This window comes from Papio anubis, chromosome 18 (genome assembly GCF_008728515.1).
Source record: "Papio anubis isolate 15944 chromosome 18, Panubis1.0, whole genome shotgun sequence".
NCBI classification, from domain to species: domain Eukaryota; kingdom Metazoa; phylum Chordata; class Mammalia; order Primates; family Cercopithecidae; genus Papio; species Papio anubis.
Window position 1 is genome coordinate 3,029,900 of NC_044993.1, and position 288,358 is coordinate 3,318,257.

Here is a 288,358-nt window from a genome sequence, read left to right on the forward strand (position 1 = left end):
TGCTCTTACATCATGTGACCCTGTATATTAGTTCTAATAGGTATGTACAGTGTATAGTCCTTAGGACTCTCTCCACATAAGATCATGTCATCCGAGAATATGGTAATTTTACTTCTTCCTTTCCATTAAGGTATTTTATTTCCTTTTCTTGCCCAATGGCACACCCCTGAGAATTTGCAGTCACACCTCAAATAGGTGTGGGAATTCAGTCTCTGCAGCCAGTGGTTTCTTCTCCCGTCTGAATTTTGCTGTGAAGTGTACAGCCACTCCCACTCTCACCCTCCAAAACTGGATAGTCATGGTTGAGGGAGCTCTTCTGCCAGATTGGTGGGTTTGCATCCTGGCCCCATTGTTTACCCACTGTCTGACCTCAGGAAAGTTAAATATTAACCTCTCTGTGTTTCAGTCACCTTGTCTTTACAGAGAGGATGTTGGTGATGCGGCTACCTGCCTCACAGGCGTGTTGGAAAAATTCTATGAATCAGTTCACATAACCTAACCATGCCAGGTGCAAAGTCACCCCTTAATACATGTGAGCTATTCTTACACCCTGTTGGTTTGAAGGTGAAATCAGAGAATGTAGAGATGGTTGGTGATTTAGGACCTTATTATCGTATTACACCCTTATTTCGTGCATGAAGAAACCAAAGCCTGGGAACATCGGGGAAACGTCTAAGGCCCTCCAGCAAGCTGGTGTAATCATGGCATTCTCTTAAACTCACTGCAGACACCAAAGGGTGGCCCAGATCCTCCTGATTACTTTTCAATTTGGATTTCGGTGGTCCTGAAGTCTCTCCCTCCATGCCCATGTTTAAGATGAATTAAATGGCAGCACAGAAACACAATTAAATTATAGCTATCTGGGCACATTTTGGTCCAGATGGGGGTTCAATTGTCTGCTGCTAACGCCATTACCTGCCTTCCTGACTGTGTCTTGGTTCAAATTCCTGATAAATCACGTGTTGGCCTTTTCCCTAAAAATAGGCTCACAGGCCTCCTCCTGACTCAGCGTCTGGTCTCCCTCCGGCTGAGAATGGTCCAAACCAAGAATGAGTGTGATGAGTACGGACACAGAGATGGTGATAGAGAACAGGATGGGAACACGGAGGGAATGAGGGAAGAAGGAAAGAAGGGGAAAGGGACAGAAAGTGGGGAGAAGGAGAAAGAACGAGACCAGGAGAGAGAGCGAGAGGGAGAGGGAGAGAGGGAGGGAGGGAGGGAGCGAGAGAGAGAGAGAGAAAGAAAGAGAAAGAGAGAAAGAAAGAAAGAAAGAGAAAGTGAAAGCAAAAGCAGTGATACCTGGATGCTACTGAATGTGGCAAAGAGGACTCCAGGTTACAGGTGCAGTTAAGGTTGCTAGTTAATCGTTAATCCTGGCGTGGGCCCACTGTAACCACAGGGTCTCTGTAAGTGGAGAGGAGGCAGAAGAGAGTCAGAGACGTGGGCTGTGAGGAGTCACCTGGCATGGCTGGCTTTGGAGGTGGAGGGAGGGGCCAGGAGCCAAGGAGTGCAGGCGGCTTGTAGAAGCCGGGAAAGGTGAGGAGCGGATCCTTTCCTGGATCCTCCAGAAGGAACCAGCCCTGCCCATATCTTGATCTTAGCCCCATGAGACCTGGGTTGGCCTTCTACCCTCCAGAGCGGTGAGAGAATTCATGCATTCTTCAAGTCGTGTTTGTGCCGTTTGGTTATAGCCACAGGAAGCTCACGAACACAGCTGCTACCCAGGTGCTGGTGGAGTGAGCCCTAGCTGCCCACAAAGGAAGCTCCTTGGTAAAATAACTCTTTGCTGACTCTGCCTTTTCGATCTCCCTCCTCCCTTCCCGGCCTTTGCTGCCTGGGACCACCTCCTGGGTAAATGCCCATCTCTCTGAAGCTCGTCCCAGGGCCGGCTTCTGGGGAGCCCAATATGCCACCTCCTGTGTTTAAACATTCTTCAGCTGCTTCTCTGTGCATCCGTTTCTGCAGGGTTTCTAGGAATGATGTGGCCTTTCCACTTTGTTCTATTTTTGTGAGGAGGGAATATCAGGAAGGAGAAGACACATCGTGTCACTAGACCAGCAGATGTGTGCTCGGTGACCAACAGATGTGCGCTTGGTGACTGGCAGCCCGGCTGCCAGCTCACCCGCACCACAGCCCATAGCGGGAAGTGCAGGTCTCATCAGCAGCCCATTTTACAGATGAGGAAAGGGAGAAACAGAGGAAAGAGGCTTCATTCAGCTCAAGGCCACCCAGCTCTGAGGTGGCCTGGCCGGTACGGGAAGCCCAGTGCCTGCTCTAGGGGGCTCGGCTGTGAACACACGGTCCTGTCTCTGCCCGGACGTCCATGTGATGGCCTCCACCAAGGAGAAGCTCAAGGAGGGGTGTGAGAGAACAGGTTACTCCTTACTGGAAGCAGGGACTGGGCTGTTTGGCTGGGTTGTGTGATATGTGCATTTGTTATGTTTGTTAGTTTTTAAACTTTACAGTTTGTTGTGATTTCTTTACTCATTCCAAATGAATATTTACTTTTCTACCAAAATTGGTCGTTTTGTATTTTTTCTTGACAAGGATCCCCCAAATTGTATAAGCTTAAGGAACCACAAGCCTAGATTTGCACCTGAACTCCTTCCCTGATACACAGTGAGGAGACCTGGAGCAGGACCCCGTGCAGCGGAGAGAAGGGTCCATGCCCGGCAGCAGCGACCACAGCAGCACAGCAACAACCACAAGAACACAGGGAGAATCACGACAACACAGTGACAGTCGCGACAGCACAGTGACAATCATGACAACACAGTGAGAATCACAACAACACAGTGAGAATCACGATAGCACAGGGACAGTCATGACAGCACAGAGACAAATAGCGGCAGCACAGTGACAATCACGACACCACAGCAAGAATCACGACAACAGCAAGAATCACAGCAATACAGTGACAATCACATCTACACAATGAGAATCACGGCAACAGTGAAAATCATGACAATGCAGAGACAATCATGACAACATGGTGTCAGTCACGACAACACAATGAGAATCGTGACAACAGTGAGGACCACAACACAGTGACAAAATCGCAACAGCACAGTGACAATCACGACAACACAGTGACAACTGCAACAGCACAGCGAGAATCACATCAGTTTGGTGACAGTCACAACAACACAGTGACAATCATGACAACACAGAATCGTGGCAGCGCAGTGACAGTCACAAACAACACAGGATCACGACTACACAGTGAGGATCATGACAGTGTGGTAGCAATCACGACAGTACAGTGACGATCACAACAGCATAGCAGCAACAATGACACAGTGACAGTGATGACAACACAGCCACAATGACACAGCAGGAATGACAACACAACAATGAAACAACAACACAGCACCAATGATGACAACATCACATCACCAAAGATACATCAACATTCAAAACCACAACACAGCAGTGATGACAAGAGCACCAATAACACGACACACACAGCACCATCATCACGGCAACACCAACCCCAGCAACAACACAGCGACAGCACCACAACAGCATGAGAATGACAGCAAGAACACAGCAACAACAGAGCAACACAGCAGCAATGACAATGCATCATGATCAACAACCACACAGCAACACAAACGTCAGGACGACTCGGCCAACCCGGCCACAGCGAGAATGCCAGCAATGCATCATCCTCAAGAAAAACACAACAGCAACATACCACCTACAATAACACAACACAGTGGGAACAACACTGCAAAATGGCCACAACAACGACAACACCCACACAACACGACAACCCTAGCACACAGCAGCAGTGATGACAACACGCCTGCAGCAGCAGCGACCACCCCAAGCCAGCTCCTCGGGCGGGAGGCCGTCCCCGGGCCTGGGTCTCCTCGGACAGCAGCCACCCTTGCTGGTTGGGCAGCGCCATGCAGGGGTGGTCAGGGTGCCTGAGAGCCTCTCTGGAAATCCAAAGCTTCCAGACCAGGACACCCGACTCCAGCTTCCAAGGCCAGGCCTCCCTTCAGCCGTGATGGGTGAGATCCAAACACCTTGGTAATCGCAGCTGGGTTCCTCTTGCCCATTAATGCTTTTTCACGCCACCAAGAATTGCATAAAATTCATGTAGGCAGTTGTCACATGTAGACCTCAAATATTCAACCCAGGGGTCTCGTTTACAAATTAAGTTAAAGAAACTCCAAGATTGCTAAGTGTTAAACGTTTTTTGTCAAATAATTTCTCTGGGGAAACTGGCTACCTTTTTTCCCTTCTTCCCCCATGCTTTTTTTTTTTTTTTTCCCCCCCTGAGACAGGGTCTCACTCTGTCATCCAGGCTGGAGTGCAGTGGCACGATCTCGGCTCACTGCAACCTCTGCCTCCTGGGTTCAAGCTGTCCTCCTACCTCAGCCTCCTGAGTAGCTGGGACTATAGGTATGTACCACCATGCCTGGCTAATTTTTTGTATTTTTGGTAGAGATGGGGTTTTGCCATGTTTCCCAGGCTGGTCTCAAACTCCTGAGTTTCACCTACCTCAGCCTCCCAAAGTCTGGGATTACAGATGTGAGCCACCGCACCTGGTCCACACCCGTGCTCTTTTATTAAAACAAGAAAAAAATATCTTAAGAGAGGTGTATGAAGCAGAATTCCTAAGCACCTACTGAGGTCCAGTTCGGTCATTTCATACCAAATACAGAGTCATTTGCTTCCCCACACACTGCTGGTTCCCTCCAGGAGAAAGGACAGTGACGAGTCTGGCCAGACCTGGACACGTTCTTTCCAGTGACCTCCCTCAGGGGCTCATCAGTCAGCTTGCAGGGCGGGAGCTGGCCAGGTGTCTCTGGCTCTTGGAGAGCGGCTTCAATCGCCTTAGTGGTCAAGGGAAGTGTGTTCTGTGAAATTCACTGCAGACCGTGGCCAGGGACTATCCTCCTTACAGCATGTCTTGAGAGCTGAGATCTTTTTTTTTTCTAAATGAATGTGGCCAAGCAGATAAAAAGAGGACAAATAAGGAGTGTGTGCACCGAAGCAGCCCCTTGAAAGCCAGGAGGGAGAGGGCTGTGTACTGGGGAGGTGGAGGCGGGCACGGCACTGTGGAGGGTTATTCATTAGAGGGTTCACCCACTCATGGCAAGAGGGGGCTCAGCTGGTCCCCCGAGTGGGCTGGCCTGGGATATCTAGAGATTAGCCTAGAGCGGCTGACTGGTGGAGGTCTCGGGACAGATAAGCCATAGAGGGAGTGAGCCGCAGGGAGCTCGCTGTCTTTCTGACCAGACACTGGTTGCCTCTGTGATCTGGTGCAGGTGTTTTCTCCATGGAGCAGAGGTGCTCAGGGAGGAGAAGAGGAACAGACATCAGCACAGTTCTCGGGGTTGACACTGTCCACGTGCCATCACTGTGTCGAATGGTTCACAGACTTATCTCACTGAATGCTCAACCTCTAAGACTTAGGAGGTGGCTACTCCTTCCATCCCCACTGTAGAGATGAGGGCACGGAGGCCGGAGAGTTCCAGTGCCATGCTCTTGGCCACCCACCCAGGGGAGTCTCCATGCACACAGGCACATTCCAGGCTCTGACAGGTCCTGCAGTGAAAACAAACAGAAAAACCCATTTAAATGTCTTGAATCCCGCTTTTCCCAATGCCGGCCCTACTTCGTTGAGTTATGGTGCAGAGGAACGGTCCTGGCGCCCCATGTGGCCTCAAGTCTGTGCACACGGCCAGCCACCTAAATACCAGCTTGAGCTGCACCCCTCAGTAAAAGTACCCTCCCCCTGGAAGGGATCTGGTATGTAGAAAGTGCTTGACAGGCATTACTGGAGGAGTGAATGAATGAATGACCTGTGGGTCTCTGCACCATCCTTGCCTGGCTGGCACTCGCCTCTGCCATGGCCCTCTCCATAGTCCCAAGGCTGGCTGGGAGAAACGGGGCAGAACCACGTCCTCTTGGAAAACAAGGAGCTGCAAGGTAGGCTAGCCCAGCCATCGCAGATGTGGCCTGGGACTTCCATACTTGTCCCTGTCGCTGCCACCCATGCCCAGTGGTTTCCAGCTTCTAGTGAATGTAAGGTTGTGGCCATAGCCCCAGGCTTCATCCCCCACCAGAGGCCTCCAGGCAGGAGAGCAGTTACTCTACAGGAGCGTCCTTTCATGAAGGACGCTCACCTGGTGTCCCCGGAAGCTTCCCCAGCCCTGTTGGCGGGGTTTGGGTTTGGACGCTCACCTCAACATGAGTGCAGTGTTGGAGTCTGGTGGAGGCGTCTGCATTTGTAGCCCCTAGAATCTCAAGAAGGATGGTTGGGAGGGCTAGAAAGACCACATCTAAAGCTCTCAGCACAGTGGCACGCGCCGTTTTGATGCTCATTCTTGCGTTGAAGGTTGCTGTTGTTTCTCATTCCCTCACCCAGTCAGCACATCTTTGTTGAGCGCTTGTTACATGGCAGGAACTGTTACCATTGCTGTACACATTGTAACTCATGATCCTCCTCACAGCAGGGCAGAGGAGTGACTGTGGCTTCTGCTTTCAGAAGGGGAAATGGGCACAGGATCTAAGGTGTGTGTCCGACATTGTGCACAGCCGGCCAGTGGTGCCCAGGGATAGAACCCAGGATGTGGTCCCCAAGCCACTGCTTTGCCTTCCCCCATGCTGGGTTGCCTCCCGGGGACGGAACCCAAGGCACGGTCCCTGAGCTGCTGCCTTGCCTTCCCCCGTGCTGGGTTTTGCCTAAGCTGGCTGGGCTTTTCCATCGCTTGCTGCTTCCACCACCTTGACCGCATCTGGTCCCCATGCTGAGGGGCGGCAGACGTCATTACCCCAAGGACAGATCAGGGCCAGCAGTGAGCTGTCAACTTCTGCACTCCAAAGAAACCCAGGGCTTGCCTGACTAAAATCCATTTAAGAAAATTAACCCTGCGACTCTCACTCTGCTTGGATTTTGTGGGCGGCAGGAGCTGCAAAGTACTTAAAAGGTGCAAGGGCAGATTAATGGAGTCCATATGCCTAGATTCTGAGGGTCTCTGTGCTGGGTGGGCTTATCAAGTCTCTTGTAATAACAAAGGGTGGGACAGTTCAAAGGACTGGCTCTCTGAGACGCTGGGCTCTTACGGGGGCTCCTCTGCAAACCCCGCTGTACAAACATTGTCATCTTGCTCTTGCCCGGAGCCCTTACCTCTGGCTTTATTATTATTTTTTTTCTCCTTTTTACCCTTTGACAGTGCAGCAGGGCACTTTGTGAGAAATCTTCCTGTAGAAGGGCTGATTTATCGCTCCACTTGGGAGTAAAACGACCTCTGGTGATCCCTACCTGGGCTCGTGGAGCCGCAGGGAGGAGCAGCCCAGGGCACTGGTCCGGCGTCCAGCGTGACTGCTCAGAGCTCGCAGCCTGCACCGCAGGAGGCACCTCCCTCGTCTACACAGTCCTGGTGGGGAGGACGATGAAGTCATTGTTGGAGCACGTCTGCTGGGTGGGGCACCAGGCTGGACCCTGTCGGCGGGGACATTGTCTGCCCACTGGCTCGAGTGATGCCGAGTTATCGGCCTGTTGTGTGGGAGACACATCGAGCCATTTCTTGCAGATTCTTGGGGGTGGGACATGATTTGTCCGGATTGGACGTCTACAAGTGCCTGGAAGATGAGATAATCTCCAGCTCTCTGCACACAGACTGAGCTTCTCCTGGCCAATGACTCAGCTGTGGTCTGGACTGGGGGGTAAATGTTTCCTGGTTTGACAATGCATTTGAGTTACAGACCCTCCGGGCTGGGTAAACGAGCTTTTAAAGAACTCCCAGGGATCCAATATTTAACCAGAAATTAACTAGCGTTTCCAGAACACCGCTGGCCACAGGGCTTTTTACAGAGATAGGAAATCATACTTACTGATAGGGTTCCCCATTTGTATTTGATTTGGATGAAGGGTCCTGCGCTCTGAATTGTCCACTTCCTCCCGGAAGCCTTCGTGGAGTATACCAACCTCAGAGTCAACTCTTCTCTCCCTCTTGCAAAACCTCCAACAGTTGCCCAGTCCTTTTTGTTCTTTCTCCATCATGTTTTGGGTGGGTGGGAAGTTGCCTATTTCAGAGGTAAAACCACGCTTCTCTGAGCCTCAGTTTCCAAATTTGGAAAATCAAAGAAGTAATAAAAGTCTTTGCAGGGAGGCTTAGGAAATTAAGATGGAGATGAATTGTGGGGTAGATTCTGGCCCCATGGGAGCTTGGTGAGGCATGGTTTCTGCTGTCCACTGCTCTGCTGCCATTTCTCTGTGGAGCAGCGTTTGTCTGGACACTTAGGTTTCCTTCCTGGGTCTAATGTAGAGCTTTCATGATCATGTCTTCTCCCACATGTAGCTTTCATTTCCCCACCATCCTTCTAATCCACCCCCGCTCTTATCTTGGGCTCCCCCAAAGGCAGCCGGTGACTTGCCCATGGAGCAGTGGTGGGTTCCTTGGGAGGGGGTCCAGGGGGCTTGGGTTCAGGGCAAGTCAGGAGGAGCAGTCTGTGTGACTGACGTCGCTGCTGGGGCACGGCACGCCGTCCCACCAGGACCTCCTAAGACGTGCACAGAACACTTCCCAGAATTGTCTGCCCAAAAGGAGTACTTATCTATGGATCTCGTCCCCTCATGGGTCAAGCAATGACTCCCCACTTCCCTGTAGTGATAGGGAAGGCCCAAGGGGCTCACTCAGCCTCGCAGCACTGGAGAAGTTCTGGGATGGAGTGGAGACCAGCGACCTGTGCTTGTGGCATAATGAGCCAGCACGGAGGGGCTGGAGCCTGCATGGCCTGGTCCGACTGGCTGCGGCCAGGCCAGCTGAGGTGGGCAGTGGGGGTTAGGGGTGGATGTGAGCTGGGCAGCAGCTGTCCTGTCTGTCTCCTTGCTGCTGATGAATCTCCCCACCTCACAGCCCTGGTTCTGCCACCTTCCCACTTATAAATCCCTCTGCTCATCCTTCTTCATAACAGTGTTTCCCCAAGTATGTCAAAAAAGAGCTCCTGCTCCATTAGGGCTGAGAAATGCTGCATTAAGCAAATCTAGCTGGATTCCTTACTGCGGAACTTCTCAGAGCCTTGACTCTGTTAACAACGTATGAAGAAGGAAGCAGAGTGGGGGGGGGGGTGTAGCTTTTTTCTAAATGTCTTGATTATGAAGCTCTTACCTTCTAGGTGTGTATCATGAGACTCAGGTTTCCCAGAGAGATGCTAGTATTAGAAATGCATCTAAACTCCCTTATCTGAAATGTGAGGCCCTTCATGGTCTTGGGGCCAGTGGTGTTTTCCAGCCTTATTTTCTCCCATTTCTCTCCCCACTTCCTCAACTCTGACAAACTGCATCACGCCCCTTAATTTCTGACCGTGGGTCTTTGCTCATGCTGTTCCTTCCAGCTGGAATGACATTCACTCTCCCGGCTCATTCTCTCTTTTAAGTCTTTGTTCAACTGGGACAACTTCTCCAAGGCTGGCTCTGAAATCCGGCAAGCCCTGAGGCCCACAACCCAGCCTCTGTTACAGTTTTTTACACACAGATCTTGTCTGCCCTACTAAACCATGAGCTCTCCAAGGGAAGAGTCATGTCTGATTTACCACGTAGCCAAGTCTTTCTGTGGCAGTGAGGCGATGCTATGCTATGCTGCCCTAACAAACAGCCCCCAAATTGCAGCAGGTAACACAACAGAAATCCAACTCTCACTCATGCCAAGCCCAATGCAGGTTCAGGCAGTCCCCCAGGGCAACTGTCCTTGGCATGGTGACTCAGTGGTCCAGGCTGATTCCCTCCCATTGCTCCGTCTTCCCAACATGATGCTTTCACACTTGCCAGGGAGGGGAGAGAGCACACAAACTTGAGAGTAAGACAGTCCTGCACGCTCTTTTATGGCTGAGTCTGGGGATGGCCCAGGTACATTACTGTGCTGACAGCCCACCCCGAGCCACTCATGGGAGACTCTCTCTCATGAAGGGAGAGCTGAAAAGCACAGTTTTCTTGTGTCCGGGGCAGAGGGAACCTTGGATTTGTGCTCATTGTCAATGTCTAGCATACCCACTTCCCTCTTCCTCGCTTGCACACCCCACTCTAGCAAAACCTCCATGCCCTGCACTAGAAGGAGCCCTTGACACACTTACTGAATGGTGGATGAATGCAAGGTGACCACTCCTGTCTTTGGAATTCAGAGCACTTGCAGCCTGAACCATTCATTGGGCATTTGACCAAATGTTGTCTTGGAATGGTATACGTGGTTCAAATCTACAACTAGAATGTGTCCCAGGTGATGCTCCATGAAAAGATGTTCCCTTGCCCCCATCACTTGGGGAAATCTGGCCTCCTCTATGCGTTTCTTAGAGATTCATGGTGCACACAAGCACAAGCATATTCAAGGCTCTAAAAAGTCCTGCAGTCAAAAATCAATACCAAAACCTGTTTACATTTCTTTAACTCAGCATTCCCCAAATCTCTCCCCACGTTAGGAGGTTGTAATGCAGACTAATTGCAAGTGTATTTACAGTGAGCACGGTGCCTGGTGACTAACAAATGTGCGGTAAATGACAGCTGGCATGATTCAGTCTCTCTGCACCTCAGCTTTCCCGTCTGTAAAGTAGAGGAGTTAGGCAGATGAACCTTGTGATCCTTCACGTCCAATATCTATAGCGTTATCTGTTGGTGTTTTCACATCTTAGGGCTTTAGTCAATCTGGGGGCATGGGTTTCTTCCTCAAATGCCTCTATTCCCCTTTCTTGTGAAGCCAGGCCTGGAAGATTAAGTTTGAGCCAGACTCATCATTTTGGTCATAGACTGACTCGCTGTGTGTCTTGCATAAAATACTTTTCTTCCTGTGTCTCATTTTTTTCTTGCATCTAAAGTAATGGGCTTCATTAAATTATTTCCAATGTCTTTTCTGTTCCTAAAATTTAGGATATCATGATTTTCCTAATTTTGTTCAGTGATGCCTAACCAGGTGATTTCTAGGTCATTAGAAAAATGCCGTATTCCCATTCAAGATCCTCCCTGCTTACCCACTGAGATTTCTCAAGAATTTAGCTGTTCAATAAAGAGTTAGGTCCCTGGGAAAGGGTGGGCATCATCCAAAATTCTTGCTAGAGTGTAAATGACTGATAGGGAAAAAACTTGCCAGGGAACGGTGTGGTGAGTCTCAAGAATTTAACTGTTCCATAAAGAGTTAGGTCACTGGAAAAGGCTGGGCGTCACCCAAAATTCTTGCTAGAATGTAAATGACTGATAGGGAGAAAACCTGCCAGAGAACAGTGTGGTGAGAAGCAAAGGGTTAGAGTGAGAATGGCAAGTGCCAGGATCAGGATAGAGGGTGCCCATTGAGGCGCTAGAAGTGGAATTTGGCTGGGTCATTGAAAACAAACATTTTACTTCATTTGGGAGTGAAGAGGTGAGAATCTGATAAAAAAATATTTCTCTTGCACTTTTGGCTCAACGCCTGAAATTTTCACCACTCAGTTTCTGAGGCTGCAGTGGTCCCCTCACCTTCACAAGAGCCATCCCTGTGGGAGATGTGCGTGGTGAACCCTCTCCCCAAAGTAGGCAGATGAAAGTTTCCTTCACCATTTTATTGGAGGAAAATAGTTACTGTGATTTCCTTGCTCTGTGGCCTCATCTCAAGCCTCAGTTAATAAATGCTGATGTGGTTTGACTGTGTCCCCACCTAAACCTCAGGTCGAATTGTAATACCCACGTGTCAGGCAAGGGACCTGGTGGGAGGTGATTGGATCCTGGGGGTGGATTTCCCCCAGGCTGTTCTAGTGATAGTGAGTGAATTCTCACGAGAGTGAGTTCACACGAGATCTGATAGCTTAAAAGTATGTGGCACCTCCTGCTTCGTGCTCTCTCTCTCCTACTCTGCCATGGTAAGATGTGCTTGCTTTCTGTTTGCCTTCCACCATGACTGTAAGTTTCCTGAGTCCTCCCAGCCATGCTTCCTGTTAAGCCTGCAGAGCTGAGAGTCATGTAAATCCCTTTTCGTCATAAATTACCAGCCTCCAGTAATTCTTTATAGCAGTGTGAAAACAGACTTATACAAATGTCAAACAGGTATTTATCTCTTCTAGTGAGTACATTCAAGACAATATATAACCAGAACAAATTTATGAAAGAAGTTTCCTTGCAACCGAGAGGCATGTGAACACTGGTGATTGAAAATGCAGAGCTGACAGTGGCCAGCTGCTCTCCTGGTAGCTCCTTGGACAAGTTTCATGATGTCTTGGCACCTCAGAGTTCTCATCTGTGAGACGGGGATTCTACTGATGCCTACCTTATAGAATTGTTGTATATATTAACAGAATTACTACATACCCAGGCACTTGGATCTGAGCCTGACATGTTTTGCAAGCCTCTTCATTATAGAAAAACCATTGAAAAATGCAGGGAAAGCTCAGAGAAGAAAACAAAAATCACCTTTAATATGCCACTTCTAACACTGGATGTGTACCTTTGCATTTTTGTTTTACCTGGTATCTATAGAAATGGGGTGCTATGTGAGGTTGCACAGGGTGTGCACTGCACAGCTCCAGGTGCCATTCGCAGAGATAAGGATAAAATGGCTCCCCTTAGAAGTGTGCAGTGTACAATATGTATGCAGCAGAGACAATACCCTATGTAATGGCTTTCTCCCACTTACTCTACAGTGAAGTTCCTTCTCAGCCAGGGCATTAAGCAATCCAGTGTTTCACAGAACACACAAGTGGTTCTGCCTGCAGAAGGCAGCCTGACTCCTACTGGGGCTTTTCTGGGTCTTGCCATCTCTGATACCTTCAGGCCAGGGCTCTGGAAGAACAGAGCTGAAAAGGATTTGTTATTACTCTGACCAATTAGTCTCTGGTTAAAGGTTTAAAAGGCTTAAAGAGACAGGACTGAGGGCTGAGCCAGAGGGAGAGGAGGGAGAGAGCGAGGGCTGTGTTTATGGAGCAATAAAAGGAACATTATGCTTCAAGGCTCTGCTAAATGTCTCCACAGAAGCCGGCCCTCTTGCCAGCTAATTTGGGGCGTAATAAATACTAATCCCACAAAGGGGGCTGTTGGAAGCCATCGAAAGCCCTATCTCCCTGTAATCAGAGCTCCACGAAACTCCCGTCTCCCTGTGCTCACAACGGGCCAAGGCTGTAACGCCGTAGCGCGGGATTCTGCAGCCTCAGAACCGACCAGGCCAGCCCTCACCTCCACCTCCCCTTCCTGCTCGGGCTCACCCTACAGCCGCCCTGTCTTGGGACATCTTTGCGAGGCCACCAGTTGCATACCACAGCTCTGGCTCTGTCAAGGTTCGCCCCCAGGGCCGGGTGGGGTGGTCAGGGGGCCACAGGAGCCCCGCAGAGCAGCAGCAGCACTCTGGATGGTGCGTCACACATGTCACCTGTGTCATAGCATTTTACCCCACTTCACAGCCGAGGCAGCAAGCCACTGCCTGCCAAGCCACTTGTCCAAGGGTTCACAGCCGGAAGTAACGGAGTGGGATGTGCACCCGGGGCACCTGTAACCCCTCCACCACCTGCCCTTGTGGAAACTCCCACTCTCCCCAGTGGCACCGGCTTCCCGGAATCTTCTCACCCTGAGGACTTTTCCGCTCGGCAAGGCACTGGAGCCCTCACATCGCCTCACACGTGATCCTCCTATAGCGAGGGGCTCTGGAGGGCAAACGTTCTCCTTCCCTGGGCCCTTCACACATTTTGCCACTCTGGGCTTCAGTTTCCCTAACTCTTAGCTGGTGCCAGCGCTGACCCCACCCCACAGTAATGGTGCAAACATCTGGATCCTGTGCATGGAGGTGCCATAGCGAAGGCCCAGGCCTTGTGGGGTGGCACAGGCCTCTTCTGGTGGAGCCTTTTGCAGTCCGTCTCTTCTGCTGAGCCCCCTTCCCCCACCATCCCAGCCAGGGCAAAGCTGGGTCTCACCACGTGGCCTCAAGGCTAAAAATAGCACAGGGGCAACTCGGGGTTTGCCGATGACCTCCGCAGTTCGGTCAAGTGTACATGGCCTCCCTAAGTTAATTAGGGCCAGCCCCGGACCCTACACATCTGGATCTGGGCTCCAGGGGTGAACAAGGTCCTGCTCTCCAAACAATGGAGCGACGCAATGGCCGGTGCCGTGTGCATGTCTCTGCTCTGTGTGTCCCTGCTCTGTGCTGGGGACACTTTCTCTTCGAGCTTCTCCCTGGATTGCCAGAGCCAGGGCTGCTGGGGCGCTGTGGTCAGTGCAGGGGACAAAGGTGCATGGAGCAACCACAGTGTAGGCCTGGGTGGATGAGAAGACGGCCCCAAGCCACCGTGCCCCTGTTCTTTTCACTTTCGTCTCTGGTCCTCTTGTGCAATGACAGGTGCCTGGAGGCAGAGGGGGCACCCTGGGGGGATGGAAGCCCCTGAGGGTGACGGCCGGTGAGCAGGCACCAGCAGCAGCCCTCCACATGGAGGCCTCTGGGCACGCTTTCGGTTCCTCCACTGTCCTAACAAACAACCAGGGCTTGAGGGCGCACAACAGCAGAAGCACTTTCTCTCCTGGGTCTGAGGCCAGACTTCTCAGTGTGGGGAGAGGCTAAAGGTTCCAGCGGGGGTCTTTCCTGACTCTTGCAGCTTCTGGTGGCTCCAGGCGCCCCTTGGCTTGTGGCCGCATGGCTCTAATCCCTGACTGTCTTCACCTGCCTCTCCTGTGTGTGTCTCTGTGTCTCTCTCCTCTTGTAAGGACACAAGTCATTGGGTTTAGTGCCCACCCCAGTCCAGTATGACCTCATCCTAACCCATCACATCTGCAAAGACCCTATGTCCAAAGAAGGCCCCGTTCTGAGGTTCGAGGAGGCTGTGAATTTTGGGGAGATCCCATTCAACTCCATACATGCATTGTCCTGTAATGTTTTCTTCCCGTTTTCCAGAGGAGAAAACTGAAGTTTGGACTGGTTAAGTGGTGATTAGGCCAGAGTGAAACTTTAAAGTCACTGGGTTCTGGGACCCGCCCTCAGACTGCGTATGCCCCTGGGGCACCAGAGGGAAGGCTTCTTGTCGTTGGACCCCTGAAATGGAGATGCTTGGGGGTGTCAGCTGCCAACACAATGCTCAAGGCCTGGGTTGGGCAGGAGGGGGCCAAATATGAGGAGAAAAGGCTCTGCCCTTCCTGGGGGCTTCTCTGGGAGCTGGGTTCCTGCACAGGGACACAGCACACACAGGAGACGGGGCAGGATTTAGTGCAGGGAACTTCACAGGTAATGACATCTGTAGGCATTCCATTCCTTCATTTCCTCCCTCCTCCTCCTTCCTCCTTCCTCCTTCCTCCTCTTCCCTCCACCCTCTTCCCTCCTCCTCTTCCTCTTCCTCTTCTCCTCCCTCCTCTTCCCTCCCTCCTCTTCCTCCTCCTCTTCCTCCTCCTCTTCCCTCCTCCCTCCTCCTCTTCCCTCCTCCTCTTCCCTCCTCTTCCTTCCTCTTCCTCCTCTTCCTCCTCTTTCTCTTCCTCTTCCTCCTCTTTCTCCTCCTCTTCCTCCTCCTCCTCTTCCTCCTTCTCCCCCTCCCCCTCCTTCCTCCCTCCCTCCCCCACCAACACACACACATATACGTTTCTCTAGCTGTGGGGATGTAGCACCTGCTATTATAAGCTCTGGTGTCAGGCAGCCCCTGAATGCGGGAGAGAGTGGACTCTTCAGTTTTCCCTTCTGTAAAGTGGGCATAAAAATAATACCTGCTTCTTAGACTTGCTATGCAAATTCCCGTGTCCTTTACTATGTGACCTTGAGTGAGTTACTTCATCCCTCTCTCCCTCAGTGTCCTTAGCTCTCCAGTTGGGGTAAGAGTACCGCCTCTCATGGGGTTGCAGTGAAGACTGAATGGGTTAATACTGGAAGGCCTCAGAGCATGAGTGTGGAATAATTAACAGAAAGTGTGGCCCTAGAACATCTGGCACCTTAGAAAGCCAGTGAGGCTGGGCACAGTGGCTCATGCCTGTAATCCTAGAACTTTGGGAGGCCGAGATGGGCAGATCACTTGAGGTTAAGATCAGCCTGGCCAACATGGTGAAACTCAGTCTCCACTAAAAACACACAAAAAATTTAGCCAGGTGTGGTGGTGCATGCCTGTAATCTCAGCTACTCAGGAGGCTAAGGCAGGAGAATCGCTTGAACCCAGGATGTAGAGGTTGCAGTGATCCGAGATTGCACCACTGCATCCAGCCTTGGTGACAGAGTGAGACCCATCTTGAAAAAGAAAAAGAAAGCATTGTGAAATACAGCATCTCACTGGATGACTTGATGGTCATTATGAACCACGTGGCTTGACCCTGTCAAGGCCCTGAAGGTCCAAGCAGCAGATACCAGACCCCACTCACAGCTGGCCAGGAGACAGGCAGGGCAGCTCTCATCATTCTTGTTTTCCAGATGAGGGTACTGAAGCTCAAGGGCAGGGTGCTGTGGCAAAGGATGCCCCTTTCCTCATGGTGCTTCTCTGTTTTCCCATCTGTAAAGTGGGTGTAAGAATGGTAGCCACATCACAGACTTGTTAGACAAATCCCAGGGAGCTGAGTCCTGCAAACAGGTGCCTGGCACACAGTGGGCGCTCAGTAAATAGGACCTGCCAGGAGCTATTGCGGGGCAGCAGGATAAACAGAGGCTGTGCCGAGTAGGGGCCAGTGAGGAGGGCCCCTTGATCCAGATACCAGAATCCGGATGGCATCCAGACCCAGCCGAGGTACTGCCTAGGCTTTGGGGCACAGCTTCTCTGGGGACAGCTCGAGGCTGGTGAGGGCAGAGCTTGCTGCAGTGATGACCAGCGTGGGGAGAGGGGTGCAGTTTCCAGGGCCCTGACCCTGGAACAGGCATCTTTCTCAGCAAAGACCAAGTTCAAAAGTTCAAGCCCACGGATCTCCGGAAGACAAAGCCCACAGATTCAGCCTCCGTGCGAGCAGCCCGCCTGGCTCCTGGAGTCTGGCGGTAGCAAACGTCACCGTCTTTTCAGAGGGCACTTGATCTGGGAGTGGCCTGCTGGGAGTATTCTACTCTTGTGGTTCAACATTATGTTAGTAAGCGATGGAAAGAAAACAAGAATTAAAAAACATTCCCACAGTGGTCTATGCTCATCGGAAGTCAGACCTTTCCCTCTGAGCACACGCACAGCCCACAGCACACTTACACGTTTTGAAAGCAAAAGTGGGATTATTCCGAAATTTGATATTGACCCTTAAAAGAAGTGGGCATTGGTCCGTGCACACAGTCATCTGGTATTTATTGAGCTCCTACTGTGTACCAGGCATGGTTCCAGGACCCGGGATATAGCGATCAGCACCCAGATTCTCCCTCCTGGAGCTCCCAGGCTGGGAATCAGTTCCCTTATCCTCAGTGGACGTGAAGAATCCAGTGTGTGGAGACACCATACCAGGGTATTCTTATGTTTTAATGAACACGTATCTTCTGAAAATTAGGACCATGGCTGCAGAAGGGAGTCTAGGGAGCTGTCTCCACAAGGCACCGGGGCTCGTGCTAATGTGCAGATTCTGGCCCGGTGGTCTGAGGCGGGAACTGCGTTTCCCGCAGGCTGCCTGGAGCTCTGGCGCATGACCTCCGGTTGTGGACCTCACCACCTCTTCAGGGCTGGAAAGGGCACACCCACCCATCCGTGTGTCAAAAACAATGCTAGAGTTTTTCATGGGATCCTTGCAATATTAAATAATATTAATAAATAATGTTAAATCCCCTGCTGTCATGAATATGTATATTTGTAATGCATTTCAAAGAAATGAATTACCCAGATGAACCCTAAACTAAGAAAAGGGCCTACCACCAAAACACACCGAGAAACACTGTGTGCCCAGAAGTGTGCGGGAGCCATGGGAAGCACAGCATGGTCCACCCTAGAGACTCAGACCCGAGGGCAGCCGCCATCCACTCGCCAACACACTTACTGAGCACCTACTGTGTGCCAGGTACTGTCAGGTCCTCGGATGCAGCGGCAGGCAAGTGGTCACTTTGGACAGTGAGCAGCCAGCTGCTGCCCAGTAGCAGGAGGTCACAGCGAGATGGCACACCCCCTTAGGTCTTGTCTGACCCTGCAAGGGGTTTCAGTCCTGCAGCCGCCCCAGGTCCACTGTTGTCTTCTTGCTACAAGAAGAGCAGGAAGAGGCATGCATGGAAAAACTGCCTGTGCCGGAAAGCCCAGGGCCTCACGCCGAGAGCAGGAGGCAGAGCTTGGAGGCCCAGGCCCCACACACCTTGAAGATGCAAGTGCGATGCTGTGGCCAGTCTCCTATAGGCCTGTTGTCCGCCACATTCTCAGTGTTTCCAGAGGCTGTTCAGAAAGCCTTTGGGGTAAGGGCAAGGCTGGGCCACCCGCAGCCTCCCCTTCCCTCAGGAACCAACCCACATTCCAAGGGCAGGAGGCCTTTCTGCCCAGGATTTACTGCTGGAGCAATTTGTAAGTAATTAGCCACCATGCCGTGATTAGAAGCTTGCATAATTATGGCAGGTAATTTGCCCCTTCACCCAGTGGAACCGTCCCTCCAACCAGCACAGAATGTCCCTTCAAACCAGTGACAGTTGCCCTGGAGGCCCTTGGAGGGAAGAGGCTGCACCCTGGTTTTTCAGCCACGCTTGGTGACGGCCCACTGGGGTGTCATCCGGTGGGTGCCAGGCTCTGACGGCTGCTCAGCCCTCCCTCAATCACTTCCAGATGCGGCCATCGGACGTTCCTCCATTTCTATAAATAGTCACCCAGCCTGGGCGCCATCAGCAGAGACAGACAGGTCTGCGGCCCAGCAGGGCCCAGCCTGGGGGTCTTGGAAACGCCACTCCCCACTTCCATTTCTCCTCCTCTTTCCTGCTTTTCAGGGCAGGCCCGGACACTGGGTGGCTCTGGAGGGAACGCTGGGTGGGGTGAGCATGCCAGTGGCTTTTACAGGTCAGGGGCTTCCCCAGCATGCTCCTAGCTGACAATTTGTGTGCTCTGGGAAGACAGCCCATCAGAAGTGGCAATGTGCATGCAGGACCTGAGTTCCGGGGAGTGGAAGCAATAAGAGATTTGAGATGGAGACTTTTCCTTTCTGGCCACTCTCTGCTTTGCTCTCTGGGCCATGTTTTAAAGGCAGCCAGGGTTGGGGGCGGCCTATGTGCCGAAGATCAGCTCTGGAACCTGCTTTCATGAAAATCGTTCAACGTGAATGGTTTTCCTCATTTTCTGGCAGTGGCTGGACTCAGCCCTGCACAGAGCTAGGGGTAGCCCAGAGGACTCTAGGCCGCCTTCCCCTGCTCCCATCAGATGCATGGATCTATAAACACGTCAGGACAGTTGTAAAAGAGATGGATTCTGCATCCCAGTGATACCCCCATTGGTCTGTCGCCAGATAATTCACGACTGGCTTTTATGATCAAGTTCCCTGGGTGTGCGTCCACGCTGGACGACCCAGGGCCCGGGGCACGACTTGCAGCCAGACTGTCCCGCACAGACCCTGGCTCTGCCCTCACTTGCTCCCTGACCTGCAGCAAATTACTCACTATCTCTGTGCCTCAATTTCCCCAACAAATAGAAGGAGGATAAAATGCAGAATGTTTATAAGTGGAGTTGATAATGGTAGGTGCATAGCAAGCCCCCCGGAATTCCTGCTTCTTCTTGTTGGTAAGGTGATGGAAACGTAGACTCCTCAAGTCGGTGCACAGCAGTACATTAACCCGTGCTTGTTCATATTCTGCACTTGAGGTGAGGGTTCCAGGAGGAACCCTCAGACTTAAATGGATAATAGTATGTGTTATCTTGTTTGATCTGCATAACATACAAAAGCTGAGTATTATCAGTACCATTTTATAGATGAGGATCTGTTAAGTGAGAGAGGGTGAGCCCTTTGACAAAGGCAGGGTTGCAGTCAAACCCAGATCTGAGTCCATAGCCCTCAAACTCACCTCAACTCCCAGCCTTCACCCCCAGCCTCCACCCTCAGCTTCCACCCCTCAAGTTCTACCTCCAGCCTCCATCCTCAGCCTCCACCTCCAAACTCCCCCAGCCTTCACTCCCAGCCTCCACTCTCAGCCTCCTCCCAGCCTCCATCCCAGCCTGCACCCTCAGCCTCCACCTCCAATCTCCCCCAGCCTCCACTCTTAGCCTCTTCCCAGCCTTCACCCCCAGTCTCCACTCTCAGTCTCCACCCAGCCTTCACCCCCAGCCTCTCCCACCCAGACTCCACCCCCAACTTCCCTCCCCTAGCCTCCACTCTCAGCCTCTTCTCTAGGTTCTACCCCCCAAATTTTACCCCCAGGCTTTACCCTCAGATTTACCCCAGCCTCTACCTCAGCCTCAACAAACTCTTTTTTTTGGAGATAGGGTCTCACTGTGTTGCCCAGGCTGGCATGCAGTGGTGTGATCATGGCTCACTGCAGCCCTGACCTCCCCAGGCTCAGGTGATCCTCCCACCTCAGCCTTCTGAATAGCTAGGACTACAGGTGCAGGCCACCATGCCTGGATAATTTTTGTGATTTTTTTGTAGAGGTGGGATTTCGCCATGTTGTCCAGGCTGGTCTTGAACTCCTGAGCTCAAGCAGTCCTTCCGCCTTGGCCTCCCAAAGTGCTGGGATTGTGGGCGTGAGTCACCACGCTAGGCCTCAACAAACTCTTGAGAAGTCCAGTCCTGACCTGTGCTTGTGTACAGGCTGCCACACATATTAGTTCCAAATTTCAAGTTGTGAGAAATGTGTAAGTAACACCAAAGAGGAAAGACACAGGTCTCACCCAGATGTGATGCAGACAGAGGGCAACGTGGAGAACCCATGCCTCACCTCTGCAGCTGCTCTGGTGCAAACTCATGTCCCTCAAAGGCTGCAGAAGTGCTCTGTGTACTGACACGGAGGGTCCCAGACCAGGCTGCTGAGTGGAAAAAGCACGATAAGGAAGAGCGAGTGAGTGCGCTGCAAATATTCACTTGAGAAGGAGAGGGGGCTGCGCATTGACCCTGCTGGGGGCTGTGTGCAGAGCTTCGCCTGAGGAAGCAGGAGGTGGGGGACAGAAGGGGACAAGGCTTCTGAATCTAGACCTTTAAAATGCGTTTAGACTCCAGAATCATGGAGATGACTTTCCTGTTAAAACTTAGTAAAATTGGCTGGGCGCAGTGGCTCATACTCGTAATCCCAGAACTTTGGGAGGCTGAGGTGGGTGGATCCCGTGAGGCCAGAAGTCCAAAAGCAGCCTGGCCAACATGGTTAAACCCCGTCTTTACTAAAAATACAAAAATTAGCCAGGCATGGCGGTGGGTGCCTGTAATCACAGCTGCTCAGGAGGCTGAGACAGAAGAATTGCTTGAACACAGGAGGTGGAGGCTGCAGTAAGTCATGATCACACCACTGCACTCCAGCCTGGGTGGCAGAGTGAGACTCTGTCTCCAAAAAAAAAAAAAAAAAATTATTAAAATCATTTCAATCCTTTGTTATCTAATATCCATTTTAGGATAAGCCTGGTCTTTAATTTTTACTGAGTCACATGTAGTGGGGAGCACGCACCCCAGGATACCACACAGGGGCTTTTCCAGCACCCACCCCCCCCACACAGCTGTCACCCAGACCAGTGCATGTGTGGCGCGTCCCCAGCGGACACCCTCAGTGGACACTGCCCCTTCCAAGTGAGGTGTTTCCATCTGATTCTGCCATTGTAGATCAGCCTCACTCTTTCTTTCTTTCTTTCTTTTCTTTTTTTTTTTTTTTTTGAGCCGGAGTCTCGCTCTGTCGCCCAGGCTGGAGTGCAGCGATCTCGGCTCACTGCAAGCTCCGCCTCCCGGGTTCACGCCATTCTCCTGCCTCAATCTCTCAAGTAGCTGGGACTACAGGCACCTGCCAGCATGCCCGGCTATTTTTTTTTTTTTTTTTTCATTTTTAGTAGAGACAGGGTTTCACCGTGTTAGCCAGGATGGTCTTGATCTCCTGACCTCGTGATCTGCCTACCTCGGCCTCCCAAAGTGCTGGGATTACAGGTGTGAGCCACTGCGCCCGGCCACCAGCCTCACTGTTTCTTGACTTGGATGTAGCAGGGCTGTATGGAATGCTCCCTTCTTTCTCAGCAGAACGAGCGGTCCATCCACACTGTTGCTTCTAGCGGGTACAGAGATTTTAAACACTTTATTTTAGGGGACTCTCTTTACTACTTGGCTATTTAACATTTCATTCCATGAAACTTCTAAGGGAAACACATTTTTAAAAATTCACCTGGAAGCAGTGGCTTATGCCTGTAATCTCAGCATTTTGGGATGCTGAGGCAGGTGGATCACTTGAGGTCAGGAGTTGGAGACCAGCCTGGCCAACATAGCAAAACCCCATCTCTACTAAAAATACAAAAATTAGCTGGGCTTGGTGATGTGTGCCTATAATCCCAGCTACTTGGGGAGCTGAGGCGGGAGAATCGCTTGAATCCGGGAGGCAGAGGTTGCAGTGAGGTGAGATCAAGCCATTGCACTTCAGCCTGAGTGACAGTGAGATTCTGTTAAAAAAAAAAAAAATGACGTCCCTGTGTCAGAAACAATATTAGAGCTTTTCATGTGATCCTTACAATATCAAATAATATTAATAAATAATGTTAAATCCCCTGCTGTCATGAATATGTATATTTATAATGCATTTCAAAGAAATGAATTACCCAAATGAACCCTAACCTAAGAAAAGGGCATGAAGGCAAAACACACCGAGAAACACTGTGTGCCCAGAAGTGTGCAGGAGCCATGGGAAGCGCAGCGTGGTCCACCCTAGAGACTCAGACCTGAGAGCAGCTGTCTTCTACTTACTGAGCACCGACTGTGTGCCTGGCACTGTCAGGTCCTCGGACCCAGCGGCAGACAAGTGGTCACTTTGGACAGTGAACTGTCAGCTGCTGTACAGTAGCAAGAGGTCACAATTAGGTGGCACATCCCCTTAGGTCTTGTCCGACCCTGCGAGGGGTTTCAGCTCTGCAGCCGCCCCGGGTCCACTGTTGTCTTCTTGCTATAAAACTTCCCTTCTGCCTCCTCTTTCTGCAGCTCCAACAAATGCCCCTAAACTTTCCCAACAGTGTCAGTCAGGGCTCCTCAGAGAAACAGAACCAATCGGAGGATCACTAGCTATCTTTCTTTCATCTATCTGTCTCTATCCACATCCATCTATCCATCCATGTATCCATGTATCTATCTTTCTACCCATCTATCGTCTATTATCTTCTAACCATTCATCAGTCTTCTTTTTTGCTTTCTTTCTTTTTTTTTTTTTTTTTTGAGATGGAGTCTTGTTCTGTTGCCCAGGCTGGAGTGCAGTGGCATGATCTCGGCTCACTGCAAGCTCCGCCTCTCGGATTCACGCCGTTCTCCTGCCTCAGCCTCCCGAGTAGCTGGCACTACAGGCACCCACCACACCTGGTTAATTTTTTGTATTTTTAGTAGAGATGGGGTTTCATCGTGTTAACCAGGATGGTCTCAATCTCCTGACCTCATGATCCACCTGCCTTGGCCTCCCAAAGTGCTGGGATTACAGGCATGAGCCACCGTGCCTGGCCCTATCTTTCTATCTATATATGTATCCATGTATCCACCTATCTATCCATCATCCATCTATCCATCTATTTGTCTGTGTATCTATGATCTATCTTCTATCTATCCATCTATCATCTATTATCTATCTTCTATCTATCCATCTATCATCTATCTATTTATACATTTCTATCTATCCATCCATCAGTCTATCCATCCATCTATCATCTATCCGTCAATCTATCCATCTCTTTATCCATTCGTCAATCAAACTACCCATCAATCTATCCAACCATTTCTTTCTTTCTATCTATCTATCTATCTATCTATCTATCTATCTATCTATCTATCTCTCTCTCTCTCTCTCTCTCTCTCTCTGTCTGTCTATCTGTCTATCTGTCTATCTATCTTTTTGTCTCTTCCTGCCTATCTATTTATAATCCATTATCTATCTCTCCATCCATCCGTCTACCCATCCATCCATCCATCAGTCTATCTATTCATCTGTCATCCATCCATTTATCTATATATCAATCAATCTATCCATCCTTTTCTCTTTCTTTCTACCTACCCATCCATCATCTATCTATTATCGATCATCTATCTACCTATCCATCAGCCACCATCTGTCATCCATTAATTTCTCTTTCTCCCTCCCTTTTTATCTATCTCTATCTTACTCTGTTATTTTTATCTGTCTCTTATGAAAGGAAAAGAAATCTTGGGTCCCCCAAATTACTAAGCTAAAAGGGAAAGTCAAGCTGGGAACTGCTTCAGGCAAACTTGCCTCTCATTCTATTCAAAGTCACCCCTCTGCCCACTGAGATAAATGCGTATCTGACTGCCTTCTTTGGAAAGGCTGATCAGAGACTCAAAAGAATGTAACCATTGGTCTCTCATCTGCCTGTTACCTGGAAGCCCCTCCCACTGCCTTTCCCGACCGAACCAGTGTTTATCTTACATATATGGATTGATGTCTTGTGTCTCCCTAAAATGTATAAAACCAAGCTGTGCCCCGACCACCTTGGGCACATGTCGTCAGGACCTCCTGAGGCTGTCACGGGCGCATCCTCAACCTGGGCAAAATAAACTTTCTAAATTAACTGAGACCTGTCCCGGATATTTGGGGTTTACACTCTGTAGGATATATACAAATCTATATGTAAATATAAATTTATTTGTTTATTCATTTATTTAAAGGAATTGGCTGATGTGATTGTGGAGGTCAGCAAGTCCAAAATCTTCGAGATGTGCCGGCAGGCTGGTGATCTGGGGAAGAGTTGCTGTCGTACCTGAACTCTGAGAGCCGTCTGCTGGCAGAATTCTCTCTTCCTCGGAGGAGGTCAGTCTTTTTCTCTTAAGACTTCCAACTGATTGGGTGAAGCCCACCCAGATTGTGGAGGGTAACTTGCTTTTCTGAAAACCTACTGATTTAAATGCTCCTCTTATCTAAAAAAATACCTTCACAGCAACATCTAGACGTGTTTGACTAAACATCTGGGTACCGTGGCCCAGCCAAGTTGGCACCTCAGATTAAGATGAACCACCACAGTGGTCCTCTCTCCCAGAGCTTTGCACAGCACTCTGCGAAGCCCCAGAGATCCTACAAAGGGCCATGAGAAGGGTGGGGCGGGGGCTGGGGGGAGACCCTGGGCCACTTGACCCTATAATCAAGGGCACTTCTGGTCCCTAAGCAGCCTGCCCATCGCTTGCTCAAACCCAGCCCTCGTGTTAGGGGAAGCCCAGGATGGCTGTGCTGCTCACCTGGGCTCTGCAGTCTTGCCCAGCCCAGCCCTCATCCCACATCCCACATCTGGGGCTCCAGCTTCCTGGCTGCTGCACGGTTAGTGTCACAGCCTCATACTTTCAGAAGCTGCCTTATGCTTCAGGGCCTTGCCTGCCTGCCAGGCCTCCCTCTCCAACCCACTTCCTTCTTGCTCGAGCAGATCCTGAAGGCCTGGGCTGTCTGTGCCTCGGGCTCCCCTGGGCCTTGAGAGGGGTCTCCCTCAGGCCATGCGGCCCAGCCCCGTGCATGCCTTGCCTGCTCATCTCAGTGTGGGATCCTCCTGTGCCATGCTCCTCCAGGGCCCTCCTGCCTTGCCCTGGGCCACGTGCAAGATGAAAACTGCTTGCTTAAGCCACCCAGGGAAGCTGGTGGATCCCCCTTGTGCTGACTGCTGGGTTCCCACAGGCCCCTTCCCAGCCTAGAGAGGATGGGAATGGTGAGAACAGACCCCAATGGTGGAGACTCAGGGCGACAGAGTACAGCGCTGGCATTTGCATCAGAGATACCACTTTATACAAAGTGTGTGTGTTAGCATTGCCCCAAACAAAGAGCACACGGTGGAAGGCACCTGGCTTTCTTGGAAACAGGCACTGCATCGAGTGAGGACTTTACAGGGAAACTTCTACTGAGGTTTTATACATCTACATCTACAGCTGTCTACACCTGTGTCTATACACGGGCACATATGTGTACATCTGTCTACACCCATGTCCACATCTGTGTCTTTCTATATCTATATCAACGTCTATACCTACATCTGTCTACACCAACATCTACATCTACAGCTGTCTACACCTCTGTCCGTGTCTATATCTGATGTCTGTATCTACAGCTGTCTACATCTACATCTACATCTACAGCTGTCTATACCTACATCTGTATCTGTACTTATAATGTCTGTCTGTTTATATCTGCATCTATGTCTATCATCGATATCTGTAATGTCTATCATTGAGATCTATATAATGTCGATTGATATCTATCTCTATAGCTAATGTACATATCTATATGTACATCTAACTACGTCTATATCTGTAATATCTTTCTACATCTGTAGCTCTCTACATCTATATCCTTATATGTTTCCATAGTAAACACAGCCAGAAAGAGATTGTGACCAGCCCTTAGATCTCTGCGTATCCCTGGCTGACCACCCCCCCACCTTGGGCTGACCCCCCCCAATCGTGGACTGACTGCACCCCCCATCCCGGGCTGATGGCATCCCTCATGCCAAGCTGACCTCCCCCACCATCCCGAACTGGCCTCCTCCCCAGTCCTGGGCTGACCACCCCCATCCCTGGCTGATTCCCCCGGCCCCCTCAGCTGACCTTCCCCTCTCATCTTGGGCTGACCACCTCCCCGATCCCAGGCTGACCGACCCCCACCATCGTGGGCTGACCATGTCCGCATCCCAGCTGACCATCCTCTAACTTCTAACACCAGGGCCAAGGGGAGCTCTGCCCTCAAGCAGTCTGTGGGAGGCTCTCACAGCTGGCGCCTGGGCTGGGCCGTTCTCACTCGCACTGCTGCAAGCGTCTTCTGAATTGCTGTGTGTAGCAGCATCCCATTCGTTCCCACTGTGGGGTCTGTCACTTTACAGCTGCACACAGCACAGCTGGCCCCTTCATGTCCCGGGGATGGGTGTGGGGTGATTTCTGGTCTGGGTGCTAATACGTGGTGCTGTCTAGGCATTCTGATACCTGTTTGGATGGACACGCACCTTCGGGTCAGCGGGGGTGCAGGCAGGGGTGGAGGTGCCAGGCCACAGAGCACACGGATGCCCTGCTTTACTAGAGCATGTTGCCTTCAATGTTCCTGGCACCCCGAGATGCGATTCAGATGATTACTGGGTTTTTACAAATGAGGAGCCTGAGGCTCAGATGGGTGAAATGATTGGCCCAAGTCCGCTCTCAGAAGTTGAGGAGTTGGGTTTGAGCACAGGAAGTCTGATTCCAGATGCAGACAGTGAACTTTTAACCACCTCGCTACCCTGGGACAGACACGTTGGCCCCAGTTAAAGGTGAGGCCCGGGTCACTCCTGCTCTGAAAGCCTTGATCTGGGTCTTAAAGTCACAGCTTCCTCTCACAAAGGGGGTCAGTCTCTGAGGACACAGTCCTTTTGTAGGAGAAAAAAATATATATTTTTAGCACACCCATGATCAAATCTTGGCTCAGCAACTTAGTAGCTGTGTGACCCTGGGCAACTTAATGCAGGGAGATAACTGCAGATAAACCACACACTGCAAAGCTGAATGCAGGGACGCCTTCTGATATTCTAGTCAAATCCCTGCAGAAATAAAACTTTGCTTTTAATTAAGGAAAACTTCCTGAACTATAGGAAGCAAGAACATATTTGTCATCCCTTTCTTTGTATGTATTTGGGAAGACTTTTCCTGTAAGAGCTGGAGATGAACGTTGTATTTCTGCAAACCCTATTATTCTGGGGTGGGGCACGTGACCGCAACCCGCCATTCCCTGTAGGACACTGGGCATGTGATCCTCAGGGCTCAGAGCAGATCAGTCTCTGTTGCCCTGAATGAAAAATCAGTCCAAATATCATTCTCTCCCTCTCTCTTTTGCTTAACTATGTGCAACATCTCTATCATGTCAGATTGGAAGTTACCAGAGGGTTTTGTATGGATTATGAGGAGGTGAAAAGCAAAAACAAAAAACCCATGGACATTTGGGGATTGTGGACTCACATGGCGTTTAACTGCTTTCTTTGCTGCAGAGCTTTTCAGAACCTTTAAGAAACTAATCCGCATCAGGAGTTGACATGTGGCGGATATCACAGGCAGCATTTACTAATTCAAGCAGGGGATTCTGTTTTCTGTTTTGTTTGTGGATTGTATTCGTTAGGATACAAGTCTGGCATCTTGACAAAGACTCAGGTTAACAGTGACTTGAACCAGACAGACAGTTCTGTTTTTCTCACGGAAGCATCTGGATGCCAGTGGCCCAGGGCTGATGGGGTCTTCTCTACCAGCTAATCCACAGACCTAGGCTCCTGCCTCTCCCAGGTGTTAGCCTTGTTGATGTGGGTGATGATGATGACTCATCATCACCACATTTGTGCTCCTGCCAGCAGGAAAGGGCTAAGAGGGGTGGGACCTAGCCAGCTTTCTTGGCCTCCTGTCCATTTACACCCCACAGCCCTTCCCTTTTAAGGATATTTCCCAGGAGTTGGACCCATCACTTCCCATTGGCCAGAATCCAATCACATGACACACCTAGCTGCAAAGGATGCTGGGGGATGTAGTTTTTGCTGGGCAGTCATGTGCCCAGCTAAAGTCAAGTGCTGTAACACAGACCACAGCAGGGGAAACAGACTTTAGAGGAAAACTAGCAATCTCTGCTCTGTGGGGTTGGTAGGTCATGGAACACAGTTTAGGAAATGGTGTTCTGAGTGTATATAAACCAGATATGCTAAGGACACTGGTGGGAAGAGAGGTGCCAAGCATCACTTGCTGAGAATTGGAAAGACAACTTAGGACATAAGGTTCTTTAAGACGAATCAGAAATGCATAATTGTGCTCTCAAAGGAAGTGAAGATTAGTGGTTGCCCAGGGCTGAGAGTGGGATGGGGAGTGTGACTGCTAACGGGCATGAGGTTTATTTTATGGTGATGGAAATGTTCTAAAAATAGACTGTGGCGCTGGCTGTGCAACTCTGTAAGTATACTAACATTCATTGAATTGTATGCCTCAAATGAGTACATTTCATGCTGTTTAATTATATCTCAATACATCTGTTAAAAAAATTAAAAAGGATTTGCTTACAGTTATAATAAATCTAAAGGACAAATCTTATTATAGACAGATTTTAAAAATGTATGCATCTATTTGGGGATATTTGAAGCATCTTGACAATCCACCAATTTCACTGTGTTTAGAACGACCCCTCCCTGCCTTATCCCCAGCAAAACAGCTTGTCTGCAGAGCAGAGGTTGGCACTCTCTCTCTGTAAACAGCCCAATAGCAAACATTTTCAGCTGTGGAGTCATAGGATCTCTGTTGGGACTATTCAATTCTGCTGTTTTAAGCAGCCATAGACAACAAGCAAGCCTGGCTGTGTGCAGACAAAAATGTATTCTGGATGCTGAAATGTAAATTTCATGTACTCTATACATGTCATGAAATAAAATTTCTGTTTTGATTTTATCGCAATAATTTGGATCTGTGAAAAACATTCTTAGCTTGTGTGGTATGCCACAGCAGGTTTGCAGACACTGCTCCGTGGGTGTGCCTGCACATGGAGGTGCTCTGCCTTCTTTACGCCCAAAGTGCAGCTAGGAAAACACTCATCAAAGGAGCCAAACCTGTACCAATTTGACTTTCTGCATCCTGTGTCTGGGCTGCACCAGAAGCTCTGTCAGCAGTTGGGGCTGGGCTCAGCTGGCTGACTCTTCAGCTCTGTGTGGGATCAACTGGGATCACTCAGTGATGTCAAGCTGATGGCTGGGCTGGGTTGGAGGGTCTGGGGTAGTATCTCTCACAAGCCGGGAGTCCTGGCCTCAGCTGGCCTCTGCCCCCACGTAGTCTCAATGTCTCTCCAGCTGCCAGTTGGACTTGTTAAGGGCAGCCAAGGGATTTAATAAGTGTTTAGTGAGGCCTGTGGGGAAGCCACAAGCCTTAGGACTAGCCTCAGAGCCTGCATCCTCCTGCTGGCCAAGCAAGTCTCTCTGGCCAAACCAGACTCAAGGGGAGGAAAATTAGGCTCTCCTTCTAAATGGGATGGGAACTAAACTTGTAGCCACCTTAGGAACCCTTCCAGAAAGTTGTTCTCTGCTCTAACTTTTTAAGTGTCTGTGCTGATGCTGCTCTGAAGTGAGGATGGCAGGCTGTTTCCATGACAACCAACCCATCCTTAAATCCCTGACTGTAAGAGCGGGAGGAAGCTTTGGGCTCACACATGAAGTCCAGCCTGTTTGTGCCTAGAATGCTGGTTGGCTGGGCCCCTATCATGCTGGGTGGCATGATGGTCTTCCCAGTTGCTGATGGCTGTTTCCTGTAGCCCTGAAGTGAATCTGTAGGATTCTCTCCAAACACCTAGAGGCACCTGCCTGTTTGGGATCAGGCCTGGTTCTCCACTCTTCTGCTGCTTCTCTGTGGGGGAAGTATCTCATATCCACTCTCAAAAACTTAGAGTCAAGTGATTCTTATGCTTAAAAACAACAACAAAAAAGTCAACAAAAATTAACACCTTTCCCTTACATATGTTGCTTTAAAAGTTTCTGCATTTTCTTAAAAGAAATGTCTTTTCTTGTACTTTAGAATTCATCCTGTGCAGTATAGAAAATTAAGAAAACCAAGAATGAGGGCTGAAGAGAGACACATTGCAGAGAGTGTGGACCCTTCCAGCCTGCTTATGTTGCTGTTGGTCTAGAATTATGATCTTTCTGTAGACAGAATGCTGCATTAACTGATCTTTTAAATGTGTCTTTGATGTCCTTATGTTTTAATATCCTGAAGTCATCTCTTCCCTTTCTTACAAAAGAAGGAATATTTAAACGGATAAAAAATAAACCAGACAAAATGGAATTCCCTGCAGAAAATTAGTTTTGCAAATATCTTCCTGATTGAATCTTGAAGCTCCCTTGCTTCATCCCTCACCAGGCAATGCTAATGTTGAGTCCATCTGTATTAGGGGCATGACCTCTAAGCATTCTAGGAATTGACAGCAAGGAGAGACAGATGCAGTGTAGTGTCACTAGAGGAGGCACCCAGCATTGACCTTAAAGGACAGATGGAATACAGATAGCTAGAGGAGAGAAAAAAAAGAACAACAGCCATGATAATAATGGAGATAAAAATTGTGTATATCATAGGGCTGTTCATTCATTCATTGATTTATTCGTTCTTCACTCACTCATTTATCTAGCCATCATTCATCTATTCATCATCTATCCATTTAACCTTCCTTCTGTCTTTGCTTTCATTCACCCACCCACCTACCCACCCATCCATCCATCCATCTATCCATCCTTCCATCCATTCACCCATCCATGCATGCACCCATCCAACCATCATCCCCATTCATCCATCCATTTGTCTGTCCATCCATCCACTCATGCATCCATCCACCCACCCAACCACCCATTCTTCTATCCATTCATCCATCCATCCATCCATCCATCTATCCATCCATCCATCCATCCATCCCTCCCTCCCTCCATCCATCCCTCCACTCACCCATCCATTTGCCCATCCATCCATCCATCCACCCACCCATCCATATACCCACCACTCCCTCCCTCCATCCCTGCATCCATCTCTCCCGCATCCATCCATTAATCCACCCACCCATACATCCATTCGTACAGCCATCCATCCATCCACCCATCCATTTATCTATCCATTCCACCTTCCACCTAGCTACAGCCAACCCATCCTTAAATCCCTGATTGTAAGAGCAGGAGGAAGCTTTGGGCTCACACATGAAGTGTGAGATTTATACTCATGGGCATCTTAGCAAGATCTTTTTGTCCACTCCAGAATTTTCAGCTCTCCAGGTCTCAAAGTTGCCTATTTCGTCTCCCAGTTTTCTGTTTTCTTCTTGGGACTTATCATATTCTAAACATTTTTTTACTTATTGTTCTGTACTAACTGCCTTGCTCACCATAATGAGAGGTCAGGGACTTCTGTCTTTTCTGCTGACTGCTGAATCACACCAACCTGGCTTATGGGAGGTGCTAAAAAATGTTTGCTGCCAAATCTAATTAAATCCACCCACTCCATTGATTCTCTGAGTACCTATTGTGTGCCAGGCACTGAGCTGAGCCCTGCAGCTGCCAAGGTGATGAAGGTTGGAGCTATGGGAACATGGAGAGGGAATGGGAAGGCCTCCCTTGGCAGTGGCACCCGAGCCAAGACCTGGAGGCTAAGTCAAAGATGGGCCAGGGCAGAAGAGTGTACATAGGCCTCAGGGAGACAAATGGCCAGGCCTGTACCTGGGTTGAGAGCAAGTGGGCCTAGTTGGACTATGGATTGTGAGGTGGGGATGGGTTAGCATGGGGAGGGGGAAGCTGGTGAGGTCAGCCGAGCAGAGTGCTCTGAAATACATCTCAGGGGCTGGGGTTGACTCTCAGGGCAGTTGTGAGCTACTGAAGATTCTCCAAGGGCAGGGACATGAATGCATGGAGGAGCAATGGGGCCCCACAAGCAGGACCTGGCACGCGGTGGAGCTCCATGGCCTCTGAGCTCTTCCCGGCTCCCTGCCGTCTTTAGAGGCAGATGTTGCACCAGATGTTCCTGCCTCGGCAGCTTGGGTTTGGCCACTTCATGCTGCCTGCTCAGTGGATGGGCCAAACCCCTCCAGCGAGGGCACAGGCTCAGGACCCACTCTGGGCCTCTCCTCTCAGCCCACTTCCTGCTTCCTGCTTCCGCTAGGCTTCCAAAGGCCTTTTGTCCTCAGTCCAAATGGCCCAGAGGCTGCCAAACAGCTGGGACATGGCTGTGGAAGACTGGAGCCAGAATTAAGTTCACAGTGACAATCACATTTGCCACGCACTTCTCCTGTGCTAAGCATAATGGCAGTTAACCCTGACAGCATTCATGGGGATGAAATGCAATGATTCTTTCCTTCTGCAGACGAGCACACATAGCTTCTAGGAGTTAAACACCTCCGCAAAGCTCACGCTCTTGTCTGCAGCAGATGTTGCATCCCGGCCCAGGCAGGGGGACCTCGGAAGCACGTGCTTAGACACAGGGCCACGTTACTTTTGCCCCTTGATGGAGACGAAGACTGTGGACTTGGGTCTGTGACTGTCAAATGGGATTCAGGGCCCAAATCTCAGAGACTTTTGCCCCTGGGTGAAAGTGGTGAGTCTGTGTGGAGTGTGGAATCCTCGGCAGAGCCACATGGTGCTGGGAAGAGATGCATGGCAGGAGGAGGCAGCGTGGTCTCATCCATCTGGATGGAACGATTCCAGAGTCATGCTTGCTCTCCTCCTGGCCAGCACCAGCCCCAGGGGAAGTAAGCACTAGCATAGGCTCAGTGTCTAGGTCAGGCAGACAGGGCTCCTGTGGGAGATGGGAAGGTGGATACCAGGAGACCTGCAATTGAGTAAAATCTTTCCTATCTGCCCAAAGAGACCCTCTCTGGGCCAGCCCCCTGAGCCTTGGGGGCTCCTTCCAGAAGAAGTCAGAGACTACCTCCTTCCACTGTCTCTGCTTCTGAGGAATGCCCGGTTTGATGTGTTTGGAGGAAGGACTTGTGATACAGACATTGCAGGTACAAGCAGCCCCTGCTGCAGCTTCGCCCAGCCATGTTGAAACTTTCCCTCTCTTCGAAGTCGGTGGCAGCCCTTTGAGGGATGGCCTTGCAGTTGGTTGTGTCAGTGTCCTGGGGCTGCTGTAGCCAACGACCACAAAACAAGAGGCTCAAAACAATACACATTTATTCTCTCACACTTATGGAGGCTGCAAGTCTGAAATCAAGCTGTGCACAGGGCTGCACTCCCTCCAGAGGCTCTAGGGGAGGCTCCTTCCTGCCTCTTCCAGCTCTTGGTGGCTCTCGGCATTCCTTGGCTTGTGGCTGCATCAATCCCCTCTCTGCCTCCATCATCACATGGCTGTCTCCTCTGTGTGTCTGTGATGGTTTCCACTTCTCTAATAACAACATGCCACTGGATTTAGGGTCCGCCCTAATCCAGGATGATCTCTTCTCAAGATCCTTAACCTAATTACATCTTCCAAGATCCTGTTTCCAAATGGGGTCCCATGCACAGATTCCAGAGGTCAGGGCTTGAACATATCTTTTGGGGGCACCATTCAACCCACTGCAATTGTCTTGGCCAAGCTCTGAGGGAGGGTGGTGCTGAGGGCCTGCTGAAGGCCCAGAGGCCTCGTCCTGCTGTGTGGCTCTGGGTGAGCTGCAGGCCTTCATGCAGGCTCAAGGCCAGGCTCAGGGCAGCCACCTGGATGTACATCCTCATCACCTAGAAGTCGTTGGGAAATACAAATGCCTGGACCCCACCACTCCAGAGCTCCTAAGACAGGATGCCTTGGAGCTAGGGGTGGGGTGGAGATGGATCAGGCATTAGTCAGAGTATGGGTCCTCTGGGTGATGCTACAGCATCCAGGCTCGGGTGGACAGTGGAAAACCCCTTCTCTCAGACTCTTTTCCAGCTTGGACATTGTAGAATTCTGTGACATGAGGTTGTAGGGTGGACACCAGTTGTATGTCCCAAGTCTGAAGTCTTAGGCTGAGCCAGGTCCATACGGTGTCCTCAGTGTGAAATCTTTGAGGAGATGCTCAAGTTTCAGTAGGACACGCATGCGTCACCCACCCACCATCAAGGGATATTCAATGGGACTGGTCCTTTCCCAGAAGACTGAAAATTTGCTTTGTCATCAAGTTGGGGTGGATCCCCTTGAAAAGATGTTAGATTTCTTAAAACTAGGTGAACAGTCCATGCCAATTCTTTCTGATGTTTTGGCTGAGGGTCTTTGTAGCTTAAAAGAGAAGCAGCTAAGGGCTGCTGGAGGATGAAACACGTTTTGTCCCAATGGTGAAAAAATTCTTTATTTCTCTGCAAAATTTGGAATGTATTTGTGATGGCCAATCTGGATGGTACACTATTTAGGTCGTTAGGTATTTGACTGCCTGTCCTGAGGGAAGGAGTCCCTGGAATGCGAGGCTGTCTCAGAGAACCTGGGAGCCTGCCCTGTGCTCCAGGGCCCCTGGGGCTTTGGAGGAGGTCCACCGGCAAGCCCTGCCCCGACATCTGTTTTAGCTCTCCCACCCACGTCTTTCCTGAGCCAGCCCTCATGATGGATTGGACCTTGCGTCTGCCCGTCAGTCACCAGCCGGTGACTTCACAAATGGCGACTCCAGCTGGGGCATCTGAGGCTCCAAGTAATTCACCGTGTCTGGTCATCTCCTCTGTTAATACCAAGTGGAAACGCTATTTGCAAGGGGGTCAGCTGTGGGGTGGGTGCCTCGGTGGATGTCTGCAAGAGTCTGTTGAGTGGTGAAGGCATTGTTAGGCATGTTTAGGCACCACGCCCATGGCCCCTTTATCATCCTTATTTTGGGTTGTGTTTTATGAAATGGCAGAATGTTCTGTTTTAATTGTCTAGGTCTCTGTCTTAGATAGTGTGTGACACTTCCCTTTTCCTCCTAGCACATTCGTGGGTTTCTATTAATAATATGGTACCAGCCCATTTATCTGGACTGAATCGTGTCTCCACATGCTGGAGCCCTACCCGCAGTGGGATGGTATTTAAAGTGGGGGCTCATGCCAGGAAGAGGGCCCTCACCAGTACCTGACCATGTGGCACCCAGACCGTGGACCTCCAGCCTCCAGAATGCTGAGGAGATACATGTCGGTTGTTGAAGCCACGCAGTCTCTGTTATTTATTTATTTTTTTTATGGCAGCTTAAGCTAAGAAACATTTCATTTAAAATAAAACTCAGGCTGGGTCTGGTGGTGCACACCTGTAGTCCCAGCTACTTGGGGGCACTGAGGCAGGGGGATGGTTTAGGCCCTGGAAGTCAAGGCTACAGTGAGCCATCATTGAGTCACTGCACTCCAGCCTGGGAGGCAGAATTAGACTCTGTCTCAAAAACAAAACAAAACAAAACAAAACAGAAATGAAATGAAATAAAATAATAAAATAAAATAAAACTCAATTGAGGATGTGAGCAGGTGTTCTCAATCTTGCTGCCCATCAGAATCAATAGGGAAGCAATTAAAATGTACCAACACCTGGGCCCCACCCCAGGTAGTTCTGATTTACTTGGTCTTGCACGGGACCTCAGAGGGTTGACACGTTTACAAAGCTGCGCATGTGGTTTTAATGTGCACCTAGGGTGCAGAGCCATTGAGCCCCGTGTAGTGGATGTTTCTGTGTCCTTCCCCAGCATTCATCCTCCTTCTTTGGATACCATCTAGATTTTTTGGACGGGACTTAGGAGCCCATGACCCAAGGTTCAGCCCCTCAGCCCTTCCCTGGCCAGCCTGCTTGGCTCAAGTGTGGGTGGCTGACCAGAGACAGCCCAGCCACACCTCCCAGGTGCCTTGAGACCGAACACTTTCTCCTTCCTGCTGGACTAGCATTTAGGCAGATGTGGCCCTGGGAGATGCTGGCCGCCAGGTGAGTCTAGATGAATTTTGAGCACGGGCCCAAAATAGAAAGGCTAAGAAACGAAGAGAGAAGAACCCATTTGTGCTGATGCTGCTTCAGCCTGGGGTCAGGTTGTACCTGAAGTTGCTCCACCACCCACTGTTCAGTTAAGGGGCCTAATTAATTCTCTGCATTTCACAGGACATTTCAAGGTCGGTTTTTCTTTCATTTGCATTGGCTTCCTAGAAGATGTACCTTTTGTCTACTGCAAAGGAAAAGGAGAATCAGAGAGGTTAACTTTCCCAAGTTCCCATAGCTAGTGAGTAGGAGAGCGTTATTTTGCCTTTTGTTTTTTTCCTGTAATTTGCACGCTTTAAACAAAACACAGCTACCAATCATCGAAGGAAAACAAAGTATGGGGGAGGAATGACTTGCTCTGGATCTAGTCACATTGGCAATCCTGGCTGTGCTGTTCACAAGCCGAGGGCTTCTCTGGACCCCAGTGTCCTCATCACTGGCACAGCAATCTTATGGCGACTTTGCAAGATTTTTATGGGGTTGCATGGGTTACAGCAGTCATATTTTACTATCAGATTCCAGGTTCCCCCAGGGTAGAGAGAAATGCCCCCCTTCTCCACACTGCCACAATGCCTGGCTCTACGGAGCATGTCTTCAATGTTTGGTGAATCTGTGAAAGCACAGAAGCGCTAACCAAGAGCTGCCAGGCCGTGAGCGCTTGGGTGCCCTGGTGCACGGCATGGGTATTGGATCATATTCCGGTGATGGGTTTTCAAGCAAGAGGAACAGCACGATGTACTGTGAAGGATGCCGGTTCTGGAGTCCGATGGCATTTAACGTAATCCCTACTCTGCCTTTGGGCAAATTGAATAACTCTCTGAGTCTTGGTTTCCGCATCCGTAAAGTGGGTGCATAGAGTCCACCTCGGAAAGCAGGTAAGAGCCGCGAAGCAGACGACAACCAGCACGTGGGAAGCATTCCACCATGGCGGCCTGGTGTCCTTTGTTCAATACAGTTTTCTGTGCAGAAAGTTCACACACCAGAGGGCCAAACTCTAATGCAAGTTTCTGTCCTCAGCACTAGCAGCTACTTTTGTGATCCGCACCAGTTGCAAAGCATTTTTATTTTCACTCTGTGTGTGCCTGTGTGGTAGGCTGAAAAATGGTCTGTCTCAAAATATCCACATCAAATCCTTGAAACCTGTGAATGTGACCTGATCGGGTAAAGGGTCTTTGCCGATGTGATTAAATCAAGGATCTTAAGATGACAGCATCCTGGACTGCCCGGTCATGAGTGCTTTTATAAGAGAGGCAGAGAAAGATGTGAGGCCCAGACACACCAGGAGGAGGCCACGTGAAGACAGAGGCAGAGACAGGACCATTGCAGCCACAAGCCGAGGAACACCTGGGCCAGCAGAAGCTGGAAGAGGAAGGAAGGGTCCTCCCCCTAAGCCTCTGGAGGGAGCACGGCCCTCAGACACCTTCATTTCAGACTTTCTAGGCTTCATTTTGGACTTCAGACTTCAGCCAGACTTCGCCTTTCTGTGAGGGAGCAAGCTTGTGTGACTTTAAGCCTTCCAGGTTGTCATTGTTTGAGCAGCTGCAGGAGACACGCACAGCCCGTGACACCTGCCGCTTCTGCCCATGTCTCCAGCGTGCCCTGGACCTCCAGTTCCAGAGTGTTCTTTGCTTCTGGCGGTTCTGCTCTCAGACCACGATAGCACACTATAGCTGGGCAGATGACTTCTTCACCCCCTGGTTTCCTCACCTGTGGATTGGGTCATTAATGTCCTTGCTGTTTGGGGTTGAAGTTGGTTCCTGGCCAGTATTCAGGCTCAGTCAGTCAGAGATGCTGTCCCTGGCTTTCCTGAGTGCCCCAAAGTCTTCCTCTTCCTCCAACACCCCAAACCCTTGAGCTCACATTTACTTTACGTGTGGGCCCTTCGAATCCTAAAATGCTGGGGCTGGTAAAATTTCAGATACTTTAGAAGCATCGAAGTCCGGCAAAAGCCTTTCCCCTGGCCAAGCAAGAGTACAGGTACAGGCCAGGCCAATGCCAGGCTGTCTCTGGGCTTTGGCTGGGGGTGCTGGGACGAGCACATTCATTCTTTCCTGCGGCACTGACATTGGGAGCTGTGCAGTGCCAGGGGCAGCTGGCAGCACCTGCTGGCTACACGAGGCCAGATGTGGGAGCCCCAACCCAGGTGGCAGCGTCCAGGAGTAGACAGGAAAGTCCATTTCTGGAGACATTGTTTGAACTCTGGAGCAAACCCTACCTGAAACTCCCAAACGACACTTGGGCGGCCGTTCTGTTATATAAGCCAGTAAGTTCCGCTTACAAAGGAACAAGACAAGAATGTCATCACTGCCCAAAACATGTGGCACGGCAGGTCCCGAGCACGGGCTGGGGCCGGGGTGGGCTGTGGCTCCTCACCTCTTTCCTCCAATTTCGCCGGGCCTGTAGCCTGCTGCAGCTCACACCTGGCCCCGCTGTGGAGCCCTGCCTGTCCTGGGGATGTGCCCCGATTAGAATCAGCAGCAAGACCCTCCCCTAGAGCCCCAGGATGGGGAATGCAGGGATTGCTTTCCAATCAGATAAGGCCATGGCGGTTGAGATGCCGCCACCGTCACGGGGCATGGCGGGGTTCGGTTTCACGAGACCGGACACATTTATAACAACTTGGTCTCTGCGGAGAGGCTAGAGGGAGGGCAGGGAGAGGCTAGAGGGAGGGCAGGCAGGGGCCAGCGGGAGATTTATCACCATACTAGTGGCCCTGACAAGCCTTGGGAGTAAGATGTCGTGTGGTCGTGGCGGGGGTGGGGGTGGGGATGGGACCTCACCTGAAACATGAATTAGGGGTGAGCAGCTGAGGGACAGCTGCGCCCAGCCCCTGCCAGAGCCACACGCTGCCCTGGAGGTAACGGTCATCTCCAACATTTCCCCAGGCACCATTTAATCCGCCAGCACCCTCGCTGGTAGGCACTATTTTCCTGCCTATTTTACAGATGAGGAAACTGAGGCACAGAGCGGTAAAGTGACTTGCCCCAGGCCACACAGCTGGTAAGTGGCAGAGCTGGGAGCAGCTGGGATGGCCTCATTCTGAGCCCAGCCATTCTAGAAGTGGTCACAGGAGGATTTCAATCATTCTGCTAAGTGTGTTCCTTACCGTTTATGGCAGAGAAGCACGGGTGGGCTTGGGTTTCCCGGGCAGCAGTCTTTGGGGAAGTGGTTCAGGCTGTGGGACTGGATGGGCCTGGGTTGGAATCCTTCCTTCCCATTGCCCTGCAGCCCCTAGCTAGCTGTGCTTCCTTGAGCAAGTGCATCTGCCTCTCTGAATCTTAGTTTCCACCTGGAGAGAACGGGGCGATACCGCCCATGTGCCATTGGGTTGTGAAGCTGAAAGCACACGGATGCAGACACTGACTCAGGAAACTTGTAAACCAAGGTCAGCTCTGGGGCTCGGCGGTGGGACCTCATCCTCCTCCCTGCAGATTCCAGCACAGTCCCCACCCCTGGCCTGCTGCTGAGGTTGCGGCATGAACCCAGAGGGAGGAGTCCTCAGCCCCAAGGCACTTGTGCCACTAGGCATCTCATGTCCACTTTGGGGGCCTTAGTTTCCCTGTGTCTGTTGGGTGGGGGCAGTGGTTCAGTTGGATCCACCCTAGACCCACCTGGCTTCCCTTAGAGACGCTGCTGTAGCTGATCTGGGGTGGGGCAGGGTTTGGATGTAGTCTTTAAAAGTTATGGGTTCAATGGGTGTCCCTTTAAAAGGCATAGAAGTCTTAATGCCAGTACCTGTGAATGTAACCTTATTTGAAAATAGGATCCTTGTAGGTGTAATCAAGTTAAGATGAAGTCATTAATCCGATATGGCTGTGTCCGTACAAAGGGCACGTGGGTAGAGGCATACACACCCCGGGAGAAGCCTTCACAGAGATGGAGGCAGAGATCGGGCCATGCATCTACAAGTCAAAGGAGGCCAGAGGCCCCACGACCCACCCGACGCCCGGAGAGGCCTGGGACAGAGTCCCCTCACAGCCCGCGGGGAGCCTGCCCTGCTGACACCCTGTTCTTGGACCTGGGTCCTGCAGAAATGTGAGAATAAGTTCCTGTTGTTGAAGCCCCCAAGCCTGTGGTTCTTTGTTACGGCAGCCTCAGAAAGCTGATGCCACAGTGGGTTTTAACGTGCCGGCCTCTTGGAAGCAGAGAACATCTAGGCCTCCCACCTCGCTTCCAGCGTCCCCATCCCCAGGCTCTTTCTTGGAAGTGATGGGTTCTGGAGCCCTTCGGAAAGAGCCGATTCTAAGGGAGTGGGAGTCTCCTTTCCAAGCTCACCCTTTCTGGGGAGACCCTCTAGAAGAGCAAGGACCTGGTGTTGGGAAGGGGCTTGGTCTTGGGCACAGAGAGGCAGGCGTGGGAAAGGTTAACCATGGGCTTCACCCCTGCGGCGGATGTGGGCTGATAACCTCCAGGAGGGAACAGAGGGGATGGGGCAATGCTGGTGAAAAACACTCCGATAAGGCAAAGCAAACAGGCCTGGCTATCGCTCCTGGCAGCCTATCAAAGCCCGGCACCCCACCAAGGCAGCGGGTGTTCCGGGAGCCTCTCCTGGTTTGCAGCTGGTCACACAGCCACAACATCAGCCCAGCTACCTCTGCATCCACCCACCCAGCGCCGCTGAACATGGAAGGAATAATCAGGGGTCCTTGGTCAGTGGTTGGAGACATGGAGGAGCCAGGTCGTGGGTAGAGAATAGAAGGCTAGAGCTGGAGGGAACGAGGTACCTTGGAGGACATTGGAATTCAGGGTTGGAGATGACAGTCACCACTATTCGCTGGGGGCGGTCCCCGGGGTGTGTGCCGAGCCTTCTAGGTACACGAACTCATCTGTGACACCAATCCTGCTTTAGGGAGGAGAATTTGAGGGTTAGAAAAGGGAGGCAACTTGTCCTGTCTTGGGGCTGGGTAGTAGCAGAATGAGGACTAGAAGTCGGTCTCCTCTGGGACCCAATGGCGTCAGTGTCTCCTGTGCACCCAGGGTTTGGCTGATCCTGGGCTCTGGGGTTTGGTTGAGCCTGGGCTCCAAGTGAGTGGCTTGGTGCCCCTGGTCTCCTTCTGCTCTCATCCCCAGCCCAGGAGGAGGCCTCGACCCATCATTGTCTATCCCTGACCCTGCTGCATTTTCCTTCATGGCATTTGTCACCATGTGACATATTTACCTGTCCATCTTTTGTTGTGTTCATTTACTGCCCAGCTCCTCCTCTGCCATGTAAACTCAGAGAGGACTGGGGCTTGGTCAGGTGGGGTTCCTGCTGAAGTCCCTGCTCTGAGATCAGGGCAGGTGGGGACTGAAATCAAGGCTTCCCAAGGACGTGGCAGAGCTGAGGGTGGAGCTCCTCTCCACCTCCTTGCCCCCTGCCCAGGTCAGTTCTTCTCCAGAGACAGGCCAGGAGGCAAGGGACCTTTCTTCATGTCCTCAGAAGGAAGAATGAAACTCACTGTATAGGGTCCGGGATGGCCCTCCAGCAAATAAATCCAAGTCATTCCCAGGGTCTGTGAAGCTGACCTCATTTGGAAAGCTGACCTCGCCTGTGCAGAGGTGGTGACGTTAAGGAGTTCAAGGTGAGATCGCCCTGGATTACCTGGCTGGGCCGTAAACCCAATGACAGGTGTTCTTATAGGAGATACGCAGACAAGAGACATACAGTGGGGAGAGGTCTTGTGAAGACGGAGACAGAGACTGGAGCGATGTAGCCACAAGCTGTGGAATACCTGGGGGCCACCAGGAGTCGGAAGAGGCAGGAAGGGCCCTCCCTTAGAGCCAGCGCAGGAAGCGCGGCCCGGCCGATGTCTGGATTTTGGACCTCTGGCTTCCAGAATGTGAGAGAGTAAGTTTCTGCTGTTGTCAGCCCCCCGGTGTGTGGCAGTTTGTTGTCCTGGGAAACTGATATGCTCACCCATTGAAACTTCCAGCAGTTTCTGAACGTGTCTTTTGATCGCACTGTAATTTATGAATCGCACAAACCAGGTGGAAAGTTGGCTCCAGGTCCGATGTCTGCAAGAAATGCGGGAGTTGCTGAGAAATCAGCCGGCGTCACATTCCTGCAGTCGAGGGCAGAGAGAGTTGAGGGGTTGAGATGGGGAACAGATTTCCTTGTAATCAAATCCAGAGGCCGCCTCATGAACCTTATTTCAAGAGACCCTCCGGGTGCTGAGCGTGGGCAGCGAAATGGTGGATTTGATTCCTTCAAGAAGGCAGATTCCTGGGGTTTGGCCGCCCCGGTGATTCCAGGAGAGGAACGTGGGCGAAACTTGCAAGGGTGTCACTCAAGCAGCCCTGGTCTGTCTCGCAGACGGAGTGAGCAGCTGGCTGCTATCATTCTACTAATCGCCTCAGTGCCGGGACAGCCCCACAGTGTCGGGGTGCTGTGAGGACCTTGTTGGGGGGGCGTTGCTGGAAGCCCCTTCCCCATGAAGGCTGGGACAAGCTGGGAGTTGTTCCTCATCAACCCGCTGCAAGTAAATTGGCAAAGGGAAAGCAACATGAATCTGCTTTCCAACTATGGCAAATGGGGCCAGAATTCCTCCTTCCGGAACTGCTGCGTCGGGTCCCGCAGGGAAGAGTGGAACGCATATTTCAGACAGGACGACTCAAGTCGAGTACACGCTTCCCACCAGGGATGGCCTGGGGGGCTTGGCCACGCCATTTGCCCTCTCAGAGCCTCAGTTTCTCCGTCTTATGAGGGGTACAATAAAAGCTTCCACGACTGTGGTGTGCAGAAGCGAGGTCAGAGCCAGGTGAGCCTGGGATCGTTGCTGGGTTCAAATCAGGACCACATGCTCTCTAGGGACCAAGGATGCCACCCAATCTCACTAAGCCTCGGTTAACTCTTTAGCAAAAAGGAGATTGTTGGAGCCGCTGTCAATAGGATTGTTGTGAGAGCTCAGTAAGAAGTGCGTAGAAAGCCTTTAGCATCTTGCTTGGCACAGAGTGTGGTTCAGTAAGTGGCAGCCTAGAGAAAAGGCTTAGGAAGCCCGCACTGCAGGGCTGAGGTGAGCGGCAGAGGAAACACTGAACTCAGCTCCTGCTTAAGGGGTCCACCGTGTGCAGGGACCTGCCTGGTGCTTCCTTCCAAGCATGAACTCGTTGCACCCTCACCCTCTTACAAAGGAGGCTTCACTTTGTTACTTTGCATGTGGAGTGTGAGGTCTGTGCATGACCCGGCTCCCGGGGACAGGCTGAGAATGTCGTTCATCCACTGTCCATCCTACCAATCTTCTTTGTGTTCCACAAAGGGCTGGGGAGGGAGACAGAGGAGAGGTGAACGAACCAGTGAGCAGCTAAGATCACTTCCCATCCTGTGGAGTGCTGTGATGTGGTGACGGGGACACTTCCCTCTCTGCGTCCTAACTCTGTCAGGCTAAGTCCTGCACATGTGTTACCCCCCTAACAGCCCCACCTTGTGAGTAGCCTTAGGAAGGGGGCAATGTCATAGGCCACCATTTCACTTATGAAGAAACCAAGGCTCAGAGCAGTTAAGTCATGTCCCCAAGGTCACAGGGCAGAGGCAGGAGCTGAATAAGTCAGTCTGGCCGGGCGCGGTGGCTCACGCCTGTAATCCCAGCACTTTGGGAGGCCGAGGCGGGCGGATCACAAGGTCAGGAGATCGAGACCACGGTGAAACCTCGTCTCTACTAAAAATACAAAAAATTAGCCGGGCGCGGTTGTGGGCGCCTGTAGTCCCAGCTACTCGGGAGGCTGAGGCAGGAGAATGGCGTGAACCCGGGAGGCGGAGCTTGCAGTGAGCCGAGATCGCGCCACTGCACTCCAGCCTGGGCGACAGAGCGAGACTCCGTCTCACAAAAAAAAAAAAAAAAAAAAAGTCAGTCTGCCTCAGGAGTCTGGTCTCCAATCCCCTTGCTGTATCGTAGAGAGTAAACATGTGTGCAAATGTGTGCATTCAAGCATGTGCCTGCATAGGCGTACACCTGTGTGTATACACATGTGTGCATGTAAGTGTGTGTATTTGAGTTTGTAAGTGCATAGGTGTATATGTGCCTGTGTGTGCATGACCATGGGTGTGATGCCACATACTCTAGAGTGTGTGACCAGGAGGCTTTGTCTGATGTAGTGACCTTTGGGCTAAAATACAATGAGGTATCCAAGGTAAGACCTGGGGAAAAAGTCCCTGGCTGAAGGCCTGGGGGGTGAAGGGCTCCTGGGTATCAGGGGACAGCAGGCAGGGTCCTGCACTACTTCCTTACAAATGTGCATATTTCAAATCATATTCTGGACACCAAGTGGCCACCCCAGCAGATTTGGGGCTGGGTAGCGGGTGGGGATGGGGTGAACAGAGCTGGATTGCAAAGGCCCCCACCTACCCAGAATGGACTGGGACCGCTGCCTGTCTGGCCTGGGCTTTCAGGACTGCAGTCCTCCCTGTTCCCTGATGGGTGGTCCGGGAAGCTGCTCCCTGACAGCCTTCTGTTTCCTCTTCTCCAAGGCTCCCGGTGAAGCCAAGGCTTAGCCCGCCAGGGTTTCCGAGGGCTGCGTCCCAGCGCGGATCTTTTCCAGCTTCACTCCCCTCCAGGCGCTCTGTCAGCAGCTCCCCCCAGCCCCATCCATCTTCCCCTTCCCCTTCGAAGCCTGCCCAGCTCCCGCTCCTTCCAGGCTCCAGCGGGGCCCCTCTCTAGAAGGACGCGGCGCCTGGCCTCTGAGGCCGCGCCGTCCGTCAGGATCTGATCCCCTGGCTGGCCTGGAAAGCCACACCAGGGACTGATGGTTTTCACATCCTCCTCTTCTCGGAGGGAATAGCTGTCTCCCAACACTGAATCTGAGATGCGTTTTTCAAATTCTTTGACAGAATGCTTTTAGCAGAGCCGAGGGGCTAATAAATCTTCCTGCTCGGCATCGCCTTCGTGGAGTCTTGATCAGGAGCTTGGGCTTGAGGAGCAGCTCCCGTTTTCTCTTGGAGACTGTGGGCACCTCAGAGGTGGGGTGGTGGGTTCCTGAGGCCCTGGGAGTCTCAGGAAAGCCGCTGTAGCTCTCTTGGAAGGAGAATTCAAGTTTTAGAGCTGGAACCAAGGCCAGGGGCGGGGGACTGCGGGGCATAGCAGACCTGGTGGTCCTGCCCTTGGGGGGTCCCCATGCAGCTGGGGAGACAAACACATACATCAGTGGAAAATTACAACTGCCTGAGGGAGAGGCCTGAGATGTTCTGTGAGCTCTTTGTGGGGGTTTGACCCCACATGGGAGGTGGGTTGGAGCTCCCTGAAGCTCTCAAAACTGGGCTGGTGTCGGCAGGAGCAAGAGTTGGTGAGGAGGGGAGGTGGAGGGAAGGACAGGGCTAGAGAATGAAGCTGTGTTAGTGGAATGGAGTGTGGATGGAACATGCCCCCTCTGGCCTCCTGGTCCATGACCAGCACTGCATGTACACCAGCACACAGACATTACCCTGGCAAAAGTCATCCAACTGTACACCTGTGATGCCTGTGCTTTTCCCTATGTCTATTATGCTTTCATAAAAGTTTAAAAGGTGTTTGTCACCTCAAACATCTGGCATGACACCAACATGTTAAATTGTTGGCTAGGTGGAGTGGCTCATGCCTGTGATCCCAGCACTTTGGAAGGCAGAGGCAGGAGGATCACTTGAGCCCAGGAGTCCACGACCAGCCTGGGCAACACAGCAGGACCCCATTTCTACAAAAAATTAAAAAATTAGCCAGGCGTGGTGGTGTCTGCCTGCAGTCCCAGCTATTCAGGAGGCTGAGGCAGGAGGATCGCTTGAGCCCAGGAGGTTGAGGCTGCAGTGAGCTTTGATTGTGCCACTGGCCACTGCACTCCAGCCTGAGCGACAGAGTGAAACCTTGTCTCAAATAAAAAAACAAAAAGTTATTGTGTCTGACTGTTGGGATTGCGTGGGACTGACATGCCCCATCCCATATTTTCTTATCGATGTGCTGTATTCTAGCTTGTCTGTGTTTACAGTGGAGATGGGGTCTCTGAGTGTTTCCAGATGCCTTGCTCCTGGCTGGGAAAGGCTCTTCTGCCCACCACGGTGGAGGGAAGGTTTTCCTGTCACCCCTCATCTCCAGATGCGGCTGTTTATCAGAGCAACGGGTGAGGGGTGGGCATCCTCGGACCAGGGCTCCGCACCCCGTATAGACGGACACCCTTTTCTCAATCACGCTCTGTGGCTGACAGGTCCTGGGAAGATCTTCTGACATTGGCCTTGGTTGGGGAGAAACCAAGAAAGAAGAGGAAGGGGCTGTTGGTTAGGGAAGCCCCTCGGTCCCTCCAGAGGGGAGGGAAGGGGACCACAGCCAGGTCAGGTGGAGCCCAGGCCACCCAGGGAGCTTCCGAGTATTCCTAGGTAGCACTTTCATACCTGGCTTCCCATGCTGCCGTGGAGGGGAGCCCGGGAGTGCAGTCCTCAGGTGACATGACATGATCATGATATGACATGATCATCACGTTGGTCCAAGCAGCTGCTATTCAGGAAGTTTCCATCCCGTGCTGGCTTTGGTAGATGCATATTGTCCGATGGGACCCCCAACCTCTGGAATGTGGAGTGTGGACTGTGCCAGTTTTCCAGATGAGGACACGTTATTACAAAAGCTGACTTGCCTGAGGTGTACAGTTGACGAGAGAAGAGCAGGAGTCAAACCCAGGCCTGGCTGACCCTCCCTCTGAGGGTAAGAGCCCGAATGTTCATTTAACTTCACATCACTGACTCCCCCAGGAGGGTTTCCCTGGCATCTTTGACAGAGTGTCTGGATGTTAAATTTGCACAGCTCTATTGAACCCTTTTGGTGTAGAGGTCTAATGGTGTGGCCTCTCCCCACACGTTCCTCCTATCCATTTTGTTATCCATAAGGAAAGCAGAATGACGAACCTCGTTCAAATCCAAGCTCCGGGAGTTACCGGCTGTGTCCTGGACGAGTTATTCTGCATCTCTGAGCCTCCTCTCAGAGACGGAGTTCTAATCATGCCTGACTCCCAGGGCAGTGGGAGAGCAGAAGTGACAATGCACGTGAACCCCCCGGTGTCCACTGTGCCCTCAGCCATGGCCTCCTCTGCTCCTCGGACACTTTCATGGATCCCTGTAGCAAAGTAGGCTGCTGTTTCCTGCCTGAATTGTCACTGTCTGGAGAGTCAAGCATCCCTGCCCTCGTTGTCATCACCCTTCCCAAAGCCTTGTCACCGGCGTTTCCTGAAATGCTGCTGAAACCGGAAGTCATAGTCCCCACAAGGTTCTTGCTGAGGGCGGCTCAGCTGGGGCGTGGTCTCTTTACAGCAATTTGTCAGCTTTGCTCACCCTCTCCTCAAGGGTCCTAGAGCCCAAGGAGGTGCTCAGCTATTGCTATATAACAAAATACCCCCAAACTCCCCAGTCCAGGTCTTGCCTGAGGTCAGCATTGTGGGTCTTGGTCAGGATCTCTCACCAGCTGCATGAGATGGCGGCTGGGCCTGGGCTCATCTCAAAGCCTTTTTCTCCAGGCATCTGGGCTGGAATGACTCAAATGGCTGGGCTGTGGGTGCCAGGGCATCTCAGGCTTCTCTCTCCCATTGGTGGCTTCAGGGCATCCAGGCTTCTTAAACGGTGGCTCGGGGCTTCTAAGTGCTTTCCGTGCTTCACTCTGGCCCACTTTATGACGATCACATTGAGCAAGAGGAATAGCATTTGCAAAGCCTCTGAGCTACAGAAAAGCATTGCTTCAGTTTCACTCTCTGAAATGGGAATGGCGTGTAATCCCCTGTGTACAGTGCTGCTGGGTGATTCAAATCAGATGAAGCAGGTGGAGGAGATCCGGGATCCGGAAAGCCACTTGCTGTTACGGCCACACGTTCTAGGTGCTCTGCTGTGGCTGCTCCAGGGGAGAGTTCTGTGCAGGGGAAGGCCTGGCTTGCACGGAGCTCATCCTCACGGATGTCATGTGCCGGCTCAGAGTCCCAGGTTGCACTGGAGCCTGGACATGGGGACGTCTGTCACCAAGGGGGCATTTCTTCTGCCCCTTAACACCAGCGTTATGAATGGCTCCACTGTGTTTTCCCAACACCAGAAAGAGCTCTCCACATGTCGCCTGTCAATAATGGTGTATTTTTAGCAGCAGCCCAAACCGGGGGAAAGCTGTACTTGAAAGCACATGCCCTACCTCGCAGCTGCCTGGGTAGAGGACTCAGGGCCTGGATTTGGGGTGGGTCAGAGGGGAGACGGGGGTGAGCTGGGGGTCAGGGCACATTTGTTTCTCAGGGTAGGACACCAGGGCCATGTTTCAGAGGCAACTGCTGGTGCCCTTTCCTTTGGTGGCCAGGGGCTAAACTGGGGGCACTGGTGCCTCTGCCCCTGTCCATCCGTGGCCCACCATGGGGCCAAGCATGTGATCACAGAACTGGTGAGGGTGAGCACCTGGACTCGGGGCTGCCCCCTTCCCAGGAGGCCTGGTGCTGGGGCGTCCTGAGAGCACCTGCCTCTGCCCTTCCTGTGGGTGCTGCGCTGACCTGGGTCTCGTCTCTGCCTCTCCCAGCCGTGGGGCCCCTGGCACCTTCCTGGGTCCTCTGATCCCTGTCTCCTTCACAAGTGTTGTGACTGCAAAGGGCAGCACATCACCAGGGGCTACATAAGAGCCACTCCTCCCTCCGAGTAGGACGAGAAAGAATCGAGAACTGGTGTCACACCAACCGTCAAGGGACACGATAGGCAGAGTTTATGCACCTACTTCTCCTTAATATCTTTTTTTTGCTCCTGGCTTCATTGGCTTGAGCTACACGTTTCAAGTTCAAGCAACTTTATATTTTTTTCTTACAAAAAAGTGATAGATGATTGTTAAAAACTTTTTTGGATACTATGGAATGACCGGAAGAAGAAAAGCTGATCTCATTGATCAGAAAAGACCACCCTCAACAATTTAGTATGTATCATTCTAGACCTTTTTTATTTTTTGAGACGGAGTTTTGCTCTTGTCGCCCAGGCTGGAGTACAATGGCGAGATCTCGGCTCACCGCAACCTCCGCCTCCTGGGTTCAAGCGATTCTCCTGCCTCAGACTCCTGAGTAGCTGGGATTACAGGCATGAGCCACCACACCCGGCTAATTATTTGTATCTTCAGTAGAGATGGGGTTTCTCCATGTTGGTCAGGCTGGTCTCGAACTCCTGACCTCAGGTGATCCACCCACCTTGGCCTCCGAAAGTGCTGGGATTACAGGCGGGAGCCACTGCAACTGGCCTATTCCAGACCTTTATAGGTTTGGGTTATTATTTATTTTATGAATATATGTGTGTTTTTAAATAGGCGCGAACTCTCTCCTACTGGCCACTGCTATATTTTTTTTTTTTTTTTTTTTTTTTGCTCCTGATATCCAGGTCCTTTCCCCATCCCGACCCATCCAGTCCCCTCAGGACTGGGGCCTGATCTCACACAGGAGCCGCAGCCTGGAGGATTCTGGGAGAGGCAGTGGGCATGGGGGAGGGGTGGCACAGGACAATAGGGCCTTGTATCCCATGCAGGCAAAACGCGGCTGGACCCCACTGGCCAGTGCAGGGGTTCCTTGCAGAGTCAGGTATCTGCCCCAAATGGACGGGAGGCGGATGAAGAGGCGCTCACTGCAGCGTGAGCACTGGCTCCGCATCAGAGGCCCATGGCGGGGACTATTTTGGTCAGGAAGCTGGGGACATGTGTCGCCTTGGAGAACAAACCAGAACAAACCAGGGCACCCGAGGGGCCGCCGGCCTCCCCCCTGCCCCCCCCGCCCCTGTGGGCCTCCCCCCTGCCCCCCCCCAGCCCCTGCCGGCCTCCCCCGTGGCCTCCCCAGCCCCTGCCGGCCTCCCCACTACCGCCCCCCCGAGCCCCTGCTCTTTATCAGTCTCCTCCTCGGGCTGCAAACAAAAGGTCGTGGGTACCTGGGCCTGGGAGACACCGTGACACAGGATGTTCCCAGCATTTGGGATATTTCCTCCGCCGTCTGACTGATATGTCCTAGAGAAAGCACAGGGTTCTCGAGGGAGCGTGGGGCTGTAAAAACTCCAAAACACAGGAATAACAAAGCCGTAAATCTGGGCCTGCCACAGCCACTCTCAGCTGAGGGCGTCTGGCTCAGGCCATGCCCTGTGGCCACAAGAGGCCCAGGAGCTTAGGTCAGAATCCTAAGGGGTAGAAGGCAGCATGAAGTGGGGCTTTCCACAGGCCCACACGGGGCTGGCCCCTGTCAGGGGCAGGAGGTTACATCAAGCAGTGGCCTCCTGTGTGCAGCAAGTGGGAGCTGGGCAGGCGGGGAGTGGGAGCTGGGCAGGGCGGGGAGTGGGAGCTGGGCAGGCGGGGAGTGGGAGCTGGGCAGGGCGGGGAGTGGGAGCTGGGCAGGCTGGGGAGTGGGAGCTGGGCAGGCCGGGGAGTGGGAGCTGGGCAGGCGGGGAGTGGGGGCAGCAGTGGGGATGGGGCCAGAGTTCCCCTTTGGCACTCCGGCAGAACAAGGGCTGACTCCTGTCTCTGTTCTCTTTTAGATGAGCAAGTTATTTACCCTAACAAAGCTGGAGGGTCCTCCTCTGTAAAATGGTGCTAATGACATTACCTGCTTTAAAAGTTTGATTGTGAGAGTGAGATGAGATCATGTCTGTTAGGCACGGGGTGTGATGACAGGGAGACAGAGTTCGCACTCACCGTATTTCCCCATTCCCTACCACTCCCCCTCCTCACAACTGCCACCAAGGCTAAGGATCTATCAGCTCATGTCCACTCTGCAAACAGAAGTCACACCAGGTATTTTACATGGAGGGATTTAATATAGGGGGCTGGTTTTACAGGTGAGGACCCAGGGGAGCTGCCAAGCTGCAGGTGGTGAGGCGCCTCAGGGATCAGCCACAGCAGAAAGTCACTCCTGGAGCTGGAGTGACAAAGGAGGAGATGGTGTGATGGAACCCAGGAGCTAGGGTCACCTGGTGAAAGCTGGACCCTTGACAACCTGTCCAGTGGGAATAGGGACCATGGAGGGAAGGGCATTCCTATGGGAGCTAGAGCCAGAAGGAGGTAGAGAGAGAGAGGGAGATGGTGGGGCGGGGGAGGTGGTGGAGAGATAGAGAGAGAGAGAGAGAGAAAGGAGAAATACTTTTCTCAGAAGTCCTCCACCAGTGCCTCCCACTGGCTGAACCTGCCCAGAAGTCAGAGCACACAGGAACCTGGAAAATGTAGTTCCCCGTGATACAAAGCAGGGGAGGGGTGGAAGTGGCAGCCCAGTGACCAGCAGAGACCAAATATCATGGAGGTTAATGATAGGGGTCTGGGGAAGAGATTTCCTGGCCCTGAATCCTACCTTCCTACTTTTTAGCTGAAATTACTTCATATAAATTATATGACCTTTCTTGGCCTTGGTTTCTCATCCACAAATGGGATATTGAAAAATGTTAAGTTATCAGGTTGTTAAGGAGAGCAAACCTAATACCACCTATGAAGCCATCACCCAAGGCCTTGGTCCAGATCATACCCTCAAGAAACATCAGCCATCACATATGTCAGAAAACGGGTCAACCAGAGATCAGATCAAGGTCTGAGTACACCAGCAAATGTTGTTCAACTCTCAGCATGGCAGTTGGCACAGCTGGCCTGGGGCCCTCGTCAAAGAAACCGGTATAACAACCATTTTCTTGGGAAGGAATCACTCATAAAAGCTTGCCACATCATCAGCCAAGAATGACATAAGCTCCATGCTGAAGGTGGCTTCTGCGGGGAAGGAAGTGAGTTGAGGGGATCTCCTCCGTCACATACATTCTTCGGGGATTAGAAAACTGTTAGCTGTTACCGCAATGGAGACATTCAGCAACGGCCATGGGTCTTTGGAAATGTGTGCATATCCCTGCTTCTCGTTTCCTCATTCAGGAATCTAAACGTTCCTGACACCCTGGCACAACCTGTTGGCATGGCTTCTCATCCTGGTTGAGTACACACTGATCTCACGAGTGGGAAGAAAATGTTCTATTTGTGAGTGAGAGCCTCCAAAGTGACTTCTTCACTTCCTGAGGAGGATCTAAAAGAAGGCCACAGACTGAGTCATTCTCACCACACCCTGACTGGACCGTCAAGCTGGGAATCTCCTTTGTAGAGATGGGGGAGGGTAGTGTTGCTGAAATCCACCCACCTGCTCCACATTATGTGCCAGGACCCCCAGGGATCAGAGCACAGTGGGCGTGCTCTGGGCCTTCCTGCCTTTGCCATGCTATTACTGGAGTGAGCCAGCTAAGCCAAACAGACTGCTGATGCTGAGGAGACTTGTGTTACAAAAGTCTTTAGGGTTGCTTCTCGACTAGCTCTAAACGGAGTCCTTGGTGGCTGACATGAGGGTAAGTCTCACCAAAGTGTCTACAGAGAAAGTGGTGATGATAATGATGGTGATGGTAGTGATGGTGATGGTAGTGATGGTGGTGATGATGATGGTGATGTTGATAGTGATGATGGTCGTGGTGATGATGATGGTGATGTTGATAGTGATGATGGTCGTGGTGATGATGATGGTGATGATGGTGATGATTGTGATGATGATGGTGAAGATGGTGATGATGATGATGTTGATGGTGATGATGTGATGGTGATGGTGATGATGGCGATGCTGGTAGTCATGGTGATGATGGTGATAGTAATGATGGTGATGGTGATAATGATGGTGATGGTAATGATGGTGATGGTGATAATGATGGTGATGGTAATGATGGTGGTGGTGATGATGGTGATGTTGACAGTGATGATAGTGGTGATGATGATGGTGATTATGGTGGTGATGATGATGATGTTGATGATGGTGGTGGTGGTGCTGATGATCATGATGATGATAGTGATGGTGATTATGGTGGTGATGATGATAATGATGATGTTGATGATGGTGATGGTGATGCTGATGATGTGTGATGGTGATGGTGTTGGGGATCATGATGGTGATGATTGTCATGGTTATGGTGATGATGATAGCTATCATTCATTGAGTACTGTGCTAAGTCCCCTATACATTCTATTTAACACTGTCAGACACCCAGTAAGCCAGATGCTATGCTGTAAAATTGTCCTCATTTTACAGATGAAAAAAACTGAGGCTTGAAGGAGTGAAGTAACCTGCCTGGGCCACACCATTAGTAAGTGGTCAGGCACAGTTACTGCAGGTCTGTCTGGTGCCGAAGCCTGCATATATGTTTAGTACCTCCTGGCCTCATGCCAGGCACAGTGCTGGACCCTGGGGATACTGTGGCCACTAAGGTGAAGGGGACTGGGTCATGGGACTTATGGTTCTAGTGCAGTGAAATAAGATTTGCTAAAGAGCAGAGTCTTTCACGGTTTATTCTAAGCTACAAGGGCTGCTAGATTCTGAGGACCAGTCAGACATGAGAGCAGAGAGCACAGACATTCCTCTTGGGAGGCCCGGGGAATGATCAGAACTGATCTCTGGAATGATGGAAGGTACCTTGTAACCCACATCTACTCCTTTTCAGAGTGTGGCTGGGAAATCAGTTCAGGTGGACGGTGGAAGTGGATGGGGAGGAAAAGACACAGCAGCATGGCTGAGTGTTGCGAGTTGACTCTTGCTGGACTGGAAGGTCAGATAAAGAGCCTTACAGCCCCTGACTTTGTAAGGCAGTGCACACAGACATAGGGGACATGGGCTTTGGGGACTCAAGATTCAGAACCTTCTCTCCCATGACTTTGGATAGGAGATTCCACCTCTCCCAGCCTTGGTTCCCCACTTGTACATCAAGGACTGATAGAATACCTCCTTCCTGGAGTTACCAAGGACTTAGATGAGCCAGGGCAAACAATGCCTTCCACTGTGTGTGCTCTCCGGACGTACCACTGGTGCGGTGACTATGCCCATTGAATCTGCAATATGTGATGATGAGGGCCTTGTTTCCCATGTGACAGATCTGGAAACTGAGGCTTGGTGAGGCACGGTTTAAGTGGTAGGGCTAGATGATAACTCACAGCCTCTGAGGACTGGCCCAAGGCTTGAGCACAAGGCCAAGGGGGTCTCCTTTCCCTGAAGTTCTTTCTGTGTATATCATATATTATAAACGTTATATAATATTCACCTTCTTATGTTATATCATATATTATAAACGTTATATAATATCTAGCATATTACATATTAGGTATGTATATTGTATAACATGTAAATATTATGCACTGCAAACATTTTATGTAATAGAATAGGATATCACAATGTGTGTAGGTTAAAGTGGGCTTAGTTCATGAAACTCCAGGAGGTGGTTGGGGACACCTGGTGAGTTGTGAAACCAGCTGGGGACATGCTGGCCCAGACCCCCACGTGTTCTTGAAGAAGTATTTGGCTTCAGGAAAGAGAAGGTAGTTGCTGTTAATCCTGAGAGAGCCTTAAAAGATAATCGTGGCTTCACAACAAAGAAGAAATGAACAAATTTGCCTCTTGTCTACCCCTTTCAGAATCACCATGAGAACAGCTGGGACTCATTGACCAATGGCAGCTGGATGACCCGCAGTCGCCATCCACTGAATCCTTCCAGAAACACCTGCACGTGGAGGCAGGTGTTGCTGTCTCCCCATTTTGCAGGTGAGAAAATGCAGCCCAGGGAGATGGCGGGATGTGGGGAGCCGGGAATCCCCCTCAACTCGTCTCCAAGGCTCCTGGCACAGCTCCGGGCCAGTGCAAGAGAGAAAACTCCTGAGCGGCATATCCCAGCTCGTCCTGTGGGGTAGGAAGGAAAGGCTCCAGACACAATTAGAAGTGCTTCAGAGCGAGTGGAAAGTTCTCAGGAAATATATTATCATTAGAGCTGGCCGCTTGCCTCGCTGGATGGGGAGAGGGTGTGCATGTGCGTCTATGGTGCGTGCGCTCACCATGCAACGTCCTATATGAAGTCCTTCTCCTCACAAAAAAGTAAAAAATTGGGCTCGCTTTCTTGCGTGAACTTTTTTTCCTGCCGTGTTTCTAAGAGAATCAGAGAGGTTGTCGAACCAAAGGGCAGGAGCTTGGTGTAGCTGGTTAAAGAAGGTCTCTGATTGCCTTGTAGATTCAGAAACTTCCCTTAAGCACCTCGTGCCTCAGTTTCCCCATCTCCAAGTGGTCTGAGAATAGAGAGGAGGAAATTGCTTGGAGTCCAAGGTCCGCTCTGGGTCCTGGGATTCTTTCTTTTGGCAAAGAAAAGCCAGAGAGGCAGTGTGATGTCACGGCTCAACGCGGGGCCTCCGCGCGGCCTGCGGGTTCTCCATGCTGGCTTTGCCCCCCTCCACTGTCTTGACCTTTGGAAAGTGTCTCCCCCACTGCTGTCAGTTTCCCCATCTGTAAAATGGAGATGAAAATGGAAATAACTATCTTTGGGTTCCATCCTTTGAGGTAAACCTTTCGGGAGATTGAGTTAGAACACACGCGATGTGCGTGAAACTACCCAGCACTGAGAGAGCTTGTCCATGCCACGTGTTTCTGGAGAAGGTGGCATCTTCCCTCCACACCTCTTCCTCCAGGTGATAGCACTGAATGGTCAGTCCTAGGGGGCTCAAGGAGAGGATTCCATTGGGAATTAATGGACATTTCCTAGGCCAGCCTCTTTCTTTCACCCGCATATGCTCACTGCCTTCCAATGCTGGTCTCAGAATTTAGTTCAGAGAATAACGCATGAATACAGGTGATAGAGATGGCTGGGTACGTAAGTACACCTGGGTGCACATGCAGAAACTCCTAGAAGGACTGATGTCATGAAGATGTGTCACGTTGGTGGGGGTGGAGGTGCTCAGGGCAGAGCCTTTCCTGGCAGGATTCATCTGTGGAAGCTCGGGGAGCGGGAGCAGGAGCAGGTGTGGCTGAGTGGGCTCCATTACTGTGAAGGGCAGGAGCTTCAGAGCTCCTGGGCTCCCCCGCATCCTTCCTGGCCCGGCCACAAGGACTTTATCTAGTGGCAGGGCAGGGGCAACAATGGCATTAATAATAGTAGCTGTCATAGCATCAGGTCATGGTATTATACACACAATCTAAGTTTTAAAAATACATAATATTTTTCACACATAAGCTTATTTTTGTAACACAATATGGCACAGCAGGTACTAATATCTTCAGGGTACAGATGAGGAAACTGAGACACAGAGTGCAGCAACTCATCACAGTTGCAGGGCGAGAAGGTGGGTGGAGGGGCTGTGGCTTTGCAGCCATCTCTGCCATCCGAGCCCTGCGCACTGACCTTTGTGCAGGTGGGGTCACCCGTGACGATGTGTCTCTGGGTGCCGTGTACATGTGCAAGTGTACAATGAGGGACCTGGTTCGGGACGCTCAGGACAGGTTAACAGCAGGCAGTGGGTTCTTAGCCTGCCTCCACCACTCAGGAGTTGGATCTGTGAGCTAGTTCTCCCCCATGTGCCTCGGTTTCCTCATATGAGGATAACAAGCCCCGCTCCTAGAGCAGCTGTGAAGAGATGAGAGAAACCTGTGGCTAGTTAGCTTCGTGCCTGGCTCATTGAAGGGGTCCATAAGTGGCAGGCAGAGGACAGGTCGGGCCTGGTGGACCCCAGAGTTCCTCCCATGGCTGGGGACCTGCCTCTCTGTCCACTTGTCAATAAGTTGTCTTCAAAGAAAATGTTCAAGGGAACGTGTTCACCCTGCGCCATCCTCTTGAGGACAAAGACGGTGATTCTGAGCCTGGGCCTTGGAGCACCCGTTGGCCACGCTGGCCAGCAGAGCAGTTCTGGGAGGCCAGAGGGTGTTGGATGGCGGGGTCCGCGGAGTGACCGAGTGACGGTGCAGAGAATCCCCTGGCCCCTTCCCTTATCCTGAGGTGGCCAAGGACAACAGGAGGGAACACGGGGTTGGTCTGGACCAACAGGTGGAGCAGGAGGGTGCACACACCACCGACAGCATCAGCCTGTGGGGACACGGTGGGAGAAGCCAGGAGCCCAGCTGCTCACAGCAGGATGGACATGGCGAGACCGGGCAGGGCCCTGCAAAGCCTTCCCAGGTACGGCAGGTGAGCTGGGCTCCAGACCCCCACCTGAAGGTGCGGGGCGGGTGGGGGAAGGGGATGAGGATCCAAAAAGTATCTATTGGTTGCTCTGTTCATCATCTGGGTGATGAAACAATGTGTTCACCAAACCCCTGTGACCTGCAGTTTACCGATATAACAAACATGCACATGTACCCCTGAGCCTAAGTTAAAAGTTAAACAAATCCCTCCTTGGAGCAGGAGAGGGAGAGACAGGGAAGCGGCTGGAGGCAGCAGCCTGTCTGGGGAGATGGGTCAGGTGAGGGAGGAGTTTGCTTCCCCAACCTGAGCAGTTTAACCTGTAGCCCTAACTCACCTGAGGGCACCTGCCGGGGCCCAGTGCCTCTAGGGGTGTTTGTGCTGACTGCCCAGGCCCCAGCCAGGCTGGCTGTGAATATTTTCAGTGTCATCTGATCTTTCCATCTCCTTGACTGTCCTGTAGTGAGGACCAAAGGACTTTATTTCAGGACATTCCCACCATTCCTGCAGGGTGACGCATACATGATAACCGTATCTGCAGGCATGGTGGGGTAAGCGGAGGATTTGGACATCCCTATGTTTGCTTTCTATAAAATAATTACGGGAAAATAGGATGCTAATTCTATTTTCATTTACATGAAATGAATAATAAATGACTTTACATTTGAATAGGCATGAATTGTCCAAGTAAATCATTTCAAAAATTTTAATGAGAAGCTTTAGCATACTTCTGTGAACGTAACTTTCTTTTTCGTAACAGTCTTACTGAGATGTAGTTAATCTACCATACAATTCAGCCGTGGAAAGTGTACAATTCAGTGGTTTTAAGTGTACTCACAGATTTATGCAACTATCACAACAATCAATTTTAGAACATTTTCATCATCACCCCCAAAAAACCATGCTCATTAGAAGTCACTCCTTTTACCCACCACCTCTGCAGGCATAGCTTTTTTTTTTTCAAAGAAAATCAGGTTTTACGCTGGAAATAGCTGTGTGCAATTCTTGGCCGACACATGAAGGTCCCTCTTCAAAATCTTGAAGTCACTATCGATGTGAAACTTTGGCTGCACAAGTTTGTGATAAAAAGATCTAGGAAGAATTTCAGAGAGTATTTAAAAATTTGAAGAGTTTAAGTGACTATCGAAGCATCCCATAGCTCGCTCTTTCTTTTCATGGCTAAATACAATGCTGACATGTACTGTGGTAATGAGGGTATGTCCTAAGCTTGGCTGTACTGGTTTGATTGGGTATCTCACAGCACTGGTGCTGCTGGAAGCTGGGAAGCACACTCGTATGGTTAGAACAGGCCCCGGCCCCTGGCCACCCAAAAGGTGCACCTGCAGGGAAACTGAGGCCTTCCTCTGGACTCTGCCCCTCCTCAAGGTCTCTCCTGGAAGGTCGGCATCCCGCCATGTGCTGACAGGGCTGGCGCCATCCATCCTTGCCCTGAGCCCTGCGGGGTTGGTGTGGTTGAGGGGTCTGCTGCCACGCTGCCTCTCCCAAGGAGGCTTGGGCAACCCAGTGAGGAGGAAACCTTGAATAAACTTCAGGAAGAACAAATCCGTTCTCCCACTTTCCCAGAACCCAGAGGGCTTCCACACTTTAGGGACGTGTTGTTTTTGAACCTGAGCCCATCATGGCCCTGGGCACTGATCAAAGAGAGTGGCTTGTTTTTCCTAAAAGTGTGCGGATGGGTCAGATCAGCAGAATTTCAGGTGCAGTGACTCAGCTTTTCCTCTGCTGCTACCACCTTCCCGACATGGCCCCCACGGGGTGGCATCCAGACCCTTTCCTCGGACTTGCTTTTCTGGAGGCCCCCACACCGCCGTTAGGGTCTGAGATTCGGAATCAGACGGATAAATGGGTTTCAAGGTCTCACTTTCCAGCTGCTCAGAATGACCACCGGCACACTCCTTCGCTTCCCCGAATCTCAGTTTCTCATATTTAAAATGGTGATAAGACTGGTGGGCAATAGACACCGCCTCTTGGGAGGGTTAAGGTGAAATCAGAACAGGAGATGAGTGCAAAGTCCCCGGCAGTGTTCCTGGCACAGACAAAAACACTTGTGGCAAACGTAGAGTGGCCAGATTCCCCCTCAGCCCCCCAGAGGCCGCTACACTTTGGTGGATCATTCCTGAGACCACTCACAGCTTCCTTCTTTCAACACTTGCCTCTCTCCACCAGAGAACTTTCTAGGCTGAAAGAGCATCCTTGGGTTGTGCAGGGAATCAATGTCCTCAGAGCAGCCCCCCGAGGAGGGATGGAATAGGTGGAAAACACCCCTGTGTGTGTTTCTGGGGAAGATAATTCTGAGGCATCTTCCACAGGCCTCCACAGAGGGTCCCAACAGCCTAGAGTCCAGTCACCCCTGTACCACCCATTCATGGTTGGCTTTCTCAGCTCTGCGCCTCATCTCCCCTCCTGGTACTTTCTAAATTTACCTCCAAAGTAATTCACTTGTGCCCAAACCCCTTTTCTCTAGGTTCGCTTTGGGGGACACCCGGCCAAAACAAGAGTCCGTAAATATGGGCTATTATTATTACTCAGAAGGCTGGATGCAGAATGAGAATGAATTCATAGTCAGATTTTGTCCTATGGGCTTCATTTCGTTTTATGGGCAGGTGAGAGGTCATATCTAGATGATATCAGAGAGCCGATTTGGAAACACTCAGTTGGTTATCATGGGATTTTTATTGAGCAGCAATTAGATTCCCAGTGCTGGGTGAGGAGTGTGGACCTGGGCCATGCCCCACACTCTGGAAGGACAGTCTACAGAGCAGAAACAGTGCCCAGGTGAGTTAAAGATCAAGCACACGTCCCCCAGTCCAGTTATGAGGAATGGCCTGGCGGTAACCAGGGAGATATAACCCAAGAGGTGGCATTTGCTCTGGACTCTGAAAAGTGCCCTGAAGAGTAAGTGCTGCAGAAGGAAAATGTTGGAACTACGTCCACGCCAAGCGAAAAAGAGTGTGTCCAAAAAGCTCAGGGCATGAGAGGACCTGGCAGGGAGAGGCAGGGGTGACCAAGAAAATGTAGATTGAGGCTGGGCATGACGGGCAAAGTGACTTAATTCCCTGAAGCTCAGTTTCCTCGTCTGTGAAATATGATCGTATTAGCATCTACTGAGATAATGCTGGATTGTCGTAGTGGCTCAGTAACGGTTTCCTGCTTCCATTGCCGTTCGGGCCAAGTGCAGACTTCAGAGAGGACTTAGGAATCTGTGCTTTTTCCCGGGATGCTGAGAGTCGTGGAGCTGGAGGCAGCACCGTCATAATTGAGTTTTAGCATCAGAGGTCTGGAAGGCTAGATGTCATGGTGTTACCTTGACTTTCTCCCCTTTCTGTAAGGAGAATGCCTCACTTCTATAATAAGAATATATGTTTAAAAGCCAAAAGAGCACAATGACTTGGGAGCTTCTGGAAGCTGGACAGACTGGGTGGGCCGGATTGGGAGGGTGGGTCAGCCTCCAGCTTTTGGGCTGAAGGGTTTCTGGGAGAATCCGAGAAAGCCAATGGGAATTCCTCGCAGAAAGTTGACCTCCACGTGGAATTCCACACCCAACCCCAGTGGACTTATGCAGCCACTAAAAGGCAGGTGTGGACCCAGGGTAGGGCCCCCTCAACTTGGAAGAATCAACAATTCAGGCCGGAGAATTTGAGAACTTCCCACATGAATGCGTGTTTGCCTTGATGTTGCCATTTCCCCATCAGACAGCACACATGAGATGATGTCTTACAACATTTGTTGAGGCCCATAGAGGCTGGGCGAGGAGGCTCCCAGCCTCCAGGTAGATACGGGCAAGACCTTCATTCCCGGTGAACTGAATGTTCTCTCTGAACTCAGTGCCTCCATGGCACAGATGTAGATTCAGAAAGTGCTTAGCTCCATGCAGCATTGGCGTGGAGTTGGTTGTTTGCAAGGATTGGTGGTGAAGGCCAACTACTCTTCCTAAAGCGGGAGTGGGCCTGCTGCAGCCGAAGGGTCTGTCCTGCTCCCGGGGCTGCTGGCCTCCCTCACAAGGCTGTGGACCGGCCTGACTTCAATGACATGGATTGTCTCGTGCATGAGTGCACATCGGATTTTCAAGTCTGCTGTTGATTTTCAAACTACAAACAAAAATGCATTCATCCCCTGGGCCTCACCATAGCCTTCCATTATCCACTTAGCGTCACATTACAAAATAGCTTTAAACAGTTTTGCTTGAAATATTGGACACATCCACTCACTGACAGCGAGGTTTTGTTTGGTTGTCTGACTCGGCTTCAGGGCATAACTTTTCACGCAGAGGGCGTACACACCCATCACTTTGACACAAGCGGGGATGTTGGTATTTATTTTTGCCTTGAGAAAATGATGGGGGAACGGGGAGGATAAAAAGAATTTCCAGAATGGCCCATGCCAAACTCTCACCACGTCTGTGCAGGCCGTGGACCTCCTTTCTGGGCCCTCGAATTCCTTTGGTTTGAGGGAAGAGTCGTCCTCTAGTCCGGAAGAGCCTCTGAGGCTGCCCAACAAAAACGAGGCGTGGCTGGAAACCCTGACTTCTCTGGCTCCTGGTTGCCCACTGGCATCATTTGGGGAGCTCTTAAAAATGCCAGTGCCTGAGTCCCACCCAAGACCCATTACATTGTCCTCTCTTGGGTGGGGCCCAGCACTCCTATTTTTAAAGCTCCCCAGGTGATTTTGACCAGCAGCCAAGGTTGGGTAGCACTGCCCTGGAACCGCCCGTGGAGTGACGCAGTAATCCCTGCTCTTTGGGGAGAGATTAAGATCAACACGATGGCTAGGAAACAGTGCTTCTGGGAAGAAGTTTTACGTGGGGTGATCACTTTCTGGAACCACCATGGGTTCCCATCTACCAGGGTGCTGGGATGCACTGTCTCCCACCCAGTGACCCCATCTTACTGGTCTTGCTGCCTGGTCTCTCATTCTCCCTGACAATGTTCCTTTTGCAATGCATCCCTGCCCGTGGCACCACCTTAGTAACTTCTCTATGGTCTTAAGACAAAAGGCAAAGTTCCTGCTGCCGTGACTTTCAAGACTCTGTGGCCTGGCCCTTGTCCAAGTCCCCTGTGTAAGCAGGTGCCACTTGAGCACCGGGTCTGAAGCTCACTGGGTACGTTCCTGCCCCACACTCCCTAGTGAGGAACTTGGGGCACGTTCGTGAATCTCTCTGTGCTTCAGCAGCCTCACCTGGAAAATGGAAATGACTGTAGGGCCCACCTCAAAGACTGCCATGAGGGTTGAAAGATTGCACGGAGGTCAGGGGCTGAGTGCTGTGCATGGCAGGTAGTGAACATTTAGCAATATTACCTATTGCTGTCATCACCGGAATTGGTCCTTACTCTCTGGACACGGATGGTTTCCCTCCCTCAGACTCACTGTGCTGCCTTTTACCTGGGGCTTGGCACACACTGTTGTCTCTTCCTGGGGTGCTCTTTCTTTCCATTATTTTCCTAGTTAACATTACTTCCTCCAGGAAGCCTTCCCTGGTTCACTGGCAAGGTCGGGGGTTCTTGACATTGATTATGGCACTTTCTACGTCTTCCCCTGCCCGCTTGCCACAACTTTAGTCATTATCTGTGTGTCTCTAGAATATAAATTCTACAAGGGCATTAACTGGATTCTTTGTTCATTAAGTTTTCCCACCATGCAGTCAGTGTTAACTGAGCACCCACCAGCATGTAATAGGTGCTCAGTTAACACTGATTGCATGAATGAGTGAATGAATAAATTGCACTGTTTGCAAAGGCTTGCAGTCATTTGCCCTTCACCCCATCTTTGGGTGATGGCTTTGTGGTCCATGCCCATATGCCAGAGAGTCAACATCTGGCAAGAACAAGTTTGGGGCTTTCACTTTGTTCCACCAAAACATCTTGATTCTGGCTCTGCTCCTGAGTTGACCTTGCTTGTTGGGTCCTTGCTCAGAGTGGACTTTGCCTATTCATATACTCAGGACTCTCCTCTCTTTCCTTGATTGATACGTGTGCACACACATAGAGAAGTAATTCAGGCCAGAGAATTTTAGGACTTCCCACATGAATGCCTATTTGCCTTGATGTTGCCATTTCCCCACAAGAGAGCATGTGCAAGATGACATCTTTCTCATGAGAACATTTGTTGAGGCCTGTAGAGGCTGGATGAGGAGGCTTTCAGCCTCCAGGTAGATATGGGCAAGGTTATCATTCCCAGTGAACTGTATGTTCTCTCTGAACCCAGTGCTGTGGATTTAGATTCAGAAAGCATTTAGAACCTGGCAACATTGGCACGGAAGTGGTTGTTAGCAAAGATTGGTTAGCACTAATCTCTTCTCACATCTCATGTTTTTCATTTTTTGTTGACATGAAATTTACATACTATAAAGTTAATCATTCTAGTTATTTATAGTTTTCCTGATTGCATTGAATTGTTTCTCTGTATTTTCTCAAAGTTCACTGAGCCTCCTTAAAACAATTGTTTTTAGTTTTTTGTCAGGTAATTCATATATTTCCATTTCTCCATTTCTTTGGGTATTCTCAGGAGGTTATTGTGTTCTTTCAGTGGTGTTATGTCTCTTTGGTTTTTTACGTTTCTTGTTGCCTTGAGTTGATGTCCCCACATTCGAAGAAGTAGGGACTTCTTCCATTCTTTTCAGACTGGCTTTGTCTGGGAAAGATTAATTATTTTAAAGTGAACAACTCAGTGGCATTTAGTGCATTCAATATGTTGTACAACCATCACCTCTATCTAGTTCCAAAATATTTTTGTCACCCCAAAAGGAAATCCCATACCCATTAGCATTCCCATACCCCTTCCTTTCTCTTCAGTCCTCACAACCACTAAGCCATTTTCTGCTTCTATGAATTTACCTATTCTGGACATTTCATATCAATGGAATCATACAATATGTGATGTTTCATATCTACCTTCTTTGACTTAGCATGATGTGTTCAGGGTTCACCCATATTGCAGCATGCGTCAGAACTTCATTTTTAAGATTGATTAATACTCAATTGTGTGGAAAGACCATATTTTGTGTTTATGCATTCATCTGCTAATGGACTTAGGGCTGTTTCTACCTTTTGGCTATTGCAAATAAGGCTGTTATGAACATGTGTATGCACGTCTTTGTTTAAACACTTGCTTTCAATTCTCTTTGGTACACACTTAGGAGTGGAATTGCTGGGTCATACCCTAACTCTAGGTTTCATCTTTTGAGGAACTGCCAAGCTGTTTTCTCTGGTAGCTGCACAATGTTACATTCTAACACCTTTGATTTATATTTATCTCCTGACTTCACCCAAACATGACTGTTCCAGATATGAGCTCTGATCCCTGACCCCTGACCCCTTTTCACTCCCCCGCTGATAGATGAAACATGATGTCTTGGATGGACCCTGGACCTGCCACATACAAGCTGGATGGTGCTGGGAAGGTCAATCCGCCGCTCTGAGCTTCAATTTCAATCTGTAAAATGGGAATGATCATAGTGCCCTCCACCCTGGCATGGAGTTATTGTGAGGATTAAATGAGTGATTAGTGTGTGGGAAGCCTCAGAGCCTCACCTGGCATGTGTGAGTTCTCCTCTAGGCTTGGTGACCATGAACTATTATTCCTAATAAAAATCCAGTGTGGGCACAGAAGGAATACCAGGCACGGCCCTTGCCCCTAGGTGGAGAGGAGAGACTCATCCACAGGGCCTAACTCAGCTAACACCTGCTCATTCTGAAAATGACATGAAACAACAGCAAGTGTAAGACAAAATAATGCTGGATGTGACAGTACAGGATAAAAATGAGCTATGTGACAAGGACTTCTACTTCATTAATTTCTGACATGGAAATATTAACAAGATGGAGAACTACCACTAAGTTAGGACTTAACTATGTGTTTTAAGTCACTTAGCCCTCCCAACCCCTGTAAAGTAACAACTAACATCTCGTCTGTCAGACAGGTAAACTGAGGCACTGAGCGGCAAGGTAACTAGCAAGCGGTTGCGCCAGGATTCCAACCCAGGTTCATCTGGCTCCAGAAAGCACTCTGAGTTTCTTTCTTACAAACTGTTCCACCCCAAGACAGTCTCTGTCTTTCCGTGTGATGTGAAGACCCTCCTCTCCCAGATGGTCTCAGCAAAGTTGTGAACATCCTCGATGCCCACAGATGGCTTGGTTGTCTGAGAGGCTCCAGGCCCCAGACAATATTTGTTTTTGCCATACTGCGAGTATTTCCATTTGCTTTGGATGGAAAAACAAGCCTTTCTGTTGCTGTGAATATTTCAAAGGGACCCGCCAGGCCACAAGGTATCCGCCGGAAAGCTGAACCAGGAACCGTGCGTTGTTTCAGATGCATTGATTTTTATCAGCTTTTGACCTCATTTATTTATGAAAAATATCTGGCTCCCAAATACGGCGCTTTGAAGGCACAAATGATAAGTGACTGAATGTATCCAAAAAGCGACAAGGCTCTTGCCTGCCCATACCCTGTCCTGCTGTAAAGTGAGTCTTTTCCTGGAACACGAGCTTGTCTCCAGGAATCAGTGAAATCAGAGCCTTGCACATCCACCCTGAATCACTCCAAATGGGGCTGGGCTGCAGAGTTACACTGATGCCTGTGATGCCTTCAGGTGCTATAGAGGAAGGAGCACTATCATCAATATCAGGAGGGTGCCATGAAGTGGATGGAAATAGGTGGAGAGCCCAGCCTGAGTCCCCCAGAACCACGGGTCTGCCTTCTGTATGGGGGACGTCCTTGGTGAGGAAGTGGTCAGGCATGCGTGACCCTGGGGAGGAGTGGCCATCTGAACTTACAAGAAGAGCCATCAGGGTTCCATGGAAGGGGGAGGACGCCCTCCACTCCAGAGCCACCTGCCAGAGCCACCCTGAAAGCCTTGGCTGCCTCCTGCATACAGTGAGGGATGGAGACAGCAGCTCTGTCTACTTCATAACTTTATCGGCAGCTGAGATTCTAGATGTGGAAAACATCGCTAGTGCCAACGTGTGTGTACTCTTCCATCAATTCCCAGACAGATCAATTTCTGGAATATTTCTGGGCAGCACATCTGTCCCCTACCCCATCCCCTTTCTGAGAACATCTGAAAATATCTGAAACACAGGACGACAAGTACCCTGATCTCAAAACTAGTTTGGGAGATGATTAACAAGAAAACAACTCTAGTTTCAAAGCAAAATCCACAGAAGAAGACATAGAGTGTCATTTAAACACTCTATGTTAAAACATGAAACGGGATTCCTACGTCACACTGTACACAAAAATAAATACCAGATTTATCCAGAAGTTTAATGTGAAAGGCAAGACCAAAAACTTAGAAGAAAATGTATTTGTGTATTTAGAAGCACATAAATACAAATAAGAAGAGATATTTTCTCTCCTCCCTCCTCGTGTTTACTGCTTTGAATGTTGGGAAGTAATAATGTGATGTCTTGAGCAGCAGCAGCTACCTTGTGACTATGAGAACAATTCTGAGCATGACTTGATAATTGTCCTATCTCTGCCACCAAAAAGCTATGGTTGGAGGAACAGTTTTGGTACCTCTGCTATTAAGGTTTATGGCAACATATGAGATCACTGTGGAGTAAATGATTTGTATCCCATGCAAAACACAGTCCCAAGTGAAACACAGATGGACTTAGTATTTCTCCTAGTGTATTTCTGAACTGTACAGCACACTCTAAAGAGCACAGGGGTGAAAAAGAAAGAGGCGAAGCTTTATGCTTGTAGAAGTTACAGTTCACAGTTTCCTGCAGGGCGTGGAAGGGGACTTTTGGAGGTGGAGCCAAAAAAAAAGAAATCTACCCAAGAAAAACGTGAAGGAAGAGATGCCAGACCACGTGTGCTTGGGCAAGATCTCATATGTGCATGGCAAAAGTTCTGCTTCCAAGGTGGAAAAAAACCTCTCCAGTTAGCCTGGTCCAGGGGCCATGACATCTGCTGTGTAACATTTCAGAACTCTCCTGAGAACGTCTATTCCAGAGAGGTTAAGACAAACCCACATTAGAGGTTCTCTTTCCATACTCAATTCATTAGAGTCATCAAATCCTGCCGAGATGCTACTTGGTATCCAGAGAATCAGCAAAGCTCCTTAAAATAAGGAGAAAAAAATAGTTTCCTAAATAAAGCATCCAAACACACCATTACTTGGCTCCTGTGGTGGTCACCATTGGTTGCAACCCAACCTCTTTCTTTTCTATTCCTTACTTGCAGCCTAATGCACCCCGAGCAATGCACACCATTCCTCCTGGGTGCAGGTCTACATGCTGTGGCCACTTCACTTTGCAGCACTGCTGTTTCCCGAGTGCTGACTCCACATCAGACCTTTGCAGGAGCCTCACAAACACCAGCCTATACTTGTAAATAGGAAAGCACTGTGGTCCCCGCTGTGCAGAGGGGAACCAAGGCTGGGAGATGCCAAGTAGCTAACCCATGGTCATGCACTAGTGAGAGGTGAAGCTGGGACTGGAGCCCACATCATGTCCATTCCAGAGTCTGTGCTCTGATCACCATGAAGGCGAGCAGCCACAGGGTTATGCCTGCTCTTGTTCTTCTCAGAGATAAGTTCTCCACACGTTTCCTCCCTACCTCTGGTCCCATATGGATGGACTGTTTAAGATGCCCCAAGGGCAGGCACACACTGCCCCTAACATTGAGAACCTCTTAGAATAGCATGGGGAAAGTTCCTTAGACCAACTTTGTCCCGCAGAGGCTGACGGAAGGAGACAGGGCCAGCAGACGCTAATGCCTAAAATTCACGCATCTGATATGGCCAAGTGTCCAAATACATTCATTCACTGCATCATTTCTTCAGGAAGTATCCACAGGGCCTCATTGTGTGATGTGCACTGGGATTCTGTAAGAGCTCAGTGCCTTTCTCCCTGGCTTCTGCTGCACACAGCCGAGAGTGTCATCCTCAAGGGCCTGCCTTATGGTTCTTGCTCTGCAGACCGCATAGTTTACGCCAAATATTCAAGAGAATTGCAGACATTTGTCCACACAAGGATCTTGTACAGGTGCTCATAGCAGAATGATTTATAGTAGCCAAAAATACAAAAAACGCAAATGCTCACAAGCAATCAGTGGATATGCAAAATGTCATCTATCCACACAACAGAAAATTATTTGGCCATGGAAAGGAATGAAGCTCTGGTACAAGCTACAACAAGGATGAACCTTGAAAACAGGACGCGAGGTGAGAGAGGCCAAATGTATTAAATGGATCCATTTATAGAAAATGTCCAAAACAAGCAAATCCATGAAGACATAAAGTAGATTAGATGTTTCCAGCCCTGGGGGAAAGGGAGAAGTTGGGGAGGGGGTGGTGATCGCTAAGAGGGGCTGGGTTTCTTTTCAGGGCAATGAAAATGTTCTAAAATTGGCTAAAATTGTTCTAAACGTGGTGATGGCTGCACCACTCTGTGAATACCCTAAAACCCCTTGAGTTGTACGCTTTAAGTGGGTGAATTGTGTGGCCTGTGAGTGACATCTCGATAAAGTTGGTGAGAAGGTGAGGGGGGTCGGGCGGGAGTGCCCTGAAACAAAATCCTTTGTTCAATGTCACTTCCTGAGAAGTCTGTTGTCGGCAGCCTGCCCTGAACTTACGAGACCCTGGATCCTTTGTCTGTGTGTGTGGTTGAGGGGGGTGGAGGCTGTGTTTTGCGCAGGAACCTGGAGTGGGATCTGGTGTTCAGAGACGCACCCCCTGGGGTATGCTGGGGCTGGGAAGGGGCTAAGAGTGCCTCATCTCTCAAAGATGTTTTCGTCTTGAAAATCGCCTTGGCGGTGCGTGGATGAGATTGAGCACGCACTGCTGAGTTTGCATCTCACTCACTGGGTGCCCGTCCAAAGGGCAGGAGGGGCTCAGTGTGGACGCTGTGCCTCCGCCCTGAGCTTTGTGGTTGCTCTGAGGAGCAAATCTCTGCCATTTCCTGTCTTTGCTCGCAGGCACCCACATAAACCACCAGCTTCCTTATTCCCCTGACTTGGAGCAGCCTCTGATAGCCTTGTGACCCAGAACAAATCAGCCGGTGATGGCCATCAGAACTCCTGAGTCCTTGCACTGTAACCGAAACTTCTCCGTAGCCCTGGAATGCTGACCTGGTGAACTCTTCCTGACTTCCCAGTGCATGCGCTGAGGGCATGGGAGCTGGAAGCGGCTGCCATTCTTGTCCTCTTTCCGGGAGAACTCGTCTGAGCGTGTGGCCGGCAGCCCACCCCGAGCTAAGGCAGAGGCTCACGTGGATCCAGACCTCACGTACCAAGCCCTGTGGCCGTGGGCGGCTGCCTTGCCTTGTGCTTTAGAGCTGTGGTCTCGGGTGCACGTTCAAGGGTTGACGCGGGGATTCGTGAGCTAATGCCCGGGAAGTGGCCCCACTCCGTGCCTGCCCCTAAACCATTTTCAGTAAATGGCTTCAATCCTTGCATCTCCTGTTGCTGTATATCTTTGTATCTATTTTTTAAATCATGAAATGTACCAAAGATCTGGAAAATAACGATAGATAACAGCATATCCCCCATCCAGATTTTTAAAGATAGTTTTTGAAGTAAACTTTTTATTAAAGTATAAGATATAGTCTGAAGAGTGCACAAATCCTAAGGGCGTGGGCTGAGGAATTTTCACAAAGTGACCCTGCCCGGGTCACCAGCACCCAAAGAGAGGAACAGAATATAAGGCTAGGGGTGGTGGCTCATGCCTGTAATCCCAGCAGTTTGGGAGGGTGAAGCAGGAGGATGGCTTGGGTCCAGGAGTTTCAGACCAGCCTGGGAAACATAGTGAGAGCCCCATCTCTACAAAAACAAGAATAGGATAGGATAGGATAGGATAGGATAGGATAGGATGGGATGGAATGGGACGGGACGGGACGGGACAGGATAGGATAGGATAGCTGAGTGTGGTGGTGTGTGCCTGTGTTCCCCAGTACTTGGGAGGCTGAGGTGGGAGGATCGCCGGAGCTCAGGAGCTTGAGGCTGCAGTGAGCCATGATCGCACCACTGGACTCCAGCCTGGGCAACAGAGCAAGACCATGTCTCAAAACAAAACAAAAACAAAAGAACATGACCACTGAACCCCCTGAAGCCCCTTAGGCCCCACCCAAGGCCGACCATTACCCTGATCTCTAACCGAAGACATTGGTGGTGCCTGTGGTTAAACTTGATAAAACTCCATGGTAATGGAATCCAGCAGCAGGAATCCCTCCCTCATCACCCTATCTGAGAGCCGTCCTCAACTGCGTGGAGCTGTGTGCTCTGCTCGTTCTCATCGCTCTATTGTATTACTGTGAGAAGAGACCACACTTGCTGAGCTGATCTCAACATCAAAGGGCATAAGGCGGTTCCTGGGTTTTAACTATTCTGAATAGTGCTGCTGTGAACCTTCTTGTAGATGTTTTCTGATGAACGTATGCACCCATGGTGTGGGGGCATGCAGCTAGTGGGGAGTTGCTGGGTGACAGAGTGTGTGTGTGTGCTATGCTGTGTAAGGCACTGCTGAACACTTTTCCAAGGTGGTGGCACCATGTGACCCCACCAACAGCATCCAGGAGCTTCATCTGCTCCACTCCCTCCTCAGTGCTGGGTGACTGCTGCTCACTTTCACCAGCGTGGAGGGTGTGAAGGGGGTTGCAATGTGCCTTTAATTTGCACTTCCCGATGGCTGATAGTGACCGCCACTTCCTCATGTGTATTGGCATCTGGCTATGCCAGCTCTCAGAATTAACCCATGCTCCATTTTGTCTATTTAGAAGCTTAAAGACAGCCAAAGGCTCCTATTCTCTCCCATTTCCCTCCTTCCCTTCTTCCCTTCTTTCCCATCTTTCCAGCTCTAAAGGGAACCTCTATTCAGAAGTTGGGATGTTTCCTCTGTCCACCTTTTTATGCTGTTACTGCACACCTACGTAGGTACCAAAATCAATACATATTCTTGCTTCAAATGATCTCCCTGTGAAAACCTTGACTTGATTTTCCTTTCAAGTATTGCCACTTATCCAGGGCTCCTGACTTCCTCTCCAGAGGTACTTCTACCAACTCACGCAGCCACCCCATACTTTCTCACACTCACACCTCACACACCACCTCACACACACACCACTTCACACACACCTCTCACACTCACAGCACCACACACACACATCTCACCCCTCACCTCACACCTTACACTCAGTCACACCTCACACACATCTCACACTTCACCTCACACCTCACATTCACACACTTCACACTCAAACCTCACACAGTCACACCTCACAAACCTCACACTCACATCACATCTCACGCTCACATCTCTCACACCTCAGTCACACCTCATACTTCACACTCACACCTCACCTCACACCTCACAGTTACACAACACACTTTACACTCACATCACACTCCAACTCACACACCTCACACTCACCCTCACACACCACCTCACACACATCTCACACTCACACCACCTCACACACACATCTCACCCCTCACCTCACACCTTACACTTCCAGTCACACCTCCCACACCTCACACTTCACCTCACATCTCACACTTCACCTCATACCTCACATTCACACACGTCACACTCAAACCTCACACAGTCACACCTCACAAACCTCACACACTCTCACATCACACCTCATGCTCACACATCTCACACACCTCACACTCACATCTCTCACACCTCAGTCACACCTCATACTTCACACTCACACCTCACCTCACACCTCACAATTACACACACAACACACTTTACACTCACATCACACTCCAACTCACACACCTCACACTGACACCACCTCACATATATCTCACACTCACACCACCTCACACACACACATCTCGCACTCACATCAGCTCACACACACATCTCACCTCACACCTATACTCAGTCACACCTCACAGACATCTCACACTTCACCTCACACCTCATATTCACACATCTCACACTCAAAGCTCACACTCAGTCACACCTCACACATCTCACTCACACATCTCACATTCGCACATCTCACACTCAACTCACACCTCACCTCACCACACCCTCACACCACACACACACACAACACACCTCACACATCACACTCCAACTCACACCACACCTCACACTCACACACATTGTGCTCACATCTCACACACCATACCTGACACTCACACCACATCTCAAACTCACACCTCACACACCATACTTCATGCTCACACCACACCTCACACATAACACTTCACTCTCACTCTTCACCCTTACATCCACCTTGCACCTCACACGCTTCACCTCACTCTGACATCTCACACCTCACACTCACACCACACCTCACCTCACACTTCCACACCTATTTCCATGTGCCCCAGGCCCATGTCACCCCAAGTGTTTCTTTTCACGTCTCTCAAAAGGAAAGGGAGGAGGAGAGCCGATGGGAAATGTATTCTCCCGATACTGCTCTATACCCTCAGGTACCAAATAAAAGAGCCGATGTCGGCTTCATTTCAGAGGTGCGCCAAATGCGCTCAGAGAGCCTCGGTGACCTAAGGCCCCAGAGCTGGCAAGGAGCAGGAGTATTCCAATCCAGCCCTGGCTCTGAGCCCACGCTTTCGTCCCCAGGCAGGGTCATTTCCAGCAAGCCGCACGTGCTCCCTCAGCCTGATGCTCTGCACGGTGGGCACCGGGGCAGCCACCGAACTGGCCTTCTGTGGCCAACGAGCCAACAAGCAGGGCTGGGCTCACAAAGGACGTCTTCCCAATCTCTCAGATACAGACAGTTCCCGCTCAGTGCCTGAAAAATGTTACATCGGCAGGAGCCGGCATGGAGCACACATTCCTGACTGCTTTTGGCTGCTCGTCAGCCCTGGTCTTCACACGAGTTTATCTTTATGTAACACAGGCTTTCTAAACACTTCAACATTGCCATGAAATCAAGATAATTTCTGGCAATTAAAGACCTGACTCACCCATTGTTCCTACGCATTGTCATTCTAGGAAATTCCCTCAAATGGGGCTCCCGGTGACCCGCCTGCCATGTGTCAGGCCACCTTGCCCCCAGAAAGCAGCTTTTTTCCAGATTTGATCAGAACAAGCTGTGTCTCTCCCCCTGGCCTTTCCTGGAAGGAGCCCACTTTCCCAACGCTTCCTGGGTTCACCTGAATTCCTTACCAACATTTATTTCTTCCACTTTGTTATTTTTGGATTAACGTAAATGAAGTCTATCTTGGGCTCTCTAAGATAAATGAAAGGGATGCTAGGGTCAGAAGCTTCAGTGTTGGCTCTGATGGAGAAAGACTAAGGTAAGACTCCACACAGTGCTTTTCAACCTCCTACTTCCTTAGTGTGAGACAAGGAGGAAAAGAGGATGAGGGAAAAAATGAAGGAAGAGGAAGAGGAGGAAGACAGGGAGGGGGAGGAGGAAATGGAGGAGGAGGGGAGGAGGAAGAGGAGGAGGAGGACAAAGAGGAGGAGGGGGAGGAAGGGGAGGAGGAGGAAGACGAGGTGGAGAGGACCAAGAGGAGGAGGAGAAGGAGGAGGGGGAGTAGTCATACCTGCTCCCATTGCGCCTGCGTCTTAGACAGCATGATGGAGGAAAGGAGGGGTGCAGGCATATGTCTTCCCTTTAAGACCACAAGCTGCGAGTTGAGCATCACTGTTGTTCACATCCCAGAATCTAGACCTGGGACCTTAGGTCTTCACTAAGAATGAAGGGCGGGTGGTGAATCTTGGGGAAGGACAGTCACGTACCTGGTTATAATTAATACGGTCATTTAAGTGGGGGAATGGATGTAGAGAGAACTAGCAATTTCCCAACACCCATCAGGTTGGTTTTAGTTTGGGGACGGGTATTCTGTACAAACCTGTGACTGCACACAGGGTTATCCCTTCCATGTGCAGCCAAGACTGTGTCTCCTCTTCCCGGCCTGTGTTCATGGAAAGCTGCCTCCCCTCCACCCAGACCAGAGCTGGGGTGAGTGCAGGCAGTTTTTGGGAGGTGATCTCAGGAAGTGTAGGGCAGTGGGGAAGGGACCCGGGGAAGGGAGGAAACCTATGCAGGGTGGACTGTTGATCAGCTGACCATGGTGGGCAACTGGGGCTCCACCCTCTGGGGAGCTCTGGGAGACTGTCTGGCCCCCTTGGAGTTTGCAGCCAAGCAGGGTTTTATGTCGCAGGGCTTCACTGTCCCTGGCCCAGGGCTGCTCCTGACGACAGTGGCTCCTGGGCATTTGTGGCCTGCCTGTGAGGGAGCCTTTTAATAAGGACACCATCATAGCGGATTAGAGGCCAATTCTACTCCAGCATGACTTCAGCTCAACTAGTACTAGTTACATCTTCTAGGGCCCTATTTCCAAATCAGGTCACATTCAGAGGCACTGGCAGTTAGGATGGCAACATAAGAATTTGGGGGGAACACAGTGGATTCATTACAGGGTGGGAGAAGGGGCAGAGGGGGCACTGATGAGGGTTTCGTGGCAAACACTTGATGTTTGGGTGAGTACTCAGCGCCGTCATCTCTTGGGAGGAGCTCTGCTCCGCGTTGGACTTCCTTCCATTTATCGTGTCGCTCACTCCTGCCCCTGGGGCTGAACGCCTCGAGGGTGGAGAGCCTCCGTCACCTCTCAGCCTGGAGAGCTCTGTCCAGTTCTGCAGAGGTGGCCCCGGAAGCTCACCTGAAGCCGACGAAGGGAGGAGGGAGTGGAGTGCCCACTGCCCAGGCCAGGGAAGCCAGACCCCACCGGCTTCGTGGCAGCTGCTGTACTCATTGCCAGCCTCATGGTGGTGGGGTCACAGAGGAAGACCGTGAATGCCTGGACTCCCACTCGGAATCTGAATGCAGCCCAGGGATTTGGCATTTGAGTCCCTAGAGCTGGTTGCTAGCCATCCTCCTCCCCCGCGAGAATCATCCATTTCAAACTTCTGAGCTGTCTAGACTTGTTATCTGGCCCCCTAATTCCTGAGAGCCCAGAGCGGGCAGCAGCGGGACCGCCGAGATAGCAAGGGGGTGAGGTCATTGGCGCGGTCCCGAGGCAGGAAGTCCATTCCGGGGGACGATGGATGAGTGTGGAGCTGGTGCCCGAACGGGGCCAGATAACGCGTCTAGACCCGGCGGGCCGTTTCCTCCTCTTCCCCGGTGTCCTATCGGCATCCTCCTGCCTTCCTGCTGCTCTTCCGAGCCTCTCTGGAGAAGCCTCTCAGGAGGTTTGACTTCATTTTCGGTGTAAGGGGCGGCCGGTGTCTCTTGGCCTCGGCCGGGTGTGGGTGCGTTTTCTAAGTCACAGCGACGGTGGGGCCCAGAGGCCTTTCTGGAGAGGCCGTGCTGGCCTCTGTGCACTTTGTCCTTTCAGCGAGTTCAGTCGGTTAGGGGGAAAAATGATGTTTTCTCTCCCTGGTCTCCAAAGGTCAGTGGAAGGTCAGTGGTGGGACTGGGAGGACAGGAGTTGATGTCAAACAGACCCAGAAATTTCCACAAGTCCTGGGGGAAAAAAAGAGCCTGGAGCAAGTCTTATCCAAGACAGGCCCTGGGAGCTGTAGAATGCCGAATAAACTCGCCTTTCCGGAAGGAGGGGCTAATTTCATTGGCCCGTGTGTGTGCTGGCTGATCTTGAATCCTGGGGCTAGGGTTGGGCAAGAGGTCAAAAGGTCATTTGGTTCAATCCCCTGTCTCCAGGCAGGATTCCCCCAGCAAAGAGGAATTGTGTGTGTTCTAATATTCAAAGACACACGTGGGGACTGCGGGAGAGGAAGTGGCCTCCGGAGCACCTGCGGGGGTGGATGAAGTGGTAATCCCCACCAGCTGTGCTGAGTCTCTGAGCCCCAATAGTGCTGTGGGTCTGGAACAACTGCATTGTGGGGAACATCTGTGCAGAAGGGTATGGTGCGTCAGGAGGGCCACTACCACCCCAATGACGATGACAACAGCAGAAGCAAAAATGCATCGAGCACGCACTGATGCCAGCTGATGTCAAGTGGCTGGACAAATGCTGGTGAATCTTATTTAATCATAAAATAAAACTGGGCAGGGACTGTCATAATTATGCCCCAACTGAGGCTCAAAGGGAAGGTGTCTACTGAGGGCACCTGGTTTGTAAGAAGTAGGGTGGGAATGTGAGCCCAGGTGAGGCTGCTTTCAGAGCTCAGGATGGAATAGCTCAACTCTTCTGCCCTAAACACATGTGTTCTATTCATGAAGGTTTCTGTGTCTCATTTATTGCCTGGTAGACAGTTGGGGGTGGCTGACGGTGGCACAGGCCACACAGCTAATGAACAAGAGGTCAGGATGCTAACTCATATCTCTAGACCCCAAATTCTTATCAAGCCCTCCCTGTTCCCCCATAAGCAGTATCCCCTTGGCAAAACATGTTCCCATTCCATGGGAAAAGTAATATTTATAATGAAGGGCCTGTCTGCAGGGGACCAGCTAAATACATAGATGATGAATGGGCTGTTTGAGGGAGTAGTGTGCAGCCATGAAAAAGAATCAGAGCTCTTTAGATGCCAGCATCTCCTTACCACCAAAAGAGATGACTGAAAACAGCAAGGTGCAAGGCAGTATGGATAGTGTATGTGTTCATACGTACATGCGTGTGTGTATGTGTGTGTGTGTGTATACAGTCATGCACTGCATAACAACGTTTCAGCCAACAGTGGACTGCATATGCAATGGTGGTCTCATAAGATGATCGTGCCATATTTTTATTGTCCTTTTTGTTGTTTAGATACACAAATACTTACCATTGTGTTATAATTGCCTACAGTATTTGGTGTATAACATGCTGTACAGGTTTGTAACCTTGGAGCAATAGACTCTACCATACAGCCTAGGTGTGTAACAGGCTGTACCATCTAGGTTGGTGTAAGTGCACTCTATGATGTTAACAGAGTGACAAAATCACGTAGTGATGCGTTTCTCAGAATGTATCTCTGTCTTTAAGTGGTGCACGACTGTGTATGTATATATATGTATGTATATACTTACATGTATGTAAGGATATGCACTTACCTACTTATATGCATGTAATTATACGCTTACAGGCCTAAAACATCTGAAAATATAGGCACCCCTGGGAAGGTGGCTGTGGGAACTGATGAGAGGGAGATACCTTTTTGTATTTTGAATTTTTAGCTATGTGACTGACCTTAAAAAGAAAACAAAAGCTCCATCCTGTCTTCTAAACAGAGTTGTTCTCATGAATAATAAACAGACCCCCTTTGTGCAAATAAGACCTCTTGTCTGGCCTCCCCAGGTGTCTCAGAGGTGAGCAAAGGGCATATCTGTGGGCAGTGTGTCCCAGCCTGGAGTCGGGCATGGACGCTCGGTGCCCACAGCCTCACCCCTGTCCCCCTACCCCTGGGTGGAGTCGGTCAGTCCTGGGGCCAGGTGGCGCACTAACCCAGATGGAGTTTCGCAGCCCTGAGATTCTAGAACCCCCTGTAGAAGCCACAGTCCTCAGTCCCATCAGCGCCCAAGCACAGTTTCCTGCTGGTTCAGCAAAAAGGTTCTTGTAAGAACTTTAAATGCCTTCTCTGAGGCAAGAGGCTGGAACCCTGCAGAGGCTGACACCTAAGTATTTACCATCCTCCCCAGAACCCGGACTTTCTGGCTTGCCTGTGGAGAGAGGCAGGGGCAGGGGTTATCTGCGGGTGGGCAGTTGGGGCTGCGCTGGGCCCTCCCTCCCTGTGGCATCTGCTAAAACCATTAAGGTCCCTCCCTTCTCAGCAACAATCGGTGTCTTCTTAGTGCCTAGCTCGGGTTTCTGACCTCCAAGGAGTCCAAAGTCTGCGCAGATCCCAGGGCCGAAGGGACTTTTCATAATACGGATGAAGCAGGGCAGGGGACTCGGGATGGCCCGGAAGAGGAACAAAGGTGAATGCACCCCCTTCAGAAATAGATCTGAGGCCGCTCGGATGCTGCGTGCTGCAAAGACAGCTGGCGGGTGGGAGGGCGACATTTGTTCCTGCCGCCTAGGGGTCTGGAGGCAATGCTGACAAATGGCCATGCCAGTGCCCTGTGGGAGGCTGGGAACAAACTTTTAAAAGCCACGGAGACCCCGGGTCAGACAGCTCGGTGAGGGGCCCGCGCTGCTCGCTGTGGAAGGTTGGATGAGTCAGGCAATGCATGGGGCCTCTGTGTTCCCATCTGTATGATGGGACCAGTAACTCCTGTTTCTCGAGGTCTCCTGGTGATTGAATAAGAGGATGCAGAGAAGATGAGCAGGACAGCGGCTCCTGCAGGGCCTGCTCGCTGCCCACCCTGCTTCTGAGAACTGTGCCCCTAGCAACTCAGTCCTCACACAGTGCCCTGCAGAAATCCTTTATTCCCGTTTCACACATGAGGAGAGGCCAAGAGAATGAAGAAACTCGCCCCAGGTCTCAGTGTTAGTGAGTGGCAGAGGCTGGATTCGAACCTGGGCCCATGCCCGCTGCCTTTATCTGTTGTCCCATCTGTAGCCAAGCCTGGCTTCCCAGTAAGTCACCGATGCAGGCTGCCTCCAAGGGCAGGGTGGTTGTCCTCAGCAGCGGGTTCCTGCAAACTCAGCTCCCATCTGGTCTGTGCAGGTGAGCTTTGATTCAAGGCCTGTGGGGGTTCCCCAGACTCTGCGGAACCTAGAGGATGCCCTTTCTCAAGGCCCAGCGAGGGAGGAATCCATCCTCTCCGCAATCTCCGGAGAGATTTATGCTGCTTGGCGGGCCGGCATGCATGATTACATTTCCTTCTCTCTCATTAATCATCCCCAGGCTCATTCCTCCTGACAGCCAGGAGCCGCAGCCTGCAAGCCAGAGATCTCCAATCTGGCTGCTGAGAACCTGGTGAAGAGGCCGGCAGCTTATCTGGGAGGGAGGCCTTCGTGCTGCCCTGCAGAAAGGGGCGGTGGGCTGCATCCCTACTCAAACCTCCGTCCCCTCCAGGAAGGGGCCCCTGCCTCCCCGGAAGCCAGGCACCAACGGGCTTGCTTTGCACAGGGCAGAAGGACCCCTGGCACCGGCTGGGCATCCTCTCCAATGCCATGCTGGGATGGCGGCCATCACTTTCTTCTCATTCATTTTCTACTGTTTATTAAGAATTTACAACAAGCTGGTTCTGTGCCAAGCACTTTACTTTTATGACCTTAGTGAATTGTCTCAAAGTCCTTTGAGGGACATAAAGCCTTCTGTCCTGCCTTCCACCATGGGGCATGGGATTCCACCCTTCAACCCTGCTTTTTAACAGCTTTAGGGAGATGTAATTCGAATGCCATGCAATTCATCCATTCTAAGTGTCCAATTCAATGGCGTTTAGTATATTCACAGATATGCACAACCACCACCCCAATCAATTCTAGAACTTTCTCATCACCCCGGAAAGAAACCTCTGTATCCTTTAGCCATGATCACGAATCTTCCCATTCTCCAGCCCCAAACGGCCCTGTCTCTTGGTGCATATTCAGTTAACAGACAGTAATTGCCTAAATGCCAACCTATGCCCCCAGCCTTTCCTGGGTCCTGGTTCCCCCACCCCAAGTCTCTGCAGCCTCCAAAGCTTCTTGCTGGCGTGCTAGTGAACCTGGGGTGGGGTGTGTGGCTCAGCCCGCAGAGCCACCCCAGCTGGGATTCTGGCTGAAGGAGGTGAGTGAGATGGGGAGAGGTGGGCTTAAGGCCCAGTGGGAGAGGGGCAGAGGAATCACCAGGGATTATGACTCAGGGCAGTGAGTAGAGAGGAGCCCTGAGTTGTGTTGACACAGGAGGCACAGGTAGGAGTCAGGGCCAAATGAGGAGGGGACACGGGACAGGTACTCGGGGTGGGGAAACGGCACCTGCAGAGATGTGGAGGGAAGAACTCAGGGTCCCTGTGGAGCTGCAGAAAACTTGACCTGAAGCTGAAGACCACCAGTGGGGTGAGGGAGAGGAGGGACAGGCAGGAGACAGTCCAGCAGATGAGGGCGCACAGGCTCCCAGGGGAAGGGACTTGCCGGGGCTCAGACCACACAGGCTCTGGCCTCACCCTCCCCTGGGCGTAGACCCCTGGAAAGCAGAGATGTTTCAGAGGTCTCCATGTTCCCAGCTCCCAGGCCGGCAACCCAGGATCTCAAAGAGGAGGAGCTGGCTTGGCCACAGAGCACGATGATGGTGCCTGGGACCCACTGGAGGCCCAGTGGCAGTGACCACCTGGACACAGCCTCTGCAGCACCTCGCCTAGGCAGACATTCAAGCTCATGCCATAAGCTGGGTCTGGCCGCCTGAAGTAGGAGATCTGGGTACATTTACTGCTGGTGGGTTGCACTGTGAGGCATTTTTGAGGGTACTGGTGCCATAGGGATGGCATAGCTGGCTTTTGCAGATGCCATTATTTTAATACCATCCTTGCCCATCATTTGGGAGGTGAGATATGAGCCCCAAATCACAGACTGACAGGACATCACAGAAAACACCGCAGCCACGGCGACAGCTCCATGTTTTGTTCAAATGCCTTGTGTGAATGCACTGTTTTCTGTGTGACCTCTTTTGCCTCCTCTGGCGGAGACCAATCAGTGGCTCATCAAGCCAGTTTCCTCTTTTTTTTTTTATCCCCTGGAAATACAGCTGGACTTTCTGTTTCCCATCCTCCCTTGCAATTAGCTGTGGTAATGTGACTGAATCTAGCCAATGGCCCAGGAACATCTCCCTTCCAAGACTCTCTCTTCTTCCCCTATTTTCCAGTGAAATGCAGAAGATTCTGAGGTCCTGGAAGACCATGAGACAGAATTCCCACCAGGGGGAGATCTGCCTGTTAGTTAAGTCAGGAACATTGGTTTGGAGTTATAAACATCGATTATGCTAAGCCACTTTTATTTGGGGGGTTGTTACAGCATCTAGCATTACCCTAATACACCTCTCTATTTGAAAGATTTTGTCTCCCAGAAAACCGAACCGAAGAATTAAAAATGAATTCTTTTTTCCATTGTATCAATTACAGACATATGTAACTTCAAGGTTAGTAGGCTTTTTTTTTTTTTTTGGAATAGCTATAAAGACTTTATAATAGCTTTCACAACTGTCTTCATCAACTGTTAAGGTTTGGGGCACCCACGATGGGAACTGCTGGCCCAGGAGATTATAGAAAGTGGAAATCCAGACCCAGGAGGGGTGTGTGATTTGCCTGGGATCACACATGTGTGTGGCTGAGTCAGGGCCACATTCTGTTGGGCTCAGGTAGAGGTGGGCTGTGTCTCAATCTGCTTGGGTTGCCCTAACAAAATACATAGCCTGGGTGGCTTCAACAACAGATATTTATTTCTTAGAGTTTTGGAGGCTGTGCCAGCATGATTGGGACTGGTGATGGTGCTCTTCCCAGCTTGTGGAGGGCTGCCTTCTTGCCCGGTCTTCATGTGGCAGAGAGAAGGGCACAGAGCTTCCTGGCATCTCTTCTTACATGGACACTAATCCCAGCATGAGGGTCCCATCCCCATGACTTCATCTATACTGAATCACCTCCCAAATACCATTACACTGTGGGTGAGGGCTTCAACATATGAACCGGGGGGATGCAGTTCAGTCCTTGGTAGACTGTGTCTGCATTCTTTCAAACTACTGGTTGATTGTTCCCTCTATGTTTGTCCAGAAGGTTTTTGCTACAAGGAATAGCCTTCAACTTTGAAATAATGAATCAACAATGTATATCTCAGTTTCCCATGTTATGAGCCATTTTCCAACATTATTTTCCATGTCTACATCATGTTCAGTTTTAACATGCATGTCAGAATTTACATAGCCAATCTCTTATTGTTCGACACTTAGGTTCTCTGTTTTTGAAAAGCAACTGGGCTTCTCGGGAACATTTTGCATTTTGAAGTCCTTCAGCCTTATTTCTTATCAGTGTTGTTTTGCAGACACTGCTTCCTATTGAATAGATTTTCTAAGGTTTTGGCAAGCCCCGGATCTTGGTCTTTAAAGTTAGATGCTGTGTTTCACCAGCATGAAAGCAACACTAGAGAGAGAAGGTCTCAGTCAGGGCAGAGGAAGTCTGTCTTCCCCTCCCAGGCACCCCCGGGGTCACTGAGAGAAAGAGTGTCCGGGAACCCTGCAGGGTATGACGGCACCCCAGTAACCCCTGAATGTCCTAGAACAGGAAGTGACCAGAATTGCTTTCAGTGACTCGAGGAATATTCAAGACCAGTCCTTTGGTGACCTCCCATGCCATGACTTGAAGCTTGAAAATAATCTGGGTTGATTTCCTTAGCTTAAAAATCAGTTATAAAGGTGAAAAGACACTCACTATTCTCTTAAAACATTTAGAATTTACCATCTTAACTCTTAGTTGTCTTTCTCCTTCCCCAGAATTGGGAGATTGCTAATGTCTTCTTCTAGCTCTTTATTGCAGTAACTAATTATCTCTCTCTCACACACACACACGCTCTCATGGATATGTATATATATTTTACACATCAGGGCATACATTTCCATAGGAAATAATTGATGGTTTGTATGTGTGTTTATATAAATCATATCATACTATATGTATCAACCTAAAATTTAAGTTTTTTCAGAAGCTGTTTGTGTTACTGTGGACAGATCTAAGTTGTTCTTAATGACTTCAGCATGCGTCATCTGAATAGCTTTAGAAGTCTATTAAAATGCACATAGGTCCCCAGGGGGAAGGCCTTAAAAATCAAAGTGGGGTGGTCTCCCTGCTTTTCTGAGTTGCCCTCTGTTTGGGGCCAGAGATATCTGAACACAACTGAGATTCGAGGGGACAAAAGCTCAACAAGGCTCAGCAGAACGTGCAGGACAGGACCCATCCCAGGCGAGTGAGAGGGGAGTGGCTGGATAAGTCTCAGTGCACTCAGAATAACGCAAATCTTAGCAGCCACAGCAGTAAGGACCACCAGTTACTGAATAACCGCCATGCAGAGCGCAGCCTCATTACCAGCTTTCACATGGGAATACTGTGTTCCTCTTTCAAAGATAAGAAGACAGAGAACACAGACATGGTCAGTTGCTGTTGGCCCAATGTTACAGCTAGTGCGTGGTGGAACTGGGACTCACCCAGTCCTTCTGCTTTCAAACCCCAGGATGTGAGAGTAGGGGAGCAGCAGTCTGCTGGTTGTCACCTTTTATTTTTAAATGACATGGCTCACAAAGGAGTGACGGGGCAGAGGGTGGCACCATAACACACTGAGATCAGACGTGATAGTAAACAATGACCTGGGTCCCACTCAGGGCTGGGATCGTCTCCGCCACTGTGCTGGTTGAGATAACTCCCTCCTCCTCCGTTAGAACCTGGTCAGTCAGTTCCAGTTCACCAGATTCTGAGTTCCAGAGCCTCCACCAAATGGAATGTCCCATGAGGTGCAAGGGGAGTACAAGACACGTCGCCCCTGAGAAAATTCAGGAGTTCAGACACCATTGACTTTTATGTTCCTAAATCAGGGGTCTTCAAGGTTAGCCCTACTATAAAATCACTCTCACTCACTCGCATTCCAGATTGTCTGCTTGATTGGGAAACAGAGCCAAACCCACGGCTTGCCATGTGAAAATCACATGTAACCACCCCTGCACCTGCATGGGCTGCTCGCGAGGGTTGGGCTGGAAGACTTGCCCATAGTCTACAAGCTCTGCAGTTAATAGGAAGAATCTTCTGCACTCCTTCTGGTCTTACTGCCCAAGTCAAGCCTGGAGGCCCTTAGGTAGAGTCACCAGCTTTCTCTTGCTCTGCCATGTTGGCCGGTGCCTATTTTACATTTGAATGACTCCTCAATGCCTGCTACTAGGGAGAATCCACCTGGAATCCAGATTTTTCCTTCTAAATACCAGAAGATCTGATCACACCTGGCCCTGATTCCCTCCTGGCAATGACCGGAGCCCATATTCTCTATGGGCAAGTCCTTGAGAGGCTCTGTTTTCTTTTTCCTCAAGGCAGGAGGCCAAGGGTCACTCATGCTTCATCTTCTCCCACCTGGCCTGCTTCCCTCACTGAAATAAGAGTTGATGTGTTTATATATAAATGTATGCAGTATGCCATCACCTGCCGCCCTGGAAGACCTTGGAGTTGGAGTCTCATCCTTCCTGTGAAGGGTTCCTGGTGGATATCGAGCCACAGAGCTCTTGCTGGCAAGATGGCGCCTTGGTGCGAAAGAAAAAAGGGCGCCCTGGGGGAGCAGACAGTTCACAGGTGCCCCTATGGGCAGTGAATTCCCCAGGGCTGTGCTGTGCTTGGCCTCATTTTCCTCAGCAACCCCGTTTGTGCGGCCATGGGGGAGTCCGGGAGCCCAACGGCAAGGACATCGCCTGCCGTGACTCAGCTCTTCCAATTCGATGTGCACAGAGCCTGGTCACCTGCCAGCAGGGACACTTGCCCGAGGTCCTCCTGCAGGCCAGGTTTCCTGCCAGTGCTGAGAGCCTGGAGTGGGTGTCGGCTAGGGTTTCCTCTGTCCTCATCCCTACCCCCCGGCTCCCAGACCATCCATCAGCCCACAGCTCACCTGTGAAACCCAAGGCTGGGAACCATGGTGCTATTCTGTTACAAAATCAAGATTTATCGGAACATGACAGGCCTGGAGGGGTTTTATGACATGCATGGCGCCAATCCCTCCTGTTGACCTATTTGTCCCCAGTGGGGCGGGGCATTTTACGACTGCCGACACCACTCCATCTGCTCCTGGGCTTGCAGCATTTTGACAGGGAGGACAAAATGTCCAGCCTGGGCCATGCCCCGCGGGCTGGATTATCACTTCAGCACCGAGCACTCGGCCCCTTCCCCTTGGAGAAAGACCTCAAGCCCTGCTCCCCCTGCCCCGGCTCAGCCTGGTGTGAATGAAATTCAAATCGAGCTGTGACAGCCCCATGAATTGTCTTTCCAACCTGCCTCTTACTCTTTCATCTTCATGGCAAAAACCGTGAAATAATCCGTTCTCATCTCTACAAAGGCCCCACCACACCCCGATTGCCTGTGTCTCGAGAGAAACGTGGTATGGGGACCATTTGGAGCCTCTTTAAAAACGAGGTCACCACATCCTGAGGCTGCTGGGGAATTGCTGTTTGGCAATGTAGGAAGGGACCGGGGCGGCGGGGGGCGGGTGTCCAGGACACTGGGTCAGCTCTTCTAATGATTTAGTTAAAGAGTTAAGTCGTGTTTACATGAAATGGAACCCGTCAGGAAATTGGAAGCTCTCGGCCTTGCTGTGAGTTCTGCCTAGTCCAACACTGTTTCCCCTGCTGCGTGTCCGCCCTGGGTGCGGAGCTGGGATGGGTTTTATTTTATTAAAGGGGCAGGGTTTCTTTCTGTTTACTTGGTGTGCTCCCTTCTTTTTCAGCCTGAATCCTGGCTCTGGGATGGGGAAGCTGAGAGATGTTTGATATTCAGAAAAGGAGGCTGAAAAGGGCTTCTCTTGGGTGGGTAGAAGGGGCGGCACCCCTGAAGGTTGCTTCCCGCTGAAGCAGAGGGTGACGTAGGCTGCTGCGCTCTGAGACCAGGGTGGGAAAGGAGTGTGTGTGGGGTGAGGAATAAGAACAGCCGTCGATATTGCTGGCAGCTCGCGCTGCCCAGGCCTGGGCTCATCATTTCCAGAAGCTGGTGCAGGAGGGACTTTGTGATTCTCATTTTGCTGATGAGGCCGTTGTGCCACTGACTTACTCAGTGTAAAACAGATGGTCTATAGCAGGGTTGCGGTGCGAACCCAACTGATGCCACCCTCGTTCCCAGGAGGAAACAGTTCGGGCCTGCTGATAACAAGATCTTCGATTGCCCTGGTGTCTTTCAATGGCCACATCTGTACATTGGGTTCATGAAATCTACCTCCCAGGGTTTTCAGTCTCAAATTAGAGTTGACATATTGATAAACATGTTCCGTATGCAGTGGGCACTCAATAGTTGTTTACGGACTTCAGTTGGTTGTGAGCCCTGGAGTCAAAGGACCTGGGCTGGAAGCCCTGGTTTGGCCCCTAACAGCTGAGTGACCTCGGGCAAGTCCAGTCACCCGCCGAGCCTCAACTCACCTCTCTGAGCCTCCGGCTCACATCTCTCCAATCGGGAGACACAGCACCCCCCTCAGGGTCGCTCTCACAAGAGGCTGCAGGGAACATGCTTGGTGAGATGTGCAGTAAGGGCTCACTAGATGTTTGCCCCATGAGGAGAGCCAGCAGGGCGTCATCGCTGCCCTTTCCCAGGTCTCCACCTGCATCCCTGGAAAACGGCTGCCAGAGTCCAGGCCTCACCTGGAGTGGGCTGTTCCCTTCCTGGATCTGCAGATGCTCCCGTGGGCCAGATCACACCATGGCTGTGCTCTGGGGCCCGAGGGCCCACGTGAGCTGCAGCAGCCTTTGCTGGCCTGGATGGCCTGCGTACTTTTGTTTGGAAACAAGAAGTAAGAAACGCTGGCCCAGGCAGCCCAGCATGGTTTCATCCCCAGTGCCTGCTGAAGCCCCCGCCAGGAGACCGGCAGGATGCCAGGGTCTACAGAGGTTCACACAGCTGAACTGGCTGTGACCTGAGCTTAGACTCCGAGGGTGTGCTGGGCTGGCTCCATCTAAAGGGGAAGCCCTTCACCAGGCCCTGCCAACCCGAAGAGACAGCAGAGCTCTGAGGTGGGCCTGACATCACCCTCATGGGCCCCCAGGATGAGAAGGGTGTGTGGAAAGACTCACATAGAGGCCATGGAAGCACAAAAGGAGCCCACCTGCTGTAAGCACCACCTGCGCGCCTGCCCGTCCCACACTGAGGGCCATCCGTGCGCCTGCCCGTCCCACACTGAGGGCCACCCGCCCTCCCGCCTGTCCCACATTGAGCGCCACCTGCGCTCCCGCCTGTCCCACACTGAGCGCCACTCGCGCGCCTGCCAGTCCCGCACTGAGCGCCACCCGCGTGCCTGCCTGTCCCACACTGAGTGCCACCTGTGCGCCTGCCTGTCCCACACTGAGTAAAAGGAAATTAGCTGCCAGGCCTTGGGAGGACACGGAGAAGCCTTCAATGCCCATTGCTCAGGGGAAGAAGTCCATCAGTTAAAGGCCACACGCTGTAGGATCCATCTGGATGACGTTCTGGAAAAGGCAAAACTATGGAGGTAGAGCATTTGTGGTTGCCAGGGATGATGGGAGAGAGAGAAGTAGGTCAAGCACAGGGCATATTTAGGGCAGAGAAACTCTGGGTATGATCCTGTCATCGTGGGGTCAGGTCATTATGCAATTGTCCAAACTCATAGAATGTCCAACGCCAAGAGTGAGCCCTAATGTAAACTACGGACTTAATAATAATGCATCAATATTGGTTAATCACTTGTAACAAATGTAGCACACGATGTTACTAGCAGTGGAAACTGTGTGTACATGGGAGAGAATGGAAACTCTCAGTACTTTCCACTCAATTTCTGTCAGCCTAAAACTGCTCTACAATTTCCATGACTTTAAAAAATAAGAAGAACACAAACAGTCTGTGGACCCTGGAGCCAGACGCCCGAGTGCGAGCCCTGCCTTCACCACCGCGGGGGCCAGTTTATGTGTCCACTTGGTGAGGCTTCAGTCCCCGGTGATTCAATCCGATACCTCTGGGTGCTGCTGGGAGGGAATTTTGCAGATGTGATTAAAGTCCACGATCAGTTGCCCCTCACCTCAGTAAGGGATAGTGCTCTAGATGACCTGGGTGGGCCTGAGTGGGTCAGCTGGGAGGCCTTGAGAGCCAGGCTGAGGCTTTGCTTACCCGAGGACGGAGAAACCCACCTGTGTCAGCAGCTCCCCTGCCCGCCCCTCGAGGTGAGCACCCTGCAGGTGCCGGACCTGCCCTGCTGGCCCCACCACTGTGAAGCCTACCCTGGCAGTAAAGCGCTCGATATGTGTCTCCCACTGATTTCTGCATCTCTGCTAGGAACATAACTGATTCAGCCACATAACAGCTGTGTGATCTAGGGCAAGTGATTTACCCTCCTTGCCTCAGTTTCTTTATCTGTAGAATGGGGTTAATAATAGTGCTCACCTCCGTGCTCTCTAGGACGTTAATACAGTCCTCTAGATGGGGACTGTATTAGTCCATTCTCACACTGCTAATAAAGACATACCCGGGACGGGGTAATTGATAAAGAAAAGAGGTTTAATGGACTCACAGTTCCTCATGGCTGGGGAGGCCTCACGATGATGGCAGAAGGTGAAGGAAGAGCAAAGTAATGCCTTACATGGTGGCAGGCAAGAGAACGTGAGAGGGGGAGCTCCCCTTATAAAACCATCAGATCTTGTGAGACGTATTCCTTCCCTGTCACAAGAACAGCACAGGAAAAACTTGCCCCCATGATTCAGTTACTTCCCAATGGTTCTCTCCCTTGACACGTGGGGATTACTACAATTCAAGGTGAGATTTGGCTTAGGATACAGAGCCAAACTATCGGGGACAAAGTGACTTACCCCATGTCAGGCAGTGAGAATGACTGGCACAGAGTGGATATAACTGTTGGGATTCCTGCTTTACCGAGGAAGAAACCGAGCCTAAGGAAAGATGTGTAACTTGCGTCATGGCACAGAAGTGGCAGGGTCAGCGTGGGATGCTGAGATCTGACGTGGCACCTGCGGCCCTAATCCTGCTCACACTGCTTCCACTTGCAGGCAGTACTGATGGCATTTGTAGCTAGAAGGGGTCTCAAATGACGTATGTTTTCAGTTCAGAGTCCACGTCCTGCAACAGAGAAAGCTGAGGCTCAGGAAAGTTGTCAGCTCATGAAATAGTCAGGACTGCCCCTTGGACCCCGGTACAGGAAGGTCAGGGTCACTGGGCTCCACAGGGCCAGGCAGGAGATGGAGCCAGAGGAGCCTGGCCATGGTTGGCCATGGCAGGCTGTGCCTGGTCAGCTGCCCACTCGGCCCTGGGCGGGACCCCGGGTGCTCAGGTCCTCGCAGTTGGTGCACCTCGTCTTCCCCAGGACAGCAGGAGCTTCCCAGGGGCTTTTATTGGAGACAACAGAGGACCCAGAGGCTGCCACTGTGCTTACAGCAGCAGATTTTTCACATTCCTCCTTGACTTGGCACAGCCAGGACACTGTCCCTTAAAAAAATTAATAAATCTGGTATTTGAAATTAAAAAAAATCACAGGCTTCCTCTCCTGGACTCATTTCCTGTGGTGTTTCCCTGGCCTAATCGAAACCTGACAGGCCGCCGTGTGGAGGAAGCCAGACGCCCCTGCACCAGGGCAGAGTTCAGCGTGGAGAATGGTGTTTTTGTTCAGGGGAGTGGGAAGAGGTGACCGAGAGGGGGCTTCCCCCACTGAAATCTAAAAGCAAAGAGAAGGGCCAGGAGGCAAACGTCCTACACGTAGCGTTGGACTCCACCCCTGAGGTGGCGGATAGTACTGGGGTGGCAGCGCCGAGAGATGGGCCACTTTTTGAGGGGTCCCTGTTCTCCTCCTCAGCTTGGAGGAACCATCAGAGCCCTTGGAGAGAAGTGACTGTCCCCCAACACACTCTTACCAGGGCAGACAGCAGCAAAGGAACAGGTCGATTCAGGAAGCCCTCGTCACCCTCATGGGGCTAAATGGGAGTAAGCTGACCATCAGCAAGGGCGCCAAGCTCAGAAAAGCCAGCACAGGCGTTCTGGAGGGGAGCAAGCATTGATGGAGGGCCACCCCCTGCCCCCAAGAATGATGAAATTGGCCAACACTTTGTTGACCTCATCATAGCTAACCTATATTGCGCATTGGCTATGCAGCGGGCTCAGCACTCTGCAGGCATCACCTCAGTTAATCCACAAAAGACTCTTAGGAGGTAGAAGAAAGGATGGCTGCTGCCCTGTTATGGAGGGAGGGCTTGGAAATATCATAGCCACAGGGCCACGACATGTCCAGGCCCACGCTTTGAGCTAGTGCTCTGCTCATGGCAGAAGGAGAAAGGCGCTGGGCTTGAACCCTTGGAGTTTGATGGTTAAAAACAGTAGTTGGTCACTGAGTATGAACAGCATGATCCTTGAAGACTTGAACAAGTAATTTTCACCGGAGTCATAAATGGGCAGCGTGTGTATGAACAGGTGCCCCAAATCATTACTCACTGCGGAAATCAACCTTAAAACCACAGCAAGGTAACCGCTACCTGCCCAGTGTAATGATTGAAATTGAAGAGACTGGGAATGCCCTGTGTTGGTGAGGGTGTGAGTTACTGGAGTTCACACCTAGCCTGTGGGGTGTGAACTGGCATACTTTGGATAACGGTGTGATAAGAGCTATGGTTTCATCAGCTCTGTATCTCCAGTGCCTGGTGCTTACTGGATGCTTAATAAATATCTACTACAGCTCCACGTCCTCCTATTGTATGACTCAACATACGCACCAACCACGTATGACAGACAAGAATGTTCATAACTGCTTCGTTCATCATCACCCCAAGCCAGAAAACACCACGTGTCCATCCATGTAGAATGTAGAAATAATTGAACCGTCTCCACATAACGGACCACACTCACAGCAGTGAAGAGGAATGGAGCACTGCCTCACATGATGTGGGTGAATGTCACACGCTAACGACGAGGGAAGGAATCTCACACACTAAAGACAAGAGCACATACCAGATGTCCCTTTATATGAAGAGGGAGGGTGGACAACACCAGTCTTTGGTGATGGAGATCAAGACAGTGGTCACCCTTGGGAGATGTTGGTTGGGAAAAGGTGCAAGGGGGCCTTCTAGGGTACTGGAAAACACTCTATTTCATGTGGGTGGTGGTTACACCAGCCTGCACACATGTGAAAATTATGTATGCTGTATACTTAATAGTTGTGTGGTTTACTATATATTTAGAATGTTCCAACTAAAATTAGGGAAATGACACAGGTACTGCCCTCAACTGCGTTACAGCTTAGTTGGGGTGATTGGCACACTCTAGGGAGTTCAGACAAGGAATCTGTCAATAGAAACTGGGATCGGACAGGAGGGTGCTGTCAAAACCTAAGTTGGGAGGCTCCAGAGTCACCTTCAGGCTGCTGTTGGTTCGTGAGGGCATCTCTAACCTCCTACACTATTTCCAAGTTACCCGTCAATGTGTGTGCATGTGTATGGGTGTCTCTCTCTCTCTCCTTCCATCTCCTCTCTCTGTGTGTTGGGGTCGGGGATTTGAAGTTTTATATACTTTCACCAAACACAAAAAGTTTAAACTACCAATTTCGTTGGCATTGTTACCACCCGTGGTCTAAGTATGCAAGGCAATTGTTCCATGGTCCTTGTTTTTCCTAAATAGTTAAATCTACCATTAGATCTCTGACCATGTCAGTGTATATTTAGGCAGAGGGGAAAAAAAGGAACTTCCTCCTGGCATAGGGCAGGTCTGTGAAGGCAACCATGGGATGGCACAGCCGTGACATTCACACTGCCCTTGTCACACACGTGGGCAGTGAGAGCCTTTGGAAAGGTCCTGGGCTTGTCATCTCTCAGAAGTAACTCTTCCTGGCTAGTTATCTCAGGAGTCCTTCGTAAAATAATAAAACAAAATATTGCCGTGAAGGAGGGCAGATTGTGGGTTGATTATTGGCCAAACTTGGAATGATCCATCCTTCTTAACGGTTCAGAGCAAGTCAGATGAGAAATGGGAAGTTATGAAGTGTGGGGGAGGTGAATAAAGTAATAATGAGAAGATCGCCTTTACTCTGTCTTTCAAAAGAAGCATCAATTTATTTCAAAAGTAACGTCAGTTCTCTTTGTAGTAGATGTGTCAGCAGTACCCGTGAAATGTGCTGTGAGTAGACAGTACTGCCTGTAGAAAGCACACACAGATGTCGACTTGTGGATGGACATCATGTTAGTGAATGGACATAGTTTGAAAAGGTTGGAATCCATATGCATAATTCAGGGAATGTTTTAGACAAAGTTGGTTGTGCCTCGGGTGTACTTCTGCCTGAATTATGGTAATGATAAAATTATATTAAATTTATTAATATGCATGACTCTGTTCAACGGAATGATAAAACCCTTGAAAGCAATAACTATGGCTTAATCAGCTGTGTATTCCCAGCGACTGGCACCTGGCAGATGCTTAATAAATATTTATTGAAAAATTTAATAAGTGAGTGAGTGTGAGTGACTGAGTGTGCTCTTGGGAAAGCCAGCATTTTCAAGATTTGGAAAATGAGGATAGTGATGGTATTGTCTCATGGGGTTATTGTGAGAGCTGGGTGAGATTGTGCTTGTGCACCATTTGGGGGGCAGGGTGATGATGAGAATGATGATGATGATGATGACAGTGATACTGGAGAAAGAGAGTGGGAGGGAGAGAAACTGAGGCCAAAGAATTCACTTTGTTGATGTTCACTAATGAATCAATGTTAAGGTTGGAATTCAGATTCCAGCCCTAACTCTGGAGCTGTTTCTCTAGAAGCCTAAGACAAATGAGGGGCCACCGGCCTCCGCGGTGGAACTCCATGTGAACTCACCCCACTGGGCTGGGGTCAAACTCTGGGCAGTGGATTGGCTCATTAAACAAATGACCTAATTTAGTGCTTAAGACACCCAAAATTTACTAGACTAATTTGTCAAGTCATCCAGAACAACCAAACCACAAATGGTTAGCCTCGCAGGTTTTAATGGAATCATAGACAACATTCAGATCACCACTCAGTGAAAGGTTAAGTTAAAGTAGAAGTGACAATTTAGTCTTCAGAGCACTGCAGAGACTTTTATGGGCTGGTATAAATCTCTTGGCCAACTCTTTCATCTTGTCCTTTCCATTTTTAGCACCTCTCAAGGAGAATGGTTTATGGAACTTGGGAGCAGGAAGCAGGAACTAGGAAACAGGAAGTAGAAAGGTTCTCCTTCGGATGTGGTCACTGATAAGCACATGAAGTTACCCTTGGAGGGTAATGGTGACAGGGATTGTTCTATTTGCTGGCTCTCAGTGGTGACTCAAAGAACAAAGGGCATTTGTCGATGGAAACAAGATCATTCAGCATGAAAAGGCTAGCTACAGAAACATAAAGAGATGGAATAAAGTACGGTCACTATAGAAAGCTATTATTTTCATTCACTCCCGAAATCAACACCTCTGTAATTGCACCTCCTTCTGTAACTAAGGTGATGTTTGTCATTTTGCTTCAGAGCAATAAGGAAGGAGCCCTCACAGAGCCTGTGCATTTTGCTGGTTCAGGACAGGAAAGACAATGGAAGCAGTTATCCAAGGCCTTGTTCCTGGGGCTCTGTTATACCTCCCATCATCTGGACAGCTGTCTGTTTACACGGCGAGGGCTGCAAAGCTTCCAACTTAAAGATCCATCTGGTTCTTACATCAACCTAACCCGTAACCTTAAGGAGCAAGCCCAAACACACCAGGGACATTTGAAAATTTAGGAACGAGCGTGTTTATATTGTATTTGCATTAATGCTTCCTAGAGTTTATTTTCAAAGTGAAGAAAGAACAATGCATAGTAGGCTATTAAACCCAAACATAATCAGTTTAAAGTTAGGGGCATGCTCCTAAGAATATTTTTCTCCTGTTTGAAGGGTCCACTTGAGAAGGGAGTGGGGAGTGGGGGGTGTAGCAAGGAACCCAGGGCAGGGGAGGGGGGTGGAGGGACTGTTCTGAATTCTCCTCAGGGTTTGGCCGGCCCCTGCGGGCCACTGCTGTTTGTCATATGGAATGGATTAGGCCTTCGCTCTCACACTGTCAACTTGGGTGTTCTGCACACAGGCTGTTTTTGCTGGGGTCTTGGTTTTGCTTTTTATAACGGCAGGAAGTGCCCCTCTCGGACCACATGTGAAATCGTGTGGGAACGGTTGGGAGGGATGGGGGCCTGGAGAAGAGGTGAGTGGGGTGTGGGGATGGAAAACCTCCTCACGTCTACGGCAGTGTGGGTGGAAGCCGGGGAGGGGAAGATGCTCACTGGCCAATTTAACTTTATGGGGTCTGGTTGGCAGGAGGACGGGGAGGTGGATGCTTCCTTGACGAAACCAGCCTGTCCCTAATAGATCTGCCCTCATATTTTACAATCCCGCACAGGATCGTGGAGGGACCATTAAAGCATGAGGGACTGCAGCTGCTGTTTAATTTGTTCTAAATTTCCTGCCGGCCTCACCAGACGTGTACAGGAAATGGGCGGTAAATGTTTAATAGGTCATACCTAACCAGACAATTAACGGGTGCTGTCATTTAGAAAATCCCAAACTGTGTGTGTGCATATTATGGGGTGGGACCCAACAGGGGACTGGGTAGAATAAAACTCTAGAGTGGTTTCAAGTGTTAGCCTGCCTGGCACATGGATCTCACCGTTGCTAAGCCGGGCCTGCGTGTTTATGCCGCCGCCTCCTATGCCTCCAAGAAGGCTGTCTCGGAGATTTCTGGGCCTGGTACTCAGAGAGCGAGCGGCGCTTGTAGCCCCATCTGAGGCAGGAGCGTCCAGTTCTCTAAGAAGGTGCCTCCCCACCTGCAGCTCTGCTCACCCACCTGTTCTCTCAGCAGGTGAGGGGCAGGCAGGAAGCAGACAATGGCCTAGGGGCCTTCGATGGCAGAGGGCTCATGGGACGGGGCAAGGAGCCAAATGGAGGCTGAAGCAGAGAGGGAAGGGTGCTTATGTGTGGGTGTGTGTGTCTGTGTGTGTGGGTGTTTGTGTGGTTATATGTGTGTTTGGATGTGCATTTGTGTGTCTCTGTGTCTGTGTTTGTATGTGTGTTTGTGTGTGGGTGTATTCGTGCACATGTGTGTGTGTACATTTGTGTGTGTACGTTTGTGTGTGTTTGTGTGTGTCTATGTTGTTTTTATGTGTATTTGTGTTTGTGTGTGTATGTGTGTGCATTTGTGTTTGTGTGTATTCGTGTTTGTGTGTTTGTATATGTGTGCATCTGTGTATTTGTGTTTGTGTGTGTTTCTATGTGTGTGCATTTGTGTGTGTGTATTTGTGTGTGTGTGTGTGCGCATTTGCATGTGTGTGTTGTACCTGGGTGGAGGTGGGGCAGAGGTGTCTCAGCTCCCCCAGGTTTATCCTCCTGGTGGGTGTTGGCAGCGTTTGCTCATTAGCCCCTTCATTTTGTCTAAGTGCTTTACCAGATTCATTCCTCCATCCTAGGAGGGCGGGGGTAGAATCATCTCCATTTTTACAGAAAACAAGGCACCAACCAGATAGGAACCCTGCCCATGGCCAGAGAAGCAGTTGGTAGTAGAGCTGAGATTTTACCCAGAAATCTGACTCCCAACTAGCCTTATGTTTGCTCGTTTTGCCCAAGGACAAGAAGACTGCCACCCAGCACCAACCTGTTATGATTTTGATTCAGTTTCCCTTGTGCTTTTCTGTGTGGAATATTTTTTCCTAGAAAATCAATAGTATGCTCTCTATAGTTTTTCAAACTTGCACTTATAATTATTATTATATGGTGATTACTTCCTGTTGTTCACCTGCAAAAATATGGTTTTTAATGGCAGCAAATACCTATGCCTAAGGATACACCTTCCATTATTCAATTAATCCCTTCTTTTGACATTTAGGCTATTTCTAATTTTTCGTATATATAAACTACACTGAATTGCACATCCTGTTCAAATCTCAGATGATGTCTGTGGTTATTTTAATACTTTTATAATTGGAATACAAGAAACATAAATATAAATGAAGTTCTCAAATCATTGGAGAGGATGGAGTAAGTGCAGAAAGGATGAAAGAAGAAGAGAATTGCCATCTTTTGGCTCATTTAAGAAGCAAATGGATTTCCAGCTGTGGCCGTGTGGGCTTGGAAGAAGGAGGATTGGGGCTAGATTTGGTCTTTACTAGGCATAATCAGGTTCTCCCCTGGGCAGTGCCATTGGTTGATTACCCAACAAGTGATCCAGAATATTCTCAGAAACGTAGACTGCACCAAATGGGGGAAGACTGGAAATGCACAGAAATGCTGAGGAGAAGAGAAACGCCAGGTCAGGAGCTATGGTGGGCGAGCCCATGTTAAGTGGTGGTCTATTCGTTCATCCCTTCTGTTTATGTGTCCAGTTGGCTCCTTCTGAGGGTCTGCTTATTCCTATAGACAAAAGATGAGTGAGATCAATTGAGTTACTGCCCCAGGGAGCCAGTTACCCAGCTCCTGGCTGCCCCAAGTTGGTCACTGAGCCAGCACCCATGGGATCAGAATCGTGCACTTGTAATAGAGATCCGGGGATTCACAATCTCAGACCCACCCAGACCCATGGGATCAGAACCTGCACTTTAATAAGATCCGGGGATTCACAATCTCAGACCCACCCAGACCCATGGGATCAGAACCTGCACTTTAACTCAATCCAGTCATTTCTCTCGCACAAGTGGAGCTTGAGTGCCAGCTGGAGGTTTTCACCCTGAGACCTCAAGTCAGATTTCTCTGTCCCTTTTCTGCCTCCTACAAAACACAACACAAAGGAAGTGTGTGCTAATGAGTGCGGCAGGATGACACTATGGCTGTCCCTGACTGAACTGGATCAGCATTGACTGGATCAGCATCGAGGGCAGGGCTATCCCCATCCAGCCTAACATGTGGCTCACAAAAAGCCCCTTGATACGTGCATGTTGAAATAAAATCAGCTGAGAGTTCTTTCTTCCATGAAGGAACCCACGAGGACCTTAGACCCAAGCAATTCTTTGCAACCCTCTTCAGACGTTGTGAGAACTCCAGATCCTCAGGCAGAGGCTTGTGAAGCAGAGGACAGTTTCTTGTGAGGCTCTCAGATGATGGGGCTAACCTGACATGTCCACACCACCTCTGCATTCACTGCCAACTTTTGACAGTGAGAGATTGCCTTCATGGCTCCTAGTTTGATTGATTTTATAAAATTTACGGCTGGAGGGAGGGTGACTACTCTGGTTTTCCTGGGATGTGGGAGTTCCAGTGAGAAAACTAGGGAAGTTCAAGGCAAACAGGGACTTCGGCCACCCTGGACAGAAGACGCCTGTGGGGCCCCCAGGTCTAATGCTCCAATCGTACAGCTGAAGGTGCTGAGGACTGGACGTGCCCGGTGACTTCTCCAGGGCTCTGCAGCTGGTTAGAGGGTAAAGTACCCCCCCGGCTTTCCCACCCGCCACGGCATCAAGCCTTGACAATCCTATGCGAACGTCCGGATGGAAATTGCTGCAATGGCTACCAGGCGACCCTCAGCTCCCATCCTCCCTGATATTACCTGCATGAAGTTCAAGGCTAATGGAGTTCAAAAGATGATTTAAAAACAACATCTAAAAAGTCTTCTAATAGTCCATGACTAATGGGCTGGGCTTGACTGTCTAATAAATTGTCTACGGAGCATTTACAGTGACGATCCTCAGACGCCCTTATCAGCACTTGAGGCTCGTGTAAACCAACTCTCATTAATAACAGGATGAAAACAGAGACACTGCACAGGCCTCCCGCCTGCTGTCTGCATCACACTTTGAAGTCCAGCTGCTAATAGCAGTGTCGACTACTTACGTAAAGTTGGGTGGCAGGTTATACAGACACGTCTGATTTCAAACAATTGATGTCAGCTGTCATTTCTGCCAGGAGACTTCTCCTTTTCCTGGTCATAGCAAAGCGGGCCGTGTGGGGATGGCTTACAGCTTAGAGGCTCAGTGATGTCCCTGCCTCAGATATTCTAAACTCTACAGCAGAGGGTGTACCTGGTGGGTTGGGAACCGAATCAGTCCATAGATGTGTTTAAATTTTAAAAACTCATCTCACAGCACTTAAAAACAAAGTCCTTCAGGAGTGATTGAAACAGGCTTTAAGGAAGCTGAAAAAGCTCAGCATCAACCTAACTATTTCCTAAATCAAGAGAAGTTACTTAAAAGTGAGGGGAAGACCGAGACAACAACAGAAGTAGTAATAGTCAAACAAAAGTGAAAGGTGAAGATTCAACAAATATATCATTGGAGAAAGAGACAAGAAAATCACTAGTTTCAGATTCAGGTGGACAAAGGACAAATGATAAAATCCAAGGACATCCACAGATCTCTGCCCAAAGTGGAAGACCGGTTGAGAAAAGATCCTAACAGAGTTTCTGAAATACTTTGGAAAAGTCTCCCAAACTTTCAGAGAGTGGATGGGAGTGACGTAAGGAGACCCCACCTGAGCAGATACATGGTATTGCTTTTACAATAAAGTATATTTTTGCTCTTAAAAAAGCAAACCCTAGATCTCCAGCTTTTCTTGATAAATCAGAAGATCTGGCTGAAGCTGGGCCTTTTGCTTGGCAGACACTGGCTGGAGGCGAGCAGTGGCCGTCCCCTTTGGACGAAGCTGTGCTTTCCAGTGTGCCACAGTCCCCACCACACCCTGTTATCTCACATCTGGTGCACTTCGTTTGTTTAAACCACAGGTCTGGCTTCTGTAGGCATTTGAATCTGGGAGCCTGTATGGCAGTCTCTCATCTTACTCTTTAAATATCCTCAAGAGGAGAAAAGAGATTGAAGTGAGTTCTAATTTTTAGTCTTATAATAAATTTCTAAATTTATCCTCAAGGCTTCCAAATCGAGTCACAAAGGAAAGATCATGAGGTGAGAAGCTGCTAGAAACTGGAAGCGTGGAAGAAGTGGAATATTGAAGAAGTCCAATGTTCTGGATTTGCGTCTGGGCTCTGCTGCTGATGCTGCGTTCCGTCAGGAGGACCTGGCACGCTTTACTCTGCTGGTGCTCACACAGGCGAGACACTGAGCACCACATGATGCTGTCCCACGTGACACTGGCCCACGTGATTCTCGGTGTCTTCCATATGTGAGCATGAGCAGAGCAGAGCGATTCCAAGATTCCTGCAATATCCAACTCCTCCTCCTACGATGCTTGGAGATCTCTGTCCTCCACTTCCCTCTCAGAGTGGGGAAACTCAAGCCAATAGAAAGTGATGGAAGGAAAACCCACCTGGAGGCACCCATGTCTGGTGAAGCCCTATCCCCTCCACTCAACAAGGATTACCTGAAGACCTCCTATGAGCCCAGCACTGAGTGGTTAGAAGAGCCTGTACGGTTGTAGCCTTTAGAAAAGGAGCCCTTATTTTGGGAACAAAATAAGGGCTCAGAACAAGCCTCTGAGCCTGTCTAGGCCTGGGTTTGCTGGTTTGAAATAGGCAGCATCTGAGGGGGCTTCTCTTTCTGATACCCCCCGAGACTCTGCAGTCCTTAGAGAAGCCTACCCCCTCTGTCCAGGGAGCCTGAGAAGGCTTCTCTGACTATAAAACAGAAGTGTGCCCCACAGCCTTGGAATGTGACTTGGAGAGTTCAGCCTGGAGCGTGGGCGGTGGGGAGAGCCGGAGCAGGGAAGCTGGGATGGTCTCACTGGGAGTTTAACTCCAGATTCCTCACCTCCCGGCTGGGTGATCCAGGCAGGGTTTTCACCTATCTTGTTTCTGGTTTCTTTATCTGTTGGATGAGGGTAGTGATACTCATCTTGTAAGAGCTGTTATGGAAAGACAGAGTCATGGACATGTTAGACTTGGCCCAGTGTCAGCCCTTATAAAACATTATCTCCACAGTAAATAAAATGTTTCTACCTAAAAAAAAATCTAATATATTCCCAGAGACACCTGTGTGCTGGGTGGTCACGTAAGAGCCAAACCAGGAAACCCCAGCACAAAGCCTGCAGTTGTGGTTGTTGATGAGAAGAGACACGGCTCACAGACATGGTATCAGCCTTCAGCTCAGAATAACCTGGTCACCGCCACTCAGCACAGAATAACCCTGTCCCCTCCAGTCAACATACAGCAACTCTGTCCCCTGCACTCAACATAGAGCACCCTGTTTCCTCCAGTCAACAAGGATTACCTGAAGACCTCCTATGAACCTAGCACTGAGTGGTTAGAAGTGGTCTCCTGTGTGCCCAGGCAGAAGAGACAGAATTGGTGCTCATCTAGTGAGTTCTTGCATTTTTATAAATAACTACCCGAGACTGGGTAATTTATAAAGGAAAGAGGTTTAGTTGGCTCACAGTTCCATAGGCTGTACAGAAAGCATGGCTAGGGAGGCCTCAGGAAACTTACAATCATGATGGACGGTGAAAAGGAAGGAGGCACGTCTCACATGGCAAGACCAGGAGGAAAAGAGAGATAGGGAAGGTGCCACACGCATTTAAACAACCAGATCTCATGAGAACTCACTCACTATCACAAGAACAGCAAGGGGGAGATCTGCCCCCGTGATCCAATCACCTCCCACCAGGACCCTCCTCCAATGCTGGGGATGACAATTCGACATGGGATTTTAACTGGGACCCAGAGCCAAACCATATCAGCATGTTTCCGTAAAGACAGGGTCAGAAGAGAGGGTGGTGATCCTATGCAAGGAGCAGTCCTCATTTTGAGGCAGTGGAGCTCACTGGGGAAACTATCTCTCCATCATTTATCATGGTGAGCATAAGATGTTCAAGGGTCAGGTGGTCTCACAACTGGTTGCACATTAAAGTCACCTGGGGAGATTTTTAAAAAGTAACCCTTCCCACCTGCAGAGACCCTGACTTAATTAGCCAGGAGTGGAACCTGGGCTGCTTGGGTGATCTGAGTATGCATCCATATTGAGACCCAATGATCTAGTGGAAGGGCCCTTTGACAATTGAAGCTGTTTCACCTCTTTATGTCTCAGACTGAGAACCTACAAGACAGCGAGTTTGGACCAAATCATCCCTAAAGCTTCAGTGCTATAATTCCCCATTTAAAAAATCTCCTGACTTGGAACTCCAACTCCTCTAAGAGCACTGTGTGTCCCTTCACTTCTCATTTCTACCATGCTACACCCCAATAATGGGTCAACAACCCCATGAGAAATATATTATTCCCATTTAACAGATGAAGAAAATGGAGAACAGGGAGGTTGAGCAATTTGGCCAAGGTCACACAGCTAGTAAAAGGCAAGGCTGGGACTCAAAAAGGGTTAGCGTCTCCAAAGCCCAGGGGAGTAGCAGGTAGTGACTGTGTACCATTTTACCATTCCTCCCCTCTCCAAGATGGAGATGAAGATAGTAATTCTGCCCTAGAAGGAAGAACTCACTGGATACCTGTGAAAGTGTTCAATGGACTCTAAAAAGCAGAGCACGTGCAAGTAATTACTCATATCATTGCCCTCTTGGAATTGTATTTTGAAGAACCAGAGGAAGAGAGAGAAATAGTCTGGTGTAGACATTGATATATGCAATTGGAAGAATGCAAATTCCCCTGAACGTGAGAATAGTGACTTATGTAAAGGGAGACTGAGAGTTGAATACAATCACAGTAACTTTAGAGGCAGGGAAGTCCTTGCTAATGAGAATGCAAGCACAGCCGATTTTGAGTGCCCGCATTAATGCAAGGATGAAGGATGTGGGGTGCCCAGTCACTGAGAGAGCCACAATACAGGTGCTAATGTGTGGTTGCTTCCATGCCTTTCTTTGCTTTACAAATTCTTATCCTGGAGTCTCTGGAGATAATTGCTCTGGTACTTGGCAGTGCTCTGGCTTCATGTGGGAAAGGCAGGGGTGAAGAGGTGCACTAGGAAGGGACTCCAATGCAGTGTGTAAGAATGGCTCACTGGCCGGGCGCGGTGGCACATGCCTGTAATCCCAGCACCTTGGGAGGCCGAGGTGGGCGGATAACAAGGTCAGGAGTTTGAGACCAGCCTGGCCAACAAAGTGAAACCTCATCTCTACTAAAAAATACACAAAATTAGCCGAGCGTGATGGCGGGCACCTGTAGTCCCAGCTACTTGGGAGGCTGAGGCAGGAGAATCGCTTGAACCCAGGAGGCGGGGGTTGCAGTGAGCCGAGATCACATCACTGCACTCCAGCCTGGGCGACAGCACGAGACTCCATCTCAAACAAACAAACAAACAAACAAACAAGAATGGCTCATTTTTCTGGAGTGTGAGTTTTCCTAAAGGATTGGGGAATGTGTTTGCCAAGGTAGTTATCACTTACTGCTGTGGTAACTCCCAGATCCTTGGAGGTGTAAAGCAGTGACTTCGCTTCTGACTCATGTCACAGACTGATGCCCTCAAGTGGCTCTCCTGGACAGCTTCCCTTCAAGGAATGACTCAGGCTCCCTGGCTTCTGTCCTGTGACAGTGGCCTCGCTGTGACAGTGGCCTCGCTGAGGTTCTGCTCGGAATCCTTCTTCACAGCCTCCATGATCTCTGCATGAAAAGCAATGAGTAGCTCAGGTCCCTTCCACTCACAATGTATTGGTTGGGACCCTAATAAAGGAGCCCACCCACCTGCAAAGGAGGATGGGAGATGTGGTCTCCCGTGTGCCCAGGCAGAAGAGACGGAATTGGTGCGCATCCAGTGAGTCCCCCACTCAGATAAGGAATGCCGTCAAATAAATGCAGAAATGCGATGAGGCAGAATGCAAATGTCAAGCAAGTCTCCAAGGTACAAATTAAAGGCTTTAAAGACAACAGTAGGTTGTGGCGAGCCACTGGAAGCGTCTATAGATGCCTGAAGTTGGAAAGCACAGTACTGATGTCAGGTGGTTGAGTTAGTCCCCACACATTTCCTGATAATACTTTCCGTGCCAAGCAAGAGTAGGGCCAGGCCCCGGCACACACACACCTGTCCTGAGGTCCTCTCCAGTGGACTGCCCAGTCCCAATCACCAGCCTCCCTGCTCCATCCTCTAAGGCTCCCCAGTACTCCTGGGTCGAGACTGGATTGCCAGGTGGCTATCAAACCCTGAGCAATGGGGCTTGTTCTTTGCCTCTTGCCTCAGCCCCACCACCCTCATTTTCACACTCACTCTGTGGGGCTACAGGACGCCGACTTCTGTGTTCTCCACACACATCCTGTGCTCGTCATCTACTGCCTTTCCCAGGCCGCTCTCTCTGTCCGGAACCACATACGTGCTGCCTCAGCTCCTCTCCACCCAACATGCGTGTGCCCAGGCTCCAACATCATCACTTCCAAGATGCCTTCTGCTCACACAAAATGCCATTTTACTTATTAATGCTGAACACGCACATATGCCATGACTCACCAAATCCACTCCCAGGTATGGACTCGAAAGAAATGTGTGCACCAAGAAAAGTGCACTGAAGGATTATCCATAGCAGCAACGCTGTTTGTGACAGCCTCAACCTGACTGCCCAAATACCCATCAATAGCAAGGTAATCAATTATACGTTCATGCAATAGATACTCTAGAAGCACAGCTACACCCAATAACCTGGAGGAAAGTCACAAAAACATTATTGACCAAAGAAGCCTCACACAAAACAAGTATCTACTGTGTCTCCATCTATGCCAAGGTCAAAAAATCTGGGAGAATTGTGGCCCTTGGAGGGGCAGAGAGGGCTTCTGGGGACCACTCTGGCTCTGTTTCTTGGCCTAGGTCCCTGTCACAGTTTGCAGAGAGCTGTGAGCTCATACTGCATGCACTTTCTGTGTGTGCATCACACTTCTAAGACAAGTAATGGGCCGGACATGATGGCTCACGCGTGTAATCCCAGCACTTCAAGTGGCCAAGGTGAGTGGATCACCTGAGGTCAGGAGTTCGAGACCAGCCTGGCCAACATGGCGAAACCCTGTCTCTGCTAAAAATACAAAATTAGCCAGGTGTGATGGTGCACGCTTGTAATCCCAACTACTCGGGAGGCTGAGGCATGAGAATTGCTTGAACCCGGAAGGCAGAGGTTGCAGTGAGCTGAGATAGTGCCATTGCACTCCATCCTGGGCGACAGAGTGAAACTCTGTTTCAAACAAACAAACAAACAAAAGCAAAAAGATAATGAAAAACTCTGTCCTTCCTTTGTGCTTAATTTCATTTCCCTTTTATCATCCTTTATTTTTATATTTTGTTTCACAGATAAAATTCACATAACATACAAGGAACCACTTTAAAAAGTACAGTTCAGTGGCCTTCAGTGTATTCACAGTGCTGTGTCATCACGTCATCAATACCTCTGTGTAGTTTGATGAGATGTTCACCGCCCCCCATAAGAAACCCTGTCCCCATGGACAGTCACTCCTCACATCCCCCATCCCCCAGCAGCAGTGAGTCTGTTTCTGCCTCCATGAACTGACCTATTCTGGACATTCATATAAACTATGTAATATGTGGCTTTTTGTGTCTGGTTTCTTTCACGTACTGTCATATTTTTGAGCTTCATCCACATTGTGGCATGAATCAGCACTTCATTCCTTTTTATGGCTGAATCATATTCCATCGTGTGGCATGTTTTTCTTTGTCCATCATCTGTTGACAGACATTTGGACTCTTTCCATATTTTGGTTGCTATGAATCATGCAGCTGTGAACATTTGTGTAAAAGCATTTGCTTAAATACCTGTTGCATTTCTTTTGGGTAGATACACAGAGGTAGAATTCTTGTATTAGCATGTATTAGCTCTCCTTCCCCCTCCCTGTATCCTCCACCAGACTATAAATTCTGACTTACCCGTTGTGTCTCCTAGGGTTGATCTAGATCTAGCCCTGAGAAGGCCTTTGGTAATATTCATTAAATGGATAAATGAGTAATTGAATGAATGAATGAATGAATGATGGGTCCGAATGAATGAATGAATGAATGATGGGTCCTATCTACCTCCAGTTAGCTCTTCCCTTGGAAATAGCATGTGAAAAAGACTCATCTGCTGGTCCCAGTCCTGCCATTTCCTGGCTGTGTGGCTTGGGGACAGGCTGCCACAGGGCTCTGCTCTCCTTTTCTTTGCTGGCCGCCCTGCAGATCTCCGAGGGGCCTGTGATTCTGCAGGCCCACTTAGTTCCGGTCATGCCCACTTCTCTGCAGCATCGGCTGCTGCCATGGACGCGTTGCACGGGGTGTGGGCGTGCTGGCAGCCTCCTCCTGCATTTCCTTTGACTCTGACAGCAAGTGGAGCCACGCTGGGCTTGGTGGCCACTGTGGCTGAGCAGACCTGAGGGAGGTGGGGCTGGTACACATCCCTCAGGCTTCATTTCTGGAAGACAATTCCTGGACCAACGCTGGTCCCCATGTGGGGCTTCCAGGCACTTTGGGAGCTGCACCTCTGTGCAAGCATGGCTGGGCCCGCCTAGTTTTCAGGGGGTCTCCTTCCACCTCTCCTTCCCCCACCCCCTTCTACCCCGGATGTATATTTGGCTGTGTTGTTGGGGTCAGTCCTGTGAGTGCTGAACTCCCACAAGGAACCTCTGCTGACAGGCGGCCCCTGTTTCTTCTCCGTTCTTCCCTTTGAAGTCAATGGGGGCTCTGTGTGCAGCTGAAAGTGTGTGGGGTATGGGAGCGAAGAAGCTGGCCTCGCTGTTTCTGGCCAGGATGGAGGGCAGAGGTGCCAGAAGTCTCACTGCAGGGCTGGAGGGTGGCAGCCTCCCACTGCAGTTTCTCCAGTGTGAAAGGTTTGGAAAGGCTTCAGACAAACCTCTGATGTCCTGGACTCAGAGCCTGACTCCACCTAAAACCACGGCCCACCCCGCTGCAAGAGGACTTTTCCAAGCTCACAGGGCATCTTGGATGGCGTTCCTCTGCAGCCTGCTCCATGGACCTGGGCTGAACCTCAGTGCAGGGAGGAGGCGAAGCCTTTGATGTGCAGCCTCACCTTTCTGTGCCTTCCCCCTCAGGAGGGACTTGTGAGGAGCCACTAATTGGATTTGAGCTTGGCTCCCCTCCTATGGGCTGCTGAGGACCGTGAAGAGAGGCCACCTGGCCCTGGGGCTGGCGTGAGGCCTAGCCTTTCACCAGGCCACAGGTTGGGCATGTCAATAACCTAGTACCCTGGCATCCTGAGTCACTTGGACAGGGAGGAGAAGGAAGCCAAAGTGCCATGTTGCTCCAGAAACTAGGGTCTTCCAAACAGCCTCTTGTCAGGTAGCACAGAGTAAAGTCACCGGGAGAAAAGACAGCGAATCCTTCAGCCAGCAGATGAGCTGGGTACACACATGTCATCCTGGGGAAGTGTGTCTCTAAATGTTTCTGTCTCCCCTCCTGCTCATGGAGGGGAAGGAAGGAATGCAGGAAGAGAGGCAGAGGAAGAGGGGGAGAGGGAGAGGAAGAGTGAGAGGGAGGGAAGGAGGGAAGGATGGAGGAAGAGGGAGAGAGATTGAGAGAGAGAGAAAGAGACAGAGGGAATGGCTATATACAGGGAACGAAGCACAGACCATATATAACTACAAAATACATTCATTTATTCAGCAGCTGTTTACTGAGCATCTCATCTATTCAGGAAACTGTGCTGGGTCTACAGCAGATAGAGGGAAGACAAGAAATAGTTCTTTCCTTCAAAAGTATTGCAGTAGAAGATTCTGGATGTCAGTGGGGTTTTAGAGACAGACACAGATCTGGTAGGATTCTGAATCTGCCATCAACTCTGTGGGACCCAAGGCAGGCTATTTTTTCTCTCTGAGCCTCAGTTTCTTTCTCATGTAGCCATTCTGAGAATGCAATGAGGATTTTAGTGTGGGTTAACACTTACTGGGTCAGAAATGGCAACAGCAGCTGCAGCTGTGGCAGTGACCTGGCAGGGGATGTAATGTACATGCACCGATGTGCCTCTGTGAAGCTCCCTGGGGTTACCTGGGAGAGATGTAGACACTTTCCCTCCTGTTCCCACATCGCCTTCTTCTTGCCTCCACATAGCCCTTCTCCCATGGTGTGGCAATGATGGTTCCCATATTGGTCTCTTGTGATGGGCCATGGGCTTCCTGTGCACAAAAGCCTGGCCTTGCTCCTGTCTTAACCCTTGGCTTCCAGCATAGAGCTGGCTGGTAGTAAATCCATGCACACTCTAACACAGGTCTCCCAAATCCTACCCAGGCCTCATTTTTTTTCCCAGTATGTTCTACAATTTACTTCTTCGCTATGTTTATCTGTCTCTCCCCACTACAATGCCAGCATTGGCAGAGCAGGGACTTTTGTCTTTTTTGTTCACTGGTTTATCTTCACTGCCTAGACGCATCCTTTGTGCAGATACCTCCTAGTACCCGACACAACAGCAACCCAACAAGTATTTGTTGAATGGATTAGTGGATAAATTAGTGATACTCTGTGAAATTACTGAGCCGACTATCATTATTTGAGGCAGAAAAGGCCACTGAGAAAGAACAGCCTCCCAATACAAAAGCACAGGGTGCCCAGAGGTCAGGCCAACATGGGTGCTGTGGCCCGTCCCTCCGTGACCCAGCTACGGGACTCACTCAAGTTACTGAACTTCCTGAAGCCTCAGCTAGCCCACCAGCAGAATGAGAAAATAACAGTGTCTACCTGGCAAGATGTTGGGAGAATTAAAAGTAATGATGGCTTTTAACAGAAGCCTGGGCCATGAGTGGGGGTGGCCATGTCCACTGCAGTTTACCACGATAGCTCAATGGTACCACATCATCCCCAGGAAAACGAGTGCGTTTGTGGGAGCAGCATCTCGTCCCTCTTGTGATAACCAGCCTTGCTCTCTGTATCATCATCTGACTTAGAAGTCAGGGTAGAGGGTCTTCACATCCTCCACCTCTGCAGAACCCTAGTCCGCTGCGGTGTATTTAGTCTGCCGTATAGTTCTGCCAGCAATGTGGCTTCCATCACTCCTGTGCAGTGAAACCCTCTGCTCCTTCGCTGTCCCTGCCCCCAGGCAGCCACCAAAATGCTGCTCCAGGTATGGGACTTCCACGAGCAAGCAAGCCGCAGAAACGTCTTTCCAGGGAATTCACAGACACACGGAGGGCTGGGCCTGAGTGCAAATGCTGCAGTGTGGATTTCTGCTGTCCAGGTGTGTGTTTACAGTGTGCCCGCTGTGTGCACGGTCGGGCGGCTTGCAGTGTCTTTTCATCCTTGGATCTAGGGCAGCCTGGAGAAGCCGCCAGCCCTCTACCTGGCCTCATCTGGCACTCATTGGTGCCGTCACGACAGTTTGTTTATGTGTAATTTCTGGCTGAGACTTGAAAGTTTAACTACCGATCCTTTCTCTAAACAGCCACTACTGTTATACAAAAAACAGACGATCTCCCTGCTTGGACGTCAGACCAAAATATCCTATTCCCGGCGTACCTTGAGAGAGAAATCAAAGGGGCTTGTTTACTCCCAAATGAAAACTTCCAAAATTCCAAATCCTGCAGGATTGGCTTATTTCACTGTGAGGAAAATGCATGCTGAACAGCTCACGGTAAGCCTAAGTGTTTGTTTACTGAGATGGCCCCCCGGTCAGGAATCAGATATTCTGAAACACCAGGGCAGGCAGGGGCTGGAGTCCACCAGCTGGGGACAGGCACTGTGCGGTGAGGGAAGGTCTGGGGCTCCCACCGTGCCCATCCCGCCGTCCTGACCTCCCTGTTTCCTCCCTCTTCTCTCGCTCTTCCCAGGGAAGGTCCGCAGGCAGGGCGGGCTCTGAGAGAAAGTCTCCTTTGTTTCTCCCGCAAATGTTTTCGTTAGAAAGCTGGATCTCTTCTGTATGTTGTCCCTGGCCCCTCGCAGAACCAGTCGTCGGGTTTCAGGACCACGATTTGGACAGCTGCACATGCTAATTTGATCAGGTATCTGATTTGGGGTCCCAGGGAGGCCATGGTGGCTGCCCTGTCCTGTCCTGCAGGCACAGCCCCTGGAGGTAGCCGCCCTTCTGCAGACAGCTGTCCATCAAAACAGCTCCGGCCTGAATGTGGGAGAACTCCAGTGTGGTCCGACTTATAATGTAGTCAATGATGCCCCAAGGGAAAAAGGAAGGGAAAGAAGTAGTGACTGCTTGACTTTCATTTTTCTTTCCTGTGGGGTCTACAGGACCTCAATTCTGATACGGTTTTGGAGCTGGGGTGGCTGACCAGAGGCACAATTGTTCCCTAATCGATGCCAACAACAACCTGTAGAAGCCCCCCCATGCCACCAGCTTCTTGTAGCCGGTGGGACTGGCCCCTATTATGCACATCTGACAACCCTGTGTAGAGCTGATGTTCGTGTCCGGGGCCACTAATGAATGACCACAAACGGTGGGGCTTGCAGCAGCAGAATGGGGCGTCTGAAATCGAGATGTGGGCAGGGCTGTGCTCCCTCTGAGGGCTCCAGGGGAGGGCGCTTCCTGCCTCTTCCAGTTTCCAATGTCGCTGGCTCGCTTCGGGATTACTTGGCTCCGAGGTGCATTACTGTGACCTCTGTCGTCTTTACTCTGTGTGTGTCTATGTCCAGATTTCCCTCTTCCTGTGAAGGCACCAGTCCTGTTGGATTAGGGTCCACTCTCACCCCATTCAAGTGCATCTTGACCCAATTATACCTGCAAAGACACTACTTTCAAATAAGGTCTCACTCACACGTGCCCAAGGCGAGGACTTGAGCATAACTATTTCGGTGACACAATTCAACCCTGTACAGAGCCGTTTACCACAAGGGCCCTTTTCACACTGATGTCTCAGTTTTTTTCATCTGCAAACTGGGGATAATAGTCACACCTTCCTGACTGGGCGAATGGGGGGACTGAATTGGCTCAGAGACATGGCGTGCTTAGAGCTGTGCTGGACATGCAGCAAGCAGGATGTCAGAGGGCTCTGCTCTTGATCTCATCACCAGCTGCAGGCTTTGGACAGCACAGAGCGAGACGGTCGGGGGTGGACACAGGCCCTACTCCATCAGAATAAAATCCATACCTGTAGCGTGACCTTCCAGGCCGGCGCCACGTAGCTCCTGGACCTCGCCGTGCACCGTCTAGCTCTACCTCACGGTGCCTGGCACGTGGGCCTCTGGTCCTCCTCATGTCGCAGGGGTGGTGGCTGCTGCCTGGAACCGTTGTCCTGAGTTCTTGGATGGTGGGGATTTTGCTCCCTTCCCTGACCACGCCATCAGGGTGGGCTTCCCTGTCCTGGCTTTACTCCCATGCGCCCCTTGCCCTGGCTGCGGCTGCTGCCCGCTGTTCCCTTCAGCACATGCGCGTTAGGTGCCTTTGCGCAGGGCAGAGTCTGCTTGTGCTCTGATCTGAATGCCTCTAGACTGTGAGTCCCATGAGGACAGGAGCTGTGTCTCATTTGTTCTTCTCCGCATGCCCTGGCAGATGGGAGCTCGAAGTAGTCTTGGTACCCGTGCCTGTGGATGAGATTGGACTGCTTGATCGGTCACCTGAGCCCCTTTCACCGATGGGCACTGTGTTACAGGGGCAGCCTCCATCCTGGGGGCAGCCCACGAGGGGGGCGGACGGGCAGGGAGGCTTGACGTGGCTCCCCTGGCTGTATTTTTCCCTGTTTTATTTGCTTTTATTAAATTTTTTATTTTCAAAAAAATTGGACTTGTAGAAAAATGGTGAAATATTACAATGACCTGCTATATTCCTTTGGCTGAGCTCACCTGTGACTGGCATTACTCCTTTGGCTGAACTCACCTGTGGCTGACATTACTCCTGTTGCTGAACTCACCTGCAGCTGGGCTTACCTGTGGTTGGCATGACTCCTGTAGCTGGGCTCACCTATGGCTGGCTTTACTCCTGTGGCTGGCTTTACTCCTGTAGCTGGGTTCACCTACAATTGGGCTAACCTGTGGCTGGGCTCACCTATGGCTGGGCTCACCTGTGACTGGGCTCACCTGTGGCTGGCATTTACTGCACTTGCTCTTTGCTCCTTCTCTGTCACCATCAGCATCATCATTGTCATCATTTGTTTATTTTTGGTGAACTCTTTGACAGGAACCTGTGGAGGGTGTGTCCCTCGGCTGTAAACACATCCATGTTCTTCTGAGGACAAGGACGTTCTCCTGCACATTCACAGCACCAGGATGCTCTTAGCTGATCTTCCTACTCAAACATCACCATTTGTCCCAATGCTGTGCTTCAGGGAAACTTTCACCTTCCCATCCAGGCTTCATCCTGGAAGCACACCTTGCATTTGGCTATCTCCTTTGTCTTCTTTAATCTGAAACATTCCTCCATCTTTCTTTGTCTTTACTTCATTGGCATTTTGGAAGAGTGCAGGGACTTGCATTTTGCAGTTGTACATCTATTTGAGTTTGTTTGATTGGATTCAACTAAGGTTTTGCATTTTTGGAAACCCGGTGTTTTAAAAAATGGGGGAATTATTTATTAGGTAAAACATTTTCGTCTTTTACAAATTAATAAACTTGGCAACATTGAGCCCCAATTCCCAATTGGCGTGTTATCCACAATGCCCCCCTGCCAGCCCCCTGACCCAGGGCTATGAGTGTGTGAGCCCTGATGTCATGGTAAGAGGGAGCCCTGGAGGGGGACAGGAGGATGGTGTCCTGGGCAGGGTCCCCTCCTAACTCACCAAGTGGTCCTGGGCATGGCCCTCACTTCTGTGGGCCTCAGAGAACAGTAACAGAGAAAACATTTGATGAGAGTACATCTCTCTAGTGGCAGAGCCCAGAAAATATGATCCTTTCACTCAAAATCCATAGAAGTCTATAAATAGATGCTCCCACTGCCAGAGAGAGGGGCGTGGTGAAGAACGATGATGCCCATGAGCATGAGCAGCTGGGAGGTTGCGAGGATTTGTGCAGTCACAGAAGGCACGGGTGATAACACGATAATGCCGAGAAGTGGCTCTGTCACTCATCCAGGAAGGGCTCATCAGCCACATTGATCTTTCTCAAGAACTCGGAGACTGACAGCTCCCGGCAATGAGAGTATCAGTCCCAAAAACAAGGAAGGTTGTGCCCATGCGGGTCATGAAGGGTCTTGGCTAGGACAAGCCCCACCCCAACCATGCTTTGTTAGAACCTACCTACCCCTAATCAGAGCTGAAATTTCCCGAGTTTAGATGTGGTTGGGCTCTGTGCTGAGCAATCAGCTGGTGTGATGTTCATCTATTTTGAATAAATACATGAATGATTGGATAAGTGTAAAGCAGCTGGTTTCTTAACTAACTCTTTGGCTCATTCTCCAAATAAATGTTTCTTAACCTTCTTAAACAGATATCCCCTCTGAGAAATGCAGAAACAGACCCCATTTTATATGTGATTCATACATCCACTCCCCTAAAGGGCTATGGAGAATACGTCCTCACTAACCTTTGTGATCCCACCTAAAAATCTCCACCTGCCAAAAACACTATGTTACTCTGTGTTTTCAAGTTTATATAGAGAAAAGTTATTTTCCCATACATTACATAATATCATAAAATAGAATGTTTGAAACATTTTAGACTTTAAATCTAACTGCATTGCTATCTGTCCTACATCTCCACTCTAGAGGTTCAAATTGCCTACCCTGAAGGTGGGGGAGTGCATGGCCCCTCCCCAGTGAACACCTCAGGCCTAAAGCTTTAGGATGGGGAACCCACCCACGGTCTCCTAAAGCTTTAGGATGGGGAACCCGCCCACGGCCTCCTAAAGCATTAGGATGGGGGAACCCGCCCACGACCTCCTAAAGCTTTAGGATGGGGAACCTGCCCATGCCTCCTAAAGCATTAGGATGGGGGAACCCGCCCATGGCCTCCTAAAGCATTAGGATGGGGGAACCCGCCCATGGCCTCCTTGTGCAGGTGCCTGACTTTGGTGCATCATTGAACATTACAGTCACTGTTCTGGGATCTTCCCCAGGAAGCTGGGCTCTAGGGCCAAAAGAGCTGGTCTACTCATGAGAACTGGCCTCGAGGATTGGCATGCAGCCCCAGTGCCGCCACTCTGCACCCCATGCCTCTCCCACATAGAATAAATGCCAAGCCATGGAAAGGGAAAAAACAGGGACAACCTAAAAGGCTCAACTGCAAATGAAATAAATCATGCACGTTCTCAAAACACAGCACAAAAAGGCGTTTGGGGTGAACTGGGCTGTTTATCTCCATCCCTTCTGTGTGTTTGGTGATAAAGATCTTACTTGGAAACTTTCACAGAGATTAGGGCACATTTTCCAGTTCACAATGACAGATATTAGAAAATTGTTAGCTGACTTGGCTACGAGACAGCACAGGAAAGGTTTCCTCTTCATTTTTAGCCGTAGTAATAATAGCATCAGCCAACTTGAGAAAAGATCAAGTAGAATAGCTGATTCGAATTATCCAACGTAATGGTCCGATGTGCTAAATTAACTGTGAAATCTTCTAATTTTATTCAGGCATGTAAATAACATTTCTGTGCCTAAGTACATCCAATGGCATGTTTTCAACTAGTTTTCAATAGGCACCCAGCCTACGTTCAGAGAGGCCCATATTACTAGGGTTCAGAACCTGGGCTCTGGGGCCAGATACTTGGGTTCAAATCTTGCCTTTGCCACTTCCTGCCTGGATCAGCCTCTAACAAATTCCTCTCTCTGTGCCTCCGTCTGCTTCTTGGAACAAAGGGAGTAAGGCTCATAGTTCCCTCACTGTGCATAGGAGGCTCCGTGGAATTTTGATTTTCACAAAATCGCTTAGTTTCCAACACATGGAAAGTATGTAGCAGAAGCTAGAGATGAAGGGGTGGAGAAGAATGGTATTTCCTTAATGTACACTGAGCTCTTTGCACTCATAGGTGCCATACAAGTGTGAAACACACACAGGTTCAATTAGTTCTCCCAGAATCATTGTTGTCCCTATCTTTTGATCAGAATAGATGAGGTCTAGGGAAGTTAGGGGACTGGAGTAGGGTTGGACCCAGGTCTGTTGGGATGGACTGAGGCCTCTCATGGCCAGTGTTGAGATAGAGATGGACAGGATGTGACCAGTGACTCTAGGGGCTCATGATCCCCCCAAAAGGCAAAAGGGTACAGATGATCATAAGACAACGTTCTAGTGCTGGCATCCGAGATAGCAGGCGTCATCATTTGAACCCACAGACACCCTGTCCCATGGTGGGAACAGACACTCTTACATTCATGCAATTAAAGAGGCTTTAATTGGCCTGGTGGTTGGTTCCAGGCATGAGAGTCATCATAGTGTGTCCAGAATTGGTGGGTTCCTGGTCTCGCTAACTTCAGGAATGAAGCCGTGGACCCTCATTAAGTTACAGTTCTTAAAGACGGTAGTCCGGAGTTTGTTCCTTCAGCTGTTCAGATGTGTTCGCAGTTTCTTCCTTTTGGTGGGTTCGTGGTGTTGCTGACAGGAGTGAAGCTGCAGACCTTCCCGGTGAGTGTTACAGCTCTTAAAGCTGGTGCGTCTGGAGTTGTTGGTTCTTCCCGGTGGGTTCGTGGTCTCGCTAGCTTCAGGAGTAAAGCTACAGACCTTCGTGGTGAGTGTTGCAGCTCATAAAGGTGGCATGGACCCAAAGACTCAGAAGCAGCAAGATTTATTGCAAAGAGCAAAAGAACACAGCTCCCAGGGTGTGAAAGGTACCCCAGCGGGTTGCAGCTGGCTGGTTCTGGCAGCCTGCTTTTATTCCCTTATTTGGCCCCACCCACATCCTGCTGATTGGTCCATTTTACAGAGAGCTGATTGGTCCGTTTTGACAGAGTGCTGATTGGTGCATTTACAATCCTCTAGCTAGACACAGAGTGCTAGAGAAGTTCTCCAAGTCCCCACTAGGTTAGCTAGATACAGAGTACTGATTGGCGTAGTTACAAACCCTGAGCTAGACACAGAGTGCTGATTGGTGTATTTACAATCCCTTAGGTAGACATAAAGGTTCTCCAAGTCCCCACTAGACTCAGGAGCCCAGCTGGCTTCACCTAGTGTATCCTGCACCGGGGCTGCAGGCAGAGCTGCCCACCAGTCCCGAGCTGCGCCTGTACTCCTCAGCCCTTGGGCGGTTGATGGGACCACGGAAGGGGGCGGCGCTCATCGGGTAGGCTCGGGTGAGTCGGCAGCCCACCGCAGGGGAGAGGGTCTGGGAATGGCGGGCTGCAGGTCCTGAGCCCTGCCCTGCGGGGAGGCAGCTGAGGCCCCGCGAGAACTGGAGCACAGCGCAGGCGGGCTGGCCCTGCTGGGGGACCCAGCTCACCCACTGCAGCTGCTGGCCCGGGTGCTAAGCCCCTCACTCCCTGGGCCAGCGGCACTGGCTAGCCACTCTGCGTGTGGGGCCTGCCGAGCCCGCGCCTGTGCCCACTGGAACTGGCGCCGGACTGTGAGCACCACTGGCAGCCCCGGTGCCTGCACACACCTCTCCCTCCACACCTCCCCGCAAGTGGAGGGAGCCAGCTCCAGCCTCGGCCATCCCAGAGAGGGGCTCCCACAGTGCAGTGGCGGGCTGAAGGGTTCCTCAAGCGCTGCCAGAGTGGACGCCGAGGTCGAGGAGGCACCGAGAGTGAGGGCTGCTAGCCATTGTCACCTCTCAATAGTGCCTGTGAACTGGGTCCAGAAATGAGTCACCAGCCCACAGGTGGGCCCATATAGGAGAGTCATATCTCCAACTTTCAACTGTGTTCAGGCATGAGATTGAGGACCTCACCAGTGGGATGTGTCCACGTGTGAGGGTGACCGACTCCGCATGTCTGTGCCCTAACTGAAGTCTATCTACTAATGACTACTTAATTTGTCAATGAGAAGACCAGGTTTCAGTTATCATTTCCGTCTTAGGTAAAGCTTTATTTACTTTTTAACTCTAATTTCTTCTTTTAATTGACACAATAATTATACTCATTTATACTTAAGTGAGGCTATTGTCCTCAACAATAGCTCTTAACACAATTTACATCATAAGTCTTTAGTCAGTGTTATGATGCTCTTTGATTGTAATGAATGTCCCTAATAACATCAAGTGGTTCTGCATTATGTATTTAATATCTATCTATCATCTATCTATATCATCTATTTATCCATCTCTATCATTTGTCTATCTCTGTTAATCTATTTCTATCTCTGTCTCTCCATCCATCTATCTATCCATCCACCCATCCATCCATTCATCCATCCCCAGCCTCCTGCAAAAGATTAGCAGACACTTGTTAAATAAACAGATAGATAGAAAACCCCAATCCACAAAGGCACTCTCAATATTTGATTGGTCTTTGACATTGGAGACTTTCAGATACATCCAGGGTTTACAGAATCAAATGGTGAAATTGGTTTCGTTTATTTGCTGGGGAAACAAGCCATGCTTGTTATGTCAATGAATCATCAGGGCTGGCTCCGAAAGACTATTTTAAAATCCAAACCTGCTTCTGAAGATAAAGGTTTGCTGTCCCTAAAGATGTTCAAAGATAGGAGTCGCACATAAATGTCTTTAAAGAGACAAAAAGCAGGCAGTGTTCAAAGACCCTTTCTAGAAGCATGTTGGACTAGATTCCCCGTAAAGGGCAAATGTTTTAGCAATAACAATAATGCTTTTTTTAAAACCTAGTATTTATTGGGGTGTATTGCTCATATTTGGGCCACCATGACTCACAGATATCACCTGCAGCCATCACAACAATCCGGCCAATTCAGCATTATTATTTCCATTCTATGGAGGAGAAAGTGGGTTGAGAGGGTTCAAAGTTTGCCTTGAATCTGACAGCCATTAAGTCCTACAGTCAAGATGAGAACCCAGGTATGCAGCCTCTGAAACTTGGGCAATGTTTAATCTACTCTTGCATCTGTGGTCCCGTTTGATGTTTGTTCTCATGGGTGAGTCAGACTTGATTGGTGGAAAAGGGCTGGAGAGAGCATTGCAGTTGGAGGAGTCCTACACACGTAAATAAGATAAAAGGAAACATGAGGCCCCTAGGGCATCTGCAAGAACTCAGAGTGGCTGGAGGATTGCGGCAGGAAAGGCGAAGGGTGTGAAGGGGGTGAAGATGCCAAGACAAGAAGCTGGGGAGTCAAGCAGGGGCTAGAGGTGCTCAGCCCTGGCTGCAGGTTACAATCTCCTTTGGGAGTCACACCAGATCAGTGACTCCACACTACATGGAGTAGGACCCCCCACCCCAGGTAAAATTCCATATTTTTTCAAAGCCCCCCCCACCCACCAAGGGAGTTCTAATGAGCTGGGACAACAAACGTTCTAGTGCGGGCATCCGGGATAGCAAGCGTCATCATTGTCAAGTGTCAATCAGCCCCCTGGTCCTCCGCCCGGCCTCTACTCTGTGTGGCACTCACTTGCCCTGTACCTCCAGGTATAAGACAAAGGAAATCTCTCCCCTGGGTATGACATTGTACAAGAGAGTGTATATTGAAATAGACTAAATCTGGACTCCTTATAATCATGGCCAACACGGCCCTTCATGCTCTACCCCAGCAGCTCATTAGATCTTCGGGGCTTTGGTGTTCGGAAGTCCCCGTAAGATGAGGAGGCTCTTTTCCTGGGAGATAATGGCCGTTCGTTGGTTAGATATGTACTAACCTCTGTGAAGTGCACACTTGGAGTAAAGACAGTTGAAATAGGCGCTTCCATGGCGGATCTGACAGTCCAGGGTCTGAGAAGGGCATTGAGGGTGAAGTCACTGGGTGTCTGGAGGAGGGAGAACTGGGGATACTAAGTGGGGTGAGGGCACAGAAAAAGACCTGCGAGGGGCGAAGGGAGGGCAGGCACTCACATTTCCTTGTTTATTTTATCCAGACTAGGGTATTTTCTTCCTCTTTTCTACAGAGGAAACTGAGTCACAGTGAGTCAGCTAAGTTACTCAGTGCTGGGCAGCTAATAAGCAGTAGAGCTCCGGGAAGCTTTGGGGACTCCCAGAGGGTTGTGGAGAATCCTGGAAGTTTTGAGAAGGTTTGCCCATGGGCAGCTCTCCGGGAGGCCCCCTGGGCCCGCTGGCATTCCCAGTAAAGCCTCATTTGGCAACCCCACATTCCTGGGGGCAAGATTCCAAGAGAATGGGATGAAACAGTAAAGTTGCAGTGGCTCAGCTGCTCCTGGCTGTAAATAATAAAATGCCTGAGCAAGAGTGGTGTAAGCACTGATGGTCTTGAGTGGGTCCACAGAAGTCTGCAGGCAGAAGTGATTCTGCAGCAGCTATTCTCCAGGTGGCCCGGATTCTCCAGGCAGGCCCGGATTCTGCAGGCAGGTGGATTCTCCAGGCAGGGGATTCTCGAGGCAGGGGATTCTCGAGGCAGTTCTCCAGGCAGTGGATTCTGCGGGCAGGATGGTTCTCGGGCAGTTCTCAGGCAGGGGATTCTCAGGCAGGCGGATTCTCCAGACGGTGGATTCTGCAGGCAGGTAGATTCTCCAGGCAGGTGGATTCTCAGGCAGGGGATTCTGCAGGCAGAAGCAGATTCTGCAGGCAGGCGGATTCTCCAGGAGGCCAGATTCTGCAGGCAGGTGGATTCTCAGACAAGTTCTCCAGACAGGTGGATTCTCAGGCAGGCGGATTGCGGGCAGGCGGATTCTCGGAGGCGAATTCTGCAGGCAGTGGATTCTCCAGGCATGATTCTCCGGCAGGCGGATTCTCAGGTGGCCCGGATTCTGCAGGCGGTGGATTCTCGGGCAGTGATTCTTGGGCAGTTCTCAGGCAGGTTCTGCAGGCAGTAGTTCTCAGGCGGATTCTGCAGGCAGGCGGATTCTCCAGGCAGGCGGATTCTCCAGACAGGCGGATTCTCCAGACAGGAGGATTCTCCAGGCAGGCGGATTCTGCAGGCAGGCGGATTCTCCAGGCAGGCGGATTCTCCAGGCAGGCGGATTCTGCGGACAGGCGGATTCTGCAGACAGGAGGATTCTGCAGACAGGCGGATTCTCCAGACAGGAGGATTCTCCAGGCAGGCGGATTCTGCAGGCAGGGGGATTCTCCAGGCAGGCGGATTCTGCAGGCAGGTGGATTCTGCAGGCAGGTAGATTCTCCAGGCAGGTGGATTCTCCAGGCAGGGAGATTCTCCAGGCAGGCGGATTCTGCAGGCAGGGGGATTCTCCAGGCAGGTGGATTCTCCAGGCAGGCGGATTCTCCAGGCAGGCGGATTCTCCAGGCAGGCGGATTCTGCAGGCAGGGGGATTCCAGGTGTGGCTCAGCAGCGTCATGGTGAGGCGGCACCTCCTGCCTTCGGACCCCCTGGCCTCGGTGTGGGCTGGTGACTAACCTTATGAGATGGGGGCTCCAACCTCAGGCCCTGCCTTCTCGCCCAGTAAGACCCAAAGACGGGGTTGCGGGGGGACTCTCGTCCCAGGAATCTCTTCACTGGGGAGAAAATGCTTTCCCAGAAGAAGCTCTCTCCCGGAGACCCCCTGCGGAGCTCCCCCTGAGTTCAGAACTGGATCTATGAGGCCATTCTTAGCTGCAAGGCATGCTGGGAAAGTGAGTGCCTCTAGCACTATTGGTGCCTGTTATGGGATGTGGATTGTGTCAAGGAGGAATGAAGCTGAGAACTAGCAGGAGAGCTGTGCTTCCAGCATGGCATCCACAGGTTCATATCCGTAGCTTCAACCAACCTCAGATTGAAAATACTCTAAAATCAAACCCAATACAAGTAACAGTGCAACAATAAAATTAATACAAACAAAAATACACTATAACAACTATGCAACTACCATTTATGTTGTATTAGGTATTTTAAGTAACCTACAGATGATTTGAAGTATATGGGAAGCTGTGCATTGGTTATATGCAAACACTATGCTGTACTACACAGGGACTTGAGCATCCACAGATTCTGGTATCTGAGGTGGACCTGGGATCAATTCTGTATTCCTAGGATAAGGAATTGACTCCTCCCATATTCATCACAAACTTACTTCCATCTGGGTGATATACAAGTTTCCCCAGCTAGACTGAGAGGTTGCCTTGTTTGTCTCTGTATCTTCAGGTCCAGCACAGTGCTGGGCACATAGTGTGTTTTGAACAAATGGATAAATGAATGAGTGATTCAGAGTGTCCCAGGCTTAAACTGCAGACTCATCTCCTCCTGGCTTCAGCCCAGCTCCCCAGCTGCCACGTGGGTCTACCTGGACTCTCTGTCAGCTAGGAGCAGGGGTGGAGGTATTTGCTTAGGCATGAGTTATTTCCAGGAGCCTGCCAGGAGCCAGGTCCCGCTTAAGTGCTGGGAATGGTGAGTGGGACACATGAGGACCCCTGTTAGATAGTCAGTGAATCATGCAAATGAAGGAGACACTTGTGGTGTTGGGGGACAAGTCACCTGGAGAACTGGCCTGGCCTGGCGGTCAGGAGCACTTCCCTGGGGAGGTGACAGTGAGTTGGCACTGGAGGAAGAGGAAGCTGATGGGTGAGGAGGGGAGAGCAAAGGCCGGCAGAGCTTTCCAGGTGGAGGGACAGCATGTGATGTCAACATCCTGGGGCAGGAGGGGGAACTAGAGAAAGTGCCCTGGAGGTAGGGGCACCTGGTAGCCCTGGATGAGGCTCAGGTGGGCTGCAGATCTGGAGGGAAGGTGACAGTGGGAAGCCCACCTGTGACCACTTGGGACAAGCCAGCCCTAAATTAGGGTGGGGAAGAGTTATGATCAACAACAGCCCCCACCTCCCAAGAAGATGGAGGGGGTTCTCTAGAGCAGGTGAAGCCTGCGGCTCCCCCCCGCCTCCCCACCACCTCGCCACCCCTCTATTCTCCAACCCTCTCTTCCCACAGGGCCCTTGTCTTAGACCTGGCCTCTCCCCTAGTTGTGCCTGAGGGCAAGTGTCGGCTGGGCACCATCCAGCCTTCCGGGAGGGCACTTCCGTGGCTGCACCAGTCTTGCCTGTGTCTTGAGACAGCCTGAGATTTATGTCTAAGGTCTGTGAGCCTAAAACTCCTCATGTTCGCCCTGCAGATGTTTCACGTGCAATTTGGGAATTTGGGAACGCTCAAAATAGCATTTGCCCATAAAATCGCCTGAAATGCAGTCCAAATGTGTCTGTAAAAAGTAACCAAATAGCTATTTATTGTTATTAGTTCATGTTCTTCGAGCTTCCACATGGGGCTGGGCGTTGATTTAATTGGGTGCCAGACGAGTCTGGGGGTGACCTCAGATGCCGACGTGGACACATTGGGCTCTGTTGGCGGAGAGAAGCTGACAATCAGCAGGTTCTCCCCGCTGGCTCTGACATCTGACCAGGACACATGTGGAAAGGCCCGCTGGCCTTTTCAAGACATTCTCCTTAAGGTAAATTCCTAAAATCCTCGGCAAGAGTCCAAGCCTGCTCATAGAGATGCCAAAATCTAGAAAAAAGGAGCAGGCTAGAAGATGATAAAATTATAATTAGGCAACCTCCTTCCAAAAGAGCCCATAGCAATCCACTGCTTCTATTCTTATGTTGGTAAAGTACACCTCACATACAAGTCGTCGTTTTAACCATTTCGAAGTGTGCAATGCAGTGGCATTTAGTATTTTCACAATGCAGGGCAACCATCACCGCCAACTCCAGAGCGTTTTTACCACCTGCAGAGGAAGCCCTGCACCCATTCACAGTCCCTCCCCACGGCCCCTCACCCCAGCCCCTGTCAACCGCACGTCCACCTCCTCTCTCTGTGGATTTGCCTCTTCTGGACGTTTCATGGAAATGGAATCGTGCACTATGTGGCCTTTTGTGTCCAACGAGCACAGGAAAAGATGCTCACTGTCACAAACTGTGGGTGAAAATGCAAATCAAAACCACAAGGAGATGCTACCTCACACCCACCAGGATGGCTGTCATCCGGGAAGGGAAAATCACCAGCGTTGGTGAGGATGTGGTGGAACCAGAGCCCGGGTTCACAGCTGGTGAGGGCCAAATGGTGCCACCGCTGTGGACAGCCACCACTTCCTAACAATCACTTACGACTTAGCCGCTGGCTGGGCTCACTCCAGCTAAAGGAGAAGGAGCCGGTGGGGGTTTTGTGCCTGTTGGAGCCCCAGACCTCCCGCGTAGTAGCCGTGTGACCTTCAGGAACTCAGTCGACCTCTGTGAGTCTTTGTTCTTCATCTTTTACCTCCCAAGATTCTGTGAGGCCAAAATAAATCACATGTATGGCTGGCGAGGGCCTCCCCAGGTGTCCCCTGCAGCCTGTCTGGCCTGGTTCCTTCCTTCCTGTCTCCCTCGTGCCCCACCCCCCCACCAGCCACATGGCTGGGGCTCAGTGCCTCACACAGGCAGTTCCTGCCCCGGGGCCTTTGCACGTGCTGGAGCCACCTGGAATGTGCCCTCCCTCACCTCCTTCACACTTCTATTCAAACACCACCTTTCAGTGACACGTGCCCTGAGTGCCCTACTGAAAGTTACAACCCCTTCCCTACCCCGGGCACTCCTGCCACGTAACTCCTGTCACTCACAGCATAACAATTGACTTTTCAGCTTTATGAAGTCACTTTCTTACCAACAGAATGAGCACCACAAGGGCTGAGTTGTGTCGGGCCTGTTTAGCAGAGCTGAGCATGAGGCCGGTGCAGGGAGCCATTCAAAAGACGCTGTTGGATCGATGGACAGGCCGTCGGCTCCACATGATGTAGGCATCTTGAATGACACATGTGCAAGGCAAGTTTCCTGGAGGTCAGGGTCTTCCTCGCAACATCCTTGTCTCCTTCCCTGCACGTGGCCCAGGGCGCCCGCGTTGTGAGGGGTGTGCAAGAAGCCAGGCCGGTGTGGGGTGAGGTCGGCTCTTGTTGGCAAGCAGCACAGACACCCTGGTTCTGGCTCAGGTGACAAATGGGGAATTTATAAGGATCCAGGGATGGAGCTGAACCTTGGGCAGGGATGGGACAAGGCCCCGGGAAGGTGCAGGAATTCTCTCTCTTTTTCCTCCCACTGTCCCTCCCTTCTTCTCTTTTTCTTCTCTAAGTTTCTCTCTCTTCTTCTCTTTCTCCTTCTTTCTCTCTCTCCTCTCTCTCGGTCTCTCTTCTCTCAGTCTCCTCGTGCTTTACTTCATGGTTCCTCTCCCCTCCACCCATGTCATCTGTGTCTGGGAAACATTTTCCCAGCAGTGCACGTATCTAGCAACCAAACACAGCGTGCGTTCTCTCTCTCTTGGTCCCAAGTCCAAGTTCCCTGGCGGGGGATTCTGATCTCCATTTGGGTCAGGCTGCTCCCTCGAGCCCATCAGCTGTGTGTGAGGGTGTCAGACACATTGTAGAAGAAGGCTGTAGGGTGGGAGTTGGCGGACAGAGGGGTGAGCCTGGCAGTTAAGGAACTCCATCGTGAGCTGGGAAGCATTTGCAAAAGCTGCTCACCACACGAAGGTAAAGGGGACACAGGCTACACATCCCCATTTCCTCATTTGTCCACTTGTCCATCAAATACCTCTTGGGCTCCTACCTCGTGCCTAGGACAGTGAGTGGCTACTGGCTGTTCTAGGGTCTGGGTCTACATTGGTGGATGAAATATATGGACACTCCTACCTTTATTAAACTTATAACTAAGCAGAGGAAAGGCTACATAAAGAAGTAAACAGATGACTGAACAGTCCTTAGTGCTTGGAGAAGCTCAGCAAGGTAGGAAGTCCTCTCTAAGGACCTGAGTGAAAGGGATGAGCTGGGCCGCACTCCAGGCAGGTGGCCTAGCTTGTGCAAAGGCCCTGTGGCAAGTGCACGTGTAAGATAGGAACGTGGCCGGCGGGCCTGGGAGGAAGGAGACACCTGAGTCCAGCAAGTCGTGCACAGGCAGGAGAGCCTGTCCACTTCCAGGCCTTTCCGCAGATGTCAGGCTATCCCCACACACTTTGTTATTGCCATGAAAACATCTCAAGAGAACAATGGGGCTCCTTCGGGGACACGAGACTGGGACAGAACCTGGAATCGGGAGCCGAGTTGCTTAGATTGGAGTCTCAGGGAAGCCACTCACTGCCTCTGGGACTCTGACCTGCTGCTTGGCCTCTCGGGCCTCGGTTTCCCCATCTGTAGGGTGGCAGTAAGAGCTGCTCCCTATGTCCATGAGTGTCCCATGAAGTCTCAGCTAGGACCTCACAGGTGCCCAGTGGTCACGTCCCGCTTCAGGGCAGCATGTGTGCATCTCTGGGCGCCGCTCGGGAAGGTAAACAGCTGCAGGAAACATAAGGCTGCAATTGTGCGCCCGCTGACGGCAAAGATTACAGAGCTCGTTTTTCAGGGGTCTGTGATGACAGTCGCGGCCCAGGGTCAGGGGAGCCGCAGCCAGCTCCCTACGCACTGCTCCAGCCTCCTCGCCGACCGTGCAGGAGCTCGGGGTGAAGAATGAGGGCCGTGCCTGGTGGCACTCTGTGTGCCTGTTGAACAGATGGAAGCTGGCTCAGAACGAGTGACTTTCAGGCGGCTGTAAAGGGGACAGGCTGTCTCGCTTGTCAACCCCCTTTGCTGTGTCCCAAGCAGGAGGCAGAAATTCTTGACAGGAAAAGCTGAAAGATAGGTCCCCACTGGACCATACAGATAATCTGCTGGGGGCCTCTAAACCCCAGGAAAGGCCAGGGCCTGCCAGAGGCCTCACCCTGAGGGTCCCAGGGGCCCTGTCAATCACGGCCCATGCAGGAGCAGTGGGGACGGGTCAGGCCGGCGTTTAAGAAAGCCCGGTATTGTTTTTAAAGGTTAACCCGTTTGCATCTTGGGTTTCATTGGGAAGTCTGTGTGGTCACACCGGCCAATTTAGCATTTGTTGGAAGCTGGGTGAGACGGGCCATGAGGAACAGCCCCCTGGGGGCCCTTAGGTAGTTCTGTGGTCGTGACTTATGGGGAACGCAGGCAGGGAAAGGGCACATTTTTATCCCATATTTGGTGGTGTGGTGGGCTTCAAGTTCTTCTTTCTCTCTCATTTGTCAGGATCTTAATGAGAAACCCCAAAAGGATTTAGAGGTTTCCCTTTCCCAAGGACAGGAAATAAATGGGAACATTCTATGAAATTAGGGGAAAACCCGTTGCAAGTTAAGACAGTGGTCTTTGTTGTCTATGTGTGTGTGAGTGTGAGAGAATGAGAGTGTGTGAGAGAATGAGGGTGTGTGAGAGAGACAGAGACAGGGAGAGACGGACACAGAGCAGAGAAACGGAGACAGAGAGAGACCAGAGACAGACAGACAGAGAAACAGGGAGAAAACAGAGACAGAAAAACAGAGAGACAGAGACAGAGAGAGATGGACACAGAGGCAGAGATACGGAGACAGAGAGAGACCAGAGACAGACAGAGAGAGAAACCGGGAGAAAACAGAGACAGAAAAACAGAGAGAGAGAGACAGAGAGAGATGGACACAGAGAGAGACAGGCAGAGATAGAGAGAGACCAGAGACAGACAGAGAGAGAGAAACTGAGAGAAAACAGAGACAGAAAAACAGAGAGAGAGAGAGACAGAGACAGAGAAAGACAGAGAAAGAGAGATAGAGACACAGAGAGAGAGAGAGAGAGAGACAAAAAGAGACCAGAGAGACAGAGCAAGAGACCAGAGAGAGAGAGGGACAGAGACAGATCAGAGCGAGACAGAGACAGACAGAAAGAGACCAGAGAGAGACCAGAGAGATAGAGAGACAAACCAGAAAGAGAGACAGAGATACCAGAATCACAGAGAGAGAGACCACAGAGAGACAGAGGTGAGAGAGACAGCAAACAGAGAGACAGAGAAACAGAGAAAGACAGAGACCAGAGAGAGCCAGAGCCAGAGCGAGCAAGTGCCCCGTCTTCGGGACTTGTTCTCTGGCATTGAGGCCAGGACTGTTTTGCAAAGGTTCATCTTTTGGGCGTTCTGGACCCCACTCATGACAATGATTCATTCTTCGACATTCTCAGCTTTGAATAAACAGTTTGTCCCTCTCTTGTCAGGCATTTGGACACCAGGGGAAGCAAACTTTTCGCAAGCATGTGTAAATGTATATTAAACCAAAACTACATTGAGAAATAAACAGAGGCTTGTGCGCCATAAACACTGTAATCTGTTTCTTCCATGTGATGTAACTGGGGTAAAAAGAAGAAGAAAAAGAAGAAATGCTGAGATGCTGAAGATAAAATGGAAATAAGTCTGACCAGAATAAATTTGCTTTACTGTCCTTTGGAGTTTCTTGAAAACCAAATGTGTTCATTTGAAGTGTAATGGGCTTTTCCTTAACCAAACCTTCTGGCCATTGATTCGTGTAAAGAAAAGCCCTGCACAGGCTCAACTGAGACATAAAAGTTGTTTCAGAGTCATAAGGCTTTTGAGTAAAATCATGTTGTTGATACTTTTTCCCTGTCCGTGTAACATTCCACATTGTTGTCAAGTGATTCCACAGGGAACACAGCGCCCAGCTTCCCAGACACCTGCCCTGGGTGACAGAGGCACCAGCTCCCAGGTTAGACTGGCATCTGGCAGCTCTGAGCTCCAGCCCTGGCCTGCCACTGCCACGGGCCAAGGGACCTTGGCTGAGTTACTTCACGTCGCTAAGCCTCGAGGTTCTGAGCTGTGAAGTGGGCGTGCAGCTCCTCTTCCGTTCCACACAAGATTGACATGCGTTGCGTGTTGACACTGTGGCTACCTCCGTGACCATGTGGGCACAGCCTGGGGCTTGGCTCACACTGAAGGGGTAGAGGCTTAAACTCAGCAACTAGGCAATGAAAAGGTGTCATGGTGTCCAGGAGTGAGGAGTGACAAGGGTCAGGAAGAAACCCCGAGAAGGGTGAGAGGATAAAAGGTCCAGGGGCTGCTGCTGGATGCGATGGTCAGAAGAGGCCCCTCAGCAGGGGGTCCTCGGGGCTGAGTGAACCATCACGGGGACAGCGGACACGGGGGCTTCACAGGGGTGACCAGAGGTATGAATTACACCTCATCTCTGTCTATTTTTCAATAGATTTATTGAGCTGTAATTCACATACCGTACAACTCACCCATTTAATGTGTACAATTCAGTGGTTTCTAGCATAATCTCAGGTAGGCAACCATCACCACAGTCAGCTTTAGAATATTTTCTTTTTATTATATTTTATTTTAGAGATGAGGGCTCACTATGTTGCCCAGGCCGGTATCCACCTCCTAGGCTCAAGCAATCCTTCCGCCTTGGCCTTCCAGAGTGCTGGGATTACAGGCGTGAGCCACTGTGCCCAGCCAGCCTGAGAACATTTTCATCACCCTAAACAGAAACCCTGTACCCATCAGTAGTCAGCTCCATTCCTCTTTCCTCCAGCCCCTGTCAACCACGAGCCTGCTTTCTGTCTCTACGGATTTGTCTTTTCTGAACATCTCATAGAAATGGAAGCATATGAACTGTCATCTGATCTTTCCTATATACGACCATAGAATATTGGTTCCTTTGTGACTGGCCTCTGTTGCTCAGCATCACGTCCTCCGGGCTCATCTGTTGCAGCATGCGCAACACTGTTGCATCTCATCTCTGTTGCAGCACTCCTTTTTATGGCCAAATAATGCTGTATTATATGGACAGATCACATCGTGTGTATCCATTCATCTTGAGGGACATTTGGGGTTGTTTTCACCTTTTAGCTATTATGAATAATGCTACTGTGGACATTTGTGTTTAAGTGTTTGTGTGGACATATGTTTTCATTTCTCTTGGGTATATCCCTTGCAGTGGAATTGCTGGGTCATAGGGTAACTACGTAGAAGTGTTTAAGGAACCGTCAGACTGTTACTCACAGCAACTGCACCATCTTGCATCCCCATGAGATTCCTTCTTAACCTTGACCAAAGAAGCCCTCATGAGGTGGGGAGAGAGTCATTGTCCTCTGATGTGGTCTTAAAAGTGCCTATAGACCTGGCCTCTAGAGGGATGAAGAAAACATCAAACATGACCACGATCCCTCTGTTTGACTATTTCATTTTTTCCTAAGAGGGAATGTTATTTCACTTGGGAGTCATTCCGTTTCAGATGATAGAAAACAAGCCCTGAATTGGCTCCTGAAGTAAAATAAATTATTACCTTATCTAACTGGACAGTTTGGAGGGGCTGACTTCAGGCAAGGCTTGATCCAGGGGTTCCAAAAAGCCACAGAACGTCATTGCTGAGTCTCCTCACTCCGCCTTCCAGGGCATGGGCTTCTTCCTCAGCCTCTGCTGGGTGTCCAATAGTTCCAGGCTCTTCTGTTAGGGTTCCAGCAGTTCTACTGCTCAAATCCTCATGGTATACAATTGGGGTGGGGTGGGAATGGGAATGGGTGGTGGAGAAGAAGAGAAACAGAAAAGGAGAGATAGGGATGGGATAGGGTAAGGTAGAAAGGAGAGCGGGGTGGAGATTCTCTCTGCGTATCTCTTCAAGTCCTGCCTCTGCCTCAGCACCTGCCTCTGCCTCAGCACCACAACTGGGAAGATGCTGATCCAATTAAGTCAAAAGGGCCCCATATTCAATAGGGCCACTCTGTTGATCTCATTTTAACTTGATCACCTCTGCAAAGATTGTTGTCAAATTAGGTCACATTCTGAGGACTCGGAGTCAGGATACCATCATATCTTTTTGAGGGGACATAATTCACCCCACAACAGAGAGGATGAATCTTCTGTGGGTCTGAATATTGTTGGCACCTTTACCTTTCAACGTGCATAGGACTCTGCTACCTCCTGCTCCTAAGCCTGGCTGCTGACCAAGCAGCCCCTGCAGGGCTCAGGGTGCCAATAATGTGGGGACCCCCCATTTTCTACATTGAGTTCTCCAGAGAACAGGCTTACCTGGGGCTACTGGGCCCTGGAAGTCCTTCTATTTCATTTATTTTATGTAAGAGACTCATCTGTGTCTCATGCACTTCTCTTTGCACTTAACCATAATCCTGGTGTTAGTTAGAAACTATCCAGAAAAGAGACAATCTGCCTTGCAGCCCAGGAGGTCGGAGCTGGAAAAGGCCTCAGAGGAAATCAATTTCCAGCCCAGTGTTCTTCAGGCTGGGCTTTGTGCTACTGCAGAATTCCTAGGAGTTTGGTGGCCTCTATTGGGTCTTAGTTTGGGCTCCTCAGAAGCATACCTAGAGACAAAGAGTCATGGGCAAGCTGTTTACTTTGGAGGTGACCCAAGGAAACCCCCAAGGGAGCAGGGAGGCAGGACAGGGTAGGGGAACAGCAGCAGAGCTTTGGTTCATAGGTAGCGACTGCCTGGGGCACCTGGGGTTCAGTCCCACTGGGGACTTCTGGGCATCAGCATAGAGCTGGCCTCAGAGTTATCCCAGGGAAAGAGTGAGGGAGCTGGGGTATTTATACACCAAATCCCTTGTCCACTGTTGGCAGTGGGCTGATTCTGTTAGAGCCACAGAGATTCACAGTAAATGATCTTTCTTGAGGCACATCAGGGGATGAAGAGGGGGCACCAACAATTATAAGGGGTCACCAAGGTTTCAGATTTAGATGTTGATTTAAAGGCTGATCATCTGCATGAGGATTTGAAAAAACAATCTACAGGTGTGTTAAACATAACAGCAGTGTCAATGGAGCAGAAGGGCAATGAATGGAAAGTAATTCTTCCCTGGAGTCCAGTTCCCAGTCCGTCCCCAGAGCACTGGGTGAGTGTCTCAGGAGCCCTCCTGATGTCTTCTTTCTGTATCTGAGCAGATGCAAAGAAAAGACCCGCTTTCCTTACTCAGTGGTAGCCTGCTATTGATGCCTCCAATGTTTTGCCCTTTTCACTCAGCAATTACCTTGGAATTCATTCCTGTCCATAGGCATGGTGATGCCTCATCCTTTTTATTTACCATGGCAGCATAGGACATAGTACTCCAGTGTGCGGACATGGTACCCCAGTGTGGGGACATGGTACTCCAGTGTGTGGACATGGTACTCCAGTGTGTGGACATGGTACTCCAGTGTGGGGACATGGTACCCCAGTGTGGGGACATGGTACTCCAGTGTGTGGACATGGTACCCCAGTGTGTGGACATGGTACTCCAGTGTGTGGACATGGTACCCCAGTGTGGGGACATGGTATTCCACTATGTGGACATATCATGACTTATTTAATCTGTCTTCTACTACTGGGCATTTTGGTGGTTTCCAATCTTTTGTTACTACACACAAGGGTGTAACAAAATGTTTATCTCTGTACAGAGGCATGAATTGACCCATTGGATAAATCCCTAGAAGTGGAATTTATTTGGTAGAATCTTATGTTTTTAAGTTTTTGGCAAATACTGTCCAAACACTTTTGAAAGAAGTTGACTGATTTGACGTTCCTGTGGCAGGAGCCCACGGGGTGCATGGCTCAGATGTCCCTCATGTCAGGAGAAACCCTTGCTGTGGGGTGAGGGTGGCTGGTGTCTCCAGCTTCCAGTGCCCTCTGGCTCTGCCTCAGCTCTCCAGCCAAGGCCCCATGTCTCCGGGGCAGCTAATGCCTAGCATGGCAGAAGCACAGGGCCCCTCCATTTCTGCCTAGCAGGGGCGTCCTCTTGGGGACACCTTCAGTCTGGGGCTATCAGTCAGCATGGCTGAGACATCCTCTGAGATGCACTGCAGGCTGAGGCTCTTGCTACCGCATGCTCCTTCCTGCCCTTCTCCTCTCACGGGTGTTGGACCAGCATCGCAATCTGAAGGCTCCCCCATGCCCTCCAGCTCCCACTTCGTTTTATGCAGTGCACTAATACATAGCTCACATTCCTGACTGCATCGTGGCATTCCTTCCCGAGGACCTGCTGACACCCACTGACAATGTGTGAGGATGGGCTTCTGATGGGACTCGGTGAGCAGGGGTCTATGGCTAAGTGGTTTCTGAGCTCCCAAGCTTATCCAAATCTCTCACTTTATAATGGGAAATCTGATGCCCAGAGAGGGCAAGCCACTTGCCTGAGGCCACACACTCGGGTGGCAGAACCAGGCCACACCCAAGTGCCCCCTCAATCTCAGATACCAGCTGACCTTGATTGTCCCCACTGCCGGCCAAAACCAAGCCTGGAGCAGACATGTGTGGCCTGGATTACCTCTCCTGCTTTCCAGCCCTTCTCAGGGACAGGGTTCAAAGTTCCCTAAAATGTGTTGGGGAAATTGCATCCCAGTTTTTGGAAAGCCTGGCCAATTTCTTCCCATGCAGCCATTCCTGCGTCAATACGGGCTATGCACAGATGCCAGTGCCAGCTCCCACTCCTCCGTGGTCAGCCAAGCAGGGACCAGAACTCAGAGAGAAACACTTATCAGAGGAGCAGAGGGGGTGAGGGAGGTGAGGAGGGAGACAGTAGGCCACAGATTCTCATCACGTTTTCCCCTCCTGCGCTTTCAGGGGCTTAAACAGCAATAAAAGAATGTGCGATTGTCAGCATAAATCAAGAAAATCGGAATTCTGCTGAGCCAGGGAGAACATTGGACTTGAAAGGGCCATGTGCTAAATGTGAAAGGAGCCCTCGGAAATATTCCTGGAGGCCTCTTTCCTGCCCAGCTAGCTTGGGACTGAGCTAGGTCACCCGGAATCAGGGTCTGCACACGGGCTGATGCTGAGGGTGTGGCCTCAGGGCTCAGGGCAGCCGCATTTGGGCTAGGCTGTGCCCCACCTGGTATGGCCCGGCAGGCAGCTGGGCAGGTGGGTCCTGGCACCAAGATGAGTGAGGGAGGGAGGGACGAGGAGATGATGTAGAGATAGGATCCTCACCATACATACTTCTGTAAGCCCCCAGAGGGCAGAGCCATAGCTCATCTTTTATTCATCTCTAAGTTTCTCTCAACGCTTAGCATAAGGGAACTCCTGCACGTTGGATGTTTGCTGACTGAGTGAATAAAAGAAATAGAAAGGCAAGGAGGGAAGAAAGGGGGAAGGAGGAGGGAGGGGAGGAGGGAAGGAGAGAAGGGAGGGAGGGAGGAAGAAGCAAACCCCTGTATTAGTCCGTTTTCACACTGCTTTAAAGATGCTACCCAAGACCAGGTAATTTATAAAGGAAAGAGGTTTGATTGACTCACAGTTCCCAGGGCTGGGGAGGCCTCAGGAAACTGACAATCGTGGCGGAAGGCGAAGAAGCAGCAAGGACCTTCTTCACAAGACAGCAGGAAAGAGAAGAGCCCAGGGGAAACCGCCAAACACTTTTAAACCATCGGATCTCATGAGAACTCACTCACTATCAGAGATTTAAAACCATTGGATCTCATGAGAACTCTCTCACTATCACAAGAACAGCCTGGGGGAACCGCCCCTGTGATCCAATCACATCCCACCAGGTCCTTCCCTCCACACGTGGGGATTATCGGGATTACAATCCGAGATGAGATTCGGGTGGGGACATGACCAAACTGTATCACCCCCAAGTGCTTTTTCCTGTTGACCGTGAGTCATTTTAATTAGGCACTGGCCTAACCTTTCGGCTCAGCAGCTGGGACCCAGCCACCTGCCCCAGCACCCCCTGGGTGGACATAGCCACGGCCTGCAGCAGACGGTCCTGAGGTCAACGCCCCAGCTGTGGACCCACAGATACCCCCAATGGAGAGTGGAGACCATGTCTCGGTTTCCACACTGGCCCCAAGCTTTGCAGAGGAGCGGCCCTTTGTCCAGTAGCTACGTGGTGATCATCGACATCCAGGCTGTCCTCGACGGGATTAGTGTCATTCATGGTTCTTATCCCTTCCATGTCCACATGCTGGGGTACCCCTGAGCTTAAACCCGCGCAACAGCCTGAGGAAGAACCTTGGTCTGAGTCTCCCACGTCTGCACAGGCTCTGCTTCTCCTTCTGGGCTGCGGCGTGAGAAGGTGGGTGTATGACGCGGGCCACAGCCACATCCTGTGTCTTCATACAGTCAGCTGCAAAACGCACCAACAGGCAGAGAAATGCCACCAGGTGTGTGTGATCAGCAAGGTGGCCATGTGGCTCCGAGACTGAATCATCTCTTCACAGTGCTCCTTCCCGCCTGCCCCAAATGAGAGCATCGCCCCTGAGCAATCCAGTCTTTAAATCCCACCGGAACTTAGAAAGCTTCTGTTTCAAAACACAGGACCGTGAGCTATCTATTGAAACAATGTCACCGTTAAGCTGCGCTGTCTGTGGCCTATTGGAATGATATCTTTCAGTGTAGTCCAGCGAATGTCCCTCGCTAACCAGGGCACTGAAATGGAGAAGGCAGCAGCTTAGTGAGTCCTGAGAAGAGGATCTAAGGCTTGCCAGAGGGATGTGCAGAGGGTAGGACAGGGTTCCCGGGACCTTGACGATGGAACAGCGAAGACAAGTATCTCTGCTCAAACTGGCTTGTCTCAGCTGTCACACGGACTGACCTTAACCCACCACAGTGGTTGGGAGGATCTAAGATGAAAATATCCCCCCACCCATCTCTGAGCCTTCGATGGGGGCGGGTCTGGGAAATCAGGTGAGTCTAGGTCCCCAAACCAGGCCCCCCACAATTGGAGCCTCCTCCCTGGTGCTGGGAAGTTAGGTGTGGCACACGTGTGTGTGTATCTGTGAAGATGTGCAGTGTTCGCATGGATGGGGTGCATATGTATTATTGCTGTTGCCTTTTAAAAATTCAGATGAAATTCACGTAGCAGAAAAGTAACCATTTTAAAGTGAACAACTCAGTGGCGTTGAGTGCATCACGATGTTGTGCGGCCATCACCTCTACGCAGTTCCAAACTGCGCCTGTGCCCTGTATGTTCAGGGAGTGGAGGACGCGTGGGTGTGCGTGTCTGTGGACATGTGGGTGTGTCTCGGGCATGCATGTGCTAGCCCGAGGGGTTTGCCGAGCAGCCACACAGGCCCTTAAGGTAAAGCTGTCAGCCCTGCTCTTATTCCTGCCTCTCCCTGGCCGTTTATTTGTTCTTGTCGGGACAGTGAGTGACATTTTGTTTGCTGGATGCATTTGGCTGTGAGTGACAGCTGCGGGGGGCCTGCTGCTCCCCCGCCCACTCTGGGAGAGGACCCGGCGCCCCCAGGTGCAGTGGGAGGCTGACCTCTCCACCTGTGGTTCCATGGCTCTCCTCCTCCCCGCGGGCAGCTGGCCTGGCCTCCTGGGGACTTGGCTGGGGACAGGCTGGCTGGGCTGGCGCTGCTGTCCTTGGGGTGTTGGTCCCCTCAGCTCCTCTCAGCCTGGGTCCTGGTACCTGTGAGGAAGGAGCTGTGTGGCCCCTGCTCATGCCACTCTTGGGAGAGGTGGGCACATTTCAGGTTTCAGCCAGTGCTACCTGGAGGAGACATCCCCCCGGGGTCAGGGCTGGGGGCTGGATGCAGCTCAGCTAAAAAGACATTTGATATCATTTAACTGAGTTGCCACTTCAAGGGGAATTAAGCTCTAATGTCAGCACGTAAGCTCCCAATTAAGAACTGTATAGAAAAAATAATCCTTGAAAGAACAGTTAAATCATCTATAAATCATGCTGCTTCCGCTGTTGAACCAGCAGAAGCAGCGGCTTCCACAGAGGCTCATAGCACACCGTAAGGATACGTCTACAAACCGGGAATTCACATTCGCCTTCAGGGCTTCAGGCTGTGCTTTCTGGGTGGCCACGGGATATGGGAAAGGACGGATCTCCAGTTTCATCTCCAGGCGTTAAGTCCACTGGGTGAAGCAGAGGGCAAAGCCCCCAGGCTTTCAGAATCATTTTCCCCCTCTACCTCTCTGCCTTACCTTCTCTCTGTGTCTCAACCCCTCTCTGTCTTCCTTTCCCTCTCCCTGTCTCTCTGTCTTTGTCTCTGTCTTACCCCTCTTTGTCTTCCTCTTTCTTTCCCGTCTCTCTCCTCAATACCTAGAAGCGAATTCACATGCACATAGGACACGATGCCAGCATAAAATAATTTCATGTTTGGAATTTACGCCCCCTCCCGCTTCAGTAGAGAGTCCAATACTCAGCTACAACCCGTTGTGGCCACAGCCGAATGCTGGCCTGGGTTGGCCATATCTTCCTGCATTTCAAGAGAAGCCAGAAGTTTGAAATGGTTGGCGACATCTCCCGTGTTTAGAAAAATGTGGCTCAAATTAAAAATAAAACATAAAACTACACAAAGGAGAGCAGCAGAAGCTGCTCCGAGGTCCCGAGCGTGACCTCCGTGGGATGGGCTCCCCCCGGGAGGGCTTCTGGGAAGCTGATCCTTCCAGGGAGGGGCCGCGGTTCCCCCGAAACTCAGCCAGCCCTGGTTCCTTCCTTACCTCCTCTGCACCCTCGCCCCTCACACAAACGGCAGAGGGTGTCGGCCCCCCTGTCTCCAGATGCCATTACCATTGCCAGCTGCGGGCAGCAGCCACTGTGAGCGGCTGGACCTGGGGGGCAGTGGTCTGGGAAAAGTGTCATCGAAGGTGCAGTCCCCTTTCCACCATCCAAAGGGGATCACCCTGAGTTTGGATTTGAGAAGTCTTGGCATGGGGATTTTTAAATTACCCCTTAGATTGGCTGCGTTATTATTTTTGGCAATCGATGTCATTTGAAAGAATGGCCATTTCTTCTAGCTAACAAAAATGGCAACTGGGCAAGCAGGACCTGCCCAGGTGGAGGAGAGGCTGAGACCACACCCACATTGGGGCAAACCTGTGTCCAAGTTGCCATTTTGAAGGATATCCATTCCTGCAATTAAGGATTGGGGTGCACATAGCAGCACTACCTGTAGGAACCCCAGGTGAAAGCAACTCAAATGCACACCACAGCAGAATGGGTGATTAAATGTGCCTGTTCCCAGCACGGAGCCTGCTACAGCCTGGAGATGAATAATCCACAACCGTAGAGCGGCTGAGCTGAACAAGCCAGACATCGAAAGTACGTGTTGTTTTCCATGAAGTTCAAAGCAAACAGAACTAACCAGGCATGTTAGGTTGAGGGCATTCTCTCCAGGAGCACAGCAGGGGACAAAACTGCACAGACTCCTGCCCTCAGGGACTTATGTTCTGGAGGGAGGACTCAGACAATAAAATCAGTAAGTAAAGTACACAAACATGAGCACATGGGGAGAAAATGGTGTAGAGGGGATGGGTGTGGGATCTGCATTGTAAATAGAGATGTCACTGAAGGCTGCAGAGAGGGCGGCATTGTAAAAGTAAAAGCCTATGGAAGGGAAGGTGGGAGCCATAGAGATATCAGGAGAAGAGCATGCCAGGAGAGGGAGCAGAAGGAGCAAGGGTCTTGAGGCAGGTTGCTTGTGGAGGAATAAGAGATGAGCCTGACTGTGATGTGGTGAGTGGGAGCAGTGGAGAGGAGGGAGTTTCAAAGGGATAAGGGGGAGTGGGGACAGCAGAGAGCCCTGGGAGCCTGTAAAGACTTTAGCTTTGACTCTGAGGGACAAGGGGCTGTGGCAGGATTCTCAGCAGAGGGACGGCCCCTTCTGCTCAGGATTTACAAGGGCCACTGTGATTACTGGGCTAAGGGTAGTGTGCAGGTGGAAAAGGCAGGGGAACAGGAAGACAGAAAGGAGGCCAACACAATGCTCCAGGGAGATCCAGGCTGGAGGTGCTAGCAGCCTGGGCTAGGTGGCTGTGGATTTGCAGGTGGAAGAAGTGGACCCGCCTGGGCCAGGCTGCAGCATTGGGTGTACAGAACCAGGCAGTGGATGTGTGGGGGGGATAGATGCCAGTGGAGGTGCCTGCTAGGAGGTTAGGCCAGAGACCTGAGTTCTGGACTTGGAAACAGTCAGACAGTAGGTGAATGTCTGGGAGCTGTGGGGTGGGCCTGAAGTAGTACAAGGAGGAAGAAGAGGGCCAGGGACCAAGCCCCAGGAAACCTTCATATTTAAGGATTGGCAATGTGACCCCGTGGGGCGAGCTACAGAGGCAGGAACCAACCAGGAGCTGAGTGACGGAACAAGGCCATTCTCACTCTGAGACCTTCTGTGGCTCACATCTTCCTCTCTTTTCCCTAGTCCAGAAGCTCCATGAGGACAGGGGTGGGTCCATCAAGTCCTCTGTTAGGTCCCCATAACTGAGCGCAGGACCTGGCTCAGAAGGGTTGTAGCAGACCTTGTCAGATGAATACACACCAATGTGGCTGATCGAGGTAACAAGACAATGACCGCCCATCAAGGTCTGTGGCCGGTGAGGAAGTAGCACGTGCATTCTGTAGGCTGCAAGTCTCAGCCCCTGCACACCGGGAGGCTCAGTGGCCCGTCACGCACGTTGGTGGGAAGGAAGGACAGCTAGTCCAGCGTCTGTCAGGTCGTGCCAGTGTCCTCCCATCTCATGCAGACACGGGCTCAGCCAGGCCACCACCAGAGCCTCCTCTGCGGGAGCCACATCTGCTCTGCCTGTGCTCTTTCCCCGTTTTATGCAAACTGTTTTTATTTTGCCATCCAAAAGACACAATTGGGACTTCTGTGTCAACGCAGATACGCGCCCTCCCCTCAGATCCTGGTTCAATGTTGAACTCATAAGCCAGGCTAAGTTAAAAAAAGCAAAATGTGTCTGACTTGATAGCTGGCTCTGAGTGCAATGGAAAAAGCCAAAAATAAACACTGTAAGTTGATGACATCCGTACCATCCATGGGCACAGGGCCCAGGCTGGGGCCAAAGCGAGGGAACAGTGTACAGCCCATCGGGGCTTCCTAAGGCAGTCTCGGGCCCCAGCTGACCATGAGGGTGTAGTGCTCTGCTACGGCCACCAGCCTCCCTCAGGCACCAGGGACCTTCACACACAGGTACTGTGATGCCAGGCACTCAGGCCTCCTGCCTTTGTCTGCTTGCCAGAGAACCACTGCCTGGGGCAGCCTGAATCCTCAGATTTTGATTTTCCTCCCTGGTATTTTTCTTGCCATCTGAGAGGTGCCAGTGCCCCTGTGGGGTGAGTTTTGAAAATGGCTTTGTCTGGACAACAGAAAGTCACAGCAATGCTGATGGCGTACGGTTACCTTGGTGACTAGAGAAGAGTTTGCTCTCTCCTAATTCCACAGATGAGGAAAGGGTACTGGGGAGTCTTACCTTTTCCCTGCACGGCTGTTGCTGGCCTCGCCTCCTTGGGCACTCTTCCCCACAGTCTGGGTGTCCTGTGACCGCCTTTGGTTACCATTTTGATGAATATTTTCTTGGAATCAGACTTTGAATTGACATGACACCCTCTTCTTTGTCTTTTTACTCAACTTTATTCTAAACAACACAATTTGTGTTGGTTGTGGATCTTTTTCTTAAAACACAGTATTATAAATACAAGATAATTGAAAATGTGAAAACATTTCTTGCACACCCCATGGGAAGCCGCCCCTGTATCTGTGTGATCCTTGTCTGGGGGTCACTGCCCACGCACCTCCATCCCCCACCCTTGGAGCCCTCTGTGCCCTCCCAGCCCCTGCAGGTTGAGTGGAAGGCAGTGCTCAGGCTTTGAGGATGGGTTATCGATCACATCCACCTCCTCAGGGAAGTAGCCCATGGTGCCTTGTCAGACTTTTACTTGGAACATGAATTGCTTGAAAGGTTTTAGACATCGTGTTGACATAAAATGCACACACGGAAAGGGCACAAACTACAGCCTGGCCCCATAACCCCACGCCCAGTCTCATTCCTCTCCATGCATGTTACACACGTGAGTTCCACGTTTTGCTCACTGCTGCCTCCTCAAGGCCAGAACAGTGCCCAGCGTGCTGCAGGTTTTCAATACACGCTGGTTGAATAAATGTGTGAGTGAGTGGAGACTCAGTGGGGTCTCTGCCTCCAGCCTTGTTCCTTTCTAATCTCCAGTCCACTCTGGAGCCAAAGTAACCCTTTAGCATGCAATGTGATTGTATCATCTCCCTGGTGAAGATGCCCAAGTGAATTCACAACAGCAAAGACGTGGCATTAACCTAAATGCCCACCAGTAGATTGGATAAAGAAAATGTGGTACATGTAATACGATGGAATACTACACAGCCAGAAAAAAGAATGAGATCATGTCCTTTGCAGCAACATGGATGGAGCTGGAGGCCAGTATCCTAAGCAAACGAACACAGGAACAGAAAACCAAACACTACGTGTTCTCACTTTTGAGTGGGAGATAAACATTGAGTACACATGGACACAGAGAGGGGACAACAGACACCACGGCCTCCTGGAGGGTGGAGGGAGGAAGGAGGGTGAGGATCAAAAACCTGGGGCGGGGTGTGGTGGCTCACACCTGTCTATCCCCGCACTCTGGGAGGGCGATGGGGGTGGATCACCTGAGTCAGGAGTTGGAACCAGCCTGGCCAACATGGCGAAACCCCCTCTCTATTAAAAATACAAAAAATTAGTTGGGCGTGGTGGGGCACCTTTAATCCCAGCTACTTGGGAGGTTGAGGCAGAATTGCTTGAACCCGGGAAGGGGAGTTTGCAGTGAGCCGAGATCATGCCACTGCACTCCAGACTGGGCTACAGAGTGAGACTGTCTCAAAAAACAAAAGAAAACTACCTATCTGGTACTATGCTTATCACCTGGGTGACTAAATAAAATAATCTGCACAACCAACCCCCCATGACACACAACTCATCTATATAACAAACCTGTACCTGTACCCCTGGACCTAAAAGTTAAGAAAGAAAAGCAAAAAGGCAACCTCAGGCAAATGTAAATGAAATTTCAATATCATTCTATAAGCCTGACAAAGACACTAGGCATCTGTGTAAAACTAACTGCCCATTGACTATTAAAGAATTGCTGAACTGGTTTAAAATATATATGCCTGAGTGACTCTCCTTGGTCACCGTGATGAAGAGCAACCCCATAGGGTGTGACCCAGGGCTCCAGCTCCCTTCCCTGTAGGCTGCACCTGCACGCTCCGCTCCATCTGCTCTGGGCACTCCTGCCTGGTCCTGGACATGCAGAGCCCTCCCCCCAGCACCTGCATGTGCTGTTCCCTCTGTCTGCAATGCTCTTCCTCTGCTGGTCACCTGGCCAGCTCCATCAGAGCTCAGTTTACCTCTCCTGTCCGAGGGAAGCCTTTGCTGAGCCCCATCTATCCTGCCATCTGCCTCTTGCCCAGAACACTGTGCAGCTGCTCCCTTGTACCAGCCAGGACCAGCAAGGTTGGGCTGCAGTCACAAATAAACCCTGAAACCTTAGGAACTTCATCTGCTTCTCGCTCACACAGCATGTTCCAGAAAGCCCAGGTCCCCGTTCCACACCATTGTTAGGGACTCAGGCTGAAGGAGGCACCACCACTCCTGGGCACAGCAGGGAGCAGAGAGAGTGGAGAGAACTCATTCCTGCCTCAACTGCCCAGGACCCAAAGTGGCCCGTGTCGCTGTTGCTCACAGTCTGTTGTCCAGAACTAATTACCCGGTCCCAGCTGCCTGCAAGAGAGGCAGGGAAGCACGAACTCCTTGTGTATCCTCAAGAAAGTGGATATAAAGTGGAACGGTCTCAGCTGTACCCCACCATGGACTGTCCCATGTGACATTGTAGTTGCCTATTTACTTCTCTGCCCACCCCACACCCTAGACTGAAGTTCCTTCGGTTCACAAATTTCAGGCTTCTCCTCCATTTGACTCTTGGCAGCTAGCACAGTGCCCTCCTTGAAGGCCTGTGAAGTTTCAGGAAGAGTCGATCACACGACCTGCCCGGCCATAGAGCACCTCCACGCCTCCACGGAGCCGACTCCCCTGGTGCGGCACGGCTGTGATGGATCATTTCTTCATCCATCTCCTCCCTCTGCCAAGTCATCAGAAAATGCTGAGCACCTATGGAAAACCCTGAACACACTCCGCCTGTTCTGTCTGGTTTTCATTTTATGTTGTGCTGTTTTTTTGGTACGATAAACAAGGTGAAAGCAAGGAAGTCAACAATGTGGGGTTTGAGGAGGTTTCAACAAATGAATGCTACCTCGCTGTGTTCTGTTTTGAGCACGTGCATCCCTGGTTTACACTGAGAGCTGGAAAATGACGCTTGGATGGCAGCCAGGTTTCCAGGGGGAATAAACACCTCCAAAGGGACAAATGTTTTTCACAGACTGTGGGTGAAATGGAGACTCAAATATTTAAAAATAAATATATAAAAAAGAAGAAAGAAAAGGAAAGGCAAGGAGACCCTGCTGACCTTACGTTCCAAATGAGCTAAAAACAAGTTTTTATAGTAACATTTTCTGCTTCCAAAGAAACAAAACTTCGTATTTTCAGTACTCTCAGAATAAGTATTTCTGTGTGTCACTACTCCCAGAACGAGTATTTCTAAAATGTCATTTTTGAGATTGAACAAAGGGCTTCAGTCTTTAAGCCACAAGTTACTCATCTGTAAAATAGGAATACTGATAATTCCTCACTCCCTGGGTAATTATGAGAATGAAATGAATTGTTATACAAAGATATAGATCGGGGCCAGCGTGTGGTGAGTTCCATATAATTGTTAGTCATCACTGTCTTCATCATCACCATCATCATCATCACTGTCATCACCACAATCACCACCATGATCATCAGCATCATCACCATCACCACTGTCATTATCATCACCTTCATCTCCACCATGATCACCACCATCATATTTTTATTTATTACTATTTAGGTTATTTACTATTTTACTTTATTATTACTTTACGAGAAAGTATTATTAATTAATATTTCATTGTTTTATTACGCATTTATTACGACACGACACAATATTAATACTTACTTACTTGTTATATTTATTTACGCATTATTATATTATTATTACTTACGGCAGATTATTAATGACATTTACGACATTATTACTTTAGTATTTACTATTAATACTTAATGACATTATATTTTTACTTTATGAGCATTATTAATATTACGACATTACTTATTTATGCCATTATTACTTTATTTATGGATTATTACGATTACTTACTTATTACGACATATCTCTTTACGACATTATTATTACTATAGTAATTAATTTTATTATTACTTTACCGATGACATTATATTTACGACATTTATTGATTACGACATTTATTTATTATTACTTTATTATTTATTTGAAAGAGATATTTATTTCTACGAGAGGATTACTTATTTGATTTTATTATTACTTTACTTTATTATTATTTACTTTACTTTACATTACGACAATTTTACTTACATTATTTCATTACTTCATTTTGTTATTATTACTTATTTATTATTATATTTAATTTTATTATTACTTGTTACTTTACTTTATTATTACGATACTTTACTATGATTATTACTTGACGACATTAATTATTCTTTAGGATTTTTACATTACTTATCATTTTACGAGACATTACATTTTACTTTACATTACTCTTTATTCTAATTTATGGATTACTTCACCATCACCATCACCACCACTGTCATCACCACCACCATCATCATTACCATCATCACCACCATGATCACCATCACCACCATCACCATCATCATCACCACCACCATCATCACCATTACCACCACCCCATCATCATCATCACCACCATTGTCATCATCATCACCACCATCATCATTACCACCATTGTCATCATCACCGTCACCACCACCATCATCATCATACCATCATTATCATCATCATCATCATCACCATATTCAGGAACCTGGGAATCTGGTGTGATTAGAAATCAGGTGTGCAACCTAGCAGAGGGAAACTGGAAACCCAAAGTTGACTACAGGCAGAGTACAGAATTTCCTCTAGGCCTTAGTTCCCCCAACTGTAGAAATGGAGACAGCAAAAGCTCGTGCTACCAGCTTAAGAGAGTTTGAGCTACGGCAATGCAGTTACTATTTCCATGGCTGCAGACAGGAAGGTGTTAGATCCATTATTGTTAATAGTAATGTTTATTTTGGAAAAGAGGGTCAAAGTAGGATTAGTTAATATGTTTATAATCTGTATTTGTTCTCAATCTATTTATGGACCCAGAAATGAAGGTGGTCTAGTTCTCTAAAATGCAAAACACTGATGATAAACAGAACCTCCAAACTGGGCAGTTTTCCATTATCCCTGGCCTTGGTTGAGTCTTTCCACCTACTTGGAATAACGCCCCTCCCCTCTTCTTCTGAGAGTTCCCACTTGCCCTCCATGCTCAACACAGTCGCTTTTCACTTATCAAATAGTCCAATAATCTAAAACATGATCACCCCATCATTGTCCCTTTACACCCAGCAGTCGGGGTGGGGGGATTAATTTTCACAAGGGATGGGTGGGCAAAGCAGAGCTGAAGTATTAAAAAGGAGCCCATACCTTTCTGCCTAGCAATTTAATTTTAAAATTTACATTTTAAAAACTTTACATTCTAAGCATTTGTCCTGGAGAACTAATCATGGATTGGCAGCAGGCACTGGCTCAAGGGATGATCACCCCAGCACTGTTTGAACAGCAGAATAATGGGAGACCACCAACATGTTCCGCTCAGGAGATGGCATGCTTGCATGCTGGAATACTAGGCAGCTATCAGAAATGTTTTTATGGGAAAAGAAAACACTTAGTAAAATGGAAAGATGCTATGATGTTTCAAGTGGAAAAAAGACAACATTCAAAATAGCGAGGGTGGCCTTACATCCTGTTGTCCCCTCTCACTCTTCACACTCCCAGTTAGGACCATGAAGTCCCTGGTCACCTTAAAGTTAGAATGCAGAGCAAAGTCCCGTCTTCATGGAAAACATTGCCTGTACTTCTTCGTAGAAAAATGACCAGAAGAACATGCTCCAGACATTGGTGGTGATTGCCGCCGGGAGCGGTGTGAGGAGCAGAGCTCCCAGATGGCCCATTTGGCACCAAATAGCACCGCTTCCTGCCCGGTTTTTCCTGATGTAATTAATCAGTTAATCACAGTGTCTTCTCTCACTTCTGAAGTGTCCCAATTTGGCTAATAAATTACGTGGTCACCATAGTTCTGAGAGATTCTTACGGTGTTTTTGCCCATCTCTGTTTTCTAAGCGTTTGTCATCAAGAGAATAAAACCAGAAAAGTGCGGAATGCCTCAACCAAAGCACCACCTTCCTCAGAAAGCGTTCCCCGATCCTCCTGCATGAGACACTCAGGGCTGAGTCCCCAGTGTCACTTCTTGTCTGGCACATGGCAGGTGATGGTATTCAAAGAAACTAGGGCCAGGTGTGGTGGCTCATGCCTGTAAACCCAGCAATTTGGGAGGCCTAGGCGAGTGGGTCACTTGAGCCCAGGAGTTTGAGATCAGTCTGGGCAACATAGCAGACTGCCTGTCTGTCTCCACTAAAAATACAAAAAATTAGCTGGCTGTGGTGGCATGCTCAGGTAGTCCCAGCTACTCGAGAGGCTGAGCTGGGAGAATCACCTGAGCCTGGGAGTTTGAGGCTACAGTGAGGTGAGATGGTGCCACTGCACTCCAGCCTGGGCAACTGGAGTGAGACCCTATATCGAAAAAAAAAGAAAAAAGGAAAGCCCAAAGCCCACCCCTAGCCACGTGGATGACGCTGTCCTGCTAGCAATGGGAAGAAATTAAAACACTCCTCATGCAGACACAGAAAACATGCCTCCTCCAAGGGTTCCGTTCCACCTGCTGGTCGGCAGGGCCGCCCACTCCCTCTGTGGGGGATATTTTCCTGGCTCCATTTAGCTGGTGTTTGCCCCCAGTGAGGGCCCTCCATGTGGGAGAGGAAGAAATTGACCCAGGAACCAAGCCTGAGACAGAAGCACCGAGTGTCCACCTTTGTACTGTGCAGAGCTGCAATGCACTCCTGTCTGTTTTTCCAGGGATTTTTTTCCACCCACCTTTGAACTACCTTGAAACAATAAAGTGTTCTCTTTTGACAGGCTGGCCTAATGGGAAGGTTGACCTGATTTCCACTCTCCTACCAAAAAGTGACAATGCAGCTGCCGGGCCAAGGAGGGACGTTGTGTGACCAGTTCAGAGGCAGGAGTTCACGCGGCTGCAGTGACCCTCTGCAAAAGGAAGCAACTGGACATTTCCTCTACACATTGTCTCTTTTGAAAAGTTCCAAGTGAGGAATATTTGTACTTGATTGTTTTTCTTTCGTTGCATGCCAGCAAAAACTTGCTCAGTTTAGGAGAAACGGAGAAAAAGCCTGGGTTATTAAATTTTAGCGGACAATCATGTTCAAGCCAAGGAAAGTGCGTGCTGACTTCCCCAGGAAGAGCTACCTCTGCCCAGCACCCATAACCACCCCAGACCAAGAGGCCTGAGCACAGTTTTGGGACATAGATTTCAGGTCAAGTTGACTGTCATGCTTACAACCCTTTAGTGCTCCCTGTTACTTGGGCAGGGGATCTCTGTCTGCTTTTACCTGGAAATCACGTGGGATACGCATGAAATGCTGTAGGCCTGGGCTGCAGACCAACCCTGAACCTTAGGTGGCGGTGTGGCTGATATTATTGGTGTTTATGTGTGTGTGGACATATTGTGGTAGTATTAACATATTGTGGTATCAATGATGTGGCCAGGTGTATGTTATGTGTGTGTGATATGTGTGGTGTGTATGCGTGTGATGTGTTCATGTGTGTTTATATGTGTGTGTGATGTGAAGTAATATGTGGCGATATGTGTAGTGTGTCAATGTGTTATTGTATGGTGTATGTGTGATATGTGTGAGTAATATTATTAATAATGGTGTATGTGTATGGTATGTGATGTGTGTGTGGTTTGTGTGTGGTGTATGTGTGTGGTATGTGATATGTGGGTGGTGTGTGTTTATGTGTGTGTGATGTGTGTATGGTATGGGTGTGATATGTGTGGTGTTTATGTGTGTGTATGTGTGTTTATATGTGTGTGTGATGGATGTGTGTGATGTGTGTGGTGTGTGTGATATGTGTGGTATGTGTCCATGCATGTTTATGTGAGTGTGGGGTTTGTGTGTATGTGATGTGTGAGCATGATATATGTTGTGTGTTTGTGTGTGTGTGTGTGTGTGTGCTTTGATTCTTTGAAAAATTCATCAAGTGACTCTAATATGTTTTTGTTATTATTTTTTTAAGGTCACCAAGTGACTCTAACATGCAGCCAGGCTCGTATCACAGCTGCTGGCCTCAGTCCATTTGCAGGTGGCTTCTTGCTGCCAGCACCAGTGATCCCATCCCATGGGTGTCTCTGGCTGAGGGAGCATGCCTAACCCACTCAGGGGCAGAAAGGTTTGCTGTGGGGTGGATGGCCCAGGAACAGCCTCCGCCAACTCGGGTTGAAGGATCAATACCCCAGCTCCCTCACCACTCATGCAGACCACCTGAGGGGTGCTCCCCACTGTCTCTAGGAAGCCTCTGATGGGTCTGAGTCCAGGTGCCCCCGGTGAAGCCTGAGTGTCAGCACTCCCCACCGTGGCTTCCTTCCCTTCTCTGTCACATGTCCTCATACTCCTACTAAGCTTCTTGGGATCCACCTAAATAATCTCCTGGCACTCAGTGCTCGTCTTGGGTCTGTGGACAGTCCCTAGAAGAAAACTCGACAGTTTCCAATGAGCCTGTAGCACTGCACAATCTGGTCACATGGTGTCCCCTCCTCAGTACCCTCCCCTTGGCCACCCAAGCTTCCTGTGTCTGCCTTGAGTGTCCAGCTTCATCTGCGCCTCCGGATGCAGTGCTCAGCCTCGAACACTGTTCCTGTCCTTCCCCTTCCCTTAACCGTCTAAATCCTACACATCCTCGGACCTCAAGTAATGCCCCTCTGTAGGACAGCCTTCCTCAGTCCCCCTGCCCATCCTTTTGGTTTCTTAGCATTAGAGCATCTGCCCAGACCTTCTTCCCTTGATGCCACCATTTCTCTCTGTCTCCACAGACACCATCTGTGTCCAGTCCAGCTCACTGCTCTCCTGTTCTAACACACTTCACCTACTCCCAGCCCAGCACCGGGGTGCTCAACCCTGGCAGCCCATGGGCATCCCTGGCAGCCCTTGAAAAAACATTGACCCCCTCAGTCCTGTCCCCCAGATTCTGCTTTCTGGGGGTGCAGCCTGGATTTCTGGATTTCTAGTGCACATCCCAGGCTGAGAAACCAGCACGAGAATCTCACCTCACTGAGCTCTAGCCACACAAGCTCCTCTCTGATCTGTGGGCATGGCCAGTAGAGCCCACGCTGGGCCTCCGCACACATTGCTGCCTCTCCCCAGAATGCTGTTCCTGTCTCTTCCATGGGGATGGTGTTCCTTCATTTTTCCCTTCAGGTTTAACTCCATCATAAATTTTTGAGAAGAGCCTTCTCTGATCACCCCAGCAGTGCTCTGTTTCATCAAGCACTGGCCACAGTCTCACGGTCTTGTCTGCTTGTTGATTTTCTGTCTTTCCCACCTGGAAGGTGAGTGCCAGGAGGGCAGGGATGGATGTCACTCACCATTGTGGCCTGATTTTCTGAATGAATGAATGAATGGATGGTAAATTCCGGCTTACAGTGCTCCTGCTCTTCAGGGCACCATGCCAGTTGCTTTGTAGGAGGCCAGGCTGGTGGTCTCCACTCTTCTGTTTTTGTGATTCCAATACTCAATTCCAAGACTCATCTAAAACCATCTTCTCTCTTCTGAACGGAATCCACACCACCAGGCTCAAACCTGCCTCCTTCAGCAAGCCTCCCCAGGACCCTCCTCGCACGTTCCCTGATGACACGTTCAGGCACACACATTTATTGTGCACCAGCTGAATGCCAGCCGCAGCGCTTAGGTGGGGATTCAGCTGTGAACAGCATCATTGCAGAGCAAGCCAGACCTGTGGTACAGAACCACAGAGGCAAGGAGCCACAGCACCGGAGATTGGCAGGGCCAGGGACCATCCCTCCCATCACCCGTCTCCTGATCTAGATGGACTTGGGCTGCTGAGTGGTACCCGAAGCATCCTAGGGCTCCTGTTCTCCCACCATTTTCTTGTGTGTGTGTTTTTTTGTTTCTGTGTTTGTTTTTTTGTTTTTGAGACAGAGTCTCGTACCCTCACCCAGGCTGGAGTGCAGTGGCGCAATCTCGGTTCTGCAACCTCTGCCTCCCGCGTTCAAGCGATTCTCCTGCCTCAGCCCCCCGAGTAGCTGGGATTACAGGGGCCTGCCACTGTATCCAGCTAATTTTTGTATTTTCAGTAGAGACGGGGTTTCACCATCTGGCCAGGTTAGTCTCGAACTCCTGACCTTGTGATCCGCCCACCTCGGCCTCCCAAAGTGCTGGGATGGCAGGCCTGAGCCACCGTGCCTGGCCATTTTCTTGTTTAAGATGAACTTTTGCTGCCTCTATCTGCCTGGTGTTTGCACCCAGTGCAAGCTGTCCATGTGGACGAGGAAGAAATTAACTGAGGAACCAAGCCTGAGACAGAAGCACCAAGTGTGCACCTTTGTACCCTGCAGGGTTGTGATAAACTCCTGACTGTTTGGCAAGGATTTCTTTCTACTCACCTGTGAACTACCTTAAAAAAATAAAGTGCTCTCTTTTGACAGGCTGGCCTAATGGGAAGGTTGTCTTCCTTCTTTTTGGAACTCCTACAGAATTCCTCCCAGGCCACAAAGCTACAATGTGGGACTTTCCTTACTTAAAACGTTACTGCCGTTTTCATAGTCAACAATTCCATCCAGCACAAAGGCAAGAGAAACTGATGAGTCATGGCCATCTTTAAAGGGAAACGAAAAAACAGGTGGAAAACAAATATTTAGGAAGGAAAGGAATAGTTCTCATTCTCATAAAAATGAGAGAGGAAAATGCCTTATTGCATATTTCTTCTTATGTTCATAATCCTTTTAACCAAGGGTGTTGACGAGGAGCATTTGTATAGAAATCTTAGATGCTCTGAAGTCAATGCTTCATCTGACCCAATACATCACACACTCTCACACTCATACACTTTTACAAACACATATTCACACACATGCACACACTCTCACATATTCGCACACACACATTCTCACACCCCCACAAAACTCACACACACACTCACCAAGCCTATGTCATCCCCCCTGTTTTTTTTTTTTTTTTTTTTCAGTCTCTAAAAAGCTGCATGTACCAAAATGAGCAAAATAAGTGAGGTATGGAATCCACCTTGTTGAAGGGCTGGGTTTTATTGGTCAGCAGGTAAATGAAAGCACATGGAGAAGTGATACATTCAGGAACACGCTGCGACTGTATTACCCCCTGCTTTATTGGTTCATCTCTAATCGGAACCAGCTGGTCATAAAGAATAGGGTTCATGGGAATCCACCCTCTGTTGAAAGCCGGGCCAGGGTGGATGCTGGAAGCTGATGAGCACAATGAAAACAGCTGTAATTGACTTGTGAGGTCAGGCTCTGGGTAAAACTAGGGGACAGAGGTGACGCTACAGCTGGTGCATAAAATACTGGGCTCCTGGTTACCCATAATTGTGTAAAGAGGAGCCGAAGAGAAAAGCTTCCAAGTCTTAGGAAGCTCCTCCCAGAAGAGTCTGCTGCTGCCGGCCTGCACCTGGCAGCTTCAGAACCACACAGCCACTCTGGGCTGCCTGTTGACATGAGTCACAGTAATTATAATGATGGCACCCATGATCCTGATGATGATGGTGACGATTCCAGTGATGATGAAGATGAAGAGGATAATGATGGTGATGAAGATGATGATGGTGATGGTGGTGATGAGCATAATGGCAGCAGTCAGAAACTCCAAACAGGCTCCGCAAAGCACCAGGAAAATTTCTATAGCAAAGCCTTGAAACCTATTTTTTTCTTCGAGGCAGGGCCTGGCTCTGTCTTCCAGGCTAGAGTGCAGAGGTGCCATCATAGCTCACGGCTGCCTTGACCTCCTTGGCTCAAGCAGTCCTCCTGCCTCAGGCTCTGGTATGGATCACCATGTCTAGCTAATTTAAAAAAATTTTTTTAGGGGAAAGGGTCTCACTATGTTGCCCAGGCTGGTCTCAAACTCCTAGGCTCAAGTGATTCTCTCGCCTCAGCCTCCTAAATGTTGGGATTACAGGCGTGAGCCACTGAGCCTGGCCAAAGCCTTGCGGTGTTAATGCTGCAGGAGTTGCAACCTTGACAACAAAATTTAACAGTTTTCATTTTTTCTTTGTGATTTATGTATTTTAAACACTTTTACCCCCCCTAAACAAGGAAACTGGCATCAGAATTCTAGAAATGGAACATATACATTCGCCATCCCCATGCCTCTTCCTGGCTCTAATCAGCGCAGCAGGTCCACCCTTTGGAAAATTGTGATGTGTCAGGAGGGTCTGCGGGATATTTTTAGTGCCTGACAACATCCTACCTCTTCCTCTTCCTATGGGGTTGTGTGATATGCACCTCACTCGATACTTAACATTTCAGTTATTTTTTAATTTATTTTTTATTTTTTGAGACGGAGTCTCGCTCTGTCATCAGGCTGGAGTGCTGGGGCGCGATCTTGGCTCACTGCAACCTCTGCCTCCTGGGTTCAAGTGGTTCTTCTGCCTCAACCTCCCAAGTAGCTGGGACTACATGTGCGCGCCACCATGCCCAGCTAATTTTTGTATTTTTAGTAGAGACAGGGTTTCACCATGTTGGCCAGGATGGTCTCAATCTGTTTATCTCACGATCTGCCCACCTCAGCCTCCCAAAGTGCTGGGATTACGGGCGTGAGCTTTTACAGATAGATTTTTGAAACAATTTTGCAAATATTTTGAGGTCTAGGGGTGGGTTAGAGTTGGGACCTCCATCTACGTTCTGGCTACGCTTCTTTTCTCCAGGCCCAGGTCAGGCAAGTCTCAAGTACACAGTCTGGAGGCAGCTTCACATTTCCTCTGAACACAGGCTGTCATCCCAGTGCTGGAAGTCAGTGAGATCAAGCTCATCTGTGATTCCTGGAGATGGTGTAGCCAAAACAATGCCAGGCTTCCCTCTTCCAACTTCATCCCTTCACTTCCACTGGCCCCACAGTGAAAGTACCAAGCTAATGCACATGGATCAAGTCCCTTCCTCCCCTGGAAAATTAGCTGCCTGAGGGCAGGGCCTTTCACTGTCTCATTCTGTGACACATCATCAGCCTGACTCAACCCATGTTGGTGTTAGCAGTGTGTAGCCTGCTCACTAAATCCATGTGGGGAAATTACTGTCTACAACCATCCAATGGCCTCACTTCTCCTTGGTGGTGATGACGATGATGGTGATGGTGGTAATGACAGTGATGACGGTGATGGCAATGATAGTGATGGTGATGATGATGGTGGTGATGATGGTTATGGTGATGGTGGTGATGATGGTGATGGTGGTGATGATGGTGATGGTGATAGGATGATGGTGATGATGGTGATGATGGTGATGGTGGTGATGGTGATGGTGGTGATGATGGTGATGGTGGTGACGGTAATGATGTTGATGGTGGTGATGATGGTGATGGTGATGATGATGGTGATGGTGATAGTGATGGTGGCGATGATGGTGATGAAGATAATGATGGTGATGGTGATGATGATGGTGGTAATGATGATGATGATGGTGATAAGTTTTTCTTTTCTATTATCATGACCATTACTAGAACTAATGAAGCAAATTAATCTGTAGTCACAAGGGTTTCTGAATATTTCCAGCAGCAAGAAGACCACTTCTTTTCTATATGTCTTCACCCTAAATTGTGGAAGATGTTATAAAGAAGCTCATTGTCTGACTCTGATCAATTTGGGTCCAGGAAGGAAATGCCCTGAGGCAGATGGAAAGAGAAGTCTGTTGTCCTGGAACAGAGACTTAGCAGAGGAGAGCAGTGAGAGAGGCCAGCACTTGGAAGCCAGGGAGCACCCCCTGCCCGGCCACTTGGGGTCGTCTCCTCCTTCCCCACACATGGCACACACACCTGCCAGCTGGCCTTTGCTTTGCCAGCCTTTATCCTGAAATGCCCTTTGTCCTTTCCACCAAATCATCCTGCAGGTTGAAACTACGTCCAAGTGCATCAAGCTGTCACCATGTGCCTAGAACAGTGTCCCATTTCATCCTCTCAATAACTCTATGACATAAGGAAGGTAGGCACATTACCTCCATTTCACAGATGAGGAAAGTAAGGTTTCCAGAAGGGACTTCATTTGTCCAAAGTTGCCCTGCTAATATTTAGTAGACCCCACAGTCCCCTCTCCCCATGGGCTTTTTGAGGCACCTTTAGGTTTCTTGGAACCCAGTTCAAAAACCACTGACCTTGTCTCTCGCTTATGGGCTTTTCCAGCCTGTGATGTGGTTATTTTTACAACTTTGGTTCTCTCTTTTGGTCTTGAGCTGGTAAGAAGTGGATGAAATTCAACACGCTCTGTACCCAATAGGGCTCACCAGGGGCTTTGAAGGCAAAATGTTTTCTTTCGTAAATCTAGAATTTAGAAAATAAATTCTTCTTCCCTACAGGCAGATGCTCGCCCACCCACCAAGGCTGAGGCCGAAGAAAATTCTCCGATGACAAGGCTCTGCAGGTGCCGTACAGAGCGAGTACTTTTCAGGCAGCTGGCGGAGCCCAGAGCAAGCTTCCCCCGGAGCATCCAAAGGGGCCACTTGGCTGCGGTCGCCATTGTGAGAACAACAGGAAACTGAGCAGGGGCTGCGCTCGTCCTGGGCAGGACAACTCTCCATTTCCCTTCAGGCCTGGCATTGTTTTGCTGATGGAAGAAAAGTGGAATGGGGCGTGATCACACTGCCGGCTCAGCAGCTGGAAAGCTCGTGTTGGCTTAAATGTGCACAAGGTCAGGTCCCTCTCTGCCACTGATCCCCACCTCCTCTCACCACAGGGTGTTTTCTGATCACCAAATGTATGTTGGTTAGAAGACTTGGCAGTTCTCTGACCCCAGAGGTAGAGCTAGAAGTTTACACAGAGTCCCAAGTGGCAACTCCGTCTATGCTGTCTGTTGGTGATGATGGGCCGGGCGTCCCAGGAGGAAGAGGACTTCCCAAGATCCCTTTCTGAGACGGGATGGTGCAGAAGAGACACTGGCTAGGAGAAGGAGGGTTGCGGGGGCTCCAGGGCTCCTCTGCTCCTGAGTGTCAGTGGAGGGTGGGCATTGACCAGACCTAAGAGTCTTTGAAGCAAGGTCATGGGCAACCATGACTGCATTCCAAGAGGCCCAAAAGATGGAAGGCCCAGGAGACCCCCAAGAATGAATGTGTGATGAGCAGCCAGGCCCTGATCACCCAAGTCCCGGCTTTCAGAGGGGAGGGGTGAGGCACATAATATTTATCAGAATTGTCATTAGATTAGAGCACTAGTTTTGCAAGCTCCATAAGGTTGACAATCTCTGGGGAGCTTTCTATAAAATACTACTTCCCCCTCCCAACTCCAAGGTTCTGAACCAGTCAGTCTGGAACTGCATTTTAACAATATCCTGTGGGTTTCTGATGTGGCTGTGAGTGGGTCACACTCTGAGAAACAAGGTCTTAGAGCAGCGGTTCTCAAACTCCAGCACCCTGAGGCCCCTGCAGAGCGTGTTCACCCCCAGATGGCTAGGCCCTTGCTAGGGTCTCTGATTCAACAGGTCTAGGGTGGAGCTCCAGAACCTGCATTTCCATCAGGGTCTCAGGAGAGGCTTTCTGCTCTTCCCACCACCCTCCTTTGAGAACCACTCTTCTTTCTTGGAAAAAAAATATCAATTTGGTCATGTCAATGTCTCAAAGGCAGGGGAACCAGGCCTTCGCCATTTTCTATCCCCCAGCACGGCGGACTCATCTCTGGCTGGTTGTGTTCGCCTTGAGAGTTTTAAAAAAGTTCTGGTGATATTTTCATCTGGGTGAGCTGCCAGCTACATTTCTAAAGGCCACCCTCCCCCGGGTGATGCTGAGGTGCAGTCAGAGCAGAGAGTCCCTGTCCCACCGTGCCTGACACAGTGCAGGCAGTCAGGTTTAGTTTTTATGTCAGTGTTTGTTGAGTGCCCACTGCAGGCTTTCACTGGTATTTATTGAGTGCCTGCTGTCTTCCCAGTACCTGCAAGAGGCAGTGGAGGTGGGAGAAAAAGGGACCTGCCCAGTCCTTAAGCAGTTCACAGCCCACTGGGGTGACAGGTGTGCAAGGCACCCAGGTAGGAGCTCCAGGTGAAGAATGGCAGGTGCCCTAGGACCGCAAAGCAGAGAGAAATGACTCAGCTGAAGGTGAGGCAGGGTGTGAAATGTTCCAGGAGAAGGGAAAAGCTGAGCCTGTTTTGAAGGACGGCTCAGGAAAAGGCAGGCTGGGATGGCTCAATTTCCGGCTGCTGGGATGGCCACACAGCGACAGCATCCTGAAACAGCATGGAGCATTCCACGAACTCTGGGCAGGCTGGAGTCACTGGAGCATGGAGCATGAGGCAGGAATGATGGAGGATGAGGAAGGAGACAAGAGCTCATCAGGAACATGCATGTTTAGATGTAAACTGCCTTCGGAGCATCAGTTATGATTCATTTGCCCTGATGGAGAGATGGAAGTTCAGTGACGCACAGCAAGCCATCAGTCCTGGTGCAGCCGCATGGGGACCCGATCGCCGCCCCTCCCAGGCAGGGAAGCACAGCCCATTGAGGCGATTCCTATAAAAAGCACGACTCTAACTCCTTGCTGGGAGCTTTTGGCGCTAGCATTCCTGTTGGAATCCCAGTGCCCTTCTCCTAGGAATGAACGGGAAGAGATGGGGAGAGGGCTGCTTGCCTGGAGAGCTGGTCTCTGGTCTCTGGTCCTGTTCCAGCCATTCATTCACTGGGTCGTCTTAGCTGAGCCTCTTCTCATTGCTGCCTATAAAGTGAAATTGTGCAGAAAATCTGAAGACTACTCTAGATTGTTCCATTTTAGCAAGGTGTCTCCTGGTGCACCAATGCATGAATGGAGGCAGTGCTGGGAGAGGGAGGCTGCAGACCCCCCAGGCTTCCTTCATGTGCCAGGCCTCCCTTTACATGCTCTTACCAGCTTGGCAAAATTCCCTTCCTGCCACATCCTCGGACAAGCCCTGAACACCACGAAGCAAAGTGCAGGCAACGTCCCTCAGCGTGAGCCCACAGCTTCCTCAGCTCCACACCTTCCAGCCAGGAGAGCTCCCCAGGTCACAGGCCCTTGAACAGAAATTAGTCTAGTCAACAATGTTTTGGAAATTAAGACCAGGCCCTGGCTCCTCAGGGAGGAGCGAGAAGCCCGTGGGATCTGTGGCCTCTTTCTCACGAACTGCCTCCATTCACAAACTAATGTGCCAAGAGAAAACTTGCTAAAGCGGAACGGCCTAGAGTTCCACTAGATATCCCACCGTGGTCTTCAGATTTTCTGCCTAATTTCACTGGAACTCCAGGTTCAGAGGCAGGCAGGCCTGGACATTGAATCCTGGACTCCCAGCTGCACTCTGGTGAGAAGATGCTGGGGCTTTATCCTTCACTTTCCCTTCCTTCGTGTGCAGATCCTATGCCCACGCAGCTACCCCCTGCCTCACATCCACTGACAGCTTCACGCTGTTCTTGGGATGAAGGCCTGGTATTGATTCAGTGCTCCATACATAGTGGTGGCTGCAATTGGGATTCTTCGGAGAGTGGCCCCAGGAATCTCCCTCAAGCTCGCTGGCCCTCAGTCTTCTGTGCTAGGAGCCAAGGAAGGCCTCTTTCCTGCATATTCCTCCAGGTAACTGGGATAAACACTTGGGAAACTGATGGGAAAGGCTTGGGACACCATGATGACCCAAACTGTGTGGATAGGGCAGGCCTCAGGGGCTTGCTTTTTATGTCGAACCTCCCATCATGTGCTCTCACCAGCTTGGCAAAATTGCCTTCCCACCACATCCTCAGACAAGCCCGGAACACCAAGAAGCAAAATGCAGGCAACATCCCTCAGAGTGAGCCTCATTCTCAGCTCCACAGCCTCCAGCCAGTAGAGGTCCAGGGCTCCTAAAGAGAAGCAGGATGAGGTTCCAGTAGGATGTGCAGACCCTTCGGGATTAAATTCTGTCTTCCTTAGAAGACTTGGAAAGGCAGATGATGTAGCCAGATGAATAAATCCAACCAAGTTGTCTGGTTCTTTTGGTTGGGTACCAGTGCCATGAAAAAGCAAAGATTCTTTTGTTCCCTCGAGATCCATTACTTTCTCTACCCGTGTTCCTCCTCCATTCCTCCCTTAGCCCACAGTTTCAGTGGGATTATCCCGCGTGTCCTGCCTCCAGCCCTGGCCAATCGGAGCTTTTCACCACTCAGATCACAGTTGCCAGTTCCCATATCAGCAACTGGTCCAAGTGGGCCGAGAAGACTCAGTTCCAGGGCTTCGGTTGGAGCAAATGGGAAGGAGGGGCTGCCTCTTTCACTGAGGTTGCTGGGAAAACGAGACTCAGCCCTGGGGCTGCCACCTGACCTATCCTGATCATGGAACCCCAACAGAGGAAAGCAGAACTGAGGGCTGAAGTGGCCCAAATGGAACCCTGCTGACTTGTCTCTGAGTCCCTGGATCCAGCCCTACCTGAATCCAACAACAGGAGTTTTCAGTTCCACAAACCAATCGATTCATTCCTTTGCTTGTTTAGGTACGTTTCTGTCACTTCCAATCAATAGAGTTTGAGAAATACATGCAAATGATGATGAGAAGCGAAGCTATGCAGAAGGATGGATTCCCATCTGAGTGGGCAGCCTGATGCCAGGGCTGGCATGCAGCTGTGTGTCCATCCACTGGTCCACTGGCGGGTGCACTCTGCCTCCTCCCACTCTGCTGTGTGTTGCAGGGTGGCTCAGGGCTGCACTCCAGTCCCCCCCATGTCTGCTGGCTTCCACCTGGTTCAGCCAACAAGAGACCCTGGGGACAAGCAGAGTAGGAGGAAGGGAGGAGCCAGGGCGTTCTCTCTCCTCCTCCTCCTCAGCCACAGGCACTGTCTCCCCTGCAGCACCAGCACCCCAGCAACCAGGGCCCTGATGAGCACATCCACGGGGTGACCCTGCACTGCCTCCTCCCTCTGCCCCAGCTCTGGATGGTGTGATGGGGGAGGCCTTCGCTCCTGCTCACCTGTGGGTTTCTCCCTGTCCCCTGGTCCATTTCTTAGCAAAGCCATCAAGTATGTAGCCAATTCCCTGCATTAAATTCTCTCTGTTTTCAATATTCAGAGTGTTTTATCCTTTTCCTGTTTTGACTTACACCAGTACAAACAGCAAATAGGTTTCCACTTACATCATAGAAATAGGGAGTACAGGAACAGTGAGGGGACAAAAATAAATTTAGAGCTACCAGAGCCAGTGTAAGGCTAGACCAGACAGGGCTTTACTCACCACAGGGGTGAGTGTGAGGCTAGACCAGACAGGGTCTTGTGTGCCACAGGGGCGAGTGTGAGGCTAGACCAGGCAGGGTCTTACTCACCACAGGGGCGAGTGTGAGGCTAGACCAGGCAGGGTCTTACTCACCACAGGGGCAAGTGTGAGGCTAGACCAGGCAGGGTCTTACCACAGGGGCGAGTGTGAGGCTAGACCAGGCAGGGCCTTACTCACCACAGGGGTGAGTGTGAGGCTAGACCAGGCAGGGCCTTACTCACCACAGGGGTGAGTGTGAGGCTAGACCGGGCAGGGCCTTACTCACCACAGGGGTGAGTGTGAGGCTAGACCAGGCAGGGTCTTATGTGCCACAGGGGCAAGTGTGAGGTTAGACCAGGCAGGGTCTTGTGTGCCCCAGGGGTGAGTGTGAGGCTAGACCAGGCAGGGCCTTACTCACCACAGGGGTGAGTGTGAGGCTAGACCAGACAGGGTTTTACTCACCACAGGGGCGAGTGTGAGGCTAGACCAGGCAGGGCTTCACACACCACAGGACGAGTTTGGGTAGCAACTTGACGCAATGGGGGCCCCTGGTGCACCTTCACAAGGGTCAGGGAGCTGGGTAGCACCACCAGACAGTCCTCAGCGGGGGTCACGTGTGACAGGATCTGGGACACATCCCGAAGTGAGGACCTGACTTCTACAGACCAGCATGTGCTGCAGACTTGGAGAAATGTGATCCAGAACTTCCAGGGGTTCCTCCTCACTCACTCGCGGATTTCAAAGGCCAATCTTGGAGGAACTTTCCGGGGGCTCTCTCAGCTCCTCAAGTGAAACGGAACACTGTATTAGGATTTGGGTGACTCCAGGAGCCAGTGAGGCGGAGGGGCCGGGGACTTCAGCGGAGGCAGCAACAAAGAGCCCAGTGACCCAGCAAAGCCTGAAGCAGCCCAGACATGAAAGGCATATGCTGGAAAAATTAACTCAGTGTTTGCTTTGGGAACCAGTCTGACGGCTCTTAATCCAGTGGGCGTTGTATGTTCCAACTCACGGGACGTCCCACATCCCTCGGCGGGACGACAAAGCCCCATTTGTGAGGTTTCATCGATGCCCTGGAGGGCGCCTGCCACCCAGCCGCTCACTCCCAGCAGCGGCCTGCCATCCATGGACGGTCAGCCTTCTCCTCGAGGCCTGTGCCACGGCTGGCTTTGTGTTGCCCTTTCCCTCTTACCCACTTTAGAAAGACGAAAGGAATATAGAAGTCGCCGGCCGAGCGCGGTGGCTCACGCCTGTAATCCCAGTAATTTGGGAGGCCGAGGCAGGTAGATCATGAGGTCAGGAGTTCAAGACCAGCCTGGCCAAGATGGTGAAACCTTGTCTCTACTAAAAATACAAAAAAAAAATTAGCTGGGCGTGGTGGCACGTGCCTGTAATCCCAGCTACTCCAGAGGCTGAGGCAGAGAATTGCTTAAACCTGGAGGGGCGGAGCTTGCAGTGAGCTGAGATGGCGCCACTGCACTCCAGCCTGGGCGACAGAGCGAGACTGCGTCTCAAAAAAAAAGAAAAAAAAAAAAGAAGTCGCCAAGTCCCGGAGTGGAAAATGTATGGACGCTCTGTTTCTTAAACATGCATCAGTTAGGTTAAGTAGGTGAGAGGAAGGATGACTTTGGCCCTGGAAGGAGAGGACAGCAGGCATAGCTTCAGTGAATAAAACACAGAGGCAGGAACTGCTCTCCTCCATGAAATATATCAGTGGAATCATAGCACACACAGGCACACATATAAGCACATGCAAAGTACACATGAACACACATGGGCACACACAGGCACACATGCAAACCTGGGTACACGTGCACACACATGCACACATGAGCACACACAAAGCACACATTAACATGTACACACTAACACACGAGCACATGTAAACTACACATGAACACACAGGTGCACACATGAGCACACACAAAGCACACATGAACACACACATGCACGAACACACACAGGCACATGCACATTTCACTTATCAGAATTCGATTATTATATGTGCTTAAAAAGAAATCATGTTCTAAATTCCTTTGCCTTCCCTCCTGTTTTAAGAAAACAGCCCCAGGAAAAGGGACCCTCTGGCTAACACTCACAAACAAAAAAGGTAATTTTTGTTTTCATTTTTGTTTTGAGAGGGAATCTCTCTCTGTCACCCAGGCTGGAATGTAGTGATGCGATCTCGGCTCACTGCAACCTCCACCTCCCGGGTTCAAGGCTTAGGCTCCTGCCTTAGCCTCCCGCGTAGCTGGGATTACAGGTGTGTGCCACCACACCAGGCTGATTTTTGTATTTTTAGTAGAGGTAGTTTCACCATGTTGTCCAGGTCCTTCACCAAAGAAGGACCCTGACTTCCCACACCGACATTTTGGGCTTTTAGATGTCACACAAGGTGAAGAGAGGTAGGCCTTGTTTCTGTGTTAGGAAAGGCAGAGATAGGGTGGGTTGGGGTGTGTGGGGGGGTTACAGATAGCACAGGAAAAGGAAAGTGTGAAAACGCAGTGCTGTATGTGGCCCAGGCACGCCCTTCACGTTGGTTGAGAGATGCGAGTGAGCAACTTGGCTTTTTTTTTTTTTTTTTTAAGATGTCCTCTGGTTGCTGGATTTGGCTTCTTTGATGACTGCATTGCCCTGAGACTGGACCCCAGAGGTAAGGACTTCCTGGACAGTACATAGGTGGGTCACTTCCAAATCCAACAAAACCCATGTGATCGGTAGTACTCTTGAAAATCATGTACCTCACCCTTGAATGGCAGGACTCAGCTCTAAAAAGCTCAGACATCTAAAAAGTTACCTTTTTCGGCTGGGCGTGGTGTCTCACGCCTGTAATCCCAGCACTTTGGGAGGCTGAGGCGGGTGGATCACGAGGTCATACGTTCGAGACCAGCCTGACTAACATAGTGAAACCCCGTCTCCACTAAAAATACAAAAATTAGCTGGGTGTGGTGGTGCATGCCTGTAATCCCAGCTGCCTGGGAGGCTGAAGCAGGAGAATTGCTTCAACCTGGGAGCTGGAGGCTGCAGTGAGCCGAGATTGCACCACTGCACTCCAGCTCAGAGCAAGAGTACGAGAGTGCGAGACTGTCTCAAAAAAAAAAAAAAAAAAAGTCCTCACACCTCACCCCTGCCTTTTCTCTCGGGGTCCTCACACCTCACCCCTGCCTTCTCTGGGGTCCTCACACCTCACCCCTGCCTTCCCTCAGGGGGTCCTCACACCTCCAGAATTTTCCTCCCATCCCTTCTAAGCATGTGCACAGGGCCGAGCTCTTCCGTCCTGTAGGTCTCCACCCCAAAGGCCTGCTGGGTGCCACCCTTCACCCTGCTTCTGGCCCTGTATGAGAAACATGGGCCTTTCTCTAGATGTTGGGATCAGCTCTTATACCCCCAGCTACAACATCAAGATTTCCTCAAGGGCTTCGTTGTGGGCTCCTGGCTAAGAGTCCGGCATAGACAGGTTGGGGTAACTTCAAGGTTCTGGGAACAGAACACCTGCCCCGACTAAAGGCTCAAACTATCTCTGCTCAGCAAAGCCAGGCGTGATGTGCTTGCCAAGGCCCTTGGCAAGAGAGGCAGTGGGGCCTTCAGGATGCTTGGAGGGGCGTGGTGAGGTCCATCCTGAGAGACCTGGGAGGGGCCTGCAGCTCAGCTTTAAGTGGGGAGAGTGGAGAAGAGCCTTGGGGGGCCACAAAGGTGCCCATGGAGGAGAACGGAGGCAGAGAGGGAGGCCTGGAGGCCTGGAGGCAGCCCTTAGATGGCTTCAGAGTGCGGCTCCCTGACCCTTGCAGCTCAAAATATGAGTGCCCAATGGAGCAAAGAACAACCCAGGGAAAATGAGAATGGAGAGGGGGCCCTCTTTGGTCTCCTGCTTACAGAAACATTGGTTTTCTAGTGCAGCTACTTCCTGCTAATTTATTCTAAGGGCACAAGATGGGCTCAGCCACCCCTGGAAGCTACTCCCATTCCCCTCAAACAGCTGGCACCCAAAGCAGACCACAGGCGTCGCAGCTGGGGCTCTAGGGCCAGGCAGGCCCAAAGGTGCATCTCAAATCTCTGTCCTTGCTGGAGTTTGACCTTAGACAAGACACACAGCTGTCCTGAGCCTGAGTCTTGTTTCTAAACTGGGGTAATAATGGCGCATACCTCATGGGTGGCGAAAAAGGCTAAATAGGATGCGGACTCCCAGTGCTCAGGCCAGAGCCTGCCACTTAGCATTTGCTCAATAAATAAGAGAAAGGTCGGTGGGAGGAGGAGAGTTAGAGACCACCCTCCCTGAAACAGAGGTGCACAACGGCCAGGAGTGACAGGCACCACTTGCGCAGCTCAGGACACGTATCCAGAGCCACCTGTGGTGGTTAATATTAAGTGTCAACTGGATTGGATTGAAGGATGCAAAGTATTGTCCCTGGGCGTGTCTGTAAAGGTGTTGCCAAAGGAGATTAACATTTGAGTCAGTGGACTGGCTGAAGCGGACCCACCCTCAGTGCGGGTGGGGACTATCTAATCCATTGCCAATGCAGCTAGAATAAAGCAGACTTGCTGAATCTTCTGGCCTCCATCTTTCTCCCATGCTGGATGCTTCCTGCCCTCAAACATCAGACTCCAAGTTATCCAGTTTTTTGACTCTTGTGCTTACACCAATGATTTGCCAGGGGCTGTTGGGCCTTTGGCCAGAGACTGAAGGCTGCGCTGTCGGCTTCCCTACTTTGGAGGTTTTGGGACTAAGAGTGATTCACCACTGGCTTCTCAGCTCCTCAGTTTGTAGACAGCCTATCATGGGCCTTTACCCTGTGATCATAGGAGTCAATTCTCCTTAATAAACTCCCTTTCGTATATACACATATTCTATTAGTTGTGCCCCTCTAGAGAACCCAGACTAATACACCACCCTCAGTGCTCCCGTTCTTGACTAACCAGCCACAGGCCAATCACAGAGGTCGGGGTTCACGGGAAGAACAAGGGAGGGGTCCCATCCTGGAGGAGGCCCAGGTCCGTTGAGATGAGGTCTGCACATAAACGCCATGGAATGCCTCTCCTTGCACTTGGGTCCAAAATGGGCCCTCTGCAGGTGTGCACTGGTAGGACCATTGCACTTGGCATTCTGAGATCACACTTGGATTGTTCTTCAGAAGAAAGCCCGTCGCTAGTGTAATTAAAGAGGACAAAAATTAAGTCATGGATATAAAGAAGGCCCCCAGGTTGGACAAAATCATTCCTTTGCCTACATTCCTGAGAGCCCCCGAGGGGACCGCCTCGTGCCCAGTCCGGCTGGGAGGACCCGAGCAGCAGGGATGGGTCTGCATGCAGGCTCAGCCCCACCATCAGCTCCGACCCTTTCCGGAGGCAGCGCCAAGGGAAATACATCAGGAGGCTGTGGCTTGGAAACTTGTTATTTATTTATGGGGACACAACTCTGAGTGGTTTAAGTAAACTTCCCCTCTTCTAAAATTTCATTTTGGTAAATATCTTGACCGGCCATGTGTCCATGTTTCTCACCCGTCTCTGCCTTGTCTCTCTCGGGAATCACCAAAGCTGCAGGTGCCTGGTGGTCATCCCACACGGGTCTTCCTTCATCTGTACCCTCCCTTCCCACCTGGTTGTCCCAGTCTGAACCCCTAGATGCAGTCTTAGTCTTATTTTCTTTTATTTATTTGTTTTTTTCGAGACAGAGTCTCACTCTGTTGCCCAGACTGGAGTGCAGTGGCATGATCTCAGCTCGCTGCAACCTCCGCTTCCCAGGTTCAGGAGATTCTCCTGCTTCAGCCTCCCAAGCAGGTGGGATTACAGGCACCCACCACCACGCCTGGCTAAATTTTGTATTTTTAGTAGAGACAGGGTATCACCATGCTGGCCAGGCTGGTCTCGAACTCCTGACCTCAAGTGACCTGCCTGCCTCAGCCTCCCAAATTACTGGGATTACAGGCGTGAGCCACTGCACCCAGCCAGTCTTATCTTCTAATCAAAGTTATTTGAGCTCTTGCAATGGCCCCTTCCTATATGGATACCCCAGTATAAAACTGATGATCATTTCCTTAAATGCGGAACTGTCTCCTTGGTCTGAGGAAATGCAGGTTCAAATCCCAGCTCAGCCACTGCTTAAGTGGATAACCTTGGTCAGGTTATTTAGCTTGCCTATGTAGGGTTTCTCAACGTTTCACACGGCGCTAATAGTGCATATAGGGGAAAGCATATGGTTACCAGGAGTTCCCAGACAAAAGCAGACTATCATAAACCTAAATTCATTCCCAAGTCATAGGGTTTATCTTGGAAATCCACACCCATTTTTTATGCTGATAATCTGTTGCTGTCGCAGACACGTTATTTGCCTACTCAATGTCCCTTTTTCTCCTTCACTTACAGAATCTCTGAACTATTGGGTGCTTTGACGGTTAATCACTGAACAACAAAGAATCACTCAATAATTGGATGCCTATCTAAAAACACTTCCCAACCTCCTTTGCACATAGACATGACCAACATGCTGAAGTCAATGTGTAGGGGTTTCCAGGAAGGCTCTTTAAGGAGAACCGATTCACCTGCAAGGTACGTTTCACCCCTTTCTCCTTCTTCCTGCCTGGATGTGATGACAAGCACTACCGCAGCCATTTTGTGGTAATGAGGCAATCACTAAGTGAAGTGACATGTTTTGGATGGGGGAGCAGAAAGGAAAATAAGCTTGGGTATTGATGACATCATGGGGTCACTGTAACAGCCCTTTCCTTCACATAAAGAAGGAACTCCCAATTCATGTGAGCCACTTGTATTTTAGGTCTCTATTATCAGCAGTTAAGTACAATTCTGAGATCAGTTATGATGATTGTTTCACAATAAAAATATTTACAACAACTCGGTTGGGCGCAGTGGCTCACGCCTGTAATCCCAGTACTTTGGGAGGCCGAGGCGGGCGGATCATGAGGTCAGGAGATAGAGACCTTCCTGGCTAACATGGTGAAACCCCGTCTCTACTAAAAATACAAAAAAAAAAATAGCTGGGCGTGGTAGCGGGTGCCTGTAGTCCCAGCCCCCTCGGGAGGCTGAGGCAGGAGAATGGCTTGAACCCGGGAGGCGGAGCTTGCAGTGAGCCAAGATCACACCACTGCACTCCAGCCTGGGCAACAGAATAAGACTCCATTTCAAAAAAAAAAAAATATATATATATATATATATATATATATATAAATTATATTTGCAACAACTCACCATGAAGCAAACTAATGCTCTGGAAATAAGTGTCCTCCCCTCCTAGGTATTCATTTCCCTGGTTCTCCGTGTTCCCTCCCCGGCATGCATGTCCCAGAGAAAGAAGTCAGGTATGGTGGGGGCCGTGGCCTGCACTTCCACTCAGAACCCCTCCGCTCTGCCCCCTGCCCTTCTGATGGAGCGAGCACCCCTGGAGCACCACCTACAACTCCAGACCCAAATGTGCTCTTTCCTTGCCTGGCTGAGAGTGGCTCCCTGGCCAACATGACGGGGGCCAGCTAGGAGAGGGGATGGAGCCCTGTCAGTGAGCTGTGTCCCCTATGTTAACTTGGCTGCTGAGGGGCTGGGTGACCTTGAGTGTGATCTTTGACCTCTTTGGTATCCTTGACTTCCTTCATGCATTGAGGGGGATGAAGCATATCTCCCCTCCCGAGACACAAGCTCACAAGGACCTTGGAGTGATGTGGTGATGAACTGGGGCTTTATGGTCACAGAGAGTTGAGTTCAAATCTCAACGGTGTTATTCACCTGCTGTTTGAACCTCTGGTTTCTGTAACATTTCTCTCTAGCGCTGTGTTCATGACATGGGGATAATGAGACACTCACCTCACACGGGGGGGTATAAGAGTTTGCTGGGGTGGCCACAACAAACGGCCATAAACCAGGTGGCTTAGAACCACGGGAATTTATTATCCCATGTTCTGGAGGCTACGAGTCTGAGATGGCGGTGTCGGCAGGGCTGGTTCATTCTGGGGCTCGAGGGACTCTTTGCTGTAGGCCTCGCTCCTGGTAGCTTCAGGGGTTCCTTGGTTCCTAGAGCACTGTCTCCTCCCAGTCTTCACATCGCCCCCCCTCCATGCACGTCCATCTCTGCGTCCAAATTCCCCTTTCTATAAGGACACCAGTCATACCTAGGAGGCCCACCACCCTGTGATAGTCTCAAGTCGATCATCTACATAAGGCCCTATTTCCACATAGGGCCACATTCACAGGTATTAGGGGTTAGGACTTCCATGCTTTTTTGGGGGGACACAATTCAATCCATAAGAGGAGTTGGCTTATTCATGTCAAGTCGTGCCCTGCAGCCTCTGAAAGTGCTAACCCCCCCGCCATATTCTCTGTTGCCATTATTCTGTACTCTGTTGTCAACGCAGTAGGTTTTCATTGACAAGAGCAAAGAGGGCTGCACCCGCGCCACTCATTCTGCTGTGGAGGTTTGCAGCGGACAGTGGCAAACCTCGCTGACTTGGTGAAATCATTCTCTGACCTAAATGGTTGACTGGGGGATGGAGCTGACCTCCTCCTTCACACTTATTGGACAGACAGACTCAGACAAGGGGTCAAAAGTTCCACATCTCTCCAAATTCCCCAGGGCTTGAGATTGTATTTTACCATGGAATGAAATTCATTCGAAGGCTTCTTCATTTTCCATAGACCTTGCCAGAACATGCCATGCAGAAAGAGTGGCTGGAAATTCTAGTCAAGCCCCAGCTTTGCCTGTTTTGAAATTGGTCCCTCTTCTTCTCTTTGATTCTCCTCTTCCGCTCTGTAGGGAGGAAATTCAAAATATTCACCATTTTCCACCTGTTTTCACCACTTTCAGGTTTCTGAACATGGCGGCTCTTTGGAAACGACTAGAGAAGTAGGTTGTTGCCATTCTCTTTGTAAGCAGAGAGGGGCCTGCTTGTGGCATTTTTGGATTCAGCACTCACTGGGCTTCTCCCAATGTCCTTGATAAATAAATCATCCTTAAATGAGACAATCTTTGAATAGCTGAGCAGTGACCTAAAAAATTAAGGCTATTAGGAAATGGGAAACACGTCAGTCTCTGAGTCATTGGTTCTTTTTATTTTTCATGTATGTGTTGAATCTGTGTGAAATTCCTTCCCCCACCCCCAATTATAAATAGAAACCAATGTGTTTTTCAGTTGGGCTTTTTTTTTTTTTTTTTATGAGGTTTTTCCCACAGACAAAAGGGATTTTCACTTTTAGGAAGAAGGGTTGCCAAAGGCAAGAGGTCTGTAAGATGGACGTGGATTGGGGCCACGCGTCTCCTCTCCAGATTCAGCCTTGGCATGCTGTCCTCTGCCGGATACCAGAGCATTTTTTTTTTCCTTGAGCCTCTTGCAGCTTAGAAAAAACACCTCAAAGTTGGAATCAGAAGATGCAAGTCCAGCCCTGATCACCGTGGCGCACTGGTGATCCGGCGTGGAACCTGCCTTTGCTCATTGAATATCAACTGGCTCATCTGGTGCTGTTCCGCTCAACTAGCAGCTAAATTGGCCTTGGTGCTCAGAGTCTGAATACTGCAAGATATGCAGAGGAAAAAATCTCCGCAGCTCTCGGAAGCCTGGATGGGAAGGCCCCTGATGAGGAAGGAAGAACAGAGGAGGTGGCGTGGCGCTGGAGGACAAGGGAGCCTCCTCCCAGGCCACAGGGAAACGGACAGAGGGACGCTAGAGGCAGCCGGTGCATCAGGATCTGCCTGAGAGACTCCAAACCTGGCTGCACAGCTCCACAATCCCTTTTCAGCAATTCCAATATCCCAAATGTGAAAACCGAATAAAAAAATAATCAAAGTTCAACTGGTAGCAAAACCTGCCACCCTGAACATGCGTGAGACCGTCTTTAACCTCAGTTTCTCCCTCTTAGCTTGAATGCTGAAACCCTCCCTGCAGAACTGTTCATGAAAGGCTGCCCCAAACCCTGTGGGGAGTTATATTATGCGGGGTCTGTTCACCATGTTTCCTTCCACAACCCACGACAGTTCTGAATTATGCATGCATCTGGCCTCCGGGGTTTCAAATAAGGGCTTGGGGACCTGAAAAAATCTCATTTGGAATTGCCACCAGTAATCAAGTGTCCCCATGCCATGTATCAGAGTTGCAAAGTGCTAGTCTGCAGGATGACCTGGAGTTAGATTGTATTGAGTGACCACTGTGTTTTCAATTTTTTGGTGTCCTTGGTTGGGAGCAAGGTCATACCCAGCCCCTGCTGCCTCCTTCCTTTGGGCACCTGCCTGCCTTTGAAGGCATTTGAAGTGACAACCTTGCTGTGTGAAACAATGTCCCTGCAGAGAGAGAACTGATGACCGAGATGGGCTCTCCAAATCGCCAGCCTTGCATTCATTCATTCTGCAAGCAATGGCCGAGTGATGTTTGCTTACAATATTTGTGATTTGGCAGCAATGTTTAAGTGTTCATTATTAGTAAAGTACTAGGGGGAGCCTTCCAGAGCTGAGTTACTTGCACTGTCCAATTTGTTCTCTGGCTGGTGTTGACTGGGCACTACCTCGGGGTAGCCTAAGTGGGTATTTCAGTGCCCTACTTCCGGGGCTATCTTCAGGGCTATGCAGCCATGTGGCACTGCTCTCAGACCCATTTTACAGATGAGGAGGCCAAGCCTCAAAGATGGTTCATCACTTGGCCCCAGGTTCTACAGTAAAAATGGAAGGACTTGGGTTGCACCCGGGCCATCTGTCCTGGCTCTTTCATAGCACAGTGCAGTGCTGCAGAATAGAAGGATGCTCGAGGACGTCGCTTTGGGATTAATGTCCCCATTGGAAACCTGCAGCCCAGGGCCATCTGCACTTACAACACGGCCTAATGGCAGCAGACAAGGCTTCCTTCTGCTGCCCGCCTGCATCTGAGCCACACATGATTATTGAGAACACACTGAGTGCCAGCGGTGGCTGCTGAGGACAGAGTGGTGAGCAGAGGAATAAGGCCCCTGTCCTCCTGCAGCTTAGAACCCACTGCAGTGAGTCAGATGTCAAGGAAGCGGTGGCAGACACAGGGCAGCTAATTCCAGATGGTGGCGAGGGCTGCAGGGGAGTCAGTGAGATGAGTCAGCTGGGCTCCTGGGGAGGTAACGCCTGAGCAGAAAGGCCAGAGACGTGTCCTGGGCAGAGGGAACGGCACCTGCGAAGCTTGCAGCAGAGGGCCGGGGCCCACAGCACGTTCCTGTCCACCCAAACCAGACATTGAGTCGTGCCCTGGCAGCACCTGTTGGAGGCAGTTGGGAGACATCGTCACCGGAACCCACAGCCATTCCCGCATTCCATGATGTTATGGCAGGAAAATGGAATGGGCCCTTCCAAGAAGTTCCCAAGGGAGCTGAAAATATTGGCGTTAAGACCATGAGGCCTGCATTCAAGTCCTTGCTCTGCCCCTATTAACTGATTTGACTTTAAATAAAGCCCTTTTTCCTCTCTCTCCCTCTCTCTCTTTTAAAAAATCTGTTTTCTGCCCCGTAAAACGGACATCCGACACCTACCTGATAGTGTTCTTGTGAGAACTTCATGAAACAATGCAGAAGAAAGACCTACGGAAGCTGCAAAGCACAGGAGGAAACACATTCCTAATGCTGCTGCTGCCGCTGCTGCTGTTGTAGATAATGATACAGGCCCTAAAAGTGGTGCCTTAAAACGTGAAATGTTGACAGGGGAACCTCAAACAGCCTTTTAGGAACTGCAGCCATGAACTCAGATGGGAAAATCTGAATGCCAAGTACTTGTCAGTCTGAATAAGGCTCCTGTTAAAAGGCAGATTTCCAATCAGTGCTTGCTACCCCTGGCCCCACACACATTTCACAGGGACTCTGGGCAAGAGGCATAAACTCCCCAGCCTTCGTTTCTTTTCCCTTTGGCATACGAGACGCGCTTGGAATAAGTCATTCCCTCAAGCCCATCCAGCGGTGATAGCTATGGCATGCAATGCAGGGTTCCCCCGACTGTACCCCATATCTGCCTCCCCCGACCCCTCACAGAGCCCTCCCTCCACCTCCAAAACACCCAAGTGTACCTCTTTCCCCAGAGCAAACTTCAGAAGTCAAGTCTTCGTCACCACTGTGGACAAGAACGCTGAGCAGCCACCTTGGCCCCAGCCTGGGGGCCGTGCACAGAGTGGAAAGTACACGTTGTAAGTGGGACATCTTCCTTGGGAAAGATTTGCCAAGTCTCTGTAAATGGAACTCTTTCTTTCCTGACCCTTTGCCCTTCTTCAAATGAGCTTTTAAACCTTTAAAAAATACGCGGTTTCACTTTCAACTACAACCCAGCTTACAGTATGTTATTTTGGCTGGAAGACAGAGCATCGTGTGGGAGGCGTGGGTTTCACAGATCTGAGCCCAGTGATATTAATGAGTGAACCGCCTGTTAAGGCTCCCAGGTCAGAGCATCTGCCCAGAGTGGCATTGGTTCAGCTGGGATCCAGTGCGAGTTTCCAAGCCTGGAGCTGGGCAGCCCTCACTACTTGCACCTCAGTCTTACCCCAAATGACCTCCAAATAGTCTGAGATTGCAAACGTATATTCCTGGCCCCCACCACCCGATCCAGGTTTTGTGGGCTCAAGCCTTAATACAATATGAGGATCTTTCTTTAAGGAAAGAATACAAAATTATAAATATAGATGTAGTTACAAAAGTGAATACTCAGAAGAGAAACCATAACAAATTGCATATTTTGAAAAGCTAACAAATACTGGAAATATCACTACATGTGCAGATTAACATATTTTCACTAACTCATTGCCCGACAGACCCACACCCACGAACCTTGTTTTTACTGCATGTTCTTGGATCTCCTTTTTTTAAAAAATATAATCACAAGTGTATGTTGATTGAAAACTATTTTCAGGGTGATTTTTGTACAGGTGTAGTTCCAGATGGCACCTGTGATGTATGTTCAAGAACTTTGCAGGACCAGCAGCAGCTGGTAGGTTCACATTCCGCATTATTTTGCTGCATGTGTTAGATAGAATTCTGCCTTTATTTTAGTGGCAAGAGAATCTTTTGCGGTAAGCTACTTCCGGCAAATTGGATAGAGTCAAGACCCATTGGTGTACTGTATTCAGGAGACCCATCTCACATGCAAAGACGCACATAGGCTCAAAACAAAGGGATGGAGGAAAATTTACCAAGCAAATGGGAAGCAAAAAGAAAAGCAGGGATTGCAGTCCTACCCTCTGACAAAACAGACTTTAAACCAACAAAGATCAAAAAAGACAAAGAAATACATTACATAATAGTAAAGGGATTAATTCAATAGGAAGAGCTACCTATCCTCAATACATATGCACCCAATACAGAAGCACCCAGATTCCTAAAACAAGTTCTTAGAGATATACCCAAAGGAGCTCCTTTTCATACGATGACAATTTTGTCAGCATTGTTTTCCACAGTGAGAACAGGAAGATAGATCAGCACCCGCTGTGGCGTATTTGGCTACAGTGTGATTTTGTGCGTCTTTGCCGGAAGTTAGCTTAGAAAAAATGTCTTTTCGTTTCACAATGACATAATTATGCTTCTACCTGGCCCTTTGATCCCAACTGAGACTGTTGTAAAAAATTCAAGACTAAAATCAAATCAAAAAATTCAAGACTATAATCAAAGACAAAATCAAATAGAAAACTTCTATTGATTTCCTTCATATATGAGTTGTAAGATTTCAGGCCATTTCAGGTTTTCTTGTACAATTAAGAACATTACATGCTCTTTGAATTGACAGTACTGAATCTGTCATCAGTGATTTTATTTGTGGATTTTATCCTATCTACCTGAATGTCAGTTATTTTCCATCAAACCAGCAAGAAATTTAAATATTGGTGTAATATATTAATATTACTCACTTCTCTTCAATAACTAGGTCAGCAGTCCCCAGACTTTTTGGCACCAGAGACTAGTTTTGTGGAAGACAGTTTTTCCATGGATGGGAGTGGGTGGGGGGGATGGTTTCAGTATGAAACTGTTCCACCTCAGATCATCAGGCATTAGATTCTCATAAGATGCCCGCAACCTAGATCCCTCCAATGTGCAGTTCACAATAGGGTTTGAGTTCTTGTGAGAATCGAATGCTTCCCCTGATCTGACAGGAGGCAGAGCCCAGGTGGTAATGCTCCTTCACCTGGCGCTCACCCTGCTGTGCGGCCTGGTTCCTAACAGCCCACAGACCAGTACCCATCAGCAGCTGTGGAGCTGGGGACCCCTGAACTAGGTTTTCATGTCACCTAAGTGCTAATTTATCACTTCCATTTGAAATTGACCTCTCTTTTTTTTTTTTGAGATGGAGTTTCACTCTGTTGCCCAGCCTGGAGTGCAGTGGTGCAATCTCAGCTCACTGCAACCTCTGCCTCCCAGGTTCAAGCAATTCTTCTGCCTCAGCCTCCTGAGTAGCTGGGATTACAGGCACATGCCACCATGCCTGGCTAATTTTTTTTGTAGTTTTAGTAGAGATGGGGTTTTACCATATTGGCCGCGCTGGTCTTAAACTCCTGACCTCTTGATCTGTCCGCCTTGGCCTCCCAAAGTGCTGGGATTACAGTCGTGAGTCACCACACCCAGCTGACCTCTTTTTTTTTTTTTTTTTGAGATGGAGTCTCGCTTTGTCACCCAGGCTGGAGTGCAGTGGCGCAATCTCGGCTCACTGCAAGCTCCACCTCCCAGATTCACGCCATTCTCCTGTTTCAGCCTCCCGAGTAGCTGCGACTACAGGCACCTGCCACTACTCCTGGCTAATTTTCTTTTTTTTTTTTTGTATTTTTAGTAGAGACGGGGTTTCGCCGTGTTAGCTGACCTCTTCTTAATGAACTTCTGTTTCTGTTATGATGTGGACATTTTCAGTTATAATTCGCTTCTCAATGTTAGAAGATCTGTGCCATGCTTCATGTTCATCTCTTTTGTTTCATATTCTATTACTCAAGTCATCCATTGTTTTTTAATAAACAAATTTAAGATAAAAGAAGGTACCCTTCAGATACATCTAAATTAGGAGTGTGCAATTTCTTACTTGCTTTATTCAAATATTCCAAAATCCCTTTCTTTCTAAGTTCCAACTTTAGTGGGATACTCAAGCTTGATCAAACATACCATTCCCACCAAAGTGATTTTTACGAGCTGTGGCACACTTATCATCCTACATGCTGCATTGCTGAGGGTAGTCCTGATGGGAACGAATTTCCATTTTCACTGAGTCCGAGAGAATCGAGTCCTCTGTTTAGAGCCATGTGTATCTGTTTGGAGGAATTTTCCACAGACCAGGCTCTGCATATTCCAACCTTGTCCATGCTCGCCTGCCCCTGTTCTTGCCAGCATCACCGGGCATGGTGGCTTCCCTGTTCCACCCTTGTCTCTGCACCTCCATGTCATAATACAGGGAAGTTGACAGAGGGGCAGGAGGAACATGCTGGAAGCCACCACACCTGGTGTCTGTACACTGATGGCACCGGCAATGCTGCTGATGCCAGTCTACTGCTCACAGTCCAGGATCCAGATATCAGCCTCCCCTCAGCCAAATCGTGGCCCCTCCCATGCCACCAGCAGAGGTGATGGAGGGCAAGTCAGAGCAGGAGGAAACAGCAGTCTTAGCCAACTGTGATGAAAATATCTTGTGCATTTCACAAAAACATATGACTTTGGGGACATATTGGAAGAGGACTATGCAGATTCAGGTCCTGAAGCTTAAGTTGCATTAGCTTCATGATAAATCCACCTCTAGGTGGTCCATAGATGCCACCCTTAGGTACCCAGCTGGCAAACAGGTTGCACCCCAGGCCTTGTTCAAAGCTGCAGGGTCAGAGCCCTTGTTGATGCATCTGTGAGTCTCTCTGAACCAACATGTCCCTCTCTCTGTGTCCACAGCACTCCACGTGTTCCCATGCCCAGCATCAGTTGCTAACTTGCCATGACAACTGTCCAATGAGAGTCTCTGCCATCAGATGATGTCAGCCACTCTCAAGTACCCAGGGGCCACCAGAGAGGGGAAAATTTAACCCCTAAAGTTGTGCAGTGCCCAACCTATACAACCAAACATGACAGCCAGCCACCTCTCTTCTTAATCTCTCCTCCCCTCTGTGGCCAGAGTGACCTTTCTGAAATGGAAACTCAACCACATCACTCCCTCTTCATAAGAAAACAACCTGTAGGCATCCCTGCTCCTCTCACCATGAAGCCTAAAGCTTCTAACAGGGGCTCCAGACCATTATCTGCCTATCCAAGGCCATCTCTCACCATCCCCTAACTCACGCTCAAAGAGGCAGAGTTCCTCGCTTCTCTGAACTCTGCCTCAATTTCTTTTCTCCACCACATTAACGGACTGGCTCCAGTCCAACCTTTATCTTGCCCACACCTCCTCCAGGAAGCCTTCCCTGATCTGCCCATCCCACACACTTGTTGGTAACTCTTTATGCACCTCCCCTGGATCCTGTACCCCCATAAGAGATATCTTACCAAGATGTTCTGTCATTTTTTTTTTTTCCATTTTTTGGCCTCTCCCATGCTCTTTTCCAATGAGGCATCAGAGAAGCAGATGAACAGGACACGGGCCCTGCTCTCACAGAGTCCTGGAAGTAACCGAGAGGACAGATTCATGCACAGCCAATCACAGACCTGGGAACGCCGCTACAGGGGCAAAGAACAAGCTATCGATGTTACAGCGACCCTCCAAGGAGCCCAAGAATTTCCTGAGTTGGAGAAGAGGGGTCAGGGCAAGGGGATTCTAGAGGGGTGCGTGGGAGAGTAAACCTCACGGCCAGCAGAGACGGATGGGGGCTCCTCGCAGGGAGGGATGGGGGGTGAGAGGCTGCAGAGGTTGTCTGGGGCCTGCTGGGACTTGACCCGGCTGACTGTGGGCACCACAGAAGATGTGCCGTGGGAAGTGGCGGGGCCACGTTTGCCTTCTAGGAAGATGTCCCGACAGCCAGGGAGGGTGGCCTGCAGGGGCCAGAGTGGAGGCAGGAAGGCCAATGAGGGGCTGTCAAATGTGGCGTCCAAAGCAACGCCTCCAGCTGCCAGTGGAGAGAAGTCTCATTAGCGAAAAGAAAGAGGAATCGCTCCTGCCGCTTAGACTGCAAAAAACCCAAGTTCAACACAAAATACAATTTTTAATTTTTAACTTCTGAGTTTGCTTTTCCTAATTTCTCTCCTTCTTTTGCTGTTCCGTGCCATCTCCTTGTTTCCTCTCTGGCTTCCCATGAGTTCTTTGCATACTTTGCTTTCAGTTTAAAAATGCATATCTTTCAGTATAAAGTTAATGGTCTTGCCTCCCTGAAGCTGGTGAGACCTGAGTTCAAATCACAGCTCTGCTGTTTGCCTCCTGCTGTTCCTTCTTTCTGAAAGGGGAGGTTTCAGTCCGTCTCCGAAGGAGGCGTGTGAAGAGGAGGTCATGCCCAGCAGGCATTTACGATACATGGGAACTAGGATGATTGTTTTAAATACGATGCGTCTTAAAAAGGCCTGTTTTAGCTATTTAAGCAATCCAGGCGAAGATAAGGTGCTGAGTTGTGTCAGGAGAACAGAGAGAGATTAATTCCGGAGGTACGTCAGGGGTGAGGACGACCTCACCTAACAGGTGACTGTCATGCCTGTGAGAAAATACCTTTTCCAAATGGTGCCGTCCACTTCTGTTTCTCTACAGAAGGACGATGAAGTCTTCTGCCCCGAGATCCTGAGAGAACAGCGGGCTTAGTGGAAACACCACACACCTGGCTGGGTCTTGTCAGGTGGAGACGCTGACAGCTGTTTCTTTCCAGTCCCGGAAGACGCGGAATTCTTTCCCGGCAGCTTTGCTCGGCCTGCGTCTGAGCGGTAAGTCCGGCCCTCCCTGCCATATCTTCGCAGGCTGGTTCTTACTCATCCTTCACTTCTCAGCTCCAGTCTCACCTTTTCAGTGAGGCCACAGCCATCTGCCACGGGGACCGCGGTCACTCCTTCCTACATCCTGTTTCATTCATTGTCTGAGTGGCAATGCTCCTTTTCCTGTTTACTTGTGAACTGATTCCTTTCGTCTTCCCTCCCCGGCACGTGCGCTGTGCACTACCGCATCTTCAGCACCTAAAACAATGCCTGCCACGCAGTGGACACCGAGGAAATACTGTTGGCTGGGTGAGCAACTACCCTGAGAGCTTGTCTTTTCCCTTAACAATAGGAGGTGGTCATTTTTCTCAGCAGTGCATTTGGATAGGCTTAGCTTTGTAATGACTGTGTGGTTTTCCATAGTAAATACTTAATTACAGTATGTTGAACCACTGGTTGCATTGTCTGGCATTTCTGAGGATAATCTTTAGATACATTAACAGTAATTAATCGGAGATTAGGTATTGAGTTTGTATGGTTTTCCGGAAGTGTGTGATAATTGATAGAAAGTTAGAATGAAGCCCCAGAGTATAACAAAGCTGCTTCAGGTATGGCCTTCATTCCACTGCTGCGGGGACAGTGTGAATAAATGCTTGCTGCCCTGCAGTGCAATGTGAGCCTTCTGTTAACCACGTTCCTTGAGACTGGCTCCTGGCACCTGCATTTCACTCCTCCGACGTTCTCTGACTTCCACATTCCTGATGGGTGCACCTCTCCAAGGATGGAGCTGGGCTTGGGGAGACCAGGAGTCAGTGAGAAAAGATGGGTGTTGCAAACTCCTATCAACCCACAATAACCCTCATCCAGTCTGCACACGGCGGCCTTTGGGTGCTGGTGTCCTGGGGGTCTTAGAAGCAAAGCATCAGTGCCATCATCTCTGCCTCCCCGTTTCAGCCACCCACCCCCAGTTTTGCTGTCTTGGACGTCCACAGAGCTGAGAGCAACCTGTGGTCTCAGAGTGTCTCCAATCAGGGCAGAAGGTCAGAGTCGAAAAGATTCCTGTCCCCTACAGGAGTTTCTAATTTATACCCGCCCCCCCGCTCCCCCCCATCCAGGTATATGTTTATTTGCTTTGGTGGGAAATAAAACTCATGCAATAGGGGAGAATTGAAAATGTAAATGAACATACTGATGACCAGTTAGATCCTTGCAATACATGCTGTGTCTTATTTGCCCTCACTCAATCTGGTTGAAAGAAAACTGTTCTCCAAACTTCCACATCACAGTTCCCGCTGGCACTGTGTGTGCCATTTATACTATTATCCTCCCCCTAATATTTCTTCTTTAAATCAATTCATTTTCTGACTTTACCTTATTTTAAAAGAACACTTTTACAGCACAGACCTCCATGAAAATAGTCATTTCTCATCACCATCAGAAGCTGCTATAAAAATAAATGCAAGAAACCACACCGCCATTATTAAACTCTTCCTAGATACTGCGGCTTGCCTGAGGCTTGCAGCCCAAGCCTGCTCTAGCTTGCTAATGGAGGCAACTAGGATGCTTGAGAGAGGCGTGGGGAGGTGCTTGGGCCTCTCTCATTATCACAGAACTTCCCTTGCAATTTTCAGTGCTGCCAAGTGTTACACCTGAAATCGTTGCTCAGGTGAAATCAGTCCCACACCAGGTGCTCTGGCTGGAACTTCCCAGAGCCCGATCTGGGTGCTGTGGGCTTCTGGGCCCTCCGTGGCTCCCTGTGATTACAGAGGGATGAGAGGATCCTCTCACCTCCATATCAGTACCCCTCCACGGTGTGTTCACAGCCAAATTCTCAGCCACACCTCTCTCCCATCTGCTTGGGAGCTGCCTGTCCACTAGCTTCTCCTGCACCAATGATCTGCTGATAAAACAAAAACAAAAACAAAAAACAACAAAAACAAAAACCAGGCACAGTGGCTCACACCTGTATTCCCAGCACTCTGGGAGGCCGAGGCAGATGGATCACGAGGTCAGGAGTTTGAGACTAACCTGACAAACATGATGAAACCCCGTCTCTACTAAAAATACAAAAATTAGCCAGACGTGGTGGTGGGTGCACCTGTAATCCCAGCTACTCAGGAGGCTGAGGCAGGAGAATCGCTTGAACCGAAGAGGCAGAGGTTGCAGTGAGCTGAGATCACGCCATTGCACTCCAGCCTGGCGACACAGTAAGACTCTGTCTCAAAAAAACAAAAAACAACAACAAAAAAAAGAAGACAGTTTTAAATTCTAGAGTCAGGTATGCTGGGTGAGCCCTGTGACTTGCTGGTCACCGCCCCTGCCTGCCTTTGGGGTCTGTCCTGTAACTGAGTTGTATTTCCTTTCCTCTGATACAGAGAAAGATACCACATCCCAGAGTTGCTGTGAGCTTCAAACGAGACAAGATATGTAGAAGTGCCAGGCAAATAAAAACCAGTTCTGCAACTCTAGGTGGACGGCAGAGGTAAGGGCAGGGAGGAGGAGGAGCTTGGTTGGGGTGGAGGGTGGATGGCTTTCTTTTCTGTTTTTTTTTTTTTAAGCGGTCTGTGTCAGATGAAAAAGTTGCTCCCATCAGTCAAGGGCAAAGATGTTTAATTTCTGCTTCTGTAAATGAATATTTTAGGGTTTTTCATAGTGGGGTTTGTTTCAGAAAGGAAGTTTTCCCCCCTTATTTTTTCACTGAAGACATAGAATCATCAGACCAGCAAGCAGTACAGCTTGCCTTCCTGGAGCGTGTGAGCAGTGACCCTGAGTGGCAATCCCAGGCCCCTTCCCAGGTGGGACCAGACAGGGGCTTGTGGGCCAGCAGGTGCAGCTCATCTGTGTGGCTCACAGCGAGGCAGGACAAGCTGCTATAAGAATCTGGGGCGTCAGTCTTCTCAAGAGCAAATGTGAGTTCCTTGCTTCAATGCCTTGAAGCAAATGAAGTGGGTCAAGGTGACCGAGCTGGGCTTGTCCAGCCTTCTGTGGGGCTGATGTCCTTCAGGCCCCCATGATAAGCGGCCCTGGCTGGGGGTGGAGGTGGAGACTTCGTGGCCAGCCCAGCCTAAGAAAGAAGGGAAGACAGGGGAGAGGGAAGGAAGGGCCCCTGCCATGTTCCACCTGAAATCTGGGCTGGAGATGCAAACTCCTCCTCAGTCCACAATAATCCCCTGTCCAGTCTGCACATAGCAGCAGCCTTTGGGTGCTGGTGACCCAGGCGGGAGTCTTAGAAACAAAACATCAGCGCCATCGTCCCAACCTCCACATTTCAGCCTTCCACCCCAGGTTTGCTGTCTTGGACGTCCACAGAGCTGAGACAAGATAGGTATAAATGCCATGCAAATTAAAACCGATTCTGCAACTCCAAGTGAACAGCGGAGGCAGTGCAGGGAAGTGGGGAGGTTGGCTGGGGTGGAGAGTAGATGGCTTTCTGGAGGGTCCGGTGGGAGGCCACTCTTGGGCAGGAGGAAGGGGGGTGGCAGAGGTCGTGCAGGCTGTTCCCCTTTGTGTGCCCAGCGCCCCATCCCCCCAGATTCATTCTCCTTCTCTTGGCTCAGTTCTGTGCCCAGAAGCCTGGCCCGGGCACCGAGTGGAGCTCCTGCTCTCTGTTTTCCCACTGGGTTGCCCAGCTGGATGTCCCAGCAAGAGTGCAGGGTGGGAGGACACATGGGGCAGGGCGTCTGTCACCCCCATCCCTGCCTGGAACAGCAGTGGCACAGTCTGCCTCCCTATTCAACCACGTCTCTGGACAGGAAGCCCCTCCTTCTTGGCTCCAGTCCCAAGGTGATGGTGGAGTCTGCTCCCTCTCTCTGTCTGTTGCAACTTAGGGACAGTGTCAGCTCCCTCCCTCGCTGCCCTCCCTTCACAAGGAGTTGGCCCCGATGGACACAGATGTGAGCTAGAGCTATCCTTTCCTTCTATCTTCTTCGTGGCTCCTCTGTCTCTCCTTCACCTTCTCCAGCAATGTCACCATTCCCTGAGCTCTCAGTGTGTGTGGCTGTCTCTACAAATGGCCTCATGTATGCCTCCAGATCTCACGAGGCACAGGCTAGGCTTATCTCCATTTTACAAATGAAGACATGGAAGTTCAGAGACGTTGAGACACTTGTTCAAGGTCACACAGCTCAAAAATGGCAAGGCCAGGACTCAAACTCAGGCCTGACTCCAACATCCACGTTCCTGACCATCTGGGCAAAGCTACACATAGGTTTTCTGGGTTTGGCGATAACAACAACGTGTCCCCAACTACGGCATCATTCACTCCTTTCCCCCGGTTATGGCGTTACTCGTTAACATAGCTATTCTACCAGGGGCTCATTTGCAAATGCCTGTAGCAAAATTGAAACAACTTCGTTCAGAGGGGATACCCTAAAATAGCTAATTTACAGAAAGCCCCTCCCAGCTTGGAAATAGCTGTCATGTTCCCATCCCGTTTAATAATAATAATAATAATCGGAACTTTGCCAAACATCGATTACTTCATCCCGTTTCACAGAAGGGGACATTGAGACTCAAGAGAGGTGAAGAATTTGCCCAACATCCTCACTTATTAGTGTGGTGGCAGTGAGACCAGAAATCCAGGCAGTCCAGGCACAGACCTGAGAGCCAGACCCTCCCACCGTAGCACCTCCCTCCTGTCCACGGCAGCAGCTCAGTTCTCCTGAGAGTGAGGGAGGGGCAGGTGGAGCCGGGGAGACTGGACAGCAGCCAGCCAGGGAGCCGGGGAACGTGAGACCTGAGGGTCAAAGGCTGAGAAGAGCCGAGGAGGAAGGCACCATCTTCGAGCCTGGCTCTCTGCTCTCTGCTCCCTGTACTTGTTGACTGGAGAACCCACGATATTACAACGACAGTGAAGGAAATGGTCTGTCTAGACACACGTCTAATTACCTGCTGTGAAAATCCCCACCGGGATGCATGCCACAGGCAGGATGACCTGACGCCATGTTCAACTAAGCCCTCCGTACCACTCAGCATCAGCTAGGGCTGGACTGAGCCTGCCGCGCCCCTTCTAGCTGGGGAACCCGGTGGGTGGGGGTGGTTGGTGGTTTTGTTGGCTTGTTTTGAAGCTCCCTGAGGCTCGGTTGTGTTGTCCACAGAACAGACTTCCTGTCTTGAGCACCTGCCCTGTTTAAGCTTCCCAGCAGCGGTAAACAGCATCTCCCGTTGCCTCCTGCTTCCAAGGTAAGTTTCCCAACTCCCCTTGCAGGAAGGCGGGAGCCTATCATGCCCGGGTTCAGGAGGAGGCAGCGTGGGTGCAGGGTGTTGGTGTTGGGTGAGGATGTTGCTGGAGGGATCTGTGGGTTCTGTGACGAGTACCACGCCCGGTCATAGCGCTGTGATGCCGCCTCCCAGAGGCCTTTGCTGGAGGGCACTCCGGTGGGATCTAGGCATTGCTCCTGGTTTCCACACGTCCCACAGACAATGTGAGAAGAAGTCTTGAATAAATTCCCTTTTCTGCATCAGCTTCCTAAAGTGGGTTCTGTTACTGCAACTACAAATCCTGACTCACGCTCCGTCCCACAGGGCGGTTCCAAAGAAGAATCATGGTTGTGAGTTGCTTGGCGAAACACTCCGCACACAGTAGGTACCCCGTATATAATTGTTGAATGAATGAATTAAAGAATGAATTACGGGCGCTGTAATTTCAAGCCTGTAATCCCAGCATCACTTTGGGGAGGCCGAGGCTGGCGATCATGAGGTCAGGAGATCGAGACTATCCTGGCTACCACAGAAACCCTGTCTCTACTAAAAATACACAAAAACTAGCTGGGCGCGGGTGGCGGGTTTCAGTCCCAGCTACTGGGAGGCTGAGGCAGGAGAATGGCGTGAACCTGGGGAGGCGAGCTTGAGTGAGCCGAGATCGCTAGCCACTGCACTCCAGCCTGCGTGATACAGCTTTGTGACTCTGTCTCAAAAAAAAAAAAAAAAAAAAAAAAGAATGAATTAATGGAAATAAAGCACAGGGCAAGGTGTCCAGCCCCTGGGAACTACTCACTAACTATGTGTTATTAGGACTGATCACGACGATTATAAAATAATTATAATGCAGCCTTGAAAATAGCCACCAGCCTGTGTGCATCTGGGCAGCCAAAGAAAATATGAGTCACCGCCATAACCATCAGGTCTATTGCCAACTTCCGGGCCCAGGTAGAATTTCTCTGTGGCTTTAAGGTTCAGGCAACTAAATATGTGGAGAAGTGATATCTGTCAGGCTGCAGGCTTTATGTCCGGGGTGCAATTTACCACGACTTCTTTTGTCTCTGCCATGGTGGCTGGCAACGTCTGAATGCTGGAGTGACAGCTCTCCGCAGAAGCACGGTAGAAAAACAAGATCAAGGTCTCATGAAAGAGGGTTGTGTGTTCTTGTGGCAAATCTAGTCCACCCTGGCTGGTAGAATAACCTAAAGGAAATTGTCAAATCAGGTGGAGCAAGGCGGCTCAAGCTCTGTCCAGCAATCTGCTGTATTTTTCTCTTCTCTCTGTGGGTTTTGAACCAGAATCTGTTTCCAGTTCATGTCTAGTTAAATGTCTTTATTCTCTTTGGTTTAATCACCAAGAGCAGAAAGGCATGATGAGGGCGTCTCTGATCATAATTAAATCTAGCCTGTGAAAATGCTCTTGGCTAGACTCTGCTGGTCTTCATCGTAAAGCCCGTGGGAAGCTCTCAGGATCAATATTCTGCCTTGTTCGTAAAATCACCTACGAAGGTCCTGGTTTGGCCCTCTGTGATGGCTTGCATGAAACTCTGTGCAGCACCAAGTAGGGCCTGGATTCCTCTAAACTGTTCATGTTATTTTTGGTGCGGGTGAACGAGGTTTGTTCGTGAGAATCTGACTATTGAAAACAGGCGGTGCAGATAAATGAATGGCTATCTCTGGTGCATGCTTTGGGTGTATTCCAGACGTGTCAACTTGTAAACAAAGGAGGTGTCCACTCCATGCTGGGGACCGTGTGGTCAGCTGGGTGGCTGTTGATGGGTGGAGGTTTACACAGCAATGTCCCATGGCAGGTACTGCCTGTGACCGCCACTCCTCCCTGACAGGGTTCCGATGGGAATGGGAGAATTTGAATTCTGTATCACAGGCTGGTCTGTTCACTTCATGCTTTTGGAGGCCTGGTGATAGAATTGTCTGTGAATAGATGATTAGTACTTTGACCTTATGCATTAATTGACTGTGCCTAAAGATCTGAAAAAATGGATTTCAGTCTCTTTCAGGGAAATGCTCAGGAATTTTCTGAAAAGACAAACCATATAGTAAAATGTGGTGATTGCCTTCATGGGGCCTGTGCATGTGGGTGGATCTCTGATGCCAAGAACTGGGTTAAAAGTAAAGATCTTGGCTATTGAAGGTGAAGAATGTGCACTGCCCCCCGGCCACCGTATCAGCACCCGTGGGGCCCCAGTCTCTACAGATTCTGATTGCACCTGGTAACCTGGTCCACCCCTGACCTTTCTCACCTCAGAAAATGGCATCTCCATGGAACCAAAAGCTCAAAGTTGCCCCAAGTCTCCTGTTTTGGTCACATTCCTTCCCCATCCATCAGAAAACACTGCCGGTTCCACTGTAAGAATCTATCTTGGATGCACCCCTTGCCGTCAACTCCCACGACATCCTAGACAGGCCCCTTTGCCTTTCCAGCGCTAGTTCAGTCCCCTCCTCATGGGCTCCTGGGCCCTTCTGAACCTCCTCTGCACAGTTCATTCTCACATGAGAGCAAAAGATCCTCTTAAAATATAGTCAGGTCTGGTTCCTCCTCTGCTCAAAATCCCACGAGTCAAAGCCAAATTCCCATAATGTCTACAATGATGGTTCTCAAATGCTTCCCCCAGGGGACATTTGGCAGTGTCTAGAGGCAGTTTTGGTTGTCACAAATGGGGAGCGGGGGATGCTACTAGAATCTGGTGGGTAGAGGCCAGGGGTACTGCTAAACTTCCTACAACACACAAGACAGCACTGCCACAGAGAAGCAGCCAGCCTAACATGCCCACAGTGACAAAACTGGGGAGGCTTGACACATTCCAGGCAGACAGCTGTCATTTGCTGTCTGCCTGGAATAGTGAATAGGATGGAGAGTTCTTGTGTAATCTCACAGAAAGTGGCCGAATTTGTTTGTTCTTATCTTTGCCATCTCTATTGCATATAGGAGGGGCCAGGAAAAATGATTGCTTTCAGTTAGGAATGCGTTGAGCTGCAATTAAAAACTTAACCGTGACTTAAACAAATCAATGTATCAGAGCTCTTTTTTTTTTTTTTTTTTTTAAAAAAAAAAAAAAACCTTTTTCCCCATATAAATGCTTGGCGATACTTCAGGGCCATTATGCTCACCTAAAAGTGTTGTCATGGATCCGTGTCCTTGGGACTTCCTGCCCTGCCATGCTTGACAATTGACCGTCATGGTCCTTGTCGCTGGATGGATTCCATGATCCAGGCATGAGGAAGGGAAAAGGGGAAGAGCACAAGACCAACCATGTCTTTCTCTTTTTAAAATGTGTTTCTAAAATCTCCACCCCGTTGCTTCCACTAATGAGACTCTGGAAAATATAGATTTCAGTTTTGCCACCCTAACCAAAACCCCTTAGTGAAAATATCAGCAGGGAACCATCAGCATTTGAGATGCTTCACAAACACTGCCTAGGGCCATAAGTGCTCTTTATGGGCTTCTGGTTAAGATGAACTTGTTCTTTCTTGAGGTCCTCCGACTCTGTCGGTGGAACCATTCTCCTCCTGGTCAGCTTGCCTCCAAAACTCAGCACCGCATGGTCAGTGCTTAGTAAGAATACATCTTTTTCCTGAGGGAAAAACTTCATCACAGAAGCAGAAGGTTACAACAGATCCTCAAGGTTACCTACTCTTTTCCTAGGTAACATCTTGGATCAGCATTTACCTAAAATACTTCCAGGAATGGGAACTCACCAACCTAAAAGACACCTCCAACCTCAGGGGAATCTCTGTTTCTTCATATCCAACTAGAATTTTCCAACCTTGAACTCCACTCATTGCCTCCAGTTCCATCCTTGAGGAGATCTAATGTTCACTGCTCCCAGGTTATAGAAGCCCTGGATAGTTAATGGCACAGGAGGGAGGTTGTCTGTAGTTTATATCTGAGGACACTGAGATGCTGGCTGTGAGCTTCAGATGCAGACTTCTTGGTAATTGAGCATTCTTTCTACTACAATCATAGAGGACAAGGACAGACCACACCATACCCATCTTCAGACATTACACTACAGCACAGCAGGGTCTTGGTGCAAGCTCACAGCCCACATGTGTACTGCACTCTACTGTGGCCTGGAAGGAGGCTTGGTCTGGGGCTAGATTTATGAAAAACACAGGTCCTGACTTGGTCTGGGGCTAGATTTATGAAAAACACAGATCCTCAGCCTGGTTGGCTTGGGTGATGGGAATGGCAGGTAAGCTGGGTGCTTTGAGAACATGGCGGAAGTGGATATAATCTGGCCTGGGGGCATCACAGAGGGCTTCCTGGAGTCAGTGACACACTTTGTGTCCACAACCTCCCCTTACTAAGGATATGATGACACCCTGTGCTTCCAACCAGGGGCTCAAATCTTTCAACTCCTACTGGGGTATTCTTGCGTGCAATCTTCCCAGAGGTGATGGGAAGAAGGTGGCCTGAAATGGCACCTTGATAGGTGACAAATGTTCTAAATCCAGACAGTTGTGATGGTTGCCCAACTCTCGAGATATGCTAGAAACCATGGCATTGTGCTCTTTAAATGGGAGCATGTTATAGTGTGTGAATCATATCCCAGTAAAGACGTATTTTTAACATTTTGTCATGATATTTATGATATTTTTTTCTTTTTTTTTTTTTTTTTGAGACAGGGTCTTGCCAGCTCTGTTGCCCTGGCTGGAGCACAGTGGAGTGATCTCGGCTCACTGCAGCCTTGATCTCCTGGACTCAATGGATCCTCCCATCTCAGCCTCCCACGTAGCTGGGATTACAGGGGGATGCTACCACACCCAGCTAATTTTTGTATTTTTTATGGAGATGGCGTCTCACTATGTTACCCAGGCTGATCTTGAACTCCTGGGCTAAAGCAATCCCTTTATCTCAGTCTCCCAAAGTGCTGGGATTACAGGCATGAGCCACCGTGCCTGGCCAAGATTTTATTCTCTAATCCATACCTGGTTAACTCACAAAACCCAGCCGTGTTCATTCTGCCCAGTGGCGGTCTCTCTGGGAGTGGACAACTCAAGCCCCTGCAGTGGAGCCCCTCACGCCGAGCTCTGCTCATCTCTTTCCCATCAATTAGCAACTTGGCCATCACCTCCCCCACCCACGAGAACCGCTGTACTCCTCTGACAACCTCACAGACAATTTGGAGGTGATGCTGGGGACATTTGGACAGCAGTCAATTCTCTTTTCTGCTCCAAGTGTGGTCCTGGACCAGCAGCGCCAGCATCCCAGGGAGGGTGTTAAAAATGCAGAACCCCAGGCCCCACCCTTGATAGGCTGAATCAGAATCTTCATTTTAACCAGCTCCCCAGGTGGTTGGAATGTACATGAAAGCTGGGGAAGCCTCGCTCCAGGGAGCCACTTCTCAAACCAGGTCGCACACTGGAACCTTTAAGGAATAGATGTGGGACTCCTACCTCCAGAGACCGGGGTTTCATTGCTTTGGGGGCATCCCCTGTGTGGCAAAGTGGCAACAGTCCCCAGGTGATTCTAACATGCAGCCTAGGTTGAGAAGCCCCGATCTGGTGCACACAGAAGTTTTACTTTACGTGGTTATTTTGTCTAAAGCCAAAGCGGTTCATTAATCCTTATGTTGTCTCCACCCGTCAAAACCCAGCCTGACAAATCCCTGCAGCGGGTCTCCCCCGCACAACACCGGCTCACTCATGTCATTTCATCTTCCCCGAGCAATCTCTGCCCGTCATTGTTAAACTTGGCCCTGGCCACACTGGGGTTCACGGCGATTGTCCAAATACTGAACTTCAAACAAACAGAAAGAAAATAACACTTGCTAATCCTTTGTGATAAGCTGCCTTTATCAGCCCCCTTTGCTCCCGGCTGGCACGGCTGGTCAGATGGCTCTGGGTGACATGCCGTACGTAAACACCACCTGTTTGTGCAGGATGACACTGGGCTGCTCCTGCCACTGGTGTTATCGCGAGGAAGCACTAGGTTGGGTGTGTGAGTATTTGGACGAGGCTCACAGAGTATGATAACAGTGCGTTGGACCTGCCCCAGGGGTAGCTGAATCACAGCCTCGGGGCTTTGTTGAGACCTGCTGGGTTGTTGCTTCCTGGAAGGTAGATCGCTGAGAAAGGGACTTTCACTTCTTCCTGCCTCGGTGGCTCCCTTTCCAGTGTCTAGACTTTGCGTTCACAATGGCAAGGGGCTTCCGGATTCCATTCTCTATTTGCTGCCAGTTTCCAAAGCTGCATATCTAAATTGGGATTTCCTGGATTCCCAGAGCCTTGGGTTGGAAGGGGCCCTTTTTGGGCGAGTGGTCAGAATGCACTGTCTGAAACCAAGCTGTCCGCTCTCCCTGCTGCATCGGAGCCTTACCTGCTGGGACGTATGTCTGAGAACAGAAAGGTTGCTTCTCATTTCCAGGGTCCCCTTAGAAGTGATTTTGTGCGGTGGTGGCGGCAGCCTTTGCCATCATTCTCTGGGCTTTGCTCTGCAAACCTGGTGTGCAAGTTCTCTGAGATGGTGGAGAGTCTAGAGCTCTTTCTCCTCGTGCCTTAGGTGCCTTCAGGTGCATTTCGGTCCCCTGGGATCTCATTAAAATGCAAATTCCGGTTCTCTGTGTCTGGGGTGGGCCTGGGATTCTGATTTTGGACAAATTCCGGGTGCTGCTGCTGCTGCTGCTGTGGGGATGACACCTTAGTCGGGAAGGAGATCCCAGACTTCATTTTCTTGAGGCTGAAATCAAAGAGAGAGGAGTCAATGTGTCCCTTTCCCACCTATCGTTCTTTGAAGACTCCAGGTTCTTGTTTGGGCTCCAACTATGGTTGGATGGGCTGTGAAAAGGGTCAGAGTGATGGTTCCGGAGGTTGGTGACTGTCAATGAGCCATACCTGCAGGGATCCCCAGCCCTGCGCAGTCCCCTCTCCTTGAACCAGCTGGGATTATAACCCACTTTAACTAACAAGAGGGCTGGCAGGGGGCTGTGCCCATTCCAAGCCTCCATTTTAAGAGGTCCTAGAAGCTTCTGCTTTTGCACTGTAGGACCCAGTTACTTGCAGTGGCTGAGGTAGGAGGATCATTGGAACCTAGGAGCTCAAGGCTGCTGTGAGCTATGATTGCACCACTGCACTCTAGCCTGGGCAACAGAGCAAGATCCTGTCTCCAAAAACTAAAATAAAAGAAGAAAAGAAAAAGATAAAAACATCAGTAACATAAGCTTCCACTTTAAGAAACTAGAGAAAGAAGAGAAATTCAAGCCTAAAGCCAGCAGAAGAAAAAAATAATAAAAAATTGAGCGGAAATCAGGGCAACTGAAAACAAGAGAACAACAGAGACAATCCATAAAACTTGCAGAGATTCTTTGGAAAGCTCAGTGCAGTTGATCAACTTCTAGCCGGGCAAACAAAGAGAAAAAGAAAGAAGGCACAAATTACCAATATCAGAAAGGAAAATGAAGTCATTACCCTTGATCCCACGGCCACTAATGGCATAAAAGGAATAAGTCAAGCAACTCAATACCCACAGATTTGGTAACTTAGATGAAATGGACCAGTACCTTGAAAGATAGGAGCTACCAGGAGAGGCAGCAGAGCCCAATTAAGGGCCCAGAGTGGAAACAGTGTCATTTCCATCATTCTGTTGGTCAAAGCAGTCACAGGACCTGCCCACGCCAGGTTCAAGAGGGAAGACTGGCAAGGTCTTGCTGCAGAGGGGCTTGTGGGGCGGGTCATATTGCTGTGTTCCTCCCTGGGAAATCTAACCCACCGCACGTATGTTTCTCTTCTTCCAGGAAACCCTCCTTATCACTCCTCCAGGACCCTCCCCTATCTTGGTCATAGAAACATTTAGTAATATCTATGAAATCAGCATTTCTCAGCCTTGGCTGCATGACAGTATTGTCTGGGAAACTTTTGACAACTGTCCACACCCGGACCCTGCCTCCTGCAATTCTAGCTTCATTGGTCTGTGATGGGGCCAAGGTGACTTTTGGAAGCTTACTAGGCACTTCTGTGTGCAGCCAGGGCTGACAACAAATGAATGAATGGATTTACAAGTGATTCATTGACATGGAGTATGCTGGCTAAACACTACGAGCACAGCAATTTAGAAAATCAATATTTACAAACTAAATATTGATAAAGCAGCCTAGTGGGAAAACAACAGGAAGACATGAGTAGGATAAGAAAATAAAAATACAGAAGAAGGAGGGGAAAGGGGAGGTAAATGACCGAAAGACCATCACAATGGGAGATTCTGTTGTTAAGTGAGAAGGATGATGAAAAATGAAAAACTATGGTGGAACCTCAGCCTCTGAACCGGGTTAAAAGTAAAAAGGGCAAGTGTTCCCCCCAAAACCGGGCCCTTGGAGGGTTGCCCTTCTTCCTTAACAGTATCACTTAAAGTTCATAATAGACAGAAACATCTGTGCTCAACAAATATATTTTTTCTGTCTACTAAAGTAGCAAACAATTTAAAAATATGTTAAGATGCTTCATGACATTGTCTTTAGAACTGGCCATCTAAAACTTTTCTGTATGAGAGATGTAGTGTATATGGACGCAAACACGTGCACACAGAGTCTATTAGGCTAGGAGAGTTCATCCGGAGAGAAGTCCCTCATAGCTTGCCACAGGGCTCTGCACTTAGCCCTTGCTACTCTTTTTATAAAATCTTGGCTGAAGCCAGGCGTGCTGGCTCACATCTGTAATCCCAACACTTTGGGAGGCTGAGGTGGGCGGATCACGAGGTCAGGAGCTCGAGACCAGCCTGGCCAACACAGTGAAATCCCGTCTCTACTAAAAATACAAAAATATCAACCAGGCGTGGTGGCACGCACCTGTAGTCCCAGCTACTCGGGAGGCTGAGGCAGGATGATTGCTTCAATCCCGGGAGGTGGAAGTTGCAGTGAGCTGAGAACGTGCCACCGCACTCCAGCCTGGGTGACAGAGCGAGACTTCATCTCAGAAAACAAAACAACAACAAAAACAAACAAACAAGCAAAAAACTTGGCTGAAGACAGACTATTGCATCAAACCGTAAGATTCACAAAACTCAGAAGAAAATCTCATGAAATGGGTGAGAATGGTAGTGATTCCAGAGATGGTAGCCAATTGTGCTTAATGCATTTATAAAAGACCACAACTTAGGACCTGGCATTTAAGAGGTGCTTAATAAATATTTATCAAATAAAGAATTTCAGTAAGTTGAAATGAAGGGCTCAGACAGCCACAGAGACAAATGCACAGGACTTAATCTACATCTGAAATCTGATTGCACTAGCACAGAATGCAGATGACCTGTGTTGAAATCAAGTATTTTTTAAAAAGCAACTGTGAGTGTTTAATTAGCAACACCTTTATTCTGAGCAAAGAGTGGGCTGTGGCTGCTATGAGAATGACTCCCATCTTAGCACAGCTTCCTAGACCTCTAGTGTCCCCAGTGAGCCCTGGGCAGCTACAGAACATACCCAGGTATTGTATTGTTTTCCAGGCACTGTCTTTAAAAGAATGGTCTCCACAGAGAAAGGTGTCCACAGAGAAAGGTGATATGGAGGGAGACCTCACCTGTGCACTGAGCAGTGAATATTTTTCAGAAGAAAAAGATAATAAAAAGTTGAGCAGAAATCAAGGCAATTGAAAAATAGGAGAACAGAGACAATCCATAAAACCTGCAGAGATCTTTTGGAAAGCTCAATGCAATTGGTCAACTTCTAGCCAGGCTAACAAAGAGAAAAAGAGAGAAGACACAAATTACCAATATCAGAAAGGAGGTCATTACTCTTGATCCCATGGCCACTAATGGGATAAAAGGAATATCCATTTATTCCTCTTAAGGAAAGAGCATGGGAAGGCCGTCGGAGAGCAAAGGCACAGCCTGCTCTGGCTTTAATCACTCTGCTTGCCGAGAATATGGAGAGGGAAGTGTGCCAGCGAGGCCTGCCACGAGGCTACTGCAATGCTCCAAGCTCAAGAGGGCGATGGCTTGGCCAGTGGTGTGGCAGTGGCGAGAGGCAGAAGTAGTTAGACTGGGTTATGTCTCACAGGCAGGGTGAGTGGGATTTGCTGTTTTATTGTACATGGGAAGTGAAAGCAGAAGTCAAGTCTTACTCTGGGTTTTTATCCTGAGGACTGGAGTTGGCTTTAGCTGTGATATGGGACACTAGAATAAACAGGCCTAGGAGGTTAGAAATGAAAAACTTTGGGCCATCAGAGTCGCCTATTAGTTCTCTAAGTAGATATTGAGTAGGCTGTTGTTTAAACCAGCCTAAGGGACACTGGAGGAGTGTGAGGCAGAGTGGATTGAACGACTCTGGAATCTATGAGCAGTTGAAGGAAGGGAATGAGGTGGACATGTCAGAGATGGTAGTTGGCTATGAGATGTTTGGAACTGAAGGGGGCACAGTTATTGGTAACCTCGTGCTCTTGATTTGACCATGGAAGGAACAGATGAGGCTGTGTCAGGAGGAGAACGTTGGAAGAGATGTCTAGGATCTCAGAGTCTGGGGTGAATCGCTAAGAATTATGACAGAATCAGGTTGGGAGGCAGTGTGAAACTTGGCCTGTGGAAGAGATAGTTTTATAAACCAATGGGCTAAATGCTGGGCTTTTAAATAAATAGTCCTGGGGAAACTGGTTCTCTAATGGGAACAACAAATTAGATTCTTACTTTAGATCATTTACAAAAATAATTTCCAGATAATTAAAAATCTACAAATGCCTAAAGCGATGTTTTAAATCATCTAGAGGAAAATGCAGGAGACTATCTTTATGATATTGGGACAAACAAAAATGTTATAAATAAGATTCAAAACTCATAAGCCACAAAGGACAATATTGTCAGAGATGACGCTGTTGAAAATTTAACATTGCTACATACTAAATAAAGTGAAGAGGTAATTCATGTTCTGCCACTGTGAGAGGCAGTGATGTGCTGGGTGAGGAGCATTACCTGGAGTTGGGCAGGGTGGGAATCCCGGCTCTGCCAGTATGTGCTATGACCTTGTGCAAATTACTTAACATCTTTGAGCCTCAGATTTTTCTACAGAAAATGATCATAGAATCATGAAATGGTTATAAGAACTATTATCATAATCAACTCTATGATCCTACTTAGTAGAATTGCTGGAGTGATCAAATGAGAGAATGCATGTCAAGTTCTTCACAGAATGCTTAGCAAGAAGAAGACAGTAACTTCTAGCAAGTTCTTCACAGAATGCCTAGCAAGAAGGAGGCACAGTAAATTCTGGCAAGCTCTTTGCAGAATGCTTAGAAAGAAGAAGACACTGTAAACTCTAGCTCTAATTATTGTTGTGTTCCCATAACTTTTTCCCACTTGAAGATGATGACCAAGTCCTAGCAATCTATATATACTTGTGACTTTGCACAGTTCCTGATATGCAAGAAACAATTGAGGGCATGACTGAATGAATGAATGATGTTCATCCCATCAGGATGCTCAGAGAAATGGTCCAAATCCCAAGAGTTAGAGTAGACCAGGGACAAAGCCTGTCCTGTCTTTAGCCAACAACAGCTTCCCCAGGTAAAGCTGCACATGTACAAGAACCAGCCGAGTGGTCATCATGACTAATTCCACCAGGATCTCTTCCATGGAGGGGAGGAAGCCAGCAGAGGTTTTGTCTGCCCTCTGTGGCTCAGTCTCTGTGTGGCACCAGATAAACTTATTTAAATTTTTGGTTGTCAAATGACTAATTTGGTTGATTCATTTCTCACCGACTTTAACCAGCAAGTTGGCTGACCTGAACGATGGATAAGATGCTTGTTCCCAGCCCCAGCTGCACATCCGAATTCCCCGGGGAGCTCCCAGCAAATCCCAGTGCCCAGACCCCCATGCCAGAGATTCCAACCCAGCCTCTCTGGGATGAGGCCTGGGAATCTCCCCAGGGGATTCGAGAGCAAAGCCAGGACTGAGAACCGCTGCATTTGACCACAGAACACAGATCAGCCCTGCACCTCCTTCCAAAGGCCGTTGCCAGGTGAGGGTTGCGGATGTGGAGCTTTGGGGTGTGTCCTGGGAAGGAGCTTTTTGGCCCCAGCCAGCCGGCCATTTGGTGGCCATTTGGCCATATTAGAGAAATAAAGGATCAGCCCACGAAGTGGTTTGGCCTTTTAGGAAAAGCCACTGGTGGATTGGATTCCTCTGCATTAGAGCCAGGTGCTCTGGCCCGGTGGGAAGGCAGCTCCGATGAAAATACTGACAAGAGAGCAGCAAAGTGCAGGTGCATGGCAGGAGCGCCAGGACTCACGGCAGCTCCAAGATCTCCAAGGATGGGGGTTCTGCACAGAGACCACTGCAAAGGCAGAGCTCCTGTGTGCCAAGGAGAATGTGCACAGTACTTAACAGCTTGCAAAAGGCTTTCTCCATCATGGGTCCCAGGCCCCTGGACTGCAGACTAGTGTCAGTCCATGGCCTGCTAGGAACCGGGCCGCACAGCAGGAGGGGAGCGGAGGGCGAGCGAGCATGACCTCCTGAGCTCGACCTCCTGCCAGATCAGTGGCGGCATTAGACTCTCGCAGGAGCAGGAACAGTACGTGAACCATGCATGTGAGGGATTTAGGTTGCACGCTCCTTACAAGAATCTAATGAATGCCCGATGATCTAAGGTGGAAGAGTGTCATCCCAAAACCATCCCTCCCAACAGGCCTGTGGAAAACAGTCTTCCGCAAGACTGGGTGCCTGAAACATTGGGGACCGCTGTTCTGGATGGCCTTAACTGGGTCTTTAAGGAGAATAGGTTGTGAGGTTAGATTCTTATACCCATTTTGCAGGTGGCAAATCTGAGGTTCAGAGGGGTTAACTGATTCCAGCAATGGCCTGTGGCTGGCAAACAGCAGATTAGGATGAAAGCTGAGTTATCTGGGACCCAAACTATCCCATGGACTCAACCTCTAAGTCCATCCTTCCAGACAACTCAGAAACTAAAGCCATTTCCAAGCCGCACTCACCCTGACCATGCTCTGTGGGCTAGCCCCCTCTAGCCGCCCCTTGTCTGATGCCAGTTTATCCTGGGAACACCCGGATGGGATGGTAGCAAAAGAAACCAGGCAAAGCAGAAGAATCCTGAGCTGCCCCAATTTGTTCTCTTTGCAACTTCCATCAAGAGTCAGCTGGGGGAGAAATCGGGTTGTGGCTGAAATGAAGTTTTAAATCAGAGTTTTCCAACCTTTCCAAGTATGACGTCGGAAAAAGATGTCACGGAGTCTTCAAGATAGCAATCCTGAAGATTTAAGGCCTGATGATCTGATTTAATATGTGTGTATTGAGAAAAGGCACCAACAAAAACGCCTTCTGTGAATTCTGTAATACTCCTCAATTAAGTTTAGTAAACCAGCAATGGGAACGGCATATACTGGTAAAAATAATAGTCCAATTCATATGTATAAGACCGTATTTTCTCTGGGGATGCTTTTGCTATTAGGTAAGAAAATGTCTGTTTTTTTTTTTAAACGATGATGATTTAAGTGTTTAGGAAAGAAATGATGTGAAATCTGGGAAGCATGGCAAAGTATTGAAAACTTGAATGTAGTTAGTAGGTTTATGAAAGCTCATCAGACTATTTGCCTACTTAAGTGTTTGGAAATTTTTATAATAAAAATTTTAAATAAGTATAATACCTGGCCCACAAAATCAGACTTCCTTAAAATGATGTTATCCGCTTCCCATAGTGACATCTTAACAGCTTGCGAAAGGCTTTGTCCATCATGGGTCCCAGGCCCCTGGACTGCAGACCGGTGTCAGTCATGGCCTATTAGGAACCGGGCCTGGGACGCATGATGTAGAAAGCCTTTTGCAAGCTGTTAAGTACTGTGCACATAGCCACAGATTGGAACCAGTGGTTTTAGATTACTGGCAAATGCCTGTCATTTAGGTTTTTAAAAAATCTCATAGCTCAAGATAGAAGACAGCGATGACTCGTATTTGTGTTTGCTCATCAACCCGGCTCTTTCCATTCCATTCTGCACAGATAATGTCAACAGCCAATCCATGAGTATGGATTGGTCGCCTGTCACGCGTTAGGCTCTGGAATGGGTCTAACAAAACCAGAGAGATGTGGACCTTCCTCCCCAGGAGGTTCGCAGTCATGTGGGAGAGATGGGTGCTACACAAATGGTAATGGATGATTAATAAAATGATTGCAAGGATGCAGTGTTAGGAAGCCAGGGTGAAGGGCAGGTGCTATGAGGCCCCATAACAGGGAAGTTATATCCCAGAGCATGGAGACTTCCTGGAATAAGTGAGACCTGAGTTTATCAAGCCCAGAGACCAGCCCCAGGGGCTTCCCTGACATTCCAGAGAGCCCGGCCCCCAGCTCCTGCTGTGTGTGCCTCCAGGGTCTGGGGTGAGGGACTCCCTGCTTAGCGACCTAATGAGGTCATGAAGGAGCAGCAGGAATGTCCTCCCGCTGCCTTCCAGCCTCCTTGTCAACAGCTGGCCTTTGAGGGGACTAATCTTCGGTGTGTTTGATATGAAGTGGGAAAGCAAAAATAATCACCTGCCAGTGAGTCCCTCTTCCTAACAGACAGGGAGCGATCAGGTTTCCAGAGGCGTGGGCAGAGGAGTTGCCGCTCCCGCCAGCATGAGCCCGGAGGGGCCCCTCTCCACACAGAGCATCCATCTCCCCTGACTCCCGGGATGGCCCGCACTCAGCCACAGCTCATATTTCCTGCGCTTTCGTGTGGGAGATGAATGCGAGGAGCCGCAGGCACCGAAAGACAGCAGCGAGCAGGGTCACGTGGCCGGGGGCCCGGGGCCCTGCCCACCCTGGGGTAGCAGGGAGTCAGCCCAGGAGACAGCGTTTCTGAGGATTTTGTAGGTGCCAGGCACCAGGCAAAATACTCTGTCATGTTGGACTCACTCCTTTAGGATCTTGGATTTGGAGATTTCTCGGGTTCGAACCTAAACTCTTGACATCCCCCCGACTCACCCGCCACCCACCATCTGTGCCTGTTATTCCTACATTCTCACCAAACTGCTCAGTTCAACCCCGGGGGCGCGTCAATGGATCACTCTGCCCTACGGCCCACACCCAATCCATTAGCAAATCCCGCTGGCTTCGCCTTAAGCCTGCACCCCTCCCACCTCTGCTGCTATGGCCCTGACCACCCTAGCCCACCTATCACCTGGGCAACTGCTGTCAGCTCCCACCCTGGCCCCCCGCAGACTACTTCCAGCCCAGCAGCTGGAGGGCCACTAGCCCTCGGTCAGATGACAGCTCTGTGCTCCTGCCCCTCTGCACCACCCACACCACAGGGGCCGGCTTACAGTGACCCTGCAGCCACCTGGGTCCCTGCCCCAGTCAGCTCCTCCATGGTCATATGGCTATGTTACTTACGCATTTATTTATTATTCGTTTTCTTCTTTGGTTCATATTTTTATCCATTTTGCTCACTGCTCAATCCCCGGGGCAAAATACAGCTGGACCCAGAGCAAGGGTCTGTGAATGAGTTAAGTGGATTGTGGCTCTGGGTTGAACCACCGGGGCTTGGATTCCAGCTCTGCCCCTCCCTGGCTGTGTAATCTTCATGGAGACTTTAATCATTTTTGATGCCAAAGGGTGGCTAGTTCACCAGCATCCAGTATGGGGGTTCTCTCTGGCCCTAGCAACGCTAGACCACAGGCCAACCCTGCAGCCTTTAAGTGGAGCTGGGCAAGCAGGCGTTGACTGATGGGACGTGGGCAGAAATAATGGGCACCACCTCTTGCCGAGCCTAAGGGTGGGTTGAGAGATGTTACCAGCGTGATGCAGGAGAAACTGTCCCAGAGCTAGTGATCCAAGTGACCCCTGAAACACCACCTGCCAACCCTGGCCTCCGTAGCAGCCAGATTCAGAGACAGGGAAATGAAGAGTCGAAATGGTGAGACTTGCAAGAAAGCAAATCCTCTCGCCTACAGCATAAATGTCCAGGCCTTGTAACGGCCCATGTGTAGCAAGAAGCTGAAAGTTTTCATCCTCCAGTCTAGTAATTCTGCTTCCAGGCTGCGATCCCTGGAAAATAACCTGAGATGCACATAGACGTTGATGTGCTAGAAAGTTAGCTGTTTTTAAATGTTTTAAATATTTAAATGTTTTAAGTGTTTAAAATGTAATAAAAAGAAGGGGATGAATTTGGGAGTGATGTCAATGTCCAAGAATAGGGGCTTGATAAATCAATTACGAAGTAGTCCCGTGGGAGAATGCCAAGCAGCCCGCATCCAGCTGCACTTTGCCCGTAATGAGGCTGCGGACACGCGTCCCTCTTCTGTGGAAGGGGCAGAGTGAGGTCCTGCACAGAACTTAATGTACTGCTCCATGAACTGTTTTCTGTGTGTGCAGGCAGATAATGAGACTTGAAAGTAATCAATCACATATCAACATATTCACCTTGGTTACCCCTTGGCGGTGATGTGATATGTGGTTCCCCTTTTCTACGTATGTCTTCTATATTTTCCAAATTTCCTAAAATAAAAAAGCACATTCCTTTGATAATTAAATACAAGATAGCAAATGTTAAAAACTCAATTCCTATCTCCTGCAACTAACTTATTACATGGTTAACATGACAGCTTATTAAATCAGTCCTCTGACCTGGTGTGGCTAGCGGGCCTTGGGAAATACAGTTACGTGACCTTTAAAAGAAGACCTTTGATGGGTGAAAATCCATTAGCATGTTGAATGAGGTTACTTTAGCAAATGACCGATTTCCAAGATCCCGAGAGGAAAATGATAATAAACCCATGCATGAACCTACATCTCACCCAGGACAGAACATGGAACAGGTGCATTTGGGTCAGTGGGGGAGTGAGTATTCCAGGCCCATGGGTAGCATGGCGAGGGGTCTTCCACAGCTGCAGGGGGAAGGGTTACCTGGGTAGCTTTTCAGAAAACAAGGCTGTAAGTTCTTCCCCAGCAGGGGTGCTGAGCCCTGGTCACTGTCTCCATCACATCCACGTGGGGCCCAAGCCCACAAGCAACAAGCAGATGGCATCCCCCAGGATCTGCAAAGCACTGGGCAGAGTTCACGCTCACTGACCCCCTCGGAGGTGGCTGCTCATCCTCCGGCTCAGGCTTGCCCTCTTCCTCTGAAGCCCACCTTGCCTCTGCCTTGCCAGGCACAGTTAAAAGTCTCTCCTCTCTGTGTTGCCACCCCTGTCAATACAGACACCCCTGTCTGTATTGTGGTCCTTTGTATCCTGCCCCAAACGTGTGCCTCTGGGAGGATGGCAGCAGGTCATGCTCATTCCAGCACGCCTGTGCTTGGCCCATGCTCACTGATGTCTCCGGAGTGTCTGTATCTGGACCTGGCATTCATCCTCCCTTCTTTTTTTTTTTTTTTTTTAAAAGACCGAGTCTCGCTCTGTCACCCAGGCTGGAGTACAGTGGTATGATCTTGGCTCACTGTAACCTCCGCCTCCTGAGATCAAGCAATTCTCCTGCCTCAGCCTCCTGACTAGCTGGGACTAGAGGCACGTGCTACGACACCCTGCTAATTTTTGTATTTTTAGTAGAGACAGGGTTTCACTGTATTGGTCAGGCTGGTCTCGAACTCCTGACCTCAGGTGATCCATCCACCTTGGCCTCCCAAAGTGCTGGGATTACAGGTTCATCCTCCCTTCTTTGGGTCTCCATGCTTTCAGTGATTTATCAATCAAAGTGCCAGTACCCCTGTTATGAACAGAATTGTACCTCCCCTGCAGTTAAATTCAAATACTGATACTTTTAACTTTAATGGCTGTATTTGGAGATAATGTCTCTAAGGATGCAATTGAAGTTAAATGAGGTCACAGGGGTGGGACCCCAATTCAATAGGACTGGTGTCCTTAAAAGAAGTGGAGATTAGGACACAGACACACACTAAGGAAAGACTCTGAGGACACAGCAAGCAGATGGCCTTAGAAGAAGCCAGCCCTGCCAGCACTTTGATCTTGGACTGCCAGCCTCCAGAACTGTGAGAAATAAATATCCGTTCTCTAAGCACCACAGACCGTGGTACATTGTTAAAGCAGTACAGACGTACAGAGGCATCCCCTACAGCCAAGGACTGGGCGTGTCACCCAAGTGGGGCCAGCCTGACAAACTCTGCTGTCCCTGGAATTTGAATCTGGTGTTAATTGACCCCAAAGCTAGAAAGAGTTGGTGTTCACTCATTCTGACAGTGGTCTCTGGAGGCCCCCAAGCTGTCCCAGTTTCCATCCTTTCTGAGATCTGGTTCTGGAATTCTGCTTTCCAGTCCATGAGCTATCCCAGAACAATTCATGAATTCCTTTTTTCTTAAGTTGGAAATGTTTTCATTGCAACCCAAAATCCTCAAATAATAAAACTTTCTTTTTATCCTTTCTGGTAGTATAATATTAATTAACTATTTGTATGGTCCTTAGTTTAGCCAAATGCTTTCACTCTTACTGTGTCTGCAGGGACATAAGCGGCAAGACTTGGGATTCCCTTAGTGCTGCTTTTCATCTTCTTTTATCTCCTCCCCATCACTCATCACAGGGAGGGAGGAATGGGTGAGAATGATTAATTCTCTGGCTTAGCCTGGCCCCTGCCTCAATGGTGAATACATGGGGATTTTTGTCCCAAACTAGATGAACACGATGGCTTCATATTTGGAATGAAGCCAGAAGCCCTAGGAATGAAGACATTCCTCCACGATTGTGGGGACCAGGGAAATGGCCATCATTGTTTCTTGCTAATGGATGACCACAAAATTATAAAGGGGCTGAGGGTCCGAGGAAAATTCATTCCTCTTTGCTGTTTTGCTTTGCAGTACTAAATTAGTAATGGAACAAGCTGGTCCAAGAGTTTTCCTTCCCGAATTTAATAAAAGGCACAGGTGTGGTTGAAAGGCACTCAACCATGTGCAGCTCAGGGCAGTTAGAAAAGTTGGTTCCAAGAGTTCCTATCTACATAGAATCTGTCTTGTTCGATTTAATACAAACTTATTGCCAAGTAGCAAAACACAAAGAACCCTTTTCTTTCCTAGTTTGAATGCTTTTTTAGGCTGTGTGTGTATATTGCTTTTAATAAATGTCTCGTTGAACACTTACTCCAAAACCTTTGGCCAAATCTAAGGCAGAGTTCAACTTGAAAAAAGAAAAAGTGGGCATAGCTTTGATATACCTTCACTCCAGTCAATCTTTGAAGAGTTGTTTCCAAGAATGAAAATAAAGGAAAGAGATCTGGTATGTCCAGAAAGTTTTAGGAATAACCATTATAATCACTGACCTCCCTATTATCATTGTCATCTTCATCATCATTATCATCACCAGTATCACCACCACCATCATCATCAGTACCATCACCATCATCAACACCACCAGCATCATTATCACCATCATCACCATTACCACCATCACCATCATCACGTTCCATCGTTATCTCTATTATCACCATCATCACCATTGCCACCATCACCATCATCACTATCATCATCATCACCACCATCATCATTGTCACTACCATTATCACCATCATCATCACCACTATCACCATCAATCATCACCTTCACCACCATCTCATCATCACCATCATCATCATCACTAATTTTATTTGACCACTATTATCTGCTAGGCACCATGCTAACTTCTCAACATACATTTGCTCACTTAGCATCTCAGTACCTCCTTCTTATTTTTCTCCCTACACATTACTCAATTTTTCTTCATTATATCATGTTTATTTCTTTATTGGTCTGTTGTTTCTCCCTCTCTCTCCTGTCCAGAATTTAAGCTCCACGAAACATTTTCTTTGTTGTATTGACAATAGGACTCCCAAAGCTTAACCCAGTGCCTGTCATATACCAGGTGCCCAATAAATAGTAGTTCTATAAAAATATTCTTCTTTACGACTAGCTACTGTCACTGTCTTTATCTCAGAACTGAGGGGAAATGAAGCTTAGAGAAGCTAAATAAGTTGTCCAGAGTTACCAGAGTCAGAATTCCGAGTTCAGTGGTGAGCAGAAATCTCAGGCTCTTTAACCTCTGCTTCCTAGTAGACTTCGGTTGTGGCGTCATCTGTGCCCCACAATGAGCGAGGTGTAGATGCTTCCAGACTTTTAAACTTTCATATCTGCGGTTATTTTTGCTAAAGCAAATGAAATGCATCTCCACTTTCTACCCTTTAGGGGTGGAAAAGCACTGCACATCTGCTCCTCTGTTTGACACGAATACTGGAGCTTACAGTCTCCGAAACACTTAAGGAACGACCTGCCAAAGCAAGAGCCATTTGCCCAAACTGAAGCAGGGATAAAAGTTGATGGACAAGACTCTAATTAAACCCTAATTTATAATTTAACAGCCTAGATCTTTTAGGTCATAAAGGACTTTGATCCTAGAAATCAGGCTAATAATAGTTCCTCTACCCCCACCTCCTCCATCTCTGTCCAGCTTCCCTAACTTCAGGATGGGTGCTGTGGCAGTGTTGAAAAGAAATTAGTTCCCTGCAGTGGCTGAATGAGCTGCCTTTAAAAATAACAACCACCCTACATGGGGGCTTGAGATAGCAATCTCCCTTTGGGCTCCCTCCGGTGAGGACGTCGTTTGCATAGTGATGCATGCCAGATGGTTCTGAGACAAATTCCAGTATCTGTGATGATGGAGGAGCTGCCATTGCTTGGGGTGGGGGATGTCTGGGGATGGGTTGATGGAAGAGAGGAGGCTGCCTTTCCATGTTTTCACAGGGAGGAAGATCAAGGTTAAAAATTTGTAATAAAAATATTTGAGAAAAAATAGTCTAGCACAATTGGAAGAATAGGTGGTTCTAAGAATGGACATGAATGTGGGGCAGCACACAGACTGAGACTCAGTAGGAATGTCCTCACTCATGGAGCAAATGATCCTTTCCCAGTGAGCTGGAAAGGTCCAGATGAGTAATCCCAGATTTGAGGATTACAGAGACTAGGAAACTAAAAATGAAAATGGCTGGATTGACATAGGTTCATCAGATTTTATGTGCCAATCAAATAATTAAAAAATAACAAGCAGACAGATTAACAAAAATGATGAAACCCTATCATCTACCCCCGTGACCAATTAATTTATTTTAAAAAGAACACTTGAACACAAAAAAAGTGGAAAGAACACAATAATAGATAAAGAATAGATTGCCCCAGGAAAGCGCAGTTAACAATCTTACATATTTACAGTGTCATTTTTCTCATTTATTGTTTGGTGCAAATTTGTTACAGATCTGCTGAGCTGAAGGTCTGGTATTTGCAGGCTGACTATACATCCCAGTTGGGCTAGGACAGTTTAATGGAGTCTAGTTGTTAATTAATGTCTACTAATTGGTTCTAGTGCCTCCTTTCATTCTCAAAAGGGTCCCTATTTGGACAATAAATTAATGGTCATCATAAGAATTTGGGGAACTCTAAGGTAGATAGTGCTCAAGACTTTGATTTTACTCCATGACAGTATGGAGATATTTTAAGTGTTCTTTTAAAATGCTTTTATTCTAGATTTTAGTGGGAGGAAGTGAGAACCTGGTGCCCTGAGAAAGTTTACTCTCTCTCTTTCACTCATCCTCATTTTCTGTTGGTGTGCATGAAATTCACTGGATACTCAGCACCTGATTTCAACAAACAGGGACACATCACAAACGGGCAACAGGATGTGGTCAAAACAAGGAGTCTATTTGTCTATTTCCTTCACTGTATTTTACCACTCACATGTTGCATCTTCCTTACAGAATCACTCCATTAAATGATAAAAGCAATACCTCTCTCTATGATCATTTTCTACACTGTCTGCAAATAGTCAAAAGAGCAGGGATGGGGAATTTGATGCAAAGGGGTGTTGTCAAGATGAAAGCCAAAATAGGCAGTACACAATACAATTTCTACGTTCACTGAGTGAGAGACAGTGTATCACCTTCAGAACAACCACTGGTCACCTTGAGTCTTAGCTCAATCTAAACATCCCCAAATACTAATGACCTTGATGATGATGAGGAGGAGGAGGAGGATGATGGTAGGAATGGTGATAATAGTAGTGGTGATGGTGGTAATGATGATGGTGATGAGGAAGATGATAATGACGGTGATGATGATGGTGGTGGTGGTGATGGTGGTAATGATGGTGAGGATGATGGTGATGAGGATGGTGGTGGTGGTGATGGTGGTAATGATGGTGAGGATGATGGTGATGATAGTGATCAGGATGGTGATGCTCATGGTGATGACCATAGTGATCATTTTACCATGGTGATCATGTTATGCTGATGGTAATGATGAGAATGATGATGGCAATGATGACAATTGAGACAGTCACCTTAGGGTCTGCTGGGCATCCTGGCATGATCAGTGCCAATTGTGTGCAAAAGTGCTTCATTGACTGTTTTGGAAAGGAAGGGTGAGTAGACATAGTTTGGTGCCCCTTCCCCGAAATAACCCGCTTGAACCCAATAAGTCTATGAATATTAGAGTTAAAGGGCACTTTCAAAACCTTGTGGTCCAATCCACTCATTTTACAGGTGAAAAAATACTGAAAGTCTGGACAAAGGAAGCTCTGGACAAGGTGTTTCTAATCTTGCTCAAGGCTGTAGGTATCCCTATGTTATGGGTATCAATTTTTTAACCTATGGGGAGGGTGGCTGTTGAGTTCACTAACGCTATGTGCTTCATCCTCCTTAGATTTGCTCTGCCAGGCAGGCACAAGGGCTCAGTTCACCTACAATGAGCTGAGCTAGGCATTCCTTTGCCAGAGAATTACATCATCCAGATACTTTTCTTCCGAGGCTGTCCAGGACCCACTCCCAGTGGCATCCCCCATAGAAGCCAGATGAGGTTCTCAGGGTGGGGGGGGCGAGGTCAGGTGGAGTCACCACTTCCTTAAGAGGAACATCCTGGCTGGGTGTGGTGGCTCACACCTGTAATCCCAGCACTTTGGGAGGCTGAGGCGGGCAGATCACGAGGTCAGGAGATTGAGACCATCCTGGCTAACATGGTGAAACCCCATCTCTGCTAAAAATACAAAAAATTAGCCAGACGTGGTGGTGGCGGCACCTGTAGTCCCAGCTACTCGGGAGGCTGAGGCAGGAGAATGGCGGGAACCCAGGAGGCAGAGCTTGCAGTGAGCTGAGATGCGCCACTGCCCTCCAGCCTGGGGGACAGAGTGGGACTCCATCTCAGGAAAAAAAAAAAAAAAAGAGAGAAAAAAAGAGGAACATATTGGCTCACAGGCTAGAGTTCTCATTTCTTAGTGAACAAATCACTGAAGCAAACAAACACCTGCTTTGTGTGTGTGCTTTTTCCTGTTGGAGGGTTCAGGAAGAAATGACATTGGAGACACTGCCATAGGTACACGCTGCCAAGTCAGAGCCCTCAAAAGGAGACGAAAGCCCCGTCGCTAGTATCCAGAGCAGCAGCCAAAATGGAGGAATCTTCAGTCCCTGGCCCGTTCAGATTCAGAACCTGTCAGGTTAACATTTAACATGTGAGTTGCCTGGTGGGCAGGTTTCTTGTAGCATCTGCAGAAGGCTCAGTGGGACTGGAATGGTGATGACCTCACTGGGTGTGTGGTGCTCTTTGGATCTGGCTACCCTTATTAAGCCCAGAGCAGCTTAAATGACTCCAAAGCCAGCCTCACACTCTCTATGGGACTTGGGAAACCCAGTGTTTATCCTTAGGGCGGAGGAGTTTTTTTCTTTTTGTTTTTTTGGTGGGGGAATTCAGGCTTACCTGGGGACATCTGTGCTGACCACAGAGCAATCGTGGGGCTTAGTGGGAAAAGGACATGTGGCAGAACTAAGCCAAGAGGAAGGTAGATCCAGGACTATGGGGAGAATTTTCTGGGGAATTACGTTCCATAGAGTAACACAGTTTTGTAATAATGAGAGCTGTCCACAGTACAATACTTGGATTAGAGAACTGGTCTGTCCACCACTGCCATTGTTCACAAAGAGTATAGATGACAACACAGCTGGGGACATTGTTGAATGGTTCCAAATTCTGGAGATAGAAAGAGTGGACCAAATTAAATCTAAGATCTGAGAGTCAACTAATTCACTTGAAAAGCATACAGTCACTTGCTTCTGTGTAAGTCTTTGGTACATAGTAATACCTCACTTAACTGGGACTTAAAATATCAGGCACATTTAACCAGCTGAAAAAGAGCCAAGAATCGGCAAGAAAATACAAAATGACTCTGAAAATCATTCGTGTATTTAACCGAGGGCATCTAAGGATCTCATTCATGACCTAGTGACTCCCCCTTAAGACACAATCCTACCAGACTTGGCTGTCTGATTTCCCAGCTGTAGCCAATCGAGAAAAGCACATTTAGAAAATCAAGGAAGAATATTGAATGTTACCATTTTTAACCCATTAATAACAGGGAATACCTGTGAATAGCACATCACTAAGGTAGAAGGACCAAGATAACAAAATAGATAGAAGTATTCAGAAGTATGGCAATAGGAGACCATTCAATGAAAGGGCAAATAGTTGTACAAATTTTAGCAGCACATGAAGAAGGGAACAGGTTATGGGTCATCGATAAGAAATTCAATTATCTTCAGGGATCTGGATTAAATAAGACAGAATAATACATGAAGTATCTCACAAAGATTTGTAATAAAACATTAAAAGATAATCAGTAACTTAGAAATTTGCAACACATATGGCAAACATATGATGAATATTCATTTTATAAAATAACACCAGCCAGGCATGGTGGCTCACGCCTGTAATCCCAGCACTTTGGGAGGCCAAGATGGGTGGATCACCTGAGGCCAGGAGTTCAACAACAACCTGGTCAACATGGTGAAACCCCGTCTTTATTAAAATACAGAACATTAGCCAGGCATGGTAGGGGGCGCCTATAGTCCCAGCTACTCTGGAAGGTGAGGCAGGAGAATTGCTTGAACCCAGGTGGTGGAGGTTGCCCTGAGCCAAGATCATTCCCCTGCACTGCAGCCTGGGTGACAGAGCGAGACTCTGTCTCAAACAAAACAAAACCAAACGCCCACCTATCGGCACAGAAATACAAACAACTGGAAGAGAAACACAGACAAAGGCAGGGTGTGATCAGGCAGCTCATGAAAACATGGCACCAATGGCCGGTGTTCACGTGAAGAGCTTCAGCACTGCTGGCCATCAAATACAGGCACATGTTAACAACAGGAGATCTTACTTTTGTCTGCCAGGTTGTCCAAGATTAAAAAGAACCAGAATGTTCCACGTTGGTTGGAATTTTGGGAAGTAAACCCCCCTCAAACGTGACTAATCTACATTTTGGAGAAGCCAAGTTGAAACTTTTTATCAAAATGCAATTTCTCCATTTACCAAATTTACCTAAAAATTTCATTCCTAGAAATTAACCCACTAGAAAATAAGCATAGGGGGCTGGGCACGGTGGCTCACACCTGTAATCCCAGCACTTTGGGAGGCCAAAGCCACAAGGTCAGGAGATTGAGACCATCCTGGCTAACGCAGTGAAACACTGTCTCTATTACAAATATAAAAAATTAGCTGGGCATGGTAGCGGACGCCTGTAGTCCCAGCTACTCAGGAGGCTGAGGCAGGAGAATGGCGTGAATCCGGGAGGTGGAGCTTGCAGTGAGCCGAGATAGCACCACTGCACTCCAGCCTGGGCGACAGAGCAAGACGCTGTCTCAAAAAAACAAAAAACAAAAAAAAAAAACACATAGGGATCTATTCACTGAACACAGAATCAGAAAAAAAATAGAAACAGCCCCAAGTCCATTCATAGGAGACAGGGCAAAAACATTAAGAAATATTCGTGCAGTGAAATAATATGAAACATATTTTAAATAAGATATCTTTGTAAATTGATGTGGACAGTGTATTATGAATGAAATATATAGTTAATGAAAAAAGGAAGTGGAAGAATTGTATATGTACTATGATTCTTTTGGTATAATGATGACATTATTATTTTTATTCAAACCTGGTTAATACCAAATTGTCTGAAACAATTCTCACTTCTTGGAAGACAATGTACGCTCTGGGAGCAAGGCCTTTAAAATTTTTTGCAAAAAAAGTCGGGGGGAGGTCTTTAAAGCAAACTCATCCAGTCCGCGGCCCAGAATGGCTTTGAATGTGGTCCAACACAAATTCGTAAACTTTCTTAAAACATTATGAGATTTTCTTTGTGATTTTGTTTTGTTTTGTTTTTTTAACTCATCAGATATGGTTAGCGTATTTTATATGTGGCCCAAGACAATTCTTCTTCCAATGTGGCCCAGGGAAGCCAAAAGATTGGACACCTCTGCAAACTTTTTATATTAAAAAAATGTTTTGTTTAATGCCACTGTTGAACAAACAATGCCTTTGGGGATCTCAAGCTCCATTTGATTCTATGGCATTAAATGCTTGTTGTTTTCAACTTGTATAATTAGATGCTTTCTTTATGCTGTGTACTCTGCTAAGTGTTCACAAATATTACCTAATTTCACCTTCACTGCAGCCCTCTAAGATTGTACTTCCTTATCTGGGGCTGAGTTATTAAGAAAACTGCCCTAGACATCCCATTCAATAAGTGACGTAACCAGGATTCAAACCCAGGACTATCAGCCTCCCAAATCTGGGTTCTTGGCAACTCACTCATTCATTCATTCATTCATTCACTCATCAGATATTTGCTGAGGACCCTTTTTGAGCCAAAATATACTGCACCTTTTTGTTTGCAAATGTGATTAAGAATATAAACTTTGTGGACTCACTTCTAGAGTGCATGGGAGGAGTTGGTCTCTACTTGAAGAATTCAGAGATAAAGCATGCGTATTCTGTTTCTCATATGTCAGATGTGGAATCTCCACAGTGGATTTGGATTTGCTCCCTGCCTCCTCTTTTTTTTTTTCTTTCCTGGAGACAGAGTCTCACTCTATCCCGAAGGCTGGAGTGCAATGGCGCGATCTTAGCTAACTGCAACCTCCTCCCCTGGGTTCAAGCAATTCTCATGCCTCAGCCTCCCAAGTAGCTGGGATTACAGGTGCCTGCCACCATGCCTGGCTAATTTTTGTATTTTTAGTAGAGACAGGTTTTTGCTATGTTGGCCAGGCTGGTCTCGAACTCCTGACCTCAGGTGATCTGCCCACCTCAGCCTCCCAAAGTGCTGGGATTACAGGCGTGAGCCACTGCACCCAGCTGTTTTGCCTTTGTAACATCCATTTCATGACATAGAGTAAGTCCTGAACTTAAAAACATTAGGAAATGGAAACCCTAACTCAGAGGAACTAAGAGGACTTTGGGTAGAGTAAGAGGTAATTAAGACAAGTGGAGACAGAATAATGAAACCGATTTGTGAAGAATAGCAAAAGTCATTCTGACTCAGGCTTAAAGGCTTAGGTGCGGGGGCAGGGGAAAGTCAGTGTGCTAGGACTAAAACTGTCAAGAATTAAAAGGCAGCCCAGTATTTCTAGACTGAGAAGACTGCAATGCCCTTGTGCTTAGCAATGAGAGACAGATTGTGATTTCACCCATGATAAAAGCATGAGGGATGTGCCATGCAGATAACATGGAAGCCATTCACCATGTCATGGTGCTATGGGTCATGGGGAAACCAGGAGCCAAGTGCGAGGAGACCACCCATCTGGACCTGCACCTGCACCTCTAGGTCATGCTCCAGGTACCCAGGCCAGAACTCCTGGCCCATATGGCCCCAAGCTCACTCCCAAGGCCTGTGCTAGTCTTGTTCACAGCACTTCTTTTACAGATGAGCCTGAAGAGGTGGTCGAGGGATGGCTGTTTGCAAGGGGTATGAGCAGAGCTTGGATGCATGGCTATGGCATCTGCACCCATGAGCCTGAGACCCCTGGCCCTGCAGAAAGGAACCAGGATGAGACAAGAAGGGGGACAGGCCATGGTCTGGGGCTGAGGACTGGCTTTCTCTGTGTGCACCTGTCAGCATGGAGCTCCTAGGAGTATGACAGTTCTGCATTCAAACCCCGCCTTCCAGGTAGTCATGAAGCTCCATTTGACAAGTCAGGAGAAAAGAGTTTGTTTAGCTCTTTGATTTATAATGTTAAAGTATCAGAATATAAGACATGTGGGTTTTCATATTGACCCTTGTCCTGGGTCCTGCACATGTTATGGACATGTCTGGCTTTGGCCCCAAAACCACTAAGATAGATGTAGCCAATCAACAACTCAATAGGTTTTCAGGGGCCATTGTCCCCCATGTTCTAAGAGAACCAGCCTGTTTCCCCGTGCTATGAGCTTCAACAGGGGGAAGATCTCCACTGTGAGGGAAGGCTGGGCTGTGTGACTCACACGTGATAGGCAGAATAGTGTTTAAAAGTGTCCTACTCATAGAATGGCCATAACGCATCATCCAAACCAAGGCACCTTTGAGAGCTGAAAAGTATACTAATTCATTGAGATGCCAGGTCAGGAGGCAGAAACTGAGACCATCCTACGCAAACTTGGACGTGGGGTCATCTATCTAGGTAACCCTCCCAAAACCCAGAATCAGCCTTTCCAATTCTGCCAGGCCACTGCTGCAGCCACATTGGCAAGAGGGAAGCAGGAAAGCCAAGTGATCTTTTTGGTTTTCTTGGGGGAAGGAAAACAGTTTCAGGGAAGGCAAGTAGAAGTCAGTATGTCATGTCTGTAGCCTGGGACCGCTGCTGGAGGGAGTTCATTTTTCCTGTTGACAAGAAGGAAAACATGGTGAAACATGTCTTTCATAAGAGACACGATTTTTTTTAAGTCTTCAGAAAAGAAAAAAAAGAAAGCAGGGTTGGGGGGCAAGCACAGAACGGAGCTTGCTGTGTAATCCTAGACAAGTCACCACAGTCCGTAGGCCTCCCTCTCCTTCTTAAGAGGGAATATGAGATGGAGAACTTTGTCGAAACCACTTATCCCTGGCACCTAGCCTATGGCCTGGACCATTATCCATAGATATTTGTGGGATAAACAACAAAGAAATGAATGAATGAACCAATTCAAGGGTTAGTTCAGATGACTTCACTCAATCCTGGAATGGCAATATTTCTACCTGCTTTCATTCTCTATGGGTATAAGAATTTTAAACTCAGACTTCTTAGAAACCCTATAACCAAACCTCTCATAATTCACAAGTTCGTAGAGTTGGAAAATGAAGCAAGAGGATGAGAAAGTGCTGCTGCTCTTTCAAAACTTTATTTCAAAACTTTATTTTTATTTGAAAAAAACCTTAAAATGTACAACCCTAAAAACCACTCTTTTCATTGTTGGCTTAGAACATCACCAATCTGTGTATTTCAGCCCCAGTTAACTTGGGCTACAGAGCAGTTACTAAACAGCAGGCATCCCAGAAAGGTCAGTTTTCTTAGACCAGCCACCCCTTTTGCTTGTTGCAGCTTTGCAAGAAGGGATCTGGGGCTTGACCAAGTCACAAATTCTCTGAGTTGGGCTTTTCCCCACTCATTGAATTCAAACCATTTATCAAATAAGAGACTGTTTTCTTTTTGCTTTTGATCCCCACTTGCTTTACTCTTTGAATCTGTCACCCTGGAAATTTTACCCTTCTGGGAGAGGGCTTGCTCCATGCTTTTGAAGTTAACAGAGAAAAGACAACACGAGGCGAGCAAGATGTACTTCGTGCAAAGCACTTCTCCATCCAGCATGGATATGCTGTCCCCGCAGCCACAGCTTGGGACATTACTGTTCTGTTTTTCATCTGCTTGCTCAACCAACGCAATTTTTATGTTACATGCCCCAGGATGAGTGTAATTTCTTTTAAAAACCCGTTTCACTGTGGCAGACATCCCCGTTGTTTTTCCCCTAGTTGGTTTAGGGGAAGTTACTGCATGCAGGAAAAAGAAAAAAAAGAACAAAAACGCTCTGGAGAGATTTTTAGTAGCTGTATGTTACTCACTTAAAGATGAAGCTCTGCAAGGTAAACTGGAAATGGCAACTGTAAAATCAGCACCAACCGCTAGCACTGTGTCCACTATTTTACTGAAAAGTGACCCTGGTCTAAGGGGACAAGAAAAGGTGGAGGTTAAATTGTGTTTCTGTGATTATTGTCCCACCAAAAGGAAAAAGAAAGTAATAAGGGACAAAAGTCAACCTCTGGGATTTGAACCCAGGGACTAGGGAGTGTTCAGGGCACAACCTACGGCTTGACATTGTTGTCTAATGGGCTACGGTGTCTGGTTTCCAAAACGTCATGGTTATCAGCGCTTGGGCTTAGGCGGATTAACATCTGAATGCCGAGTCTCGTCCTGTTACTTCGGTTGGCTGTTTGTTCACGTGAATTGTATCACGCATGCTCTACATCAAGGAGTCGCTAGAGCTGTACCCAGTGGGAAATGCTTCTATCTCAGCCTGAAGGCGAGTACTCGCGGGAACTCTGCCTCTTATTCTAGGGCAACCAGACCCATCCTAATTGTGCATCTTTTTTTTTTTTTTTTGAGAGGGAGTCTCGCTCTGTTGCCCAGGCTGGAGTGCAGTGGCACGATCTTGGCCCATTGCAAGCTCCGCCTCCTGGGTTCACACCATTCTCCTGCCTCAGCCTCCCGAGTAGCTGGGACTACAGGCACCCACCACCATGCCCGGCTGATTTTTTGTATTTCTAGTAGAGACGTGGTTTCACTGTGTTAGCCAGGAAGGTCTCGATCCTGACCTCGTGATCCGCGCACCTCGACCTCCCAAAGTGCTGGGATTACAGGCGTGAGCCACCGCGCCCGGCCCAATTATGTATCTTTTAAAGGCACGTGGCCTTCAGGTTACCAGCCTCCCTAGAAGGAGATTGCATTCACTTATTAAAGCAGGCAATTGATTATTTTCTCCTAACAAGAGCTGCACGCTGATAAACCTGGGCGTTTTGAAAGGGCAGGAAGCGTGGAAAACACTGAGTGAATGGCACCCGGTCTGGGGGCTCAGACTCCACATCAGGAAGTGTGGTCCCTGACTTTAGGGATCATCTCTAATTTTCTCAGTTTTTTTCAGTCCCAAGTACCAATGAGCAGAAATCAGTTTGAGACATTTTGAGGAAGAGATGCTGGTTGGATAAGAAGGTTTCACAGAAGTGCTTGGGTTGAAAGGACTACCGAGCTGCCTCAGGCAGCCCAGCGTGTCTCAAGTTTCTCCTGAAGCTCCCCCTTCAAGGGAAGCACCAAACATCCTACCTGCACCGGCTCACCAGAGCCAGTGCTAGAACGACATTTTTCTCTGGAGTCATCGACCTCATCAAGTGTCATCCACAGTGTCTGAGCCCTGAAGGGCATTCAATAAATACCAGAGAGTAGGGGAATAAAGCTCCGATGGGGAAGAGACCAGGCAAGGGGAACTCCAAGGTCTATACCGAATGGTTCAACCTGCAGTCAAGCTGGAGCACCGTTCACAGGGCGACTACAAAGTCGTGAGCCTTTGCCTCTCAGATCGTAATGGGAACGCCACCTTGTGAGGTTAATGCTCAACTCAAATTGCATTTGGAGGAGAGCAAAAAAGACCTCCTGGCCAGAACTAGAGAGTAGTGTGGGCTGGGGAGCTCTCTGGCCCAGCCACAAGCCTGTGCGTAGACCACAGTACCACCGGCTGTCCCTTTATGGGAGGCGAGAGGATTTGGTCAATGCGTAGAGAAAAGCTGCCGTCATTTTCTGTGACTTTAATCCAGGAGTCTTCCATTGCCTCGGGCATATTCTGTTGGCCTACAATGTTTTCAAAGTGGAGACATCTTACCTATAAATCTGGTTGTCCTGCTGCTCTTGATAAACCCAGAAGGTCTGGCCACAGGCCTGGCCAGTGTTCCCCTGTGGAAATGAGTGCCTGGGGCTCAGCCACAGGCCCCACCACTCCCTATTGCCTGGCACCCTCTTGCCTTACCAGTCCACATTACTGTCCTCATTCTGGAGGGCAATTGGGTTTGCAATGTTTCAGACAGTTGGAAAAAATGTGTCCCCTGCAACATATTTACAAATAACGTGGAGTAGAGTCAGCCACCGTTGAAATAGCTTGCAGAGAGACTGTGGATCGGGTCACCGAGGGGGGAAGGCGACAGCCAGTCACAGGTTAACTAGGCTTTTGCTCTAGAGAGGATATATAAATATACTCCAGAGGGGATCTGAACTTTCCCCACCTATCTGATCCGTCTCTAATTGGTACCAATTGGTATTCCCTTACCCCTGGGCTTGCTTTGTAATAGAGACGTTGTTCTCATTTTTCCACTTACAGTGACCCTTCAGTCCGAGTGCTCATCTGTAGCGGTCACTGATTTCCTGGGACAAGAATGTTCAGTTTTCTGCTGTTTAAAACATCCTGTATTCCTTCCTCCCCAAACCAGGTCCTTTATTTTAAATTGTCCGGAGCATTAAAACCCCTGAGAGCTACTGTTGGTGTATCCACATCAGCAAGCAGAGTCGTGAGAACTCACCAGCAGTGGGTGTGCTCTTTGCTTTATTTGTTTGTGCATTTCCAAGAAACGACACATTAGCAGAGGAATGTGTGGTGACTGGGTTCTGTCCTGGCTGGCCTTTTAACTCAAATCCAAGATAATTGTGTATAGAATTGTGAGCTGGTGATTGGCTTGAATCCCATGCCATGCCCTCTGACCTCTGACATGGTGAGGGTATCGGGGGGAGGGTGAGTTCACCTCCCCCAGGACTGCCCTGAGATCTGAGCTAGATCAGGCATCTGAAGCATGACCCCTTCCCGAGGACAAGGCCACGTCGGGGGCAGGTGCCGGGCAGCTGACTCCAGGCAGGGACTGAGGGACCCTCTGCCTCCTTGCTGTGTAACTGCTCCTGCTGGGCTCAGATGAAGACTGGCCACTTCAGCAATGAGCAGGAAACAGGAAGGAATAGCGATTTGCCTTTTCCTGTAGGTGTTCCTCCTCCCTGGACACCTCGCTTGAAAAACAAATGAAGCCCCTCAAAGTAGCTTGGGCAGGATGTGGAACCTAAAAATCCTGCCCATTTCTGTGGCAGGAACACACAGGTGACCACTGACTCGTTTTCCAAGCAATTAAAGCATTGGCGGCAACACCGCAGAGCACAGGAGAATAAACGCCGTGAAACTGAGAGTGAAGTGGGGTGGGGAGGGGGCCACCTTTGTCCTCCAGTCCACCCTATGTCCCCAGGGCTCCTGGGCTCATCCAGCCGGTGGTGCTGTGGGCGGCACCAGGGTTGGAGCAGACAGTCCTTATTCTTGGAGGCACGCTCTGCCTCTCCGCCTTAGGAGTGGGTGCCCACGGGCACGGTGAGAGGGGCAGTGTCTCCAGAGCCGAGGCTGTTGTTGTGGGCAGCAGGGAGGTCCTTCCTGAAGCATCACTAGATGACACTGAAGGGACTTTGTTTAGGGCACAAACCTGGGAATCCAGCAAGAGAGGTGGAAACTGCAGAGAACTTGGCCTTCAGTGCCCTGCTCTTAAATAGGAGATAGCAACCTGGGGCCCCCATCTTGCAGACACAAGAGGTCTGATTCTGTTCATGTAAAACGTTCAGAACAGACAAATCCACAGAGACAGGAAGTGCTTGAGTGGTTATCAGGGGCTGCAGGGAGAGGGGTGGGAATGGCTGCTAATGGGCACAAGTTTCCTTGTGGGGTGATGGGAGTGTTCTGGGGCTAGAAAGAAGCAGTGACGGCACTACGCTGTGAATGCTCTAAATGCCACTAGATTGAAAAGTTTAAATGGTAAAAAGGGCAAACTTTATAAGTATTTTACCACAATAACAACAAGCAAGAAAAGAAGCAGGAAGGTAAAAGACTAATCAGTGAGCACAAATTTAAAATGAGAAAGGCTACTATGAATAACCTCAGAGAAAGAAAATAAAATATTGTATTCATGAAACAAAAACAGTATTCCTCACAAAGCTCTTAGCAGAGAAAAATATGATAGCATAAGTGAAAAGTTCAAGGCAAAAGTTGGAAGAGAAAGATAAGAAAATCTTTCTGGAAGTGAACAAAACTCCAGACTTCTTGGTGGCAACATTGGGGGGCTAGAAAATGCAGAGAGAAGCCGGAGATTGTGAACAAAAGGCATCTCCACCTGAGAATTCTCAACTCGACAAGGCCATCCATCAAACAGGAGGGTTGAAGGAGTTCAAGGGGTCAAGAAATACACTTCCCATGCACCTTTTCTCAGAAAGCTGCTGCAGGATGTCCTCCACCAAACCAAGGAGTTAACCAAGGAAGCAGAAACGTGGCGTCTTCCACTGGGTGGAGGTGGAGACTGCAATCAGCTGAACTGGGTGCCTGCATCAAATAAGGAAATGTATATATGTATGTGAATCACATATATATGTGTGTGTGATTATATATACATATATAATTTTAAAATTCGTATTTATAAAATTATAAAATCTAAATGTTTAAAATTGTGTTGTAAAATATTCACATATAATATAAATTATATTGTACATTATATACATACATTTAAATATTAAAATTACAATTATGTTTTAAAATACTCAAATATAATAAATTATATTGTACATTATATAAATTTAAATATTATATTTATCGGTGTGTAATTTGTATAAGACAAATTATCTTAGATCAGAGTTTCTTGCCCTTGGCATTGCCGACCTTTGGGTGGAATAACTCTTTGTTGTAGGACACCATTTAGTCCCCGGTAGCATCTTCTCAGTAGAGACCAGGAGCACTCTCCCCTCCAAGTACTGGCAACCAAAAACCTCTGCAGACATTGCCAGTTGTCCCTGGGCAGCAAAATCACCCCTGGTTGGGAACCCCTGCCCTAGGTTAACTGCTGTGCTAGCGTAGTGGGTTTCCACGGCCACATTACTCACACCCAGGGCAACAAGCAGTGCCTCATTCCCCAAAATATCCATAAAATATCCAGGGCAAAGTAAGAACTTAGATGCAGTTTCCTATCAACCCAAATAGTTGCATGATCATTACATCGACATAATCTACTGAAGTGCAGAATAATTGTTTTTCTGATTTTCGTGCTTGATAACATGTTAATGTTTCTCTGGAGGAAGGCTGACTCTACCTCCAGTAAAAGCACATGCTGACGGTGCATGTAAATAGATTCTTTAAAAAATGCTCACAGAAAATTCAAAGTTGACCACACATTTTTCTTTTAAATTCCTTGAAGAGGTTTGAATATTGGAGAAAGATTGGTTTCTGTTGCTTAGAAATACGTACAGCACCAGCCGGGCACAGTGGCTCAGGCCTGTAATCCCAACGCTTTGGGAGGTCGAGGTGGGCAGATCACGAGGTCAGGAGATCGACACCTTCCTGGCTAACACGGCGAAACCCCGTCTCTACTTAAAAAAATACAAAAAATTAGCAGGGTGTGGTGGCAGGCACCTGTCGTCCCAGCTGCTCAGGAGGCTGAGGCAGGAGAATGACGTGAACCCGGGAGGTGGAGCTTGCAGTGAGCCGAGATCGTGCCACTGCACTCCAGCCTGGGCGACAGAGTGAGACTCCATCTCAAAAAATAAAAAAGAAAAGAATATGTACAGCACCATAAGCTCTGGGCAAAAACATTCCAAGATGGGCCTTTTCATGTTGATTTTGAGATAGGATTCAAGCTGATTTATGAAAAGTAACTAGTTAGGCTGAATTGCCAGATAAAACCTTCCCAGGTCTCCCGCAGCAGAAGGTGCCAGGAGAATAGCTCCTTTGCAGTGCAGGTAGGCACATGCAATCAGACATCCACAAAGAGTGCAGTGTCTATGCAGAATGCACAAGTTCCAACTGCAGGTCCCTGGAGATGCTTGGGATTTGGGAAGGGAAGTGATTGGATCTCAGTCTCCTGTACCCTGTTGGTGGGTATACAGTGTGGCTGTGAGTTGCAGTACCTCGGCTTTTGCTGCCTGTGTTGCCTCATCAAATGTATATGACAATCTGAGCCATCTGGTAGGAACACTGTGGGGATTAGGTGTTGAGAATGGTTCAGTGCCCAGGAGGTGCTCAGCACAGTGTCTGGCATTTGGTAGTTTGTGGTTGTCATTGTTGTGAAAGTTATTTTGTGATGTAACTATTGTGTTCATGGCACAGTGCACAGGCACCAAGCTCCTTAAAAACCAAGAACATAGGCCTGGTGGAATGACCAGTTAAGGAGTCCCCTGGTGATTAACACCCCTTCCAATCCGCCCCCCACCACAGTGCCCCAGTGGCTGAGAAGTGCTTTTTCTTAACATTTCCATTCTTGAGTCTTCGTCAATGATCACAAGTGGCAAATAAGATTGAAAGATATGCACCAACAATTATAATTATGAAGTTATTAATGATATTAATAGTTAGCATTCCTATAATGTCATTTCTAATGGTAATATAAGTATTACAAGATGTATAAAAATGGAATTCAAAATTGCACACACATACACAGACATGTAAAGAAGCTGGAAATAAATATTCCGACATCTTTGGCACAACCTTGATCGATAAGATTATAGTCAGTTTAAATTTTATTTTATACATTTGTTTTGTGTTTTCTAATTTTTCCACAAATTTTTATTTTTTAATTAGGAAAGAACAATTTGTTATTTTTTTTTTTCTTTTGAGATGGAGTCTCACTCTGTCACCAGGCTGGAGTGCAGTGATGCAATCTTGGCTCACTGCAACCTCCACCTCCCAGGTTCAAGTGATTCTCCTGCCTCAGCCTCCCAAGTAGCTGGAACTGCAGGCATGTGCCACCACGCCCAGCTAATTTTTGGATTTTTAGTAGAGACAGGGTTTCACCATGTTGGCCAGGATGGTCTCGATCTCTTGACCTCGTGATCTGCCTGCCTTGGCCTCCCAAAGTGCTGGGATTACAGACATGAACCACTGTGCCCGGCCAACAATTTGTTATTTTTAAAAACCAGGGTGTTACTAAGACTGATTTTGTTGGTGGCTTAACTTGAGATTTCCGGGGAGACTCCTTGGAAGGAGGTGATGTTTACTCAAGTGAATCTATTTGAAGGGGTCCGCTTGTAAAGGTGCCAACTGTCTTTTTTTGCCATTGCTTAAATTACACTAAGTATGTTGATAATATTATAATTAATAAGTCAATAAAAACAGACCTCACTGCAATTTTTTTCAAGAGTGATTTTTAACTACATAGGTTTTTACCGTTCTCATGGGAGATAAGGCCTCTTTCTCTCTCTCTCACACACACACACACACGCACGCGTGCATATCTCCTCCACATCCACACACCAGTGCCCAGTGAACCCACGTCCAGCCACCACAGCCAGCTGGCCACTGAGGCTGCGACACTCTGGCTGTGATCTGGGCCCACAGCTGCCTCTGCCAACCTTGGTTTCCCCACCTGGAAATGGGGACCAAGGATTCCCTGAGGATGCAACAAACGTGTTCTCCCAGAATCAATGATCTCAGTGACGGGTTCTCAAACTTTGTGCTACCTGTAAAACAGGGATCTGTTGTGTTGGAAGGATATCCAGTTTTTCCGAGCCCTTTTTTTGAACCCAAGACAAACTCAAACCCTAGAAACTCTCAGAGCCTCCCTTGTGGTCTTTCTATAATTAATTATGTGGGTGCATTTATTTCTCCCCAAATGCCGAATGTTCGGATTATAACTATGGTCAAAGCTGGGCGCCCCTGCAGAGCAAATCCTATCCCCACCAAAATGCCTTTGATGTCCAGGCCAGGAAGATGTGATTGTGGTTCTGATGGGAAACACAGAATTTGCCTGCATGTGGGGCGTTTCAAGGTTGGGGTGATTAAACTCAGGAAGACGCAATCAAACCCTGTATGTGAGTGTCCTGGGGCTTCCTTAACAAAACACACAAACTGGGTGTCTTAAAGCAATGGAAATGTGTTGTCTCACAGTGTTGGAGGCCAAAAGTCTGAAATCAAGGTGTCGACAGGGCTGGTTCCTTCGGAGGCTGTGAGGGAGGGTTTTCCCCGGGCTCCCCCCAGCTTCCAGTGGTTGCTGGAGACCTGTGGTATCCCTCGTTTCGCAGAAGCATCACCCTGAGTTCTGCCTTCATCTTCATGTGGTATTGCCTCCTGTGCATCTCTGTGAGTTTCCATGACCATCTCCTTATAAGGTCACCAGTCATATTCAATTAGGGGCCCGCCCTACTCCAGTATGACCTCATCGTAACTAATTACATCTGCAACGACCCTCGGATAAGGTCACCTTCAGAGGAACCAGGGCGTTAAGACTTCAACGCACCTTTTTCTGGAGGGCACAGTTCAACCCCTAACAACCCTGAATTCCCCCATACCCCAGCACCTCTGAGAACCTCTTGCTTTTTTTCTGGAAACCCACAATGACTGTCCTGAAGCAAGCGGGGTCCTCGTCCGTCCTAGCAGCAAACTCTCCTAAAGGACTTCTCCAAAACCCTGGTTTTCACGGTTTAAAGGAGTCCTAACATTGTAGCGGTGGTTTTAATTAAGGGTTGATGGGCCGTGTCATGACATCATCAATAAAATGAGCATAATAAAAAGAAATAACTTAATATGGGGTGTGGGAAGGCGGCCCAGAATTTGTCATGAAATTGCATTATGTAGGCAATAAAATGCCATTTTAGAAAACACTGGTACCGTGCAGGCTGCCGAGGGCCGCCCTTTGTTTACTAAGAAGTTCCACTCATGTTTGCCCGCTTTCCGCAGCGCGTTCAGCCCAGACAGTGCCCTCGAATGTGGAATCTGGTTTGTTCCCCAGCTAGTTGAATTGAGCAGGTTAATTCCAAACTGCAGTGTCTGAGTCAAGTCCCTTTCTGGAAGTCGAGCCCTGGAATTATCGGCATCCTCTTGCCATGGGAGCCGTGGTGTGACGATGCCATCTGGGAGCCCTGTGTCCTAGCATCCTGCCTGGGAAACCAGACTGAGACTCCAGAACAGAACCTGGAAGAGCAGTGCCCGGGTTGACATTTAGACTCAACCTTAAATATGGGACGGGGGGCTTCCTGGGCTAGATTCGCCCGTGACTCTCAATTCCTAAAAGCTACTGAACCAACAGGAATCTTGTGATGCTTTTTGGACTCACTTCTCTGTGTGCATTGTTTAGAAAAACTGCTTTCTTGGGAACTAGAAAGGCTTGGTAACCATGTTGCATTCTGAATGCTGCTGTTGGGGGTCCCGAATCCCCCGGCCGTGGACTGGTACCAATCTGTGGCCTGTTAGGAACCAGGCCGTACAGCAGTAGGTGAGCAGCAGGCGAGCGAGCGAGGCTTCGTCTATATTCACAGCCACTCCCCACCGCTCAAATTACCGCCTGGGCTCCGTCTCCCGTCAGATCAGCAGCGGCGTTAGATTCTCATAGGAGCATGAATCCTGTGAACTGCGCATGTGAGGGATCTGGGCTGCACACTCCTTGTGAGAATCTAATGCCTGATGACCTGCTACTGCCTCCCACCACCCCCATGGGACCATCCAGGCGCAGGAAAACAAGCTCAGGGCTGCCACCAATTCTGCATGATCATGAGTTGTGTAATTATTTCATTATATATTACAATGTAATCATAATAGAAATGAAGTACATGATCAATGTAATGCACTTGAATCATCCCGAAACTGTCCTCCCCACCCCTGGTCCTGGAAAAATTGTCTTCCATGAAGCCAGTCCCTGGTGCCAAAAAGTCTGGGGACCATTGCTGCCTTTGAAGAACTTTGATCCACAGGAGTGTGGTCGGAGCCCACAGGCGAGACCTGGGAATGAGGGCGTCTGCTTAGGATTGCCTCCCGGTGTGTCTTTCACCAATGCAATCGGGGGCTGAAATGCAGTTTGGGTCCCACCATTCATGCCATAAGCCACTGTAACCGCTTCTGTGCAGAGCGGAGGAATTTTCGCAATTTGCCCACCAAAGAGGTCTCTTTATCTAACTGGTATAAAAATGCCTTATGGGCTGGCATAGGTCATCAGTGGAAAGAATTTGAACAGCATAGACCAGGAGGGTGGGCACACTGTTTTCAAATTTAACTCCTCTGTTCATTCAGACAACAGATATTTAATTCAGCACCGACTATGCCCCTGCACTGTGGCATTCACAGGCAAGGAGGACCGAACCCGGAAGGGACCTCTGGGTCTCAGAGGACAGGACGTGAACCAGTGAGCAGAGGTTACCTGGAGGCTGACTGCAGCTCCTCAGATGGAAAATGCTGCACTGGCCAGGACACCTCTTGAAGAAATAGTTTGGAATTGTCTAGAAAGTCGAAGTTGAGGACGTCCTATAATTTGTAATTCCATTCCTAAGCATATCCCCTGGCAAAGCTTGTGTCTCGGTGCACCAAGATATCTGTGTGAGCTCATGGCAGCACTGTCTTTAGCTGCCTCAAGCTGGAAATGACGCACTTGTTACAATAATCTAAGAGAGGGAGGGAAGGAGAGCTCCCACCTGTGGACGATGCAGCTTGGCTGGGCCCATGGAGCTCCAGCTCAGGATGTTTCCTTCCCGTCCTCCTGCCCTACAAATGGCAGACTTCTTCAGACAGCCCCCACAATCGTTCAAACTAACTCCCAATATGAACCTGTATGTGTGCACGTGTGTGTGTGTTTGTGTGTGTAAAATGTACCAGTCAAGGTTCACTCAGAGATTTTGCTAAGAAGCCTGGCTCCCCACTTGTTAATTAGATTGTCTAGATCTTGGATCCATCATTCAGCTGCCTGGAATGGGAATCATTACCCCTTCAGACAGACTAAATGAGAAGAAATATAGAAAGTTCTTAGCACTTGACCATTTCCATAAACATCTCCTAACAAATGTTAGGTATTGCGACAGTTATTACTACGAATTATAGTAATTTTGTGGGAAAATTAGATGGAGCCCCTACAGAGGACTGTGCAGATGGTGTCCCTGACAACACACATACAGGAAAACGAAAGCAGTGCTGGGAGACCCCGGCAGGGCAGCAGGACACCAAGTATTATTTTCTGGGAAACTCATTTGCAGCGTGTCAATGAAAGATCAAATTTAAATGCAAAGTCCCTTGAGAAAGGGAACACACTGACTTATTTCACCTTCATTCTCTGACAGATTTTACTTTACAAAAGTGGCCATGACAGTACCTCCCTCATTCATGGTCCTCTTACAAAGTGCTGTTCCCATGTTGCCATCAAGAGCTGCGCTGTAATCCTCTTCCCCGGACCCTGGGCTGGCTTTAGTGACTTGCTCGATCAATAGCTGGCTGCAGAAGTGGCCTTCTGGGACTCACGAGAATGGATCACAGGAAGGCTGACAGCTTCCTCCTGCATCTCCCGAGATGCTCACTCTGGTGGACACAAATGCCATGCAGAGGAAAGACCAAGCCACATGGAGGGGTCACGTGAAGGTTCTAATCTGCCACCTGCCGAGATTCCAAGTGACGTCCAGCCCCAACCACTAACATGTGTGCACCGTCCTGGATACCCATCTGACATGTCAGTCAACATCAGATGACAACCAAATGAGAGACCTCTAGCGAGAGCTGCCCAGCTGAGCCCTTCCTGAATTCCCAACCCATGAAATCATGTTGTTTTCAATCCTTAAGTGGTTTGTTAAACACCAAGAGATAACCAGAACACCTACTAGAGTAGGAATAACTGATGACCAGAAATGCAGGGAGCTGATCTTGAAAGGGAGTTGTATGTATGTATTTTGAGATGGAGTCTCACTACGACGCCTAGCCTGGAGTGCAATGGAGCAATCTCAGCTCACTGCAACCTCTACTTCCCGGTTCAAGAAATTCTCCTGCCTCAGCCTCCAGAGTAACTGGAATTACAGGCGCATGCCACCACACCCAGCTAATTTTTGTATTTTTAGTAGAGACAGGGTGTCACCATATTGGCCAGGTTGGTCTTGATCTCCTGACTTCAAGTGATCCGCCCACCTTGGCCTCTGAAAGTGCTGGGATCACAGGCATGAGCCACTGCACCCAGCCTTTGAAAGGGAGTTTGAGTGAGATGTGTGTTGGGGGTTTGAAGGTGGAGCAGGAATTACTGGGAGTGGGGATGGGGAAGAAGGGAAGGCAGATGCAATCCGTAGAAGTTAGGGCTTTAGAGAAATGATGGGCTTTGTCCAAAGTCACAGCTGATTTACAGCGGGGTTTGCAATGCGAACCTAAACATTTGCATTTTCACGCAGATGGTTCCAAAGCTGTGTCCTTCCCGGTGCATGCACTGTTTCTGGAGGTGATGCTGACGCTGGCCAGAGTGCAGAGAGGGTGGACTGTGCGCTGCTGAAGAGTGCCAGCTCAGGGCTGGAATCTCAGCTCCGCTGCTCCCTACTTGAGGACCCTGAGCAAGTTATTTACCTCCCTGGGCCTTAGTTTTCCCATCTGTGAAGTGGGATAGTAACAGTAGCTACCTCTCATGGGGCTGTCCTGAGGAATGAATGAGGAAATGCAGCTTCCTGACTTGGCTTAACAGGTCAGGGCCACACTGTCCAATATGGTAGCAATTAGCTAAATAATTTTAAAGAATAATTTGGCTGGGCACAAAAAAATACAAAATTAGCCAGGTATGGTGGCAGCCAACTGTAATCCCAGCTACTCGGGAGGCTGAGGCAGGAGAATCCCTTGAACCCAGGAGGCGAAGGTTTCAGTGAACTGAGATCGCGTCACTGTACTCCAGCCTGGGCAAGAGGCTCCGTCTCAAAATAAATAAATAAATAAATAAATAAATAAATAAATAATTGAAGTAAAACTTTAAAATAATAATTTGAAATAAATTAAAATTAAACCAACTAAACTAAAATTCAGTTTCTTAATTGTGCAGCCACTTCTGCCTAGTGGCACAGACACAGGACTTTCCATCCACGACCACGTGTGGAGACCGGCCAGGGTGTGCACCCTGGCACCTAGGACAGGTGACTGTGGGTCTGTGGACAGGCCTGCCTGGAAATGGGCAGACCTTGGCCAACCACACCATCTTCCCAGGGCTGCCCCGGTGGGAACCGATGCCCTTGTTTGAGAACCGAGGTTCTGCTTCCTGACTTCCCTCTCCAGCTTTATTTCTAAGCAAGGACTCACACAGGGATGCCATGCCACTGGCAAGACAGAGCTTGGCTCTACCACATTTTTGGCAAATCTTTGGGAAAACGGGGAAAGTATATACTCTGAACTTTTCTATTATTCATTGAACAATTCAGTAAAGGTACTGAGCACCTGGCACATGCTTTTCTTGGCACTGGGGAGAGACTAGGGAACAAGGCGAACCAAAGCCCTCACTTTCATAGACGTTGTACCCCAGTGGTGAGAGAGAGAAAAATATATAAGTAAACATAGGATAAATGTGGTAAAATATACTAAGTAAATAATGTAATAATTTCAGACTGTGTTAAATGTTATGGGAAAATGTAGAACCCGATGATGAATCTCTGGGGAGGGGTGAGTGCAAACCTAGGGCCTGGGGCAGCTTCTCTAAGGTCATAGCCAAGCAGGAGGATGAGCCACTTTTGTGCGTCTCCTTGAGAGGAGGGAGTGAATGGCCCGTCCAGGACATTCGGAAGCCCCATGCTGGACAGGAGCTGGGGTTGGAGGAGCAGACAAAGAGGCTGTGCAGCCAGGGTGGGCTGGGGTCTGACGCTCAGGTTGTGGAGGTGGACAGGGCCAGACCCCACAGGACATGGGCCACAGTGAGCAAGTTCAAATGTAGCCCAAGTGCAAAGGGATGTGGCACAAATCTGCTAGCAATGGCGCATGGGGACATCTGCTGTGCTAATTCTTCCTCCAGTCTTCCCAGTCTGAATGGGGTCACAGGGAAGTGCTTTAGACAAACATGTCATAAGAAATGTTCCTAAAAAGATGTTCCCTGCTCTTCCTGGATGGATTTCTCTCTCTTCCCTTTCTGGATATCATTCGAACTTTGTGCCCAAAGGAGATGAGACATGCCCCTCCTTCCATTTAGCCAGCTCCACCCCCTCCCCGAATTTGGCCTCCTCTGCCAGCTTCTTCTTCCCTGGGATACAGGGAGGTCCTTTGGGCCTGAATTTCTCATCGTCTTAGTCCTAGAGACTGGACATCAGGTTCCAAAATAAAGAGCAAGAAAGGGGACAGAGGAGAAAGGACGGTTTCAGGACATCTGGAGAACCCAGAGGAAGGGGGTCCGCCCCAAACAGGTTAGGGGTGAGTGAGGTGTGTGGCCGTTGCCCAGTGGGCTGGAGGTGCTCCCACATGTGACTGCTTTCACATATACGGACTGGCTCCGGAAGGACAGGAAGAAAATGATGCTGCTGCCTCCCGGGAGGCGGCCGGGCAGCTGAGGGAAGTGTGAGCAGGGTGAAGCTATTTTTCACTGTAAACCCTTTTGTACCTTGTACCTGTTGCCCTGAGTGCATGAACGACCTATCCAAACCATGCAAAGAGCAAAAAAGGAAGTGACGTGGAAGCCAACGGCCCTCTCCCAGGAGGTTGTGTTCTATGAGAATGTTACGTTTCAGGAGGACATATCGTTTCATGGTGAAATCACACGATCTTACGTACGGAATCTTGAATCTAAAAACCAACGTTAAAGATCAGGCCCAGTCCTCTCCTACTACTGTGCCACTGACTTGCTATGTGACCCTGGGGAAGTGGCCTAACTATAATTGCCTCAGTTTTCCTTCTGTTAAAATGGGGATAATAATACTGACCTGCCTCAGTGGGCAGTTTTGAGGCATGACTAATGCTTTTCATAAAGCCTTTTGGGATCTTTTGGCAGAGGAATTCTCAAGACCTGAGTATTTTCATAATAGCAATATCTATCATGAATTTGGAATGTCCATGTGGCCCGGATGCTCTCATTGGTCAATATGATTTTCCAAGAAATTAAATGAACCCATTGGAGAAGTGGTGGGTAACTAGCCAGAAAAAAATTAGGGAATGCATAAACTCATTGCCATGGAAACATATGTAGGACACCCTTTCTTTGATTGAGTGGGTTTTTCCCCTTTTTATGTGGGATAGTAGTTATTTGTAACCTAAGAATAATTTTGGAATAATTTCTATTAATATCAGCTCTGAAGCTAGTTGTACTGATCTGAGAACGTGTTTGTTTATAATAACAGAAAAGGGAATCTCTCACGCACACACACACAGAAGATCAGGCTCAATCCCCACACCACAGGCAATTATAGACCCAGAGATGTTATGAGACGCGCCCGAGGCCACACACTGGGTTTGGGCACATAATGGGATTAACCCCCAGGTCTTTCTGGCACCCACCTCCTGCTCTCAGGAGATGCTCTGATGTGGGGGAGTTTGGACTAGATGTGCTGCCTGGAACTTTCCATCTCTACGTTTCTATAACCCTGTGATGAAAAAGGAAAAATGGTCCTTGTGATGGTTTCCACGTTTTCCAAGAGAAAAATAGAGACTTATCTGACCCGGTGTCTGTGACAAGTTCGTGTGCAAGAAGCCTCTGGACGTGAACTTGGGAGGACGGAGCAGGTGGCGCTGGGGCTGTGTTGGTGGTTTATGGAGCATGAGGAGGACTGGGAGGCTTTTAGGGCCAAACACAGCAAACTATAGAGGATTTTATGTTGAGTGACTGGGATTTAATGCGTAACAATTATTGGAATGAATACAAAATACTTTCTTAATTTATTCTTATTTAACCTTGTTTATATAGCAGTTCCTTTGTCAGGAACCATTCTGAGCACTTCACAAACATTAATTTGTGTAATAGGAGCACTACATGACGGTAATCTCAAGTGTGAAATTTTGGAGTCAAAAAGACTCCAAATTTAGTGAATTTTTTAAAAATTCCACACTTGAGATTAGCATCATGTAGTGCTCCTATTACACAAATTAATGTTTGTATTTAAATCCTGGCTCTGCCACTCTCATGAATTACGTGACTGAGGCCAAATTACTTAACCTCTCTGACCCTCAATTTATTCATCTGTAAAATGGGGATATTATCAATTATCACCTAGACTTTTAAGAAATGGAATGTCTTAGTTTGATCCACGTGAGTTTACTCACTTTCAGCCTATTTGATGTATAAAGCTGGAAATTTTGTGGAGTTAAACTAACATTTAAAGAGCTTAGCAGAATGCCTAGCACTTGGGAAGTGTTCAATAAATAATAGCTTTTTAAAAGTTTATTTTGTTTGAGAGATGCTAACAAACAACAAGAATTCTTCTTACATGTAAGACCTTGCATTTTAGCCAGGCATGGTGGCTCCCACCTGTAATCTCAGCACTTTGGGAGGCCGAGGTGGGAAGGTTACTTGAAGCCAGGAGTTGGAGACTAGCCTAGGCAACAAAGCAAGACCCCATCTCTACCAATTTTTTTTTAAAGAATTATCCAAGTGTGGTGACTCATGCCTGTAGTCCCAGCACTTTGGGAGGCAGAGGCAGGAGGATCGCTTGAGCCCAGGAGTTTGAGAACAACCTGGGCAACATAGTGAGATTCCCACCTCTACAAAAAACCAAACCAAAACAAACAAACAAATAAAAACCAGAGAGTGGTGGCACATGCCTGTAATTCCAGCTACTCAGGGTGCTAAGGTAGGAGAACTGCTTGAGCCCAGGAACTTGAGGCCACAGTGAACTATGATGGTGCCACTGCACTCCAGCCTGGGGGATAGAGCAAGATCCTGTCTCAGGAAAAAAAAAAAAAAAAAGTACCCTGCTCTTCTATTATCCTGAAGTCTTTGCCCCTTGTCTAATATTATTCTTCAATAAGCACTGCTAAAATAATTGAAAAGCTTTCAATGAGTCCCAGGCTTTGAAAAGAAGGGAGATTCCCGTGATGGTTATTGGAGTTGCCCTAGCTCTCCCTTCCAAGCACTTCAGCAGTCGGGAAAAGCTGCATCCCAAAGAAGGTATCTCATGGCTCAGCCCACTGCAGTGATGAATCTGGGAACAGAGCGCACCCAAGACCCGACTCCTGGGGCTGCGAATTCCTCAGCCATATGTCGCCCTTGCAAGGTGGGGGGTCCCCGTCACAGCCCAGACAAATGCTCAACCCCTGAGCCGGCAAACCGCAGGAGGTGAGGTCCACATGGGCTAATTACATCAGGAGATGCCGCCACCCGGAGGCCCCTTCTCGTCCCCTTCCTGCCTAAGCACCGTGGCAGCCTGCATGGAAATGCCATTCTGTCTCCCGGGTCCCGCCCTTGGATGGCAGCGCCTGTCTCGGGGAAGGAGAACAGATGTGTGTGCAGATTGCCAACTGCCTGAGTGGAGAGGTGGCTCAAGTACCCACCACTGCTCATGTCCTGGAAAAAGTGTCAAGTGGGGAAGGCTTGGGGGAAACCAAAAGGATGGCCACAGGAGCCCATTAACTGCTGGTCAGGAAAGGGAGGGAAGGCTTCCACTCCTGCAGAAAGCAGCCGAGCTCCTGCCTGGCCCTGAGGTCAGCACCAATGGCGTTCCCACCTGTGTTGCAAGTCAGGCATCCAAATGATCGTCATTAAATTCTGCAAGTGTCCACCCTGTGTGGCAACGACATTGAGGGTGGGATGGAGGAAGTTTCATGGATGGGATTCACAGGGGCTTATATTCAAAAGTCCAATCTGCTGCACAGTCCCGCTGGGTGATTTCACTGCTTTCTGATGTGGTAATGGCCAAACGCTGGGGTGGCCACCCAGCCACTACACATCAATCACACAGAAGGCTGAAGTACCTGAGCCCTCTCTCCCACCACCCGCCCCCACCTGTCCTGCTGGCTTCAGTACTGCAGATCCTCCACCCCAAGGTGCACCCCACTGTGGGGCAAACATGGAGCTTTATAAATAACCGTTGTCATCATGAAAGGAAGTTACTTCATTACATTGTAAAGACAGCACAAAACATACTCTGAACAGGTTAAAAAACAAAATGTTCAAATTTGCCCTTTGGCAATCAGAATATCGTACACAGCATTTGCCACCCGTCAAGAGCATTTCCTTCTTCTTGCTATGAATACGTGTGTGTAAATGTACATAGTCAGCAAATGTCTTTGTTTTCTTTCCTCTCCCATTTCTTTATCGTGTAACCTAAGACGAATTGGCTTTCTATCAGTATTGCAGCATTGTTAATTTTACATCGTAGTGTTCAGTTATGAGATGCCAGGGGAGTGAATATCACTCAAGGACTTTATCTTCTTTCTGGGGAGGAGGCTGGCTGGTGTGTTTTCGGTTGTATGCAGGAGAGTTGTTTGATGTTGGGAGAATCACACTCTATTTTGTCTTTATTTGGAGATGGAGTGTGATTTAAGGAGATGCATGTGGGTGCCAGGTTGATGAGTGGTGGGCTCGTGATGGTGAATTTCGTGTGTCAACCTGACTGGGCTAAAGGATACCCATGTAGCTGGGATGACATGGTTTCTGGGTGTGTCTGGGAGAGATTGGCATCAGAATCAGTAGCCTGAGTAAAAAGAACACTCTTCCCCAATGTGGGTGGGCCCCATCTGACCCGCTAAGGGCCCGGATAAAACAAAAAGGCAGAGAAAGGGCGAGTTCAGTATCTCTCCAGGCCTGGGGCATCTGTCTTGTCCTGCCCTCAGACATCAGTGCTCCTGGTCTGTGGGCCTTTGGATCCTTGGGCTTACTCCAGTGTCCCATCCCTGGTTTCAGACCTCCGCCTTGGGCTGGAAGCTGCACCATTGGCCCTCCTGGCTCTCAGGCCTTCAGACTTGAACTGAACTGTGCCACTCACTTTCCCATTCTCCGGCTTGCTCATAGCAGACTGTGGGACTCCTTGGCCTTCGCAATTGCCTAAGCCAATTCCCATAATGAATGTCCTCTGATATGCATGCCTGTCTATCCTGTTGGAGCTGTTTCTCTGGAGAACCTTGACCAATACATCCCTTATGAAGAATCAGTATAACTTTAGAAAAGGTTTAAAGGAGCCTGGGTCATCAGGATTTTCACATCTGATTTTCACCTATAGTCTCCGTGGCACGAATGGTTTTGCAAGCATATCCCTGATAAAAACAGGCCCTTACATTCCTTCTAGTACCTGTGCTGGTTCTAAGCGTGTGCACCAACAGGTGCATCCGACGCTTCCAGCAACCCTAGGAGCCAGGGATCCACCCTGGTCATCTCTGTTCCACGGGGAGGAAGTGGAGACACACACAGGCTGCAAAGCCACTGCCCTGGTCCCTTGGCTGGTGCATGGGGTCATGGCACTCAGCCCAGCAGCCTGGCTCCATGCACACAAGCACCATAGCAGGAATGAGATCATGGCTTTGCCCTCACCCTCAGCTCCCCTCCCTCCCACACAGAGAAGCATCAGGGCTGGGAACGTCTCTCGAGGATGGCGTCCCTTTAACCACTGCAAGAGAATGGGCTGACTGCTGACCCTCCAGTCCTCTCCTCCCTGCTGGCCATGTCAGTCCTTGGAGTTAATAAGCCAGCATGGTTCAGTCGCTGCCCTGGAGCGACTGAGACCTGTCACTAAATTGCATGTAACACATTGGCCTGGTCCCCTGGGTGAGCCAGGCCGCTCCATGTTGCTGCCCACTGAGTTCAGGAAATGAACGGCAGCTTTTCTCCCCACAGATGCCCAAGCCCTTTGGGGGCCTCTCTGCTCCTCTCCCAAAATGCAGCTCTAAGACACACAGGCAGGAGATCCCTCTCCGTGCCAGGGGAGTTAAACCAGCTCAGCAGCACACAGCAGGCCCTCCTGCTGCCCTCTGGGGGGATCAGCACACCCCAGGGCCGTATTTCACATAGTGATGTATGTGTGATGACATGCAGTCATGTGTGTGCCACATGTGCTACTTCAGTGTAGTGCATGCATTCTGTGCTCGTGCATGTGTGATGTGTGCATGCATCTTGTGTTCTGCTAATCTGTGTGTGTAAGACAAGCACTCTCCCAGTGTGTGCATGGATGTGTGTATGCTGCTCCGTGCAGTGCATCTGTGTGTGCATGTGTGTGCTGTCGCATGCACTCTGTAGATCTGCATTGTGTGTCGTGACATGCATCTGTGTGTGCATGTGTGTGTATGTGTGTGCATGCATCTGTGTGCAATGTGTGTATGCGTGTGCATGCATCTGTGTGTGCACGTGTGTGTGTTCAGGCATCTGTGTGTGCATATGTGCATGTGTGTGCATGCATCTGTGTGTGCATGTGTGGGTATGTGTGTGCATGCATCTGTGTGAGGGTTCACATGCAACTGATTTTCAACAAGTATGTTTAAGCAGGCAAACCTTACTGGAAGGCAGAAGCATGGATGTGCTTCAGTCATTAAATAACATGTCCCAGTGCCTGAAGACAGAGGCACAGGCCTTTTGCCTTGTTTTGGCAGAAGTGTCAGAAAAACAACTGTATGTCATCATCATTCACTTGTCCCAATTCACTTTGCTCCCAGTGGAATCCCACAAAAATTGGGACAAGTGAACAACGATGACCCTGTGGTCAAAGCTGGGAATAATGAGATGAATCAGACACAACCCTTTGCATCAAGTAGTTCACGGTCTCTAGGGGAAACCCTCAGGGAAATAGACGTTCTAGGGCATAACAATTATGCAATAATAATAATAATAATAATAATAATAAATAAGTGTGTTTAGGCTCAGGGAAAGGCATTGCATGGGTGGTCCTTTTGAATCTTGTAAAGTCCTGGCTCAGCACTGGTTACAGGGGCCTCCCACTGCCCCGCCCCCACCCCAACCCATTCCTGTCTTGCCGTTGAAAGCAGAGTGCTCCCACAGCACACAGCCAGGTGCTGCCCACTCGGTCACTCCATGTCCTGGTGACAGGCACTTGGAGGAGGTTTGGGTGAGGGTGGTGCATGTCACATCTCAGTCAAGGCTGGTGTCATGGAGGTGTCATCTCCCCCTCCTTTCCCTCTCACTGGCAGATGCACAGAACAAGCCCCCAGGGTATGGCGTATTAATTGTATTGGGCCCTGGACCCTTCGACGTCTGGTGAAGTCTCTGGAACTTTATCAGAACAATGCTTTGAAATCTGTGAACTACGTAGAAGCAGAAAGAAAATTGATGACATTGAAATATATGCAAACATATGCAGCAACATATAAACATGTGGGCACTTCACCAGTGCATTCAGGAACAGGATGTAGTAGCTACTGCAATTTCAAATGAAAGTAGACAAAGTTTCATGATATCCACAGCTGAAATGTGATGAGAAAATATCTGATTTCCATGGCCAGAAGGTTCACGGGGGCTGCTAATACTACAGCCGTCTGTTTCCGGGCATTCATAATAGAACCAAAGCTATATGTCAGTTAGAGGCGAATGAAAATAAAGGTGTCTGTCTTTCCCATCCCTGTTTATGGAACCTCCTGAGCTCCCCCCAGCTGGGGTTGAGGAGAGCCACCAAGCGGGAGGTGCCTGGGTCCCTGAATCACACTGTGGAGGAGAGATTTACCTTCCAACCTAAGAAAATGCCTTTCCACTGGATTCTCTATCCTTGCTTATGTGAGTCCCAAGCAGCAAGTGGAATCATGGAAAATTAATTAATAAAATCTTAACTAAACATAACCAGTTCTCAGTTTTAAACTCAGCCCAGTAGCTGGTATTCCAGTGCCTCTCTGCACTCCAAATGGGTCCATGCAATCTTCTATCAATCATATTTCCTAAGGCATGCAGCTATTTGAAAAAGCCCCAAACAGTTCAGGCTAACAAGTATATTTCTCCATGAGCAATCTAGAAATCTAACTTTTGATGGTGTAGGTGAAATTGCTTTGACCACAGCAGGAAAGGGAGGAAGGGAGGATCGTTCATTCTTATGGATCACCTGTACATTGCTCTTTTCATGCACTATCTCATTTATTGAGAAGCTGAAGATGCTGAGCTCTGGCGCTGTGTGAACTTGGGAAATCACATCAACAGTTAGGGTGCAAGTAGCAGATATCCAAACTGGTTTAAACAACAAAGGGGATTTACCTGTCCATGTACCTGGAAAGTCCAGAGATAGGGAGGGCTTCAGGCTAGTTTCTTCCAGAGGTTGATAATGTCACCAGGGCTGTGTCTCTCGCTGTCTGTGGCAGCTTCACATTCAGAATGATTTCCCATGTGGTTGTCAGGTAACTCCTGACAGCACCGGGGTTCCATGCTTGCTGTTTACCTACAGCGGAAGAGAGGAGGTCTTCCCATCACATCTAGTGAAAGTCCTGAGATCTGCTCTGTTTTCACTAAGTTATGCAGCAACCTCGTTCTTAAATCCATAACAGTGTCAAAGAAGACAGAGCATGTGATTGTCCTAAACTGTCCCTGAGCCCCCAGAAACCACTTGACTAAAAGGTTCAGATTCCTATTAGGAATCTAGGGGGTTAATAGATGTTGAGAAGGCAACTAACTACAGCCACAGCAAAAAAAAAAAAAAAGGTATTAATAACATCAAACTCTCCACGAGCAAATTGCCCAGGGTCCTGCCCCAGGCTGCATTACCATCTCATGCTGTCCATTTATAGGCAATGTGTCTCATTTAATTCTCAACCACCCCCGAGATGTGGGAACTGGTGTTCTCCCCATTTTGTACATAAGCAAACTGAGAGCCAAGAGCTTAAGTACTTGTCTGAATCTTGGTGTCTCACCAGTGGCAGGTTTCATGGGGAACCAAGTCCTACTGAGGGCTTCTTACTCTTCACCACCAGGCAGAACTGCTTCCCTGGGGCCCTGCCCCACTCTCAACCTCAGTTTACCCATCTGTAAAATGAGTTGGGTTCACTTTATCACCTCAAAGGGCCTCTATTATTGCAAGCGACTAGGCCACCTGGATTTCATTCTTCCTGGGAGACAGGAGCTCTCATTTCTACTCCTGGTGGTTGCTCACCTCCATGTAACCTTTGGCATTGAGGCTCCCCGGGTCTCTGGCTCCTTGATGATGCCACGCAGAGGTCCTGAGGTTGAGAAGATGTCCCTGCTTGTGGCTGTGGCTCCTGGGCACACGTACGGCATATTTCAGGTATATTTTCTTAGAGGAAGAGGGAACATCTGTACATGCTTCTGAGTGTGGGGGCGGGAAAAGGCCCCTAGGAGAGAAGGCCCACAGTCCGGAGGCCTAGACACGAGGAGGGAAGACCTCATCAGCAGCCTGTTGGGCACGGGCTGTATTTTAACTGCTCTTTTTTCAAGTGGGCATCTGAGATCAAGAAAGACGGTCACCCCGCTAGTCAGTGGGTCAGTGGAAGATGTAGGAATAAGCAACTCCAGGCTCTTCTTTCCCCTAGAGTGTTGGGAGCCTCTGCTATGGCCAGTATATTGTGTTTCCCAGTATCTGGATCAATCCAAGGATACCAACTGGTGAAACAGAAAAATACACTCAAAACCAGTGGGCCTTGCTTTCATCCTCATTGTAACCACTGAGCACCAGGACAGACATTGGGGTGAGTGGAATTTTCATGGTTCAGTCATTGGAATAACCAAAATACTTATTGAGCCAACTGGATTGTCACCAAAGTATTTCTTTTTAGTGGACTTTGTTGTCAAATGTTTGCTCACTGACAACCTGGCAGCTGGCCCGGACATGTATGCAAAGCAGTCAATCATGAGAGCCAGAGTGGGCGCGGTGCTGACGGATGCTGAGCAACAGCGCTACAGGGGAAGCTCTGATCTGCGGGGCCTGCTGTTGGCTGTGGCGTACACACTCTCCCCATGGCCAGTTTTGAGTGTGGAACCTAGGCACGATCAGCCCTGAAAAGCAGGTCTGAGTAGACTCCACGCACCACTGGCTGGAGGGGTGCATGACATTTCATGCAAATGGGGACGCTTTGGAGAGTAATGAGGGACATTGTTGAGGTCCCTACTGAGCAACAGGCATAAATCAGGAGCTCCCCAGGCAAACTGGTCACTGTTATTGCAGACCAGGCATCTGGTCACTTTCATTACAGATCAGAGGGACCTTAGGGATCATCTGTTCAATTCTCTCATGTTGCAGATGAGGAAACTAAGACACGAAAACGGGGGATGACTTGCCCAGGAAGCTTGACCACATAACATAACGTTACTATTATAATACCTTTATCAAGAGCACCTCACATGACAACAAGAGGAGAAAAGTCATACAGCCAGCTACATCAGGGAGAAAAGGAAGGGTGCCCCTGGAGGCCACGGGAGACCAAGACAATCCCTCTGTGGCTCAGAGTCTGGTAATGGCTTAATTATCTTGGGGGAAAAAAATGTGAACTGGCTACACCTCCTGATCCATGAAATTGCAATTACCCTGAAGAGTCATTCATCAACTGCCCTTTTGAAGGTGGGAGGGACGGCATCTGAGGCTGCACATTTTGACGCACACACAGCTTCCCACAGTAACACCGTGGGAGGGGCGATGGCTGGGGTGAGGAATCCCGAACGCAGCTTCCCCTCTGCTTTGGCTACATAGGGGTTCTTTGACTCATTGCTTCTCCTCTCTGCACTTCACATTCTTTACTTAAAATATGACTGTGGTTCAGAAGACGAGTTTTTGCCCGCTTAGGGCATGTGCTCACTGATTTAAAAACCTCCACTCCCTACCACTCTCTGTTGTCTAATGATGCATTTCATTTCATTTCATTTCATTTCATTTATTGAGATGGAGTCTCCTTCTGTCACCCAGGCTGGAGTGCAGTGGCACGATCGGGGCTCACTGCAACTTCCACCTCCTGGGTTCAAGCAGTTCTCCTGCCTCAGCCTCCCACGTAGAGGGATTGTAGGTGCCTGCCACCATGTCCAGCTATTTTTTTTAAATTTTAGTAGAGACGGGGTTTCGTCATGTTGGCCATGGTTGGCCAGGCTGGTCTTGAACTCCTGACCTCAGGTGATCTGCCCGCCTCGGCCTCCCAAAGTGTTGGGATTACAGGCATAAGCCCCTGTGCCTGGCCCTGCATTTTTTTCTTTTAAGTTCTATGATTGGCACATGCCCTAAAGCTGGCTTGCCAGATTTAGTAAATTTAGTATAAGTATGTGTTGTGTAGTATTTGGAACTTACTTATATTTTAAAAGTATTAATTTTTAATCTGAAATTAAAATGGAACTGGGCATCCTGTATTTTATCTGGCCATTTTACAGAAGCATTTGAGTTTAAGACTCCTAGACTAGAGGGTTTGTGAAGTATATTTCAGCTCTAAAAGTTTATAGCCATCAATTCATTCAGTAATCTTACTGGGTGCCTGTGGCATATATATTTTTGCTTTCTGGGAAACACAGTTGGAACCCTGATAAGCCCAGAGTCTATGTGGTTCAATTTCCAAAAACTGCTGCAATTCAAAGATACACAGTGTAAAGAACAAATAACCCAATTAAAAATGGGCAAAAGATATAAACAGACACGTCTGAAAAGAAGACATACAAGCAGCCAACAAATATATGAAAAAGTACTCCACATCACTAATCATTAGAGAAATGCAAATTAAAACCACAATGAGATACCATCTCAAACCAGTCAGAATGGCTATTACTAAAAAGCCAAGAAATAACAGAAGCTGGTAAGGGTGTGGACCAAAGGGAACACTTACACATTGTTGGTGGGAATGCCAATTAATCCAGCCACTCTGGAAAGCAGTTTGGAGATTTCTCAAAGAACTTAAAACTGAACCACCATTTGACCCAGCAATCCTATTATTGGGTATATACCCAAAGGCAAAAAAATAGTTCTACCAAAAAGATGCATGCATTCACATGTTCATTGCAGTTCTATTCACAATAACAAAGATGTGGAATCAACATAGGTGTCCACAAATGGTGGATTAGATTTAAAAAATGTGGTACATATACACCATGGAATACTATGCAGCCATAAAAAAGAACATAATCATGTCCTTTGCAGCAACATGGATGCAGCTGGAGGCTATTATCCTAAGTGAATTAATGAGGGAACAGAAAATCAAATACCGCATATTCTCACTTATAAGTGGGAGCTAAATATTGAATACGCATGAACATAAAGATGACAACAATAGACTCCAGGACTGCTAGAGAGAGGAGGGAGGGACTAGGTACCAGCCTGCATCTTCATTGGATGGGTGGGTTAACCTCAGAAGTTATCAGGGGTTAGTCAGTGGTTCAAGATCTCTTGGTTCAAACCTCTTTGCTCTAGAAACACTTCTGGAGAGATTTCTTGCACATTTTCCACTATTTTCTGGTTTATTCCAGATAGAAAACTCATGAATATGGAAGGTAATAAGCTTTGCCCCTTATATCTGCTAAAATGTCGCCTCCCAGAAACGGGGGTGGGAATTAACATCGCAAACCCCACCTGGCATCTTTAAGAGATGCATTCAGGCTGCTGCTCATTTCATCCACATCTGTCCACCCATGGCCCGTGAAGAACATGAAGAACACGACGTGGTACATTTTTAAACCGTCTGACCCTGTGATCAACCGATAACATGTGTTCACTTGAGCCCGCCCAACACACTGGCCAGCCTTTCATCATCATTTCTCAATCACCAAGCAGACTGCCACCCAGGAAGGCTTCTGGGGCAATCTCAAGGTGACGTGTGAACTTGGGAATCTTGAAAGCATTTTGCTCACACAACTTGACTTTCTTTGGAACTTGCAACTCGCTTCTGTTCAACTGGCCTCAAAATTGCCTGTGTCGTGGAGATGTGCTTGCAGGCTGTGACTGTGGCTCCACACTGGAACTTTTAGCTACAACCCCCACAAACACTGAGAATACTGAAGTGCTGGGGTGAACGGAGGAAAACTTTGGATGCTGAGAAAATGATGCAAGCTCAGTGACTTCCCCATCCAACTGGAGGGGGTCCGTGGGGATCAGAAGAAGCAAGGTTTGAGTGGTTTCCATTTTCCTGAGCTAACAGCGACAAGCTTATTCCAATGGACCCTTGTGATTTGAGATGGTTTGTGCTAGCTCCATTTGGAGCTCCAGCTTCCGTGGGAGTTGGAGCAGAAAGAACCCTGAAATATCCTCTTCTTGCTGGGAGCCGTGGACACCTCTTCTGGAGAAGGGTGTGTAAGGAGCCCAGATGTGAAAGCAAAGTATTCCAATCCCTCCTCTCAGCCCGGAAGGAGTCCTGCCCCCTGGGAGTGCCCCATGATGAAGAGATGGGCCGGGCGCGGTGGCTCACGCCTGTAATCTCAGCACTTTGGGAGGCGGAGGCGAGCGGATGATGAGGTCAGGAGATCGAGACCATGCTGGCTAACACGGTGAAACCCCGTCTCTACTAAAAATACAAAATAATAATAATAATAACAACAATTAGCTGGGTGTGGTGGCCGGCACCTGTAGTTCCAGCTACTCAGGAGGCTGAGGCAGGAGAATGGCGTGAACCCGGGAGGCGGAGTTTGCAGTGAGCCAAGATCGTGCCACTGCACTCCAGGCTGGGGGGACAGAGTGAGACTCTGTCTCTGTTTCAAAAAAAAAAAAAGATGGCAGAGAACAAGGTGGGGGGAACCTGAGAAGAGCCCCAAAGTGAGGGCCACCATGGGATGCTCGGTACACTCTGTGACCTGGACCAATTATCTTCCCTCTCTGGCTTAGGTTTGCTTGTCAATAGTAATAACAATGACAGCAGCAATCATAATTGCTGAATATGAATAGTCCTCCCTCCCCGTTTGCACAAGACCATTCCTTTGCCTCTGTCATTATACAGAACTATGCCCATCATAACTTCGTGAAGCAGACATGAGCATTAACCCATTTCTACAGATGAAGAAGCTGAGGCACAGGGATGTGAAGTTAACTGGCCCAAGTGGATGACAAAGTTGGGATCGGAACCAGGTAATTCAACTCCAGACCCGCGTTCTTCAACACAAAGCTATCCTGCCTCCCTTGTGAAATAGGGGTTTGAGCTGGAGCTGGGGTTCTCAACCTGGAGTGACGAGGCAGTGGGTTTAAGGGGTCCTGTGAGCCTCCGAAATGGACTGGAATGTGAATATACACAGGCATTTCTGCATGTTCGTAGATTGTGCTAGATTCTCAGAGGGGTTCCTAACCCCCCAATAAGACCATGAATCCACAACCACCACATTGAGGACCTGAGACCCCCCTCACCTCCCAGCATAGAAAACTTTCATCTCTAAGACAGAAACGGCGTGATCCACGGACATATGGCCACAGGCTGCTGTCCCATTCCTGCCATATTCTCTGGGCGTCCACTCTCAGCGCCGCCCCCCCACCGCACCGCAGGGCCCCTCCTGGTCATGAGCAGGCCAGCAACACCCTCCTCTGGCTCCGTCTGGATGAGCTTTGTGCAGGCATCTCCCCTCGTCTCTCAACTCTCATCTTGTGCTTCTCCCAGTTCTCCTGCTTCTTCATGACCTACTTCTTGTTCTGTTCCCCATAGAAGAGCAGAAGGAAAAAAACAAAACAAAAAAAGCCTCCGCACAGCCCCGTGAGCACCTTGCCCTGGATGCGTTCCTCCTTCTGATTTTCCATGTTAGTGTAGCAGATGCTGTGTTGGCTCAAAGCAAAGACACTGAGGTTTCCACGTGGGTAAGAAGAATCTGCAAAATCTGCCTTAAAAAATGCCAGTCTCCTTTCATTCTGATGTAATTAGCAAGTATTTACGATTGTGATGCAATCAGTCTCGGAGACACCCTGAGAAACGCCGCCTAATGGAATCCATCCCTCGGGACAGAAGCTGGCCGGTCTTCCCTGCCCGTACCCACTCGCCCCACAGAGCACCCCCTCCTTGTCAAAGCCGTCGACTCTCCAGGCTTCTGGTGCAGACAATGTGGTCACCACATGCACAGCACCCAGCGTGCGGGGATGCCGGGCAAATGTTATTACAGCGATAACAGTGATTCTGCTTAGGATAACAATGATGGAAATCTGTATTAAATGACTTGAAACTGCTGATGCCTTTCCTTTTCCCCAAAGAGAAGAAAGGGATGCGAATCTGTCACTTGAACCGGCAGCTGCGGTTCATCTGGACTCCATCGTTCCTGCCATCATCTTTATTAGTAGCATTGTTTTAAAAAAAATAGTAAGTTTGAAACCACCAGGTGTTTTGAATTTTTATCTTGTTCACTTGCTTACATGAGGTAATTCAAATGGAGACCAATGCATTAATAAAAGCCCAGTGGAAGGAAAGTGCCGCTTCTCTCCCAGGTGGGGGGTGCTCCCTGCCCTCCCTGGCAGGCTCCCCCCAGTTCTGGGTTCTGGCTGCAGTTCCAGCCCCGGCCACCAGGAGTTGATCTCGGGGGCGTTATCTGTGCGGCTCCTTCTCAGTCCTCCTCTGAGTCCGCTGTGACTTCACGCAGTCTTGCAGGCTTCCTTCTCCCTCCCTGTTAATCCCCACGGAGGGGGCAGGCTTGGCGTGACTGCCCCCCAGACTCACAGGCCCTTCCTGGTTATTTCTGCAGAATCCACTCTCCCTGTCAGTCTGGGAAAGAAAGGAGAGAGAGAGAGAAAGAGCTGCAGCGTCAAGGGGACTGCCAGATCCCGCAGCAACCCTCCATGCTCCAGGGTCTCCTTCGGGAGCCTTGCAATCTCAGTGGCAGCTGCTGAACACCTATTGTTCAGTGGAGGATGCCAAGGGAGGCTTTAAGCCTGAATTAGCCCCATGAAAGGGGTCTTGCTCCCCCCTCAAAAGCTAGGGTCCAGGGAGCAGAGGCGGCTTACCCAGGGGCACAACAAGAGCCCACAAGCAATTTGGTGACCCCCTTTCACTCCGTCGTTTGGTCACCTCTAGCTATTAGAACAGGATGCCATTGGCCGGGTGCAGTGGCTCACGCCTGTAATCCCAGCACTTTGGGAGGACGAGGCGGGCAGATCACGAGGTCAGGAGATCAAGACCATCCTGGCTAACACGGTGAAACCCCGTCTCTACTGAAAAAAAAAAAAAAATTAGCCACGCGTGGTGGCGGGCACCTGTAGTCCCAGCTACTCAGGAGGTTGAGGCAGAAGAATGGCGTGAACCCGGGAGGCGGAGCTTGCAGAGAGCCGAGATCATGCCAGATCATGCCACTGCACTCCAGCCTGGGCAACAGAGTGAGACTCCGTTTCAAAAAAAAGAACAGGATGCCATTAATGTTTATTGCCAATACACAGTGTGTGTGTCAAAGGCGCCGTGATGGGGATAGAATGATATTTCTACGTAGCCTGGAAGAAAAAGTGAGAAAATATCCATTTTACTAGGAAAGCTCTGTCCCCTTCCCCACACTGTGTAGACTGCAGGGTGGCCCTTTCTTGGTCTTTTTTATCTCTGCAAAAATCTGGGCAAGGGCAGGAGGATGAAGCAAAGCCCAGCTTTTTAAGTCTGGTATTGGTAGCTTTGAGGAAACGGGTTTGTGCAGGAGGTGGAAATTAACTAAAATGAGGTGGGAGGATTACGAGGGGATTTTACCTACTCAGGCAATCCTGAGAAGAGAGGGGTGACTTCAGCGAAGGGGCACATGCTGAGCCTCCTCTCTGGGGAGAATTAGACTTAAGAAGCCACTTGCTGATAAGGGTTAATCCATGGCTAAACGGGACAGTACCAGAAGTAATTAACATTCCTTGACTCAGTTTCCCTTTGGCTACACAGCACTTACCTGGCGAACAAAAATCTCCATTTGCTGTAATGAGCCCATCAGCCTAAGTCTTTGAGTTCTGTGCTGTTTTTCTGTAGCTCTTCTGACCCATGGGGCTAGGTTTCAGCCACTGCGATAACTGGGTGTGTAGCAGAGCCCCGAGGAGGTGGCCCATCTCCCGTCCTTTCGCACTAAAACAGTTAATCCTGAGCCACAAAACAGTACTGCAAGCAGCAGAATGCACTGTTAAGGGATTTTCTCAGACAGTGTCCAAAACAAGAAAGGAATGAGGAGGCCATTTACATGGATTAGGACCCTGGGGTTGTGGAAACACAGGGTTTTTATTCTCTGTTTTTCTGTTTTTTCTTTTTAATTGACATCATCTCTTGATATTCCCCAAACAGACTCTAACTTTCTTATCCTATTGGAAAACTCTAAAAAGGAAGGGTAAAAGAAAATTCCAGAAATGCAAAGTTTCTGGAACACTCGAAAATAACAGTTCATGAAAAATAAAAAATTAACTGAAGACTAAAGTGGGCCCATGTGCAAGACTTAAACGGAGGCATGATTTAGCACACTTTGAGTTTTGCACCTCCATGAAGCACTTAATTTGTCTGGGAAAAGAGAGATGGAGGTGGGGAGGGCTATATACTGGAAAATGAAACCTTAGCTGATGTTAAAATAAAGAAGATGTTGTGCCTTTCAGGTTATTTTTAAGCTTCTCTTTTAAATGAATGAATTTTTTTTTTTTTTTTTTTACCGCGCCCGATTCCAGATTATCTTCTATAATTGCATTATCCTGAGATTTACCAGGATAAAGTGACCCAGCTTAGTTGCAATAATCAATAGCAGTTGTAACAACAACCACATGTGCAGGCTGCCTTCCTTCACGCCTGCTTCCCGGCTCCCTTCTCTGTCGGGATAGGAGCATGATGTCTCCAGCTGCCCAGCACTCCCCTGTGAAATTACAAATTGCCAGTATTTTTCCCAGCCTGGTTTCATCTGATTCAACACAAGGACCTGTCACCAAATCCCATAATAGCTGTTACCGGGGCAAAACTTCTTGATACCCAGCTTGATTTTTCCTTTGCTCCATCCATTCATTCATTCTGTTAATCCAAATTATACCGCCTGGTACCGCGGAATAAGCTCCTACCTCTTGGAAGGAAAAGATTTTTCTCTGTTGGTCCACACAGATCACTTGTTACATCTTAATTCCAGAGGAGAAATGTCAATAAACGGAGGGCCTTTCAGTTTACCGGCGGCCACTGTGAGTCAGAGTTAAGGAGAGACGTGGAAGAGATCTGGGAATATGGAAACAGAAAAGTGAGGACGATAGTCCTGATAGCTGCCTCCACACCCAAGTAAGGGGCATGGAAGTACGTACATCCTTGGCCTTCCTTTATTCTCACAACATATTTCTTAAGAGATATGTATTAGTGTGGGAGGCCAAGGCAGGTGGATCATGAGGTCAGGAGATCGAGACCATCCTGGCTAACATGGTGAAACCCTGTCTCTACTAAAAATACAAAAAAATTAGCCAGGTGTGGTGGCGGGCACCTGTAGTCCCAGCTACTCAGAAGACTGAGGCAGGAGAATGGCATGAACCCAGGAGGCGGAGCTTGCAGGGAACCGAGCGCCACTACACTCCAGTCTGGGTGACAGAGCACGACAGAGCAAGACTCTGTCTCAAAAATAAATAAATAAATAAGTAAAATATATGTCTTAGTGTTATCCTTACATTAGGTTGACAATACCATAGGTTGGTGCAAAAGTAATTGTGGTTTTGCCATCACTTTTTTTTTTTTTTCGTTTCTCTCTTGTTGCCCAGGCTGGAGTGTAGTGGCACAATCTTGGCTTACTGCAACCTCCGTCTCCCGGGTTCAAACGATTCTCCTGTCTCAGCCTCCTGAGTAGCTGAGATTACAGATGCACGCCACCACGCCTGGTTAATTTTTGTGTGTTTAGTAGAGATGGGGTTTCCCATGTTGGCCAGGCTGGTCTTGAACTCCAGTCCTCAGGTGATCTGCCTGCCTCGGCCTGTCAAAGTGTTGAGATTACAGGCGTGAGCCACCGTGTCCAGCTGACATCACTTTTAATGGCGAAAACCACAATTACTTTTGCCCAACCTAATATTACAGATGTGGGAACTGAGGCCCAGAGAGGGTAAGTAACTTGCCCAGGGTCACACAGCTTGAGCAAGTTGCTACCTAATAGTAGATCCTATCCTGCTACTTTTTGGAGATATTAAGACAAGGGTTAACCAGGGTTGCTTTCGTGGGGCAGTAATAACAGAAGTCAGTGTGTGAGGTCAGTGCAGGAAAGCAGACGCAGCACAGCGGGGTCAGGAGGGTGCGGTGGCGGCAGGTTCCTTCCAAGCTCTGCCCAGAGTCCTGGGACCTGCTTCAAATCCATAGCCAGGCCCTTACCCCGGACTCACCCTCAATTTCCTTTGAAACCTGGAACGCTGCTTCAAAAAGTCAAGGCTGTTTCCTTCCCGGTTCTCATTTTTCTTCCACACTCCAACCACAAAAAACCCTTTCAGAAACACCCACAGACACAAGCCCACCAGCCAAATTCAAGAGAATCTGAGATAAGGTTGAAAACCCCCATTCACCAAGGCAAGGGCTTGTTGCCGCTTTCCACATCCCTGACCCGTGGAGGCCACGTGGGGACCTCGTGCTGCCAGCCAGACTGTGCTCAGCATGAGAGGGAAGGACAGTGAGTGGTGGGGGCTCCACAGAGACAGGAAGCAGGGAGAAGGGGGAGCACCATGGATCCTAAAGCAGGTGTTAATGGGTGCTCATTTTCCCGTGTTAGGTGCTTTGCAGGTACTTTCTCAACTCTCATTATCTCAACAACTCGTGCACTCTCTAGTAAGCTGATGCTGAAAGGGGAAGCTGTTCCAAGCATTCCGGGCAGAGGCAGGCCCTTCACTGCCTCCAGGTGACCTTCTTCTAGACCAGAACAAGAAATCCTTTAGCTGGAGCCAGAGCGCCTGACTCCAAATCTTGGCTTTGTCTCAACTCCTTGAGTCTGTTTCCTCATCTATAAAATGGGAGTGAAAACTGTACCTCCACCATCGGGTTACCATGAGGGTGAACAGAGAGCATGTTTATGAGAAGCTCAGGGGAGTGCCTGGCCACAGGAGGCACTCCACAGTTGGTGAAATCTCATGGAATCAAATAAAAATGAGGCTGGGTGTGGCAGTTCATGCCTGTAATCCCAGCACCTTGGGAGGCTGAGGTGGAAGGATTGCTTGAGCCCAGGAGTTTGAGATCAGCCTGGGCAGCATAGTGAGGACCCCGTCTCTACAAAAACACTTTGAAATTAGCCAGGCATGGTGGCATGTGCCTGTGGTCCCAGCTACCCTGGAGGCTGAGGCAGGAGGATTACTTGAGCCCAGGAGGTGGAGGCCACAACGAGCTGTGATTATACCACCACACTCTAGCCTGGGTGACTGAATGAGACCCTGTCTCAAAAAAATAATAATAGAGGCCAAGGAGGGTAGATCACTTGAGGTCAGGAGTTCAAGACCAGCCTGGCCAATACAGTGAAACCCCATCTCTGCCAAAAAACACACAAAAAATTAGCCAGGCATGGTGGCATGTACCTGTAATCCCAGCTACTCAAGAGACCAAGGCATGAGAATCGCTTGAACCCAGGAGGTGGAGGTTGCAGTGAGCCAAGATTGTGCCACTGCACTCCAACCTGGACAACAGAGTGAGATTCTGTCTCAAAATAATAATAACAATAATAGATTTAATAAAATAAAAAATAAACAAAAGAAAGGAATTGGTAACTAAAACTTGACGATGAGACAGGGCACATACATGGTTCAGCCCAGACAATAGGCATGGGATGGGTACTCCGGGGTCTTTGAGCAGCTTCAAAGCAGCATTCAGGTGGAGATGTTTGTTTCTGCTCTTGTTGCCCAGGCTGGAGTGCAATGGCGCCATCTCGGCTCACTGCAACCTCTGCCTCCCAGGTTCAAGGAATTCTCCTGTCTCGGCCTCTGGAGTAGCTGGGATCACAGGCACGCACCGGTGGCATTACGTCACATCCGGCTAAGTTTTTGTATTTTTAGTAGAGACGGGGTTTCACCATGTTGGCCAGGGTGGTCTCAAACTCCTGACCTCAGTTGATCCACCAGCCTCGGCCTCCAAAGTGCTGAGATTATAGGCGTGAGCCACGGGCACCCAGCCAGGTGGAGATTTTTTAAAAAGAGCCTGCAATCCAATTCCTTACTGCTGCCTCCATCACCTGGGGGAGGACCCTGCGCAGTGGTGAAGAACACTGGGTTTGGGGTCAGATGGAGCTGGATCCAGGCCCGACCTCGGCTGCTCGCAGCTGCGTGACTGCAGGCCCAGGTTTCCACCCTCTGGGCCTTGGTTTCTTCCTCTGTTGGCTGGCGGCAGCGAGTTCCGGGAAACCGGCTGTGATAAAAAGCAGCGGAGCGCAAGGACCGAGCCACTCTCTGCTAAGCCAGATACCAAATAAAGACAGAGGCAGAAATGCAGACCAGGGCCACTCTCCTCGCCACAGTTTTTGGTTTTGTAAGATAGTTATTTCTTATAAAAATATATTTTTCGTGTTAATGTGAAATGGGCTTATTCTTTAAAACGAATCAAGATGTGGAATATGTTAAAAATTACTTTATTGGCCGGGCGCGGTGGCTCAAGCCTGTAATCCCAGCACTTTGGGAGGCCGAGACGGGCGGATCACGAGGTCAGGAGATCGAGACCATCCTGGCTAACACGGTGAAACCCCGTCTCTACTAAAAATACAAAAAACTAGCCAGGTGAGGTGGCGGGCGCCTGTAATCCCAGCTACTCGAGAGGCTGAGGCAAGAGAATGGCGTGAACCCGGGAGGCGGAGCGTGCAGTGAGCTGAGATCCGGTCACTGCACTCCAGCCTGGGCGACAGAGCAAGACTCCGTCTCAAAAAAAAAAAAAAAAAAAGACTTTGTTTAATTTTCTAGTACGATGCATATTGATGGCTATGACTGCAGAGGGGACAGTTTGAGGATCGTCAGTATTTTTTATAAGTGTCAAGTGTTCTTGGAGCAGAAGAGTTTTCGCACCATGAAGTTAGAAAAGCACCAACTTCCATGATCTCTGAGACCCTCACATGTCAAAACAAAACAAAACAAACAAAACAAGCCCCACACTCAGTTCCACATCCTCTAAGTTCTCCGTTTTCAACGATCACGGTTGTTGCTGAGTTTTCGTTTTTGTGGCCATCACACGGGTTGTTTGAGAGAATATGAGGTTAGACCTTTCCAAATAAATAAATAGAAATGATTTTGTAGTTACAGAGTATACACATTACCGACCACTAGTAAATGTCTCTCTCTTTACTTTCTTTTAAGCTAAACACAGTCAAAATATATTTGTTTTGAAGCTGAGCGTGAAAGGAGAGGGAGAAAGGGTTCAGAGTTGTTTTCAGGGTCCTCTCTCAAAGAGAGTGAATTCTACCTCTTGCTTGCTCAAGAAAATGGTTCTTCCCACTGAGGCTGGAAACCTACCATCCTAACAGTGACATTTCCCCAAGAGCTTTTAATCTGTCAAGGGAGGCAGCTGTGGTTCCACAGAAAGGGCTGTCCTGGATGAAAAACAATTCCAAATTCCAGCTCAGCCTCTTGTGAGCTGTGCACCCCTGGGCAAATCACCGCACTTCTCTGAGCCCATGTGCCCATCTGTAAGACAGTACTGACTCCAAGTGCCTCACAGGGCAGTGGTGGAAATGCAATGAGATAATGCATGTAAAAGTTCCTAAAAAGAGTTGAAGATGTAGGCTGGGCGCGGTGGTTCACACCTGTCATCCCAGCACTTTGGGAGGCCGAGGCAGGCGGATCACGAGGTCAGGAGATAGAGACCATCCTGGCTAACACGGTGAAACCCCATCTCTACTAAAAAAAAAAAAAAAAAAATCAAAAAATTAGCCGGGCGTGGTGGTGGGCACCTGTAGTCCCAGCTACTTGGGAGGCTGAGGCAGGAAAATGGTGTGAACCCAGGAGGCGAAGGTTGTAGTGAGCAGAGATTGCGCCACTGCACTCCAGCCTGGGTGACAGAGCGAGACTCTGTGTCAAAAAAAAAAGAAAAAAGAAATCAGAGTTGAAGATGCATTATTGTTTTAACCATAAAATGTGATTACAAAGGTAATGTATGTTCCATATACAGAATTTAGAAAAAAAAAAAAACAGCACAGTGCAAAGGAGGGAACAAAAATTGCCAGGACTCCCATTCCACTGTTAAAATGGCTTGTGAACTCCATTAGGTGGGTAGAGAGGTGCTGGCCGCGCCACCCAATCAAGCTGACTTCACTCTGCATGGCATGCGTTCCAATACATGTGTGCCCGCAGGTGTGCACTGAAGCTCCAGGGAACATGGTGCAGTGCCAAGTCCCCACCATATAGCGAATGATTTCATCATTACAAAACAAAATTTGGAAAACTAATTTTTAAATAAATATGTAAATGGCCAAAAACAAGAGTAGAGCATCCTCAATGTTTCTTCTCTTCAACATCTCTGAGCACTTTCAACAGAAGGGCTCTGTGCACAGTAAACATCTCGTAGGCCGGGAAGCTTGCTAGATGGAGCTGCTGCTCCTTTCAGACTTGTCAGCCTCTTTGCAGGGACATGGATGGCGCGGGAAGGCATTATCCTCAGCACACTAAGGCAGGAACAGAAAAACCAAACGCCGCATCTTGTCATTGATACGTGGGAGCTGAACGATGAGAACACATGGACACGTGATGGGAAACAACACACACGGGCCTGTTTGCGGGGTGTGAAGGGAGCCAGAGCATCAGGATAAATAACTAATGCATGCGGGGCTTAATACCTGGGTAACGGGTTGATCTGTCCAGCAACACACCCTGGAACACGTCTACCTATGCGACAAACCTGCGTCCCGCCGCATTATTGCCCCAGTCCATTTCCATTCCATTCCATTCCATTCCTTCCTTTCCACCATTCCATTCCTATCCATTTCCATTCCATTCCATTCCACCATTCCATTTATCTGTCCACCATTGCCATTTCCGTTACCTATCACGACAAACCTGCGTCCGCCACGTTATTGCCCAGTTTCGTTTACCTATCATTCAAACCTGCGTCCACGCCGTGTGCCAATTTCACGTTTACCTATCTTTGAACCGACCTGCGTCCCGCTGCGTGTGCCCAGACCTGGATTTACCTATGCGACAAACCTGCACGTCCATACGTGTGCCAATTTCGCGTCTACCTATCGCGACAAACCTGCCGTCCTGCGTGTACCTGGAACTGAAACATTGAAGGGGGAAAAAAAAAAAGACTCGTCAGCTTGTCAGGCTTCTAAAAGCCTCCTGGTATGTCCAAAGGGAGTCCTAATGTTGGCTTCTGGCCAGGCATGGCAGGGATGAAGTGTGTGTGGGCTCCATTAGATTGTGGAGCTGCTCCTTTCCTGTTGGAGATACAGGAACACCGGCTAGTGTGCAATGGGTTTTCAGAAGGCCTCAGGCCCCAGGCTCAGGCCCTCGGCAAGCTGGGTCTCCATCCCTCCTGCACAAGGTGATGAGGAGTGGATGATGATGCCTGTTTTCCAGATGGTTTTTCAGGCGTCCAGTTTTTTGTTTTTTTTTTTTTTTAGAGTGCACACAGTTGAAGTGGGAAAGCCATGCCGTGAAGGCCGGCACCAGACCCCAAAGGGACGAACTGTCATGGGATGCCGGTTCTCTTCCAGAGCTTCAGGGAAGCCAGCCTTCTCCCTGGGGCCCTCGAGGCTGACAGGTTCCTCTCCAAGCCCCACTCAAGTGGCTCCTCTCTGCTCCCCACTCCGCCACCCTGGGTCTGTGAAGTCCACGAGGGAAGGAGCGCCTCTCTCTGTGCACGCTCTTGGTGCTGAGTGACGCTCGGGTCCTGCGGGAGAGGAGCCTCTGGACGAGTCGCATTGCATCAGCCAGCAGCCACGCAGCGCCCTTCCCTCGCCTTAGACATTGGTTAGTGCCAAAAGAGGTTTCGTGGTTCCTGCTGGTCTAGAGGAAAAGGTTTAGGAATAAAACACACAGCCTTGGACAGCCCTGGACACCCCAGGGTTAGGAGCCTTAAGGAAAAATGGGAGGAGAAGTGGTTTTTCAAAATGGAAAGTGTGATGCAGACAGAGCTGGACACAGAGTTGCTGTTTGCTAAGATCCGTGAGTGACTTCAGGCCCCTGAACACGCTGCGTTCTCCACATCCCTGCCCTGGAAGCCGTGGGTTCCGACTTCCGACATTGGCTTTGGTGCCTCTCGATATTTGAAAAACTTGATCCTAAAGGATCAATCCACAGATCTGAAAGCTGACTCCATGGGAGTCCCTTCCATGAACTCTCCGGTGGGGTGTGAGGATGTGATGAACCCCGAGGGACCCCTGGAGTTGGGCGGAATGGTCCGGTGACCAGACCCAGACCTGAAATGCTGCAGAACAGGGGGACTGTAGGGGACGGATCAGCCAGGAGAGGCTGCGCCCCATCCAGGTCACAAACAGCCTTGATCTCCAGGTTTATGTTTAAACAGAGAAAAGGCCATTCCCTGTTCACGATGTAGGCCTGTCACAGGAAGGCAGGGGCTGCTGTTCACAGACATGGCCCATGCAGTGGTCACCACCTTGGTCATTTCAGTTGCTCCCCCACCCTCAAAAGGGAGCTTTGGAGGCCACCATTTAGCAATTAGACGTCCTAGCCCATTCTTCACTGGCTCACCCTTCACTGGCCGAATTAGTCAGGTGCCCCACCCGGCCCCAGTGGGGACTGATGGACGGGCATGGCGGGAAATGGTTGGCAAACAGCACCAGTGACCACCACCCAGAATAGAGAGGTTCCTGCTGAATCCTTAGTCACTCGCAGAGAGCTGGGTTGAGGAAGATGCTAAGGTCAGTGGGGGAATGCGTGGCTGCCAACAGAGGGTGCCTGGGGAGGGCTCTGGCGGGGCTGCGGGCTCTGGTGGGGGTGCGTGCCCTGGAACTGCCTCCCCTGACCCACACCAACTCTCCCACTTGCTGATAAGAAAATGAGGGTGCAAGGCAGCAGCGGGGGGTGAGGAGAGAGCCAGGGTTTCTGACTCGCAGGCCAGTCTCCTCCCAACTTTGGTCATGTTGTTACTTCTAGGACTCAGCTGGAAAATCAGACAATGGAGGGTTTTAGATTTCCCGTCCCCGTTACATAGCAAGACTCTCTCCCCTCCTTAAGAAATAACACAGAGGTGCCAGCGTGTGGCCTCTTCCCTCCAATCTAGAGCTGCTGACACAAGAGTGTCACACAGAATGCCTAATCTGGAGCTGCTGAAATCCCTGACATAAAAAAAAAAAAAAAAAACACGGAGAGAAAATGTAACTGAATCTCTGTTGTTTGTTCACATAAGAACTCAGATGATCCTGTCTTTTATTCCTCAGTGCAGGGTCATGCGGTTGGCCACATGTTGGCATCTGGGTTTGTAATTCTCACCAAATGAGTCAGCAGAGAGAGGAACATGGAGTTTTTCTTAACAGGCATCTTTGAGTCAGTGCCCACTACCATTTAAAAAAGAAATGCTGGAGTCCCCGCTTCCTCTCCTGTTACGGAGAGACATGGCTGGCTTGTTCCAATGTGTGAACGCACACTTGCTTCCTTTCTGGAGGGCGACCCGGGCAGGGTTTCAGGCACACAGGCGTGGACACAATGCACATGCACACGTGTGTGCACAAACACCTTTGATGAGTTTGCAACTGAAAAAGTGTTTACATCTACCCCAGGCAGGAGCCAACACAGCTACAGACAGGCTCAGCTACAGCTCACCTGCTGGGTCAAGCCCTGAACAACTGGTACCAAAAGGCCAAGCTCAGCCCAGAAAGGGAATCCTTCCATAGCTTCCATAGCTTATGTATACTAACATGTAAATGACTGACATCCATTTTTTTCTTTTTCTTTCTTTTTCCTTTGAATAAGTTTTGGTGGAGCAGGGGAGCTAAGGGTCCACAAGGTCACAGATGGGTGGATGGTGGGGAGGGCCAAGGATGTAGGGAAAAGGAGTTGCTTTAAAATAAAGGAGAAGGCTGGGCACGGCACGGTGGCTCACGCCTGTAATCTCAGCACTTTGGGAGACCGAGGTGGGCAGATCACTTGAGGTCAGGAGTTTGAGACCAGCCTGGCCAGCATGGCAAAACCCTGTCTCTACTAAAAATACAAAAAAAAAAAAAAGAAAAAATTAGCCAGGCGTGGTGATGCACACCTATAATCTCAGCTACTCAGGAGGCTGAAGCAGGAGAATTGCTTGAACCTGAGAGGTAGAGGTTGCCGTGAGCCAAGATCGTGCCACTGCACTCCAGCCTGGGTGACAAAGCAAGACTCCGTCTAATAAATAAATAAATAAACAAACAAGAAAAGTTTTAACAGAGAAAGATACAGGATTAAAGACAGACCTTTGTCTTTTCAGACATGTATCAAGACATGACTTTGAGCTCATCTTGACTTGGTCTGATTGGAATATAGCAAAGATCTTTCTCCCCCAACTGCTGTTGCCAGCTTAGGGCTGCACAGGTCCCACAGGCTTTGTATCTGTTCCTTGGTTTCAGGCCCCCTTGGAAAATCCCCCAAAGCACGCTCTAGTCATCCCTCTTAGACATCCTTTTGCAGTAGACGACCTGTGCTACCCAAACCAGATGCTGTGCTTTTACGTGTGGTGTTTCAATGAAAAGCACCTTGCAGAGGGATGTTAGGGAATGAATGTGGAACCGGGGAGAAGAAATGGACAATACAGAGAATGAGAGCTGAGTCTTCTTCCTCTCTTCTCTCCAAGTCTCAGAATGCTGGAGAGGAATCTAGGAAGGCGTGCTTGGCCAAAACCGTACTCAGGGCTTCTTAAACCTCTGTGCCTTTTTCCTAGAGTACCAGGTTTCACAAGACTGAAAAGGTATTATTATTTGCAGGCATGGAAAAATAAAGTGGGGATTGGGTTTGGCTAATATCACTCATGTTCAGTCCCCTCCCTGCTCCCCACGGAGCTCTGTGAGTTCACATCTCTCTATCTGATCTTGAAGGAAATATGCATCTCAGGGGCTCTGATATGCATTGCTGCTCACGCATGTGTACACGAGCACACCTGGCCACGAGCCCATGCCAAACACGTGCTTGCCAGGGATGCTGGCAGAGTTCTGTGGGGACAGCCCCAGGAGGCGATTGACCAGTGGACAGCCAAGGCGAGGTAGGGCACAGGTGATGGGAACCTCATTCACGGCCTTCTGCTGACCCAAAGCCCAGTTTTTATCACTCTATGCTCCAAACAAAGCCCTCAGTGGATACTGCCCACCTATAGGATAAAGTCCAGGCAAGTGTTTCCCCCTGGCTTTCAGAGTCCAGGACCCAGCATCACACAGTGGCACTTACCATGATAAGCAAGACCCCTCAGCAGCTGCCCTGCCCCTCCAGCCCCCCTCCCATCCACTTCCCTATACTCTGGTCCGTTCACTGACAGGTCATAGATACCCTCTTTGAGCCTCAAGTAGCAGTGAACAGCATGCCCTCCTTGCAGGGGCACAGGAGCGGGAACAGGAGCAGTGCAGCCAGGGCCTGGCACCAGAGGAGGCTTGGGTCCTGGTACTGCTCTGGCTTCTCTCACCTTGGCGTGCAGGATCCCTGCCCAGATTCCTGGCCTAACTCTCAAAGTCCCACCCCTCTGTGCTCCCAGGAGCACCCACCTCTGTCCTGGGAGCACCCCCAACCACCTGAGCCTCCTACGGTGCCCCTTGGAGCCCAGGAGGCATCAATGTGCCTGACTGTGCCTTGCCCCAGAGCTGGTGGATCATCAGGTCCCAGCCACAGCTGTCCCCGAACATCTCTCGGCCACTGACTGAAGGGAGCTGGGGTAACTGGGGCAGGTGTCTATGCTGTTGTCCAGGGCCCCCAGCAGGATTTGGGTCCAAATGCCCTGAGTGACGCTGGTTGGGATCACATGCCCTCAATGGGCCCTTCCCTTCCCTGCCTCCCCTCCCACCCTCCTACAGGCATGGCCAGGGATCACCTCCCAGATACACGAACCCTTGATCGAGAGTTTGCTTCTGGCAACTCAAACCAAGGCAAGAAACTTTTTTTCTTTTTTCTTTTTCTTTTTTTTGAGACAGATTCTCATTCTATCACCCAGGCTGGAGTGCAGTGGAACAATCTTGGCTCACTGCAACCTCCACCTCCTGGGTTCAAGCAAGTCGTGTGACTCAGCCTCCTGAGTAGCTGGAACTACAGGCACAGGCCACCACGCCTGGCTAATGTTTATATTTTTAGTAGAGACGGGGTTTCACCATGTTGGCCAGACTGGTCTCGAACTCTTGACCTTGTGATCCACCCCCCCCCCCTCGCCCTCCCAAAGGGCTGGGATGACAGGTGTCACACACTGCACCCAGCTGGCAAGAAATGATTGATGGTAAAAAACAGCATATTTGAAATGCTGCCATTTCAAAAAAAAAAAAAAAAACCCAGAACACAGGATCACGTTCAGAGGAGACACAAAGTAAAGGCAGATGAGGAAATGAAGGTCTTGGTGGCTCACAGGCGATAACCACACATAACCTCCTATGGCGCGGTCCCCAGCTCTCCAGCAGCAAGGACAGTCTATGGTCATGTGTCCAGGCATCAGTTCTGGTCCCACCCTACACTGGCCTGGTTCCAGCTTCTGATTCCTTCAGAAGGAGGTGATGGCCTTTGCTGCCGTCTGTTAGTTGAGAGCGTGGGCAGCCCATCCACGCTGCCCCAGGGCACTGACAAGGCCCGGCATGGTGGGTGGTGAGCTTTGCCACAAGATGAGTCTGCAGTGAGTTCAAGCCAGAAAATGAGAGATCTTGATACGCTGTCCAAGAGTCTTCCAGGAAAGTGTGCAAGTGGAAAATAGACACGACTTCATGATGAAGGCTGGATATGCCCAGGAGGACATAGAAAGAGGAAGCTGGCAAGTGTGCCTGGGGGAGAACGAAAGACAGACAAGGGGGTACAATTTGCCTGATATGGTTACATTAGTTCATCAAGGGATCTTTGCTGTTCTGGGTTTGTCTGCTGGAGGAAGAGGGAAATCACCTCTTTGATTTTGTACTCATTCATCTCCTGTTCCTGGAGAACCTCTGTTGTGTGTCAGGTGCAGCTGAGCCTCCCTGCATAGTCTCCGCTATCTTCCACCTACAGAGGAGGAAATGGAGCCTTAGAATCAGGGCCTCTCTCATTTGTAAGAAACATCTATGAATGCCCAGCTCCCCCTCGAATTTCAGTGCTGCGTCCCACCATGCCACACGGTGCCGATGAGCTGGCTGGACCTTCATAGCAATGGTGGCCCTCTAAAAATAGGATCCCCCACCCCGAGCAATGGGGCGACCACAGGAAGCAGCTCAGACCACTTCCCCGGGGACATTCTTCTGCCTCCAGTAAGCTGGGGATAGAAGTGGAGCCGCGGACGGATGAATGGACTGTTTGCCTGAGTCATAAATCAACAGGGACCAGCCCTGCATCCGAACGATTCTGGTCTCAACACTTCGCTCCTGAACACAGGTCGCAGAGGAAGCAGGTCTCCCAGGCTGGGGCCGGCATCGGATCCAACGCTGCCTTTCCCTCTAGCAGCAGCTCCTGCAGGGAGGGTCTCCCTGTCCCTAGAACCGGAGCGTGAAAGTCAGCAAAGTCCCATAAATCGCAGGAAATGAACTTCTGCCTCTTTAAATTCCTGCCGCCGTCCCCGTCCTGCCCACAGCCACAAATAGATTTCTTTCAATATTGGCTCTGACCTCAGCCCTCCCCGCCCCCACGTCTCCTTCTCCCAGGTTTTTTTTTTTCTCCCCCCCCAGCAAACCCTACAAGGCAGAACTTACCCTGCTGACCTCACCAGCGTGGTTTCTTCTGTTGTGTGTCTGTTTTTGTTTTGCTGTGACGCTGATGACTTGTGGTTTGCCTCACACTTTGTAGCGTGCGTGGCAGTCGTATAAGAAAACAGCAAATTTGTCAGTGAGCCTTGTTATTTATTACAAGAACCACGGGGATGCCAGGCAGCCAGGCTGGCCCCTCCGCCCGCCACCTATCCCATGGCTGAAGGGGCTGCACTGGCCGGGGATGCCAGATCAAGGCCCCAGATGAGAGGCATGGCTTCTGAGGGTGACAAACGGCGAGGTCCTCGCAGCTGCCGCTGTTCGGACACAATGCTAAGGAGAGAATGCTTTTTGTTTTGGTTCTTAAAATTTCTTATTTCCATTGGCTTTTGGGGAACAGGTGGTATTTGATTACCTAAGTTCTTTGGTGGTGATTTGTGAGATTTTGGCACACCCATCACCCGAGCAGTATACACTGCACCCAATGTGTAGTCATTTATCCCTCATCCCCTTCCCACCCTTCCCCACCGAGTCCCCAGAGTCCACTGTATCCTTCTCAAGCCTTTGCATGGGAGGATGCTTTTAACTGGTAAAAGGCAAAAGTAGAAGTAACAGCCTGAGGCCTCTCCGTGGTCAATGCCTCCCAAGATCTCGAGGGCACCCCTTCTCCCGCCTCCCCTGCCACCTCCACCTAGGCCACATGGGCCACGCCGGCCCCAGTGCTCCTGTGCCACAGGCAGGACACAGTTGTGCCTCAAAACCCTACGCCCAAGGTGCCTTTTCCCAGGCTTCCTTCCAGCTCATCCGTCACCTTTCTCTGCACTTGGCCCAGACATCGTCTTTTAAGTCCGGCCTCCCCTGGACCTCAGATTCTAAAATTGCCAAGCACCCGCACTCCAACAGGCCTCTTTTGCCTGGCTCTCCTCTGTACCTTCGTCCCCACCTGCGTTACTGATCTCTGTAACTTACTGGCTCCTTCCCCATCGAGGGTATGAGATGCACAACAATGGCTTTGTATCTTCGAGAAGCTCCAATGTATTTGCTGTTTATTATGGGCTGGGTTGCATCCCCCACAAAGTCACATGTCAAAGTCCAACCCCCAGGATGTCATCATGTGACTGTTTGGAGATAGGGCATTTATGGAGGTAATTAAAGTAGAATGAGGTCACCAGCGTGGGAACTAATCCAGTAGGACTGGTGTCCCCATAATTAGAGGAGATGAGGACACAGACACACACGGAGGGCGACCTTGTGAGGACACAGAGAGAAGACGGCTCCTACAAGCCAAAAAGAGAGGCCTTGAAGGAACCAGTCCTGCTGGCACCTTGATCTCAGACTTACAGCTTCTAGGACTGTGAGAAAATAAATCTCTGTCATTTAAGCCACCCAGTCTGTGGTACTTTGTGATGGCAGCCCAAGCTAATGAATACAATGTTCAATAAATACTTACCAGATGAATAAATGAATGAATGAGCCAGGTGTGGTGGTTCACACTTGTAATCCCAGCACTTTGGGAGGCTGAGGTGGGCAGATTACCTGAGGTCAGGAGTTTGAGACCAGCCTGGCCACTTGGCGAAACCCCACCTCTACTAAAAAAACAAAAATCAGCTGGATGTGGTGGCGAGTACCTGTAATCCCAGCTACTCAGGAGGCTGAGGCACAACTGCTTGAACCTGGGAGGCAGAGGTTGCAGTGAGCTGAGATTGTGTCTCTGCACTCCAGCCTGGGCAACGGAGTGAGACTGTGTAAAAAGAGAGAGAGAGAGAGAGAAAGAGAGAAAGAAGAAAGAAAGAAAGATTGAAAGAAAGAAGAAAGAAAGAGAGAGAGAGGAAGGAAGGAAGGAAGGAAGGAAAGAAGGAAGAGAGGAAAGAAGGAAGGAAGGAAAGAAGGAAGGAAGGGAGGAAAGAAGGAAGGAAGGGAGGAAAGAAGGAAGGAAGGGAGGAAAGAAGGAAGGAAGGGAGGAAAGAAGGAAGGAAGGAAAGAAAAGGAAGGAAGGAAGGAAGGAAGGAAGGAAGGAAGGAAGGAAGGAAGGCAGGAAGGAAGGCAGGAAGGAAGGAAGGAAGGAAGGAAGGAAGGAAGGACGAACTTATCAGACACTTCACAAGTGGGGAACCATTCCTGGCTGAGGCTTGGTGGGCTTGGGAGGATATTAGTAATGGAGATGTTTTGCTCCTAAGGCTCCAAGACTGTTTTGCTTCTTCATTCTTTGGACACAATTCTGTGGCCATTCTACTCATTTTTTCAAGGATAAATGATCTCAGTGGTGAAATATTGTCATGAGTGAGCAGTGACTATCTGGGGCCAGCGGCTCAGGGTGAAGACCATTGCAGATAAAGAAAGGCAGATTTAGGCCAGGCGCGGTGGCTCATGCCTGTAATCCCAGCACTTTGGGAGGCCGAGGCAGGCAGATCGTGAGATGGTCAAGAGAAAAGGCCATCCTGGCAACATGGTGAAACCCCGTCTCTACTAAAAATGCAAAAATTAGCTGGACGGGGTGGCGGGCGCCTGTATTCCCAGCTACTTGGGAGGCTGAGGCGAAACTTCGTCTCAAAAAAAAAAAAAAAAGAAAGAAAAGCAAATTTATTAAAGTAGGAAAATACATGGCAAGGAGACAACAGGCAGGCCAGCAAGAGAGGAGCTGACGGCAAGGAGACAAAGGCTTGCTGGGGACGTTATAGCGTGGTTCTTGTGCTGTGTGCTGGAGAGAGTGATGTGCAGTACTAATAACAACAAGGTTGTGGTTCGCTAACGTGCATTTTTCTGTCAGCCAAGGGTCTAATGACAGCTGGACGCAGGAAGATTGTGAGTTACTTGTGCAGGATGACTATGTGTTCTGGACCACGAAGACAGGCAGACTTGGAGCTTATCTATCTTCTCTTTTTGCTTTCCCTGGGTCCTGCCAGACTGACTCCCCCTCCCTAATTAGGACTCCACAAACCTCAACCAGACATCAAGTGTTTTCTGAGCACCTGTGCAGGGCTGTGGGTGACAGTCGATAATGAGGCTCATCTTCCTCACCGTCGCACCTTTCTAACCGTTTGGCCTTCTTCCGGTGGTGGCTGCAACCTCGTCAATGGCCAGCATGGAACTAACCCATTGGGTTATGTTTTCATTCCTGTTTTTCTTTACTTTTCTTAAGCAGGAAGTGCAATTGGATCGGGGAGCCTCTCAGGGGCTCTAACATTTTAATTCATCTCTGCAATTCTTCAAATTGTGGGTCATTAAACTATGAAGCCAACAGACACCTGGCTGCTTACTGGATTCAGGGCACTGGGATGCATCACTGAAAATGCCAGTTCAGGGCCCCTCCTCTCCTGGAGCCAAAATTCTGGAGTGGGGCTGGGAGACCAGAAAGGAACAAATTAAACCAGCACTCACTGCTAAAAACAAGCATAACAAGCAGTAGTGCAATTAGATCAAAACACACAAATCAAAGATGGCTCAAGGGCTTTCCCGTGTTGAGAAGGGCTGGACTCCGTTGTTTGTGAGAACTCAGGTTTGAAACATCTGTGCTGAAGGAGGCTCTGGACACCAGGAGAGGTGAGGCGACCCTCAGTCCAGGCGGAGACAGGGAAAATGAAGCAAAGGTGTTTACTAAAACATAGAAATAAGTCTGCAGTTTCCACGGCTTGGTCTGTCTGCCTGAGAGGTTCCCCAATGCTATGGCCTCCTAATATGCTCATTCTTCTCAGTTCAGCCATTTGGGGGTCCTTCCATCCATCTGTCACAGGGCTGCTCTCTGGGGAGCACCCTCCTCCACAGCACATTGAGACCTGCATGTACAAAAGCCAGGAGTGAACCACTGCTCACTGCACACAAGGGCTTTGCCGTGAAGCTGTGACTCACAGTGCTCAGAGCGAAGTGAGGATGGAGAACAAACACGTGCACGACTGTTTTAGGAAACTTTAGGCCTGAAACAGGTCCCTGAAACAACAGAAAAGCTGTGGGTTTCCTTCTCCTCTCCCCACCACCCCCTGCACGCGGCAGACACACAGGCATGTGTCTGTTTACTTGCATGAATGCATGTCTGTATCTTGACCAAAAGTTAAGTCATATCTGAAGTCTTAGCCCAAGTTTTCCACAGGGCCATGGGCACTCGGGGACAAATTTAGCCTCTAGTAAAAGAGCAAAGTCTTCTGAGGCCAAACATTAAGCCACCATTTACCCAAGGACTGTATGGAGCTGGAAGTGAATACCACATTGTTTCAAACTCTGGTCTCATGTCTTTGGTGTGAAGTTTCCTGGTTTCAACTACCTCTAATGATATCCTTCCAGATGGAAGGCTAAGCCAACTTGATTTGGACCACATGTCACAGTCGCTGGTATGTGGCATGGTTTGGGAAGGCTCAATCTGCCCATTGATTGAGAGTGTTTTTAGGGACTCATATCACACAGGCCCCGCTAACCATTCTCCACCCACCTCCTCTGTGCCGCCGTAGGGAGGCTGCAGCCAGTAATTACAGGCTCAGCCACGGCTGGCTCTCACCCAGATGTTTACAGTCTCAGGGACGCTGGATCCCAAATCCAGAGTGATCACTGCAGACAGCAGAAGGAAGGAAGGCTCCAGCCTGATTTCCTAGGCTTCTGGATCCATGCTCATTGACAGGGCTTTTGTTCCCTCGTGGGGCAGACAGTCCAACAACTGGAGAAAACACTGTGGGATTTTAGCTTCCTCCTGCCTTCCAGGCATGAAATGACCCATTTCTTGGGAGGATTTTAGGGCACTGTCCAGTAGCATCATGGTGGTGGGTGTCGTTTAAGGCTTCAGGGTATAAGGGGCCATCTGACGTAAGGAGAACTCTAGAGTTGGACCTCAGGGTGGGCTGGGGTTAGGGCTGGCCAGGTCTCTCCAGGATGGCAGGGCTTTAACTAGTCTCCCTGAGAAAGCCAAGGTTGGAAACAAAGCCTAGTCCCTGAAAACAAGGGGGAGAAGGTGGCATCTGGGTTGACACCACCTTTGAATTTCCATTTGTAATACAACTTTTGTTTTGTATCCATTAAGTCAACTGCCATGGTTTGAATGTTGTCCTCTCCCAAACTCATGTTGAAACTCAGTCCCCATGGTGACAGTAAGAGGATAGGAAATCTGCCTCTGGTATTGGAGAGGTGGAAGCTTTGGGATGTGATTAGGATTAGATGAGGTCGTGAGGGTGGGAACGAGCAGCTTTCCAGGGGGAGAAGGGGAGGGCTTGACTTGCAGGCTCAGCCCCCTTGCTCTGAGATGCCTGCACCCCCATGGGACCTTGCAGAGTCCCCACCAGCAGGAAGGCCCTCACCAGATGCCGCCCCTTCTGGAGACTTTCAGTCTCCAGAACTATAAGAAATAAATTCCTTTCTGCCGGGCGCGGTGGCTCAAGCCTGTAATCCCAGCACTTTGGGAGGCTGAGACGGGCGGATCACGAGGTCAGGAGATCAAGACCATCCTGGCTAACACGGTGAAAGCCCGTCTCTATTAAGAAATACAAAAAACTAGCCGGGCGAGGTGGCAGGCGCCTGTAGTCCCAGCTACTTGGGAGGCTGAGGCAGGAGAATGGCGTGAACCCGGGAAGCGGAGCTTGCAGTGAGCTGAGATCCGGCCACTGCACTCCAGCCTGGGTGACAGAGCGAGACTCCGTCTCAAAAAAAAAAAAGAAAAAAGAAAGAAATTCCTTTCCATTGTGAATTTCCCTGTCTCAGGTGTTCAGTTATAGCAACAGAAAACAGACCAAGACATCAATTTAATACACAAATTTCAGTTTACCTGATCGTTTAAAAGTGTAGAGAATCCCTTTCCATGGTGTTTCTCGCTATTCCTTTTTGTACTTTTAACCAATTTTTGCTTCTTACAAAAATGGTAAAGCATGTTATTTGGGTAATTTGTGATGGGTACTTTGTCATTTTTTCTCCCTGGGTATGCACATTATTATTTTTTTAATCCTGAATTTCTAGAAGTGCAATAGGACTGTCGTATTATCCATTGAGTCTGGGGCCACGTGTGATGTTGCCGTGTGTGGCCTTGAGCCTCTCCCAGCCTCCAGCCCATGGTAAAATGCAATCATTACTCAAGGAAGGAAGAAATACATGCACATCCAAGTGAAGGAACAGCCTCAGGAGTTTCGGTTTCCACGTGTGTGGGCTCTGAGTCAGGCCAAGGGGAGTCAGTCACTTCCACTCCCTCACTTACCAACTGCGTGACCTTGAGGACCATGGTCTACCTCTCAGCGTCCCTCAGGTGTCCACAGGACATTCACTGAGCCTGCTGGGCTGTCGTGAGAACTGCCCTGTGCAGGGCTCTGCACAGAACTGGGCACAGCAGCCGCAACCCCATTCCACACCATGTGCTACGTGGCTATGCCTGGGTCTCTCTGCCCCAAACAAGGATATGGGTCACAGCCTGTGGATTCCCTATCTGCTCACTGCACACTCCCCCACACACCCAACCTTAATACATTTTGCTGAATTAATAAGCAAGGTCGTCAAATTCTCTCCTCTTCCCCACCTCCCTTATCTGTAAGGAGGAAACATTGACCAGCTTTGGTGCTGCCCCTATTCTCAGGCCAGGGAGCAGTGGCTGCTGTCTCACCAGCAATCTCTAATGGATACAGAAAAAAGAGTTACTGATTGACCTTTTTTTTTTCCCTGCTTTGCAATCTCACTAAAGCATTTCCTTTCCCTACCCCCATGCAGGAAGGCAAGAGCAGCATTATTCAGTTTCCAAAGTCTGAGCTCTCCTCACACCCACAGGACTGGGGCCTGCAGCCAGTTGGGTGGGGAGGGGGGTGAGGGGTGGGGGAGGGTTTAACACTTGCAGTGCCCCGGGGGTGGGTGACCTGCACGCTCTCTCTCTCCCATGGAAACACGGAGGCCTGCAAGACGGCGGAACTGTAGAGGGGCAGGACACACACGGACGCCGGGGGATGCAGGAAGAGAGTTACCAGATAAAATAGGAATGCCTTTTTAGTATAAGTGTATCCAATGCAATATTTGAATTTCAGATAAACAACAAATACTTTTAATATCTATGTCTCATGCAATATTTGAACTTCAGGTAAAAATGAATAGTTTTTAGTATCAGTAGGTCTCTTGTAATATTTGAATTTCAGATTTAAAAAAAAGAACTATTTTCGCATAGAATAGGTCCTGCAGAAGTAAAAAACCTTTTTCATTGTTATTACGGGTTGAATAGCATCCACCAAGAAGTTCATGCCCACCCGGAACTTTAGAAGGTGACTCTATTTGGAAACAGGTACTTTGTAGAGGTAATTAGTTAAGATGAGGTCATACTGAAGTAGGGCAGGCCCTAAGTCCAGTGACTGATGTCCTCATACGAATGACATGAAGACAGAGGAGAGACGCGCAGGGAAGAGACCGTGTGAGGGCAGAAGCAGAGGCTGGAGCAACGGGGCCACGAGCCAAGGGACGCCTGGAGGCCCCAGGAGCAGGAAGAGGCCGAAAGGAGGCCCCAGGAGCAGGAAGATCCTCCCGAGGGAGCCCAGCCCTGACACCTCCACGTTGGTCTTCTGGCCTCTAGACTGTGATAACAGATTTCTGTTGTTTTAAGCGCCCCAGATTGAGGTGATTTGTTACAGCAGCCACAGGACATGAATACAATTGCTTATGTAAAATCCACATGTAATTGGGCGTCCTGTATTTTTATTTATGACTCTGGCAGCTCAGCTGGAGAATGGCTCCCAGGGAGGAGCTAAACGGCTGGCTGGCCTCCCACGGCTTCCCGCTGCTCTTCCTGCCCTAGAGTTTGGGTGGGACATTCCTGCGGCTCTTAGCAGGCTCTGGCCGCCCCTCCGCGCACCTGTGTCGTCAACAGCTCCTCCCGACCGGGAGATGTGACCGTGCACCACCGTTGCCTCCACAGTGAGACCCTGGTGGAAGGAGCACCAGACCCCCTCCCCCAAATATTTCTGATGGCTTGAGACCCCCTGAGGCCCTTACCATACTCTGGAGGATGTTAAGGATCTCAGCCCAACCCCCTAAAAGGGTAAAGGACCAAAATTAAATCTCTTGAAAACCCTGATGCATGGGGCTGGGCAGGAGAGAGGTGCAACTGGATTGAGGAGAAACTGATTATTATAAAGAGAATTTCTCGTACATTCAAATGTCATGGGCTGAATTCGTTCCCGCTGCAGCTATTACAGCATGTGCCAGAGTGATTCGTGCCTCCTGGTAGAACATTTTCCATTTTCTCCTTCCAGGAGTGAAATGTGAACCTCCTCTTCCCTGTCCCGGGAACGGTGGCGGCCCTGGCTCCTGGTCGCCCAGAAATCCTCAGGCGGTTCCCAGGCACTGACACAGAGGCCCGGGTGCCGCTCCCCCAGCTTCCTGCGCTGTCGGGATGCAAGAGGAGGCCGGCGCTGAGCTCACCAAGCAGCTGAATAAATGCGCACGTCTGCGGGGAAATGCTTCCTCACATCTAATTGCCTGGTGATTAGGAGACCACCCACCGTCTGAATTGCCCTCGATTTGTGAAGAGCCCTGGCAGCTCTCCTGCGAGATTCAGCGTTCAAAAGGAGGAGGTAATCATCTGGAATTAAATTCCTGGGTTCCTCATCTGTCCTAGACTCACACGAGGGCCTGGCAGGCTGTGCAGTTATTTACCCCGTTCACCCCCGAACCACGCACAGTTCACACCAAGCCAGCAGAGCTACTGCCATGCCCCAGCGCCAACAGCGCCTGCGTCCTACCCGGAAATCTCACCGTCTTTCCTACAGCAAAGCAACCATTGGTGCCCAAACATAAAGGAGCAAAGAGGTCCCCGGCAGCCTTGCCTGCGACAGCTCCAAACTGGCAGAAGTCTGCAGAAATGCGCGCTACTCAGAAATGGTCAAACAATTGCACCTCCCAACCATACACCGCAGTTTCGGAAGGAGGGGGCCCACTACATGCTTACCGGAAAGAGGCTGATGGCATTTTCGAAAGTGAGCAGCAGATTAATAGACTCCAAACGTTTCTGCAAATGAAAAAATCGCAGAACTGAGTATGTGTTTAGCACACATGCACACACACACACACACCCTGACTTGATTTGACAGCCAGGTAGAACCATGCTGGCTGTGACGTCTGCCTGTTTCAAGGTCCTCCTCCCCAACTCGCTATTTCTGCTCAATTTTTGGTGTTTGTTTTTTTAAAGTTATTCTGTGCATGCTTTCATGTCTGTGAAATGGGCGCAGCGGCAATATCTCCCTGCAGGTTGGCTCTGAGAACTGAGAGAGATGGCACTGACAGTGCTCAGCCCAGCGCCTGGCTCTAGTGAGCTGCCCTGGAGATCCCCGCTCCAGAAGTACCTTTGTCTATACTATTTTAAATTAGTTACAAGGTGGAAGTTTCATCTGATAATTTTTAAAACTGACTGATGTCCATCAACACTTTTTTCCAAAGCTCATTGAACAGCAGAAATCCACACTATAACTCCTTTTTCAGTGGCCATGAGAATAACTAGGTATGTCTAGAATCTGGGGTCCCATGAGCTCTGAGACTTGGGCTAATTCCTTCTTCCTTTGCTCAAGGGACAGAGGGGATGTCCCCACCATGGTATTTCATCTTGGGACCTCAACCAGGTCTCTGAGTCCTTTTGGCATCCTTGACGGTGGTGTCCCCACTGGCAGTTCCCACAGATCATCTCCTGTTGATATGATATGTGGACAACACCAGGTGGAGAGGCACCATTCGCAGTCGTAAGTCTCTGCTTCTTGGATGTATCACCCTATTTCTAATCTGGGATCAATAGGGCTTTAATGATCTCAGTGTCATGAACATAAACAGCTCCCTAGGACTGGATGTCTCGCAGGTGCCCCATCGCCCTGCACAGCAACAGAGTCTGAGACAGAGGGAGGTTCATCACAGCCACACCTGCCTGGCTCCGACAGCCCCTTCTCCATCAAAGCTCCAAGCCTCCCATCACTGCCTTCTCACATGTCACCTGTGAGAACTGGTAGGGTCCCCTCTTTATTTTAGCCTCCTAACACCTTCGCAGATGGAGAGATTCCCACAGATTAGGGATTTCCTGACATCACTCAGCCCCAAACAGCTGAAGAGCTGGGCTTTGAACCCAGATCCTGAAATCCACATTCCATCGTCTTCTATATGAGAAATGATACATCATCTGAAAAATATGTGTGGAGGGCCACTTCAAGCACTGAGCTGGCTGCTAAAAACTGTCAAAGATGTATCCTGAACTTGAACTTGCTTTGGAAGAAAGTTCAGATTCATTAATGTTTAATAAAAATCTACTGTTTTCCCCATTTGCTAATCTAATCTCTGGAGGAAGTTGGGAAGGCATCTCCGAAGGTGCCTGACTCCTCTTTGGACGTAATTGGGAGAATGTGGCTTCCTGCAGAGCCCCGAGGTGACAGTCCCTCCCCCATAGCACAGGGCACTTCCAGCTCCATCCTCCCGCTGCAGCCAGCGCCATTTTAGCGAGCTTTTAAGGCTAAGTCTCCCTAAATTGCCCTCCTTTCCCATCTTTAAAAAAAAGTGAGGGAGGGTGCCTGCAGAAATGGATGCAGCTGGAAACCATCGTTCTCAGCAAACTATCGCAAGAACAGAAAACCAAACACCGCATATTCTCACTCATAGGTGGGAATTGAACAATGAGATCACTTGGACATGGGAAGGGGAACATCACACACCAGGGCCTATTGTGGGGAGAGGGGAGGCGGGAGGGATGGCACTGGGAGTTATACCTGATGTAAATGACGAATTGATGGGTGCTGACGAGTTGATGGGTGCAGCACACCAACATGGCACATGTATACATATGTAACAAACCTGCACGTTGTGCACATGTACCCTAGAACTTAAAGTATAATAATAATAATATAAAAAGAAGTAGTAATTCCTAGGAAACAGAATCGGCGTTCTGGGTAGGGGAGGCAACCCCTCTGTGGTTTTCGTTGAATAGGCGCTGCCATTGGTATTTAAAGTTGTCAAAATGCTTCATCTTTTCCGTTTGATGTAACGCAGACCCCAAGATGCCAAGATGCCGAGAGTCCTCAGGCTGGGACGGAATATTTACTTCGTTCGTTATGAGATACAGTTGACTCCAAGTGGATGGTCAGTCCCTAAAATGCCCGTGGGTTTTGCAGGCTCTTTTTCTTTCTCCTCTAATCATTCGTTAAGTTCACACAACTGGATTTCTTCAGCCTTCCCAAGCGGCCTTTTTTGTACGAGCTCAGCAGGTGCTTCCAGTCCCTAGGACAGCTGTGCCTGCCCCAGAGCTGTGGGCACACTCCTTGTCCCTGTCTGCTGGGCAGCTGGCCTTCTTCTTCACCGGAGCTGAGACCTGCAGCAGGGGGTGCCTGGAGAAACAAGAGGCTTTGGAAGCGTCAGGTGACAGGGCCTGGCTGTGGTTTACATTTTTCACCTTAATTTTAACAAGTATTTCAACCCCCTGGAAAATTGCTTCTCTACAATAATAAACAGAACCTGCAGTGAGTCTGCAGCAGGCTCCCAAGCCCAGGCAGGGCTGGGGATCATTCCCAGTAAGCTCTGGGAGACTTAACAGTAGTCAGGAACGCACGCAGGCAATGGGGAGGGCTCAGAGGGGCTGCTTCAGCCCAATTGTCCCTAATTTAATGGAGGCTTAGTGGGGTTGGTGTGACAACCTAAGGTTTTGAGTTACACATGAGCAAGTCAAATAGCATATAAATAATAGAGGTAGCGTGTTACAGGGGTAAAGGGGGCCACTGTCTGCCTGCCCGTCTGGTCTGTTACTCATCAAGTCAGTGTGGTGCCTTCTGTGGCTTGTTCATCTCTGTTCACAGCTCCAAAGTTAGCCAAGGGCCTATTGACAAGACTTGGAAAAAGATGCTGAGATCCTTGTCCTGAGAAACAGGGCGTTACCATGGAGACACCATTCATTCATGAGCATTCGTCAAGCACTTACTATGTGCTAAGCGCTCTTCTAGGCAAAGGGGGTCTGGAGTGAATGGAAACTCAATGAAATATGCCCCTTCGAGCCTCACCTTTCAAAATGTGATCCACGACTAGCGCCATCTGCATTCTCAGAAGTCTCTAGAAAGGCAGTATCGGGCGCCACCCCAGACTGCAGAGCTGGAGCTAGATTTTAACAAGATCCCCCAGGCCATTTGAGTGGGCCGTGAGGTTTGAGGAGCATTGCACTAGGCACGAAGAGAAGATCTAGGAAGGAAGATCTGAGCGGCCCCAGTGGAGCAGAGGTACTCTCCGGTGGTGTGGGGGGCAGCCGGGGTGCAGGGTGGGCTCAGCAGTGGCCGGGGCATGGGAGAGCCTGGCTGGTCAGTGCCAATAACCATGATGCAGGACAGCCTAGAGACGCATGTCTTTCCCCCTGTGACATAAACAAGGTAACGGCCGCCAAATGATGTCCACGTCCTAATCCCTGGAACCTGTGAATGTGACCTTACCTGGCAAAGGGACTTTGCAGACAGGATTAAGGACCTTGTGATGTGAAGCTTTTCCTAGATTATACTCACAGGGGTCTCCTGTGAGAGGGATGCAGGAAGGTCAGACAGGAGAAGGTGAGGGGGTGACACGAGCAGAGATTGGAGTGGCGTGGCCACAAGCCAAGGGGCGTGGGCAGCCTCTGGAGGCTGAAGGGACAAAGATGGGTCCTCCCCCAGAGCCTGCGGAAGGAACCAGCACTGTGGACATCTTGACTTGAACCCCATAAGTCTCGGTTTGAACTTCTAACTTCCATTACTATGAGAAAATACATTTGTGTTGATTTTAAGCCCCTGACTTTGTGACAATTTGTTACAGTGGCAACAGGAAACGGGTACTCTCAACAGATATTTTCAGGTGATGCCCATATAGAATTAGTCTCTGCTTAGGGAAGGGTCCAGCATCCACCTCTCTTCACTTCTTAAACTGGTCCTGAGATCAGCCAAACTCAGGGACCACAGACCCAGGCTGCTCACATCCCCATTTTTGAGGGGCACAGAAAGTTCTGGAAGGAATATCTCAAGTGGTGTATGTGAGAAATAAAAGCATTAAATAAGGAAGCCTCCAGGTTCTGTCTTACGCCTCCTCAGGGCTCACAAAGCTCCTAGTGCTGGGTTCTGCATACAGTTGGCACTTAATAGAGCATCTGCTGACTGATGTCACATGAGCATCCAAGCTGAGCCCTCTGTCCCCTCCAGCCCTCAGAGCTGAGGGCTCTGATCCATGGAGCCTTCTGTCCAAGAAACAGTCTCCCCCCATCCCCTGTTCGCTCTTCATATGCTGGTTTCCTGAGATTCTACTCCAAGTCTTCTCACACTCCTCCTTCCCTGGGAATCTTGTCCTAAACCACCACACTTATCACCGCCTCTCTCCCCAGCCTGCTGCTCTCTCCTGAGTCCTGACCAGCTTGAGGTCCCTGCCTGGACTCCCAGCACCATCTCACCTCTCCTTCTCACCCATCTCCTGCCTGGTAGTCCCCAGGAATCATTTCCAACTCATCCTTCTTTCCACCTTCCATCCAGTCAGCACAGGGACCTGTCAATCACACTCCCCAAATGTCTCTTGGATCCCGGCAGCACCTTATCACCACTGCCCTGCTCCTGCACTCCCTGCCTGGATGCTGGTAGCCGCTCCCAACTGGTCCCCCTGCAAGCTGTGATGTCCTCCAACCCACACCTGATCACAACCAGCTCCTCCTTAAATGACTCTCCATTGCCCTCAAGAGAAAGTGCAAACATCCCCCGAGATCAGCACCTGCTTTCCTCTCCAGCCTTCCTCTCCCACAGCCCCCTCCCCACGGACTCTCAGCTCCTAGGAATCCACTCAGAGATGTTTAATGCAGGGATACCTGTTTATGCTATAGGAGGTTTTGTTCTTGTTCTGTTCTTCTTTCAAATTGTTATTCTCATTTACAAATGGCAAGTGTCTCCACCCAGTAAGAAGTAAACTTCTGCAAAATGACTGTAAGCCATCAGGTACATACAATGTAGCAGGAATCATGCCCACTAATTTACATAAAATGCCTCATTTTAGGCTGAACACTCCAAGCTTCTTTCAGTTCCTAGGCAGGCCATATTTTCTTTCTCCTTGGGGATTTTGATCTGCAGTAATCGCCAGCGAAAACCTCCTCCCCAGCCCCACCTCTGCCAGGCCGACATCTACCTGTCCTCTGGATCTGGAATCCATGGTCTCGTCCTTGAGGACAAGGAGGAGTTCCTGAAATTCGCTCTCTTGGCACCCTGTATTTGCCCCTGGATTTTCCCTAAGAGGAGGACACGTACCTGTTCTCTCACCAGTGGGAAAGCATGGTGAGAACCCGTTCTTCCTGCCCATCTCTCCTCTCTCCACCTCAAACTCTCTCTCCCCCAAGTAAAAAGGAGGAGTCGTCATACAGCTATTTTGGTTTATTATTTTTTTTTATTGTTTGAGATGGAGTCTTGCCCTGTCGCCCAGGCTGGAGTGCAGTGGCGCGACCTTGGCTCACCGCAGCCTCTCATGCAGCTATTTTGAGCAGTGACGTCTGACACAAGTGCACGATCACTTGACTCAGCGTCCTACAGGCGAGCTCTGTTCTCTGCCTCTTCTTGGAGCAGCTCCCATCTTCACTCCTAGATGTTCAGCACCTCAGCCTGCACCTGGACAGGTAAGCTCTATCTATCCTTCCTGCTGAGGGTCCAGTTACTTTCAGTTCTGGCAGAGACAGGGAGAAGACAAGGGAAGCACAGGCTATCCCAGAACACTGTCTTTCCCAGAGACCTTACGTTGGATGTGTCAATAACCCCACTCAAGAATGAGGTTTCCATCCTCATCTTGAGATATACATATTTTTAAAATTTGCTTATTTATTGACTTATTTGCCAACCGTGAGAAACTAAACAGGAGGAGGGGGAACTTGGGCACCCTCAGTCTTTGTTAAAGCTTGGATGATGATCTCTCTTTTTTACTAGACTTAAACTTTCATCAACACAAGATATCAGTCTTGCTCACCACTGTGTCTTCAGCAGGTAGCACAGGCCTGGAATTAAGTAGGTTAACAGGCTTCGCCGAATGCGTTGATCCAGGGTCCCAATCAATTTAAGCAAACAACTTCTCAGAGGGCAGATGACCCCAGAAGTCACCAACCACCAGGCTGGATCTGAACTTGTGACCTACTGGAATATTCCACTACCTACATCCACCCACCTCCCCTGCCAGCAAAAGCCAATTTGTAAAATTACCCAACAGTCCAGACAGACAAGCACAGGGATTGTTGGCAGGCGCTTTTGTGCCAACATGGCATGAAATACCTGTTTCTCGAGGACCCGGGAAGGCCGTCTCCGTGCTGTGGGCTGCATCTTCCTGCTCCCTTGAAGGTTTCTAAACAACCCACTGGCCCAAGGCCAGGGAAAGTAAATGCATTTCTTCCCAGCTATGTGTAAAAGAGGTTTAAGGTTTGGGATCTTTGGATGCAACAGGCTCTGCCTCATTTCTTTTTTTAAGTAGTATTGGCCACCTCATTATTAAATGGGAGAGGATAGGACAGTGGTACCCATGTTGTGGGGCTGCATGGAGGCTGAGTGGGCATAGTGAGAATTTGGACATGAAATGTTGGGCACATGCTGCTGTCCATCATCTGTTCACACTCATCATCTTCACTACCACTTAGCTCCCCCCAGCACACACATCCCTACCTACAAGCCCTGTTGTAATCACTGCTTTCAGGTGAGGAGACTGAGGCTCAGAGAAAGGAATGAACTTGCCCAGGGTGGCACAGCTTTTCAGCAGATGGAACAGAGCCTTAGCCCTCCAGGCAGTCTGATGTTACACCCAGGACCTTAATCTCTGCCTTGGTCCAGCGTGTTGGGGCTGAGGGTGCTGTGCTGAGACTACAGAGCCCCAGGTTCAAGTTCCAGCCTTAGGCAGCCTTGAGCAACTCACCTTACCCACCACCCCATGCCTCAGTTTCCTCGTGCATAAAATTGGGACTCTTTTAGGCAATGTGAAGACTTCTCCCAGCTCTAACAAGACCCAAACCCAAAGAGGGCTGCGGATATTATGGCCTTTGTTTTCCAGGTTTGAATGTGCCCCCCAGATCTCCCTGCCGTGCAATTTATGGGACAAACCAAGTCACGTCTTCTTATTGGCCCCATGCACCCATGGGATCAGCAGATGTAACATTCTGACATCACACTTAGAAAACTTCCCCCATCTGGATTTCTGCAGCCCACAGGAGTCATTTGCCAAACATTTTACAAAACATGGGCCCACTGTACTCTGACTTGTTGTGGAGCCGATACAACCCACCTTTTCCCCAAGCACGTGACTCTGGCCCATGCATGCTGTCTGGCTGGGAAGAGAGATGCAAGACTACTCATGTCAGGGGCGGAGGGTGGCAGCAAATGTGCAAGGTCACACATTGCTAAAAATGTAGGCATGCAACGTGTTGATAACAGACACACAACAGGGGTCAGTGTACAGTGGAGAAGAATTCTAGCATCAGGCCAACTATTGCTGTCGGGGGAACATTGAAAAGCGTTTCCACATATCACCACTCGCTTTTCCAGATGACATTCAAGAGAGGAAGAGGCAGCGGACATCACTGTGGCCAGTGAAGTTAGGAGGTTTGGAGGCTCCAGAGTCATGACAGATGTTTTGAACATTGTAGCCAAACCCCTCCACACAGAGGTTAAAATGCCCACTTTCTCTGGAGCACAACTTTTTTAAAAATTATTTTTTTAAATTGTAGTAAAATATACATAATATTTACCATCATAACCATTTTTAAATGTATAGTTCTGTGGTGTTAACTATATTCATACTATTGTACAGCCATCACCACCATCCACCTCCAGAACTTTTTCATCTTCCTAAGCTGAAACACTGTCCCCACTAAACGATAACTCCCCATCTCCACTCCATAAGGCCCTGACAATCACCCTTCTACTATCATTTTCTTCCTTTCCTTTTTCTTTCCTTCCTTCCTTCCTTCCTTCCTTCCTTCCTTCCTTCCTTCCTTCCTTCCTTCACTCTTGTTGCCCAGGCTGGAGTGCAATGGCGCGATCTTGGCTCACTGCAACCTCTGCCTCCTGGGTTCAAGCAATTATCCTGCCTCAGCCTCCTGAGTAGCTGGGATGACAGGCGTGCACCACCACGCCCAGCTAATTTTTGTATTTTTAGTAGAGATGAGGTTTCATCATGTTGGTCTGGCTGGTCTCGAACTTCTGACCACAGGTGATCCACCTGCCTCGGCCTCCCAAAGTGCTGGGATTGCAGTCATGAGGCGCTGCGCCTGGTGCCTTCTACTTTCTGTCTCTATGATTCTGCCTACTGTAGGTACTTCATCAAAGTGGAATCATACAGTGTTTGTCTTTGGTGACTGGTTTTTTTGCAGAACATCCCCAAGGTTCATCCATGTCATAGCAGGTGTCCGCACTTCGTTCCTTGTTAAAGCTGAATAATCCTCCATTACCTGGATGCACCATTTTCTTTATTCATTCATTCATCAATGGAGACGTGGGTTACTTCCACCTTTTGGCTATTGTCAATAATGCTGCAGCGATTCCCAGGCTGGCTGAGTAATTGATAGTCTACAAAACTGCTTGGCACAGCTGTCCCCATTCTATAGGGAGTGGTTGTGGGTTCACAGAAAACCCACAAGACTTTGGAGCCAAAATACATCTGGTTTCCAATGCTTGACTGGCCAGCTACAACTTTAGGCAAATTTAATCCTCCTGAACCTCATGCTGCTCATCACCAAAATGGGAATTACAGTAGACAGCACTGGTCGTTGTCCCAGCATCCACACCACCTCCTACATCCTAAGGGAATCTTGATTTCTTTTTTCAACTTTCTTCTGCTCCCAGGTGATCTCAAGGGGCTGAGATATCCATTGTTCCAGGGATGGGGCAAGCCCCGCCCCCTTTGCAATGATTGGTTCAGACGCTCAGGCTTCAGCCAATCGGTTGCTGGCAGTGCCTTAGCAACTGTGGCTAGTGTTAGGCCCTTGATCTGAGCTGCCCAATCAGGTAGAGGATGAGCTTTTATTCCAACTTGGAGAAATGACGCTCCTCGGAGCTGGGAAATGAACACGAATTTCTGCAGCTGCTGATGCTGCGCCATCCTGTAAACACGAGGGAAGGAGCATGAGAACGAACCCCAGGCACAGAGGAAAGGCAGCCATAAAAAGGTCAGAAAAACAGAGCTGGAGCCTGATTATCCTCCCTATCTTGGGGCACACTCACACTCACACACTCACTATGTTTGCGGACTGAGAATTAGAATATTCAAGCAAAACAGATCTCCTTAAATGGCAGTGACCTTACCTGAAATTTAACAGGCCTCAAAGAACTGAATTTACCAGTCTAAGGTCAACCAGGAAGGCTGTGTGCCTTCAAGTCCAACACTCAAAGACGCCGACCAATTCATCTGTCGCCTGTATGATGCTGCGTTCACACACATGGGTGCACAAGCTCCCCCGAACACACACACACACGCACACGCGCGCACCTGCACGCATGCACACACACAATCAGATTGAGAAATTAAACCTCAAAGTAATAGTGGGCCTCAATTATCCTTCATAGCTGTGAAACAGATGGCTTGTTAGCTAGTCACTGAAGTATTGCTTCAAATAGAGACTTACTAGAGAAAAAGCAGCACATACAAAAGTTTCTATGATCAGTATTACTGCTGATTATGAAGTAAGACATCATTGGAAGTGCACCAAAAATGAAAAATGCAGGGACTGAACAGAGAAGCTGAGTGGAAGAGAAGCCAGGTAAAGAAGGAACACATATTTTTTTCAGCCCACAGCTTCATCCATTTTCAGCGAAGCAAGGATTTCCTTTAAAGTGAAGGGAGACGCCTAGACCTTTCTATTCCATTTCCAGGCACGACCAGACACCAAAACCATCACAGAGGAAGCTTGAAAAGAAAGACTTCATGAAGACTGTCGGTCAAGACACAACCGGGGAACAGAAACATCTCAGCATGTACAGGAGAAGCAATTTAATCCAGGGAGGAGATCGTGACCAGTGGAGGGTCAGAACAGCCACTGCAGTGTCAAACCACACACAGTGAATTATTCGTTCAGATCTCATGACAAGGAAACTTGGTGTCTTTGTCCACCTGGGCTGCTGTAACAAAATGCCATCCATAGGGCGGCCCATGCACAACAGAAATTTATCTCTGACAGTTCTGGAGGCTAGGGTGTCCAGGATCAAGGCCCTTGCCACTTCAGTGTCTGGTGAAGGTCACTTCCTGATTCACAGATGGCACCTTCTCGAGAGTCTGCATGTGCTGGAAGGGGCAAGGGGCCTCTCTGGGACCTTTTTTTAAATTTTATTTTTATTTATTTAATTGTTTGAGATGGAGTTTCACTCTTGTTGCCCAGGCTGGAGTGCAATGGCACGGTCTCCACTCACTGCAACCTCTGCCTCCTGGGTTCAAGCAATTTTCTTGCCTCTGCCTCCCAAGTAGGGATTACAGGTGCCCGCCACCATGCCCGGCTCATTTCTGTATTTTTAGTAGAGGTGGGGTTTCATCATGTTGGTCAGGCTGGTCTAAAACTCCTGACCGCAGGTCATCCTCCTACATTGGCCTCCCAAAGTGCTGGGGTTACAGGCGCGAGCCACCGTGCCCAGCCTTGAGGCTTTTTTATAAGGGCACTATTCCCATGCATGAGGGTTCCACATGAACCACTCACCTTCCGAAGACCTCACCTCTTGATAGCATCACATTGTGGGTGAGAATTTCAACATTCAAATTTGAGGGAGACACATACATTTGGACCACAGCACACAGTTGGGTCATAAAGCCAGGGTTCCGAGGCAAGTCTGAGGTCATCAGCCAAGGGTGTGTGCATCGGACAACACTCAACTCGGGATTGGCACCCAGCCAGTGCCCTACACAATACAAGATGCCACTGTAGGAAGAGGGATGACCTCTAGCAAGGTGGCCCCTCAGTGGGCCAGATGGGGCTTCTGAAGAGAATTTCTCTAGCTTCTTGGTGTTTCCTGCCTGCTACTTTCAAACAAAGATCCCGGTTTTAATGTTCTCCCAGTAATATTTTATGAATCTTATTGCCAATGTAAAGGAAATTATATTTTTGCTCTTATCATTGTTCACTGTATTCTCATGTAGCATTTAACATTGAAAGGTAAGAAAACCAAGAGAAAGAGAGAGATTTGAATGTGGATTTAGACGCAGATATATAGAAATAGATACATAGTAGAAATTTAAAAAGGGTTAGCTATGGAGAGGGATACACAGATGGAGATAGCAGACAGACAGTTGGATGGACAGACAGGCTTTTTTCTTAAGTAATAATAGGAACCAGAGGATCATCAGGAGGGGGAGGAAAAGTAAAAGATGAAAGCCCTGTCTAACGTGACCACAAGTTCTCTAGTTTGCATTTGTTCCCTTGGTGAGCAGAAGGGTCTGTGTCCTCTCTCACTCACCGTGATGTCAGGAACCTGTAGCATCCCAGGGCACAAGACGGTGACGTTGGCCATCTGTGCCCTTCTCTGCCTTGTACCCTAGGCACGCCCCTCCTCTAGATCCCAGTTTCTCTTTCTGCCAAAAAGGGGGCAGACCTGGTGAGTAGCTAAAGTTTCTTCCAGCCTGAAGGCCCCTTGAAGATCTTCTCCTGTGCCCTCCCCACAGCCCTGGTCCACACTCTACTGGGATTTGCTGGGCTAGATTCTCAGAGGAGCTCAACATTGATCGAGTCCCTAGCTCCACATTAGATCTTTGGGAAATTAGCTAAAGATCTCCTAGTAAGATGCTTGTAACTTACTACATAAGGTGAAATAGTGACTTTACAGTGCAAAAACTATAACCAAAGTATTACCACCAGCAGAGGGCTAAATCAACACCAGAGGCCCCGTGATCGATATATATGATCAGGACGTCACATCCTGGTGTTCTTGCCCCAAGTCTTGATGTGAATCTGACCACGAGGACAATTCAGACAACCCAAAATGGTCAGACATTCTACAAATAAACATGAAATGTCATGAAAGACATGTCATGAAAACATTAATGTCATGAAAGACTCAGGAAGTTTTCCATTTAATGGAGACTAAAGAGATACAACAACTGAATGCCAGACATGATCTTGGATTTTCTTTTGGCTCCAACAGTGTTAGGACAATTGAAGAAATCCAAATGAGGTCTGTAGCTAATAGAATTGTGTCAATGCTACATCCTTGATTTTGCTCTTTGTACTGTGGTTACAGAACAGAATCTCTTTGTTTTCAGGAAATGCATGCAGCAGTATCTAATAGTAAAGGCATGTCTCGTCTGCAACTTCCTCTGTGTGTGTGTGTGTGTGTGTGAGAGAGAGAGAGAGAGAGAGATGTAACAAATACGCTAAATATTAATTTTGGGGACTCTGGGTGAAGGGTATCTTGGGATTTTTGTGCCCCTCTTCTGTACATCTGAAATCATGTCAAATAATAAAAAAAGGTGTGGCTCTGCAAGGGATACCCAGATACTCATGCAGAAGAGAGAACTGATTCAAGAGATGAACCCAGGTGGGGAGCCACTATGGTGCCCACTGGGGAATGAGCCTGCAAATCTAGAAGAGGCTGCACCTACAGCCCATCCCTCCAGGATGGTTCTCCCAGACCTGCTTCAAGTGTCATGGTTTAAATTCTCAGGCACCCCTCAGGCCATACTGACATTTATATTGGCTTTGGGCCAGGAGGAGCTAATGTGCCTTGCACATGATGACAGCTTGGAGAATGTAAAAATGCTGACCTGTTATCACATCTAATGATGTGATACCTGCGAAGACATAGCGTGTGCATGGAAGAGTGTAATGGAGTCCTACAGCCTTAAGCCACGATTTCGTGTGTGATACACAGTAGTCACAGCTGAAATCTTTCTCCAATGTGGCTGCTCCCTACTCATTGAACACAAAGCAAGGTACACAATTCAGTTTTAGCAAACGTCTTGTGAGATGCACTAGCACGATGTTGAAGATCACGTGCGGGGAAAAAGAACAACCTCCACCCATACCAAGTGTTTTCAGTGCCAGGCCCTGCCTGAAACACAGCCGTGATCTCCATTTGAGCCAGGAAACCCCCAACCACGGGGAGCCACAGAGCCCCCCCAGTGACTCTCTGGTGTGGCAGTGCCAGGGTCTGAAGCTACTGAGGCTTTGCAGGCAATATCTCAAGGCAGCGTGGTAGCTCCTTCCCAGCACGCCACACTGCCCTGCACACACTGCTAGCTTCTGTCTACACTGCACTTGGCACTGAGTGCAATCCGATCAGATGCAGCATGAGATTTGTTCCGTTTTCCCAAGGCCCACTCACAGGGCCCGCAGGTACCTGCACGTTCCAGGTCCAGGTCCATCGTCATTCAATCGGGCCACCATGAACTGAAACATCTGCATCTTTCAATCGCGTCCTCCAGTTTGCCCAGAGCCATCCGAGCACGGATTCAGAACCGGATCTTTGCTTCTCTCAACAAAGTACACAGGGGACTGAAGCATCCAACTCAAGTGTGGTGTTTTAAATAAGGAGGAAGAACGTAAATTCACCCACTGACCCGTTTCCACAATCGTCAAAGTCACGTGGTTTTATCGGCATTGTCATTTCTGTGTCTAACTTAGCTCTTACGGGCTTAAAAAATAAGAATAACTGTTCAGGTATGCTTGAGAACCAAAGAAAGAGCACAACTACTGTTTTCCCACATTGTCAAACTCAAACAGCTGTGACAGATGAGCACCGCCTACTGAGGTCACAGTTCACCTTTCTGCACAAGAGCTGATGGCTTTGTTCTCTGTCTGGAAGGACTTTCCATCTCCCCGTGCTTTGTGTCCTCTGGCCTCTTGGGCCCATCCTTCCACACCCAACTCAAGGGCCATATTCAGCCTTCATCTTTGGAGGGATGCCCAGGGACAGATGTGTCCACGGGACCCCCAGAACACAGAGTGACCTTTCGAGGCTTACCCTTCAAAGGTACCGTGTCATTTCCCTGTGCCCTGACCTCCACGTGGAGTTCCCTCTTTCCTTACTGGCCGTGGCATTACATGGGTATAAGTGATTATATATAAGACAGGTATAGGATTTGTTTTCTGATCATCCGTGGGTTTTATATTTCTGCCAAAAGTTATAAGTGAGCAATCTTATGTATAATCTGCCAGCTCAAACGGACACAATGTAGGCACAGGCATCTTGTGTTGAGAGGCATGATGGGGCCATCCCTGGGGTCTGCAGGGAAGCAGGCAGCAATTGATGAGTGGCATTTGCCCTGGGACGAAGGAAGGCAAGAAGCAGCCAGTATTTCCTGTTCTTGGTACAATGTTACCCTGCCGCAAAGGTGGACAATCCCACGTTTAAACCTGAAACTGACTTGTTCCGGCCGCCAGCCACTCCCACATCCCCAAACCAGGGGGGTGACTTAAAGCAGTCAGTGACCTGCCAGAATCACTCGAGCTCTTGCTGAAATGCAGATTCTGAATCAGGGCCTCCATGGCAGGGCCTGAGACTCTGCATTTATAACCAGCTCCCGGGCAATGTCTGAGGACTGTGCCTTGGGTAGTGAGGACCTAGAGTGAGTGAATGAAGAGAACTTACACAAGAGCCCAGCACATTCTTTTTTTTTTTTTGAGACAGAGTCTCGCTCTGTCACCCAGGCTGGAGTGCAGTGGTGCGATCTCGGCTCACTGCAAGCTCCGCCTGCCGGGTTCACGCCATTCTCCTGCCTCAGCCTCCGGAGTAGCTGGGACTACAGGCGCCGCCGCCACGCCCAGCTAATTTTTTATATTTTTAGTAGAGACAGGGTTTCACTGTGTTAGCCAGGATGGTCTTGATTTCCTGACCTCGTGATCCGCCCGCCTGGGCCTCCCAACGTGCTGGGATTACAGGCGTGAGCCACCGCGCCCGGCCAGCCCAGCACATTCTAATGAGAAAGGTGACATCACTCACCCCTCTATCATTCACCAGCTTAGGACAGCTGGGTACCTCGTGGCCACCCTCGGTCAGCCCCACCTCTCAGGCCGGGGCCTACTATCTTTGACAAAACCCCTCTGTCCCTCCCACGCCTGTTACTCTTCAGCCCACCCAAAGTCGCCCATGAGGTGCTGGATGTCTCAGGCTTGGACCTCCTCGTCACTGCCTCTGTTCTTCCTCGGTACCCTGGGAGCTGCCCACGTGGGCTCTCAGTGACCCCTGCTCTCTGGCTTCTGGCAGGGGGTCGGCCAGGCAAGGCAGGCAGGGACAACCCCCTCCCGAAACGGCGCTCGTGTCTCCTGGAGACCTGTGAAGTGTGAAGGCAGGGGGCCTGGGGAATGGCCAGGGTCTGGTGAAGGAGGGCTGCTGCTGTTATTTATTAGAACTCTTTGTTACTTTTATTAAATCTGGAGGCTCCAGCTCAGTTCCCTCCTCCATGAAGCCTTCCTGGCTTAGCTCGACCTTCCTTAGTATCTTTCTTCTTTGAATGCTCTCAGTGAAGAATTTAGGCCCTTATTTTGAGACATCTTCCTTCTTTTTCCTTAGTTGCCTCCAAGGTTCAGTCTGGTCCCCTCAACATGACGAGAAGTTTTGATTCACTCTCACAGTAAACTTTCGCCAATGAGGAAAACCAGAAAACACATCTGAAACTCAAATAACTCAAAAATGGTTTGAAAACAGTCTGTTTCTTTATGTCTCTCCCAATGTTGGTAACACGTGTTTGGGGAAAATGTCTAAAAATAATGAAACACTTTTTTACAATCTATTTTTAAAACAAGCTTTATTGAGATATAACTCAAGTACCACACAATTCAGCCATTTAAAGTAGACAATTCAGTGGGTTTTAGTATATCCACAGAATTGGACAACTCTCAACATGGTCCATTCTGGAACATTTTTATTAATTCAGAACCTGTGTACCTGTTAACAGTCACCCTTCCTTATCTTGTTGTTTTCAGTCTGCATTTAAAACACAAGGCAGGAAAAGCCCATTAGCAATGTCAATCCCAGGACATACTTTTTTGTTTGCATTGTCTTTGATGCTGATCCCTTTGTTTCAATTTACTGGCTAAGTTTCAGGAGAATCAAATCAATGGCATGAAAACCTACCTGTTTTGCAGAACATCCCAGGTCACCTGCCTCCTTGCCCACCTGAGGATTGAAGGAGGGCATGGCACCGTGGCGTCCGCCGCCCCACCTGGCTCTCCCACGCCTCTGGCCTCACCCCTGTCGGAGGTGAGCGCTGGTTCCCACCAGTCTAGAAGGAGCTTTAAGCTCTGCCTCCTATGTTGTAACAGAGCCCGGGAAAGAAGCTTTCACTTGTGAGCCAGCTGCAGGCTTGACTGACTCAAAAGGGTGGTGTGGAAACAAAGAAAACCCTGTCCGTTGAAGATGGTCACGACAATCATAATACTGCCATTTATTGAGTATTTGCAGAGTGTCTGGCATGTCACTAAGAACGTTACATGCATATCTGGTTTAATCCTCACGACGACCTTTGGAGGTGGGTCTTACTAGTTTGCCCGAGTTTACTGCTAAAGAAGCTTACGGGAAGAGCTTTAGTAACTGCCTGGAGGGTCTTCCCTGATCTTCCCATCAGCCTAATGATCTGTTTGAATAGAGGGAGGGATCAGTCTGAACTGGACGATCTTCTGAAGTCTTCAAAGCTCTCGACTCTGAGAATTCTAAAGTCTACAAAATCTGAATCACAGGACACCCTTCGAATAAAAGCACTAGATCATTTTAAACCCAAAAAGAAGGGAGATGTGCATGCGGGGGGTGTGGAGACAGCCTATTTTTAATGTAAGTCAGGAATGTCTGCTATGTGTGAATGACATGAGAGCGCTCAACCTCTGGGAGCCGTCCCCAGGTCAGCCTTGGTGAGTCTGACCTCAGCTATGGGTGCTCACCTGGGCTTTCACCTGTCCTGAGGTTTACTGTCCCCCACCTGCAAGCATGAGGCCCAGAAGCTGCCATCAGCCTTTGGTCTCTGGTACAGGCCCTTAGCTGTGAACTCGTACTATTAATGTTAAAGACATTGATGTGATCAGCAGTGGTGTCCCATGTGTCCCATGTGACCTTTCCAGATTCCCAGAGGCTGGAGACAGGACTCCAGATGTGGCAAGGGTAAGTAAGGGGAATCCCTTTCTTCACTTTTAAATGGAGTGAGCCAATAGCAGAGGCATAGAATCAACCTAGGTGCCCATCAATGGCAGATTGGTGAGGAAAATATGGTCCATACATGCTATGGAATACTACACAGCCATGAAGAAGAATGAAATCATGTCATTTGCAGCATCGTGGATACAGCTGGAGGCCATCATACCGAGTGAATTAACACAGGAACAGGAAACTGAATACTGCATGTTCTCACTTCTAAGTGGGAGCTGAACACTGAACACACATGGACATAAAGATGGGAATGATAAACACTGGAACTAATAGAGACGGGAGGGGAGGAGGGAGACAGGGCTGAAAAATGACCTATTGGGTGCTGTGTTCACTACCTGGTTAATGGCACCATCTGTACCCCAAACCTCAGCAGTATGCAATATTCCCATGTAACTAAACTGCACAGGTACCCCCTGAATCTAAAATAAAAGTTGAAACCATTAAAATAAAATAAAACAAATTTTAAAATGCAGTGAGCCTCGCTTTATAGCAGCCATTCAAGCTGGACTGTGGAAAGTCTCTACTGGATCGGGAGCCTGGGGTTGACACTAACCCTCCTCTGAGCCCATGAATCCCCATATGTGCCTTCACTCTCCACCTACCCAGAGCCTCCCTCCTTTACCGTGTCCCCCCTTAGAAGTATCCCCATCACCTCCAAGCGTGAGGCCACTTCTGAAGTCCCAGAACATCCCGGTTGGTGTGACCAGCTGTGCCTCATCTCCCATGCCACTGCTCTGTGAGAAAACCTGATCTTCAGACCAAAAAAAAAAAAAAAAAAAAAATCCTAAGTAGGGCATAAGCACTGCAGAAATTTTAGAAGATAAGAGGGAAGAATGCTCATCAGAAGATACCACTTGGGCATATGATTTGGCGCAGCCCCTTTGGAAAAGAGTATGGCAGGTCCTCACAATGCATCACCTGGAGCGATCCCGGGACCCAGCGAGTCACTCCCACCTATCTACTCAGGAGAAATAAGAACGAACGTCCATGCAAAAATAAAAATAAAACAAATAACGTTTTGTAAACTTGTAAACAAATGTCCACGGCAGCTTCTTCACAGTGGCCAAAAGCGAGAACAGCCTAAATATCCGTCAGTGATGAGCAAAATCTGGTCTTTTTACACAACGGAATGTTCCTCAGCCATGGAAGGAAGGAAGTGCGGATACCCCTGCCACCCACGATGAGTCTCAAAAACATTGTGCCGAGTGAAAGAGGTCAGCCACGGAAGCCCACGTGTTGGTCTTCAGGAGGGACAGCAAGTGCAGGCTGGACGTATGTGGTGGGCAAGTTAAAGTACCGTGAAAGCAGTGCCTTCAGCAGGGCCTGTGCACATTGGCCCCATCCCCCTGTGGTATTTACGACGACGTATTCTCATGGCAACCCTGGGATAACTCCCACTTTAACAGACCCAAAGAGGCTGAGTGATGTGCCCAGGGCCCCACGGTGCGTCCACACCAAGTCCATGATCCTCCCTGCCCTGGGCTGGCTCTCCATGGCCCCCTTGACTCATCACTCAACCCCAGCCCCAGTCTGAAGGCCCAGGCATGGGCATTTCAATATCCTCCATCAGCACCATTCTAACCATCACCCAGTTATCCCACAGGACATGACACACAGGCTAGACTCAGCTTCAGGATCTGTCGCTGTCCACTGGAAATTCATTCATTCCTCAAAAGCAGAGGGAAGGGAGTGGCCCAAAGGCTCCAGACACAGAGCTGGGTCCTGAGCACAGCAGTGAAAGGAAAGGAGAGGTGCCCACGACCCTGCCAACATCTTTGGGGTGTCTGGCAATGCTGGCCAGTTGAACCGGGAGGGCTTGTCCTGCTCAAATATTGACCAAAAAAGAAAGCACAACAAGGCGTGGTGGCTCATGCCTGTAATCCCAGCACTTAGGGAAGCAGAGGCAGGAGGATCGCTTGAGCCCAGGAGTTCAAAACCAGCCTGTGCAACATAGCAAGACCCCATTCTCCAGACGCACACACAAAAGACAGAAAAGAATGCAATAATCCAACAGATGATTTTCTAAAGCCAGGGAGACAATGACACTTTTGCAATTTTAATTCTGAGTAGCCCTACGGCTCCAAGAGACAGAAGTTAGAGGAGCAAAGCCACTGGAAGCATGACTTGTTCTCTTACAGTGAAGTGTTGGGTCCTGTCAGTAGCTGGAAGGCCCAGAACTGTCAGTCATGCCTCTCTGAAGATGCCAGGACCTGAGGTGCTTTCTCAACAGACCCAAGATGGGGTGGGAATCAAAGCCCACCCTTTGGGTGGGCTGAGGGGGTACTTTGAACTTGTGATCTGCTAAGCACACAGAAAAGGGTCCTGTGTAAATCCTGTGTCCATTTGGGATCTGCACCATGGAAAGGGGAGCAAACAGGGCTGTCCTGGCCTCTGCCCCCAAAGCTGGGTGTTCCCAAGCCCAGTGGGACCTTGGGCTCATTGTGGCTCAGCACCCCCCATGGCAAGTTGGGGCTGCCTCAGAGCCTCCTGGGCTTTTGGGCATGTCCTGTCTGTAGAGTGCTCTTGGGGCTGAGGCCAGCAGGGTGGGGCTGGCTTGGCCACACAGAGGGTCCCCTGAAGGAAGCCGTGGGAATAACGGCCAGCACCAACAGAGCGGTTGCTGCAAACAGACCCCTTAGGAGCCTTCTTGACTCCCAGCACCCCGCGAGCAGTTCCTGCCGTCACTCACCGCTCGTGATCCCAATGCTGGGCTGCCCGGCCTTGTTCCCTGCAACTCATAAGGAGGGAAGCCCCAGACCCCCTGGACTTCTGCATGTGGCTCTCAGGGGAAGCCCCGCCGTCAGGACCTGCCTCTAGGTGAGAGATAGCAGCAGCCCACTAAGTCCAGCCACACCAGCACCGCAGCCAGGCTCTCTGGGAGGCGCCGGCATCCTCAGCCCTCATTCTTCCCTTCAGGGTCATGACTGCGGGTCCAGTCACCAGCACCGAAAGCTTGTGGTCGCAGTGGACGGACCAAGGTTCCCCAGACCAGACGGCATCAGAGCCAGACCCTGGGGTTTCAGCTCCCTGCTCAGGAGTGTGGAACACGGGATACACTTGTCTTTTAGTGAGCCTTGAGGCACATGTGGGTATAAATGTGTGTATGTGTGTATATGTGTGTGGATTTTGTGCATGTATGTGTGTGGCATGTGGTACGTGTGTGTGTAGGTGTGTATACATATGTATATGTGTATGTATATATCTGTGCATGTGTGTATATGTGTGTGCATTTTGTGCATGTGTGTAGTATGTGGTGTGTGTGTAGGTGTGTATACATGTATATATGTGTATGTGTGTATCTGTGCACATGTGTATGTGTGCATTTTGTGCATGTTTGTGTGGTATGTGGTACGTGTGTGTGTAGGTGTGTATACATGTGTATATGTGTATGTGTATATCTGTGCATGTGTGTATATGTGTGTTGTGTGTGCAAATATGTGTATGTGCACTCTGTGTGTGAGAGCATGTGTGCATGTGTGTGTGTACACGGTTTGTGTGTACATGTGTGTGAGTACATACGTGTATGTGCTGGTACATGTGTGTAAAGTGGGTCAATGGGTTGTTACTAAGACACAAGGCAACATGACGCATGTGATGTGTGTCCGTTCTTGCCGTGCAGCAGGTCTTGTCCAGGGTTTTCCTTACGGACCAGTGCCCAGAGCCATGTGGTAGAGTGGCCACCATGGGCGCTCACACACGGGATGAATGACCAATTAGATGGCTCTCACAGCAGGAGACCAGCTGCCAGATGCCCTCGTGGTCACCCTCTGAGACCTGTCTGTGCCAAGGAAACTCCCGCCCAGGGCAACACAGACATAATCCCAAGTAACGCAACCAGCTGCGGGGGTCCAGGAGCAGGTGAGCTACCACAGCACCCAACGTGTTGAAGCAGGGTGCTCGGGAAGGAGGAGGGGGAATGCTGGCATCAGGAAGCCCTGGTCCCAGACCTGAACCCCCAGCTGTGTGACACTGAGAAGTCACAGAGCCTCTCTCTGAGCCTCAGCTCTCCCATCTGTAAAACAGGATTAATGATCTTTTCTTCAAAGAGCTGCTGTGAGGGTTAATTGAGCAAATAGCTAGGTAAGTCCATGGTAGACAAATGTGTGCGCCTGTGCGTGTGTGCACATGTGCGTGTGTGCACGCCTGTGTGTGTGCACCTGTGCATGTGTGCGCCTGTGCGTGTGTGTGTGGAATCTAACAGAGCCTGGTGTATGGCATGCACAGGTGCAATCAGGGTTGCTTGTTCCTGTATTTTCCCAGTGTGTGCTTATTAAGCTCCTACTATGTGTTTGGTGGTGCTCCAGGTACTGGGGATATGGAAGCGAATGAACATGCACACTCTCGGCTCGCGTGTAGTCAACAGTCCAGTGTGGGAGTCAGGAAACAAGCAAGGAAATAGGCAAGCAAATGCTGTGTTCAGTAATGACAAGTGCCATGGAGAAAAATGAGCACGCAAGTAAATCCCAGGTGAGGGATGGAAGGTGATTCATTCTGGGGAGACTCTGTTTAGATGTGGGCGGTCAGGGGAGGCCTCTGGAAGGTGGTACCATCTGAGCCCAGATCTGGATGACAGGAAGTAGGCAGCCACACACAGTTCTGGAGGGAGAGCATTCCCACTGCTGGACCAGCAGATACAAAGGACCTTGAGTGGAGCAACCCTGTGGCCCCAAAGCACGCCAGATGTCCAGGGCACACGGCTCACACATCAGACACTCAGGTTAGTGGCACACCTGGCACTTTCTGGGCCCTGAAGCCACCATCTCCAGCCTCACTGCTTCCTCTCACTGTTAGGGAGGAAGAAGGTTGTAGCTGGCAGTGACCAACGTCAGGCTGCACCTGGATGTAATTTCTCCCTGGTGTTAATTGGCAGAGGGTGGGAGTGGGGAGAGAGGAAAACAAAATAAAGCTTCAAAGTTTGGCTGTTCCTCGTGTTAACGCCCTCTCCGGAGCACCAAGGTGGGGGCCCCCCGTGGCTGAGAATGGATGTCCCAAGTCAACCTCATCATCTCATTAAATCAAATTAATGGGCACGGCGGGAGTGCCGGCCCCGAAGCAGGCTACTTCCCCGCTGTTCATGAATAGCCCGTCTTGTTTCCCTTCAAAAATAATTTCTTTAATGTCTTGACAAAACACCCCTCTCTTCTGGGATATCCAAAGTTAGCAAAAAAATTGAGCTCCAAGCAGCAAAAAGCTGAGTTGGTGTGCGGTGCGCAGTTTCCACTTCCTTCACTGCCCCCTTCCTGCTCCATCTGAAGGAAGGGGCAGCGGATGACACCATGGGGGGTGAGGGGGTGGGCTCTGCCAACCTGTCTGCATTCCCTTGTTCCTTTGGACAGCTCTGAGCCCCCCTCCAGCCTCCTCTGCCCCACCTTGGCACAGGAAAAGCGTTTGGGGACCTGATCCCTGGCCCCGTCCATGACTGTTGGCCTTTCAGGTGTTTTCTTTTCCAGTTGTCAACAGTGTGTTCCAGGAGTTTTTCTCCCATGAGCCCTGCTTGCTGCTGAGCGTGGCACGGTGGCGGCACAGGGCTGCCCGGATCATCTGCTGCCTCCAAAAGCGATGGCTCTGTCAGCTCCAGCAAGGGGCCCATGAGTTCTGATGCATCTCCCTACCCGCCTTGGACGGCCTGACCTTCCTTAGCAAGGGAGAGGCCAGGAGAGGTGGCCAGGGAGGAGCCAGTCATCTTCCTCTGGTCATCCCCAGACCAACCGTGGAGAACAGGATGCAGGAGTACAGGGCCTCTATCAGAGGCCAGGAGGCTCTGCCTGCCGTGGGTGAGAAGCGAGGCTGGAGCTGCCTCTGCCCAACTCCAGTCAGCACTTACAGAGGGTCCTGGTGGGGAGGCACAGGCAGAAAGGCCACCTTGGACTCCGTAGGAGCCGCTACCAGGACGTCTCGGGGGGCAGGCACTCTGCTCTGTGAGTGCGTTTGCATGAAGCTGTATTAGTTTTCACGCTGCGGATAAACACATACCCAAGACTGGGTAATTTATAAAGGAAAAGGAGGTTTAATGGACTCACAGTTCCACATGGCTGGGGAGGCCTCGCGATCACGGTGGAAGGTGAAAGGCGTGTCTTACATGGCAGCAGGCAAGAGAAGAAGTGCCAGCAGGGGAAATGCCAGACAATGCTTATAAAACCACCAGATCTCGTGAGAACTCATTCGCTATCACGAGAACAGCATGGCCGAAACCAACCCCATGATTCAATGATTCCCCACCTGGCTCTGCCCTTGACACGTGGGGATTACTACAATTCAAGGTGACATTTGGGTGGGGACTCGGAGCCAAGCCATATCATTAGCTTCTCGGGATTTTTCAAACGAAGTATCATTGCATCAGACCTCTAACTTCACACTTTTCAGAAGTATCGATGAAATGAAAACAGACCTTAACATTCAGACAAGGTTATGTGTTCACTACAGCTACATTTCTCATCACTTGTCGCTGAGACATCGTAAGTGAAACGTTTCTCTTTGAGAGTGGCTGCAACTTTGCAATCATGACCTTCAAGACATTCAGAAAGCAGGGATGGCTGGGAGGAGAAGGGTGAGCTTCAGTGAAAATGCGACCCTAAGAAGTATCAGTGTTTATGTTGCTCACATAAAGCCCGTCTGCTTTGTACTTGGCCCTCCGAAATCAGAGTCCATACACTGAAATGTCTCATTCAGCCCTGGAATAAGAATCTAATGACAGAAAGTAGAGTATGAGGTCCAATAAAATATATGGGAACTCCAAGAGGCGTTGGTGGAGTCATTTGCCAGAATCCTCCGATCCGGCAGAACGAGACTTAGAGCCCACAGCTCCCTGAAAGTCAGGTCCCTGAACACTGGCTGTCTTCTCTGGTCATGTCTGACTCAGCAGCCTGGGCTTCCGTCACGGGGCCATGCAGAGTGCATTTGGTGTAGACGGCTTGCAATCCGTGAGCCTTTCCTTGGGATTGCACTGTTTCATATCTGGATTTCCAGTAAGTTTCTGTGCATGAAAAGAGGGAGCGCTGTGAACACACACAGCTCTCAGACCACCTCACAGGTCCACAGATGTGCCAGAGCACGGTGGCCCTTGTTTATGCCCATGAGAGGCTGCGTTGGTGTTTTCCTGTAAAATTCTTGTTTTCTTCAAAATGAGATGTGCCCTGACTTGACAGGCTTTGGCAGGAGGCGGAAAATTCCAGTAACTGAGTAACCCAAAAGGCAGCAACTGCATTGAGCCAGGATGTCAGCAGCTGTCTCCTGAAGCCCTATGCTCACATCTGACACTTTGAGGTATCACTGCAGTCACGCACACCGCGAGGGGCATGAATGAACGACGCTCACTTGGTTCTGCTCCAAGCCAGGCTGGCATTCAGGAGCACACCGCAGTGGAGTAGAGAGTTTATTCAAAGAAAGGTTGAACCCCTCAGTGTTTCGCAGAGTTAAACCAGAGGTGCTTTTTACACTCCACTCAAGACTGACGAGGCCGTGCCAGGCTGCACACTTCATCCTACACTCTGATATCTCTTGATTCCAGAATATTCAGACAGTGCTGATCAATAAGGGGGACTATGGGGTCGATAGCTGTCGAGACCCACTCCGTGTGCAGCTCACGTGCTTCTCACAACTCCAGGAAGCGAATGTTGCTCTTATTCGTCACTTACAGAAAGCTGAGGTCAGCAGGGTGAAATCACCTGCCCCCAGGTCCGACAGTGGTTCCAGTATGGGGCAGAGTGGGGATGTGAATCCAGGCTGCCCAACTCCAGGCCCAGGTTCTCTTTCCATCCGGGGAGCCAACAGCTGACACCGATGAGCCAGAGTCCTCCCGAGCCGAGCCGCCGCTTGGCTCCAGAGCGCAGCCCCTGCTTCTCCCACTGCCTCCCACGGGTCTGCTCAGCCCCCAGTGCTGCCTCAGACCCAATGGGTTGCAAACTGACCTTGGCCTTCACAATGGGAAGGTCAAACTTCACTCACCTTGTCTTCCTAAGGACACAGGATGAGAAGGGTGAGGAGCTTCCCCGGTCACAGGACCAGCCTCCTGCTGCAGCCACCGCTCTCCGAACCACCCCATTCAAACCTACCTGGCTGGGTCCCCAGAATTCCCCCGGGAGCCTGCTACACACAGATGCCAAATCAGTATCGCCGAGGTAAGGGACATCTATCTGGGGACCCCACCACTTCATCTGTTCTCCCATGCAGGGATGTCCACTTTCCCCTCCTAAGCACACACGTTAGGGTTGCAGCGCTGGCCTCCGGCCACCCCCAGGCTTCACAAGCTTCTTCTCATGGGGAAGGAGGGGTGACTCACCTGGCGGGTCAGCCTGGTGTTCCCTGGGCCAGGAGTTCCACCTTAACACAGAGCCAGGGGCATCCACGGTTGGAGGATGTGGGAGCATCTGTCCCTGCAGCTGGCTGGTGAGGTCAGGGCCGTACAGGTCAAGATCTAGGTTCCCCAGCAACAAAGGGGATTCTGGACTTTGATCCTCGTGGTTCCTCGAATCTGTGCTCTGTGGTTTTCTTTCCCAGAGGAGAGGTGATGTGACTAATTCAAAATTCCTAAGCACCATCCTTACATAAGCTCTGGCAGAAGAGATGGGACTTGAACCTAGGTCTTTGCTTGTTCTGTTTGCCCACATTGCCTCCCTCTCCTTCCAGAATTCATGACTCTCATTTTTTTAAGACATGATATTTTAGAAAATTGGCCCATTTTCTAAGAAAGAATGCAGACATTGGCCAAAAAAAAATTAAAATTCTAATAAGGCATTTATTAGTCCATTTTCATACTGCTATGAAGAAATACCCAAGACTGGGTAATTTATAAAGAAAAAGAGGTTTAATGAACTCACAGTTCCACATGGCTGGGGAGGCCTCACAATCATGGCAAAAGGCAAAGGAGAAGCAAAGTCATGTTTTACATGGTGGCAGGCAGGAGAGCGTGTGCAGGGGAACTGTGCTTTATAAAACCATCAGATCTCATGAGACTTACTCACTGTCATGAGAACAGAAGGGGAAAAACCTGCTCCCATAATTCAGTTACCTCCCACTGGGTCCCTCCCACGACACGTGAGGATTATGGCAGCTACAATTTAAGATGAGATTTGGGTGGGGACACAGCCAAACTGTGTCAGGCACTTTAGGGAAGA

The 288,358-nt window shown here is 49.4% G+C and overlaps 4 long non-coding RNA genes across 6 annotated transcripts; 2 read left to right on the forward strand and 2 right to left on the reverse strand.

Moving 5' to 3' along the window:
• Positions 1-23,926: 23,926 nt before the first annotated feature.
• LOC116271261 lies at positions 23,927-144,532 on the forward strand. Its single transcript, XR_004179706.1, has 3 exons — positions 23,927-24,758; positions 54,718-54,844; positions 144,024-144,532. It is a non-coding gene; the product is annotated as an uncharacterized LOC116271261 (long non-coding RNA).
• Positions 144,533-162,204: 17,672 nt separating this feature from the next.
• Positions 162,205-179,751, forward strand: LOC103880600. 2 transcript variants are annotated; one of them, XR_004179707.1, is made up of 5 exons: positions 162,205-162,897; positions 173,963-174,132; positions 176,496-176,602; positions 179,217-179,301; positions 179,644-179,743. It is a non-coding gene; the product is annotated as an uncharacterized LOC103880600 (long non-coding RNA). The 2 variants fall into 2 exon arrangements; XR_002519348.2 differs by having other exon boundaries at positions 179,217-179,751.
• Positions 179,752-251,707: 71,956 nt separating this feature from the next.
• On the reverse strand, positions 251,708-254,713 carry LOC103880599. Its single transcript, XR_641715.4, has 3 exons — positions 253,225-254,713; positions 252,446-253,008; positions 251,708-252,330 (listed from the first exon to the last, which is right to left on the reverse strand). It is a non-coding gene; the product is annotated as an uncharacterized LOC103880599 (long non-coding RNA).
• Positions 254,714-255,275: 562 nt separating this feature from the next.
• LOC110742071 lies at positions 255,276-267,916 on the reverse strand. 2 transcript variants are annotated; one of them, XR_002519347.2, is made up of 3 exons: positions 267,414-267,916; positions 262,103-262,162; positions 255,276-256,991 (listed from the first exon to the last, which is right to left on the reverse strand). It is a non-coding gene; the product is annotated as an uncharacterized LOC110742071 (long non-coding RNA). The 2 variants fall into 2 exon arrangements; XR_004179708.1 differs by lacking the exon at positions 267,414-267,916 and adding an exon at positions 263,895-263,935.
• Positions 267,917-288,358: the final 20,442 nt, after the last annotated feature.